We start from the raw sequence: 268,405 nt of genomic DNA, 5'->3' as shown, positions 1-268,405 counted from the left end.
ACAAAATGCCCTGAGGGAGTGGCGAAACTAGAGTGGACGAATAGATGACATGGCTTCTTTTCTGCTCTTCCACTGTTCTTTTTTTGTTGGACAAAACATTCATTACTTAAAGGAAAAAATTATTTTATACCACTGTGAAAATATTTTGTTTCGTGAGGATCCAAATACAGTATACGCAGTAGTGAGGACAAAAAGTAACAGTAGTGAAAGTTACTCACACATAAATAAAAAAGAACCCATCTATTATCTTCCAGTCCTATCCCAGCTATCAATGGACAGGTCACCAGTCTATCACGGGGCTAACACATAGAGACAGACAAGCATTCACAAGCACACCTGTGGGCAATTTAGAATCATCAGTTCACCTAAACTCATTAATTGTATGACTTTGGGAGGAAGCCTGAGTACCCAGAGAGAACCCACACAAACACAGGGGAGAACATGGAAAAGCCACACAGTAAGATAAGATAAGATAAGATAAAACTTTATTAATCCCTCGGTGGGTTCCTCTGGGAAATTCGGTTTCCAAAAGCACAGCACCGATAGAAGTTACAGTTACAGAATATTATATATACACACACACACGCACGCACACACACACATATATAAATACAGAGACATATATAAATAAAATATACGAAGGGGATAAATAGAATAAATAGGAATAAGTAAGGTCCCAGCCAGATGGTGGAGCTGAACTCTTTTGTGCTGTGAAGCAACAGTGCTAACTACTGCACTAACATGGTACCAAACTAAAGCACATGTGTATGAATAGATAAAGATTTATGTTCATTCTGGGAAAATCAAGTGATAAAAAAGCCAAAAAAACCATTATTATTCATGCCGAACAAGTTTTGTCACCTGAGTTCAGGAAGTTCCTCTCAGGTTGCCGTTACCTTATACCTCAGTGTAGAACAAACAGACAGAGCTCACTTAGATTAATATTTCTGTGTTTGTTAATTTTTAGACATTTCTTCTTGTTATTCTAATGTATTTATTTATTCTAATGTTGTTGACATGCAGCAGTGCTTGTGATTAGGTATTGTGTGACTTTGACTTTGATTTGTTGGATCTGTTGGATCCAACCAATATTACTGCTTCTTCTATGGTGGACTGGCTGAAGCCCAAGAGAACCAAGTAGCTGTCTGGAATCAGAACATGGATGAATTTTTATTTAATTTAAATTTAGGAACAGAGGAGATGACAGTTTATTCTGACTGTGAACCATTTGAGCTCACAGCCAACTTGGAATTAAGAGAGGTGTTAGTCTGTAACAAAGCTGACAAGATGTTGACACTTTGTACCAGCCCGACGACTAGTGGTCTCAGGCATTGGAACAAGTAGGCTAGATTAGGAGGAAAGACTGAAGGAAGCTTTAACTAAAATTCACTGAGCGATTAATAATAATAGTTTGATAATTATGCACACATAATTATAGAGGACAAAGGACAGAAGCAGTAATATTTTTCAACTGAAACAGAAAACAACACAATAACCCATATTAAATAAACTTAACAAAACAGCAAACATCATTACAAATCAAAAAGCTGAGCGCACGCTGACCCCAGCCCAGCAGAACTTCGACAGGTAACAATTCTCTGTTTCCACCTTTTCAGACAATGTTGTGATCACCTCAAAGTGTTTTGGGGCTGTTTTGTTGTTTTTTCTTTTTCTTTTTTTGTGTTGTCAGCTTTATGTTCCTACTAAAAACTAAAAGAAAGATTATATGTGTGTCCTTATTGCCTAGCCTAAGGTTTATATTGTTAACTGGTAATTATGTGACAGCGTGTTTCGGGTCATTTTATGGAGTAACGAGAACGTAATTACTTTCTCTGGCAATTAATTAAGTAATGCACTGCATTTTTTATACAACAACCACGACACTGATTACAATTAGGACTTAGTATGTAAATCTAAGAGTTACAGTAATTAAACCAAGACCATTTTAAAACTCTAAGTCTACAGTCAGCTCAATGACATCTCAATTGCTCAGCTTCACATACACTGTTGGTGTACACAGTTAGAAAAAACGTGTCACTTAGAGTTTCTCAGATTATTCAAAAACTCCATGCAATGTATAAGATTAACATTTATGAATGCCACTTAGACTGGATTTAAAAAAATCCACGACTTACTGGTAATTGAACCAAACAAGCTTCTTGTGCTTTTAAAGCAGCTTATTGTCCAAAACACCTGCTCAAGGCCAAAATGGCTTTTTTAAAGGAAACTGCAATTGCTATCAGTATTGGACACACCTAAGCTCCTCAGTTTCTAGTCACCTACAGTCTAAAAAGTCCACAAGTCCACTGCAGATTCAGTTACCAAACATTTCCGTCTCAGGTTAAAAAAATAAACAGTTAGGCTGAGCAGGCCAGATTAGAGAGAACAGTGTGTATTTATATACAGCTGAGGACAAGAAGTGCATACTGAAGCTCTAATGCCCTACAGATGGTTCCACTCTAATGAACTACATAAGGTACCCTGTCTCTATCCCAGCAATTTGATATGCTGAAGCTTGACCAGAGCTCTGATATGTCTGCGTAAACACAATGGGAGGATGCACTCTAAAAACCTGAGAGGGATTTACAATGTCAAATAACATATTTTACATCTCACAGACAGCATTTAAACTGAAATAAACAACAACTTTTCTTTTTCTTCTATTGTTTTGTTTAAAATTTTAGGGTCTGTATCCTGCATTATAAAGTGCTTTGAAGCGACAGTTGTGAAGTGGTACTATATAAATAAGACTGAATAGAATTAAATTGAATTTAACTGAATTTAATTGAAACTATTCTTAATAAGTAAAACTGATGAGAAAATTCCCAGCAAATACCATAAAAACATATGGTCTAACCCATATGGAAAAGATATATATAAATCTTATAAAGTTTGTATCTGTCTTATGTGAAACTTTTATGAAAAGCATACAAGAGTGAAAACAGATATAAGATCCCTAGAAAAATTATATAAATGAAACTTGTATGTTTTGAATACTTACTAAAACAATATATGAAAGTGTCCACTTCATATAAGCCTTATTTGATTCACTATATGAAGTAGGCCACATTTTATGCAAGTCTTTTATAAGTTTTGTCTATTTATTTTCCATATGGGAATAAATGAATGCCTCAAGGAAAATCCAGACTAATTGTTGACAAGATGAAAATCTGTATGGAAACACCAGCTCTTTGCATGACTGCACACACAAGGTACCATGTCAGAGATGGCTTTCAACATGCAGCTACATCTGACAGAGTTCAGTGGGTGTCCTTAGACATGATGCCCAATAACTGTGGTAATTAAGGAATTTCACAGAAGACTCTTGCAGAGGGAAGTTTGAATTTTAACTTATACTTCACATTGTAAAAGGTGTATTTTATCCCAATCATAGATTTTTGGGCTTGGGACAGGTAAGCTGTCCCAAGCCTTTATTAAAGGTTTTCCCTGGCATACTTGGAGAGTTTTTTCTATTTTATTTAGTTTTTAACGGTTTGACTTGAGATTATAAACACTATCTTGACTATTTGATATACTGAAGCTTGACCAGGCTTTTGCTAATGTCTGTGTAAACGTTCTTGGAGGAAATACTTTATGCAGCAATTCGTCAGAGATTAACTGTAAGATAATAATCAGTTTGTCATGGTCTCAAATTGCCAAGTAGAGGAAAGGAATTTTGTCTCAATTCATCCAGGATTATTATATTTGTGTGCTGTGCAGTTTCAGTGCTGCAAGCAATTAGTCCTTAGTATTTTGTTGATGCTGAACATAAAGATGGGATGTAAAAGACATTTTCAAACGTTGTCACTTCTCCAAAAACTATTCCATAAGATACAATTTGACACTGTAGGGAAAAGGATAAAAGTAGATAACATCCCCCAAAAACGTACAAAGTCAAACCTTTAAAGCAGCTTTTTGGGTTACATACAAAATAATAGTTTATCATTTATCTCATGCATCCTCCTGTGGATCCCCAAATGGAGCTTATATCCTATTGAAGCTGCAGTTTCAAACTACGGAGTACCTGGAGAAAACCTACACGGGCACAGGGAGAACATGCCAACTCCACACAGAAAGGTTAGAAGTTATGTCATCACAATTTTATCCCCCTTTTTAATGTCCAGTCGCATTCATTTCTCTCTTCACTTTTCCATTACCAAGGTAGTTAAAGGCCATCTGCAGAATCTTGATTGTGCGGTGCTCTTTTACAATGGAGGTCGGAGAAATGTCACATATCCGAAATGGCTGAACACAAATATGCTTTATTACTAGTCAAAGGTCTGCTATGGTCCGTGCATGTGGAGTATTTAAAAGTTCACATTAACATCCTCACACCAAAACTCTATTCATTCAATCAAAACTGCTGATTTCACAGAAGTTCTACTTATAACTGTAATTACTCAACAGTGTCCAATTTAGGCGATTAAGTTTAATTTTAAGCTTGTAAACATTCTAACGGGGTCTACTGCTCTTCTGTTGTTAAGCCACAAATCACACTGGAGCCTTGAGTAGCTGTTGTTTACCAAGTGCACCAACACTATGCTAATCTGTGCAGACATACAATTATCTCTAAAGACTTTGTACTGTCTCTTGGCTATTTGTTCCTTGATTTTCATTAGACTCGTGACTTTTTGGTGAGCTTAAATTATCCTGCCATTTGGAGTAATTTGATTTAAATTAGACATTGCTGAAAAAAAATGGGTCACAGGCGATAAAGGATTCATCTGTGGTTTTTATGTAGTGCTAGATTGGATCATTCTTTCTGGCTCTGCTACATTATGAAGAAAGGCAGGAAAGACAGTAAAACAGTTAGTACAGAGGGGCTTTGTACAGGTAATCAAGAACACACACATTCATCCATGTATAGACACACACACACATCTCCCAGCACCATGGCGGCAAGCAGTCCCACTCCATTAGGGGTAAAAACACCAGAATTAAATGCTGCGTGCTTGTGGTTTTTAATTTAGCGCGCTGACAGCCATCCAATAGTCCTGTGGTGACACTGGATAACTTCATGACCCTGGTGAGCGCAGCCTGGGACAGGGACCAGGACAGACACCCATTTCAGCTTCTACCCACTCTACATAGACACACATTTAACTGAAAATGATTTTGTAAGAATTGAGTCACTTTTGCAGCCATTTGATCAATAATTCCATCCATTTATTTTAGGGGCATAATTGAGTTGTTTATCATGTTGTGAAATCATTCATGTGGTAAAAACATAATAACAATGGTAAAAAATTTTAACAGTTACTCACACACCTTATGCCAAGTCTGCATTGGTTGCTGTGGTCTTAGTAATGACCTGATTTTAGAAATAAATACTCACACTACTAGACAGCAATAATACCAACCCCAAATGACTGCATGCATGTATACATTGTTGGAGACAACTTAAGCAGAAATGACTGCATAGTACTAAATAAAAACATAGCTTTAGACTCATTATTTTTGATGTTTTTTTTTTTCTTCAAATGTGCTGCAAGAGACATGCATAATACCTGGCAAAAGCTTTGACCCACTCTTGATATTTTTCTGTAAAGGAACCAGACTTTCTTGTAATCTTTGTAAAGTGGTCTTGAATGATAATTCTCCAGACTTTCTGAACGTCTTTTAAGCTCTTTCTTTTTACATTAATCACCTTTTTATTCATTTCCAGTCAATTCATTATACCTTGTGTTTGTTAAGATACTTCACATTGAACTATGAATCATTCCAGCATGTTGTGTTTATACATAACAGACAATATAGATTAGAGCCAGTTTTAAATTGTATACCTGTGACTAGCAGTTGCAAAAACCTGTTGGAAAAACACATAATTATGTCCCCATTTCTCTAGTTGATTCTATGAACAATGCCAAAGTTAACACAGTTTGACAGGCATAAAATAGTATTTTGCTGAACAGTATCTGAGAGTCATGTCCTTAAGAAATGGAAAAAAAAAATCAAGAAAAGATAGGACCAGAGAGGCTTGTTTTTTGAACGCTTATCAGAAATAGTCTCAATGGAAGAAACCATTCTTAAGGAGTTGAAACAGTGATCAGTAGCAACAGATATTATGGAGTGATGAACACAAAGAGAGGTAAGACGGTGAGTGTCCGCAGCCATCTGTAAAAATGGTGGAGGTTTTGTCATGATTTGAGGCTTTATTTCAGCCAGTTGTGTTGGAGATGAAAAGAAAACCTATGGAATTATAAATGCAGAAAAGTATGGTCAGATAATATCAACCACGCATTATTATCTGGAAAGTGACGTGCACTAGTGTCTTTCTACGCCACAATTGCAAACACACTAATGCATGAATAGACAAACAAAAAGTAAGGCACACCCAAAGCCCTGGCCTCAATATTATTGAAGCAGAGTTGGATCTTCTTGACAGAGAATACAACAGAAACCAGCCAATAAAGAAAGCTTTTTATTATTCTACATCCTAGGTAACTATTTGCGAAGGCTACCTGAAGAAATTAAAAGCTTGTCCATGTCATGAATCGCTGTGCGGCAGGCGGGAGTTGGACCCAAAATGCAGGACTCACAGACTCGAGGGAATGAACTCAAAACACAGCTTTATTTGCCGGTAGAACAAACATACAAACTAAACTAAACTGGGAAGCCACAAACTAAGAACTTACAGCAAGACACAGGGAGATCCACACACAGCATGAGGGACGACGTCACGCCGAACAGAGGGAGACGCAGACAGAAATACACAGAGGGTTAACGAGGAAAGTGGGAACACACGGGGAACACAGGTGACACTGATAATCATAACGAGACAGGGCGGGGTGAACTGAACATGACATGTACAGGCGTGAGAGTCACAAAGTAAACAGGAAGTGCACAGAGGTTCAGACAGGAGGAGAGAGAGCACGGGGAAAACACAGACATAACGGGCTGGGGAAACATGAAACAACCACAAAGGGAGACGAGGGCTCATAAATACACAGGGCACACAGGGGGGGGAGAGAGAGCACGGGGAGAACTTAGACATAATGGGCAGGGGAAACATGGAATAAAACATATGGAGAGACGAGGGCTCACAGATACACAGAGGGGCACACAGGGGGTAAAAGCCATGAAGGGAAAACACTTAGGGAACAACACAACAGGGCAACTCAGAAAACATGGCCTAAATAAGGAACAAAATACAAACATACAAGAAAACTAAGAACACTGGGCCAACATGGCCCAGGACCATGACAGTACCCCCCCCCCTCAAGGGCTGGCTCCCGACAGCCCAAACCCGAGAAACAAAACAAAAACAAAAAACAACCCACCCAGGGCGGGAGGCGGGGGACCAGGACGGAGGGACCACAACGGGAAACAAAAACAAACAACAGAAGACACAGGAACACATGACCACAGTCCAAATAAAGTTCAGGGGGCCGACCCAGAGCCCACAGGCACAAGAGTTCACGGGTCACACGGTCGGGGGGCTGACCAGGTGGGTGGCACAGGTGACAGAGCTGGTCCGGAGGCCGGCCGTGCGCAAGGCAACGGCGGCGACGAAGGAGACGACGGAGCAGTTCAGGGGGCCGGCCGCGCGCAAGGCAACGGCGGCGACGAAGGAGACGACGGAGCAGTTCAGGGGGCCGACCGCGCGGAAGGCAGCGGCGGCGGCGAAGGAGACGACGGAGCAGTTCAGGGGGCCGACCGCGCGGAAGGCAGCGGCGGCCCTCCAGTCTCAGGCGTGCTGGCCATGGCCTGGTGGGCACAGGACCAGTCGAGGCAGGACCAGACGAGGCAGGACCAGACGGTGGCGATGCGGGGGCCGGACCAGGCGAAGCACGGGCTGAGGCTGGACCAGACGAGGACGAAGACTCGGAGGCTGGACCAGACGAGGACGAAGACTCGGAGGCCGGACCAGGCGAGGACAAAGACTCGGAGGCCGGACCAGGCGAGGACAAAGACTCGGAGGCCGGACCAGGCGGAGCTGCAGAGGCCGGGGCCGGACCAGGCGGAGCTGCAGAGGCCGGGGCCGGACCAGGCGGAGCTGCAGAGGCCGAGGCCGGACCAGGGGGAGCACAGGCTGAAGCCGAAGCTGGACCAGGGGGAGCACAGGCTGAAGCCGAAGCTGGACCAGGGGGAGCACAGGCTGAAGCCGAAGCTGGGCCAGGCGGAGCAGAAGCAGAAGCCAAAGCTGGACCAGAAGCAGAGGCTGAGACCGGACCAGGCGTAGCAGAAGCAGAGGCTGAGACCGGACCAGGCGTAGCAGAAGCACAGGCAGAGGCTGGCCCAGGCGTAGCAGAAGCACAGGCAGGCCCAGGCGTAGCAGAAGCACAGGCAGAGGCTGGACCAGGCGTAGCAGAAGCACAGGCAGAGGCTGGCCCAGGCGTAGCAGAAGCACAGGCAGGCCCAGGCGTAGCAGAAGCACAGGCAGAGGCTGGACCAGGCGTAGCAGAAGCACAGGCGGATGCAGCCGGACCAGGCGATGACGAAGACTCGGATGCAGCCGGACCAGGCGACGACGAGGCGGTCGCAGGTGGCGGCTGGACAGGCTCCTCGGGCCCTCCAGCTGATGCGGCGTGAGGCTGAACGGGCCCCTCGGACCCTCCAGCGGAGACCGGAGGCTGAACGGGCCCCTCGGACCCTCCAGCTGACGAGGCGTGAGGCTGGACGGGCCCCTCGGACCCTCCAGCGGAGACAGGAGGCTGAACGGGCCCCTCGGACCCTCCAGCGGAGACAGGAGGCTGAACGGGCCCCTCGGACCCTCCCGCTGACGAGGCGTGAGGCTGGACGGGCTCCTCGGACCCTCCAGCGGAGACGGGAGGCTGAACGGGCCCCTCGGACCCTCCAGCGGAGACGGGCGGCTGAACGGGCCCCTCGGACCCTCCAGCGGAGACGAGGAGGTGCTGGCTGGGCCCACTGGAACCCCCAGCAGACGAGGTAGATGGCGGCACGGGAGCCGCGGAGTGCTGGATGAGCTCATCCGAGCTTCCAGCAGGAGCCGATGTAGAGCCAGAGAGAATTGGGACCCCGGGCTCAACGTTAAGCTGGCTAGAAAACTGCACTGCTACGGGGAACTGGGCCAAAGGTTCAGGTGCGAGCTGAGCTGCCGGACACACGGGGACCTGAGCTGCCGGACACACGGGGACCTGAGCTGCCGGACACACGGGGACCTGAGCTGCCGGACACACGGGGACCTGAGCTGCTGGACACACAGGGACCTGAGCTGCTAACGGTGGAGAAGTAAATGACTGCACAGGGGACTGAACTGATGTCTGTAGTAACGGTGGTGGTGAGAGTGGAGTAGGTGGTGGAGTTAATGACTTCACAGGGGAATGAACTAGAGGTAGTGACGGTTGTGGTGCTGGTGGTTGAGTGGGTGACTGTGCTAAAGGAGGCTGCACTGGGGACACTGGAGACTGCACTGGGGACACTGGAGACTGCACTGGGGACACTGGAGACTGCACTGGGGAAAGCAGAGCTGCAGGAGACTGCGCTAGAGACTGCAGTGATGGTTGTAGTGGAGGTGTAACGGGTGGAAGAGCGGCTGAATTGGCTGCGGGTCGGGTGGCTAATGGCTCGGCTACAGAGTGCCTTAATGGCAGGGCTATGGGTTGAATGACTGACTGAGTAGCAGCCTGAATGGCTGGGTGTAGTGACGGTTGTGGTGGAAGAGAAACAGGTGGTAGTGTGGATGATGGAGCTAAGGGCGACTGAGTGGCAGACCGAACTGATGACTGAAGCGATGGTAGAGGTGAAAATGGAGCTTGTGGTGGAGTTAATGACTGTGCTAGCGGGGACACAGGAGACGCAGCTTGTAGCTGGGCAGCTAAGAGAGCTTCAGGAGGCTGGACAGCTAAGAAAGCTTCAGGAGGCTGGGCAGCTAAGAGAGCTTCAGGAGGCTGGGCAGCTAAGAGAGCTTCAGGAGGCTGGGCAGCTAAGAGAGCTTCAGGAGGCTGGGCAGCTAATAAACTGTTCACATTACCATCCGTAGCACAAAACACAACCCCTGAACGAATAGTCCCACGGTTCGACACAGAAAAAGAGTCCTTATTCACCACAGCCGGCGATGTAAAAGTCCGAACGTCCGGCTGTGGGGTGGCGCGCCCGCGGCGTGATCGACGCTTCTTCCCCGCAGATGGCTCCAAAGGGCCGGGCAAAACCACATCCGGCCGGTGAAACTGACGCGGCTGCTCCAGGGTGGCTGTTGTCTGTTGCTGCTGGGCCAAGTCTGATATTTCCCGAGTTCGCGCCGCCTCCCGGGCTTCATTCAAATTGGCCAATAAGTCCAAACATCCTCTGACCTGGCGGAGATGAGAATTTCCTTTGAGGATTGCTTCGATAGCATTTATCCCCACAATCTTTGCCCTTTTATTGGAAGTGTGGGTTATCCACTCGACTAGGCGTTGGACACGTATCAGATCGCTCTCCCCGGGTAAGTCTGCTGGGTCCATGTTGTGGTGACGTCGTACTGTCATGAATCGCTGTGCGGCAGGCGGGAGTTGGACCCAAAATGCAGGACTCACAGACTCGAGGGAATGAACTCAAAACACAGCTTTATTTGCCGGTAGAACAAACATACAAACTAAACTAAACTGGGAAGCCACAAACTAAGAACTTACAGCGAGACACAGGGAGATCCACACACAGCATGAGGGACGACGTCACGCCGAACAGAGGGAGACGCAGACAGAAATACACAGAGGGTTAACGAGGAAAGTGGGAACACACGGGGAACACAGGTGACACTGATAATCATAACGAGACAGGGCGGGGTGAACTGAACATGACATGTACAGGCGTGAGAGTCACAAAGTAAACAGGAAGTGCACAGAGGTTCAGACAGGAGGAGAGAGAGCACGGGGAAAACACAGACATAACGGGCTGGGGAAACATGAAACAACCACAAAGGGAGACGAGGGCTCATAAATACACAGGGCACACAGGGGGGGGGGAGAGAGAGCACGGGGAGAACTTAGACATAATGGGCAGGGGAAACATGGAATAAAACATATGGAGAGACGAGGGCTCACAGATACACAGAGGGGCACACAGGGGGTAAAAGCCATGAAGGGAAAACACTTAGGGAACAACACAACAGGGCAACTCAGTAAACATGGCCTAAATAAGGAACAAAATACAAACATACAAGAAAACTAAGAACACTGGGCCAACATGGCCCAGGACCATGACAGTCCAAAAGAGTTCTGACTGTGTTAAAGAACAAAGGTGGCCATGTTAACTTATGTTTCAATAAATCACTGTACTTATTTAAAATTTTCTTAAAAAATAAAGAGAAATGAGGGCTGGCTCAAGATTTTCCACAGTACTGTATATAAAAACAGTTACCTTAGTTCCACTATTGAGACATGATGAAAACAGCTCTTTTTCTGTCTTTGTGGAATTTAAAGCTTGTGGTGTGGTTTCTTTACTTATCATTGGCTAAACAGTATCCTAAGTTCACAATACTAACATGCTCTCAAGGGGTCTTACAGGGTTTATGAACTTGTCAGAGCTCACAAAGATGGGTTGGGTCAAAAGCTTGAATTGAAATTTTATTGTATTCCAAAATGAATCTATACTCCTCTCTCACATCTATTTGTAATAATACAATAGGAGTACTGTACTAACACATACGACTCACCATAGTTGTGACATCCTGTATCATAGTTTTTGCATCTTCTGATATTAATTTAATAATGCAAACAGACAGAATTAAATAAATCTAAACATATAAGATTACATGTGGGTTGACAGAATTTTCACGCGGTGTCATCCATCTGTTTTTACTTTATGAGACTAATATGTGCAAATAAATTAAGTGTAGGAAATGCTGCCTCAGAGGTGGCCTTTCTGGGATGTGAGCTATTTTAAAATTGCTTGCTTTGTAGGTGCAGGAGATGTGGCTGTTCCATTGCCGCATGGTGGTGACAGTGGATGGTGATGAAAACCACATGCAACACCATGACTTTATGTGGTTCTATTTCTGTGTGTGTGTATGTGTGTGTGTGTGTGTGTGCAAGCTGGTAAGCTCAACGGATTGCAGTCTAGGCCCAGTGGGCATAACATTAATGATCTCTGACAGAGAACTACGCTAATTTGATGTCATGACACAACTCTGCTTAATAGCCGTTGATATTCTTTTATGTGTGAGTGTTTTCTGAATGAGCACTTACAAGAAACAGGTCACATGAAGTCATGAGTTGGACAGTTGGGAAGGAAATATTTGCTGCTCTGTTGGTATATTCTGAATGGTTACCAGGCAGGCTGTTCTACTGTGTACAGCACTTTGGAAAGTTGTAAATCTTTGTCATTTGGGAACCACAAGCTGTACATACTGCAGCCTTTTATATGTCTGTGGCATCTGGAACTCACAGTCAGTCACACATACTCCATGAATGATTTGCTGATGAGTCTTTTTTTATTGGTTCAATCTCAGTGGTACGTTGTTTATATCCTATCACATTCTTATTCCTTTGGGAGGCATTTGCCTGTACAATATAGTTCCCAGTCTACACTCTTCATTCACCTGCTTCCCAATCTCTTACTCTTGCTAAATACTTTGTACTCCCAGGTTCCCCAAGGAACCTGGGAGTACATGCCCAAGGTAGCAGGCGGGCATGCCCAGTATCAGCCCTCTTCTCCTTTGAGACTGGCTGACATCACCACTCTTCTCCTCCCAGGTGCTTTTGTGACACATAACAGTTTTACACATTAGTATGCTTGTTTTTCAATATCGCCTGTAACTATTGAAGAAAGATACACAAATACAAGTGCAATTTACCTTTAAAAAACCCCAGAGAATTAGAAATACTAATGGTAAGCAATAGTAATGTAGAAAGGGCTGATATTACTGCTCGTCTAAACTCATCTTCTGTTACTCCAATCCCCAACACAAAGCTAGACTCATTGCACACTCATCCACATGCGCTCTCATTCACACACCCTGAAGGCAAAGGTTTTCACACACACTCTTTCAAATACCATGGACTCGGAGGAAACATCGATCTGGATTAATAATTGTAAGTGTACACCCTTTTGTTTGTTTCAACGGCATTCTTCCAGCATTATTAGAGGAGATGTGATATGTCAGTGTTTGGTAAGAGATGGGACACTTGTTGGTAGTTATGCAGGGAAGGTCTATTGTCTTGTCGTTGCTAATGTCACGCTGTCGGGGAAAGGAGTTCGGTGATCACATCTTTTGTCATGGCAATAAAAAAAGTCTCATTTACAGTTTGTTGGTGTTGTTGGGGTGATGGAAACTGAGCCTGAAAATTTAGCCTGGGGGGCAGAAGACGTGCTGTATGATATCATAACAAAACCTGGTGCGTTTCTGAGTGTGTACATAACATCATCATGGTAACCAGGAGAGCAACACTGTGTGTGCATGATTTATGATGCCCGGCCAGTTAATGGAATTGTGAAGAGTTCAGTGTTCAGTAATAAACCGGAGGCTTTTATGAAGTCTATGCATTCTGATAATTAACATATTGTTCTTGAGTCTGTTGTTTATAAAGGGAAACTATCACAGTACTGAGGGCCAAGACTTTGTGTTCCCCTAGCTGCTCATTGCTTATGTTTGCAGATAAATTAAAAAAAGATCAATGGAAGCTCAGTTCTTGTCTATTTTGCATTATATATGAACACTTTACCTGTATACAACCAAAGCTTGCTCAAATTTGATTGGTCAAAAGGATTCAAAGTATTCTTCAAGTACTGTAAATTGCAAATGGACACCAGAGCCGATTCTCCATAATCACATGCAGCTGTTTGTGGAGATTATTTACTTAGTAACCTTCCAAAAGTACAGTGTCTTACGTATTTGCTATTTTAGTAATCTTTCTACTGCACACTATAAACTTTGTTGAGCATGTACATTAAACTCTCCCTTCCACAGACACATACCCAAATCTGTAAGTCCGTTCCCATGACCCATCCCCCATTGGGTATTTTTCAGATTGTTAAAGGAATTAAAACTGCAAAAGACTATATGTTGTGTAAATTTTCCAGTTCTCTGGGCAGTATACCCCATGTTTGTGTGTGTTAACAGTGGTCTTTTAAGTCTCTAATTAAAAGCTAAGTTCAAGTGCCTTTAAGTGAGTGGCTGAAAGGCAAGGAAGCTTATTTACTGTCATGTTGCATGCTGGGGACTTGTTAAGAGTGCTGACAGTGGCTCAAGTTGGTCCAAATAGCATGCCCAAATACTCTAACACAAAAAATCCATGTGCTTCGTACACTCGCACACACAGACACGCATGTACACGCACAAGCAGAGAGCAGAGCCTCATGTGTTATAGAGAGCTAGAGATTGCTCACAGCTGCCTGTCTTCAGAAGAGCAAAGAGGAAAACTAAGACAGGGACACTTGGACCACTTATTTCAGCAGGACCACTTGTATATTTGCATGCAGTAACACAAAGTAACGATTAAAAATCAGAATCAAATAAAGAAAACACCATTATTAATGTCCCAGCGCCTGCAAAGTTCTAAATGCACTCTCTAGGATTCACAACATGCTGATTCTCCGTTCTATTTGGGCCAGCATGAACTGAAAACACTTTGTCTCCTGGCATTTGGTCTAAATTTTTCCTCTCACATGGTCAGCTGTTTCAAAGTCAGAACCATGCACACAGCACTGCTTTCTGTGGGCACAATACAACAGAGTACCTCTCATTAAGTGCAGCTGACTGTTACCACATGGAGGTGAGGGTAAAAGGGGTGAATTTAACGCATCTGCTACTTCTCAACCAGGTTTAAATGGTTCAAAAGTTATATCACTATAAAGTTCAAGTTTAAAAAAGCAACTCCATTAACACCGGACAGAAAGCATTGTCTCTTCTTTGGTTTTCTGTCACTCTTCATACAAGTAGCTAAGGCTTAGTTAGCCCTGTGTTTGCTTTTACCCACAAAATGAAATGACAGCTGACCGTGCAACCTGCACAAATGTTTGATCGTTAACAGCTGTTGGATGTTTTATATAAGTCAAAAATTAATCAATATGCATTTCACTGCGTTTAAAGGGCTTGCACATACTGGTGGATTTACCATGATAGAAACATAAAACAAGATTTGGGTAATTACCACCACCGTTAATTTAGGACAGCTGTGCCATAAACCTTCCATTGGATGGTGGTCTGATAGATTTGTTAAGCACTCTTTCATTGAAATAGTTTCACTGAGACTAAATAATATTTAATCACACAGTTTAACTCCAACTTTAAACAAGCGATGAAGGGGCTCTTGAAAAATTGGCCCACTGTGAGTTGTCTCCGGGTTTGTTTCTGAAAAGTGTAAACAAAGGAAATTGCCAAGAAATGCTTTGGGGTTTTGCTATAATCTACATATTAAGCTCAAAAGATAAAATGATTTCCTTCTACGTAAGTCACAATTAAACAGCAGTAATTGTTAAACTTCGTCACTGTGAGCACATTATAACAGGGCAATTAAATGTTACTACATAAAATTGCTTTAGATCATATGATAAATAAATAAATGACAACATAAATTTAAAGGGGATTTACTACATTGTTGATTTACAGTCCAGAATACACTTAAATGTGCACTGCTTTAAAGTACAAACATCAGTTAGATTGGGATAACTGTGCTTTCAAGTGATAAAGCCCTCTAGCAGGCATATTAATTGTGATGTAATGGTTCAACAGTCTGCATCATGTGGAAGTCAGGGAGGAAAAAAATGATCAAAAGGACTGTAGGACTGTGTAATGATAAACCATGATCTTGCTAAAAAATACTGTTCACAACTCAACAATCACTGATCACATCCCACTGATAGGAACATCAGTCATAAAAATGCTTCTGTGAGTCATTCTAAAGGAACAAAGAGACAACAGATCAAGTGATGAAATGCATACAGTACTGAGCAAAAGTTTGTTAACAAAGAATGCTTTCAAAAATTGAAGTGTTATTCATTTGTTTTCATCAATCAACAAAATGCAGTGGGTGAATAAAGGAGAAATCTAAATCAAATCAGTATTTGGTGTGACCACCCAAAACATAATCAATTCCTCTAGGTACACTTGCACACAGTTTTTGAAGGAACTTGGATGGTAGAAATAACCACAGATCTTATGGGGACGTAGGCTTCCTCGCATCCTTCTGTCTCTTCATGTAATCCCAGAAACACTCGTTGATGTTGTGATCAGGGCTCTGATGGGGCCATACCATCACTTCCAGTGCTTCTTGTTCTTCTTTACGCTGAAGATAGTTCTTAATCACTTTGGCTGTATGTTTGGGGTCATTGTCCTGCTGCAGAATACATTTGGGGCCAATAAACAATCAATTATATTTCTGAAAGCATTCTTTGTTTACAACGTTTTTCACACCCGCCTAAAACTTTTGCACAGTACTGTATCTTAACTGTTTTTGAAATGTGTTCCACCTTTTAACATACACCACTGTAACATTGTACTGACCTGTAAACATCTCCAAGGTTATCCTGAAAAAAGAAACAACAACCCCACACCAGCTCAAATTTCCTTTAACTCACTTCCCGACTAATGGCTTTACGTTAAACTGTGGGCTACACGGCAGTTCTCTTTAACAGCAGCTTTTAGTACAAACATTTAGTAGTGTGTTGCTGTATTTACTAAACTGCTTTCCTCAGAGGTCCTTTTGTATATTCCTATTTAATCTCCATCAGTTTCTTTCTCATCTTGCTCATCACTACCCTGCCTTTCATTTGTACTGTTGTTTGCTTCATGTTTTGCTCGTAACACTCTTCAAATCTTTTATTCTCTCTCCATCTTCTGTTACACCACTCACTTCTTTTCATGTCAGCCACACACCATCTCTCAAACCAAAATCCTCCTGGTGCTGACACAGATGGACAATTTGCTAGTTCATGCTTCCTGACCCATTAGGCGAACTTCTCTGCGCCACCGGACGCTTCTGTTTGCAAACTGTGACAAAGTATCAGCATTACCCCTTTCTCTAGATGCACACAGCGTGGAAGAACAAGGGATCTCGGTATGTTTATATTACCCATTATACCCCCACCACGCATTATACCCATTTACTGGTGCATGCAGACAAGCCTGCGCATGCTCTCTCACACATTCACCAAACAAACAAAGGAAAACGTGAGTGCTTGTCTTTATCTATAGTAAAACTTAGTCTGTGACAGTGAAGGACACAGCCCTGTTACATTAACTTAAGTGATGACTTAGCACTTGCTAAAGTTCCCTCAAGGCAAATAATTATAAAATGCAGTCTGTTTCAGTCTCACACAGATTTCCTATTAGCTTAATAAGTCATTAATTTTAGTGGAGTGTTATTAAGATAAAGTTAATGAAGGTAAGACTAATTAAGACATGATAAATTGACATGTCGGTTACACCCATTTACATATTATCTATCGCCTCCGACTTATCTGCTTTTACTGCAGAATGCTTCCTAAATTAAAATGACATCCAGCTCATTTATCTTGGAGATTGACATTTGCAGGAAGTTTGCAGTTGGTTTCTTTGGCTGAGCTCAGTACTTTGACAGATCAGCATCTTCGGGCTTCTCCAGAACTGCAGAAATACCAGCGTCTGACTTGCTGTTTGTAATTAGCAATGACATTAGCGACACTAGCCAAGATGATGAGGAAGGAGAAAAAGGCGAGGATGTCTCTGAAGCAGAACAAATGATGAAGTGATCAGAAGATGATTAGTCTACTAGCCTGCTAACTGCTGTGTAGAGCAACGGAGTCAATAAGAAAATACCAGTTCAAATGAGAATAAGGTGTATTATTAATATTCAGATAAAACATTTTGACTTAAAAAAATGTAAATGAGTACAATTAAACAATAGTTAAACTGTTTCGGTTAGTACAAAAGAGGCAGTACAGTGGGATTTGCCTGCAAAGATGATGTAATAATCACCAAAAAATTGCTTGTTACCATAGATAAGCAAGCATGTTCTTTAAACCAAAGAACACTGCATTTCATTTCTCTTTCAGCAGCAGACATGGTGTCAACTGAGTTCAGCTTAATGTGACTCTTTTAAGTTATAATATGTTTGACCCTATGTGACTCCTTAGCCAATGCCTTCGTCAGACGTTGTGGAAAACAGGGCCTAAGGGAGTGTCCCTTTTTTAGGAAAGGAAATTGACACGTTGTTTTAACGACTCTGATGTCCTGAGGTGAGCTTCACTTTGGTTGGAGAACCCTTCTTAAGTGTGCCATTAATTTTCACTCCTCCCTCTTATATTGCTCACCTTCTTCCACGTGGAGTGCACACTCAAGGAGAAGGTTAGGGTAATCCTGTCTGTGCAGGTGTGAGTGACAGCAGTCATTTCAAAGAGTTTCACTTACACCTCAGAGAGAAAAGGAAAATGAGAATAGAAGATATAAAGTGTAGGACTTGTTAAAAACATTTTTTTTTTCATTTGTGGATAATGTCCTGTTTAGCCCAGCTGTACTTTCTCATCTACCCCTGTGTCCGAACTCAAAACAGTATATTATGCAACAACATGGCTCACAGAGGGTGAGCCAAGGATAATTCACTGATGTGTGTTTGGTTAATTGCACAAGTTAACAATTAAGCTAATGTTGTGTTCTCAATTATGCTTTGTTCACTGTGTCCTTTTCCCACTCGATTTGATTATGTCAAACAAACAAGGCAAAATATTAGCAGCGGTAGGATGACTGGCACTGGATTAGCTTGTGATGCATTAAAGGAAAGCATTTCACTATTCCTAGACTGCCAACTTTTATGCAGAGTGTTCATGCACATAAAGATGACTGTATTGTTTCCGGTGAAGGGAATGTTAAAACAGTGAACGCTGTACAGACCACCCAAAGAAAACAAAAAGCTCATTAACCACCATTTAAACCACATTACAATGCTCACAGTATCATATTTATTTACTTTACCACAATAATGAACACAACTTGCATCAATACAACTTTTGCCAGTTGGACAAAAATTGCCCTTTTGTGCCATTAGGCTGGACGCTTCAACCTTGTGTGATCATGGGCAGTGAGGCAGATACACTGGATGTAGGGGCCATAGGGGCACAGGCAGAATTAGGGTGACTGTGCATGTTGGGATGGCTTGCTGGGTTTCTTTGTTTGTGTTTGTATGGAATCAGCAGTATTACCAGAATGTGTTCGCTCACTGTAACAGTGGTTGCCTTCATCTTTGTTCACCCATGGGCCACTTAAAACTATACATCTATGGGAACCATGATGAGGCAACCAAGCAGAACCACATGAGGCTTGGAAGAGGATGAGATAAAGGGATTAGAGAAAGGAAGGGTGGCTAAATGAGATTTTAGACTTGGAGAGTAGTTGCTGTGTTGTGTTTGATGCCTTGGCAAAGACTGGGGCCCGGCTAATGTGGCGTGATACACTGGGTACTGAAAGCAGGGCCAAGGGTTCCTTCCTGGGCATGAGTATCTGGGTTGGAGCATAATTGGACAGCTGGACCCTTTCCTTGCATATTTTTGCAAAAGAGGATGTTGTAAGCTTATCTTACTTTCTCCTCTCTCCTCTTCTCTAATGTACTCTTCTCCCAGTATTGATTTTACTTCAGCACAGAGAGATTGCTTGTGATCAGTGTTGTAATCGAAGATTGAAAAATTGATTTTTTTTCCCTGTTCCCTCCAAGAAACTGTTTCTCACTTGACTGTGACAAGCTCAGTAGTTACTGATACTTTAACGGGGCGTCATACAATAATACCCCCTTCCCTTCCTGCATTTTGTAGAGGTTCTCTTTAGGTAATGAAGAGCAGAAGCTTTTGCTAGACAGTGAGTGCACTATATTAACTTACAGGAATGCTGTCTTTCTACTTAGAAGTGAAACTAAACACACTACCCATTCATAATGACTTGTTTTTGTCTGCAGGGGATTCGTTTAAAAAAAAAAGCCCCCTTTTAACCAGAAATTTGATCTGTTAAAAACACAGTTTGTGTAGTTTGTGTCTACATCAGTTAAATAATAACACAACTGAAAGGCTCTGATTATGGGGAGGCATTCGTAAAGTAGAATCCTTTTTCTAATTGCTCGCCCCATCATAAAACTTATTTACAAGCAGGATGTTGAGAAACCAGTTAAAATTACATTGTTGCAGCTGGAAGAAGTTGAAGGGTGTATGTCCTACAGAATATCAATGGATGAAGGTAAATTTAGGACAAAGAGTGCATGTAGAGTGTGAGTGCAGGTCTTGCACAGAAACATGCAGGATTTGTTTTAGGCAAAGAATCATTTTCCCTTTAATCATAAAGCATAAATAATGGTAAAGGACTTGTTCCATGACACATTTAGAGTCATCACCTGGGCTGACTTGGCAGGGTGACAGTCATTCAGCCATAAGTTAAAATGAGGCGTAATTTCCTCTTGACTAATGAGCTTCTTTGAGCTTCTGACCTGAGTTATAAAATGCCAGAAGGTGTCTGAGGCAATGGCAGTGTGGGCTAGAGGAAAAGCCTTTTCTACATCACTGGCAAAACAGCAACTCATAATAATCTTAGAGAAATTCTTCTCATTGTAGGCAATGTTCAGATTAATAGTGAGTCCTTGACTGAGCCAGGCTTGTAATGGGATGCTTTTTTTTTTGCACAAATCAGGTGAAATCAGTGCTAACTGATGATTTGACAGATTATTCTTTCTTCGGACAAATATAAAGCTGATTTTAGCTTCTAACACCAAGTAAACAAAATGATCAGCGTTGTATTTATTTCATTTCTTTATTTCTTTCTTTATTTATCTTTTGGTGTCTGTTTTGTTCTCTCTTCTTTCTTAGTTCTTGTGTCACCCTCAGTGATTTAAGGTTGATTGTATTCAAGGGCTGAACGGTTCTACGTCCAACAAGAAACACTGAGTTCATGTCAGAGTCAAGGTTCTGACTGAAAATATAAATCTGCGTGGATGGACGGAGGTTCACGGATCCATTTTGTTTGACCTCGGCATAATACCAGGCGCTCCATTAAAGAAGATGCTCCAAATGGATCTATCAAGGGCCTTTCTCCCTGAGATAGTGTTGACTAGGTCAGCTAATTCAGAAATGATGCTGCTGATGTGCACATTGAGGGGTCAACTGCAAAGGCATTTTGATCAAAATGTATAATGCACTACATAATCCATCAACATGTAGACAAACCAAGGTTAATGCAACTATGTAATGTTTGCTTGGTAATGAGTACTTGGATGCTCTATCCATACAAATGACATGTGGACAACCAATCACTCATCAACAATCAGTACATTTTTTAATAAAAAAGATTACAGAAGAGGTATCTCAAATGAGTTGTTATTTATCCATCAGACAATAAGCATCAGTCTATTCTTTGAGCATAATTTATTTGACAGATTTGCAGTGATCATATTAGTGGAGAATGTTTGCTGCTTACTTTAAAATATTTCAAATGTTTTGACTTCAGTGCTGAGAGATTCTGTCTTCAGACTGCTGGAGCTACAAACATGGATGTTAGACTTAACCCAGAGTGACACGTGTTGTTGACCCCCTTCCCTTTTCACCAAAGATTTAGCAGGGGCATACTCCTGTTCAGTATTGGTTTTTAATGAAATCTGACCTTTAGCGCTAAGTCTCAGCCTCACCACACGATGATAATGGTAGCTGAGTGGTGACTGAATTTGGCTGTCATGTTGAAGCTAGAGTACATTTTCTGAGTAAAAGTAGCTCAATTCTTGTTTTTTTCCCTCATGGAGAATAAAACCCACTGGAGAATATTGAATGTTGATTATTTTTTCTAGACTTTGTGTGAGTTGGCAGAGTTGTGTAAATGTGCTAAGAATAATGTATCAGCAGGTTGGAGGAGAAACAGTAGCTCTTATGTGTTTCACTAACCATTTCGCCACTGGTACTACCCACAATGAGTGGAAAAATGTTTGGGTTTGTCACATGTTAGCTTGGAAGAGGTTATTGTTATGTCTGCTTCCAGAAGGTATACCATTACATGCGGGGCTATTACTTGGGGCCTTATGGCTATTTTTCTTTTTCTCTTTCCTCATTTTCCCTTTCTATACCATAAACTAGATAAGGTTCAGTATGTTAAATACCAGGAGTGTGCCAGAGGCAAAACTTCAAGTGCATATGGGAGTTCAGTTTGCAACGGTGTCAAGGACATGAGCCATGTGATGTTGAAATGACTATCCTTCTGAGTAAAGTCAATAAACCGCACTAGTGATGAGAATCAGCTCGTCTGTCTCCACCATACAAATGCACAGAAACATTCACTGACATTGTAACTCATTCTCCTGCTCTTTCTCTCAACCTACTTCCTTTCTTTATTTGCTGAAGGAAAATGAATGTGACACATCAGGTTTTTAAATGTGGGTGTTTTATGCTCAAGAGTTGTTGTTTTTTGGGGTACAGTAAATCTGCAAAAACACAACCTTTCAAACCTTATATATAATTAATGTGATGAATGATAGGAAATAATTCTGGAAAGTATTTCAAACAACACAAGATACTGTAATGTTTCTAGAAAGTGTAGACTTTATATTTGGAGGTTGTGAAAAAAGAAAGCGTAAATCCAAAACAGACTCGTACTTATACATGGGTTGTTTGTCAGTGCACTATAGCGAAAGGACACCTTGCAAGTATCTTTTCAAGACTTCATCTTACAGTATTTGCAGTATTTGACCACCTAAAATGAGAAACGCTACCATACTGGTGGTTCTCAGCCCACCAGTATTACCTGCACAGGGCTGCTTCTCTAAAAATGTCTCACACACAAAACGTTTTGTAAGTGTTTTCATGCTCGTCCTGCATCTAATAAAATGAACACCCAGTGGATTGCTATTTATGTTGATGGTTACTGCTCACACAACATCATGAATTCATTGTATAAGTATAATGCACGGCTAATGTGGCCACATTACCATTAGCGCTGTATACAAACAGGCCAGAGCTGTGTTAAAATTGTAGCCTAATGGTTAAGAACAATCAGAAATTGTGACAATCCTAAAAGATCAATTTGAAACAAGAATGGGATGTGGGTTAGTGTTTTCATTTCACCCTTTGTGCCGTTGTGCAACCTAAATTCAGCTTGCTTTTTTGGATATTTTTTTCTAATGTATTAGTTTTTTTGTTTTTTCTGTGGCACACATCTAGGGGACACAAAGAGCTCATCTTACACCAAGAACAGTTCTCTATTTTGCAATAGAGAGACTGGATCCAAACTGAAATTTAATGGCTTCTTGGTTTGACCTGTTCTCCCTCGTCATTCATGACATTCCACTCAGTAGTTTTTTGGTGATAAAGAGTGTTCAAGTCACACATATGTTGTTTTAAAGTGGATTTTTCGTTAGAGGAAAGGCAGTATTTGTGTACCAGAATCAGTTCTGATCATTATCAGTGATATTTTCAGTAGAAGAACAGTTTACAGTTCCCAAGTTTATTTAAGTATATTTGAAAAAGTATTACTGGATCATAGAGCATGATAATGTTTTTCCTAAGCAATAACACTAACATTATTCTCCAGTTAATGCATTAATAGATAACTAAAACAGAAGTGGTGCATAACTTAAGCTGCACTGTTATGTCTGTTTTTTTATCTCTCAGCTGTAAAAGCTTCGCTGGGAGAAATACAGTTTAGAGATGAAGCTGATTCACAATGATAACAGATCACGGAAAAGGAAGACCAAGAGTGCTAAATATTGGCAAGAAAATGAAACTTGTTTGACATGAGGTGCTGCACAGCCTTGCCAAGGACCTTGGAATTGCTATAGCGTTAAACATCTCACATATGAGAAAAATTTGAATATTTTCTATTAATTGACTTAAGCTGATGCCTCAAAATGTATTAACGCTAAAACATTAAAGAAAAGCAAGCAAAAAAACAAAAAAACACAATCAAATGAACAAACCAAAACAAAAACTAAAAGTCTGCAGTGTGCTAACCCTTGTACTCTAACCTCCTGAAAGCAGGGTAATCAAAAAGTAACACATTACATTAAAATGCTTCTAGGCTATTTGTGAAGAAGTCATGAAAATCCTGCTCACAAATATCACACACCATGCTGCTATTCATTTATCACTGTCTGCTCTCTGTGTGACTACATTATGCATGTTAAATGTAATAGTGCACTCAAAAGATCATGATAAGAAGATTTTAGGCACAAATATATGTTAATGACTTCTGCTGCATATTTTAACCCTCCTCATGTTTACTTATCCGAAAGTGTCAGAAACCAAAAAATCTGAATAAACATTGTTTATATCTCACTATTAACTCCATTACTAACTATTTCAATTAATATTTGGTGTAATGGTGCTCTTTACCTCTCACAGATCATGGTTCAATGAGGATAATTCACTTGCATGCATGCATTTTAAAACTTTTTTAATGTGCGTTTGAAAGACCTACATATAAAACACAATTGTTTTACATGGCATTGATTATTTACATTTTTTTTTTAAATAATTTTAATTTTTTTCTTTTTATGTAGTGATATAGATAACATGTGACATCTCTTCTGTTCTGGGTCAAACTGACCCGCTGACTTAAAATCAAGACTAAGCCTCCTGTTATGATGCGGGTCAAATTGACCCATTTTAAATTTTAAAAATCTAAAAAAAATAATTCAAAGTATTTTTTCAGCATGAAGCTTCTTCTACTTGGCTTAATAAGGGTAATCAACATATAAAATAAAAGCAGTTCCTTTCACCTATGTGCAACCCCCTCTGCATGTTTATATTACACAGATACTGTTTGGGTCAATTTGACCCAGCAGTAAAAGTGGAGGTTAAAGAAGCTCAACTAAATAACAGTAAGTTTCATCAGCTTTTGACGAACAACTCAATCAAGACACATCAACGAAAAAACTCCTCAAATAAAAACAATTTGAATCCAGGAAGCACTGCTTCTGAGCGTAAATACAACCACTGTCTTTTTGATTGCAACGTAATTAATTGTGGAAATGTATATTTCAAAGTTCTCTTTCACAGAACGTTGTCTTTCTTTCAGAAGTTTTGTATGAATAGAATTTAATAATGTGCCTTTATCTTTTAAGTGTGCAATCTGAAAGCTGCAACCAGTTTTCTGGATCTGCCCCTGCCCCCAGTCCATGTGTGTATTATTGGTGGGTATGTGCATGTGATTTAGAAAGAGACTGTGGGTTTTTTTGTTTGTTTTTTTTGTCCCTGTGGACATGCAGGTAGGCCTAAAGGCTGAAATATTGATGGATGATGATAAATTCATGTTTTTGTTAACTAAAAAACAAGTTTTCATTGTAGTGTTTCCGTCATCTGGCAAATTGTCTTTTTCTGCATGCTGAATGTTTCAGATGAATTAGAGATTAAATTCTTGTTATTTTTTGTCAAGTTCTTAAATGCATAAACCTTTTTTTAATATCGCTGCACTCACAAATGCTGTTTATCCCCTACGAGTGAACAAATTCAGTTTTGTCATAGTAGAGCCTCTGCCACCACAAAAAGGGTGTGGTCATCACAGGGATGAAGACAAAACCGTTTCAGTCACTTATTCATACAGTAGCACCAGCTCAGAGTTTTTGTTGCTTTATTTTTTCATCCATATTTTATTAAGAAAGAGTCAGTCACCAACAGCATGTGGTTTATTCCATCATAAATAGTGTATTGCGTACGCTGTCTATTTATGCCATGCTCTCATGAGTCTGCTTACATGGAAGAGTCAAAGAAGAAAATGTTTAAAACTTTTTGTGGTGACAAATATACTGAAGTACAATTGTACTCTGTCCAAACTTGTGTTTTAAATAATACTACTAGTGTTCAGCCGTGGTTCGATCTGTATGTGTTTTTCTTGTCTCCAAGATGCCCCTCGGGTAATTTTGGTGAGGACCTGAACTGATTCCAGTAGCTTCCAGAGCACTGGGATCAGCTTTTTCTTTCATACCAAGACCTGCAGCTCCACACAGCTGGCTTCCATCATTGCATGTTTGTGTATGTGTGTATTATGTCTGCAATAACCGCAGTTTCAATACATCATGCATGAAAAAGGCAGCAACCCAATATCTATGTCAGTGGGGTAAACGGCATCACTGCATTGTCTCATTTCATTTGGAACACGAGAAGACAGTTATTAAATACATTTTAATTTTCCTATGTTAAAATTTAAAGATGTGAAAAACAAATGGTAAATGAATCCTTTTCTAAATCAATACTTTAACTGGCAATAATACTTTTAAAAAGATTTCTTCCTTTATTCTGGATCTCATGTATGCCTTGCAGGCTGCCCATTTATATTGCTTACTTGTATCTGGTGTGAAGGGAGTCTCGAATAAAGCTGGATGCATTGATCTAGGGGTGCAGGCTGTTGTTGTTAAAGGGTTGTTAAAGGATAGGTGGGAGGCAGATGTGGTTGCCTTTTACTTGTGGTTTATTTTGCTGAGCCAAATCCTCTCTTTTGGGATCATGCACTCTCAGGTTCGAAGAGTGGGTGGAGGTCTGAAACGATGAATAGACAGGAATGAAGGAAGTGATTGAAAGGGATTTTTGTGGGCTTGCTTTCATGTCTTCCACCCTACTGCACCTATACACCCATCAAAAACTCTCCCCATCCCTTCTTTCCTGAGTCCATTCATGCTTAATGTATATTCTTGTCCACTTGGGGAGACTGGGGGAGCTCATGCCTAGAGAGAGGCCGAAGAGGAAAGCATTTTGTAAGTGGAAATTTGTGACGATTAGGGGTGTACTGCGTAGGCGGGGGTGTGTGGTGAGAAGGGAAGTCCATTATTTGAAGAGGGTGAAGTGAATTCTGATGGGGGGGGGCAGCTTTCAAAAAGGGTATTGACAGATCTCTTCAACTGCTGTCCCCACTTCACAGCCCTCATCAGCCCCAATTCTAAACATACCAATGCCCCTCCACAAGTTAAAGAAGTCCCCCCTCCCCTGCTGTGCCCACACGTATGAGTTGATGAACTGATGGTCAGGGTACTCTGAAGCTTCTGTCTTACTGAATACAAGTGCTGCTTCAGAACAGGCTCATTCTCCTTGAAGCACACAACTCCTTTGGGGTGTATAAACCTATCAAGGACGAGTCTCTCTTTTTATTGGACCCGTGATATTCAGTGCACTTTTCAATCATAGCTAGATTTTAACAAGTCTATAAAGCTCAATAACATGTCAACACAGATAAAGAAATGAAAAGGGTAAGGGCTAATGTTTGGGAACATGCGTGGAAAGTATGAGAATTGAGAAAGATGAGGAAGATGAAGCTTTAACATGGAATTCTCAAGTCTTCGTGACCATTTTTGGGAAGAATTCATCTGAATTTTAAAAATATTCAGTAACTTTGAGCTTTAAAAAAAGCACTGCTGATGACGCACACTGTATGAGAAAGTTACTGTTACTGTTACTCCTTTAAGAATTAACCATCAAATGCACTAAAATCTTCATCTTATCAACATGCGAGAAGTATGGCCCCCTAAAGTTGGAGTAAAATTCCTAAGAGGGCCATTCCTTGCTATTTCACCCCCAACCATCGCTCTTCCTGGTCTTAGTTATGGCAGATTGGGTTGCATGATCCTTGGAATATTAAACTACTACATCAACACTGCCAATCCCAGTAGAAAAAAGGAGAGAGAGAGAGAGAGAATCTGCCTCTTCCAGCTTCTAATCCAGTCTGTTTGCAAAGCACAGGCTTTGGCGTGACACTTGTTCCCCATAGATTCTAGTGTTCTCACTGGAGAACAGCTTACATTAGCATAACCGTGAGGCCCATCCCTTCACTACAGGATTAGTTCAGCTCTCCTCCCACTGTCTGATGGCTCTTTATCCAGATGGATACAGCCTGTTAAAGGTCTTAACCACACTATTGCCACCAAAGTCATTATCATTCACCACGAGAAGGAATCAGCTCACTGAGGGCCTGCTGTTTAGACTGAGAGTGACATCTCATTTGGGATGGTTTGAAAGAAAAGACAGGGAACTCCCCTTCAGTCTCTGATGGAGTGACCAATAAATGAAGTAACTATTTTAGATGGCTAATTTGGCCCTTAAAATTTTCTTTTGAAAAGTGTGTTTATGTACATTAGGCATTGTTTCTGGGGGACGTAAACAGCTTTTCACCAAGACCGCGACGCTATGTTTGCTCATAGTGTCAAAGTTTATTCCCACCTCGGTAAAATCCCTGGATTCCATCCTAGGACCAATAGGTTTTTCAAAGGTTTGTATTTTTTCCATATTTTATTCTATAAGAAAGTCAAAAGTTTAGCTTGATGTTCATTTGGATTCTTGGTTTCTCTTCTTTATTTGTAAAACCTGAGTTGTGACATCACTAATCAGACTGACGTGATACGAGGTATCTGTATCTGTTTGTTCATAGATATTGTTTTTATCTAAACACGGAAACACTGCAATCACATCTTCATCACTAATCAGATCATCATCATCAGACTGAATCATCTGATTCAAATGAAGCTGATGATGTTACATATTACAAATGATCCAGTTAAATGATGTAGGTGGTTTTCTTCTGTGATGTAAATCACAAAGTAAAGAGGATATAAGTATGTAAAAGTGTATTATACAACTGGCTGCCTGCGAAACTGATTATAAAATGAACGAATGCTTTTTAACATGTTGTAGATTCTCAGAGAAAGATAGCAAGAACAACGCAAGAGGGTTTGGTTGATTTATACAAAAGAAACAAACAAAAAAAAACCAACAACTTATTCATACATCCATGAGTGATAACTGTAAAAATATAAGTACAGACCTTTTGCAAAAGACAATATAAGTAAAATAAAAAGAGTTAGGGATTATCTAAAATGTAAGTTTGGGCATAAATAATGCCATGTTTGACCAAAAGGGTAATAGATCTACAAACAGTTTTGCGCTCACCTGTATTGAACCAGGGCTTATTTTTGTAAGGTGTTGAAGATGCCATATTATTCTAATCTAAAAGTCTTATCTGTATAAAAATACAGCAGTTAAAAATGAACAAAGCATAAAAAATCATTTTAAAAAATTCTCACAAAGCAGTTTGCTCAAAACACTGCACTGTAATAATCAGCTGTGTTTTGCTATTTTCTCACTCTTCATAACCTCTTGGCTTGCCCTAACCTTTTCTCTACTATCCAACTCACAGTTTTCATTTCTCTCATGCTTTCTTCACTTTCTCCCGCCTACACCACACTCTCCTTATTTCTCAATCTCTCTCCTCTCTCTCTCTCACTCCCTCTCTCGCTGTCTCTCGCTCACTCTGCGCTGTCTGCCTCAGCTGTTCTCAGTTGCACTGTGTGCCTTGTGCTGTGGGGACAGGGCAGAGCTGCGCTGAGTGGGGCTGAACTAGTTTAGAGGAGTCTTAGGTAGAGTGGCAGACAGGATCACAGTGGACAGGAAAAGAGAAAGCCACTAAAGATTATGATTATCCGGCAGACAGGCTTAACAGTTGAAACAAAGTGGAACTGTTTTTCTTTTTTTTAGCTAAAGGTAGCTGTAGAGGTAGATAATGCAGATGGCTGTTTTCACTGGGTTACATACTGGTCAGGTACCAGGGCAGAAAAGTATGGCAGTCATACCTGCTTGCTCTTCCTAGCATTTAGTGTGGGCCTACTTTGGTTAACTTTAGCATTGACTTATCGGTGTGGGAAGCTCACTTGCAGTAACACTGACCCATAACCCCCAACTCTGCTTTGCAGGTCTGAGCTGGACTCTAATTTTGTCTTTTGACCCCTGGAATAGGAAAGGGTTTTGGATCTGGCAGTGAACGAGACCTGCTGTGAATCAGCCTGGACTGACCCGTCAGCATTTTTTCACAATTATTGGAAAACAATTTTTTTCTTCTTCTTACCAGAACTTAAAGCAGATCTGAGACTTTCGGCACTGGAGTTTGGTATTTAAAGGACTCTCTGGCCCCTATAGCCCCAGGATCATGGGCTTTTTCTGGGGCAGCATTATGCTGCTGTGTGGGGTGGCTTTGCTCAATACGGGGGGCAGCGGAGCCCAGAAGACCAAGAACAACGTCCCCCGGCTAAAACTCTCCTATAAAGGTGCGTTTGTGAGTTTTTATTGTCTTCAAATGTTATTATTTTAAGTGATTTGCCCTTAAATTTTTTGTCTGAGGTAGATCTTATGTCTTAGACTCTTACCTCCTTCTTACGCAGGTTCCAATCCTTTCAGCACGTATAGTGTGCTGGTCAAGCGACTGAAAAAAGGCAGTGTCTATAGAAAGTTTCAGTAACTGTGAGTCCCTAGATGTCTGTATGAGGCTTTAGTTATGATTACTTCTGAAAATGCTATATATATAAATTAAACAACAAGTACATAAATTCTTTACAAGGTTGTAAACTTTATGACTTATCAGGTTTAGGCTCTGGCTTTAAGAGGGTTGTGCATATTTGTTTTATATGGTTTCAGTCTTTTTACAGACCTGCATTCATACTATTTGGAGTTTTTTATATCCAATTATGTTTAATTTACCTGTAGCCGGGAAACTCTGGTGTTGTCATGGAAAGCTTTTGCACCATTAAAAATATTTCTGTCTTGACTCAGTAATCAGCTGAGACTAACAAATAGGAATGAGTATAAAACATATTATATGATATAAATCCAGCGAAGAAAACAGTTTAATAAAATTAGGTAAGGTAACTTTGCCAGCTTGTTAGTAAAAGTCCACAAGTCTAATGCACATGCATAAATGAACTGGTTATTAGAGAATGCATTCTTTCTTTCTGCCTCTCTGTCCTTGTTTTGATCAACTGCTGTTGTCAGTTTTGAAATAAAAGTAGTGCCAGATATGGGCTCCCCTGCAACTGAGCTTCATCTATCCTTCTCTTGCTTCCTTTTTTCCTAAATGTCATTTTTCCACTCAATTCTCTCCTGCATGGCAATTATACTAAGGATGAATGGTGCAGGTCTGTTTCAGCAGATGGCTCTCCCAAAGAGAAATGTTTCTCGCTCAGCACTGGGGGATCCATAATTATACACACAAGTATGCACATACATAAACACACACACATGCACACACATGCAACGATGCTCGCACACTTGCGCACATAAATGCATGACCATCTGTAGATAGCAAATGATACCTGTGAGGGTATCAGTCATTTAAAACCGCATGCTGTCAGACTGGTGTAACACGCCCATGTGGCGATATCTCTATTTCAAGTTAGATCCTCAGGTAGCAGTCTGGCAAGCTTGTTTTTTGCAGTCACCTCTATAATTATTATTTCTATTAGTACTAATTTGGATTTTGCACCTCTCCCATATGAGGAGTCAGTGCTTCATTTTTTGTATTTAGTGCTTAGCATGCACTTAATAATAGGAGAGTGAGCAGGTATCATTTTCATGCTTGAACTGTGGTTGAAACATTGCTCCTGTAATACTGCAGAAAAAATTTTAACATTATCCACTGTAGGTCCCATTAGGCAAGTGACATGGGATTATTGAATTATGAATAATGTATGCCATAATATAAATTATGTATTACCCCTGTGTAGGTGAAGTACATTTACTCGTGGAGGAAATCAGATTGTTCACTGTGGTGATTAAAGAGCAGTACCTGCCTAAACAGTCTGAGAAGTTGTCCAGTCCTGAGGAAGCAGTGTCAGATCAGTGAGATACTGCTCTGTGAGGTGAAGAAAACCTGACCCCTACAGGTCTCCGGGAACAAGGGGTGAATCTGTTTATGGTCAAATTAGATGCATCTGATTATGCAGGTCTCACATTGGCACGTGTTTTGGGATTTCTTGCAGACTTCATTCATTTGAATGTAGAATGAAAGTTTTATCTTGGAATGGTGTAGCTATACAGCAGCTTGGCCCACCACAGTATGAACCCCCCAGTGGACAAAGTTAATTACTCTGAGACACACCTACCAATTCCTACCACCCACCCCCACCCCAAGACACACACACACACACACACAGACACACACATATACACATTGCTGAAACTTCCAACAGATCTTTAAAAGCAAGGGTTCAGGGGCACAAGGGCAATGGAGCAGGGGAAAGATAACAGTGGTACCCCATGGCTACCTAAACATGAGCTGAGGTCCAACTGTATCAACAACTAAGTGACTAGTTGATGATGAAGAAGTAGGAGTAGAAGGCCATGGACCTACAGTGCTGGCAACACCATAAAGCACCATGAATGTTTTACATATGTTATACTTTGGCATGAATTGATGTTAGATCGATTCACACCCTCTGGGTAAATGGGCCCTTTAGGGATTAAACATATGGCTCTCAAGTTTATGGGTCACAAGCAGCAGAGCACATGTTGTTTACTGTCCAGGGAAAGAAAAAAAGAAGGTACTTGAGTTTTATAGAATGTGGGTGTTCTGCCAAAAGTACTCTTTTTTTTTTTTTCCCCCGACCTGTCCACCCCTTTCTTTAGCTGAGCCAACGGCTTGAACAAAAGCACATACACATATCTGCAGCCACACGTACAGGCAAATGCATTCAGAGGAGCACAACAAAGTCCTGCTTTGGATAGCAAGACAGAAAAGGAGCAAAGAACTGAAAAATGATGCTACACTAGAAACCATTTAGTTTCACTAACCACAAAATATCTCTTCAGCATTCATACTTCATCTGTTTTTTTCAAATGGTGTTTTTCTTGTTTTCACTGTGGTGTGACTTTTAATCAGAGTTGGAGAATGGAGAAGTTCTCCTAAAGGCCTTTAATCCATAAGCATGTTAAGAATCTTCGGAGTGGAGTTGGGTTTCTTGGGGTGTGTACAATATAAACTCTGACTGGCCTTGAATGGCCATGGAAGGTATCCCATACATTCAGTTGAATGTTCTCAGTATTCTGTTCTAACTGGATTTGGATGATTTATTCTGCAGTGTTCATTTAGCTTAATCTATATCTGAAAGATTAACTTGGAAGATGTCTGCTTGCAAAATTTCCTGTGTCTACTGACTTACATGTGTCTGTAGTGAGATATAGAGCTACAAAGTAACTACCATCTTAAAAGGGTGTGGAATTATCAGTATGAACATGGAGGGTCTGAAGTTGCTCATATTTTAGTAATTTGGGGTCCTTTTATTTCTAAATTGTAAATACAGAAAACATGCAGAAAACTCAAATTGGGTGACCAAGACAAGCCATTCGTTCAGTTTACTGGGCATGTGTTGAAAGTCTCAGAAACCAAAATGGACTAAGAGAAAGAGGAAGAGCTTGGGTTTTAGTATTCCAGTGATATGAAGGGAGTCACAGAATCAGTTTAGTGGCTGCTAATTCTGTTTAATCAATATTTCTGGATGCAGTTCCAAAACTAAATCATTTATCAGCTAGACCAGAGGTAAGCAACTCCAGGCCTCGAGTGCCGGTGTCCTGCAGGTTTTAGATTTCACCCTGTGTCAACACACCTGAATCAAATGATTAGTTCATTCCCAGGCCTCTGGAGAACTTCAAGACATGTTGGGCAGGTAATTTAGGCTACGTTCACACTGCAGGTCTTAATGCTCAATTCCGATTTTTTGATCAAATCCGTTTTTTTTGTCTGCTTGTTCACACTACAAATAAAATGCGACAGCAAACGCGCTCTAGTGTGAACCCTCAAAGCGGCCCGCATGCGCAAAAGAAGACGTCACACACAACGCACTCTGTTTAGACCCAGAGCAAACAATATTGTTTGACTGATGGCCCTTAATATAAAGACTTGTTTCGGACTTTACGTTTCCCAATTTTGCTTTAAGTTATAAAGTTATTTTGTTATTTACATGGCCTAATAATTATCATTATTGCTGTTTTAGAGAGGAGCGGTGCTTCAAAGGATAGTTGCAGATTTCTGTCAGAATCTTCAGATTATACAGTACAAATAAAATGTTTACGTTTCTCCAACGTTGTCTTCCCAACAATTTCACTGGATGGCCAGGAAGTGTTCGCGATGTCTTCTCCGGCGCTGATAATTGGCGTCTGTGTTGTGACAGTGACGTAAAAGATAGATTTAATGCGACCTGACCATTCACACAGCAGTCGCTTTCTAAAACATCAGATATGTATCGGATTCAATACCACATACGAAAGTGACCCAGATCGGATTTGAAAATATCGGATTAAACTAAAATTATGTTCTTTTTTCTACAATATGCTACATTCTACAGAATTGCATTTGTTTTCATGTTTACTTGAATGTTTAAATTTAATTTTGCAAAGTTCTAACTACAAAAACAACATATTACTACATTTGATTTTGTTCAGCTCTGAAGAAATCAGTCTTGTCAAGTTTGATAAATAACTTCATTGGCAAAAAAAGAAAAAGTTCAAAACCATTTTTCTTTCAGCCAACAACAATAAAGCAAGACTAAGTGTCTGCCTTCATTTCTGTTTGACACTGAGCAAATTTCTTGACTGAAGCTGTGTTTTTTTACCCTTGGGCATAGGTGACTCAGTAACTGTATACACCTGGAGAGTGTATATGATATGTTGGGATTTGACAGTGTACAACAATACAACAAGTCGTGCGAGTAAGGAACATCAGTGAAGCTACTGAACCGGGGCCAAACATCAGTGCGTTATGCTGCCATGTGTGCGTTATTATTAAGAAGTGTATTTTTCTTAGGAAGCACTTAGATAACACTCTACGTGCCCTCCAGTTGAGAAAGATGGACAGAATGTAGGGTAAAAGAGTTTATTTTTATCAGTCTCACATGGGACTGTTGATTTTTCGCATCTATTCCATCTCTCGCTCTCCCTTTGTGTCTGTTACTTGCTTGCTTTCCAGTTCCCTAACTCATTCTTTTGCACTCCCCGTCCCTGACCCAGAAGAGAATAGTTAGTACATTTGTCTTTTACCAAGCAATGTTAAGGAAGAAAAAGAGAGAGCAGGAGGAAGTAGAAAACTGCTGGAGAAACAAGAATTTATTTTTATTTTTTTTAACTAATCTATCTGTCAGTTGTAACATAAAATCTCTAATAGGCCACACATTCTAAATAATTTCCCCCAGGGATCAATAAAGTATTCTGATTCTGATTCTCCTTTTTGCATGTCTGTCTCTTTCTCTCTGCTGTTCTATTGTTCTGCATCCAAACATTTTTTGTATAGCACAGTATCAAACTCTAAACAGGAAAGAATAAAAAAAAAACAAAAAAAAAAACAAGTGCCGTTTAATGTATACATAAATTTGACCTGAGGGGACACCAGTTCAGACATGTATAGGCTACTACCTCCGGTGTGGCTCGTAAACACATTTTTCTTTCCAATAACACACAGCACAGTATGCTCTATAAACATACATACACACACAGATCTACACACAATACCCACAGAGTATCTGTCTCTGGATGATTAGCTTTTAATAACTTAGCTGTAGTCTCTGTTGAATGGTCTGTTGCCATGGACACGACTCCCATAGACAATTTACACAAACCAAAGATGTGTGCGTGTGGGTGTCTGTATGTATCTGGTGGGTGGATATTGTGATGCCATTCCCCTTGCTGTCAAACAGTGATGTGGTTTAGGGAAAAGTGAAGAGTAGTTTTCCTACTGCTACTGCTAATTATTAATGACAAATAACACAGACATCCTTTTGTGCTTTTTTACATTGAGAACGAGAATAAGTCTTCATCTTCTGGTTTGACTTTGTCTTTGTCATCCCCCACACGAATGTGTCTACGGTACAGGTAAAAAAGGGTCAGAGGTAGCAGGCAGATGTTATTGTGCAGTGCAGAGTTTACAGTTGATCAGCTAATGGTTGCTCACCATGGTTACAGAGCGGGCTCGACTGTACTTTTTTATGACTTTAATCTTCTTTCCAACTGTGTTTATGAAATAAATGTCTAATATTTCAAAATAATATGTTCAATAAAATTCAACTAGATCAATCTTGCAACAGAAAACAAATGATTTACAAAGATATGTTTCACAAACTGCAACAAAAAGCATTTATTTAACAAATAATTATGACTGTAAGTTGAACACAGTGGTTTGTATTAAAGCTTTGTGTCATTTGGGTTTAGATTCAGTCGGTTATGCACCAGAAAATATCTGTTCTCTATAATTTAATGGAAACTCATGGGACTGTTAGATCAAGGTTAGATTTTTTTTAATAAGACTGTGGAGTGGGGAGTGGAGTGAAAGATTAGTTTATTATTATTTATGATTTTTCCAAATTTCTCACAGTTTGCATTAAGGAACAGGAAACAAACGAAATTACAGAGACAGCGATAATGACAGGGTGTCAGTCTATTTGTATTACCATCCAATGAGTACTGTTATTTGCATGTGTGTGCATGTGCGCGTCCATGTGTGTGTGTGTGAATTAGGCACATGTTTATAAAAATGCCATGATACATAAACCAAAATCACATAAGGACAAGTAAGTCTTCATGTAACAGGCTACTGGATTGTCTGTTTGTAGCATTTCTTTTTCACAGGTGTCTTTCAGCACCTTTTAATACTATTTTAAATTCTTCAAACCATTCGTCCATTCATTTTCTTCTACTTATCCAGCACGTGTTGGTGGATAGCCTATCCCAACTGGGGTACGGCCTGGACAGGTTTGTCGGTCAGTTTGTCAAACCAATCTATTTTTCCTGTGATGTAGATATTGTTGCCCCCCTATCAAGAGTATACCCATAAATCCACCCCTCCAAACCCCCTTAATGTCAGCCATCTGGCTTCTTCTGTGATACAAAATATTGATTGAATTTGCATTTAGGCAAATATCTCAGACATATACACATATGGTAATGTTTCCATTAAATTTAAACTTCATACTGTACGAACCCATGCAGCCTTGGACTAGGTGAATGGTAAATAATGTATAGATTCCATAGCACAATATTCATGACCATGTAGGTTTTAACCTAAAAAATCTTAATAAAATTAGAATTTATGATTGAGAAAAACACCCTAAAAGCATTTAGTGTAATGCCCTCTATTCTTTGATGTTTTTCTTCTCGTACCAGTTTCCCTCTAGCTTGTGTCTTCTCACTCTCTTGGGTTCTGACACACTTAAGAGAAGGGGCATTCTCCCTGCTAAAGCATTCATGAGAGTTTTTTGTTGTTTGCCTCACCGAGGATGAGAAAACAAGAGAGAGTGAGAGAGGAAGGCACCATTTCTCCTCTGCTCCTATAACTCTCTGTCCTTTTGTGTAGGTGGTCAATGGGAGGGGGGCCATGGTGTGGTTGGACTTTGTTGGTGAGAACAAAATGTGAGAAGGAGAAAGAATTAATATGTGCATGTGTTTGTGTGTGTATCTACACAGATTACACAAAAGGTGTTACAATACTACAGTCATAGTGCCACCTTTAGAGGTCGTTACAGTAATTAGATCCTCAGTGTTTGTGTCAAGTCTGGCTTTCTGCTGGGAAACCAAATGTCGCTGCTAGACTTGGCAGACCATTGCGTTAAGGTCCAAAACGTGAGCTGTAGCCTGTAATAAAGTCTGCTAATAGTTTATGTGGTTTAGAGTAGTCTTGCAGTTTGGTTTATGAAATATTAGCAGAGTAATATGACATTATAAATGCTCCACAGTTTTCCACTCTGAGTGTACAAAGTTCTGCTTGGCTGCTTTGGTGAAGGTCACTTCTCAGCGCAGACTGTCTGATTATTGGCTCCCAGATTTGGCTTTACCTGCCGAGTTCAATTTGGCTTGGCAAAGGCTCTAAACTATCTGTCAGCTAGGCCAAGCTGTATAGTCTCTAGTTATGAGAGCAATTTGTGAAGGAAAAGGGGAAGCAATAACATTTATGTAAAAAATCAAAACATATAAAGAAGTGAAAAAAAGGGGTTGATAAAAATGGAAACAGCATTCTTAGGTGATACAAGCACAAACAACTCAATATCATTTGATTAAATTGGCTCAGTGTAGCTGTGGGGAATAGAGGTATAGCAGCAAGATTTTAAGATATGGAAAGACATGCAAGTGGTCAAGCAAAAAGATACTGAAAATGTAATAGAATTTCAGAAAAATATATTGATCTGGAGAATTAGATTTGACTTTCATGCAACACAAATCCACAAACCCTTTATTTCGATGAATATTTTATGCTGATTCCTGCTTTTCTTTCCATTTTTTCTTTGCAGACATGTTGGAGTCTAACAACCTTGTGACATTTGAAGGCCTACCCAACAGCTCGGCTTACCACACCTTCCTGTTGGATGAGGAGAAAGGAAGACTAGTAGTTGGAGCCAAGGACCACATCTTCTCTTTTAATCTTCTCAATATCAGCAAAGAGTTTGCACAGGTAGCTGAAGCCTATAATTTATAGACTGCATGACTGGTTTCATGCATTCTGCGACAGACTCCATGTGTGTTTGCTGTTTCTGACCGACTTATTATCTCGCTCGTATCCGTGCATCTCCATCCAGAGTGCCAGGCAGGGGCGCAGGTGTCTTGGGAATCTCTTTTCTGTTCCTACCGAAAAGTGCCTCATGAATATTTCAGAGCAGGGCTGTTGCACACGATCACACACTGTGCCAGGCATGTAAGCTGCTCTCTGCACACCTGGATGAATAATAGAATAAACCGAAACAAAGTGGATAACAAATCGCAATGTGACCCCTTCAACTCTCATATATACACATCCATGCACACAAGCTGTTCCTCTTTCGACTGACTCTGTAAAATTGATTTTGTGTGGGGGTAATTCTTTTCTAACATGTGCAGGAACTGTGTTTATGTTGCAGATCCCTTGGCCAGCTTCTTCCACCAGAAGAGATGAATGCAAGTGGGCAGGAAAAGATCTCTCGGTAAGAGCTAAAACCATCCACCTTTTAAGTGGGTGTCAGCAGTTTGCCCCTCTACTCCCACTAATTTTTTCAAATGTCTTTGTTCTCTCATACGATGAAAAATGTGCAGTTCTGCAGGTCTCAAAGCAAATCACCCTTGGAGTTACACTGGGGTTATATGAGCTTTTTTTATATGGCATTTTAATCATAGATTATATGAGATTTTTTTCTTTTTTTCAGTTTGTTTATAGCAGTTTGTTGACAATATGTTATATGGACAACTCAAAGACTCGCTATAGATCTGATAATAATCTCAGAGCCATATTTGAGACCATAATAATTTCTCTCCTCCTTAAAAGATCTGTTTTAGCCTATAAAAACGTACTTTTAGGTATAACATTTCTTTGTTATTAATAACTACCGGTACTTCCATATATTCAGGGATCACAGACAGTAGTGTTCCAGTGTTATTGGGCTTTGTTTTTCCTCTGTTTCTGCTTTAATATTTGACAGACTAACCTCAAGGGAGGCCTTTGAAGCTGAAAGACTACTAATTTGCCAAATTTAAATAAGACAAACTAGTGTCACCCAATCCCATTACATTACTAATATAATTTCTGTGGGACTGTTTTTTTTTAAACTAGCACATACAAAACCACAGAAACAATACATTAAATCACATTATTCATATATTGAAACCTACAGTAGCATAGTTGTGGATAAAACACAACATTTCATAATTTTAGATTATAGAGTTCTCTGGATGAAAATACTTTCTAAAATTTTGCTCCCAACTAAAGCTGGTCTTAAACAAATCCAAGTTGTTCTGGCATTTACATTCAGGGCCTTTTTTTTTTTTTTTTTTTTTTTTAACTCTGTACATCTTTCAGAGCTTTGGCAAGTCAAAAATCACATTTCTCTATGTCTGGCCAAGTGCAGTTTTAGAATAGCTTTTGTGATGTGGTGAAACTTTGTGCCCCTGCTCTCTGTAAGCTATGTTATGAATTTTATCTCTAAATGGGCCCTGAAGCAAAAGGCTGGAATGTAAAATCATGGAAATGCTGGATGTGTATCAGCTGTACCTGTGATCATCAGCCCTTCTGTGTGGCTGATTTGAAGTGTACTAAAGTCTTTTGTGTTATTTTATTCTATAAACATTATGTCATGGATATATAGGGTATCCTGAGGGGTGGTCTCTGTGTTATATAGTTGGAGGAGAGTAAGAATTAATGGGAGATGAAGAGTCTGTTCACTAATCTTATTTAATGCAATCAAAACAAACAAGATGAAACGGAGAGTCAATGAGAAGCAGGAAGGTCTGATATGTGTGACAGACAAGTACAAGTTAAAAAGCACAAGTGTTACGAGTTTATCACAGCAAATGTCAGGTCAGTCAGGGTCATAGCAAAACAGTGCTGCTTCCTGCTCGTGACCTAGTATAACCAGATAACTTAGTCATGCATAATTTGTGGCAGTATTCTATTTTTTTACATTTTCTGTTGTGAAAATGTGGTGACACATTCAGCTTTATTTGAGGTCAGGCTCGCTCAGGCATGTGCTGCAAGAACACGAGGAAATGTGGCATATGGCTGCAGAGCAATGCAATATTTCATATACAGTTGTGCAACACAACAACACACACACACTGTTTTCTTCGACTTTTGAGTTCAGTATGTAATAAAAAAAAACAGAATCAGATGACAGTGTTTAGTGGGCTCTTAATTTTATTTCCAGATTTATTACTCGGCACACTGGTAGGGTTTATGGGTCACTCTCTCGGGAAATACAGCAGATTACTTTAAGCTTTGCTCTGTTTTTGTCTCCAGTCTTTTTTTATGCAGGCACTGGATTTTTCTGAATGACACTCTGTTCTGAATGACACTTTAAAAAAATAATAATTTTACTGTTTTCTGTCTTTGCTACATCAGAGAGAATGCTCAAATTTTGTGAAGGTGCTGCAGCCATTCAACCAGACCCATGTCTATGTGTGTGGGACAGGAGCCTTCCACCCTGTGTGCTCCTACCTGGACGTGGGCAAGAAATCAGAGGTACAGGCACACTCTACACCTCCATTGAAGTTTCCAATTTCAATTTCTATCAAACACATAATCCCTTAGAATATAAAAGCTGAGTTTCCTGACATATCAAGTATAAGTATTTAAAGCTCTCAGTGGCCATGAGGGTTAGAGAATTGTCTTTCTAACAGATGATTATATAAGTGCATAAAAAGTGGTTTTCATTCAGCAAAATGAGGTGGAAACGCAGGGTTTCATAGTCTGACGAATTTCCAGTGCATCAGTCTAATGCGCGCTCTTTTCTCCTCCAAATGTCACTGAGTCTGACTGATGTGAATTTCCAATTCATTAAACAGCTATTTACAGATAATTAGATGCAGGAAATCCATCTATCTCGTGTGTAGAAATCATGAACAAAATATGAAATTCCTCTGTAGGGCGTCCTTTGGTGTCACAGAGTTAGAGAGAAATGAAATTTATTGTTTTAATACTTGTTCTGTAAAAATTTCAAAATGCTTCAATATTTTAAACTGAACCTATTTTACATAATGACTAACATTGATATTATATATTATATCTACAGTCTCTAACATTATCACACAAGTATTTGTCAAAAACAACTTTTGCATCGTGTCGCAATATTTCCAAAATAGTTTGGACTAAAAAACAAAAAAAACAAACAAAACATAAATACTATCCTGTGGTCTCTCTAGCTTTGCCGTTCTGGAAGTTGTGAAATGCTGACAGCAAAATGACTTTCCCAGAAATCTTTCACTTAAATGGAAACTACTTTTTCCAAAAGCTGATACTTGATGATATACTGAAGGTTCTGTGCTTGTCTGTTCAACTATGTACAGGACAGTGTTTTCAGACTTGAGCCCCACGTGGAAAATGGGCGTGGGAAGAGTCCCTATGATCCCAAGCTGCTCACTGCATCCATGCTAATTGGTGAGTTTAAGAGCGGATACCCTGCGCTGTCTGTCTGTGTGTGTTAGAGTGAGGTCATATAAAAACAAGTAAGTTAAGATACACCCACTGGTTTGCTCTGTCATTGCAGCAGATATATAGGGTGCAAAGTAAAAGCAAATAACAGAACACAGGCATTCTTCTCATTCATTATAAGTGGACCAGCTTTGTATTTAAGCACTGGGAACCCCTCATTGGCACGATTGTAAACTTCTTTTCACCATGACTATACATCATTTAAGTAGTGGGTGTGGGGTCAGTGACACTTTATTGAGTTTTTTCTTTGCATAGAATCTCATTTTTTTGGCAAGTGAACTATGTGAGCATGCCTTTTCTCTCTTACTCCAATCATTGCCAGTCACATTGCGTTACATCTGAGTGTTTAACCTAGCAGATGGCCATTTTCCAGCCCATCACCCCTAATCCCTGCTCCCTTTTCTCTTTCCTTTCTCACCAGCTTTATTATGTACTCGTCCTATCTCACACCTCTGTCCTGTCCCTCCTCCTCTGACCTATTCATTCATCCTTCTCTCTCCTCCCTTCTTAGCCCTGCCTACGGTGTTAATGTCAATTTCACACTCCTGATGTTCATCACATCTGTCACTGTCTGTTTTCTCTCAGGACTCCAAGTTTATCTATACTGCCAAGCCCCTGTACAATCCCTCAGTTTTATGCCTTCATCATTGGGGAAAAATCCCTAAAGATTGTTTACTCATCTGACATTACTAAGCTAACTCAGTTTATTCCTCTTAATCTCAGATGGAGAACTGTATGCAGGAACATCAGCTGATTTCATGGGGCGGGACTTTGCCATCTTTCGCACTCTTGGAAAGCATCACCCAATCAGAACAGAGCAGCATGACTCCCGATGGTTAAATGGTGAGAGAGATGCGGAAAATCCCTTCTGATTATACAGTACTTTTCTTGTTTTTAATTTTGCAAGCTGACTCTTTGATCCCAGTTGTGTTTTTGTTTGAGCTCAGCTTCCAATAGATATGATCAGAGTTCGTCACTGATCTCCTCGTGGACATGGATCTCAATGTATCATCACCTGATTTACATTTATCACAGTTTGGTACTACAAAAAAAGGGGTTTGACCTTAAAACAACTTTAAATTAAACTACCCTGAGTGCTAATATATAAGAAAAATATAGAAAAATATACAAGAAATACCTATAATAACCGGAACTATCATCTCTGTTGATGGAATGGCATACCTCAAGTTTTCAAATGTAGGTTTTACTTACTGTTTTTCACCAGTTAATATTATTCCAATTCATCATATTCTGCTTCAGCTAAGGTGCTGCAGCTTGTCTGCTCATGGCTCAAAATATTGCAGTCCAGACAAAGAACGAGAAGCACATAATTCATTTAGCTGGCCCGTCTCCAGTGGAGTTGTGAAATTTAATATTAAGTGTTGTTATTGCCTTTCAGGCTCTATAGAGGGAAGTCCCTGAGTACATGTCTGCTATTTCACAGCATCTTTAAACTCTCACACAGTATCTAGCACTTGGTTTAAAACTAGATACAGAGCAGTTTTTTCCAGATTAAGAAACACAAAAACTAACATTGACTTTGTGTGTGTCTTTGTCGCTTGCAGATCCTAGGTTTTTAGGCATTCATCTTATTTCAGAGAGTGACAACCCAGAAGATGACAAAATCTACCTGTTCTTCAGAGAAAATGCTATAGACGGAGAGCATACTGGAAAGGCCACACATGCTCGCGTCGGACAGCTCTGCAAAGTACGCACGCACACAGAGGACATGCAGGATGGCCTTTACAAAGGAAAATCCCAATATACACAATAGCAGAGAGACAAAGGCACACACACGTTCACACCAGCATTATGTGAAATAGCTCCTGTATCTGGAAAAAACACTTGACGGGTGTCTGAGTGGCTTTCATAATGGTAGCTTTCAGGAGCTGTTATCTGTGATTATTTTTAGCCTGGAGAAGAGTGGGCTTTGTTTTGCGTGGTACAACTGCCCCGGAAGACAGAAACCTGAGAGAAATGTCAAATGTCGCCAGAACCTGAGAGGCAAACACACCATCAATGGCAGCACTGTTATCCTAATGCCAAGCTTTGGCACTTATTGGGCCTTTAGCTCCAGGGGATGGTTATGTTAAAGAACTGGCCTCGTATCAAATTTCACAGCCTAAATCCATTTCTTATTCATTTAGCAGGAATTCAGTAAGCTTACTGCAGATCAGTGAGCGATGTCAGCCTCAAACCCCTGTTTAGCTGCACATCATGCCTCCTTCATGACTGCCTGATTATCTAGAATGTCAAGAATCTGCTATCTTCAACACAAGACAAGCCATCCATTATGTAAAATGGGGTATTAACTCCAGCATATGCATGTCTTGGATACACTATAATTTACTGCCATAAATCAACACAAAGTGAAATCCATTTTTATGAGCCAGAGCTTTGTGCGTCTGTGTTTTTGTGCTATGTTCATGAAGACAAACACTACCCTGTAAGGCACAGAGATGCATATTATTAAGAAGTGCACTGGAACAAACAGTTCAATATGTGCTGTCCTCTTTTTGTACAGCATCTAGAATTGCATTATTCACAAAAATATATATAAAAATATACATATAAATATAGAAATACATTTTAAAAACCCAAACATGGATGCTTATTAGACTTGTTTAATATGTTATAGAATTTTTTTGGTAGTTTATTTTGTACAGAGAGTTTACTGTGCATTCACTGAATAAAAAATAGGAAATAGAGAGACTAAATATGATAATAATAATAATAATAACATGAATGCTAGTATTGTGTCTTTAGTATGCTTTAAACAGTGTTAAAAAAGTGAAAATGACAGTATCACTAAGCATAGACAATAAAAATTTTTTGCCATGTCCAACAGAATGACCTGGGAGGTCACAGGAGTCTGGTAAATAAATGGACAACCTTCTTGAAAGCTCGACTTATTTGCTCTGTGCCCGGGAATAATGGAATAGACACACACTTTGATGAATTACGTAAGTGATCGCTCCCAAACCTCCACATATTATTTCCTTAATTTGAAATATTTGCACAATGTCTTTTTACGTCTTGCCTTTTCTTTTGGCTTTCAGAGGATGTTTTTCTCATGAGCACAAAAGATCCCAAGAGCCCAGTTGTGTATGCAGTATTCACTACTTCCAGGTACTGTGGCTCATTTGAAGTAGTTAAATGGTTTTTAGTAGTTCATGTCCATTTAATACACGATTTGTAACTTCAAAATTACATGTGTTTTTCTGTCTCATTCTTTCTTCTATTAGCAACATCTTCAAAGGTTCAGCTGTGTGTATGTACAGCATGACAGACATCAGAAGAGTGTTCCTGGGTCCGTACGCCCACAGAGATGGGCCCAGCTATCAGTGGGTGCCCTTCCAGGGACGTGTTCCCTATCCACGACCTGGCACAGTGAGTACAATATCCTCTTTACAAGAGGATGTACTGAAGCTTGTGAGTTCTTGCTTCTTTACAACCAACAATGTAACAGACACTGTTACCTTTATTTGCCCCCACAGTGCCCGAGCAAGACATTTGGTGGATTTGACACAACAAAGGACCTCCCCGATGAAGTTGTGCAGTTTGCCAGAAGCCATCCAGCCATGTTCAACCCTGTCTACCCCATTAATAATCGACCAATCATAGTCAAAACAGATGTGGACTACCAGTTCACCCAGATAGTGGTGGACAAAGTCGAGGCAGAAGATGGCCTTTACGATGTTATGTTCATAGGCACAGGTAAAACAAATAAAAAGTATAAAGTTTATGTAATTTATAACTAAACATTATCATACTGTAGTAAGGAATCGCTTGGAAATACAAAGCAGTATTGACCTAAAATGTGTACTTTCATTATATCCTAGATGCGGGAACAATTCTGAAAGTGGTGTCCATCCCCAGAGGCTCCTGGCATGACTTAGAGGAAGTCCTATTAGAAGAAATGACCGTTTTCAGAGTAGGCTATTTTCCCATCACCCATATTATTTCGTTTTGGAGAATATCAAATCAGAAAGATCTGTTGTTTGTTTTTAATTATTTTTGTTTTATTATATTTTACAGGAGCCTGCAGCCATTACAGCTATGGAACTATCTACAAAACAGGTAGAGACTGCTTATGATTAAACTTTACACAGCTGTCATATTGTAGACATTCATGACAAACAAGTGACTCTTGTTTATATAAGTGTGTCTGAAAAACCGTCCTGAGAAAGCGTTCTCTTATTGGTGACACATCTTGCTTCAGGGTAAAAAGACAGAACAAAGACATGCTTGTCTGCGCAATTTAAACAACAGCATGTTGCCACAGAAAAATCTTGATTGTTGGGTTTGTCGCAACAGTTGGGTTGTCAACTGAAATTGCAGGATGAGACAAAATGAGCAGGATAATTGATAATTGTAGTAAAATGTATCTATCTTTCTTTTCTTGCTTTACTGAGAAACAACATCTGAGACAAAAGTAGTTAATGAAACCACACTGCCCACCCAGACTTAGTAGCAAAACTAAAGCTCCTAAGACATAAAATAACAAATATTTGAAATTTTTCTGTTTACAGCAACAACTCTACCTGGGTTCAGACATCGGGGTCTCGCAGATGCCTCTGCATCGTTGTGAGGTTTATGGGAAGGCTTGTGCTGAATGCTGCTTGGCAAGAGACCCTTATTGTGCATGGGATGGCACAGAATGCTCCAGATACTTTCCCATGGCTAAGAGGTAGTGAATTTCACAGTCATACTTAACATGTTGCCAGTGTGTTGAAGCTGCTTGAGATCTTTTACGTTGCAGCTAATCAGATCTGTAAGACACAGAGCAAGTTTAGGTTTGCCTACAATGTCCTGGACTGGTACTTATATAGCACTTTTGTACTCTAACTGGGAACTCAAAGTGCTTTTTACTAGCCTCATCCACCCAATCACACACACTCTTTTCCATACTTAAGAGCTTTGTTTAACATTTACATACACAGTCACATGTAGGCATCAGGGGCACTCGGGGTTCAGTATCTGGTCCAAGGATGCTTCAATAGGCAGACTGGAGTGGCCAAGGAATCCATTCACGACCTTCCGATTGGTAAATGGCCTGCTTGACTTTCACCCCAATGGAAATGATGCTCCAACAGCACAATTCACATACAACATTTTATATATTGTCATGCATGTACATAAATACAGCATATTTTATTAGAGCAACTTGCTTTTTTAAAACACAAGTGTTGTCCTGTTAGGGTTTTAATCATGATTGTTTAATAAATTGTGTTGGTTAAATCTATGGTCTATACTTCTTTGAGGTAAAACTTGATTATGTGAATAGACTGAGGACATAGCCGCAATTCAGCACTAGAGCTAGGGTGCACTTTTAGTGCAGGCTTTGCGTATTTGCCAAAATCCCCTGAAGGTACAGGATCCTGTTTCTAGCACAAAACTAGAAATATAAACTGCCTCATGTGTTGACTGCAAATGAGAGCCAGTGTCAGTGATGTCTGGAGGCTGCCTGGGTGAACCAGGGGTGAGGTAGGTTCGGTGGTGGTTTGGTTATGCTGTAGTAGACGTGGACTGATTGATGTGCGCTTGTGTGGTTGTGCTTTTTGTGCAGCCGCCCACTCATAGCTTCATGGGGCTTATTGATTTAAATGCTAGCTCCATCCTGTGTTATATTCGACTCTAATATTTTTTAAGCACCAATATAAAAACTTTGAGTTGGAACATGAGGAAACAAAGGTGAATTATTTTTCCGTTTGCTTTGGTGTCTCCATAGTTGCTTAAATTGTTGTTGGTTGAAATATTCTCATGGTAATGCTTGACAGTAAACATGAAACTCTATCTCTTTTCCATGTGAAACCGACAGAGATGACAGGCTAGAAAGATTTATTAATTTGAATTCCTGTGTCACACACCCTATAATTAAAGCTTTCCTGCTAAGCTTTAAGCTGAATGATGCTTATTTGTTTGTGTTGGCCACCAGTACAGCTGCAAATCTCTGCAAATCTCATTCAGATGCACACACACACACATACAAAGTGACTGAACACCTATTTTCTTTAGCACACCCATGCAATCATTGCTTCTTTTGACCTGGGAAAATGTTTATATATATATGTGTGTGTATAAAAAAATTTTGTCTGTGTGTTTTTGCAGGAGAACAAGGAGGCAAGATATCAGGAATGGAGACCCACTCACACAGTGCTCAGATCTGCAACACCATGGTATTTTTTTCGATATATGTACATGTTTTATATCATTCAATTAAGATTTTATGTTGTAATGTAGACAATAACATTTCAATATCCAAAAGAATGTGCTAAAACAAATTATAATCAGATTTAAATGACACTGGCCTTTCCTGACCTGCTCAAAAAGGGTGGAGAAGATAGTAGAGTTGAATGTGTGTGGTGTCGTATCTACGTCTTTTATGTGTTTTCTGGTGGTTTAAAGATTAAGGTCAGTTGACGTGAAGCTTGTAATTAACACATTAAAGAATCCTCCAAGTCTGCTTTCTGTTGCCAAACCCTTCAGTCTAATGCACTGTAATTGTACTTAGTCCAAAAGCAGGACTGGTCTACTATACTTACTCACTATCTTAATTATACATCTCTTTCTTTAATTGAAATAGACAAAAGAAGAAAATGTTAGCAAAAGCTTCCAAGTTGACAAGGTTTAACCAGACACTACAAAAAAAACCTTAATAAAAATTGTGGCGTATATATTTAATTGTATGTACAACCCAGATATTGACTAGTAAATGTCATTGTTGTTGTTGCTGCCTCTTTATATGCTGTTTGTGACTGAGCATGATGAGAAAGGAGAACATTTTGTGAATGTCAGTAACTGAATAACCTTCAGTTAATATTTCTAACTTATTGTCTGTAAATAAATCACATAGCCAAAACCTGCAATACCTAAACAAAATTCATTTCTTTCCCAGATGAGTTAAGTGGGCAGTCAACCCTCCAGGATAAAACTGTGTACGGTGTGGAGAACAGCAGCACTTTCCTGGAGTGTAGTCCAAAGTCCCAGAGAGCTACGACATACTGGCAGTATCAATCCACAACGGATGACCACAAACAAGAGGTGGGCTTCATCACAGCACACATAATGTGTTTCATTTCAGAAAAATAGATTCAGACTGCATCTGGATCAGTTTGACTCGGATACAGTCTGTCTTGATAGAAAGTAAATAAAGAAAAGAAAGAGACACTGCGTTAGGTAACACATAATACAGGTGACAAAAAAAACCCCAATAAAACAACCAGACTAAGTATCTAAGTACTCAGTAAAGTACTGAACTACCATATGCTGTCAAATCAGTGCTGGTATTCCTTGGCTACTGGAACGTTAAAGGGATGGAACATCCTTCTCTTAAAATGTATTTGGTGTTTTGATGTTAACTCTACTTACCATATAGTCACTGTATAGTAAAGGACTCATTCCTTTTCATCACAGATGATTTCTCAAATCTATACTCCATGTGCATTTTCCCCAAAACCTATTATACTGTAAAAAACAAACCAAAAAAACCCCAAAAACTGATGCAGGTATTGACCGTTTTGCAAATACTTTGCACCTACAGAAATGCTTTATGGTTATCAAAAAATCTACTGCAATTTCTGACTGAGGCTCCAGCCCTCCATGTCGTAGTAACTAATTATTTTCCAAAATCACTTACATTGTATCTACATCTATTTGATATCTTGATACAAATTCAGAATCAACTGGGCCTGCTCAGCATTTTAATACATACTGCCAAACTAGACCATTGTTGAATGTTAATTGCATAATTGCAATCATGCAGTGCACCGGTGTAGAAGTACCTGTATCTGTTATATTTCTTATTATCTCAGGTTGTCCTTGAATCACATACCTGTCGCCTACCTTTTTTTTTTTTTTATTAATCAAATACTATAGTTGATTTTTTGGACAGTATAATATGATAATAGATTTCAGATTCTGAATGCATTTTTTCTGTCTTTTTTCTCTTTGTCCTTCACTCTGCCTCTCTTATCACTGATTCTTTCACTCTTTAGATTCAATCAGAGGAGCGCTTTATCCACACCGAGCAGGGCCTCCTGATTCGCGCACTTAACAAGAAGGATTCAGGCATTTATCTGTGCCAGGCAGTGGAACATGGCTTCATGCAGACAGTTCTAAAAGTTAACTTAGAGGTCATTGACACGGAGCGTCTGGAAGATCTTCTGCATCGTGATGAAGAAGCAGCTAGTGCCCCTGCCCATGAATTTTCCTCTTCTAGAGAAACTCCCAATCAAAGGCTGTGGTACAGGGACTTCCTCTCTTTGGTCAATCACCCAACTCTAAATAGTGTGGACGAGTTCTGCGAGCAAGTTTGGAAACGGGAGAGGAAGCACAAGAGGCAAAAATCTCACTTGGTACAGAAAGTGCAACTACATCAGCAACAGCAGCAGAAGACTGCGACGAGTCCTCGCAACCACATGCATGCTCAAGGGCTGGCAGCCAAGTGGAAACACCTGCAAGAGAGGCAAAAGGGTCGCAACCGCAGGACCCATGAACTGGAGAGGGCTCCCCGCAGTGTGTGACTTACAAACCTTGACTGTTAGCACAGACTTTTAACCACACTCAGTTCTCATTCAGTAAACTCATCCTGTTTTTATCCTCTGTTCTGAGACACAGATTTCTTCCACAAAGAATGGAAACCTCAAAAAGTAGATACTACCCTGAAGTGTCAGCTGGAGTGTTCTGTGCGTGGGAAGCCATGTTTACAGTTCACCAGTATGGAGGACTGCAGGAATCAGGATGTTGTATCACGCAAGACCATTGGAGCATGTTATCGTAGTTGGCTCATGCGGTCTGAATACTGCAGAGTGACATATCCACCCTAAAGACTCTTGTGGAGGTGGATCTGACAGTGGCAGTTACATGGTATGCTTTTAACTGTCAGTGCGGAGAAACACCCGATAATTTCTGCTGCAGAAATACGAAACAAAAGTAGCTGAGATTATACGAATAAAGTCTTGAAAATTAAAAGACTCATCATCAACAACAACAACAACATGAAGCTCATCAAAAGGACACGATGCCTGATCACTGCAAGAAATCCAGAGGAGCATTTATCATTCATTAAAAAAATAAACTAATTAAATAACTAAAATGTGTAAATACTGTATTCTGTAACATCTGCTCATCTGAAAGGGAATGCTTGTAGTTATCAAGTTGCTTCATGTTGCTTTCCCGTGTAGAAATTTATTTTTAAAAAAATATCTGTCAAAAGCTGTTGTAAACAAGGAGGTTTTGTACATGTCTGTGTCCTACCCCTAGATAATCTTCCAAAACAAAGACTTGTTCTGTTGTTGTTGTTTTTTTGTAGTTATCAGATTCCTTCTAGCCTCAACATTTAAAGTTAAGTGTCAGTTCACAGTATATGGATGGCTGCCAACTCTATCGTTTCAGTATGCCAAATCTCATTCTGAGTTCTTCCATATTTATTTAATTATACCTTGTGTACACTTTGTCTCCTTTACTTGTGTATTTATTGATAAACAGTTCTGTACATTGTGTGTTTCCTTTTTTTCATGTGCAGGAGGCTTCCTGGAGGTTAATATTTGGTTTGATTAAGTTGATTTGCAGGACCAATCTAATCAAATAACTGTATTGTCTGCAGTAGAACTAGAAGTACAGTATCACAAGTTTTGTTCAGTGTCAAATGCATTACATATCAAATGTACTGAGCAATAAGCCAGTATCTATACTTTTATTTTTCCCTTTTATTGACTCATATCCATATTCTTCACAGAGCAGTGACAGTCTTTTTTCTGAATATGATGTTAAACGATATCCACGCAAACACAAACCTGGAATGTAGCTGTGAACACCATGTAAATATAAATACTATGGTATATGTTTGAGAAATATGACAGTATGTGCTAGTGCATGTCAGTGCTATTGTAGTGTTGCTGTTTTACTATGGCATTGATAACCAGTCTGATGTTGTAGAGTTCAATTGTTTGCTTATCTAGTGGACGGTAGTTATTATTCGAAAGCTGTACATACTATTTCTGTTAGGACTCTAAATTGTATACTTGATATAAAACAAGAACTAAACATAATCTCTATGGATTGAAATGGCCACAGACCAGTGAACAACAGTAACCAGTTCAACTCTGCAGCACATTAGTATGCCAGATAACATTGTGTGTTTGTGAGCTTCATCTGCTTTTGGAAGCCAAGACAGAGGAAGATGAGAAACAGCTGGGGCCAGCCTCAAGAAATGTGAGGCTCACAAATCAAGTTAAACACCAGTTGTGAATGTGCATATATGATAAGATCATGATTATAAAGAGAAAATGTGGGGGACCTGTAGTGCACATGGAGTGGCTCTGAGGAAATGAAGTGCTGCTCTTGCTGCTTTTTGGCATGATGATGGTGATGCTGATGTATTCTACTGATCTAATAAATGTCTTTTCATAAAATGCTAGCTTCATTAAATCTGTTTTAATATACTATGCCCTGCTGCTTGCATGGTATAGCGAGCTCGTGTAGTGTAGATGATCGGATTAGATCTTGAAATACCTTTTTGGTACATCTGCATAGTAATGAGGAAAACTTTTATTCCCTCATGTAACGTATCCTTAATATTGGGATTCATTTAATGGTGTGCTTGTCTTTTCTCTGTGCAGACAAGAACTGCTGTATGGTACATACAAAACTGACTAATTAATGATTTATAGCTGAAGTAATTAACATAAGAGATATTAAAAATCAATGTTGCTTAAAAAGACAGCCCAAGTGCCTCTTATGGTGTGTATTGAAAAAGTGAAGCTGTGTACTCTTGTGTGCCTCAGGCAGTAGAGTTACTGTAAGTTGATATTAAAACCTTGATGGGTGATGTGCTGTGAATAAAACATTAGACCCCTACAGTCTCTAACTGAAGCCTAGCTGTTGTATTTGCATGCCGACATGAGCTGCAAACATTTCAACTTGGACTCTCGACATATGCAATTCAGACAAAAATTATAAAAAGAAAAAAATGAGGAGGAGAAAAAACAAGTTGCCAAAACTCACCCATGGAGGGTGTGACAGCGTAGCCTGCCACAAAATATTAAGTGTGTTGTACTACCGCCCTCTGGTGGTTATTTTATCACAGCACATATTGTTTTATAAATGGAAAAAAATATCTCTTCTATATGATTGTAAAGCATTTACTGTAGTCATAAAGGTGTTTCTTATACATTTTTGGTCCTGAAGCTGCGTTTGGAAACACAGCAGACTTGTTTTATCACTTTTGAGCATCTGGTGACACCTTTGGCCTGAGGTCAAAGGTCGGTTGGTGTATGTCCCACCTGGGTTATGACCTTGACCTCTGCAGTCAATTCAGCTGAGGCCACGGAAGTTTCAAGCAGACACTTCAAAGGGAGTATTACTATGGCCTGTCTGCTGTATTTCATCTGGAAAATAAATACAGCATATGTATATATATGCTTTTGGACTGTGGAAAGAATATTAGTGCGTGTGTGTGTGTGTGTGTGTGCTATAAATGCTCTTACATTCTCTTTCAGTATTTCAATCACATTTGAACTTGTATTGTTCCATTTGGTCATGTTATCACAGATTCAGCAAAGGGATCAAGAAGCGCTTTCAAAAAAGGCCAAAGAGCCTTGATATAATTGCTTCTGCTATTGTAGTTATACAGCACGTGACTGCCCTCCAGTGGCTGATGAGAGACATCTTTCCACCATTCCAGTCCAGTGGAAAACAGAAACTCCCTCTGACTCGCAGCCAAGGCCATGGTTGAGTGAAAACACCACTGACACTCACACAAAGGACTACTAAACTCAGTGGAAAAACTGACATAGAAGTGACAAAGTCAGAGAGCAAGAATAAAGAAAACAGAGAAGTTAAAAACTTTCTTGCTGCTGTTTTTACTGCACTGACGATGCTTTTGAACTTCAAAAGAATATTCCAGAGAAGAAATGCATATGTATTATAGAAATGAGATAGCAAGCTAGCTATAATCATGTATAATAGCTATAATCATCTGAAACGGATTTTTCCCATAAAAAACAGATTAGCAATCACCTGGCATACAGCTGAATGCACAGGTAAGAGCACATGTTGCAGAAAACATTATACTCTTTGTAAGACAGACATCAGAAAAGACAGACTGTATTCTCTTCTATCTGGACTCGTGGGAAAACTAAAATGCACCAGAGAGCGCTTATTTTGCACTTATTACAATCTGCTAGACTGATGCTTCACTACACCCAGCAGCTGGAGACATGTAAAAACTTGTATGGATCACAGGTGCTTTCCAGCTGGTCTGTTCTGGATCACTTCAAAATACAACACCTTGGTCTATCTGGAAAATTAACATTTCCAAAAGCAGAAGATTCAGTTAACTTAAGCATAAATGCATGCTTGTCAGTATTTGCAAATCATAAGCCTAACCACACAGAGGCTCCTTGCAATTTATTTTCAAAAACCGAACTGAATATAAGGCAAAGATATTCTGCATAGTTGGAATCTGTGGAGAGAGCCGCATTACCAAAGCATCAGTGCAGCCAAAACCACTCAACCACAGCATGTCTCACATTTACTCAACCAAATGATGGCCCCTGACAGTATCCTGCCTATTAGACAGGCTGCATCAGTTTGACATACCTCAGTTTTGTCACTTCAGTACAAGGTGCTCTCTGAGTGAGGTGATAATCTATTGCTTTCCCTCTGTTACTTATTTGTGGAGTCAAAGACTTTGTAACCCTACTGCTGGGAATAGCACACTTGGAAGTGAAAATGTGAGTGGGATGGTATTTTCCATAAATCTTCCGTTTGCAGGTTGGGTTGAGGGTGGGAAGTTACTAGATCATCGATGGATAGTGCTCTGTAACACGATCGGGTTTTTCTGTCACCATATAGAGTCTGCTTCTCTCGATGAGGATATGGGAGGGTGTTAGATTTTGTAAGCATGTAGGGACATATCCGTTGCCTGGGGTAAAATAGAGGACATAGTTTCTAGCTGTGACAGCTGTGGCAGCTTAGCAACAGTGGTGCCTGGTAGTGCTCTATAAAGTTGGCAGGAATCTTGGGGGCCTTTCTGCTATGAGTGACAGCTTGGCACAAAAAAATTAAACTGGAGATATGACAAGACCTTTAGCTCATTTCCTATGTGGAAAAGACCTGTTCTAATGTTGTAATTATGGTTATTGCACAGGATGCTCATTTTGGAGTCTGCTTACATCTATGGAACTCTTGAGAAACAGGCATCATGATCTTTCCATATATTGACCTTATATCACGGTGTTTATATACTGTTTATTTTAGCACATACATACCAAGTTACTATTTATACATAATAAGTGTTTAGGTTCATATACAGATATAACCTCAAAGCAAAATATACTTTAATTCATTTATATTCATCTATAAATAAAAGAAGCACGCATCATGCGGGTGTACAAACACAACAATCTATGCTAGCTAAGCTGCCATGACATAAAACAGATATTTTGAGATGTTTTATTGGTTTAGTAAATTTGAATGACATTGTAAGCAGTGGATTACCTTCATGATTTGGACGGCTCAAAAGCATAAAACTCAAATCAGACAACGGCTTACAAATAAAGTAAATAAAAGGAGAGTAATGTCTTTTTCCATCCTTTAGCATCCACACTTGACTCATAAAGTAATCATCTAAACCTGCAATCACACAAGAATAACTGTCACTAGGGACGGTACATTATACTGAGCCTGTTTGTAAGCACGTTGCATGACATACAAACTCCAGCAAATCAGTGTATCTGTACTCTGTGTAATTCTGTGTAATGTAGTTCCAGACAGTGCTTTTATTGTTTTGAAATGGCATTACTGGCAAAAATGTTTGTGGGTATTATAGAGTTTGTACTGTTGCCAGTGTAAAAATGTGGTGTATTTTTAACAACAACAAAAAAGGGGTAAGAAAAAGAAGAAGAAAAATCTGCAGAGGCTTGAAAGGAAATGCTGTTAAGAAACACTAGAAACTGAAAAAAGTTAATGAAAATAAAAGCATGAAAGCTGAAGATGAGATAGGATTAGACAGTGGGGGAATGAGGCCCATAGCTTGACCTTAGCTGACCCTGAGATGGTTTGAGGGTGCGCCAAGGAGCAAGAGGTTAATTTATCCAGAGAAAAATGTATAGGTACCCTGCTATGTGTTTGACTGTTGCCTGGCTGCTCCCTTGCACACTTCTAATCTGTAACTGATTGAAGTGTGCATAAGCTAGCTTTAGCTCAGACGCCTGCAAAACATTATCCACAAGTGGGACGGTGGGTTCAGCGCTGTGTCATTCTGGCAAGAAACTTAAAAGGAGAATAAAAATATCTGTCTCTTCATAGGAAAGCAACTGAACCTGAAGAGAATATATCAGAAACATAACAGATCTTTGTTCTGAAGTGCACTCAAAAATATTCCAGCGCTTATTCCTCTCCCTGCATAACCCATCACTTAGTCAACACAAATAGCAACCTCAGGCATAATGTTATGCCTACTGTTCCGTGGAATATTTTCTCTTTTATGTTTAGTGGCTTTAATTGTCTTGCTTACATTTTTATTTTAGCCTGGAAAGGAGTTCACACAAGACTGTCAGTGATCAAATGTTGCTCCTTTATTAACTCATTCACTGCAATTGACGTCTATAGCCGTCAATTGCAGTGAATGAGTCAATGGGTTTAACTCATTCACTGCCAATGGCTGGCAGTGAATGAGTTAATGGCCAAACACTTTATTTTGGACTTTGTATGCAAAATTCACTCATGGTTGCATCAAGGTTTTAGTCATACATTTACCAGTAAAACTTAGGGATAAATTTTCCTTCACAGTTAAAAAACGAATTTTTGATCTTGTGCTGTGAAAAAAAATTAATCTTTGTGTTTTAACAAAAGTCTATATTTTATCTTGTTACAGCTGTCAAGTCATGCACAGGACAGAGTAAGACAATAGGCATGCCCTAGATGTGACTCACATTAAGCTCACATTCCTGAAGTCCATTAAACTGTTGGGCTGTTTTTTTGTATTATTTGAATTTATTGATTGTGTCAGAATCTGATGGGAAAACAAATTGTGGCATTTGACGGACGCTTCAAACGCAGGTGTGAACTTTGTGATGTTTTCTTGTCTAAATTTAACTGTTAGCTAAAGTTTTCATGTGGTGAACATGTGAAAATAACACTTCTGTTTTGTTCTGTTGCCACACTATCCAATTAGTGGTCAAGGGAAGAGATTTTTTCCGCCACCTTATAGTTCATACTGGTTGTGTGAGATGATGCTGATGAGTGTACACTGGTGGCTCAAAATATGTGACCCATAACAAGTGTGTTTTGTTCCAGGAAAAGTGTTTGTCAGTTAACATAAAGTGCAGAAATGAGTGACTTTGAAAAGTCCGGTGTTTATCTCCTGTCCTCCTCTAAGGGCAAAAGCGGATCTTGTGGAATTGTAAGTCCAGTAATTATGGACAGATGAAGTGACAAACAAAGCTGGTGGAGAAACAGCCACGCTGACACAAAACTTACTGGCAGTACTGACACGGTGGCGTCAGCCTGAAACTTATTAATGGATTTATAGCATGAGGGAGTTTATTTTTTATTTGTGAGTATTTCTGTAAAACTTTATTAGTCTGTTAAAACTGTGTGTTTTCTTCTTTGGTTACAGACAGTGTTGGTCAAGTTACTTGAAAAAAGTAATCAGTAACTAATTACTGATTACTCCCCCAAAAAAGTAATCCCGTTACTTTACTGATTACTTATTTTCAAAAGTAATTAATTACTTAGTTACTTAGTTACTTAGTTACTTTTTAAAAACACGATTTACAACCTGAAGAGGTGATAAAGTGATAGATCTTTCAGCCCAATTCTACTTTTTCTACATAATCCATCATACAAAATGTAATCAAATGGAAAAGTCTCTTTTTTTAACTTGTTTTATCAGTTTTAATCTTTTAACTTTATGCATCAAGCAAAACATTTAATTATATGCAACATTCTCTGACTTGAATAAATTAGTTTAACATTTAAACCTATTTTCTACACATTCCAGCACATAAAATAAAATATTTTTTGTGTTTTCACTCACTCTTTCAAACAGATGCAAGTAAAACACAGCAGAAAATAAATAAAGTCAAAGACTCAGCGGTCCTTTTGCTCTATTTTCACCTGTAAAGCAGGAGCAGGGTAGGCGGAGGGTTACCCTGGTGCAGGTGTGCTGCGGTCAGTTGAAGAATCCGCGCGAGTGTCTCTGTGAGTTTCCCATCACGTCGTAGCTACTCGGTGCTTGCTCGGAAGTTTAGGGGTTTTTTTCGCTGTAAAAAGAAGTTTTCTTCCCACGCACGATGGACGCTAATGTTTTTGTCACTTTTTATGGAATCAAACTCAAAGTAAGGTCAGTACTTCCACACTTTAAACGCTGCACGCTCATACTCTCTCCCGCACTCGATATATTATCCATTGTTGATCTGCACACAGCTGCTGTCACCAACGTCGCACTTGCTTACGTCACTGTCATGAGACATTCTCGCAAAAAAAATCACGGTTTTAGTAACGCAGTAACGCAGCGTTCCTACGGGAAAGTAACGGTAATCTAATTACTGATTTTGCAATAGTAATCCCTTACTTTACTCGTTACTTGAAAAAAGTAATCAGATTACAGTAACGCGTTACAAGTAACGCGTTACTGCCCATCTCTGGTTACAGACAGGCGCAAGCTGAAGTTAAAATACTAGCCTTTTAGGAAGACTGAAGATTGAAAAGATATGTCTAATACTGTCATGGTCCTGGGCCATGTGGGCCCAGTATTCTTAGTTTTCATGTATTTTTGTATTTTGTTCTTTATTTAGGCCATGCTTCCTTGGTTGATCTGTTACGTTGTTCCTTATGTGTTTTCCCTTCGTGACTCTTACCCCCTGTGTGCCCCTCTGTGTATTTATGAGCCCTCGTCTCTCTTTGTGTTTTATTCTATGTTTTCCCCAGCCCGTTATGTCTGCGTTCTCCCCGTGCTCTCTCTCCTCCTGTTTGAACCTCTGTGTACTTCCTGCTTTACTTTGCCCATCTCCCATCAGTGTTACGTTCACTCCTGCCGTGTCTTGTTATGATTATCAGTGTCACCTGTGTTCCCCGTGTGCATCCACTTCCCCTGATCATCCCTCATGTGTATTTAGTCTCTGTGTTTCATACAGTCTGTGTCGCGTCGTCTGTGTTCCCACCCTCCGTGTTTCCATGCCTGGTCTGTTGTCTTCCAAGCCATAGCCTCACCATAGTTTGTTCCCAGTTTAGGTTTTTGTTTAGCCACGCCATCCCTGCTGTATTTGCACACCTTGTTTTCAGCCATATTAAAGGCTCGCCTTTTGTTAAAACTCACTCCCGTCTGCTCACTTGTGTACGCACCTGGGTCCATTACACGCATTCTCCACTCGGTCCGTCACAGCGGACCGTGACAAATACCATAGCAAAATCCCTGAAAATGTGTTTATATTATGCTTGTACTTTTGAACACTTAAAGCAAATAAGATAAGATGTGTTCAGTGAGATTTTGTCACACTGGATAGAGCCACTGTAGCATTTTCCACATTTTTAAGTCTTTGTGGTAAGCTTAGAAAACCAGCTGTCTGTGGTAACTTTGGAATGTCTCCATGAATCTCCTCATCTAGCTGGATAAGACACTGAAAATTCCAAAGTATTGCTTTAATGTTAACCCCATTTTTATTTTTCCAAGGTTTTGACGCTGCCTGCCATGTTTCTGTACGTAGGTGTGCGCGTAAAATGTCAACACAATATGTCAGCCTACACTGCATATCTCTGGAATTTGTCTCATAGTGGTCCAAACGACTGCAAACTGTTATTAATCAGTTAGGGAGCAATGTAAACTCAGTGACATCGACAGATGGATTAACAGGAGCTTTTGACACAAATTACCGACAGTGTCTTTTGGAGCAGTCAGTGTGATATAGAGCAGGTTAACAGGTTAACTGATAGTTCTTCCACAATGAACAACACATCTGGAAAAAGCACTAGTGTTCCAACTCACACTTTGGGTCATTTCTGACAGTGACTAATATACACAACTTGTCACTGTGTTTGTTCATTGGGTGCAACTGAAGCACAGTGACCCTGATAGCGCTGAAGGTTCACCTCCCATCTAGTCCCCTTTGATAAGTAAAGCCCCAATTTAGACAACGGTGAGGCGTTGATTTGAAGAGTGCCTGATATTTATAGGTGGCAAAAATGTAGGAAACAGCTAAAACAGTTATTTACTAGAGGAAAGAGGCAAGCCCGAAGATACACACATAGTATGACTCAGACTCTTAAATGCGTGATGTGGATGTGGCATTTGGTCTCAATTAATTTGTTTTCAGTGTTTTTGTCTTTGTATATCAAACAACAGTGGTTGTGCAATTAAAGGAGGGGTTTAAACATAAGAGTTGTGTTTTACTGGTCGCTGACAAAAACTCCAGGAGGACGGTTTTCAGGAACTCTTACTGCTTTTCAGCCATTTCAAAGCACACAGTCAGAAAGTGCTTCTTCTTCGTAGCAACACATGGTGGTCCTGCCCTGGAGCAAGCCTGGGATTACTGATTCAATTAAGGTGTCCCTATTCATATTTCATAAACACTAGGGTTCATGGATAGATGTCCACAGTCATACACACCAAGGAGCAACGATTTTATGCTGAGGGGTTTTCTTTGAGCAAAAGATCTTGTGCATTTTGATGCAGTGCACGGCACTGCCCTGCTGCTTTTCCGCGCATCCCCCTCTGTTTTCGTTTTGCTGCTGACGGAAATGTGTCTGCCATTTCTGTATGCGCTTAAATCACCCACCAGTGAGGTAGAAAAAACAGCAGTAAGTACATGTTGAAGGCAGATGTTTAGTCTGTGCCTCTCACCATTATTATTATATGTATCTGTCAGCCAAAAGCAATCATGGTTAAACATATTTAAAACCAATGGTCAAGGCAGAGAGTATTAAAGAAATTTTTTTCTCAAACGGCCTGATTTAGCCTTATTTTAAACGTGGAGTCATTTTACTGTACAAGGCATTAAACTTTGACTTCACAAACCCATGTAAACAACGCATATGCGTTCACAAAAATTCACCCTCACCCCCTCACCTGTAGGTTATGTTGATGGTTACCATGATGATGGATGAGAATCCAAAAGAGACCAGATGGCAACTTCCACACATCACTCCAGAGGCGTAACCCATTCCTCCTCTTCACAGTCTGTGACCGCAGACCACTGCCTTGGTCTGTATTTCCCATTACTATACCTATAACAAAGAAATATGTCCTGAAAGCTGAATCACAGGAAGAAGAAAATGGTGACCACATAGCATTTTTGATAACTGTTTTGTAACCACCTGAGCTTTGACACATTGTGGTCTTTAGCATTAGTTTTTGCAAAGGGCGAATTCATTTACTACACTTTGGTCCCATAGACATCCATGCAAGATGTACACCCACATAGGGCCTCAGCTGAGGTTTGACAGCACACGGTTGGAGAGAGGTTGAGCACAAATGGGCTGTGACAGAGTATATACAGACTTATTTCCACTTATCTCAAGACTTAGGTTAAAAGTGGTTCCAAGTATAAATTCATATGCATGAAGGTGTGCACAGTAGGTCTTATACTGTAATACTCACACTCAGCAGACACAGCTAAGCCAACCATAACACCCCGGCTTCCCGGTCAGAAAGCGCCCCTGCTTGTCTCTCTTTCTTGGTTCATTTCTCCATGTTACTCCCTTCTCTGCGTGATATCACTCACACTGAAACTTCAGTTCTCTGACGAAATGCAAAAAGTGCATTTATGTGTCTTGCAAAGATTACTCACTCCAGTTATATCATATAGTGTAATGACTGCTGGAGGAAACAAGTACTGATACATGCCTGCAGATTCTAAGTATGTCTTATTGGCCATATGATAACCACCTGTGTAAACGCTTGGAGTGCATCATGGCTCGAAAACACTGGATCCTCAGAGTGTTGCTTCTGTTGCTACGGAAGACCAGAAACATGACCTCTTTGCTCTGCAGGTGGTCAGTAGTAGACATACACATAGGCACAGTTTCATGCATAAATGTATGTATCAATCTATGCATATTTACCCGGTGCTTGATTTTAATATTTTTTATTTCCTTTTGTTTTTCTTAAATTATGACAAAGTGCAGTTCAGTGCGCATTGCTGTACAATACTTAAAAAGACAAAAATGGAGAGTTTGCATGTGTAATTTAGGAGAGCAGTGGGAATGCATGTCAATCTCTGCAGGTCAAACAAGAGGTGCGAGAGGCTCCTGTTGAACAGGGTGCATATTGACACAGCATTATCATGAATGAAAATATTTTCTGTGTTCAGCGGGCATGAAAGGAAAGCCACCAGACATTTTGACATGGCCTGTTCAAACAAACATTAGACACCAGTATTCAATCAAAAACACATTCACCCTCGCAGGCTTCTAAAACAGCAACTAGGAAGGAAGAAGGCATTTAATGATGTGAAAACAGGCAAAAAAAAATGTGACCATGAATGTTGCCATCCTTGCAATCTGATGCATTCACAGACTGCAGACATTGCAGACCAAATATCTCTGCAGTGCACTACATACTGAATAAAAATTTCAGGCATTGGTGGAATCCCAGGGACACTTGTAAGAGGACAGAATTTCAATGGAGCTGGTAAGAAAGTAGCTGCTGTTGTTAATATGTGTAGGGGTGCTGCTTTGATGGGCCCTGGGTAAAAAGCTAACAGTGAAACTGGATTCGTACAAATAGCAACATTGAGGGCTGAAATGAAACACACAAATCAAGAAAACGTAAGGGAAGCAGGGACACACTGAATGAGGATAGTACAAAAAATAAAAAAGGAGTGCAGACAGAGGTTATTTGAGCTTTTATTGTTTCTGGATTGAGGCATATTCCTGACTGATTACTGCTGTTAGACAGGGTAGAGGAATTAGATACCCATTCAGTCAATGATGGGATAATGTAAGCAAAAGAATGCATTGCCAGACTATCTACATTAGACTCTTTAAAAGGCTATTAATCTTAGGCACTGGCTTAAGAGATCGGAAATGAAAATGTTCTGCAGAAGCTTTCATCTGGAGCGGAGCTAAAATATGTTCTTGCATTAATGCCTGGGTTCAAACTGATGAAACTCTGTGTCACAGTCAATCTGACGGTGCCAGCTCTGGGAACTTTGACGATGAACAGTTGTCTCATGCTCAACAACAGATGAGAGTCTATAATTGCACCAGGCAATGAAATAACAGAGATAGTATATGTTACAAGACCTCCATATACATACAAAGTCCTTCTGTTCTGCAGGGAACAGGTGCAACATGGGAGTGTAGTCATGATATCCTAGGGTGGTGAAGGGGCGTGGGGTTGCTGGTGCAGCTGCCACGTACAGCCTAATGCAATCATTTCTGTGACTGCATGTCTTTTAATTGCTATTTGTTGATGAGGACATTTTTATAGAATCTGTAATGTTAACACTACTGTATGTGCTGTTTTCAAGCTTTCTTTCTAATTACTAAGTCACATTTGTTTGTTTTGCACTCCCCTTTTTGCTGCTGTTAATTGACTCGGGGATCTCAAATATGAATGAGTACTGTCACTGGGAAATGTACTCATTAAATCCCTGCTTCACAAATTGAAAAGCAATGCAAAGCAGACACAGATTTGAGAATAACAAAACAAATTTATTTTCTTTTTTTCTGTAGTGACTGATGGGTTACTTGGGGTGCTAAGCATGGATCAGCATGACTTAATGTTGATGTCAACACACTGCCATGAGAAAGAACAGAGAAAAACAGATGTATTTCAGAGAGGTTCACAGAAGACAGATATAGATCTGCTCCAGTGGATTGACGTCTATGTTATTTTCTTGAAGGGTATCTGCAGATTCAGTAATGACTCAAATCTCTTCTTGTACTTATTTTTGCGTGTTTCAGTAAGTTTTTGCATGTGTTTGCAAAACATGTTCAGTCAATCTTTTCCACAATGCTGACAAGACCTGGATACCTCAACTTAAACACCGTAACAGATACACAAGGGCTGCGGGAACCTGGGATAGAAATTAACTTTAGACAGACTACAGAAACAAAAGTCCTGGTAGGATAAATCAGAGAAGACGGTGCAGCATACACTAATAACAAGGTTTTAAAGAACTGATGAGTTTGATGGATGGGGAGGAAGATAAAAAGAAAGAGAACCTAAGCAAGAAAGGAAAAATCTTCATGAAAGGAACCTTGTACATGGAAACCCATGGTAACAGTGGTAATGACTATCCACATGGAAACAAGCACAAAGAGGGAAATAATTGAAAATGAAAAGAAGTGCCAGTTAACCTTGGCTGTGGTCCATATTAATGCAGAAGGGGCAGGAGCCAAATGAAGGTAGTGAAGGAGTAGAGCAAGGGTAGAGAAGAAGTGGGGGTAGTCTGTAGAGTGACATTAGAGGAGGGGAAGTCTGCCTGGGAGACACACTGCACTTAATCCAGCTGCCTGGGAGGGAAAGACAGATCCCGAGGCAGTTTAGAGGAAGGAGCAGGCAATTTTCAGCCCTTCTATCTGATACAAACTCAGTCCATTTCTAACCACACACACACAGGCTTTTACTCAAACACACCACACTGTGGCAGGTGGCCTCTGCCCAGATCAGTAGCTGTGGTAGAAACCATCTCAAGTGACTGACAGAGGTTTCAACTGAGGTTTGGAGCCTCCCTGACTGAGCGTGAGCAGAGTTAGGAGCTGGAGCTTTACTTTCTTTCCTAGTGCAGAGAGACCGCACGTCAGGCACGAGGCTCTCCACTCCTCCCCTCTTCTACTCATCCTTTGCTTGGGCTCTCGTCCAGAGAATGACTGGCTCCAGTGGACCCAAGAGGAGGAACACAGACTGAAGACAGAGCACACCAGCTCCAGCTCCAGATCTGCCTGTCTGCCCTCCTACTGGGATAGACTTATACACTGAGGTTTTACAAATTAGCATCTACACCTTTGTGGGATTCATAGATCTGATTTTTCTACCTTCTTTTCATTCATCACATCAGAAAGAGTGGATCTAAGCTGTTCATACAGACAGACAAAAAAAAAACAGACGGACTGACATATGGACAGAGGACAGTGAGCACTGCGGCGTGAATGTGGCAAGTGGACTTCTCTTCTCCCTGGTTACTAAAACCAAACAAGGATAATACCCAAAGCACTACCCTGTCCACAGAGGTAGTGGGTGGATGCAGCTTTCAGTCGACTGCTATAGGGGAAAGCAGGGGCTATATAGAAGCTGCAGAGATACACTGAGCCAATTCACATTGTTTTGATCATTAGAAAATGGACTGCTACCTCCAAGCAAGCTCTTGTTGGATTGTTATATTAAAGATTGTATCTTACTGAACAGTATTTGCAGAACGCTGCTGAGCAAACACCTGTGGGCAATTTCTTTTTTCCAAAGACCTCGGAGGCTACGTTGAGACTCTGGACTTGCATGGCTTCTAAATAGGCAAATGTAGAATGTTTATGTCAATGATGATGGTAGAGTGCATACGGACTGTGTATCTCTCACTGATGCTGCTGTATATTGCTCTGCTGGGCATGACACACACAGCACACAGCATCAACCCAAGGATACGTCTCTCCAACAAAGGTAAGAAATATCTAATGTGTGTTTCTTTTCATTTATTTTGTCAATAAATATTTATATAGCATGCTTTAAAATGCTTCCTGTGCTTCATTAATATAGAGACAATTTGATTTTTTTGACACTGTCAAAAATTAATCAGCGCACTTTGATTTTTCTGCACAGACTAATAACTGGAAATTGGAAATGAGACAGGTATAATGCAAAATCATTGTCCATACTTAATAGACTTCTGCTCTCTGCCAGTAGTGACTGTAGCATAGTTGATGACTGCACTAAAAATTTAATAGCTAATGTTAGTTTTTATACAGTTTTAAAGCATTATAGTTTCCTGCAGAAAATATGCATAAAGTTATACATAAGCAATGAAATGATGCATCAAATGCTCAGTGAAAAAATAGTGAAGTTAAAAAAAGTGCTATTCTTTGGACGTGAGTTCAGGATGCTGTTAGTTATCATTACCGTGTAATGAGATGTTTATTGAAGATTTATGTTTTAACCTGGCACTGCGCAGCGTTGGCTCAGGGAAGACTTTGGGAAGTGCACCCTTTTTTTCACCCACTGTTGATATGTAAGGAGCCTCCTTGTAGTTTGTTTTGGTGCCCCAGCCATGGTGGTTGAGAATCTAAAATGTGGCTTTCTCTCATGCTATACTGGTGGTGTGATGGAAACGTTGTTTATTTCTTTTCTTGGTGCACGGGAATGTGCGTGCGTGCACGTGCCAGTTAAAGTGTGTGTGGGAGTTTGCAATGCCCTGGTATGTAGACTGATTTTTGTGTATCTCTTAGACAATAATGAGGGTTTTATCTTTGCAGATAAAACTCTTGAGTAAACACTGGCCTTTTCTCACAGTTTCTTTGATCTCTACAGCAACAGAAGGTGATGATTTCACATAAGCCTGTTAGTCATGGTTGAAAATAGGTGTGGAATTTGGATGGTCAATAACTCAAAAATACGTGTTTGGACTCAGTTATGAAAGCTGACAAGTCTGGTTCATCAGTAAGAGGGTGTGCTGTTTTATGATATGTACTGCACGCGTTATTTTTCTCATCTTTGCTCATGTGTCAGCAATAGCACAATAACTTACAATGAAAAGTAAGGCAAAGTTCGCACCAAAACAAATGTTAGAAAATCACCACTGATATGCTTAGTCACAAAAAGTAGGTATTAATTATGATTGTTACTTTCGGTTCATTAATTGCCCAAGGGGCGAGCTGAGACACTCACTGACATACCACCTAGCACTCTTTCTTCCTCTCTCTCTCTCTCGCTACATGCTCTGGCTAGCACAGGGGAGCTTGAAATGGCTGCAGTTGGATCCTATCATTATGGAATGAAAAACATCTAAGTCCTAATTTATGCCTCATGGGCTGTTCTGTCAGTGATTTTTTGCACACACCCTAAACTCACACATATGCATAAACAAAGAGAGACACATGTACTGGAGAAAGAAATTCTGTAAATTCTTCACACACTGACAATTTGAATGCAGTTCAGGAAGATGGAAAGAGATGGATGTGGTTTTACTAACCTATTCCTAGAAGTATGACCATATTATCATAACATTTGGTATCAAAGCAGGTTAGAAAAACTAAATTCTTCTATTTAAGAGAAGGTTTAATAATGGGAAAGAAAATATTATAATATCAATAATGAAATACTTGTATTCTGCTTTTGGTTAGATGGGCCGATCCATGATGTGGGATCAATAGAAAGCTCAATAAATGAACAGGTCAAATTTCCAGAGTTTGTGAGATTGAATTCCTCTGGGCCCATTACCATGTGTTTTAAAGATGGCATTACTGCCATACAGTATGGACCTCTCTGCGCTTTTATGTGAGCCATACTTTGCACGTTTTATGGCAGAATTATTCACTATTTCTTTTTTTGATCTTTTCCCAATGTTCTTTTCGAGACTTCTGTTCCAGTGAAGACCTCTTTAAATGCATTTAATTCACTTTAATCCCACTCATTCTTTCATGTGCTTACACATCCAGTTAACTCCGAGCTGTTACCTAAATCATATGGTGTATCGAGTTACAAACACAGACTCTGTGCTGTTTGACCGTAATCTTCTGCTGCAAAGATTTAAAAGACTTTAAAAATAACATAAAGATGTTAATGCATCTCAGTTGCTTGGGCTTTTGCCCAATAAAACCCCCTAAGTCTTGGACTATAGCACAGAAAGCCCCCATTAGCGAGATATGCTGACCATAAAACAAAAATAAAAAGATACTGTTTGTTTTGAAATTTTCGGCCACAGAGCCATGCAGTTTGGATTTGCATCATTCAAGGTGCTTGGCAGCAGGTTGTTTTTTCAGCTCTCCAGGACTGTGAAGTGAAATGAGCTCTTCCTTTAGGACAGCCATCAATTTTGCTGCTAATGAAGCTGTTGCACAGCTAGCATGTTGACAGGCTGCAGATAGGTGGTCAGACTTAGATGTATTCTGCTGCTTCCTCAGCACTTTCACCATACTTGGCCTAAGCTGCTGAGAGTTTGATGCAGCAGATTTCATAGTTTGCATAGTTCTAATGACCCAGCTGGAAAAAATAAGTCACACCCAGAAACGTGTGCATTTAATTTATGAACAAATTGGAACAATAAATTGCTTGTTTAGCAAAGCTAAAACATCACTTTCTCCTGCCACATAATAGATACCTACACAGAACAGTAAAAAAAAAAGGAAGAAAAATAATGACCATTTTAAAATAATTAAATTGACCAGGAATTTCCTCAGTCGTCTGCCAAGGACACGTTTTCACTAAAGCTGTAAGCATTTAGTAACAAAAATATTTTAATGCAGCGAGTCAATAAAGGGGAAAAAGGTGTTCTGGCAAGGTTAAAATCATACTGCATACCGCTTATATAAATAAACAGATGCACTTTCTTTATTTTGTCCAATTGGAAACTTCAAGAGAAAGAAAGTTTAAAAAAAACAACAAAAAACAACAACTTGTGAGCTGAATTTCATCATTTACTATTTCTTTCACACGAGTGAGCAAAACATGCTTTTTATTAAAGAAACGTTACAGTGTAGGTATAGATAAGTAAATACACTGGTCGAGAAATACAAAGCTTGTGCTTAGCATTGCCTTTCTTCAGTAGAAACTGTAAAACTGTGTGATTTGAGCAGAGGCAGCAGAGGTGCAAGCATCTGTGAGCACAGGTAGCAATTACTCATGTCCTTTGAAACTATAATTTTAGAGGTGCCACTCCAGACAAGAAAAAGCTTTTTCTGTGTACTTTACAATCTTGAAATGATGAATATGTGGGTGACTTTCATCTGGGGCTAAGATGGAAAACACCAGTGTGACTCTAGATGTGTTTGCCTCAAAAGAAATGGGGATTTTTGCTTCTTGTTTTTTCTACTTACATATAATGTGTTAAGTGAGGAGTCCCATTATGTTTCTTGCCTCTGTGTGTGAAGAGGCCTATAATTAGCATTTACCACACTGCATCGCGGTCACAGCACAAGTCATACTGTAGACCTTTAATCAAACAGCTAGAAAATGAAGGGAATGGTGGCGTAAATCACACCTTTTAGGCTAGCACAGGAAAAGGGATCATCTTTCAGCCTTCTCCAGTCGCCTCTACAATCACCCTTCTCATATTCTCATTTTGTGTGTGTACATCTCACCATCATTTTTTTTCACCCATTGTGTTATGTATGTGTTCTCTGGTTCATTAATGAGATGTCCAGAGGGGAAGGCAGCTGGTGAAACTCTAATATCCTTTCTGACCTTTTTGCAGTGAAGGGAGCATGAAGACTAGGTGAGTTAAGTTTGTAACAGAGAAGCATAGATAGGACAAAAATGGTGCCTCTGTAGAGTCTAAGCTGCAATGATATTACAAGGGAGGAGGATGAAGGATAGCAAAAGTGATGGATTCATTGTGGATATTGTTTGTTGTAGGCTGGTGCATCAAAGAGAGTAAATAACAGGAAAGGTCTCTCTTATTTCACTCTGCCAGCTTTTGGGGGGAAAATAAGAAGAGAGGAGAACTGTAATAAATGGTTTCACACAATATTGATCCAAAGCGTTTTTAATGTCCCCAGCTAATTATATGCAGCTAATTATGTTCAAAAGAGTGAGTGTCCACAGCCATCTGTAAAGCACATTGGATGCTCTGTCATGGTTTGGGGATGCATTTCAGCCAGTGGTGTTGGAGAGCTTAGCAAATTTTTCAACACAACCTTGAAAAAAGTCTTGAAAAACTCCATATACACCACATATCTAGTATGATTCAATAAATCGCTAGTGTGGCTAAAGACTTGTGGACAGTACTGCATTCACCGTGCTGGAATTGACATTGAAATCAGTTTGTACATTCTGGTCCTTTAACATACAGCGCCGATATACATCAAGTTATCCAGTAAGTCTTTCATTTTTATCTCAGAGGCCACATAGCCTACTTCATATATGACTGAAGGAGTAACAGATGGGGACAGGCTTTAATTACATGTCAGTCAAAGACGGCACAGTGATATATTCACAAACCTTGCAAAGAGATGAAGTACGTATGAGGTGTATGTATCTGCTTGCCTTTTGATGTGGTTTTTATCTTTTATCTTATCTTAATTTATAACTTTATTCAGGAAACATACTTGCACTCTTGTCATTACAGAGAAGCACACTCTGTCTCACCCTCCACAGACACACCATGTGGGTTTCATTTTGCTCTGTGACATCATTCCCCCTCACACAAGGGAATATAGAAACACAAGGCTGTATACCGATAATGGCATAACACCACAGTTCTTCTGCTCCTGACCCCACCCCCAGGAGTTCTGCAGTCTCACTCAGGCTTTCAGGAGAACAGACCCCCTTCTCATTTTTTTTTACCCTTTAACAGTTCACTTCAATAATTCTCTTTGTTTCTGTTCCTGCACAAGTCCCATTACTCAGTGTAATACGCGTAAGCTTATTTTGCTGGAAATACGAGCCTGTCTACCTCAAGTTTAGGTTAAATGTGTGCTTAGTCCTTGGCAATATACAAAATTATGATAGATACTTTAATTTGTGTTTTTAAGTTTCCAGGGGAATGTTCTTTTTTTCTCCATGATCTCCTGTGTGCAGTTACCTTGGTTTATGTGGCCATAGATGAAATGCTGCTAAAGTACTGCTGCACACTTGGAGACACACGCATACACATACTGTATCCCCTCATACAGCAAAACAGTATTTCCATACATGGATAAAGAAGAGATGACAAAGTTTATTTTGATTTCATCACATCAAATCTCCTTAAACATCTATCAGCACTCCTCAGACAACCGATGAAAGTGTGCGCCTTGTGGGAGTTCATTTTCTTTGTGTCTGTCATTTGAAGTGGGATCACAGTAGGGCCATGTGTCTCTTTGGCAAAGTTGCTGGTAGAGAAACACCCTCTTCCTCCTTCCAACTACTTAGCTGTTGGCTAAGGAGCTGTCACTGGCTGCAGATGGTGAGAGAGCGAGAGAGAGACAGAGAGAAGTGTGGAGAATTGTGGAAATCCCCCCATTCCTTTATTCAGCCAGTGGGGTGGCATGCACTTATAATAACAGAGGAGAAATCTTTAAACAACTCCTCTGAAACATCCTTCAGTTCATCTGTATAATCAGAAGATCCACTGATTGTATTTTTGTAACTTCAACTGTAATTATAAAATTTTTTATATGTGATTATAGGTTTTTAGAACTTGCATTTTTGCATTTCCTTTTCTTTTTCTTTCTTCAAATGAACATTGCTTACTGTAAAAACATTCCAGTTCAAAAGAGGTGAACACCATATATCTACAATGTAACAAACAAATCTACACAATTAAATGTAAGTTTATTTGCAGTTTTTCTTGTGTGTGTGTGAGAGAGAGAGACTCCTACAGGTCTATCTTAGTGCCTTGTTATGTGCATGTGTCCATATAAATCAGCTGCAACTCATCTTTATTGACATAGACAAGTGAAAAGCAGATCGAAAAATGGGTTTGACTTACACACTGTTTATTCCATCATTTTAAATTGCCCTGTAAGTCAGTCATCTAAGTGAGTAGCTGCAAATTTGACATCACAAGAAAAAAGAAAGAGCTGATTGAAAGCCAGTGTTAGAGGATTGTGCTCAATGCAAGTCCAGCTTAGCACAGAGGGATTAAGGAGATAAAAAATCTGCATGTGAGTGACACAAAAACTGAAAGAATTCCGTGTATGTGTGGTGGGGGCTGTCTGTATGTGTATGTGTGTGGATTAGATAATTACAGGAAGCATGTCTGAGCCTTGGCAGAACACCACTGCCACTCTCCGTCTCTGCCACCTAACCACCAAAGATTTAATTCTACTCAAACAAACTGTCACTTGTCTCCAACGCAGAAATCTTAATAGCAACAAAACATACACAATCACCCATTCCTCTGTGGATACCTAATCCTATTTTAAACAAATAAAACTTTCCACGGAGTGGAGTACTGTTGCCAAGAGTGATCTGCAAAATAGGATAAACACTCTCTCCTCCTATCTTGGAGATCGAGTATCACTAAAAATATACAGCGCCTAGAAAAACAAATCCTACAATTACCCCCTGCAGCCCTGGCACGTAGAGGCACCTCAGTATTGTTTTAAATAGTCCAAAGGCTGTTACAGTAATATGATTAAGTAGGTTATTATTTTTTTTCTCTTCTTTCAAAAGGAGTTTGATGTACAGTGTGAAGATGAACTACCATTTTCATGAAAAGTAGGACGAATAAATGTTTTGGGTTTTTTTCACAAATTCTAGCTTGTCTGGTTGGCTTGACCTAAGGTCTCAAAAAGCACCATTAACACACACCAGATCCTCTTTCTTCCTTTACGAGGGCACCTAGCCCAACCGATCATGTGTTAATGAAAGGTTTTTCAGGCCAGTGGAACCCAGAGGAAGTGCATGCCTCTGGAAGTCTGGGACTTAGTTTAAATCCCTCTCCCCCAGTCTTTCATGAAGATTACAGAGAGCAGGTATGGTGGGGCAGCCTGCCAAGCTCAATCTCAGGTGTGCATGTGCATGGGTGGTATTTGTGATGCAAACCGTGTTTGCTGGTGCGTTTATGTTTATATAAAATGACATGCATGTGATGGTCCACTGCCTCCTTTTTAGAATAAGATTTCAAATCACCTAAAGTAAAACTGACAGGGAGTGGCAGCTCATCTAAACTAATGGCTGATAAGGAGCCAGTTCGCTTTCCTGTCTGACAAAACTGCTTCCTCTCAGTACAAGAAACCATAGCCTAGTGCAACTCAAATGACCCTTCTATTATACAAAAGATTACTTCCTGAATCGTTTCAGCTTTTTTGCATTTTCGAGATGTAGCTAAAAAGAGTCATCTTCTAAGAAATCACTTATTTGTCATTTCTTTCAGATTTAGGGATGATAACCACTGTTGAAGTGAGATATAGGTATCACTGAGAAGGGAGACATAAGATGGAAAGATAACCTTTGCTGTCTGTGATTCTCATGAGGTTGGTATGAATCAAAAACACATGTTGCAATATGACCTTGGCCACTTGAGCAGTTGGACTTTAGGCACAGGTTTCTACAGTTGTTAGAAATCTCTTGAGGAAGGGTGTCTGGCTGAAATTGACTTTCACTACAGTCAAAAAGCTACATACATGTAAAGTATATCTAAATGTGTGCTGTGTTTATTATTGTAATCAATTTATTTGTATTGTCTATATAGAGCTTTGGCAGCTGAACAGGACTTGGGTGTTCCAGAAACATGGAGTGTCACTTCAACCCCAGACCATGCTGCTGGATGAGGGCCACGAGAGGCTTTATGTTGGTGCCAAGAATGCTCTGTTCTCTCTTAGCCTGGACCAGGTTAACACACACCATGCAGAGGTGAGCCTGGTTTCTTTCCTTCCTGTCAGCAACTGCGATATTTAGACCCATAAGTCTATAGACTAGCCAAAATGAATGTAAACGCTTCTTTATCCGGCATGGGTTCAAAATGATGAGCTAAATATGGAAATGAATAAATAAAGAGGACGTTTTTTAAAACTTACTGGAGAGATACATAACAACAGGCACTGTAAGGTTAAGGGGTGAACACAAAAACAGATAAATTATTTAAAAGTTATAGAGACAAGAGGAGAGTGGGAGAAACAGACAAACCAGCAGGACTGACAAGGCCAAATGCTAATTGGGAACATTTGGAAACAATTCGAGAATGACAGAGGCGGCGATAAGAATGAGACAGGATGCAATTAACACATCTCCCCTTTCTCATTTCTGAATTTCTACATCCTCACCTCACATTGTCTGATGAGATGCGAGCAGAGGAGACAAAGAAGAGAGGAAGTGAAACAACAGGCATTTAACATAACGAGACAGCCTTGCTTCAGGGCCTCATTTTAAAGCAATGTCAATTAAATATGACGTTTGGCACAACTGCAATGCTTAGGCATCAATAAATTGTTTTGTTATAACTTAACTTCTGCTAGTTTTAATTATAATCACAGAATGGCACAATATGACAATATAAAGCTCAGTAAGAAGAGATCAATTGGAAGAACTGAACATGATTTACGGAGACAGACAAATGAATGTATTTTGCGATTAGACTCAGATGACCCATGATGGCAGAATGGAATCCCAGCTGTGATAGGATTTAGAACAGGACCCCTGAAGTCTAGTGGTGGTGAAGATGAAGACTCAGACTTGAATAGTGTTCTGGCTGAAGTGTCTGAGGTGGAGGTGGGAAGGAGGTGGGCTGCGCAAAAGACAGTCTGAAAGGGAGAACGATGGAGAGCACAGATTTAAACTATGGCTGGCTCAAAGCGGGCAGGTGAGAAGATGAATGGTAAATGGCCTGCATTTGTATAGCGCTTTACTCAGTCCCTAAGGACCCCAAAGCACTTCACACTACATTCAGTCATTCACCCATTGGCAATGGGACACTACATTGTAGCCACAGCAGCCCTGGGGCGCACTGACAGAGGCAAGGCTGCCAGACACTGGCGCCACCGGGCCCTCTGACCGCCACCAGTAGGCAAACATGGGGTTAGTATCTTGCCCAAGAACTTTTGGCATGCAGCCAGGAGGCAGCCTGGGATCGAACCACCAACCTTCTGATTAGTGGCTGACCTGCTCTGCCACCTGAGCTACAGCCACCCTATGGACTAGAGTAACGATGTCAGTTGTAAGACTGGCAGTGTGGGAAAACGGTAGACAGGTAAAAAGAAAAGCAGCCGAACACCCAGCAAAGCAGACACATGAGTGATTACAGCTTCCTTATTCCTTCCTTATTGAACTTACACATAAGCTTCATAAAGTTTAAACATGCAGTGGATCATCACAAATGCTTAATCAACAAATGAATATAAATAGCACTTGAATAGTTGTTTCAAAACTTCTCCTCCCACCTTGGTTTGTATATTCAAGCCATGTGTTATGCCTCTTTTTTACAATGAGGGTGAAAACATTTCTACAGAGAGTACACCTTTTCATCTTTGATTTTTTTCCCTTCTAGCAAGATTGCTCTCTGCTCTGGACTCCAGATGCATTTTAGGAATTAAGACATCTTTCAGCGTGGTGTGCTGAAATTGATTTCAGTCTCAGACAGGTGGACGGTCAACAAAGGAGATGAAAAAAGCGTATTAAGTAACAACAAAGACTCGGTTCCAGTCTTGCTGGCGGAGCTATGAGCAGGGATGGTGAACAGGTGTATCCCTTTCACCCGCAATGTATGACAGAGTCTTGACGTTAAATATATAAATCATGGTAAAAGCAGGAGAGAAGTCACTGGTTATGATATATGATCAAGTGCATGATCAAAGTTTCGACTCTTCATGAATTCTAGGCGTAATAATGAAAAAGAAAGATATTTTTTGACATTCTTACCACATTTCTCTTACAGTCTCCTAAAATTAAAAGCAAATATATATATATATATATATATATATATATATATATATATATATATATATATGTTGTCATGGAAACAGTTATGCTCATGAAGACATCATAAAATATAGTGGGGGGTTATTACAAAACAATGGACATATGTTGCAGATGTACCACATGCAGGGTTTAATTGCAAAGTGGTTTAAAATTATAGTTTTGAAGCATGAAATGCTTGCTTTTCCAACTCCTCTTTCACGATTGATCTTCCTTGCTTTCTTCTTTTCTTATATGTCATGTGGGAGGGACTAAGATGAGGGTAGAGAGAGAAGAAACAAATTTAAGATGTGCAAACCGAGAAATGAGAAAACGGGAGAGAAACTGAAGACACAGGGAAAAAGAACACACTCAGATACATCAATCATTGACAGAAGACAGGAAAAGACACATCAGTGGCCATAACAATTCTTTTGTGTGATATTTAAAGAGTGTAAAGAGTAAATGTGGAGGGACAATTGTGCTGTGTTTCAGATCCAGTGGGCCAGTACAGACTATCAGGTGGAGGAATGTCTCATGAAAGGGAGGGAAAAGGTAAGGCTTCTGCAATAAAATATGACTGAATATACAGATGGTTATGTTCTTTGCTATAACTTGTTGTTATTATTATTGTTAACAGTAAGCACTAATGACCAGCTGAATATTTATTGGCCTGATATGTATATGATTATGAACCTGAACATGCTTTATCAATATTATTAATGATCCAGAAACACCCTGGCATGTTTCCATTGCCCATTTTTCACTGTTTGGTCCCAGTGTAAAAGAACAACTCCCTACCGACTTTACCTTCATCCTTGTAATTCCTCCAACAGCAAGAGTGTGCAAACTACATAAAGGTCTTACAACAGTACAACCAGACCCATCTGTTGGCCTGTGGAACAGGAGCCTTCAACCCTATCTGTGCTGCGGTCAGAGTTGGGCATACATGGCAGGTGAGCCCAGAAGAAAGAACCATACAATGCCATACCATACCACTAGGGCTGACTAAAGTGCTGTACAATCACACCAAACATAAAAGACAAACTCAGGTCAAACGGTAAAAGATACAGAAAAAAAAACACACAAAAAAACAATCATTTTAGGAACCAAAAGTTTAAAAAACTTAATTTCAGACACTTCAAGGTCAAACAGAATTGTGAATTATGATCTTTAGTTCTGTTACATCATTCTAATTATTCACTTTCAATATTTATACTAAAAAAAGATGTTGGATTGGTTAATGGTGGATTTCACAACGAGGTACTGGCATCAAAATGAGCAACTAATCCCAGGTTCTTTACTCTTAATCCTACCCCTTATGATGGATATGAACATGAAGTGTTTTGATAAAGTTTCAGCCCTGGGTCTGCTCTGCTGTAAAAACACTGCACATGCTGCTGTAGATGTAAAGCTTTGGTTTTGGAGAGCATAAGGCTTTGTGCATGTGAGCGTCCATGTGGACACTCTCTGCTTATAAATTTAGTGAGCAGAAGGAATAAGGTTTCCGCCCTGCATTCCAGCACTTGTCCAGTAGGTCAACCAAGCCAGGGATAGCTTCCAGGCAGGAACCACACTCAGTCATCACTCAGGTCATTGGAATGCTCATAGCTGAGCACACAACTCAGATATGGCTGATTTATGTAAGCACAGAAAACTTACATGCCAAATTGCCTCCCGAAATCATACATGTAGTACTTGAGATTGTATTCAGTCTTTAGTTACCTTTAATTTTGATCTTATTAATGTATACACTAGGAAAACCAAGATTAATAGATACTATTGAAATCGATTATGCCAACCAATGGCCAATCAACGTAATATCAGGTGGCTTAAATGTTTCAATAAAAGCACAAATCACATACCAAAATACAGACTGGAAGTAATATTGATTAGATGTATTTTTGCTCTTTTCCATTTAGTTTTGATAGGCCACTTCTTATGATGAATGAGTTTAACCCCAGAACTGGCTTCTGTTACAGTCATGCGTAGGGGGGTAGTCACCTCACAGCAGGGTTCTGTGGCTGCACATAAATCACTGCAGTATATGACATCTCCCCTGGACTGCCATTGACTGTTAAAATCACTGGTGGCCCACAGCATGTGAGCTGTGGTTCTATAGGGAGTTCAGATCTGTATTTGTAAGCATGTGTGGGTCTGTTTGTGTGTGCATACTTCAGCTGTTAGCATCTGAACGGTAAAAGTGGTGATCTCATTATGAAATAAGAGTAGAGAATAGCTGGTTATACCCATCCAGACAAAAGTCCTCCATTTGGTCATCCATCACTTGTTGTCTCATCTATCTTCCTCCCTCATTCTAATCCATCATTTTCTGATCTTTCCTTTCTGCAGTTCTTTTCGATTTATTCCTCTACACATCAGCTTCAGGGATTTGCTTAGGTGCTGTCAAAGCCTTTGCGCAGGAGTAACTCTTTAGTGTGTGTTTGTGGCCCTGTTTTGTGAATCCCTGTGAAAATAACTACACATATATCAAAGTGTTTGCATGTTTTCCTCAGGACAGGCTGTTTGCTCTTGAAGAAGAGAGCATTACAAGTGGCAGAGGACGAAGTCCATATGACCCCAACAGTTCCTGCACATCAGCGTTATCCAGTAAGAACTGCTCAACTTACCACTCAACACCTCCCCATCTGAGGTTAAAAGATAAAGGCTCAGTTGTGAAATGACCATGTTTTCATTTTAGTTCCATGGTAAAGCATGTAAATCTCCTCTGGCCAGTAAACACTGCCACCTTGTGGTCTTTTTATTTAATTTATTTTAATAAATAATTATACTTTGTATAGTTTTAATCACATTAAAAGAAACTGCTGTTATTTTTTTAATAGCACTGTTGTTACTTTGTGTCTGTCCATGTGTACATTAGGAGGAGAGCTTTATATTGGCCTCTACACTGACTACTGGGAGAACGATGGTGCTTTGTGTCGACTTAACAACCAGACCTACACACGCACAGAAAGAAACGACAGATCCCAGCTAAATGGTTGGTGTACATTACAGGATTGTAATAACATGTCCTTATTAATGCGAAGGGCAAATATGTCCATATGGCGTGGCAGTGCAAACTGTGACCTCCTACTCGTGTCGAATGTGACGTTAACTATCTGGCACACATGTTTCTTCTCAAACATAGCTTCAAGGCTTATAATCATGTTAAAAAAGATGCTCATGATTTACACTACATAATTAAAGTCAATATACACTGATTAGCCACAACATCAAAACCAGCTGCCTGGGTGTCCTGTGGTTTTGGCTCATGAGCATTTGCAGCAAATGCACTGGGTCCACTAGTTTGTGTGGTAGGGCCTCTTGATCTGACTTACGCCGGCATGTGCCACAGGTACTCAATCTCAGTTGGACCTCCAGAGTTTAGGGGCATGCACTCTTTGTTGTATTGTTAGACACTTTTGCTGGGGAGGTGCACTGAAGTCATTTTTATGGTGTGGGAGGGGTTTTATTGTTGTGGCTGATCAGTGTAACTGTGCTAATTAGTACTAGCTTTGAGATTTTTTCATATTTATTATATGTTTTCTTAATAAATCATATATTCACATTTATTTTCCTAAAAAAATGTTCATATAACACTTTTTTTTTATGTTTCATTGTATGCAACTAATTCTTCTTCCTACAGAACCCAAATTTGTTGGGTCTGCAGTTATACCTGACAATGATGACAGAGGTGATGATAAAGTTTACTTCTTCTTCACTGAGCGAGAGATGGATGCCGAAGGTGTGACCAAGGCCGTTTATTCCCGTATTGGACGGGTCTGTGCGGTGAGAACACTACAGAAACAAAATCCAACCAAAATGTTTATACTGACCGTGACATTAAAACCTATACATGCCTTTATCTCTCAGAATGACCAAGGAGGACAGAGGATGCTGGTGAACAGATGGACCTCCTTCCTGAAAACTCGTCTGATCTGCTCTGTGGCTGGACCCAATGGCATCGATACGCATTTTGATGAGCTCGGTAAAGAAACAACAAAGCCTTACAAGCCACGTTATCTAATGATTGCTTTTTTCTTCTTCTTCTTTTTATATTGCACCCATCCACATTTACAAGTTTCAGATGTTCATCACATCTTGTGTCAATGTCTCATTCATTACTGCTGCCTTTGCCACACAAACCATCCCATTTAGAGGGAAAAATGTGATTAATGAGACATCATGAGAATAAATGAACAACTCCCACTGCTTTACTGGAGATGTCAAAGATGCATTAAAGGCACATCTAACCATCTGCATGAAAAAAAAACCTTTCTCTAAAACTTTGAACTAAATTTTAATGCCAGCATGCTAACATACTCAGAATGGCAATGATAAGAGACAAAAAAATGTCAGCTTCATGTGTGCTCAACAATATACACACTAAATCGAAATGATACATTTTGTGTTTCAGAGGACGTGTTTGTGCTCAACAACAAGGATGAGAAAAACCCAGAAGTCTTTTGCCTCTTTAGCACAACAAGGTGAGAAATGAGATGTCAGCATTTCATTAAAGAATTTCGCTCTCTATCAAATTTACTGATGAACCCTTTCTTTGTAGTACGGTGTTTAAAGGTTATGCAGTCTGTGTCTATCACATGGATGACATCAGAGCAGCCTTCAATGGGCCTTTCGCCTTCAGAGAGAGACCTGAGCATCACTGGACACCTTATGAGGACAGAGTCCCCTATCCTCGACCTGGATCTGTGAGACCCAAATTTGAAATAAATCACGTTTATGTGATTTAATTAACAGTTTCACCAGCATTGTTTATCGAGGGCACTCTCCTATTCTCACATCCAGTCTGTGTTCAGAGCGGATGTCCTTTAAAATACAGAGTGCTGAAAGAATGCAGAGCAGTGTCAGTGAATGTCAGCACTGTTGTGGCTACCTTAGCAGGTCATGCCAGGGCAGTTTGAGCATGACTAATGCGTGTCAGCTTTTTTCTTTTCAACTTATGCAGTGAGGAAGCAATAAATAGTCTTTGCTTATCTTTGTCCCATCCTCTTCTCTATTTGCTTACATCACAGTGTGCCAGTAAAGTGAACGGTGGTGGCTTCTCCAGCTCTAAGGAGTTCCCTGATGAGGTCCTGCGTTTTTTGCGTTCTCACCCAGTGATGTATAATCCAGTCCTTCCGCAACATCATAGACCAGTCCTATTACAGACAGAACCAGGCAGAAGAAAGTTGACCCAGATTGCAGTTGACAGAGTCCAAGCCCAAGATGGACACTACCACGTTCTTTACATTGGCACAGGTATAGGCACTGTACTGGACTGCATAAATCCATGCAAAACGTGCAAGTAATGAGTATTTCATCAAAAAAGACACCAAGGAAATTTAATAGGTGTTCTGTAAAAACAAATACAAAGTCATTGCATAAATAGTTTTAAAACAACATTTTCTTACCATTTCACACATAACTTGTTTGTTTGCTTTTGTTTGCAGAAGTATAATGTTTATCTCCTCTTCTGTTAGATGACTCAGTGGTGTTGAAATTTATCACCATCTACAACAAAGACACAGATACTATGGAGGAGGTGCTGCTGGAAGAGCTAGAAGTTTTCAGGGTACCATATTTTTTTGCTCCAGAATGTGAAAGCAAAGTAGACTTTGTTCCCAAGTGAATTCTGCATTATAATACGTCCACACCATAATTCAGTTGCTGCAGCGACACCACGAGAGGATAATGATTTGCTGATTTTCTTGCTTTCGATCATCAGAAGAGTACAAGTGTGATTGTTCAACCTGACAGCTGAGAGATCTTCATTATAACATGAATACATTAGCTCTTCTCTACTAAGATCAGTTACATCTGAAAATTACTCAACAAGAAGTGGTTGCTGCTGTTTTCATTAAGAGCTGATTTGGTATGGACAGAAGAATGACAAGAGGCTTTCAGCTATGGTTTTTAATAGCATACAATGAACCAACCACTTATTCAGCTTTATTCTTAAATAACAGTAAAGTTTTTCCCTTTTTTGCAGGTAAAAACACCAGTGACAGAGATCCTAATATCACCTAAAAGGGTAAGACAATAATCTGAATAGTTATTTGTGTTACTAATGCAGTTCTGCAGTTCTCCTGTTTAGCCACAAGATGATAACATTGTGACAGTATGCATAACACTGTATTGACATGATCTGCATGATTGCCTGTGCGTTGTTAAGTAGATCTGAGGAAAAGACATAATGTATATACAAAGTCTCATTTTAATTAGCCTGCAAATCAATTCTAATGGACCACATTTTTTTGGTTCACAGCAACAGCTGTATGTTGGGTCAGAAGAGGGTTTGGCTCAGGTCAGACTGCATCAGTGTGACCTCTATGGTTCAGAATGTGCTGACTGTTGTCTGGCCAGAGATCCCTACTGTGCCTGGGATGGTATCACCTGCTCCAGATACTACCCTGCTGGAGTCTACCCCAGCAGGAGGTAACAGCATATATACACAGCCTTCAGTACAGGAGTCATTTTCTTTTTATCGCAAATGTCTGCAAGAGCTATCATCTGTTTGCACCTTTAATAGTAGACACCCCCTCGGGTTCCATTTCAGGATCTTGCACTGAAAGTCACAATGCTGTGAAGCTGGTTTCCCAAGTCATTATCACAGACACTGAGAGACATGCCAGCCAGATGTTATGTAATGCCAATCAGTATGCACTTGATCACCCTCTTCCTCTTTCCATCTTTCCTGCTCTCTTTTCCCCACGCTCACGTTCTCTCTGTCTTTCTTTTCACCCATTGCTTGCACTTTCATCACATGTTCAAAATTACTCTCTTTTTGCTTCTCTCTCACTTTTTAGCCGACGATTCAGGCGGCAGGATGTGCGCCATGGCAACGCTGTCCAGCTGTGCAATGGGCTGCAAATTGATGGTTAGTGTATAAAAGAACTGTGGGATGTGCATGTTTGTGTGGGTGTGCATGGCCACTTGCCTGTATTTACTAGAATATTAAAAATGTTGTCAGACAAATATGGTTACATGTTGCAAAAACCGTTTTTAAAAAAAACTATGTGATTGGTGCACTTGTGCTATAGCAAAAGAACAATGAACAATTCAATGTACATTTACCAACTAATGAAAGGTCAAAGCAGCTCAATGTCATTTTTCTTGCCTCACTATGTTTTATGATGTGTGCGTATTGGTGTGTAGATGAAAAATGGCACAGAGCTAAAGACAGGCTGGTGTACGGGGTGGAGAGCAATAGCACTTTATTGGAATGTGTCCCGCGATCACTTCAAGCCAAGGTCCTTTGGTTCTTCCAGAAAGGAGGGGAGAACCATCAGGTAAGTCTGATGCATGTTTAAAATACAACGAACATACTTGTATTAAGTATGTTATTGTGATAAACAAGTTGTCACATTTACTTAGATGACAAGGTCCATAGATTGTTACAGATTTAAATGCGTATATCTTACATTCCATCTAATTCAGTAGTGTAGAGAAAGTCAGAAAGGTTATATTCCTAAAAATCTTTTTTAAAAAGTCACTGAGTTAGGCATATTATTAAAATACTAACATTCTGTCAACCTAATTCATAAAATGACATCAGTGGCATAAAAAGTTGTTTTATCTCTTGCTTCATGTAGGTTCAAGGTGATGAACGAGTTGTTGTGACCTCACATGGGCTGCTGTTCTTACGTGTAAGAGGTTCAGATGCTGGTGTGTACGTATGTCAGACGGTGGAACACGGATATGTGCACACATTGCTACGTATCACTCTACATGTGCTCAGAGGAGAGAAGGTGGAATCAGCAATCCACATGGTCAATGATGGAGATGGGGCAAAAGCAGCGGCTTTGTGTCACTCTTCCATGGGTCCCCCACCACGCCCCAGCATCAGCCCCAAATCTCTGGCACCATCCCTGGCATCAGGCTCCCACTCCAGGCTGTGGTACAAGGAATTCCTCCAGCTGATTGGCTATGGGGATGCTCAAAAAGTGGAAGAGTACTGTGAGAGAGTGTGGTGCTCTGATAAGAAACGTAAAAAGACTAAAAAAAAGTATGTTCCTCTGGCTGGTGAGAAGAGAGTGAAAGGAAAGGGAGGGGAGAACTCCCACAGAGCTCCCAGGCACACCTTGGACACCTGAGGAGAGCAGAGACTCACTGCACATACATACATGCACTCATACACAGTCTAAAGGTCAGACTCGCTCAGTGTTTGCACCATGTAAAAGGTTTTCACTTTGCTTTCGACAAGAGCAGTACAAAAAAAAAGAGAGAAAAAGAACAGTAGCAAGCTGCCTCGCTGTTGTAGCTACATTCATTACTGAGTAGTTTGACTGTGTTGTTTCCTCTTGTTTAAAAAACACTGCCTTTTTTTTTTTTTGTCGTATAAACTTATTTTTGGCGCCAATCAACATTACAAACTTAAGTGTCAGTATGGAGAAAGTGACCTGGAAGCATATGGACAACAGCAACATTGCTTCAAATCTGAAGAGACATGTGTTAATATCCGCTCCCTTGGATTGATCCAGCCTACCCCATCCCAGCTGTCAATTGAAGTGCACACAGAGGCTGCTTTACTTCTAATACAACGGTAAAATCCAGCAAACTCTTACGGCACCTACAGTGCCATGAGAGGGAACAACTGCCTTTTTACCTTATTTGTTACTACGGTAACTTATTTTCGTTTTGTTTTTTTTCTCTGAGTACTTTAGCTTTTTAGGTGTCATTAACTGGAGAATATGTTGTTTTTGAACAATGAAAAATAATTTGAGCATTATAATATTGCTATTTTGATTAGACTGCAGTCATGGCTTTGGGGTGTGTAGTTACAATGACCACAATACAAGGCGTGTTGTGATGCCACTGTTATTGATATTTGAGGCATGTTTCTGTTACAGTTGCACCCTTGATGAAAATAATTATTATCTAAGCACTTCTAAAAGTTTATACATTGGATGAAATGTGATCTTAGTAGTGGATCTCATTGTTGCTCTGTGTCTGCATTTATTATGTGTCTACTATTGTGATCAAATGTACCAACAGTATTGTGTGTATTGTATACTGTATTTATCTAAAATTCAGGGTGGTCCTTATGTGCATATCTGATAATTATAACTGTGTATTCCAAAAATGATTTATCCTTCTCCGCTTCCTGACCTGTTCGCCTTCTGTTTTCTCTCGTACTGTTTCTCTTTCCTCCTTTTGACACTCTTTAAAGCCACGTTATGATTTTGTTTCTCATGAGTGATGCTGTAGATGGGCTTTACCACAAACAGTAATGTACATCACCAAATTTCTCTGTGAAGAAAAACACCAAATAAATGATAGGGTCACTAGCCAAGCATATCATTAGCAAAACTGATGAGTCGGTATGTATATTCAATTTATCCTGGAATGACAAGAAAAGAAATGATCTTACAGTGAAGTATACACTGTAGTCGTGTGGTAATTACTCCAGAGGACCATATTTCTTCTTTATTATTTATTTCTTTTCTTTTTTACATTGTTTTGATCTTTATGGTATGTGATTAAAAAAAAAATCCACTTTTCTATGTCAGGCCTTAATGTCACTTATCATTCACCTTGAGTATTCTTGATAAAATGTTGTGTCTGCTATACCCCCTATAAATTCTTGTCATTAAAAAAAGATGGACCATCCTTCCCTGGTGTCACCTCTGTGGTTAAGCAATCAATAATGGCAACGCATACTCCGAGTGTGTGTAACAGCATACACATACAAACAGATGGAGAAAGTGGTTATGCAGTAGTAGTGATTAAAAAGACAAAATATATATATATATATATATATATATATATATATATATATATAATTTTTATAATAATCTACTATAATATAATATATGTTTATATTTATTTTACCTCTATTATTTCTCAGCAAATAGAACTTCTTTGTTTTAATATCAACATTAAAACAACTGAAATGATCACAGCAAGATTTTCCTATATTTTATTAAAAAGAAAGCACACCAAATGTACCGACAGTATTATGTGTATTGTATGCTGTATGTATATTGTATACTATTGTATGGTAGCACACCATCTGTCAGTTCTAAGGTTTTACATATCAGGGCATCATAAAAATCACCTGGTCCATAGCAGCATAGTAGGTCTTAAAATTTGGTAAGCAACACATGGCATATTACACTGAGCAATTATTTAATAAAAATTAAGCCAACATGCAGAAGAAGTGTGTGAAAAATTAGTACACCCTTACTGCTTCCGTAAAAATTGAGAGTAAGTAGCAGCCTGGTGCTTATGATCAAATGCACTTGATTGTCCTTAAGTGTGGGCACCTCTAGGAAAGCAGTTCTGACAGTTTGTTGGTCTGGAGCTTTTAGATTTACAAACATAATCAAAAGAAGGAAAGGGAATGGAAAGCAATGACCTTAAAGGAGCAACTATTGCCTCTGATCAATCTGGGAAGGGCTATGAGACCATTTCCAAGTTATCTGAAGTCCATCATTCTACAGTGAGAAAGACTGTTCACTAGCGGAAAACATTCAAGACGGGTGTCAATCTTCCCAGAGTGGACATCCCAGCAAATTCATCAGAAAGCAAGACTGAGGATGCTCAGAGAAACTGCAAAAAAGAACTACATGTCAGACTCTGTAAGCAGCAATCAAAATATCAAACGTTAAAGTTCAGAAAAGTGCCATTTGCACTGGACAACTATGGCTTGTTTTGAAGTTTTGCCAAGAGAAGGTTGCTTCCCGATTAAAAGAAGGTGGTAGCATAGTTCAGGTTTGCCGAGCTGCACCTGAAGAAAGTACAAAACTTCTGGAACTTGATGTCCTTAAGACCAAAGTGGAGATGGCTGGCCATGAACCACAGCCCCACTTTTTTTTCTTTTCTTTTTTTTGCATTTATATTATAGTCAGTGTTGGGAAGGTTACTTTTAAAATATATTGCACTATGGATTACAGAATACATGACCCAAAATGTATTTTGTAACGTATTCCGTTACATATTCCAAAGTAACTGTATTCTGAATACCACCTTTTTAAACGGTAACTGTAACAGAATACAGTTACTCATATTTTGTATTTTAAATACGTAACGGCGGTACATGTATTCCGTTACCCCCCAACACTGATTATAGTGCAGTATGTATTTACCTGTATAAAATGTCACCGTCACCGAAAAATACATCTAGGGCAACCAATAACATCTGTTCAGGGTTCTTTTTATTCTCCAGAGTGAAATACATACTGGGACATCAGACTCATTCACATTCCGCCTGGGTCTACCTGAGTCAGTGGGGTGCTGAAGGCATTTCAGAATGGAATTCATGCTGCTGATTTATTCCACATGGCTACCATAGCAACAGACTCAGTTCAGCTCACCTCCTCATCAAAGAATCCTTTTCTCTCTTTCGGTCAAGTTTTTAACACTGTTTCTTGGGCCCCTGTAACCAGTAGTCCCTGTGGTCACTCATAAATCATACTCTACTACATGAAACTTGTTCTCTTAGTTAAGCTCCAAAGTGCCTTCCTTTCTTATGGAATTAAACCCTTAATTCACCTCCTAAATTTGTCTTCTGATCCAACACATGGATTCCATCTGAGTAGATGAAAACAGATGGAAAAGAAAATAATAAATCTGGAACAACTCATATTAATTATGCATTTTAGGATTGAGAGGCAAATTAATTGTGCTCAAAACTCTGTAAACCAACAAAGACCCCAACAGTCAAAGGGCTCTGTAATAAAAACAGTACCCTTCCTTGGCTTTGTTGAGGATAATGCTCAGTCTTTTCCTCTGTTTGCAATTTTCCCGTTTTTGTCCCCTGTTGTCTTTGTTGTTGCCACACAGCACTGCTTCCATCAGAATCCACTGTATTTGATTACAAGTGAAAATGCCACAGAAAAAAGGGGGAGGTTATCAGGCAGTGGAAAATGAACAAATGGTAAATGATCTGCTACAAGTACTAACACTCTTTAATGTTGTGTCCCTGTGCATTTTTGCAACAACTGATTGTGCTGTGCCCAGCAAATATGAACAGATAGCTCTCATAGTTTTCTCTCTTGTATAATATTTTTTAGTATATTTTGGTTTTGTTTTGTATTTTATAGCATCTGTCAACGTATGGGAATGAATTATTAGCTATGGAAGTGAAAGCTTGTACATCTGGAAAGGCAACATCAGTGCTGAAAGGTATATGCATGTATATTATAACGACACAGTTTTGTGTTAGGAGAGTCCAGGGGCTGAACCGGCCTGCCTGCGGACCTTTCCAACTAAAAAGATTTGTTTCACAAATGAAAAATACTATAAACCTGGACTGTTGACAGTTAGAATTGTATATCAGACGAGAGTGGAACATTTCTGCGAATCCAAAAGTCCAGATATTTGCTCCATTCACAGATGTTTACAGACCGTTCTTCAAAGAAAACAGGGATGCTACACAGTGGTAAACAAGACTCTGTCCCAGCTTTTTTGTGACAGGTTGTTCCTATAAAACTTTAAATTACATTATTTTTCTTCTTATAATAATAATTTTAAAATGTGATGTTTTCTATTTTCTGTTGTGAATGAAATATGGGTTTATAAAATTTTCAAATCATTCTGTCTTATTTGAATTTTTCATATTGTGACAACTTTTCAGGAAATGAGGTTGTATGATGGATGATAATACAAAAAATGTCATACACAAAAACACTGTACACACAGCAACAGGACAACATGTGCTATGCTGCCCAGTGTTATCTCAATGACAAAGCTGTCATAGAAGTATATTTCCCCAGCAGCCACTACATTAGATAACCAAAGTGAGAGAGCTTGTACTGACCCCTGAGTGGGCTTTGTTTTTGTATATTGCTTGCAATAGCACATGTGTCACCTATACAAGACATGAAAACTCAAATTACACATTCAAGAGGATTCACTCTGATTCATGTGTCAGTGTGCTTTTCTCTGATCCCAGGAATGACTTTGTGAATAATAAAGATCCCTACCAGCCATCAATGTGATGGCTGGTAGGCATCTACCAGCCATCAGTATGGGAGCTGCGATGTTTCCCACAGCGCCCATACTTCAGAAGACACGAGAGGCTTAGAAAGGACAGCTGAGCGAGTGAGAAAGATGGGAAGTGTAGATCATCTGGCTTTTCCGACTGATAGGCAAGGGAAAGCAGAGAAAGCAGAATGAGTCAGAGAGAGATAGGGAAATTGTGAAGAGAATAAAGCAAAGAAAAGAGGGCACAGAGTAACGTATACCCACTGAGGTGTGTGATGGGGAGCTCTGTGCTCCCGTCACCTTTGGGGTTTGCCTCTCCAGGGATAACAAACTTTGAATTCTATTACTGCCTCATCTGGAAACCTGAACTCGAAATCTTCCAAGAGAGGTACCGGATGCAAGTGAAAAACTTGGTTGCCCTAAAATATCGTGCATGACAGACAGGTAAAAATTTGTAATGCTGCTCAGCACAACTCATTATTTTTTGGCATTTATTTGTATATTTTACCAACAGAATGCCTACATACTAATATGAAATGAAATTTCTTTTTGAAGAGAGAAGAAAAAAAGTTTAAAACAACAACACAGTCAGGAGATAGGAAAACAAAGCAATAAACAAAAAATCAATAAAAAAAATGCATCTGTGCAGCTTTATTTAACATCTCTATTCAGTAAAGTGCACTGTTTAGCGAAAGTAATGCATGAATACTGCGTCATGAATCTCAGTGTAATCACTACATTTATGTCCCTGTGGGGGCTGCTCTCTCCTCTAATCCATCTCTTTATCCCAGCGTCTTGCTCATTACATAACTCTGACCTTTGTACCATGTCAGCTCCAACAGCTGGCCAAGGCTGTTAAACACCAAACAACATGCACTGAGAAGCAGCAAATATTGGTCGTATTGGCTTTTATATGCAGGAGTAATACAATGAAAAGTCTTGATTTACATATAAATGTAGAGATTATTATTTGGTTACAGAGAAGTGAAACAGTCTCAGACATACTATGGAGCTGCAAGAATTCATCTATATTTATTGTTGATCCCAGCTACAGAAATGCATGTACTCAAGGATTTGCATCCTGTTAAGTAAGCATATACAGTAGGCATTCAGCCTGCTTGTCCGTTGAAGCCTCTCAACCATTCATCTAATCAATATGCACAGAAAGAGAGAGAGAGAGGGAGGGAGCAAAGGAAAATAATGATGACGTTTGGACATTATTATTTGCATTATGTGATTTTCTTCTAGCCTGTTTGTGAAATATACTTAGGAAAACAAACATAAAATGAAAAAAATAGTTACGGTATAAGAGACCAAATGTAACTAAACCTAAGTGTGGTGTTTTAGTAAAGACAAATATAAAGCATCCTCTGCTGCAGACAGGTGATAAAAGATGAAGAAACCAATGAGGACAAAGATATTTTACCCAATGCTAAATGATCCCAGGGCCCCTGAGTGAAAACAGAAAGTGCTTAAGGCTGTAAGGTACCAGCATCTGTTAGTTTCATCCACAGAAAATACACGGATTTGTATGAGTGATCAAATTAGTAGTCTTAAGCAGATTGTTCAGCACTTCATGACACTTTCAGAGATATTCTTCAAAGCGTCGTGTTGTACACTAATACTTTGGAAGTGATCACAGCTTTTCTTTTGCCACACTCCAGTTCTTTCATGAACCACACATTTAAATGCAGTTTAACTTTCCAAATTTGCCTCAACAGTTCAACAGTCTGAGCTTTGAAACTAACATTGTCTAGTTGAAACATATAAAACCAATAGCGTTACTATATTTCTTCATTAATACGCATTAGTTTATTAAAGTATAGGAAGGCAGAACCCAGTATTATTCTTTCAGCTAAGAGTTACCCAGTTATATTTTTTAGTATAAATTAAACATCCTGAATGTTAGCATTAAAATACATGAACTGCTTTTAAAGCATAGTTTAATGATCTGTTTTTCATGAAAATGCCACACATTGTTGATTTGATCTATGGTTGTGAATAAATTTTAAACATGTGATTTATGTGTACACTTCCAGGGGAGCTGCAGACACTGAAAACTGATTCTCAAAATGGACTGTTCAAACATTTTACGAGGCACTTTTTTTTCAGTTGACAGCTGAATGTTCGTCAAGCACTGAATAACATAGCAATATGTGTGCATTATAGCAGCAGGCAGCTGGGAGCCTGTGGTTGCTGGTGAATATTTGATGAGAGAATAGATCCTCTCCCTGGGCAGGTTGAGTACAGTGTGCACACTCAGTCACACAGACGCGCACTCACAGACACACACATACAGATATACCCTGGTGCACACACATACACCAGGTGGTACAGTTTCTCTGCTGTTCAGCAACTAAGCGAGTGCCAGTGAAGGTGATATAAGAGTATACTGCAAAACTCCCTGATGAAAAATACACCAGAAAGTGATGCCTCTCACTCTTCATGGTGTCCATCTTAGAAATCATCAGGACACACACTACGCACACATGCAAGGTCATCGTCTCTTTTTCACTAGAGGCTTTCAAGCCGCAAGAGTTGAATACTAAGAGAGCCACACAAATAGAAAACAAGCAACTAATGCAAGAAGTGCACATCTCCATTGGTTCATATTAGTCAGAAATAATATTTATTTTAAAACACATTTTGCAGCATGCAGTATATAAATACCATATACACTGAAAACATTTGAGAATAAAGTGCAATTTGAAAATACTAATACTAATAATAAAAAATGCTCTTTTTGCAAACATTTGGTAGCAATGCTATTGAATTTGATTTGGATTTCTTTGCAAAAGAAATATACATTTTAGTTAAAGTGCCTGCATGCAAGCTGAAGAAAGGCTACCCCTGACACTGTACACTGTTAGTGCAGGACTCTCCTTGTAGTCTAAAACCCCATCTTCTTTTACACCTCTTCAATTATATACAGCTGGCTGTCTGGACCTTATCACAGAACCTGTACAAACATTCTGATGCCATTCAGGCACCGACACCATTATAGATTGGCCGTTTCAGGGCTTGTATGATTACATGCTACATAGACTGAGGTGCACAAAGGTTTATGCTGTCACATGGTTGAAATGCGGATTTCAGAGATTTGCCAAGTATGATATTGTAAGATCTGGAAACACAAAGCAAATGCACACACTCTCCATGCCTTTTATAATTAAAGCTTAATAATGTCAGCAAGATATGCCTGAGAAAGACAGCAAAATGTTTTACTTAAGGCTTTTGCCAATTCCATTAGCAATTCCATTAGCATTAAAGCTGATGTGAGTCTTTTCAGCCAAATTGGGTTTTCTAGACGCACAATTCATACTGCCTGGTCCTACATCTGCTAAACCTGTCATTGACTTTTTTCCTCTCGGCTGTAAGATATTCATTAAGGTAGTGCTTATTTCCTGTCAGACTAGAAAATAAAGACTCATTTTTATTCTCGTCCATCCTTTTCACCTATGCCAGTCTGACTCTATCAGCAGTGATTTTGTGCTCACTGATTTGGAGGATTTGGGGGCGTGAACTGGGTAATCCTCAAATTTCTCCCGTGACATGGCAGCAGAGGGAGGGGCTGGTGTGAAAAGCAAGATAAGAGTAGTAGGGGCAGTGATAAGCCCATACAGATGTCTTGTCGGTGCTGTCTCTTTAAGAGTATTTTTAGTACGGGAGATAGCAGTGGTCACTCATCAGGAAAAAGGACTGGGTGGCTTTAGAGGCTTGCTCAGTGTTCTAGCACAATGCTGAGTGAGGAAGGCACAAAGCACAAACCATTCTCCCAAGTGACACACATCAGACTGCCAGTGCTTGGTAACTCTTTATTTTTTAACTTTTTATTTTTATTTTTATTCCTATTTATTCTATTTATCCCCTTCGTATATTTTATTTATATTGTCTCTGTATTTATATATATGTGTGTGTGTATAACTCTGTAACTTCTGTCGGTGCTGTGCTTTTTTGGAAATCGAATTTCCCAGAGGAACCCACCCGAGGGATTAATAAAGTTCTATCTAATCTAATCTCTACCTGTGTCTCATGTACATTCGAACACAATCAAGTTAACGGTCAGTCAGTTGCATTGTTTGGAACATATTTTATGTGTGACACAGTTTGTACTTGAGTCGAACTGTAAACAACGCATTCAACAGGAAAAACAACTCATGACAGAGTGTGCAATTTTTGTGTATTTTTCCTGTCCACTGTTGAGCCAGTCCCTTCAGGGATGTAAGGATCTATATTCTGGCAATTAATAACATGTTGCAACGAATAACAGCCTGCATTAGATCGAATTACACACAGAACTAGATTCCTGAAATACAGAACCTGTAAACACCTTCATCTGCTGTTAATATTATATTAGTGATTTTTGCTCTTTCCACATGTGTTTCGGTTCTGTTCAGAGAGTATTATTGCAAGTCCATATTTTCCCCTCCCAGGGGCAGATATGTAAATTTAATGATGCTGGCAAAGTGTGTGTGATCAGGTTACTGTATAGATTACATTGTGAACCTGCCAGATACTCAGGCACAGAGACCTAGAGACCTACAGAGGACAGCAATACACCTCGATGCAGGTTACCACTCCACCTTGCTCCGGCTCTGCTCCCAAGAAAACCATGCCGGGAAAAAACTGCTTTGAATTCCTCAAGGGTCAACGTCAGAGGTGTGTGTTTTTGTAAACTTATTCCAACATTATCAAAAAAAGTGAATGTTTGACTGTTGTTCTTGTTGCGGAAGTAGTAGTCTCATATGTGAGAATTGCAGCTAGGGAAGTTAGAAACTGCTAGGCAGCATAATGCTCCACAGTGTCTGCTTAATTAAAATGAGAGAGAGATAAGTACTGCCTCTCAAATCTGTTTGAGTTTGTTTGTGTACACAGCCTGATAGAGAAACAGTGAGAGAGAAATAGGGACGGGTGTGTGGGTGTTGGTATCAACTGTGGAGAGAAGAATACAAGTGTAGAATACAAGAGCGTTACTACATGAGCGAGAACTACAGATGTGTTTGGTCAACTCTTCTTAGTCACGCCATCATGTTTATTTTCTTATTTAAAATTCCTATAAAAGACACATTTATGGTTTTTATTACTGGGCTAGTTACAGATAAGCAAAGTAGCAAGAAGCTCTTCTGTCCCCGTGCAAGCAGGTCTGAAGTTCAAACTGCCATATAAAACATATTTTATTCACAATACAAAATAGAAAACATATCAAATGTTTAAACTACAAAATCTTCATATTTCACAAAAAACTATCACCTCATTTTGAATGTGATGGCATTAACGTGGGAAAACTAAAATCTGGAAAAGTAAGTGGTACCAAAAAAACAAAAAACAAAAAAACACCTGGAGGAACATTTAGCAAAAAAACAAAACAAAACATCCCAAATAGGTTAATTGGCTACAGGTCAGTAACGTAGCTGGATATAAAAACCGCATAAGAGGTTTGTAAAAATGGACAAAAAGCTACATTGTGGAACAATTTCAGGATAATGTTCCTCAACATAAAATTGTCTTCTCATCATTTACAGTACTTCATATCATCAAATGACAAATTGGAGAAATCGGTATTGAATGCCTGTGATCTTTGGCAGCGCTGCATTAAAACCAGGCATGATTCTGTCATAGAAACGGGCTTGGGCCTAAGAACACTTCTGTGTTTGTGAACACAGTTCACCATGGCATCCACAAACAAAGGTTAAAGCTCTATCATGCAAAGAAGAACCAATATGTGAACAAGATTCAGAAACACGGCTGTGTTTTCGGGTCAAAAGTTCATTTAAGATTGAAAACAGTGGAAAATGTTTCTTTGGTCAGACTAATTTTCATTTTGGAAAACATGGATGTTGCATCCTTTGGACTAAAGAGGAGAGGGACCATCTGACTTGTTATCAGTGCTCATTCAAAAGCCTGCGTCTCTGATGATGTGGGAGCGACTTAATGCCTATTAAATCGGCAGCTTGCACAGCTGGAAAGGCAGCAGCAAAGCTGAAAGGTATATACAGGTTTTAAATCAACATGTGCTCCCATCCAGGCAGAATCTTTTTTCAGTGAAAGCCTTTCAACAAGAAAATGGTAAACTGCTTACTGCCAACTATTGTAACAGTGTGGTTTGTGCTAGAAGAGTCTCGGTGCTGAACCAATCTGCCTACAGTCTAGACCGTTCACCTATTTGATTTTAAAAAAAAAAAAGACCCAGGACTGTTGAGGACTGGGATTCTATATCAGACAAGAATGGGACAGTCCTGGAATTGGTCTCCTCAGTTCCCAGATGTTTCCCAGGATTGTTGTTAAGATAGATGTTACAGTGGTAAACATGCATTTTCAACTTTTTTTAAGCTGTGTTGTCATCACCATATCATCATTAAAGTCACCTTATTTTTTCTTAAAATGTTACATTTTCTCAGCTTAAACATTAGATATGCTTTCCACATTCTGCTGCGAATAAAACATAGGTTTATGAGATTTGCAAATCATTGCATTGTGTTTTTTATTTAAATTTTATGTCCCAACTTGTTAGTAATTGGGGTTGTACTTTCTATACATGTGAAGCCACTGAAAAGAAGTGAGCTTTCAAAGCTTCCCATCAGCAACTTGGTTTTTGTTTCGTTCCTGGATACACGTGACAGACTCTAATTCACTTTGAGGTCAGCTGGTAAACATGTGAGTGATGCAGTTAAAAATCTGCGATGTCTTAGTTGTGTGAGAGCAAAGTCTGGTCTGCCCTTATCAAAGAGTATGTGGGGGAAAAAAGGATGGTGACAGTGGAGATTTTGGTTATTGTATTTAAACTGACAAGTAGGGAGGAAACAAAAGAAAAGAACATGCTCGTCCCACATCTGGTGATTTCCTGCTGTCTTACATAATATTGACTGACAAACAAATCTGTTGTGAGGAAGAGTGTAAACTGTTTAATGATAAACACTAAATTATAGACAGCCTGTTTACTGTAATGTGCTTTAAATATCAAAGCTAATCATATTATTTATCTCGTAATCATTGTCAGAAGAAAATATGAAACCTAAAGCTCACGATACAACAATGACCTAAGACATTACCTAATGGCACATAAAGGTATTAGTGTGCATTAACATAATTTTAGTTCTACTCTTTTTCTGTTCTAAAACTTTACAAAAACAAAAAGAGGAAACAGAAGGAAGCGGCAGATTGTGAGGATGAGGTAGAGATAAGCAGTTTTGAGATTACTTAATGGATTTTCAGCCCAGGTAGGAGGACACGGAAAAGTTACAGCCTATATCCCCAGATGGAGATTGTGCTACATGTTTCCTGTGTGCGTATCTGTTTGTGTATGTGTACATGTCTGCAGTGAAGCCAGATTTGGCGCTTTCCAAAGAGAGATCATAGCGATTCTGCTGCTCACACATCACACATGACGTAACTCTTCCACACGCCCACACAACACTTGCTCTCTATCCTTCCCACAGAGCTTCCTCAGGCTTACCAGACACTGAGTAGGAAATTATTGACTGTACGACTGAGTAAACATGCATGCCATGGTGGATCTATATTAGTGCTCAAAAATGATGAACTGTGGTGGTGAGTAATCGCTGAGGGTGAATTTCCTCTTTTATGGTAGCAGGATGCTACAGAAGTGATAAATAATAGAGCAAAAGTTTTGCTAAACTTTGTGATATATTCCATATCATCAGTTCACCAGGAAGAAAACTACATATTTGAATATTTTAGTAGTATACACATTTTTGCATTTACATGGTTATCTGTTTCGAATATAATTATAAATTCTGCAGAGCTGCCAAAAGCTGTGATCATGATATGCAACCTCCTTGAACTGGAAAAGTTTTCCAAAGCAGGACCAGATATGATTGTCCAAATTGTCTCTTCTCCTCACATCTGCTCTTTCAGTTGTGACAGAGATAAGAAAGTTAGTACAAGGGGAAAAAACGAGATTATGCAGTCAAAATCTTGACAGGTGTCCAGGTCTGAACCATGGAAGAACTGATATACAGTGGCAGTTGGTGTGAATTTCTTTTGTATGAGCTAAATAAAACAACACGAGCTGCTTGTGCACAGAGTTACTCATGCATTTTGCTTCACTAAGCATGTTTATTTGTTAATGAAACTAAATGAACTGATACTCTATAATGGAGGCTGTGTGGATTATATCTAGCCCATTATTACTGTGGAAGAGATCCGGAACCAAGGCTGGTTGGAACATTTACCTTAACTAAATTGACAGAGAGCACTATAAGAAGAAAACTTAGAGGCAGGTCAGATGAACTAATTTCTTCTAAGACAGAGTCTAAAGCTGAACTTTACAATATATAAGCCGGGGAAAGCGCTCTCATTCTGTCTTTCAGACAACAGAGGGTCATAGCTTGCTCACTTTCTTAATGGTGCTCGGGCATGCTCACACTGCAAATCCAAAAGAGGACCTAGCACATACATAAAGCAGATGAGGCATTATTTGCCTTTCTTGTGCTCAGTGTTGATTTAAATCCACTGTGCTTTCAGGAACAAGAGAAATAAGTGAACGTGACAGGGGAGCGTCATTTGTCTAGAAAATGCAATTAATCGGGTATAACATTTAAAGTGATGTGAAATTATCCAGTGCTGCTCTTTTTTTTATTATTATTATTATCCAGCTATACTGCAACTCACGATCACAGCAATGACATATCAAATCTGTCAGCGGCCACTGAGAAGACGTTCAGCATAAGGGTAAATTTTCAGGTCTGATCACACGTGACTCCAGGGGAAATAAATCGCTTGTCCCCTTTAATTTCAATTTCCGTGCGTGATATATATTGTGATCACCTGTCAGATGTGGCGCATGCGCGCAAAAGTGGGAGGCGGAGTGGATGCTGATCGCTCTCTATCCGCTGCCCTGTGCTCTCTATCCCCCGGCGACCAGACAGACACGGATAGGGGATATCTCAGGAAGGTTGGGCAGGATGGGGAGACAGATCAGCTGTTGATGAAGGTACTGTTTCTCTTCGGTTTCTCTTGAATTCTGCGCTTCAGTGTTTGACATTGTGACCGTGGAGGGTGAAGGATGCTTGGTTGCATGCAGGATGGGAGGAGGTGAGCGGGGGGCGCAGAGTGGATAACAGATGGTATTTCGGGAAATCACAGGGATGACAGAGCTGTTACTGGGTTTCGTCACAGTTTTACGCTGGTTTACAATAATCTAGAACAGTATACTACACATTAAGTATAAAAAATATTCGTTAAGATACCTGGTCAAGGACACAAGAAAAAGGTGAGAATGTGTTTTCCATTTTTTCGCTCACCCGTGGGCTTGGGCTGTTATCACCTCGTACCCTCTGCGGACTAAGATGTTGTTTAGAATGGTTGGTGGTTATGCATGATGCCTTTTCATATCGGTAAAGCGCCGTGGATACGTCAGATCCACCGCGTATGAGTGAACCTGAGCTGCAAGTGAGCATTGCGTAGTAAACGCCGAACGCAGCTGTAATTGCCTATTTAGAAAGATAATTGGTCATCACAGACTTGTATTGTCCTTGATGTTGCTTTTGTCCAAGAAACTATCAGTATTTACTTCCCATGCATTATTTGCTGGGCCGCTACCCGGATGTGCCTGCAGTTTCTCCAGTGAAAGCGCTAGATTTCCTGTGTTTACTCGTCTGGCTGCTGTAAAACACGTCTTGCGTGACATTTTTCACTCCGTGACAATCGGTGCCATTCGGATAATGAAAATCGAATTCTGTCACCGTGAAAAAAAATGGTGTTCTGGACCCGCGAGTCCACCTTCAATAGTCATTTGAATAGGATTTGTAGTAGCCCGGTCAATTGAGAGCAACATCCCCCTCCTGTATTGCACATTAGGCTGTATCGTAGGCTTTAACTGGCTGACAAGGATCTCTCTGATTTGTATAGGCTGCAAGCAGCAGAGCGGTTCTGGTCCCGTCCATGGTACTGAAAGCAACAGTCGGTGTGGAGTAAATCAAAGAGAATGAATCTTTAATGGCTTTAATGACAAATAATAATAGTTCTAACCAGAATGGAAATAAATATAATTTATCAAACACCGGTGTGTCTAATAAACAGATTCTTACAGAATATTTATATGAAAATTTCTCTATTGAAAACCATGCAGTTAATAGGTTCAGATAAGGATACACTTGTCTAAATCGAGTTAAGTACATATTGTGTAATGCATTGATGGTCTTCAAAGTTGAGTTATTAGATTAAGCCAACTTTATGTTAATGTTGAGTGGATGGGTGAAACTACGTTATCCCTTCTTCTACATACTTGTGGTCCGCAAATGTTACTCTCTTTCATTATCCCTCCCTTGTTTCTGTCACCTCACACATCCTCTCTTTGTCTGTCATGTATGTAGGAAGTCTGACGTAGATGCTGAGCCAGAGGAGAGCCCAGGGAGCAGCAGCAGTAGCAGCAGCAGCAGGAGTGGGGCTGTAGATGCCCTCTCCACCGGTCCAGCCCCCCCTCAGGCATCTGTGGGAGAGCCGGGTCAAAGTGGAGACAGTTCCTGCTCTGACTCTGACAGTCCTGTAGATTCCAGCTCCTGCAAGGAGGAAGAGGGGGAGGACGAGGAAGACCCAACAATGTTCTCCTCTAAATTCCTTAGTGGGGCAAACCCCCTCAATGCCGTGTCCTCTGCTGTAAATAAGTTTGGTTTGTTTGGAGATGATGGTGAGGGGGATAAAAAATCACCTCCCCAGCAGGGGCAAAAGCAATCTGGAGAACAGAAGCCAACAGCAGGCTCTGGAAAAGACCATCAACAGCAACCGCATCCCCATAAACCAGGCCAATCTCCCCCTATGCAAAAGACCCAACAACCTCCCAAGCAAGGTTCACCACAGCTACATGGAAATGGACAAACTGGCCCCTCAAACAAACCTGCTGGGCAACAAACAACTTCAAAGACAGGGGCTCAACCTGAAGTCCAGCCTAAAGGAGAACCCCCCAAAAACCAACCTATACAGCAAAGTTCTCCTAAACCTGGAGCTCAACAACAGACAAGGATGCAGCAACAAAACCCCACTAAGACTGGTGCACAAGGGTCAACAAAGGTTGGGTCTGAGGTTGGAAAACAACAGCAGGCATCACCAAAAATTGGGCAGCAACAGCATGACTTGTCTAAGGCAGGACCAGAGCAGAAAGGCATCAGGGCCACATCCCAACAGCAGTCCTCTGATAAGCAAGGGAGTAAGGGACCTGGTCCAACTGGCATGACACAAGCAGGGTCGTCATCACCTGGAACAGCCAAAGCAAGATCAGGGTCAACAGCAGTAGCAAAGCTTTGCCCAGTGTGTAAAACAACACAACTTACAAAAGAACCAGCTAACCATAAAACCTGTACACAGTGTAAAATGGATGTGTGCAGCTTGTGTGGCTTCAGCCCTCCAGACTCTAATGTAAGTAGTGGTTTAATTTAGTCTTAATGTGATCTATTTTATGCTTTCTCGTAATTTTGCTTCAATGCAAATGTTCTTTTATTTGATACTACAAATTTCAAGCAGTTTTCTTTGGTTGGATACTTTTGCTATACACTACACTTACAGAATTAATACATATGTAATTAAAAATATTAATGCAGTGTAGTTTTAATTGATATCATGAGACAATGAGGGCAAATGGCCAGGAGTTGAATGGTTATTCATTTGCATCTATCAATGCATCTTAAAAGTTCAGAATATCATAAAAAATGCATTTTGTCATTTAATTAAAAAAGGTAATATTTAATGCACATTTAAATATTTCAAGCCTTTTTGTTTTCATTTTGACAATCACAGCTCATAGCTCACAAAAATACAAAAATCAGTGTCTCACATTATTCAAATATTTCAGTTTGAGATTAAAACTTCTACTCAAACAGTATAAATACCGTGTATGCCTCAGTCTAATTCAGTGCACGCAACCTCAGTCACGGGGAAGACTGCTGACTTGACTGCTGTTCAGGTGGTGATCTTCGACACCCTCTACAAGGAGAGTAAGCCACAGAAGATCATTGCTGAAACGGCTGCCTGTTTGCAGAGTGCTGTATCATAGAATATTCATGGAAATTTGACTGGAAGGAAAAAGTGTGGTAGGAAGAGGTGCACAAGCAACATGTATAAGTGCAGCCTTGAGAGGACTGTTAAGACCAATCGATTGAAGAACTCTGAAGAGCTTTGCATAGAATGAAGTAACATGTTAGTACAATACTGTGAACAAATCTTGAGCCACCCCTCATTTCTTTATATTTTGCTATGAAAATGTGAGATATGTTCAGCTGTTTACTGAAGCTGTTGCAAAACTACATGGAAATGCAATGTAGAATGCAAAAATCGTGTTTGTATAATTCTGACAAGCATGGAAGTCGGTCTTTGGTATGACCACCTTTATTCACCAACACAGCTTGAAATCTATTAGGCAGGTTTTCTTGTAATTTCTTTAAGTAGTCTTCAGCAATAGTTTTCCAGTCTTTCTGAAGGACGTTCAGCCTCTTCTTTGGATGTTGGTTGCCTTTTATTCCATTTTATCCCAAGATGATCACACACTGTTTCAGTAATGTTAAATGCTAGATTCTCAAGTGACCAATCTATGACTAACAGTCTTCCACTGTGTTTTTCTATCCAGGTATGCTTTAGGCAGTATATTTGAGATCATTTTCATGCTGAAAATGAAGCTGTTGCCAATCAGCCATTTTCGAGTTGGTATTGCTTGGTGGAAAATCTGATGGTAGATTTCTATGTGCCAGAGGCTGAAATGCAGCCCCAAAACACGACAGAGTGTCCAGCGTGTTCTACAGATACCTGTAGACACAGTACTCACTGTTGTACTTCTCTTCTGACATCCTTTGTATGTACTGATGATGATTTGAACTAAAATTTGGTTTTGCCACTGATTTTCTGGAGTAGTTTGGCATACTTCCTTGTTTTCCTTCCTTAAGATTAACTCATTTACAGCTACCCTTCTACTGAGACCATTTCAAGATCCACTGAATAGTACATGGATCAACTTAAGGACCAGTGTCAGGTGTTTTCTTGATTTTTTTCCTATTTCTCAAGAACATGACTGTCAGATACTACTCATATCTTATTGATGGTCTAAGGAGCTTGGAAAGAAAAGCGTCTCGAATTCTTTAAGTTGCTTGAAAACGTTTCACCTCTCATCTGAGAAGCTTCTTCAGTTCTAAGGTCAAATGATGGAGAGTCCCAGATTTAAGCCCTATGGGAGTCCCCCAAGAGGGACAATGGACCCCCTAATGATCCTCTACCTAATCACCAAGGTGTGAAAATGGGTGTAGGCCACAATCAGCCAACCATCTGTCTTCTCTGTCCAAAATGTGAACATTGGTGTCCTCGATGGAGTGACCTTTGTACTTTAGATGCAGAGTCTTGTCCCGTCGAGGTGGCTCTTCTATGTTGTGCCATGCGTTTATGAAGTGGCTGTTTGCTCTCTCCAATGTAGAGGTCTGAGCATTCCCTGCTCCACTGTACAGCAGTGTTCCTCGCTACACTGTACAGCAACAGTGCTGTACAGTGTAGCAAGGAACAGTCTACATTAAACAACGATGACCTGGATGACTGAGAACCTTCACAGACATCCTATTGATGGTTTTCTTTAGTCCTGACACATTTTCTTTTTTCTCCACTTGTCAAATTTCTGCAAAATTTTAAGTAAACTCTGTACAACATGTTAAGAAATGGAGAGTTTTCAGCTAGTAGCTCTTTGGGAATCTATTTCTATAACAATTTATAACTATAGGAATTTATAACTATAGCTAGTTATAAATAAAGTATCTAAAACTTGTATTAACTATTTTATGCCTTTGAAACTGTGTTATTTTTGGACTTTTCATTGATTTAATTTCAGAAGAAATTATATAATTTTGCGATGTGCTGCTGGTAACAAACGTGCCTAAATATATAATTTAAAATTGGTTCTTGGCTAACTTGTCTGTTATGTGTATGTATATGACACTAGTTCATTCATTGAGTTAGGTGCCTTTTTATGCTTGATTGAGTCATAGGCCAGTGTTAAGTGGCTTAACAAACAAGCAAAAGCATTCCATTCATAATTGCTAGGTACAAGGACTGTATTGAAAATGGGAAAATTTAGTCAATATCTAATATCCAAAGAAAATCCTTGAAAGACCTTCACAAAGCTTGAGGAACTCTTGCTCTACTACTTTAAAATTACAAGAAGGAAATAAAATAAAGAGAAATGAGGGCTCGCTCTAGAGTTTTGCACAGCACTTAACTTCAAGAACCACTACACACAAACAGCTTCAGGAAAGGGTCTACAACTATCTAATTTCTATTATCAATCATACCAAACAATCAATACTCAGAGACAATGTCAGAATCGTCTTATCTTGGCTAAGGAGAAAGATATTTCCATTTTCAGCAGGATTTAGCTCATGCACACAGTGCCAAAACTACTAACAAATAATTCGCTGACTATCTTGTCACTGTCCTTGATTGGTCAGCCACCTCACCTGACCTGAACCTCATTAAAAATCTGTAGGGTATTGTCAAGAGGAAGATGAGAAACACCTGACCTGAGAATGTATACAAGATGAAGGTTGCTGTTAAAGCAACTTGATCTTCAAGAACACCTTAGCAAGCTGGTCTGCTGTATGTCACAACACAGCATATTAACAATAATAATAATAATAATAATAATAATAATAATACATTTTATTTGAGGGCGCCTTTCAAAAACCCAAGATCACCTTACAAAAGAACAAAATTAATAAAAGAAGCAATAGTCATAAAATAAGTTAAAATTGCAAAGCAGAACTTGACAACAGATAAAATCAGCACTAAAGCGAATAAGCCAGTTTGAACAGATGTGTTTTGAGCTGTGAATTAAATGTGGGAAGAGAGTTTATATTTCTTATGGCTGGAGGAAGAGAGTTCCAGAGTCGAGGAGCAGAGCGACTGAAGGCTCTGTTCCCCATAGTGGTAAGACGTGCGGACGGAACAGTAAGATGAATAGCAGATGAGGATCGGAGGGCGGGAAACAGTGGTGATATGGAGCAGGTCACACAAATAGGAAGGAGCAGATTTATGGATACATTTGAACGTGAGAAGTAAGATTTTAAAGTTTATCCTGACTTCTATGGGCAACCAGTGAAGCTGCTGAAGAACTGGCCTAATATGAGCTCTTGAAGGAGTACGCGTTATGACCCGAGCTGTGGAATTTTGAAGAAGTTGGAGTTTATGAAGGGACCTTTTAGGGAGACCAAATAAGAGGGAATTGCAGTAATCAATGCGGGACGTAATAAGACTATGGACAAGGATGGCAGCAGCATGGGGAGTAAGGAAGGGGCGTAAGTGGAAATATGCAGACCAGGTTATGTAATTAATGTGGGACTGGAATGAAAGAGTATTATCAAGTATGACACCCAAACTCTTAACCTGAGGGGAGGAAAGGGTGGGAGAACTTTCAATGTCAATGGAAAAACTGTGGCATTTGGATAAGATAGAGGCTGTACCAACAAGTAAAACGTCTGTTTTATTACTGTTTAGTTTAAGAAAATTGGAGGAGAACCAGGATCTAATCTCGATAAGACAGTTTGAGAGGGAGGTAGGTGGGAGGGATGAATTGGGTTTAGAAGAAATATAGAGCTGGGTGTCATCGGCATAACAGTGAAAATTTATATGATATTTTCGGAATATATGACCAAGAGGGAGCATGTAAATAATGAATAAAAGAGGCCCCAATACTGAACCCTGGGGCACACCAGCAGAAACAGGATGGAGACTTGAAGAATGGAATTTAAATTGGATAAACTGAGTGCTGTCTGAGAGATAGGAGGTGAACCAGGCAAGGGCCGTATGACTAATGCCAATGGATGCTAGCCGGTTCAGGAGGATATTGTGAGAAATGGTATCAAGCGCCGCACTAAGATCAAGAAGGATGAGGGTGGATAGGAGACCAGAATCAGCTGCCATCAGAAGGTCATTGATAATCCTCAACAAAGCAGTTTCTGTGCTATGACTGGGGCGGAAACCAGATTGAAATTGTTCATAGAGATTATGTTTATTGAGGTGTAAGTGAACTGGGAGGTGACAATTTTTTCAAGAATTTTTGAAATAAAGGGTAGATTTGATATAGGGCAAAGATTATCAAAGTTATGGGGGTCTGCACCAGGCTTTTTGAGAGTTGGAATAAAAGAAGCCTTTTTCAGAGATGAAGGAACGATTCCAGTGTTAAGGGAGGAATGTATAATACTGGTTATGAGAGGAGCTAATGAGGGAAGACAGGCTTTAACTAACACAGTGGGAAGAGGGTCAAGGTGACAGGTGGATGATTTAGATTTTATAATAAGATTAGATACATCAGTTATGGAGGGAAGAGGAAAGCTTGAAAAAAGTGAGGGGAAACAGGAAGTCTACTTCAGAGTTGGAAGCTCCTGCAGAGTTAAGTTGATGGTGGATATCTGAGATTTTACGGGTGAACAAAGACATAAGAGAATTACAAAAGTCAGCAGAATACATATGGGAGGGTAATATGTCTGGAGGTTTTGTAATTTTACTGAACATTGAAAAGAGAGACCTTGAGCTACCTTCATTAGAACTGATTAAACCAGAGTAGTATGTGGATTTGGCTGAAGCAGTGCAGTCCTTATAGAACAAAACATAAACATTATACATTTCTTTATGTAGTCCATTTTGATCCAATAGTATGTTTTCAAGGAGCTCCAATCAAGTATTGAGTGTATAAATGAACATATTTTTCCAGAGGTTTGATATTTTGTGTTGTAAATCCTTTTTTGATTGATATTCTTATAATCTGAGATAGAGATTTCTGATTTTCCTGAGATATAAGCTATAATCAAAATTGCTATCTTTTATCTAACAATTAAAGCAACAAAGACTTGAAATATTTCACTTAATGTGTTTTAGCACATTAGCAAATACTTTGAACAAAGTATATTGTTCAAAGTACTTTGCAATGTCTTTTCACATTCACACACAAGGGGTTTTACAATTTTGGGTTCAATGTCTTACCAAAGGACACGGAACCCTTACCGTGCTAGTAGTGGGCAAGCTACTTGGTGACACCAAAGTTCTTACAAGATGAAATATTGTACTATCGCAAGTATTGTACATTTTATGTCATGTATTTGAAAACTGCTGTTAGATTGTGTTTAATTAGTATTGAATTAACACGGGTTTAGCACTGGTAGAGCTAAATCAATCTGGTACCATTATTGAATCACTAATTTTTACATTTTTTTTATTTTCAAAAGTTTCAAAACTCAGTTGTGATGTCCCTTGAATAATTTGGGGAAATGTACTTTTTTTCTTCTTTCACCTTATTACATTATGTGCATCTATCTGCACATATCTTTTAATAAATTTATTTGTCTTTGTTTTTTTGTACAGGCACACGAGTGGCTTTGTCTTACTTGCCAAATACAGAGAGCTCAAGGATCTTCTGAACTGCCAGGACCTCCCATGAAAAACCCCACACCTAACAAAATGTCTGGTCCCCAAAAACAGACACCATCAGCTGCTGAGCCTGTCAAAAAGGAAATATCAGCACCAGGTTCACCGCAGAAAATCCAGTCTAAATCAACAAAAGTGCCAGAAAAGGCAGAAGCTGCTAAAGGACCGGAGGCTCAAAAAAAAGGCAGTCCAGCACCTGTTCAGAAAATGACACCTGAGGCCCAGAGAGCATCAGGATCTCCTAAGCCACACCAAACTAATCAGACTGAACGCAAGCAAAGCAGTGCCACCTCAGCACCCCAGCAGCAGTCAGGAGGTTTATTTGGCTTTGGAGGTACTAAAACTGAAACTGCAAAGACAGAAGATTCAGTGACTGGAAAGATGTTTGGCTTTGGTTCGTCTATTTTTAGTTCTGCATCTAATTTGATAGCTTCTGCTGTTCAAGATGAGGCTAAAACAACTCCACCGGTTTCTCCTAAAATGCAATCTTCCAAGGAGACCAAACCGCCTTCTATCCAAAAGTCAGAACAAGACAAGAAACAAGAACAACCTCAACAAGCAAAGGTTCATCCAGCTGGACAGGCAAAAGCAGAAAAATCCCTGCCAGTCACTCCAAAGACAGCAACAACTTCCCACACTGCTCCGACTACAAGCCAATCCACTTGTCCTCTCTGTAAAATAGTGCTTAACATGGGCTCGAAGGATCCTCCCAACTACAACACATGCACTGAATGCAAAACCGTTGTCTGCAATCAATGTGGTTTTAACCCCATGCCAAACGTTAATGAGGTAAGAGGTGCAGTTTACTGAAGTAACTTAGGAAAATTAAAATAAAATGTATATCTTTTTAATTTTGGAGTTTTAAAGGGTCAGTACATTTGTTTGCTGTAATATTTTACAGATTTCTCAGAAGTGTCTTTTACTTGGACTTCTGAGGCATGCTTAAGAATTAAGCTTGTTGAAGCTGTTAAGATCCTTTTTTATGTTATTTCATAGATTGGAGAGCTATTATCAAAGAACCATTACATGTTAGATGATATACAAAATTTTGTTACATTTGAGCGTTTTTCACAAAGTTTTATGAACACAGAAGTTACCCGAGAAAGCTATTTTGTTTTTGTTTGTTTTTGTTTTCATGTGCAGTCCTGTTGAACGTCTGATACTTTGACTAAGAGTCACACTGAGAATGCTATTTGTCAGATCCTTTAATCATGCTGAGCAGGGGAAGGCTCACACTCCTGCAAACAGCTGTCTTTTCCATTAGACCTAGATCTCTTTTCAAGTAAAAGGGAGTGGCATTTTATTTCTTTCAATAATGTTACCACTCTTATATGGTTATATAACAGAAACAAGAAATAAAAATGCTCAGTAATGCTTGAACAGTGTTGTTGCTTTTTCACATTCATACTGTGCAAGTTCCTGTTCTTGGATTTTGGACAAAGACATTTACTTTTAAAGGTGTTTTCAAAATACATCACTGCTCAAAGTAAAGCCTTTGAGGGTAAATGACAAAGTACCTACTGTGTTGTGATACTGCCTTAAACTAAAATAATACTATCATTATTGCTCTCAGTTTTTTAATTTGTAAGTTAAACAAATAGTTATTGGCGATTAATCCTTCTTTAAGCTTTTGTTTTGCTGCACTATTTTTAGTTGGAAAACCAAATTTATTTGGATACAGTTAAAATACATTACATTGTCTCATGTAGATATTTGGTGCTACAAATAGCACCATAAAGTACTATCCCAATCTTAAGCTGATTTTTGGACCACCACAGTTCTTGCTTACTGTAGTTATAACATTTTTTGTGCATTTGTATTTCTATGGTTCTTTTCTCTTTTTGTGGTTTTTTTTCCATAAGACTGTTTTTGTGTTTTTAGGATTAATACATTTATAATGTATTTTATGCTGTTCTTTTAAGGGGAAGGAGTGGCTATGTCTAAACTGCCAGGTGAAACGGGCTGCTGGAGGAATTGAACCTCAAATTGATACATCTTTGGGAAAATCTTTCAAAAAGACTACTCCCACACAGCCTACACCACAGAAGACTAATGCACCAGGCTCTCCCCAGAGAAAAGTACCAACATCAGCACCACAGCCAGCAAAGACTAAAGAACCAGACAGTCAAAAGGCAGTCAGCCCAGCTCCTGGTCAGACAGCATCTCAGGAGAACAAGAAGACACAACCGCAGCAGACGAATCAAACTGTAGGAAAGCAGGAAAGCACCACTAAAGCTGCACAGCAAGAGTCCGGAGGCCTCTTTGGTTTTGGTGGTGCTAAAACTCAGCCTGATGCTACAAAGCCTGCAGATTCAGTGACAGGGAAAATGTTTGGTTTTGGTTCCTCCATTTTCAACTCTGCATCTACTTTGATTACCACAGCTGTTCAAGATGAACCTAAAAGTACACCACCTGTTTCTCCCAAGATGTCTGCTGCAAAGGATTCTAAACCCCCCACTTCGAAATCTCCTCTTCCAGTCAAGAAGCTGGAAGAGGCCAAAAAAACAGAGGAACTACAGAAAGCCAAGGGCTCACCACCAGTACAGCCAAAAGCAGACAAGCCATCATCAGAGCAACCAAAGAAAGCATCAGCTCCACCAGTTGTTTCCAAGGCAGGCCAGTCTACCTGCTCTCTCTGTAAACTGGAACTTAATGTTGGCTCTAAAGATCCTCCCAACTATAATACTTGTACTGAGTGCAAAAACACTGTCTGCAACCAGTGTGGATTTAATCCTATGCCAAATGTTAAGGAGGTAAGTTAAGAAGAATTGTGTCGAATATAACAATTTATTTGAACAATAACTGTGACATTATATCTTTTTTATTGTTGTCACTTTAAAATGTCTTAACATTAAAATGTATTCCGCAGCACGACTGATTGAATTTTTAAATATTGTTGCTCCATTGTAGGTGAAGGAGTGGCTATGTCTCAACTGTCAGATGCAGAGAGCACTGGGAGTATCAGAACCTCCAGGAACTCCCATGATGAAAATACAGGCTTCACCGAGTAAAGTCACTGCACAAGACAGTGCCCTAAAGAAGGAAACTCCCCCAGTGGATAAACTTCAAAAGAAAGAGAATGTGACATCTGCTGAATCTAAATTAAAGGAGCCCTCTCCATCAAGCTCACCTCAGCGGAAAGTGCAAAAGCCAGGAGAACAGCTGGCAAAGACTGAAGATGTGAAAGGATCTGAAAGTCATAGGCAGGCCAGTCCAGCTTCTGGTCAGAAAAATGCACAGCAAAGCTTGAAGACAGGTCCTCAGAAGCCAACAGATCAGATAAATCAACCAGGATCTAAAAGGGGTAGTACAGCATCGACACAAGGGGAATCTGGATCGTTCTTTGGCTTTGGCAGTTCTACAACTCAACCTGATTCTGCAAAGACCCCTGAATCACTAGGTGGAAAAATGTTTGGCTTTGGTAGCTCCATCTTCAGTTCTGCATCGACTTTAATAAACTCAGCTGTCCAAGATGAATCCAAAAAGACAGCACCAGTGTCTCCTAAGATGTCTTCTGCACGTGACTCCAAGTCTCCCACTGTCAAGAAACTGGTACAGGAGAAAACATCAGAGCAAACACAAAAAGACAAAGGTTCACCATCAGTACAGACAAAAGCAGGCAAACCTCCTGAAGAGGCATCCAAGACAGCACCTGCATTGCCTGTCGTTTCTAAGACAGGCCAGTCAGCTTGTCCTATCTGTAAACTGGAACTCAATATGGGTTCTAAAGACCCTCCCAACTACAACACCTGTACTGAGTGCAAAAACACTGTCTGCAACCAATGTGGATTTGATCCTATGCCAAATGTTAAGGAGGTAAGAAAATACTTGAACAATCACCTATACATATTACATATATAAATGTTTGTCAATGAACTTATTACAGTCTTTTAATAGTAAAATATTCTATTGCATTAAAACTACCCTGACTATATTTTAATTAATTTTTCCTTGCTTTAATATAGGGGAAGGTGTGGTTATGTCTCAACTGTCAGATGAAAAAACCAGCAGAGCAACCAGAAAAGCCACCGCAGAGCCAAAAGACAGGACCTCAAAAACCACCTGAACAGAGAAATCCAACTGAAATCAAAAAGAGTAGTATTACATCCACTACACAAGAGGAGTCTGGAGCTGTCTTTGGATTTGGCCGTTCCACACCTCCCTCAGATTCTACAAAGCTTGGTGAATCACGGGGTGGAAAAATGTTTGGCTTTGGTACCTCCATCTTCAGTTCGGCTTCGACTTTAATAAACTCAGCTGTCCAAGATGAATCCAAAAAGACACCACCAGTTTCTCCTAAGCTTCCTGTCTCAAAGGCGAGTGAATCACCATTTGTTCAGAAGCAGGAGCAGGAGAAGAAGGCTGTGCAAGTTCAAGAAGCCAAGACCTCTCCCCTGATACAAGCCAAAGTAGAGAAAGAGCCAGCTTCACCAGCTCTTCCAAAGGCAGGCCAATCTACCTGTCCACTCTGTAAGATGAAACTCAACTTTGGCTCAAAGGAACCGCCAAACTACAGCAAATGCACTGAATGCAAGAACACTGTGTGTAACCAGTGTGGATTCAATCCAATGCCAAATGTGTCAGAGGTAGGAGAAGCAATAATTACTCGTTTTACTTTAATAAAACTTCAATAAAATGCACGGCATAAATTACATATATAGACCTGTAATTGAATTGTTATTACAACATTAATTTAGATGTTAATATTATTTTAAATGTTTCATATTTTAATAAAATATACTTTGTTTTTGCAGGTTGGTTATGCAGAATGGTTATGTCTGAACTGTCAGATGCAGAGAGCTCTTAGTGCAGCTGAACCCACAGGGCCTCCTGTGAAACACCTCCATGGAGATAAAAAAATTTCTCCATCTGCTGTACATCATAAAGCAATAGTTACTGATCAAGTGGAAACTAAAAAGGAAATAAAATCAGATGCAGCTCCTAAGATGGAGACTCCAGGGGCTTGCATACTTCAAAAGAAGGACACAGCCACACTAGGCTCTCCTCAGAAGACACGGTCCACAGCAGTAGCACCTTCATCTAAGGAGGCTAAAGGACCCGAAAGTGAAGGACATCCTAGCCCAACTCCTGGTGAGAAAAAGCCTCTTGATATTTCAGTTGCATCAGGCCCTGAGAAACCAACTGACCAGGGAAGTCAACCGGGATTAAAACAGAGTAAGGTCACCACAGTCACACAAGAGGAGTCTGGAAACCCACTAGGTTTGGGTGGTAAAATCGTAACTGATACTTCAAAAACAACAGAATCCATCAGTGGAAAGATGTTTGGCTTTGGATCTTCCATTTTCAGCTCAGCATCCACTTTGATATCATCTGCAGTTCAAGACGAATCACGGACCACACCACCAAGCTCTCGAAAAATGTCTGCGCCAGCACAAGTCTCGCCGAAGATGTCTGCTGCAACCAAGAGTTCTCCAAAAAGTACACCAACAGTTTCTCCCAAGATGTCACCGGCAAGGGAGCCTAAAACTCTTCCTCAGAAGCCAGAACAAAAGAAGAAACCAGAAGAATCCCACCAAAGCAAAGATGATAAAGCTCTACCACAAGTAGCAAAAGTGTCTCATATGGCTCCTAATGCAGGCCAGACAACCTGTCCACTGTGTAAGGCTGAGCTTAACATAGGCTCCAAGGACCCACCTAACTATAACACCTGCACTGAGTGCAAGAACATTGTCTGCAACCAATGTGGATTTAATCCCATGCCAGTAGGAGAGGTAAGTACATGAATACAAGATTTAAAAAATATTGTCTGTTTTCCACATTGCCTGTAGTGTCAAAACAATCAAATACCACCATGCTGGCAGCAGTTATAGTCTCAGGCATGTTTTTGTGGTCATCTGTGTCCATGTCTGTGCATCTCAGACTTGAAAACATCTCAAACACACCATGTGATTTTTTAAAATTTTTTTTAGCCAAACACTGTAGTGTACTCAGAATTTAGTTATCAAAAGTCAATGCCACTGTGAGCTGAAAATATGCCTTTTGTCATAATTAATAAATCAGATGATAATTCTTATAAAATTTAATATAAATGGCTAATAGGATTAAAAGATATAGTGATGATGTCTTATAAAGAGAAGTTAAAACATTTTTCAAGCCATTATCCAATGCTCTATCTCAAGAGCAGAGGTAATATAATAATCCTATTTCACTTTGGGCCAGATACTGTGTAGGTGACTTTAATCTTTGGTACCGGCCTTTTGAATTCAATCATTAAAAGTTGCTTTTTAAAGTAATTTATTTGTAGATGTATCATCTGTGGTATTAAACTATATTTAAGTAGAGATTTGATGAATTTGTTTTGATGCATAATGTATACATTTGATGATATAATCTGTAGTTATAAAGCATCACTTAACCAAGTGTCTATTATATTTTAGGTAAAAGAGTGGCTGTGTCTTAATTGTCAGATGAAAAGAGCAGTAGGAGCTTCTGAGCTTACTGGACCTCCATCACTAAAGTCACAAATCTCACCCAATAAAGTTTCTTTACCTGCTACAGTCCAGTCCAAGGAATCTTCCAAACTGACTACTCCTCAAACAAAGGACAGTCCAGACACAGCTGTACAAAAGCAAACCTCAGAAGCAGTCTCCCCACAAAGAAAACAATCAACAGCATCTGTGAAACAGGCTAGCCCAGCACCTGAACGTAAAACATCGGAAGAAAAAGCGAAAACAGCTCCTGAAAAAGTCCCAGATCAAGCAACCCAACCTGGTCGTAAGCAAACTAATGCCAAAGCAGCAACACAGCAAGAGTCAGGAGGCTTCTTTGGCTTTGCTGGTCCTAAGCCTCAACCTGAAGCTGCAAAGTCTGCAGAGTCAGTGAGTGGAAAAATGTTAGGCTTTAGTTCTTCAATCTTCAGTTCTGCATCTACTTTGATAACCTCAGCAGTTCGGGACCAGCCAAAAACTACTCCACCAGTTTCACCTAAGATGTCTCCTGCAAGGGAAACCAAATCTTCCACTGTAAAGAAACCAGAACAGGAGACGAAATCTGATCAACCAGAGCAGATAAAGGGTCCACCATCAATCCAGTCAAAAGCAGAAGAGATGAAGCCCCCTGCTTCCCAGAAGCTGGAGCAGCAGAAGTTAACTGAGCCATCCCTGCAGACCAAAACACCAGCATCAAGACAGGTGCCATTAGAATCTCCAAAGGCAGCAGCTTCCCAAGCAGCTGTCAAACCAGATCAGTCTACCTGCCCACTCTGTAAGGTCAAACTTAACACTGGTTCCAAGGATCTGCCCAACTACAATACCTGCACTGAATGCAAAAACACTGTGTGCAACCAGTGTGGATTTAACCCTATGCCAGACGGAACTGGGGTAAGACTAAGAAGAAAACAAAACATGTTATTATTGACACTTTGTATTTAACTAATATCAGCAGACTTATACTTTTGAAATGTCTCTTGTTGACCTAGATTTCAGGATTTCAAGGAATATTCATCCAGGATTTAGGAATATTAAATAATGAAAAAATACTACGTATTACTAGATGTATTACAGCATTGGAAAAGTAAACTAAAATAAAAATAACTAGTTTAATAAACAATCAGTATTTGTAAATAGATCAACTAACAGTATGTGTGTGTGTATATAACTTTTAATTTTATTTAATTTTTCTTTCAGGCAAAGGAGTGGTTATGTCTTACCTGCCAGATGCAGCGGGCTCTAGGAGTAACAGAGCCTCCATCAGTAATTTCAGTGAATGCTCAGACACCTGCAAAACCCCAAAAGAAAGATGTCACCAGCCCAGCTGAACCTGAAAAGAAGGTGTATTCAGCACAGCAGTCACCTCAGAGGAAACTATCCGTAACGGCACAGCCTGCTACATCTGAGACTAAAGTCAAGCCAGAGGTTCACAAACAGGCCACCCCGGTTTCTTCTCAGAAAATACAACAGAAGCCCCAGAAAACATCAGCTCCTAACAAATCACCAGACCAAATCAGGCAGCCTGAACGTAAGCTGAGTACTGCCACTCCACCACCACGAAAAGAATCGGGAGGCTTCCTTGGATTTGGCAGTGGTAAATCTCAACCTGATGCTGAAAAGCAGGCAGAGTCTGTGACGGGGAAAATGTTTGGCTTTGGTTCTTCTATTTTCAGTTCTGCATCCACTTTGATTACCTCAGCTGTTCAGGACCAGCCTAAGACTCCACCAGTTTCTCCCAAGTTATCCCCTGCAAAAGAGATCAAATCCCCTGCTACCCAGGAGAAAACCAAGGCTGAACAACCCCAGCTGATCCAGACACCACCATTAGTCTCAGCCAAAGTTGACAAGGCTCCATCAGAACCTCCAAAAACAGGTGAAGCCTCCCAAACCACTGTCAAACAAGGCCTGTCCACCTGTCCACTTTGTAAGGCTGGGCTCAACATAGGGTCTAAGGATCTGCCTAACTACAATGTCTGTACTGAATGCAAGAAAACTGTCTGTAACCAGTGTGGATTTAACCCAACACCAAATGAAACGGAGGTAAATAAACCAAAAATGTAGTTATTAAAATGTATGTTATGTATAATATATACGTTATGTTTTCTTAACTGTGGCGATTTATGCTTTTATTTTAAAAAATTAGTTGTTAAAGACACACTTACTCAAAATAATATGCTTTTCCTTGTAGATGAAGGAGTGGTTGTGTCTGACTTGCCAGATGCAACGAGCCCTCACAGCAGCTGAATCAGTACAGCCTCCACTGATGAAACCTCAGGCATCACCCAGCAAAGCATCCGCACCTGCCGCTGAGCAAAAAGATGTCTCTGAGACTAAAACGAAAGATATTATTCCCACACAGAAAACAGACGTATTAGAGAAAAAGCAGAAAGAAAGTCCAAAACCAGAGGTACCAGCAGAGAAAATGGATATCGTACATCGAACTCCAGATATCGTTCCACCTGCAAAAGACACCACAGCTACTGTTTCAGCTGAAGCAAAAGAGGAGAAAGTTAGTTCACTGCCTGCCAAGGATGTTCAAGCCATCACTGCACCTCCAAGCGAAGAAAGACAACTGCCTTCCCAAGGTGCACCTGTTATCACTAATGCTGAAACTTCAGCTATGAAGAAAAGTGATCTCACACCAAGTTTTCCTCTGCCTAAAGAAGATTCAGAAAAGGAAAACAATAAAGTTGAAACACTTCAGAAAACAGCTGAACAGCTGATTATATCCTCTGATCAAATACAGGAAAAACAACCCCTAAGCAAAGAATCACACCAAGTTGTTGCTCAGAAACCACAACTGGAAAAGAAGCAACCTCAGCCAGTCAAGGCTCCTCTATCAGAGCAGACAACAGTGGATAAAACACCAATAGAGTCTGAAAAACCAGAAGCTGCTCCCAAAGGGGCTCACTCTACTTGTCCACTCTGTAAAGCAGAACTCAACATGGACTCCAAAAATGTTCCAAACTACAACACCTGCACTGACTGCAAGACCACTGTGTGCAACAAGTGTGGATTTAGTCCTATGCCAAATGTAACAGAGGTAATTAAATGTTTTATCAGTGTAGAATGCCTATTTAGACATAGTTCTAGTATTGGTTTGAATTTGCTTGTGTGAGAGAGAGATTGACAGAGCTCATGTGTGTTTTTCATACAGGTAAAGGAATGGCTATGTCTCAACTGTCAGATGCAGAGAGCACTTGGAGCCTCTGAACCTCCAGGCCTACCAATGATAAAACCACAACCTTCACCAAGCAAAGAGGTCCCTGCCAGCACACAGAAGACAGACATCTTGACAGCTTCTAAGAAAGATGTTTCTAAGCCAGATGTACCCAAAGGTGACCTTGTTAGCATTCCTGCAGCCAAAGAAACTGTCTCCCCTGTCAATATTGACCTAACTAAGGAGGTTGCTCCAAAAGTTGCTTCATTGCCTGACAAAATGATTTCATCCACTATCATAAAGACGGATGTTTCGCAAAAGCCTTCTGCAGAGACTCCCAAGGGACAGCCAGACACACCCCAGCAACAAACTCCAAAAATTCAGCCTGCCGCTCCCCCTGATTCAAAGACAGAAAAGGCACCCCCTCAACAGGCTCCAAAAGCTGCATCTTCTTTAGCTAAGTCTGCTCTTCCATCAGACCAAGAAGCAAGAAAGGCACCCCTTCAACAGCCTCCAAAAGCTGCGACCCCTCCAGCTAAATCTGCTCCATCACCTGTTCAGCCTGCAAAACAGGAATCAGGAGGCTTTTTTGGTTTTGGCAGTCCTAAAACACAGCCTGCTGCTGCAAAATCCGCTGAGTCAGTGACAGGAAAGATGTTTGGCTTTGGATCATCGTTCTTAAGCTCTGCATCCAATTTAATAACATCAGCTGTTCAAGATGAGCCTAAAACTACACCACCAACGCCACGTAAAATGTCCACCACAGCCAGTGTCACTCCTAAAACTACACCACCAGCACCACGTAAAATGTCCACCACAGCCAGTGTCACTCCTAAAACTACACCACCAGCCTCTCCTAAAACATTACCTGCAAAGGACACCAAACCACCGCCTGTCCAGAAAACAGAGGAGAAGAAACCAGAGAAACCACAGCAGGATAAGACTCCTTCAACAGTTCAAGCCAAAGTGGACAAAGTTCCATCAGAGCCCCCTAAGGTGCCAGTAGACACCCAAGGTGCTTCAAAAGCAGATCAGTCTGTCTGCCCACTCTGTAAGGTGAAACTTACAGTGGGCCCCACAGATCCTCCTAACTACAACACTTGCACAGAATGCCAGACAACTGTCTGCAATCAGTGTGGCTTTAATCCAGTACCAGATGATTTAAAGGTATGCAACTTTCTGTTTATTGTTGCCCTTTTTGTAGTTTTCATATTTTTGTCACTCAATTATTGTGGGTCCTACTAAATCAAGTATTACTTGATTTACAAAACAATCCAGCCATAACAGCTTTATGAATATTTAACTGATGTTAATCTGAATTTAATCTAAATCTAAAGACTTAATCTAAATTATTTGTAATAAATTGCCTGAATTGGCTTAATTTTTGCCATTTATCTCCAGTAAAATGCACAAATTATAGGAAGAATTTGAATACCAAATTTGAGAAATAATTTGTTAAAATATAGATGTTTTATTTTTCAAGAGACATCGAAAACATGTTGCATACCCCAATTTGAGACTGTAACTTTTGAAACTTACATTTGGAGAAGAATTATCAGATTGAGTTGATAAAAGCTACGCTACTCTGAGTCAAAAATATAAAAAATAAAAGTAACAAAGCTGGGCATTATAGAAAAGCTTTTAAAACAATACAGGAGCTCTCACAGTTCCTATTGTTTGAAAAAAAAGTTCGCCTCTGATTTTTTTTTATAATTATGCCTTATTAAAATTGCTTAAAAAGAAAATAAAAACTACATTACACTGGTAAAACAGTTTGAGAAATTAAACACATTTTATTTTTCAATGATCATGATTTGTTTGTATGAATGAATCCCCTTTGAATATATGCACGTTACATTAGTAACCTTGATATCATTGGATATTCTTTGTGCTTTAAAATCATTGCACCTTCATCTGATTTCAGAACACTGTTATTGTTTTTTTATTTATTGGACAGTGATTTATGCTTTCCATTACACTTGTTCCAGGTAAAGGAATGGCTTTGTTTAAACTGCCAGATGCAGAGAGCCCTTGGAGTATCTGAAGCCATTGAACCTACTGTGGTGAAACCCCAGCCCATGCCAAGCAAGGTTTCTACACCTCCTCGCTCTGAACAGAAGGACACACCGACATTAGTCCAGAAGGAGAAAGCTGCAGAGTATGCAGATGTCCAAAAAGAGGCTACTCAAATAGTTCAACCCAGAAAAGAAATTCTCAAAGGTGAGGCTCCAGTGCCAACTGCAGTCCAAAGGATGGACAAAGCACAGCAAGATTCTAAGGAAAAGGCACAAGGACATGCTCAGGATGTGGCCAGCCAGCCAAAGCTTGTGGAAAAACCCCCACAAGGACAGATTTCACAACCTACAAAGCCAGAAGTAAAGTCAGGTTTCGCAAAACAAGAAGCTGGCAAACTACCACAACAGCCATCAAAGCCATTGACCCAATCTCCCAAGCCTGCCCCACCACCAGCTCAACCAGCGAAACAGGAGTCTGGTGGTTTCTTTGGCTTTGGTGCCCCTAAACCTACTGTTCCAAAGCCTGCTGAGTCAGTGACTGGGAAGATGTTTGGTTTTGGTTCATCAATTTTAAGTTCTGCATCTACATTGATAACCTCGGCAGTTCAGGATGAACCTAAAGTTACACCACCTACTCCACGGAAGATGTCCACTACAACAAGTGTCAGCCCTAAACCTACACCTCCGGTTTCTCCTAAGATGCCCCCAGTAAAGGATAGTAAACCACCGGCAACACAGACACCTGATCCACTTCAACAGGCCAAGGCTACACCATTAGCACAGGACAAAGTGCTTCAGGTTGCTCCTAAAGAAAGTCTGTCTACCTGTCTGCTCTGTAAGGTCAAACTCAATGTGGGAACGAAGGAGCCACCCAATTACAACACCTGTACTGAATGCAAGAACATTGTCTGCAATCTTTGTGGATTTAACCCCATGCCTCATACAGCAGTGGTAAGTACAAAAATACTCTTGAATACACATATTAATGTTTCAGTTACAATTTACAGAAAAAAGGGAGTTTTTTTCATCAGCTGATATGCCTTGTGTTCAACTGGCAGGAGTGATCCTTATCATGATCATGTCTTTTTGCATTAATGTGACAAAAGCACCTTATTTTAATATTCAGTGTTTCCATTGGGGAGCCAAACATGAGTAAGAGCACCACAGAGTGATAGTGAAGTGGCCATGTTGCTCCATTTGCACACTTTTCAACATAATTTATTTCAGTGGCTTCTTATTTTATATAAAACAAATTGTTCCAGTACAAAAGTTTTGGTCAGGCACATTGTTGGCTTTCATGTAAAAGTTGCATAAAATCTAATATAAGAACACTCACGTTTTGGCAATGCACCTGAGACATGTTAATGAGCATGTTAATGACTTTACAAGTGTTTGGTAGTCCTAATGCTGCTATTTATCAGTACAGTAAGTTTGTATCCTTACTACACTTTCTGTTTATGTGGTGTTTCTTGTGCTATTAAATATTGGTTTGGAGTGTTCAGGCTGCACCAACATATTTTAGCACATTTTTACTCTGAGGAATATTCCTTTCTGTTGCAAAGGGTGGAAAAACATAGACTGACTGTCATAAAGCTTTTTATTCCTTCTGAAAATAGAGCACACCCGAGGCAGCATTTTGCTCTGTTGTTTGATTTTCTTGACAAAGAAAATAAAATACAAGTGGAGTAGAATATTAGATGAAGGTGCCACAGCAGCTAGAATCTGATGAGAACTTCAATTTATATGTATTTTCAGACTTTGATTTTGAAGAGCTGTCTGTGTCCATTCAGTTTATTATGTCTTAGTGTTTGGAATAATTACAATGTAAAACAAATCATACCAAAACTACACTCTCTCTAACTGCTGTGGTTCTCTCTCCACGGAAGATGCCAGGGTTATTACATAACTGCTCATGAGGAGAGTGCTTCAGCTGGCCAGGAGCACTGAAAATGTATTAAAGTGATTGACGGTTGCGCAACCGCATTAGCGAGATGGGATCTACTGCCATAGGAGACCCGGGTCAAGGGAATCTCCATCCCCCATAAGAGATTTGAGATGGCAAAGCCCTGTGATATGCCAATAAGTAGAGTTGAAACAGATTAAGTCCAGCAAAACAGTGCAGTACATTAGAAGAGCAGACATTTCTTATCAGGCCATCTGCTCTCACACGCAGCAGTGGCTCCATGTAATTCAACAATTTCCTCTTCGTTTTGGTGACATGAATATACACGTGTACCTGCTTTGTGACTTACCCACGCACATACAACGTGTAGCTGAATGAAATGTGCAGTGCTGTCTACTCTTTCTTTGTGAAATCCTAGACTTTACTATAATTAAGTGAACAAATACCACAACGCTTTTTTAAATCTCCTGAGATGTGGATTTAAGAGTTGATGCTGTAATTTGTTCTGGCACACTCAGACCTGAATCTTTTATTAAAATATCAAAAAGTAATGTTTGAAAGAAGAGGAGGTAAAGTGAGTGCCATCAGCAAGTCTATTCATTTTTTTCCGTTTGCCTGTTCTGCTTCAGCTGATGCCATCAAAAGCCTGGGAGTGACTGTTGTCTGACAAGTAGGGCACACGTGTGTTGTGCTTTGCTAGCTAAAGCTTAGAGTGTGACAGCTGTGACAGTATGAATGATGATTCCTCTATTTTCTGTGTTACCACTGGTTTAAAATAGAATATTTGTTCAGCTTTACCAGTACAAAAGCCCCACATTATTACTGTCCATTTAAATTGGTTTACTATGAGACCCAGTAGTTGCCTCAAGGTAAGACAGTACTGTCAAGGTACAGAGGAGTACCTTGACATTGCTATGTTAAGTTGCTACATTTCAGCTAATAGGAAGAAAAAAATTAATCGTTCTAGAAAGAGCTGTGTGATATATAGCTAATTTTGCATGATTTCACAATTTTATGGTGTTAAAAAGTAATCAGTCAGCAGGCTAATTAATGTTTTTTAAATTATTATTTTTTGCGGGGTAGTTCAATATTATGGTAAATGGTCTGATTCTCATATAGCACTTTTCTACTCTCCCAAAGTACTCAACGCACTATATACAACATGCCTCATTCACCCATTCACACAAGCACTTCTAAACTAAACTCAAGTGCAAACTAATCTACACACACACTACATTCACACTCCGATGAACGCATCAGAGGGCAACTTGGTTCTTGCCCAAGAATATTTGACATGCAGACTGGGGAAGCCAAGGATCAAACCACCAACCTTCCAATCAGTAGCTAATCTGCTCTACCTGAGCTACAGTCACCGCTATGTGAGCATAATATCATGTATGAAAATCTCACATGCATAAGCTTAATGATGCGGTCCAGCATTAAAGAGGTGACAACAACAAGTCTGTAAACGCTGAAGCTGTTGAATGTTCTTTAAGAATTTCCCAGTTTAAATTCATGAAAGTTGAAGCAATGGAAATTAGTCACAAGATCCAACATTTATCAAAGAAGGCCACCTTTGGAGTGCATGTGCCACCCTTGGCAACCATCAAAAAATGGTCTTAACTTAAATTTGAACTTAAATGGAAATTTAAACTTCTGGAGGCGTGATGGCTGTTTCTGGTTTATGTCAGGTGTCGAGAGTAATCGCTGGTGGGCGTATTGAATTAGTCACTGAATGTCACATTGCAAAGTAAATGCATCTCAGTTGCACCTTCACATTTCTTTTGCATTTCATTGACAATCAGAAGACCAACTATTAGAAAAAAAACATCCACCAACTCTCGGTGAGCAGCCATGATATGTTAGAGCAGGTAAACTGATGATGTTGTTTACTATTGTGTTAGCTGGTATGTTATTCACTAACACACAGTGAAACAGAGAGCAGATGTAAGCATTTTTTTTTTTGCTCTGACTTGCAAATTATAGGGAAGGACTTTCACTAAATTTGTAAAAGTAGCTATGAAAACACCGAACAGGAAAGGCTTGGTTTACAAAACATAGAGGGAGTTTAACTCCTTGGTGCTATGTTACAAAGCAAATACTCAAAATTGTACTTACATAACCTGTTATTACTTCATTTTACAGAGTTAGTTAATAATTAAAAATTGTATTAATGCTTAAAGTATCTAAATATAAATATAGAAATGAATAATAAGTAACATGAATGAAATGCTTGTAAATTCCACATCATCTCAAGATGCGTTCTCTCTCCTGTACTGACAGTGATTAGGGGTTATATGTTAATACATGATCATTTCTAAGAGCTTCTTTAGTTCAAATGCTTTAATTCTTTTCTATAAACAAGAATCGTAGAAAATATATTTGGAATTTGGAAACACTGATGTTTCTGTATCAGTAATTCTGTGCCTGCATTTATTCATTGCTTTAAAAAATATTATTCTATTCATCTATTTGTGTTTGTAGCTTATAGCTTTAATTTGTAACATTTCCTTCTAATGCTGGAACACCCTCTTACCACTGGTCCCACAACAGTCTTTATCCCCACTGCACTCTGCCATCAAATGAAACTTTGCTGATGCACCAGTTGTCACAATGGAAAAAGCATGGGCATATTTCATTGTCTTTAGAGTGAGTCACTGTGGTTATTACAGATTAGTAGGTCAACATTCTGTATTATCAGAGTGCGTGATTTATGAGAAACCCTGCTCTGTGGGGGCTGCTGGAAGCCAAGTATATTAGCAAGCTACAGCCTTTGCTAAAGGTGCTTGCCAGAAAATCAATAAGAGCCTTACTAGATCCGACACATCAGCAGGAAAGCACAGAAGAAAGGCTGAGAAATAGTGAGTCCTTGAATCTAGCTATGTTAAGATACATTTCAGCACCACCACGATAAGTTATGATAGGTGTCTAAGAAGTGACAAATAATATTCATTATTAAAACAATATAAAAAAATTGTTTCATTCGTCTAAAAATGCAAGACTAAAACATTTTTGGTCTTTGGAGCACTTTGATTAATGTGTCTTTGCTGAACCAGTCACTTTTCATCCCAAACACTACGACGACCTAAGAGTACTGAGGATCCATTGAGAGTTATCAGAAGAGATCTGGCAAATGTTTTTATTTAACATACATAAATAACAGTAAAAGTATTTTAACATCTCACATTTTGAATGACATATATAATTTATTTGTCTTTTTGTTTAAGTGATTTGAACAGGGAAATGATTTCATAAGCTCAGCAGATCTAGCTTAATGCAGCATACCTGTGTGTCAAGAGCCTATTTTCCTTACTGCTGTCATTGTCAAGGTCTGATAATCCAGCTCAGAGGCTAATCGTGTGGAGCAGTCTCTCCCACAGCTCTCTGCTATAAGCTCCTGCTCTTTGCTCATAAAATAGATTTAATTAAACAAAAGAACGATGGCAACTTTCCAAGCCCTGTGGCTCTGATGCATGACTCTGAAGCAGTGACTGGCGCTAGTGGGGGATGTGAAGGGTCTTTTTTGTTGACGGAAGTTCTTTTTTTTCTGCCTTGCTGTCAGATTTTGCATTAGGAGGTTAAATGACTTATCAGGTTCTAGACTGGTGCAGTGAGGGGTGTACTTGTTTATCACAGCTGCCTTGTCCACCATTTAATACGCAATGCAAAAGTGAGTTGCTTTGTTTACGTTCTTCCTGCAATTTGTCAGTACATGCCTTCATCACTTCGGTTGAAAAAGATCAATTAATACGATTCAGACCAGTGTAATACTATTACCTGAAGATGGCGTGAACCATATTAGATTGTCGGCAAGTAGCTTTGTCACAACCTCTGTGTTGTGAATATGTTTTAATTTCAGTTTGCAGTTATCTTTACTAAAGACAATCCATAGAGGGTAACTAATAAATTGATGCTGACTAATAGAATATCAGAAATATTACAACTGTAAACATCTCCTGTAATCAATGATTGTAAAATGTATCTGATTTTATATCCATCTTCGAACTAAAGTTAAGATTGCTTATGACTACTTGCGATTTCATCTCCTTGAAAATGACAAATGGCACAGGTGTTTATACACAGGAAAAATTGTATTCATTTTAGTATACATTAGTTATAAAGATAATCAGCTGCCTCCCATCAGACCATATTGTAATGGGTCTACAAGATGATCAAACAAACAGGAAGAGCAGAAGTTTATGATTATTAATTTATCCTCTGAATGGCCTTGGTAGTGACATGAAATTGCTGATTAGCATACACAGGCAAGAAGAGCATCTTACACCTTACCTGTGATTACATCTTGTAAGCAAGACAGAGAAGAATATGGAGCATGGAAGGACATGTTGGGATTATATTAGAATACTTGAACTAACCCTAACCTTTAGACTTAAAAGGTTTTTCAGCACATATTCTGTATTCTTGATGAATTGTTCTCAGCAAATATGGGTTTTAGATGAACCTCCTGGTAATTAGTGTTTGATCAACTTCAAAGGTAAACATCACTGATGCTGAACTCGCATCAGATCACACGAAACTGAGACTCAAATCATTTTGTGTTTAACACAATTATCAGCATCATACACTCTGCTGATGAGGTATTATTTGTTACTGTTGGTAACAAATAGGATTATCATCCTCCTGACTGAATCACGACTCACTGAACAAAAACATCTCACTGTCAGGCAAACTGAATGCATCAGTATCAGATTTTCCTCTAAGTCTAGCATTTTTTCCCCATTTTTTATGGCGTTATTTATCAAAGATTATGTTAATGTGTTCTCACTGGCTGTAATTTTGTTTTCAATTAATATTTCTCAGTTAGAAACAAAACACGCTCATGCAGTTTATCATATTCATCTTGCAGTGTTACTGCTGCCTACACTTTCTGAATATAAACACTTCCTTGCATGCTCTATTTGCAGTAGATGTACGCTATCAGTCTTCAGTGGTAGTTCTGGAAAGTTACAAGCAATAATTATACAATTTAGTGGGACAAAATATACAAACAAGAGGGGTATTTTAAAAGCTCAGTTTCACAAGTAAAATGAAAGAGAAAAAAACAAAGTAACTGTGTTACTAGTTTATGAATTACATGGGCATTGTTATGCATATATGACCACTGTATTAGCATAATTATGATATTCTAAATGTATATACACTAAACAGTATAAGTAGTATGGGTCTAATACATTAAACCATGGATGAAGTAATTAAAACTTTGTGGTGTTTCACAGGATATGTGTGTGTTATAAACTCCCCCTCTGTCCTATATGAGAGCAGCTCTCCCTGACTCTGCAGAGGCAGGCGCATTGCTGTGATTTGGTCTGCTAGGTTGCTAGTACAGACACAGTGCTTAATGTATTGGCAGCTTATGGCTTTTGTCCTCTTTAGCTGTCCATTAATGGAGCTTAGATGTGATAGGGAATGTCTTCAGAGGAGTACATTTTGAAGTAATAGCATTCCTTATAAAATGAGATTAGCTTTTTTGCAAGGTAAGCATTCTATTGCTGTTTCATGTGTAATGTACGGTCTACTGTAACAGTACTGAGCATGTTTATATTATTTTATTAAGAAGTTTAAAAATCTAAGTCTGTTTTTCAGCATTGATAGCTGATTACTGAATTTAGATCACTTAGAGTGCTATGGTATTACTCAGCATCCAAAACTGTATTGTATTGACTATAATATTTGTCTATGTGAAAACCATCAGGAATTATCATGTCTTAGTCTAAAACACATAATTTGGAACTTTTATTACTTGCAAACGTACTTAACAGGAAAAAGTCTAGACATCACACGACTGAGTTCTTCAAGTATTTTTGCTTTTTGTTGTTTTGTGCTTGTTGTTTTTCTTCAGTGTTTTTCTTTGTTTTTGCTTTTCCTTTCAGTAAAGACATAAAGCAGCCTCATTCAAGTAATTTGGCACTATTTTCAGCAAATTGTCTTTCTGAAAGCAGTTTAAAAAGAAATAAAGTCTGAGGCGAGGCTTTTGTAAAATGAGATTGATACTGATTCAACTTACATAAGCCCTTCTTTTTCTTTAATAGTTCCACTTTGTATGAAAAATAACCTTTCTGTCTAATTCAGCCTGGCCAGGTTACTTTTGACCGTGGACTCTTTTTTTTTAATGTGTATGGATGAAATGACATATAAAACACAAGATTCTGTATCATCATAACAGAAAGCAGAAAAAATGCATGCACAAGAAAACTGAGTTCTGCACACAGTGGGGTAATTTACTGTGATCTTAATGCAGGATTTTAATGAGCACCTGACATGTAACAAAGTTTAGTGTTGTCAGTGCTCAGATTTAGTCTGTTGTTATTTGAGCCGATATAATTCCCTTTCTTAAACAGTGAAGGTAATGGGCTAATAATTAGTTAGGCACAGTTATATATATTACAGAATAGATATCCTTTTTTTGTGTAATGTCTCAATGGGCTAGCCAAACAATTACTCAACAATTTCTTTGTTCTGCTAGCTTGGTTTTAGAGCGCTGTTTTTCTGTGGCATTGGTACACACATGGAGACATCCCACCTAAATACCAAGTACTAATTTAGTCATAAATTCCAGACAGTTTCATTTTAATTATTACTAATAATTTAAGGTATAATACTTTATTTAAGTAGGCTCTAAGTCAAGATTTTAAATCATTATGCAGGGCCATCCATATGCATATCATCAGGTACTAGTCCAGAAGCTAATGAAAAAGCAGTGGTGTGAAGCATGACAAAGAAGCTAATTCATTCATGACTTTACAACTCTGGCATAACGCTTCAGTTATCTTTTTGAACAAATAAATTCTTTGGATAAGGACCATAATTAGCCTGATTACAATAGCTCTCATTTGGTATTGTGACTTTTTATCTTAATGTGTTTCCTAATTATGTTGTTTTTGTTTGATTACAGAAGGAATGGCTGTGTTTAAACTGCCAAACTCAGAGGGCTTTGTCAGGACAGCTGGGAGACTCAGGAAAAATGCCTCAACCTTCACCTCCACCTGCCAAGTCAGAGACCCAGGCCACACCAGTAACCACAAAGGCAGAGCCCAAAACCACCTCAACGAAGTCAGAGACCAGGCCTGGACCCACAAAATCACAACCCACCCCCGTGCCTGTTGAGACAGCACCAACAGTTTCAACCATAAAAGCAAATGTAGACTCAACATCTCTCAAAATGGAAACAATGCTTACAGCAGCGTCTACACATATTGAGCTTGAGACGACACCTTTACCCACCAAAGAAGAGGTTTTAAAGCAACCTTTGACAGAGGTAACACCAACGATTGACGTTCTAGATACAGATGTTACCAAGAAAGAAGAGGTACCAAAAACAGATTTCAGCACGACAAAATTACGCAAAACTGAAGAGTCTAAAACGGATCTTCATAAAGTTGAATTTGAAGCAGGAGTAGCTGAACCTTCTTCAGTTCCAGTTCCTGACGCTTCAGTTGTCTCTGCGTCCCCTGTCACTCCAGAGGTTGCAGTAGCTCAAGTTATTCCAGAGGCTCAGACAAAACAAGACCTGTCTGTTGCAGAGAGGATTATTAAGGTGGTAGACACTGATGATCGCACCATCCTGACAGACTCATCAAAATCTTTGCAGCAAATTATGGTGCAACCAGAGTCAAAAGAACAGCAGCAGGTGGTTATGGAAGGAGATGCAGTCACAGTAACTGACAGCAAAGAATTTGCTGATGACTCTGCTGACAAAATTACCAACATCCTCTCAACCATTGAGTCGCAACCAGTCTCTCCAAAAAGAAAAGTAAGAGTTTATCCTGTTTGTTGAAAAGAAATCTAGATTATCTAAAAGAGATAAAAAATTAAACAACAAGAGCTTTTCTCTCTGTTCTTTAGTCTTGGCTATACTTTACCTGTATAAGATTAGATGTATTTTTATATTCAAAGCACATCAGATTCCAAACTCTTGTTTTGCTAATCTTGAAAACTTTGACTTTTATCTTTCAAATTATAAGAACGTTAAAGTTGTTCACATCAGTGATGGCATTTTCATGAGTATATGGAGTAATATGGAAATTTGTACATTACAGCTCCATTTGGTTACACTGATTAACTCAAAAGGGGACAGAATCTTGTTAAGCTTGTTGGTGTGTCTTCTGCAGTAAGTTAGCTCATGACAGATCTTGGGTTCCACAGCATTAAGAGTCAACTTCATTTATTAAAGAAATGTAATCACAGGCACACTGATATGTCTTCCTTTTCATAATTTTAGGATGAAGATGAAGACAAAGAGCTCAGTAAGAAACGAAAAGACTCTCTTTCCACTGCGGAGGTGCCTACAGATGTCCCTGTAACAGCTACTAAGCCCAAATCCAAACCAGAGGGTCATGATGAAGAGCAACCTCAGATTTTACCCATATTACATGAATTGAATGATGAAATAGTGAGTGGTGCAAGCAAAGATGGTGCGGATTCTTCTATACCAGCAAAGGAGCAGATAAATGCTAAAAGAAGGCGTCTGAGTTTCCAAGCAATGGATGAAAGCAGTGAAAGTGAACTCACACCCTCACCATCACCTAAAGTCCAGAGAAGGAAACTAAAGGTGAGCAATATTTCATCCAGCAGTGAGGACATCAAAACTGAGAGTGCTGACTCCTCTGTGGAAGACGAAGAGTTCATCCGCAAGCAGATAATGGGTATGGGTGATGAAGAAGAAATGTCTGTATCAGAAGATGAGAAAGAAAAGAATTTGGAGAATGTACAAGCTATAAAGGATACTGACCTTGATAATACATTGGTGACAGTCAAACCACTTTCTAGAAAAGGTAGCACAGATAATGAAGACAGCCCAGCCAGGAACAAAGCAGTCCCAAAAACTGACAGCATGACTGCTCAAAGCGTGCCTGAAACATTACCCAGAACTACTTTCAAGAAAGCAATTCCAGTCATGAGACAAAGACAAAGCACAGATGAAGAAATAGAAAGCATCACAGAATCTGTGTCAAAGGGTTCATCTAGTGTTCAAGCATCCAGTTTTACTCCAGAATCTTCACCTACATCAGCCTCCTCCCTGGAAGAGGATAGTGATAGCAGCCCTAGTCGCAGGAAACCCAGTGGGGACAAACAGTATCGCAAAGGTAAGCACAGGCAACCAACTCAGCCTCTTCCTACCATCGAAGACTCCTCTGAGGAAGAGAAGATGGGACCCCATGGACAACTACTGTCCCCACACAAAGATTCTTCCTCCACAGAGGATCTGAAAGAAGTCACAGTTATAAAGGAAACTCATAGAACATCTGGCTCGGAGTATTCTGCCAGTATAGAATCAGAATCAGAAGCCACTCAAGCTGTACAGAGAGGACGTAAACCTTCACCAACAGTCATACCATACACCCTTTCTGATCCATTTATAGAAAAGGACAGTGTGACAAAATCATTAAAGAGTGCAGAAGAAGCATACGAGGAAATTATTCAGAAGACTAAAGCTATTCCAGGAGACAGTCCACCTGATATTGAGCCACTCTATGGGGGGATGGCAATAGAGGACTATCTTTATGAATCCTTAGTTGAGGAACCTGAAATTAAAATGAGTGAATCTCGGGAAGAACCCAAAAATGATACTGGCTCTGATTCTCTCAAAAAACTCAGGTCTCCTGAGGAGGTTTATGAGGAGATGATGCAAAAGAAGAGAGAGTTAATGATGATAGAGCATGAATTTCAGCAGGCACAAAATGCCATGGAATCTTCTGCCTCAAGCGCTTCACAGGTCACTTGCCCTCCCTCATTTGCTGAAACTTGTGTAGTGACTATAGAAGAGACATACCCAACTGAAAAACTTGAAATGCCTCTTACAGAAACTGAAACTTTAAGTGACATGTCAGCAAAGAAAAAGAAGCGACCAGCCCCTCCACGCCCTTCTGAGCCCCCAAAGCGTCCTGACATAACTGTTGTCCCTAGTACTCCTAGTGGGGCTATAAGTTTTGTTAGGCCTATGATTCAACAAGATCCTGCATTAAGGAAAGCATTGTTCCCTATACCAGACCTCAAGATTACTCAGTGTTCATCTGGGGAAGAAGAGGATGACAGTCTTGCAGATGACTATGGCATTGGTATTTCCTCTGACATTACCCCCAGTGATGACTCTGAGACCAAAGAAGAACCATGCATAAGCCCATCTTTGTCTGAAACTGTTGAGATGGATCCTATATGTGTAGTCTGTGAAATTCCAGAGCCAAAACCTATTCCAACTCCAATATCAGCTCCAGAACTAACTACAACACCTTCTCCTGTATCACCAGTGTCACCTCCAACCTCACCAGCTAGTGCAGATTCCAGTTTGGCCTCTAATGCTACATCTTCATCTCCATTCCAGGCTCAAACACCTCTTTCATCAGATTCAACTCCACTGTCTACACCAACACCTTCTGCTTCATTTAAAACACAATCACCTCCAGAGATCTCCTCACCACTGCCTGCCACAGATGCAGGAGTACAATCTAATGAAAACTCAGTCTCTTCTTCTCCAGTTACAGTTATAGTTACAATACCAGATGTTGTGTCTGATCCATCCAAAGTGCAAACAGCTACAGCCATTCAAGTTCAGACTTCTACAGTAGAAGCCATAACTGCATCACCTGTTGTGGTACAAATGCCAGACTTGGTTTCATCTCCATCTCAGGTTCCTGACAACATTCCAGCTATTTCACAGGTCTCAGCACCAAGTCCAGCACCTTCTGTTGTCTCCATTCATTCTACAACCCTAGTAGCAGCCCGACCTGTTGCAGTCTCGGCTCCAACATCTGCCAGTCTTTCCACTTCTGTCACTCTAGTTTCATGTCCTGAACCAGTCATAGTGCAGATGCCTGACCTGGTTTCAACCACAGCTCCCATACCAACACATCCCCCATTACCAGTCTCAGCACTTGTTACTACCCCAGCTCAAGCTGAAACTAAAGTGATACACTCAGTCCCCGTACAATCAGCCATCCCATCAGTCAGTCCAGTGGTAGTCCCACCTCTGGCTCAAACCGCCCAGATGCCTTCAGCAGCAACAGCTTCAACTACTATAGTCAAAAAGAAGGTCCCGCCTCCTCCTCCCCCTCGATCTACTTCGGTATCATTACCTGAAACTAATAAAGATGTTCCTTTTGTAAAACCTGTTGAGCATGCCACTCGGACTACATCACCTATGGGAACCACAGCTGTTGGACAGCCAATGCAATCTGTTGTTGTGGATATCCAACCAAGAATGGAAGCCATGAAATCAGATGGTGGAGTTGTACCTCAGTTAGTAACACCAAATAGACAGGGGCATGTAGTTATCATTGTCCCCAGTGTAGAGAACAAAGCTTTGATTGAACAAGCCAGAAACCAAGGTATACCTAGCAAAGGGCCAATATCTTTCATTGCTTCTGCTCCATATGGTAGCCAAGTAGCCCCACATTCTGCTTCAGATGTGTGCAGTACAGATATATCTTCACTTCCTACTAAGGTGGCAACAGTGCAGGAAGTTGTAGCTCCACCCATTTCACCTAAAGTTATAGACACAGTAGAAGTACCCATTACAGTTTCTAGTCCAACACCTCCATCCACTTTACCCAAACCAACTGTTCCAAAGCAATCAGTTCCCACTCCAGTGACAACTGCTAAAGCAAATTTCACACCAGTTCTTTCTGCAGCTTCTATTCCTAGTCAGACTACCAAGCCTCCTCCACCCATACCACCTAAACCTGTATCAATTCCAGCTGGACTGGTTTTCAGTCATAAACCAGGAGAGAGTGTCAAGCCACCTCCTGTAGCTCCCAAAGCGGCAACCCTCCCCAGGACAAAAGAACCTCCAAAGGCTCTATCACTTAGTCTGACAAGACCTGTGGAGTCTAAGTTGGGTGCAACATCTCCTAAATCACCTGTATCTCCTAGACATGCGAAATGTTTACAAACCTATGTAGTGATAACGCTTCCATCAGAACCTGGTTCACCAACAGAGTCCATAACTGTCCAAGCACCTGTAAGAAGAGGGTCCATCCCTTCCACAAAAGTGTCAGGAATACGGACAACACCATCAGAGCAGAAAGCACCCATTGAAGTATTCTCAGCACAGGCTACAGTAAGGAGAGCCTCGGTCCCTACTGTAAGGCATCCACCTCCAATATCTGTAGCTTCAGCTGTCCCTGAACAAATGACAACTTCTGAGGTAGTAGTTTCTGAAGTCCAAGCTAAAACAGACACTATGCCATCTGTAATGCTGTCATCGCTTCCTGTAGTTGATATCGTAACATTGCCATTAGCCCAGGAAACTTCTGTCCAAGCACATACTGTGCCTTTTCCAATTAAGAAACCATTTGTGCACCAGGAGCAATCAATGACTCCACCACTGTCACAACCTAAAACACTGTCTGAGGTCATCACAGTGTCCCCAGAGCCAAAAATTCTCATTCATCCAGTCCAAGCCACAATTACAGAGATCATAACAGTTCCATCAGAAAGTTTAAGTGAAGCACTGGTTCCTCAGGCTCCCAAACCAACCATACCTGTCCAGCCAGAGCCTCTGATTGAAGTTTTTTCTACTTCATTGCAGCCTGGAGTATCTTTTGACAAACCTGTAGCCCAAGATAGACCATCTGCAACTGTTTTTGATGCACAAGCTGCAGCCCAAATTGAAATGCCACATACAGACGAGGATGTACCTACTGATGTCGTTGTTGCAGAAGCAATTTCATTAAGATCACTGATACCAGGTGTTCAGCAAATCCCTGTTGAGCATCCACTTACAGTATCTGAAGCAATGACTCATTCGAAAGATCAAGAATTGGCCACAGGTCTTAACTATAGCTGGACCATTTCTGAACCCTCACCTGTTCTACAAACTATTCAACCTTCAGAAGTTCTGCCTGCAGTGACAGAACATCTGCCTACTCAGCAACCACTTCTTGTAGCTGAAGGGGTTTTCCTCCCTACCAAGTCTGATGTACTCACAGAAGTTATTACAACTGATGCAGCTGTTAGAATACCAGAGATAGCAATGGTACATCCATTACCGCATCATCAACCTGTGGTAAGTGAAATTACCCCTGTTGAGTTAATGCCATTAACTATAGACGATAAGAAGATATCTCCTACAGCTGCTGAGGAAACACCATCACCTCTTATCATGGAAGTTGAACACATAGTTACACATCCAAATATACCTCCTCATATATATATTCCAAAGGTCTGTGAAGGAATAACATCCTCAGTTATGACACATTCAGTGCCACCACTGGCATTGCAACCTCAATTTGAGCCTCCTTCACAAATTATAACTAAGGATGCTGATCTCATAGCTTCTTCAATATCATCATCCATGATACAACCTCAGGCTGGGCCTGGAATGCCAGTTATGACAACTGAGGAAACCACCCATAAGAGGAGGACATCCATATCTTCCATAGTACAGCCAACATATGCCACAACTGAAAGATTTACTTGTCCTACAGAGTATGAAATGCCCAGACAAGTGGTTACAGCTGAAGCCTTTGCTGCCACCAGAAGAGAATCCATAACCATGCAGCAACCATACCAATTAGCACAGGTAGTAAACCTGCCAGCTGAAAAAGATGTTTCTAATGATGGTTATGCTGTTCAGCTCCCCTACAGAAGAGAATCTATTCCAGAACGCCAACCACATGCATTGACTTATTCATCAGAATATGATCACCCTGTGGAGCTAATAACCACTGAGGAATACACCGCGAGGACCTCACGGCCCACAGTGCAAGACATTCCACAGAATGTTTCTCCAGTCACCATCACTAAAATTCAGCAAGAGTCTATTGAAAGCCAGGAGATAAGAGGAGCAGAAAAGGTGGTCTCTAGTATGAGCCATATGTATTCAGCTTCAATTTCCACCTCAGGCCAGCCACCTGAAAGCCTTCCTAGCCTAGTTACTCAAGTAGTTACCACTGAGGTCCAGAGGACCACTGTTTCTGTTGTCCATGAAAGACTTCCACAGGTCCCTCCACCTAGTGTAGCAATAACTATACAACCAGACATTGCTAAAGTCCAACCTGTACCCAAACAGAATGGTAAAATATATCCTGGTGATGTTATTGATTTACGTACAATGAAGGTTGGTATAAAGATGACTGCGCAAGGCATGGACCTGACTCCGCCTGAATCAAGTCGACAGTCTTTTTCAAGTGACTCTAGTGGCCGTCAAATTACAGCAGTACAGCCGGAGATAGTAAATCTTAGTCCAGCAATTACCCCAGCAACCACACTGTCTGTTGTCACTGACAGCATCACAATTGTCACATGCACAGCTACTATTGCTTCATATAGCAACACTCCAGCAGAGAAACCGCTTGATTTGCAAGGCCCCGTTACATCATTGCCACTATCCCTCACAACATACAAACCATTTGAGCCCTTAGCACAGATCGTATACAGACCTGTTAGCACCCAACCCATGCTGAGTGCTGTAGCATCCACAGCTCAAGATATACCAATTAATCTTTCCTTTGAAGCTCTTGTGTCCTCTGGAGCAAAACAGCCATTGACGTCAGTCCCCACACTTCTCAGCAATGGAGGGCCTGTCCTTTCTCTAGAGGCCACAGAGGCCATGGATCTGACAAACTACAAACCAATGAGAGCTGTGGTAGCATTGTCTGGTACAAGTCCAGGAGTGGTGACCACTGTTGTAGAGGATGAAGGGACCCCAATGGACCTTACAGCAGGAAGGCATAGTGTTTGCTGTGATGTAATTTACAAGCTACCATTCACGGGATCATGCAGAACACAGCCTCCAGTTACAAGCCAACCTGATAACCGTTTTGGCTACAGAGATGACCACTATCAATATGATAATGCTGGACTGTATAGTATCAAAGGAACTAATGGCATAAAAGCATCAGTGTCTGAAACCAACTTGACAGAGGCAGGACTGTTTTCCATGGTTCCTAAAAGTGACTATGACTACCTCAGTGGCTCTTCAGATGGCGCTATAGACCTCACTGCAGCTAAACTTTCTGCTGGTGAGTATGAGAGTACTTCTGCATGATTTGTCTTTTTTACTTCCGTGTTTTCTTTTTTTGAGAGGGGGGAGTGGGCTTCCATTGGCTTGAATCAAGCTTTTAAAATGCCTCTGCATGACATATAGTATGTTTTTACAGTTCAGTTCTTTCTGAAGATAAACATACTTATTTTTCCTGGAAGTTTATTATTTCATGTTTGCTTGCATACTGTTTCCAAAAAAGTTAGGACACTAGCTTTACTTTGTTGTCTGGGTCAACTTTGTTAGTGAGAGACAGAGGGACGCGCTGAAAGGTTGCTCCAATGGAGAAAAACACAAACACAGTTTACAGTTAATAGCTTACTTACAACTGGGCTACACTGCCCATGAGGCTACATTCTTTAGGGCTATGCCTGTAACACTCTGCCTATTGCCTTCACATTATATAACTTTTTAAAATATTTCGCCGCATCATTATACGGGCTGCAAGTAGGGGTGACATGGGCTGCGAGATTGAGACAGAGGAATTAGAGCCTCTTAATACGTGTTTCGTTTGGGTTTCCACCAGGGTGGAATTACCACAAATAGAGAGGGGACAACATAACGTATGAAACAGGAAAAGATCGCCGTGTAATCCCTTTAATTCAACAAAGTAACTGTATTCTGAATACCACCTTTTTAAACGGTAACTGTAACAGAATACAGTTACTCATATTTTGTATTTTAAATACGTAACGCCGGTACATGTATTCCGTTACTCACCAGCACTGCATATATGCCAATTTTAAATTTAATGCCAGCAACATGCTTTATAAAAGCTGGAAGGACATAGTTTGAGGAATATCTCATAACAAATTAGGAAAATTATTATTCAATCAGGGTAAAAAAGATAACTCTACCAACTGTGGTATATAATATCATTAGAAGATTCTGATAATTTGAGAAAAATTGACAATAAATGCCCTTTATCTTTAAGACAGAAATAGACAAAGAACATACAAAGATGTGTTCTGTAATTTCACAAATTAAAAAAATATTTTGATTCATAGATTCAGTTCCATTTTATTATACTTATATAGCGCCAAATCACAATAGTTACCTCCAAGTGCTTTATATTGTAAGGTAAAGACAATAATACAGAGAAAACAGAGAAAACCCAAACAATTATATGAATATCTATAAGCAAGCGCGTCAGTGGGAAGGAAAAACTGTCTTTTAACAGGAAGAAATCTGCAGCAGAACCAGGTTGAGGGAGAGGCAGCCATCTATCCTGATCACTGGGGGGTCAAGCGAGAAAGAGATTAATAATAACTAATGTGTATAGACACATGGTGAGTAAAAAGATGAGTAAAGAAAGACACTCAATGCATCATGGGAAGCCCCTAGCAGCCTAGACATTGCACCGTAACTAAGGGAAGATTCAGCCCTAACTATATGCTTTATCAAAAAGAAAAGTAAGCCTAATCTTAAAAGTAGAGAGCGTTTCTGTCTCCTGAAGATGTTGTGTACTCTAGGCTAAAGCAGCCATTGACCACCTGGCTTGTTTTCAGCAGACACATGACAATCTGAATAGTTATAGGTTCCACTGATGCACATAGCATGGAAAACTTAATTTCTTCGAGGCACCATTAATGCTGAACAATGATTCTGTCAGTGAGAAGCTTGGTTATATCAGCAAGATAATGGAAAATTCTGTACATATTACAAAGAGTCCAAGCCTGCTGCCTGAAGGCAAGACCCGTCACCCTTTAGCACATAATAAAATTAACATAAAATTCCCTGAAGTGATTACCAACTAAAATTCGATTTCAAGCAAAGAAGCATTTTGGAAACATTTTGTTTGAAAAAAAAATCACCAGTATTTTATATATTTTCTACACTTCTCTAATAAAATCTTTTATATGATTAAATCTTCTGTTTTTTATTTATAGGTTGCATGATCTCCTTAACTTTTTTGGAAATTATTTAATTTGCTTTGCTGTTTAATATGCATGATTTCCTTAAATATTAACCTGTTTTTCTTTTCTTTTCCGTTTTTTCATACAGATGCATGTGTTTGCCTACGTGTGCTCCCTCAGTATTTTGGTTTTGCATCTTGCTAGCCAAAATGACTTCAGATATGCATGTGCAGTTTTTTTTAATCCAAATTGCATGACTCATTTGGGTTTTTTTTTAATAAAAGTTTTTTAGAAGAATAAAATATATATTTTATTACAACAGGTAAAGCACTAGACTACACTAGCAAAACGACTGGAGTCTACCCTTTGATGACTACTGCTCAATACTCCCAGATCCCTGCAGCTGGGTTTGGTGTAAATAGTGCTCTAAGGACATCAGATGGAATAGTTTACTCCTCTGTTGCTGCCCCAGTTCCATCCACATATGCAATTACGACTCAGCCAGGTTCTGTCTTTAGCACAACCTTAACACCCACATCAATAGTCCACAGCCAGCCATTACCACACCCATATGGCTTTATCCCCACTACGGACCCTGGACAGATAATTCCTTTTGACTCTGGGCTATCTAAAGATTTTCTACCTACAGCTTTGGCTGACATCATAACTGGTTATCCAGAGATGTACTCTGATGCCACCCTGGAAGCTATTGCTGCTTCTCTGGATGCCCTAGCTTCTTCTCCAATATTCCCTGGCTTAGATAACACCAAAATGGCCCAGTATCAGATGGAGAGGGAATTTCTAGAGCTAGAGAAGCTTAAGCAACTATGTCTTGCAGAAGAGCTGGAATGGGAAAGGCAAGAAATCCAGCGATATCGAGAACAGGAACAGCTTATGGTCCAAAGGGAGCTTGAGGAACTTCAGGCTCTGAAACAGCAGCTTCTCCTTCAGCAAGAAGAGGAGCATCATGCCCACATGGTGGCTCAACAGGAGACCTATGCACAGCAGAAAGAGCAGTTGCAGCAAATTCAGCAGCTCCAACTGCAACTCCAGCGGCAGCTAGACGAGCACTATGGTAGTACTGGTCCCACTGGAAATCTTCTAGATGCTAAATATGCAGGTGTAGGAGACAGTGGCCAGTACTGGCCAGTCAGAGATGAGTCTACGACTCCATCTGCTGGGACACACATAGAGGAAAGTCAAGATTTAGTAAAGCTTCAAGCTGATCAGGACATAGGGAAAAAAATAATTGATAGTGGGGTGCAGACAGATGATGAAGACTCAGCAGAGAAACAACACGTTGGAAGGAGAAAGAAAAATAAAAGAAACATTGATAGCTCAGCTCAGACTGACGATGAAGACCAAGATGAATGGGATGCTCCAACAAAAGCTCGGCGACGCTCTCGAAAGCATAGCAGTGATGGAAAACATGGCTCCAAGGTCTCTAGCATTGCTATCCAGACAGTGGCAGAGATATCTGTCCAGACTGATCACTCTGGAACTATCAAGCGACCTAATGTCCAGATGGACACAAAAGTAGAAATCATTAAACATATATCAGCTCCAGAGAACTCTCAGAGAGGTGGAAGTCTGAGCTGTCAGACAGACTCAGACAGAAGACATGCTCCCACTGAGGTGGGCTACAGCACACACCTCTCAGCAGACATCCCCGCTAAGTCCAAAACCTTCTATACTACAGTTTCCCCACTGTCCCCAGAAAAGTCACTTGGAGGACAGAGAATGTTGACTGCAGACCCAACCAGATTTTCTTCTGGTCCTCGGATATTGAAGGCTGGTCAAAAATCTCTATCTGACCCTAAGTCCCTTAGTCCTTCCACAGAAGACAGGATGGGTGGATACTATGCAGACAGCTATTCTGTAAGTCATATCACATATGAATGGAAAAATATGAGCCGTCATATAGTAGTCTGAATTGACAAACTGATTGTTTGATTGTTTTTATTCTAGAGCCGAGGCTCTCCCTCTAGTACAGGTAAGAAGGTAAAGAGAACACTGCCAGATCCCCCTCCTGAAGATGACTCCCTCTCAGGACGGTCAGGCTACAGCACCAACTCTGCTCGACGCCGTCTAGCTCGTAGTACAACTATGGCCCGGGCAAAGATCCTGCAGGACATTGACAAGGAGCTTGATCTAGTGGAGAGAGAATCTTCTAAACTTCGAAAGAAACAGGCTGAGTTAGATGAAGAAGAAAAAGAGATTGATGCCAAGCTACGGTGAGACACATTAAATTTTTTTTAAATCATCGCAGTTTAGGATATAAAGTTACCTATACTTGTATTACTGTATTAAATTAATAAATAACTAATACCTCAGAAAATGATTCAAGCTAACTCCACTGCATCAGTCATTGCATCTCATGCCATCAAGCTTCCTAATTCGTCTGCATGATTCCCTTCTTACCTTGATAGCTTATGGGCAAAAAGGCTGCCTTGACATCTCTCAATGAGACTTCTCAACACTCACACATAGTAACAGGTATTAATGTGTGAGAAAACAGAATATTGTTTGCCACCTCCCCTGGTTTTTATTAGAACTTTTGAGTACTAAAATTGTAAAAAAATATATATATATATATTTATTTCATTTATTTATTCAAGGTACTTGGAGATGGGTATCAACCGTCGTAAGGAGGCCTTGCTGAAAGAAAGAGAGAAGAGAGAAAGAGCCTATCTTCAGGGTGTGGCAGAGGAGCGAGACTACATGTCTGACAGTGAGGTCAGCAACATCAGAGAGACCAGAGGTGATGGTCTTGAGAGACCACGGACAGCTCCCCAGTCGGAATTTGAGCAATTCATCCCCCCACAGACAGAAGCTGATTCCCAGTACAACACACTAACTAGTCCCTACTCTCACTATGGCCAGTATGTTCCCCAGACCCAAACCACTAGCCACTACACCCAACAGAACATGTATCAGCAACAATCACTTTACCACCAACAGGTGTCTCCTTACCCAACCATGTCCCTCTCCCATGCCCAGACTCAGCCAGGCAGCTACCAACATGCTCTGCTCTTGCAGCAGGGGAAGCAGCGACAAACAAACCTGTCTGATTTAGAGCCCAAAATCACCACTAACTATGAGGTGATACGCAACCAGCCACTGCTCATTGTGCCAACTTCCACAGAAAGTGGATATGGAGTGGCTCACCTAGGGGGCAAGTATGGAAGCTTGGACTTGAGGTTAGGACTTGAGGAGAGGAGCATGGCCTCTAGTCCCATGTCTAGCATTTCTGCTGATTCTTTCTATGCTGATATTGACCACCATAATGCCAGGAATTATGTGCTGATAGAAGACATAGGGGAGCTCACCAAGGCGTCAACAGGGCTGAGCAATACTGGCTTGGGTTCTGGATTCAACTTGCCTGATAAGGAGATGTCCAAGGCAGACAGACTCAGGCGCACAGCAGAGGTAAATCCCAAACTGTTAACTTAGTTTCTAGTTTTTGCTACCTTTTTCTCCTCAGACAAATGCTAATAGCTCAGAATGTTAGTGTTTCTTAGTGTTGGCTCTTTCATTTAAAAAAGCGATTCAACAATTTGAAGTGCTGATTCTCCAGTTTTATTTTATTAGGCTTGCATGAATGTAGAAAACAGTGTGACTGATATAGCCCTTTTAATTGTTCAAAACACTTCAGTGTTTTGAACAATTACACAATAACACTTAACATGTGGCGTATAATTTTATCTATTTTTTCCGTTTAGGTGGCAGAATTTTTAGGCTCATCTCGGCTTCAGAGTTATGGCAAAGGAGAAGATGATACTATGGAAGAACCTTATGAGCTGAAGCTACTGAAGCAGCAGATCAAGCAAGAATTCCGACGAGGAACTGAGGGACTCGAACACTTGACTGGTCTGGGCTTACCACAATATCTCCCCAGTGACAGCAATTTTCGCCATTTCCCTAAAGGAGAGAAATATAGCATTGGCAGGCTCACCCTTGAAAAACAGGCTGCAAAACAACTCCCAGCGGCTATGCTTTACCAGAAACAGATGAAGAACAAAAAGGCCCTTATAGACCCTAAGGCCATCACAAAATTTTCCCCAATTCAGGAGAGTAGGGACCTTGAGCCTGAATATGGTAGCTACATGGGATCTGGAGCGTCCTCTGTGTCCAGTCTGGCTGCTAGAGCTAGGCTACTTCAGGATGAGATTACATTTGGGCTAAGAAAAAACTTGTCTGAGCAACAAAAATATTTAGGCTCCTCCTTAGGGGCCAACCTGTCTGGTTCTCTTAATCTTGGTCAGTCTCTTGGACTTGGCTCTACTATCAGGGCAACTGCCCATGATGATGGCACCTACCCAAGTGGTACCCGTTCTCGCCCCTCCTCCCGACCCTCTTCAGTCTATGGTTTGGATCTATCTATTAAACGGGATCTGTCCAGTTCTTCATTAAGACTTAAATCAGAGGGAGAGGTTCTAGATGCAGCGTTTGCCCCTGGGGTAGCCAGAGCAAAACCCACTAGTTTACCTATAAGCCAAAGCCGTGGACGCATCCCCATTGTTGCTCAGAACTCAGAGGAGGAAAGTCCTCTGAGTCCAGTGGGGCAACCAATGGGTATGGCTAGAGCTTCAGCTGGTCCTCTCCCTCCCATTTCTGCTGACTCCAGGGACCAATTTGGGTCAAGCCATTCCCTCCCAGAGGTACAGCAACATATGAGAGAGGAATCTCGGACTCGTGGCTATGATCGAGACATCGCATTCATCATGGATGACTTGCAAGGTGCCATGTCTGACAGTGAAGGTAAATGGAGCCTAAGACTGCTTCAACAATTTGACCATATCGACGTGCTTATCATGCATGCTAATACTGAGTGGTCATATTGACTTTCTGGATTAACTGTTTCTTTCTCAGTTATCAGTGCTCCAGATAATTATTGTTGTCTGTTACAATATTTCCCTCTGTCACGATAAATGTAAAGTCATAATTTTGCATGATTTTTCCTTTCTTTTAATTATCGTGGTCAGCGATACATAACACTCTTTGTTTATGTATGCCACGTCTATCCATGCTTTTCTGTGTCATTTCATCAGCTTGATGTTTGTTTGTTTTTTTCAGTTTAATTTATTCAATGTCCTTCCTTATTCTTAGACCCCAACAGTTCTAAAAATGTTAAATTAGATCCTCTCTAGAATCTATGTTATCTGTTTATGAACTACAAAGAGATATGCTAAGCAAACATACTGCTCACAATGCAGCTGCCTTATTTTTTGTATAAATTTCATTAAAAATCTGAGCAATATTGAACAGCCTACACTGGAGCCCTTTTTCAGTGGCACAGAAAACTTATAGAAAAAGAAATACATACATTTTTAAGGTTCTTCCTTTAGTTTTGCTCGAAAACAACAGCAGTAAGTTTAAAAGAGTACTGCTGAATCATGGTGATATACATGTTCTGCAGATTCTACAGGTATTTTTGTTTCATTCTAACTAAATTGCTAAGCCAGTGCCAGGCCAATTTAGACATTTCCAAATGGATGGTTTATATAGATCAAAAAAGATGTAATGCAGTAGCTTTCTATAAAGCCGATGTTGTTGTGTATACTTAAAGAAAATTGTGTCAACTGTGTTAAGCGTTGATTCTGTAATCTTTCAGTTTCTAATCTGGTCTTATTTTCATCCTTGCATGTACATCTGTTTTCCATTTTCATCTTAATAAAATTAATGTTTTCTGCTTGTTAGTTGTTGCTGTGGATGTCTCCTTGTGGTGTGAGATGTCTGTGTTCCCCGGTGATTCACAGCAGATATTGACATGCACTGTTTCCATTTCCATAAGAATGGGACTGGTAGTGTTCCATTAGTTTAGGTAAATCCAGTGCCTTTATAATTATTTATCTTTTATTTGGTAAGTATCTTGTATATGAAGTAGCATTAAAAAGCACAGGGTCTGATGTAATTGTCAGATAGTGCCAACGAACAAGAATATCTTCCGCAACTTTAGCTTTGTTTCAAGGCCAATTTTGAGGAATCAATGTAAATACATTCTTGTTGAGACAGAAGCATTTGTCTTGACCTTACATAAAAGTGTTCATCTGCCTCAATTGCAGCACAAAGTGAGTCCATGTTGGCTTTGAACAGAGATGATGCCAGAATCTTTCATGAAAGTATCAGACACGGTAGAGTATCTTACAGCATAGTTAAAGTTACTGCCTCTCATGATAATGTGGCTCAATCTTGATATGGCTTTCCCTCCTAAAGAAACATCTTATATGTTTTGTTTGGGGGGTTTTTTCATAGTGCTTCTGCTTAAATTTGTGATCTGTCTGTCAGGCTAGTAAATGCAGTAAAGCATGCATCTCCTACTATTGCTTTTAATGCATGTGCTGAATTTTAGCCTACTTGCAGTACAAATCTTAGTCTTAGCACTCTACTTCCTGTAGCTTGATAGAAGAATGAACATATGTTGAACAAATTTCTTAAAAACATATATAACTTTGTACCACAGCTGGAGGCCCAAACTGGAATATAGAAGGTGAGACGGCATCGCAATTCTCATGTAGTTACTTAGAGACTGTATGCCTCCATGCCGCATATCATGAATGGTTCACTTCTCTGGCTGAGTTTGTAAACATACCAGATTCATTCTGGAATGACCCACCTCACAATCGTATACAATACATATCATTTAGTGACTCTTGTAGTTGACATGTCAGTTCCATGCTGGTATGAACCCCATCTTAATGACACTCGATATCTTTTATGTGTCATACACTGCAGAGACTTAATTTATGTGTCATTCAGGAATGTTTGCACTGTGGTTTTGTAAACATATCAGACCCATTTCCAGTATTCATGTCCATGCACTAAAATAAATGTGTGTTGTGCATAAGTGTTACCAAAAACATGCAGATTCACAGCACAAAGTATTTTAAGATCTTCTATAGAATTCTGAAAACCAATGCTGCCATCATATACCAATTTGTTCAAGATCTAATGCTTTCAAGATATTTACAAGATATGTAGCAGTCTATTTTCTGTTTGTGGGCTTGGCTCGCCAATACATAGAAAATTCTATCTTTGTTTGGATTCTTTTACATTTAACACCAAAACAGTATTTCAAAGTTGAGATATTACTATAGCTTTCAATATTTTGATTATTTTTGCTCTTAAAGGTATGATTTAGAATTGTGATGGTAAAATAGAGCATGAGACTGTCAGTATCTTCCAGTCGTTACTTATAAATGAAGATGGTTTGGGGGAGATTTCCAGTACACAGTGCTGTAAAATAATACATAGAAAATAAAACGTTCCAAACATTTAAAGCATATCAATTTTTATCAAACTTGAAATTATTCATACACCATTTAGTATTTTTAGTAGCCATCTGATCTCACACTTGTGGATAGGATGGAGCAGAGTTTCTGTTTCTTTGCTTTCACCTATCCAGTCAGGACAGATCAGAGATCTTCCTGCCTTTTAGAAAATCTGGGTGGATGTGTGACAATTATTCTTAAATACAAAAAAAGAGATTGCTTGATTCTATGCTGAAAGCTTCTAGTCCCTATTTTCATGCATAGATTTTAATGCGATCCTTTCCTTGTCTAGCCTACCACCTGAGAAGAGAGGACACAGATTGGTTTGATAAGCCAAGAGAAGGGCATCCTCAGAGCGGGAGTGTTTCAGACAGGAGACAGGTGCGATTCAAGCTAATAATATTCAGCTTGGTCCTTTTTTTTCCACTCCATGTTTATTTTTGGTTTTAATATGTAAACCCGGAATGTTTTCTGCTTACAAACATGCTTCTTTTAATCCTGTGAATTTTCAGATGAAACTCGTGCCTTATGCCTTCCCTCACACTCGCATCAAGCTTAAGAGAGACATGAAGGACTCCAGTGTGTCAGGTATAAAACTATTACAAAATGCAGACATACAGTTATCGTACAACCATAAAAAAATCACAAAGATTGTCTATTTCTGTTTTTGTAATTAGGATTTGTATCCCTATTTTTACCGTTTAGGTAATGGACTTGGCATCCGTGTGGTAGGTGGTAAGGAGATTCCAGGGAGTCGTGGAGAGATCGGAGCGTACATTGCCAAGGTCATCCCTGGTGGGGTGGCAGAACAAACGGGGAAAGTTGTGGAGGGTAAGAGCAGAATGAAAAAGATTCTCAAGGCTCAGGAGAGTCATGATCACAGTGCTTTTTAAGTGTTGATGATTTTAGGGCCGTTTACGCCTTCAGTAAAAATTCATGCCTAAATCACTCCAGATGGAGTTGTGACAGGCGGCTGTAGCCTACTGTGTGTTGGTTTGTCATGTGTCTTTCCTCAACACATCACGCGCAAACACACCCTCCACATCAGTGGGCTGTGTTAGTCATTAGACTATATTTAGCGTCCCTGTAAACATACAGATACAGATAGACAGGCAAGCACAGATAAACACACGCACACACACACAGTGAATTACCATGCAACAATCCCTGCTCAATTTGTTCTTGTAGTTTCTGGAATTTCAAATAATTGATGCTCTAATCTTTGTTTAGAAAGAGAAGCGCCTGAGTACTGATTGCAGTTCCACCAGTAGTTTTAATGAGATAATTGGTTCTAGCTTCTTATTCCATTTAATTCTGATATAGCTTACTCCCTTTTTGTCTTGCTGAACAAGAAAAAAAATTTTTTTTAAAAAGGCAAGACAGTAGGTTGGCTGGTTTACTTTCAAGCGTGTGCTGTATGCTATGCATATGTTTATGTTCTGTTGAAAGAAACTGGCAGCAGAACATGCCTTTAGGTGCAGTGTGAAATAAAGTGGGGGAGGATACAGATTATACACAGAGAACAGAGGGAATAATCTAAGAAGAAATACTGGCTCATGCATGAGGATACGCACTTATTAATGTGAGCCTTTATTGTCACAGCAGCTGGTGAGTTGCTTCGTAAGCAGAAGTCTAATCTGAAGACCAGGTTTCAGTTGTGTAAGTGAGGCCTCATATTTCTTTGGCCCTGGGTGGAAAAATTGAGTTTGCTGTGATTTGTTTTGTGTATTACATCATAAATATGCAAATATTAGTGGTTATTTCTTGTGCTGTTGCTGTGTTTTTACTTCTAATATGCTATTTTTTCTACATTATTCTTTGTGAGAAACAAAACATCTAATATAATCATCGGCAAAACTCTTCTTTCTTGCTTTTGTGCTGGGTGTTGTTCCAACAATGGAACAAAGCCAATGCATAAACCCAACTGAGAATAAAGAAGAATGAAGACAGAGTTAATTCAGTTGAAGAGCTGTTTGCTATTACTATTGTTCTGTGAGCATGAAAACTGCATTCTCTGTTCTAACACGTTTCATGTATAGAGATGAGGGGTAGTCACTCATTTTGCATGCTGGCCTTCATCGTATTACAGGAATGCAGGTGTTGGAGTGGAATGGAGTCCCTCTAACGGGAAAGACTTATGAGGAAGTGCAGTCTATTATGGGCCAGACATGTGCAGAGGCGGAGCTTTGTGTGAGACTGTGAGTAACATCTGTCACCATTTATCCCTCTATCCCACTGAAACTCCTACATGTTTAGTCACAAAATGGTGACTCTGCAGCCATGAACACCTTCTCTCGTCTTTCCTTCCCCTTCTGTTCGTCCCACACCCCTTCATCTGCCAAATATCCACTCTGTGACTGATTACTCCTACAACGCACTGGTTGTTATTCCATTATAAATTCCCTGTATGGATCCAAACAGCGACCTAAACATGCTGTCTGACCCTGAGCACCCACAAGCCCTGGAGCACCATGTCCAGCTTAAGGCTGGTATGTACGAGAATTTGTTGCTACGTCTGCATGCGTGCATGCGCCTGCGTACATGTTTGACATAAATAAAATGTGAGTCACTATATACACTCGTCTCTGTAGGTGGACAGCGTTCCCCCGGTGTGGATCCTAAGCAGTTAGCTGCAGAATTGCAGAAGGTGTCCCAGCAGCAAGCACCTTGTATGGCTGGAGTAGGAGCTGGGGGATTGGGGGTCCTGTCTGCACTAGAGCGCTCTGCCCTCCTCCACTCTGGTACTGGATCGGCTGCCTCCAGTGGGGTGCCAAGCCCTGGCCAGCCTGCATCCCCTGCAATAAGCAAGAAGCAGCGACACAAGGTAATGGATTTCATCCATTAAAATTCTTTTTAGTGGCTTACCTCACACACATTCTTATTCAAATTAGTCTTTTGTTGACATTTCTGTGAAATGTGTTTGCTTTAAATAAATGAAGTGAAGACCGCAGGCAAGTTCAGCCAGGCAACTCGAGCTGCACTGCATCAGACAAATGAAACATTCTCCTTAAATCATATACCAAACACAACCTCTCATCTGGGCATTCTATTTAAGAGTCTGGGTTTCTCGTCTCTCCCTCTGCACAGAGCAGCTGGCTGCTTCGACCATCCTAGCATCCGCATGTAGGGTCAAGGGGGATAATTACCTATCAAACCCCAAATTCGCAGTCTGATGCTGCAATAAAGAACTCATTTTGAACACGAGATGTCTGACTAAACTAACTAATGGTGTCACACTACACCGACAGACTTTCCTTTCTAACACACCGATCAGATAGTCAGTGTCCCCCACAACGTCCATACGTTCAATGAAAAATGTTAATATCTATTCTACAAGGGCACCTCTTTCACCAGTACTCTATTAATATATACTTCAACTTAATCCCAGGTTAATGGCTAAAGTCTGTTATTGTGGGCCAGACAAATTTGTTTGCCAAATCATTAAACTATCAATCTAGAACCACTCCACCTCCTGACCTCTCTGTTTTTGTTCTATTTTTTTTTAGCAAACAGAGATGATGAAGATGCCTCATCCCATCACAGGAGAAATTCAGGTTAAAACACACACACATGCAAACAAACATTAAGAAAATATCACTATTTACCCCCAACAACATAAAGATGGACCCCTGTAGTTTCTCTCATAGAGCCTCCTCTACACTCTGTTTCAAACAGCTCCAGATCAACTATGACAGAAATCTAGGAAATCTTATTGTCCACGTCCTGCAAGCTAGAAACCTGGCCCCAAGGGATAATGATGGCTACTCTGACCCTTTTGTGAAGGTCTACCTTTTACCTGGGAGAGGGTGAGCTTTTAGCATTTTAGTGCTAACTAATATGTGTTCTGTGTCTGCTTTTCTGCCTTTGTGTCTGTTTTGTTTTCTCTCTCCCTGTTTTTTTTTTCCTGACTTTGTACTGACTTTGCTGTATCCCACTGACTAACGTCTTAAGTTTGTGTGAGAAAATGGTATAGGACATGATGATATGAGGCAGTCATTTCTGCAGTAATTTGATTCGATTTGCTTTAGTCTATAAATAAATAAAGTGAGTTGTGTTAGACTTTACATAAAGCTGTAAGAGGCGGCCTTTTTCCAAATTGCTGCATTATAATGTATCAAATTAGCTGGCAACAGAGAGTCCACATGGTCAACCTCATGTTCTTACTCTTTCTACTTTTGGCTAAAGTGAGTGCTTTGGTTTTGTCCCTAGGTGAGACTCCTTCTTATCGGTGTCGACTCCACTGTCTTCCTAAGAGCTTGTGAATAGCAAGAGAGAGGATCGATGCAGCCATTATCTCCCTTGTAACAATATCTGCTCTTAGATAATGCCTCCATCAGGCCTGTTTATTAGATTATGCGCTCTCTCCCTCAACCTACACGCTGTATAGGTTAAAAATGTAAGCTCGTTGAGAGCACCTTTGTACTGCTGCTTTATTGCAAGAATATATTTGAAATGCATCTGTCTGACATTAGCAAAAGAGTTCACAGCCGCAGTGTCTCAACAAAAGGTCAGAGTAGTGAATTTCTCATTCACCTGTGAGCCAGTAATCACTGTGAGGCTTTTTGGTCTTGAGTCATATCTACTGTGTAGGCACAAAAACAGTGATTTACCCTCAAGAGAATATTGATTGCCTCAGCTCTCTATCCTTTACTGCCTTTTCTTTGAGCTCTTTGAGCTTCTCTGACTGTTATTTTGTATTTTTGCTTTTCTTGTTTGTGATATATGCCCTCCTCTTCCTCTTCTGGACTCCCTCAGCCAAGTCATGGTTGTCCAGAATGCAAGGTAGTGTGGTGCTGATCTTTGTTTTTAGTTGGTGTTATGTTTTTATTTGTGTAATTTACCCATCCAAAGTGGTTTTCCATCCTTTTATTGTGGCCTTTGTTGTTCGTCCAATTATCTGCTCTATTTCACAATGTTTAAGAGCACTTCTGCCATTACATTTTCTCTCCATGCCTCTGACTTTGAACTCTCCTCAGCTTCTATCTCTGTACTCATTTGAAAAAAAAATTTAAAAGCATCTTACTCAGAGCAGACAATTAACAAAAATATTTCAGTTTGTTTGCAATCTTTCTGGTGCCTCCAAATAAGGATATTGACCATTTTCCAAGCAGCATCTATTCAGCCCATTTACTGAGCATTGCAGTTTTGTGAATGTTGCCATGGGATCAAGCAGTGGAGAGATTTTTAATAATGTATTATTAACAACCAATCATTCTGAATGTCATGAATTATCAGTGCTGATAACAAGAGAAGGACCAAGTATGCCCAGAAGACCATGAACCCAGAATGGAATCAGACTGTCATCTACAAGAACATTCATCTGGAGCAGGTACTGTGCAGACCCTCTCTTCCTGTCCCACACTAAAACGCACATGCACACAAACATCTTCCCACAGTCACTCTTGTGTAGTTACTGTATTTGTTGTGATCCACTTTGGGCAATGTGGAAGCCTCAGCGTCTTATACGACACTTAGAATTCCGTCCTCATGCTCTCTCCCTCGGGCTGTTTTCAGTATCCTCCATGCAGCCTCTTATCAGCACTAGCAAACCTCAAGTTAACAACCGACATTCTTGCTCTTACAGTGTCAATACAGACACTTTAACTGCATGCCTTTTTAGCAAAAAGAGTAATAGAAGAGTGTTAGGTATTCATGCCCATGTGTGCACATCTGTGACTGCTAGAGGTATATATGGTTGCTTGTGTTTATTCTTAGCCATCTGTGTTTGCTTGTGTTGTTTGTGACAGACACCACCATCGTCTTACCACAGCCTTAAAAAAAAATCTGCAGCGCATACTTATATAAGTATATCTGTATATGTTATGTCCTCCAACATGCTTCCGAGTGTTTCTATACACGTCCACGTATTTGCACACATGCATTTAACAACTCGTGATTTCCTTGCTGATTAAATTACCCCCTCATTAGCATTCATGGCTGCACTCATTTAGGCACGACTCATTCAGTGTACACGAGCTCGTTTCTTTTGTCCTTCATCCACCCACATTCGCACAGACAAACAAGCTCACACCTCACACATTTTGTTCCCTCGCACGATCGCCTCAACGCCATAATCTGTGACCCTCTCTTTACTTATTTTTTCTTTCTTTGAAGCTGAAGAAAAAAACGCTGGAGGTGACAGTGTGGGACTATGACAGGTCCTCCTCCAATGACTTCCTTGGAGAAGTAAGTGACTTGTGAAGCCGAGTCTGCCATCTGACAATGTGAAATTTAGCTCACTTTTTCTTTTTCTTTTTTACCAATTTACCTCATTAAAGTGGTTTTTGCTATTTTATTTTATTTTATGTTGGTTTATTTTTATTGTTTTACTGGTGGACCTGCGTTTCTTAACTTAACTCTCTGGTCAGACAAACACCAAATTTAAACTTGGCTTCTATAACTATATATATTAAATTCCTATTTATTTTGTACTGTCTCACTCTTTCTCTCTTTTATTTTCTCTTATTGTCACTCAGGTACTGATTGACTTGTCAAATACCACCCAGCTGGACAACACTCCTCGCTGGCTGCCTTTGAAAGAGCAGAGTGAAAGCATTGAACACAGCAGAGCCCACCATGCTGCCCAAGGTCCGTCAGGGTCTGGGTCAAGTCAGGGACATGGCCAGGGCCAGGGCCACATTTCAGGTTCTGGACAGGGGTATGGAATGGGTCAGAGTCTAGCACCAGGGCAGGGAGATGGGAGTCATGATTCACCTAAAAACTCTGTAATCAAGAGCAGAAGCCATGGAATCTTTCCTGATCCAGCTAAAGGTAAAGAATCACCTCATTCTTACAGTTAATGATTGCTAAATATCAATTAATTCCATATAAGTAGTTTTAAGCAATAAATAATATTAATATTCTTGGCAGGTATTCATAACCATACCTTGAACACTGTAAATACATACATATCAGTACTGCATGGAACAATCAGATGACTGTGAAATATTATTTGCACCTGAGAGGGGTTGGTTTATTTACAGTGTCTTGCAAAAGTATCCGGCCCCCTTGAACCGAATACTCTTGCAAGCCACTGTATTTTGCAGTTTTCTCTTTGGCACTTGTAACCATTCATTTAATATTCCTTTAGACATGCAAATGATGCCTTTGGAAAAGTCACACAGTAGCCCAGGCAGTTCCAAGTCTTCCTCCGACGGCCAACTACGTTCCCATGGCCCTTCCCGAAGCCAAAGCAAGAGCAGTGTCACTCAGGCCCACCTTGAGGATGCTGGAATAGCAATTGCTGCTGCTGAAGCTGCCGTGCAACAATCCTGCCTGCAACCAAGTAAATCCTTCCCCTACCCCTGATAAACCACCTTCGAAATGCACCTTTTCCCCTTGCATGCAAGCTTTGTAGAGATTGTTTGATAAAGCCTTGAATTGCTCTGCATTCATCTCCTTAACAGTTTACCTTGCCTTCTGCTCATCTCATCTTGCTTTTCTGCCAGCACAAAGTCACAGTGATCTATCTCATTAATATAACTGTTAAGCAAAAAGCAAGGCAGATAAAGAATCAAATAAGTACACAAATAAAAATAAACTTGCTGTGAAATCCTATTTAATACACTATGTAATTCTAAAATCTTATTTTTAGAGATGGGGCTCATTCAGTTTACTAAATTGTTATGTGTTGTTTCTGATATTTTTCACCAGTTTAATATTTTGGCTTTCTCTTTGGGCATCTTAAATAGTTAATTAAATGGGATAATAGTTTAAGAAACTACAAACATAATTAATGGATTATTTTAACTTGTAGTATTAGTATTATTAGCTAAATTAGAAATCCAGACCCCTCTGTTTCTACATGGAGTGTGCATGTGCCAATCCCAAGCATATGGTTTCTACAGAACCCCGGTGTGGAGATCTCCAACCCCAGTACAGAAACCAAGCTAGGATGGCAATCCCTTACATGTTGTATGTTCTACTGTGTTAACATGACTTAAACAACATCCATTACCTGTGTATAATCCTCAATGTGATATCCTCAAAATGAACTCTAATGGTCTACTTCTTTACAAAGGAAAGTAAACTCATTGTTGGAGGTTTTTATACGCATGCAACTGTAGATTCCCTAGCTATTATTTCCTGGCCACAGAATATTTTGTGGAGCTGCAATATTGCTGTGTATGTGCATGTGTGTGTCACAAGAATTAACCCCTAGAAAAGCACACACAGAGGCAGACACAGGTATGGCACACAGTCTTCTCGCCCTGCACAGTCCTTCCCTATTCCTCCCACCTAAAACAAAGGGGGCACAAATGACCCAGTCAAACCTGGAAACACAGAAACACCAAGAGGTTTCAAAAGTCAACAGGAGGTTCACGCTGCACTCACCAGCCAGTGAGTGTAAAGCGGTCAGCTAACCATGAGGGAAGCAGAAATGTCAAGGGAAGGTGAGGCAACATAGGAAAAATGTACTCTATAAATATATAAATAAATCATATTAATCAACAACTAAAAAAACTACTACTAATAATAATTATTATAATTAAATAATTAAAACTAAGCCTTCCAAATAAATGAATGTGTAAATATTGATATTTCTGTTGTAATTATTTTCTGTATGTAGCACTATGAATGTCTGGAAATGCACATATTCATTTTATATATTATTTCATTATTTATATATTTATTTTGTGTCGCTTTTATTATCGAATGATTTTGTTTTCATTAGGAACAGAATGAGTAATTATTGCATTTCAGTAACAGACTGTGCTTCAAACACATTGTGGTCACACATCATCTTTCAAAAATACACCGAAAGTCACCGAATGTGTTTCAACAGTAATCTTCACATATTTTCCCAAGTTCTTTCTTACTGCAAAAGCATAACAGAAACCAGCCAGAGCCAAGAAAGAATATTTAATTGTATGAACAAACTGCCATGCCATGTCCTACAGTGAATTAATCGTATTTTTTTTTTCATTAAATTTAGTGACCTTCATTTAGTTCTAATGTAGGGATTTGCTTCGTATTACAGAGATTTTACACAGCACTGTTACGTAAATGCAAGGAGATGCTGACATTTACAGTGATGCCCTGTTATGTGATGCTTAGTCAAAGTTGTCAAAGTTATGTGTGATGGAGAGTGCCTCTGTCAATGAGTGATAGCTGGGTGTGTGTTTTGTTACATACAGCACATGTCTTGGGCACCCATGCATGTGTGGTAAAAGCTGGGTCGTTTAACATTCTCTGTTTGTTTGTTTTTTATGCAAGTCATTTATTTTGAAGGAAAAAACTGAGTGATTGATTTCCTCAGTATCACACTCAGTATTGCCACCCACAGGACCAGGACACCGGCTGAGTGATGTTTCAGGGTCAGTGGTACTATCTGCCCCGAGCCTGGTTGGAGACGCTTATGGAGGTCTGGATAGTGAAGATGGAGCAGGCACAGGAGTGGACAGTGCCATTTTTCAAGTGCCACGGATGTAAGACTGTTTGTAGCTCCATGCAAGCATATTATGCATTAACGGTTGTTAATGTATATGTCATGTTATACTCTTTTAAATGTATAAAACAGTGTTCATAAATTCATTTGTTCTGTTTTTTTTGTTTTTTCTCACAGCGGTAAGACTATTCCTAATGGCACAGACAAAAACCAACTTGAGACTGCAGAAAATGAAGGCAAGCTCTAGAAATGTCACGTTTTCAAATGTTTGCTTTCTTGGTCAGAGGGCTCCCCCTGTTGAGTGTTTTGTGCAATGGTGGTTTTGTTGTATTTTTTTTTCAATTTCTTTGTAACCAAGCCACCTAATTAACTGCCTCTAAATGGTGTTGCTAATGTCATTATTAAGTTGCGAGGTCAAATTGTCAGCTAAGTGCTTATTGTCAATGAACAATATTAACCCGAATAATAACTTACTGCACGGCTTGAGAGAAGTGGTTGCCATGCTGTCCCACAACTGCTGTTATATCTACATTTCATGTAGCTCAGGTGTCACGATGCCTCCCTTCCCTCTCTAGTTTCAATTTGTTACAAAGAGCAGAGGGTCATTTTAGGGTATAGCCTGGCAGCTGTTACAATGATGAAGGTCGGGAGGTCATTTCCATGGTGCCTGACAACTAATTTACCAAGTTTAAATCAGCTTGTCTTGTAAAATTCTTAATTATTTCAGGACATGTAGAACTGGTGAGATACACGTGAAACTTTGGCGATATATTCCCTGATGTGATTTTGATTTTGCTCTTTCTGTTTCGTGTTAGCTGGTAAAACACAAGTAATGGGGGAGATCAAGGTTGCTCTCAAGAAGGAGGTGAAAACAGAAGGGGACCAACTGGTCTTGGAGATCCTTCAGTGCAGAAACATCACTTACAAGTTCAAAAGCCCAGACCACCTGCCAGGTGTGGAACCAATCAGTACTGATGTACATGCATTTTGATTTTTTAATCTCAATAGTCCTCTTTTTATGAATTCATATTATTATTTATCCAACTTGCATCCAGATCTGTATGTGAAGTTGTATGTGGTGAATGTGGCCACCCAGAAGAGGATCATTAAGAAGAAGACGAGAATTTGTCGACATGATAGAGAGCCTTCTTTCAATGAGACCTTCAGATTCCCCCTAAACCCAACTGGACACTCCATACAGGTAGTGTACAACAGGCACCTAAATAACTTTCAGACCCCTGCTAATTGTCAAATACGATGAGTCAATAAAACTTAATAAATCATGATTGTGTTAGAGTCTGGACAATAAAGGCTATTTATGACTGATACCAATATTTGGTGATTTAAAAATCCAATATACTTGGCAATATTCTGTTGGGTTTTTTTTCTTTCAGACACACAAAACATAAATAGATTTCCCTAATATTTGTTATGCGTATTGACAAGGAGTCACAAATATCCCATAATATGAGAGTGTTGTTTAAAAATAATCTTATTTTATTATTACAACCAGTTGTGGATGACTAGTTTACACTCTTCCCAACTTTTTTTGTTGCGATGAGTGAGAGACTAGGCTGGTTAAGCACGAGGACACAGTGAGTATTTAGAAAAAAGTGGGTTTACCCCCCAAAATTGTAAAAAAAAATAAAAAATACAAAAATACAAAATGAACTAATAATACAGGGCCTTTAAAAGAAGTCAAATGAATAGAAAAAAACTTAATCCAAAAACAGCAACTTGACATATCTCCAGATTAACTACTCAGCAAACAAAACTGAGCTAACTGCAAGAACCAAAGGGGACTTAAATACTGGCTGATCAGGCCAAGTTGATACATAAGGGGAACACAAATCCTAACAAATTATCTAACACCAAACAAACAAAGCAACACTTAGTTTAATAATTACTTCAAATCAAAAATACCCAGCAGAAGGCTAAACAAGTCACTTATGCACATCTATGGGTGGCAAGAGCTGCACTTGGTATGGCCCAATCAGCACTTCAATATATAACACAGCCCAAGAGGTGTGTGGCTGCAGGTGCGGCCATAAGGCCGTGTTTGTAGTGTTCCAAACATAGGGAAGTTGCAGAGTTTCCTCTGGTACTCACAACGTGGTTAAAAGCTGTTTCTTCTGCTGTAAATAGCTCATATGGGCTCTAAAATTTCCAGGTCTATAAAATGCATTAAATTTTAGACTTATAGATATACTTGTAACAATCTGCTTGCAACTATTAATAATCATACTGAATAACATGCCCTTTTTGAGCTGGCAAAGCACATATAGATAACTTACTGACAAATTCTCTTTGTCTTTCTCATGCATTCCCAGCTTTTCTTGGTGTCTAATGGAGGGAAGTTCATGAAGAAAACCTTGATAGGTGAAGCCTACATCTGGCTTGACAAGGTGGACATGAGGAAGAGAGTGGTCAGCTGGCACAAGCTGTTCGTCAGTTCCACTCAGACCAACCCCTGAACACCACACCAAAAAGATCCAGATGCAGCAGATCAGCCAGCACTAAATGCAAAGTGCATAGTTCAGAGATGTGACAAAAAAAATGAATAAGAGAATGAGAATAAGAGCAAAGAAAAAAGATTCCTTTAATTCGTTGCTTCGGTTTATAAATCATAAAATAAAGGTTTATTATGTGCTACTAACATTGCAATTATATCAGTCCAACACTGCCAGCACATTTCCACCTCTTCCCATTTCAAGTCTCTGCTGGTTTTGGATTTAACATGCAAACATAAAAAGCTGGCACTGATAGACACTCAGCAGCAATATGGCTTTGAGGGCAGTGACGTCTTTCTTACCACAGTTCTATTTCCATAATCCACATGAGACGCCGAGATGTGATTCTGCACTACTGAACAAACATATCTAACAAAGGGAAAGATGAAAAACAGAATCATGGAATTCATTTTATTTCCTTCATATGAGAGACGTGGTTGTGCTACGATCGTGATGTGTGTGGATTTAAGTGGTCTTGGAATATTAACTGATGAAGAAATGCATACATTTTTTGTACAATATTCTTTCAGTTTCATTGAAAAAGGAAAAAAAAACACAATAAAGAGCTTATGTAGGCCTGAGTCAGACAGTTGACCTTTGCTGTGGGATGAGGATTAAATGTACAGCACTTCTGATTGTAGATATCCCACATGCAAATATAAGAGCATATCAGAGAATCACATTGTACAGTGTGACGTTTATATAGTATACACAGATATCAGATGCAGAATATATCTAAATATAATATACAGTATAAGAGTTGTTCTCTTGTCACTAGATTATATATACAAATATATATAATATGGGACAGATACACAGACTTGTTAGATTGAGGCTGTGAGTGGCGCACTGACAATCCAGTAATCTATGGTGTAGGCAGTCACAATAACTATTATGTGAATGTGGACCTATGTGAGCTCAAGGATGTTAATAATCATGTTCAGTAGCTCCCTTGGTTCTCTGATCACACTAATGCACCACTATATCGAACAGGGCTGTGACAGAATAAAAATAAAATCCAAGGTCAATGACAACCTCTAGTGGCTGATTACTATTTTACTAGCATGATATTGTTAGGAAAGATTAGAATTAAAATTTAAATTAACAATGAACAGCATCTGCTGTGTTGAATGTTACAACTGTGGAAGGTGAGTTTCACACATCCGTCTCAAGTGTACAACATTTTGCTTTAAGATTGTTATAGTGGCTCAGATTTTGCTAATATTTCCTTCTGTGTAGTCCATTGTCAGACATGTAATTCATACAATATGTGTCAAAATCCTCTGTAGATCTGCAACTGTCATTACTTCAGTATGACAGCCCTGCTGTCTCTGTGTTAGTAAGTCCCTCTGGTCTGAGTTTTCCCTGAAAATTATTTCAAAAGGAAGAAAAAAAAATGCTTTACCATTCAAACGTCAAGGTTCTTTTGTGTGTCTGGCTGTACTGTAAAACACTTAACTATTTTGTGTCAGTGACTCCCATTACAACACATTGAACCAGCCTCTTTCACTGCCTGCAACCAAAACACTCAGGCCCACTGGCGTACAGTGATGTATAGGATCAAATGAAAGCATGGGGCCTAGTCTCAGTACTAAGGTGTGAGTAGGTGACCCATGTATTTATCTGTATTCGTCTTACAATGTTTTGTCACCTTTACCTGTACAGAATGAAAAATTGACCCTCAGAACTACTGTTAGTGTGTTTAGGCACATCACAAAGCCAATGCAACTATTTATAATATATCACTGGAGACTACAAACATAGAGCAAGATGTCACTTATCGCCTATAATAATTACAAAGTAAAACAAACAAGCAAACAAAAAACAGAGTATAGTGAGGAAGAAAACAAGGTTAATTTTTCAATGCTGACAATTATTTTGTTGTGCCAACCGTGATTTATGTTTAAATTCTTAACAGTTATATTTCTTTTTTACATTCCAGATCCATTGTTTCATTTGAAGTAATTCTATGCAACATATACGTTTGAATGCATTTGTGTTTTTGGAATTAAAATGTTTTAACTGTGAACATATGTTCTCAAAATAACTGTAAGAAAATAACTTTAATTTGTACATCGATGAAAGAAAATATGAAATACTCTGATTTTTTTACTGATTTTAATATATATTGACGTTAACGGCTGTTAACATCTACATGGATCTTGTGCACTTTATTATTGCGTTGTCTCATTTGTTCCATCATGACATGCGGGATTACGTGTTTTGTGTTTATGCACTGAAATGAACTGAGTCATGGTGTATGTGATGGCAGGAAATATTGTGGTGTGCATTTTGTATCTATGTGGAAAAAGAAAAAACATGCAGACACACTGGGGTTCCTAAACGTAATGCACAATGTGGGGGGGGGATAAATATCACTCTAAACTGCATCATGCTCTCAGTGTACTTAAAAAAGTTTGTGTACACAGTACAGTAAATTAGACATATTATCTCAATGCTCAGCCTTGACTGTTCAACCCCTGTGTTTCATTAGACTTCACCCAAGCTAAATACTGTTTGTTTAGATCAGCTGTTGCCTGTAATCGTGAATCCATTCATTTGTTGTTGTTCTGAGGGGTGTGAATGTGACTCAAGTTGTTTGACATGTGTACATAAAGTGTTTATTTTCTACAAAGATTGAATGTTTATATTGTCCAAAGTCTGAGCATGTGAGTGTTGAAAAAAAAATATCACAAAAGACATATAATTGTACAGCAGTTCATGTCTATAGCTGTAAAAGGGGAGTTGACTGTGTAATCAAAACCTGTGCTGTCAACCAATGACTATGTGTGCAACTACGTCCCGTAAACTGCTGAAACAACACAAAGGGGGAAAAAAAAATCTACTCAACTTCAATAGTTGTCTAAAACTTTATGTTTTGGATGTTGCATGTTTTGTTGATGGTTTGTCGGTATATTTTGCCTAAAGATTACGTTTAAAAAGAGAGAGAATATGTATAGATTTATCTGTATGCTGAGTGTAAAGAAATATGCTTGTAAAATTGTCTTGTTTTTCACTCAGTGTAAAAACAAAACATATACTGTTATGGTTTTGTGGTTGTACACAGGATGTGTTGAGATATGCAAATCGTGCTGTAAAAAAAATCAGCGTTTCCCCTGAGTCTAAAAGAATAAATATTAAGAAGAGTTATATTGCACATTTGGAGTTGAGCTTTGTTTTGTTAACAGCTTTCTTTATTATTACTTAAAAAATAACTTTTTAAAGTGATAATAGACCTTGCTCTGTTAATTATTTTAAGGAACAAACTCGTTTTCTGTGTTTGGAGCAGCTTAATCATTATTTGTTAATTAGACGTGCCTACGGACACGTGAATTCAACTTCTGACCGTCTGCTCCATGTGGACACTGCAAACTTGGTCTTGAAAGAAAAACCTACATTAAGTATGCACAAACTGACATCCTAGTGCCAAAAACAATTTAAAAAAGGCACCGTGATTCTTTAAAAATTGTTTAGTAGAAGTGAGTTTGGAGTGGAACACATAATCGCTGTACCAATTTGCCGTGCTTGTGATTATGATGTAGACCTATTTTCAACATCCCATTGTGGTTTATTCTCATCAAACAGATACGAGTTTTGTGTCTATTTTTTCGTTTGTTAAATTTATTTATTTAAATTCTCTCTTTTCTTAGGAGTTGAAAATATTATCACCATCTACACAGCTTTAACATTAGCTAAATATTTGGTGATTGCATATTTTACATAACTTATTACTATGACAGCAGAAGCTGGAACTGGGATGATGAATGGCTTTGGTAGAGCCTCCTATCCTTTATTTGGCTGTAATTTCAAGGCATGGTCACTGTGAGGCAGAATTGACTCACGTTAACATCTGGGGATGAGCCACTTGGTATCATAGACTGCAGCTCTAAAATTGGAATACTTTATGAATCCCTTAGGAAATGATGTGGTTGCAGCTGCTCCAAGACAGTACAGTAACTGATTAAATTAAATAAAACAGTATAATAAAGTTACAAAAAAAGATAAATATATGATGGACATTTTACTCTAAACTGTATACTGTAAAACTTTATCATTTGTTATTTCTCATTTTCACTCTACATGTGCAAAAGGGTGTGACTATTGCACTGTGTATTATGCATTAGACGGAGGAGTTGTAGCCACATCAGGCAGCACTGATTTCCTGTGTGGTTCAGTTATGGATTTGGGTATTCTCCATCTCTCACTGAACGTGCTTCTGTGATCGGCCAGCACGTCATGGAGTGGGTGGGAGGTACTGTCCAGCATTGACCTTATGACCTTATGACTCATTGAGAGATGCTACTGACCAGCCAATTGGTGGCACGCAGTCTGACGATGTCACATTTTAGTACCTGCTCGGATTGCTTTGAAACTCAGGCAAGCAGGTACTAAAAAAGTACCTGGTACCAGGTACTATGACCTAATGGAAAACCCTGAAAACCATGCTGAGTCAATTGAGTAGGTACTAATGGAAAAGGGGCTATAGTGCTTGCCAGCTGGTCCAGATGTGCATAGACAGAACTGAGCTGGTAGATGATGGCATCCTCAGCTCTGAGGCAAGGCTGGTATGAGACCTGAAAGGTATCCTGACGTGGCCTGACAATAGGTTGGGGACGGGAAAGGATGAGTCTTTCCAGGGTTTTCATGACATGGAAGGTCAGTGCCACAGGCCTGTAACCTTGGGGGCCATTGGGACATGGTGTCTTTGGTACAGGAATGAGACATGACATCGTCCACACCACTGGGACCCTCCAAAGACTTAGATTCATCCTGAACAGTTTATGAAAGACTCCACAAACCTGGGGGCACAGGCCATGAGGACATAGGGCCACACCCTGTCTGGACCAGCAAACTTGCCTGAGCGGAGTCTTCTCATTTGTCTCTGAACCTGGTCATGAGTGAAAGTGACAAAGGGGGGAAGGGGTGTCAGGACTTCCACAGGAGTTTGAAGAGAATGTGGGTTGCAGGCTGACTACAGGTAAGTCACTAGGGGGAGAGCATTCACTGCAGTGTCAAATCTGCTGAAAAACACATTCAACTCATTGGCTCTGTCCTCACTGCTCCCAGCTCCTCTGCTGTTGAATGGACTGAATCCAGTGATTGTCTTCATGCCACTCCACACCTCTCTCATGCTGTTCTGCTGGAGTTTCCACTCCAGCTTTCTTTTTTTTTTTTTTCTTCTTTTTTTTTTTTTCCACTCCAGCTTTCTACTGTAATTGTTCTTAGCCTCTCTGATCTTGCCCTTCAATAACACCTGAACCATTCTAAGAATGAGTCTCAGTCATGGTACAAAAGAAATATGTTCTTGGGTCATGACCATCAAGAATTTCAAAGTTGAAAGAAGACTATGAGTAAATAGGTCTTAGGAAACAAACTCCAATTTAGTTTTACTCTGCAAATAGAAATATAGAATTACTCATTTACAAAATGAAGTAAATACAATTCAGAAAGCTAGAAAAATAACCTTATATAATGTTTTTCTTATACAAGGTTATTTTTTTTATAATAATACTGAAACAGTACAGAGGAGTATATATTTTTGAGTTATTTTATTTCATTATTTTAATCATTATTTTAATTATTAGTTTAACTTATTATGAATTGTATTATTATAAATATGTCATTTAGCCGAATGAACCTGCTTTTGCTTTTTTTTTTTTTTATAATTTTTTTAGTGAGGTCAAAATAATTGTTTTTAAATATTTTAAATGTGTCTATTCACCCATCCACTGGCTTTCCTCATGTTTGAACAGATATTAAAACTAAGATTGCATTTATTTCACTTTATCTTTCTTCGTTATTTCTCACTAAATTACATTACATACGTAAATATTTCCATTTTGAATAGTTCATTTATCAAGATCCAGTGTATCATTTAGCTGTTCACTTAATTAAATGACGGAATGTAATTGATGAAATGCATCATAATGTTCTCCCAGGTGGTCAGATACTACATCTATGTTCAAATTTAAATGTGCATGGGTATGAACACATATATTAAACACAGCCGTTATGATATCGGCACGCTACTGCATAGATGCAGAAAAAAGAAAAGAAAGACAGGAGAGAGAAAAACAAAGACTGTATTGAAGCTGGTTTGTTCTTTAATGTTTCCAGTAATTTTTGTAGATTACCTATAGGTGGCAGTATCCTCTGTCAAATAAACCCAATACAGCTGCTCTTTAACCAATTATGGTTCAACACATTATTCACTTATACTCATTATATAAATCTCCAGGTTGCTCTTGGATGTCAGTATTAACTTTGAGGTTAATATTCAAAATAAATATTCTGTACTCTGTGCAGATATTTTCAGTAAATTCCTCATATGGAGTAAGAAAAAGCCCATACAAAAATACATTTTAAGGCAAATTATTTATTGTATGTATTCCTGTTACGGAATATATGTTAATCAATCTAATCATCTAACTACATTATATGGAATACAGTACATTAGTACACGGATAGAGAAAAACTGACTTCTACGGCCTGTCTGACTGATGCCAGAAGATTTTATTCTGGTCTTTTTCCAATGATCATTTCTTAGACTATATGAGAAGGTATGTAGCAGTGACTCCTTTTCAGGGTGCACTACAAGATCCTTGAAGTACTGAATGGGATTGTCTGCAGAAGAGGCCACCATCTCTCCATCTCCTTCTCCCTCTCTGTGCTCTTTTCTCCTGTCCAGTTCTCACTATTCGTTCCTATCCCATCATCAGGCACATCTGCTTCTTTTCCTCTCTTAGGAGAAATGAGGGTGGAAAAAGGTGTAGGGGGAGAATTTGGGAAAGGTGATGTCACAAGGTGTGAAGGATGAGAACAGTGGAAAAACTGAAGGGTCAGCGCAACAGTGTAGTACAGTAAGAGCAATGGATAGGTGGGGAGGGAGAAACAAAGAGAGAAAGGGGGAAATGGGAGGAGGGGAGGGTGAGAGGACAAGAGAGATGGTGTGTGGTTGCCAAGCAACAATTGATAACCAAATCCCCAAGCACCGTGCTTGTGCCGCCCTGCCCTCCCTCCAGGCTTGAATTACACACACACACATGTACAAACAGACACATGCACAAGCACACACAGGCACTTTGATAGACTAGGTTTTATGGTTTTGCTTTAATTATTCAATTATTCACAGGGTGATGATACTAATAACTTAAAATATCAACAAAAACATTACTACTGCAGTTGTGCCAGACTTTGAATTTATATTGCAACTTTTAAAATTCGATGCGATGTGCAGCACATCTTTAGAAATGCAATTTTATAAAACATGATGGATAGTACTGAGATTTATTGGGTTCTAATACTGTACTTTGCTGGTAATTTCACTCGTGCACTATATGTGTGAAATCAATGCAGCTGCCAGCCTAGTATTCTCATTCATTCTCATGTGGGACAGTTAGTCTGCTTGCTGTCTAGCATAACTGGTAAAGATTGTGCAGTCAAAGGCAGTAAATTCTCCCCTATCTCCACATTGTAGGCAATGATGAGAGGTTTTGAAGTATTTTAAAGAGAAAGCCCTGAACCTGTATATATTTGACTGCATATGTTGTGTGGGTGGTATGCCAGTTAGTCCCTTCCATTGTTTTGTTTTTCTGACTGATGTTATAAAAAGAACAGAAAAATTACATATTTGCTACTTAAGCTGCCCACCTGAGAGCAAGCACACATGGTGCCTGTTTGAAGAAAAACAAAAGTTATCAAAATTTATTTCAAAAGACCACAAAAGTTATTCATTTCAGTTCAACTCAATTCAATTCACTTTATCTATATAGTGCTTTATTGTGTAAACCAGAGACCCTAATACAATAATTCAGAAAAACAGTCAAACTGAGCAAGCACTTGGCAACAGTGGTAAGGAAAAACTCCCTTTTAACAGGAAGAAACCTGTTAAAGGGGAGAAAGAGACAGGACAAAAACACACTGTGAAAGAGAGCCAGAGATTAACGATAACTAATGATTAAAAGCACCAATTAAAGTTATGCTTTTTAGTAATCATTTGTGACACCATAATTATACCTTTTCCTTTTATTGCCTACACAACTACTGTTTGTCATAATTGCATCCGGTTAATTAAGGGACAGACAAAAAGAGCGGGAACAGCGAGAACGAGAGAGTGAGTGAGTGAGTGAGAGAGAGAGATAGCGATAGCGAGAGAGAGTCTGGCATCGCATTCAGATCCAGTACCTGTTAGAGCGCTGGATGGCCGAGTGATCAGATTAGAGGTGTCAGTGTTCGTTAATCTGTGAGGGAGCGACAGGCGGCTACACGCGCTGCTTTCGCCCGTCGTTTCATTCAGCGGCGGTAGAGGGGAGTGGAGCAGATTCTATATTGACGTCCATCGGGGAATTTCCCCTCTTTTTTTTTTTACAATGGATTCCTGCGGGGTACGAGCCTGGGTGTTTCTGTTCCTGCTGTGGCAGGACGGTTGTTGGGCATCGCAGTTTCCGACACAGCTCATGTAAGTAGGCTACAGCTCTTGTAATCCTGTTTCGATCAATTGATGTTCTGGTTTGCAGAGACCTTGTTTCAGGGAGCTTTTTTGCTTTCTCTTTTTTATTCTCTCTCTCTCTCTCTCTCTCTAATGAAACACTCACGAGTGTATAGGCTTCATGGTGTGCGTGGGTGTGAGAGGGTGGGCAGGTCATTTCATTCATGCGGTGGTCATTTTGATAAAGACAGCTTTTTTCAGACCTCTGCCTGCTCGCGTTGTTACGCTGATTAATGTTGGTTACCCTAATCAGCAGTTTGTCACCGGTGGCTTGGCGAGCCGTGACAGCTCTTCTATGAAGTTGTAGCCTAGAGGAGAGTGGCTTTGCTCGGTCCTGCTGCTTTAGCCAATAATAAATGATAAAAGTTGGCGTTTTTCTGGGGACCCTCATTGGCCAAGAACCAGGTGATTCTACCCTTTGAGGTTTGTTCCTCATATTGTAAACTGGAGTAAAACGCCCCTATTTTCTTTTAGAATATTTTTTGGATTATCAACATAATATGTAAAAAAAATATGCTTAAGTATCGTTTACAGGATATTTAAACTGTAATTGATAATTTATTATAAATTTATGTAAAATCTTGTAAAAGGTGCTTCTTTTCTCACAAGAGGGGAAGGCCTCTGAGAGACATTAATTTTCCTTCATATCTTAAAAATACAAACTTTCGCTTACTGCAAAATAATATTTTTGTTTGATATTAAACTAGATAGCCCCCAGGGTAACCTATTACATCAACTCAAAACTATTTTTTTCTTTTCGTTTAAAAAAAAAAGTTATATATTTGTTTCGTTATATTAAATATATTTGCGCTATTCAAACATGACCAGGCCACCATCTTCTAAGGAAAGATGAAACGTGAATGAGTCAATATATTTGTCAGAAAGGAAATTTCCGGTGGTGGGGGTGTAGAGAGGAGGGGGGATGGGGGATCTTAAACTGGTTTACCCAAGTAATAAAATAGCCAAATATGGAGAAAAAAGTATATCTCAATAATTCCAAGTCTTTTTTTCAAAAGATGTTTAAATTCAGTATTGCATTGCTGCCAGAGCATATAATACTGAACTAATAATAATCATACGCTTATCCACAACCACAAGACAAGATTCTGACTCATAGATGGAAAGGAAACATTTCTTCTTTATCAAAATGTAAACAGTATCAGAAAAGATGAAACAGTTGCTGCAATGTTCACTGGCCTAAACTGCTCTGGTCTGTTTAGATTATAGTAATGCTGCACTGTTTACTTTGGAAGACTGATCAGTGCACCCACAACAAGTGCTCAGAAAATCCAGAAGCCATTTTATTTGAAACAGACTTACTGAAATGTTCTACACTTTTTTTGTGTAGCTTTAAAAAAAAGCATTTTTTTTCAAGATGCTTTCTGCATTTGATTTGCTTGTGGATAATCTCCTCGCTCTTATTTGTAAACTTCATTTACTGCTAACCCATACTCTTTCTGTCTTGTGTTCTTTAGACCTGCTGGCAAATTGGCCAGGTTTCAATTGTAGCGATCCTCAGTTTCATTCAGCTTCTTCTCTGTGACAAGCTTGTTCTTCATCTGCAGAGAAGAGCTCATCCTGTCAATAGAAAAGAAAATGAGACTCCAGCTCCACCTTCTTGAACAGCAGCAGTCCTCCTTTGGCTCAGGTGCACTGAGAGCTAGAGGGCCACTCTAACCACAATCAACAGCAGGTGAAGAACTGCTGTTGGAGATGGTGGAGCTGGAGACTGAGTGGAGATGGCATATGATTTATTTATTTGTTTGTTTGTTTCTCTCCCTCCCCACCACAAATAGATTCTCCATCTGTATTAAACTATATTAAATAATTCAGTTTCACCACCTTTGTATCTTAATGTCCCTTCCTCTTTTTTTGTATACTTGAAAAACATTTTGCTTAGAAGTGGAGGATGCTGTGGGGATTCATTTTTGAATGAAGAGCACAAACCAGATAGTCCTTGTTCTTCATACTTCTTTCTTGCCAAATGGACTAACAAACAGTAAGCATGAAAGTGATCAGTAAAAACATGACTGTCCTTGCATGCTTTTCTGCACGGCACAATACCAACAAAGATATTTGTGAGAAATAACTGATGAATGAAAATAGTTCCAGAAAGAAGAGAAACTAAAGAAGTTTCTTTTTTTCCTTTTAAAAAAAAATTTTGTTATATTGTGCAAGCTAATGAGATATAATAGAATTATTAAACATAGGCATCATGAGCAAAAGAGATATTAAAATGAACTGTATTTTACACTCTGTTTTATTAAGTGCATCCTCCTGGATTACATTGATCAAATGGATGGAGAGAAAACATTTTCATTATGGATAAGCTGTTCTGGCAAACTGTAAACACCTGCTCTTCTGTCTCTTGACAATCCTAAATAGCTCTGTTGTTAAAGTAGCAACTCTGGAGACAAAACATCTTACATTACCTTAGTTCTCTTCAGCAACTATTTAAAGTTAACAGAAAATAAAACTGGGGCAAAAGCTTACTTTAAAGACATCGCATGGGAGTTTTTGAATCTATTACTGTGAACCCATGTCGGCTGTGGTAGGAATATATCACAGTTCTACTGTTTGTCCCACGGTTGTAGAAAAAAAACAACAACCCCCCCTCCCAAAAAAAACAGATTAAGGGTCATGAGGTGGTCAAGTAATTTTGATGTTCAAACCCTTAACTTCACATTAAAGCAACGTTTATTATCTAGGTCATGTTGAACAGGAACTGAATTGGCCACCTGGGTGTCAGAGGCTTCAGAGTGAGGGCAGGCACTGCAGGTTGTTTTGGTGCAGCTGGTGTTTCCATGCCTCATTCTGCTTTTCTGTCTGGACTGGACCTGCTTCAGTCTTTGCCTCTATAATGATGCGTAATTAGACTGTGGTTTAATACAGCCGCCTACCGAGATACACATCATGGGCCAGCTCATTACTCTCTCTAGTTCCAAAGTGATTGTACCACAACATCTGTCTCTCTCTTTCCTGCCTTGTTTCTCTTCCTCTCTTTCTGTTTTTTGCTCTCATTTGCTCTTCTTGTGTCTGTAAAACAATGTAGGGCAGTGCCTGACCCAGTTGCCATTGGTATATGCATTTGTGTCTGCGTATGTGTGTTTAATTATCCAGCATTGTACCACAGGCTACAGTAATCAAAGCCCAGAAACCAGAGTAGAAAAATGTTGCTACCTCAGCTTAACAACATCGACTTTATTAATGTTTATTACAGGCACCTCTGGATCACCTTTTTGATTTAGCCATTGATAACAGCCCACCTTCACCTTATGATGAGTGCTAGAGTGCTAGCGCTGTGAAAGATGATAAAATGACACAGATCAGAGTACTTTGCCTTTTTAGTCTAGAAATAGAATAGATCAAATTAAACAAGATGGATGGTGAATATGAGAAAGAAATATATATATATATATTTATTAGTAAGGTGCAAGGACACCATGTTCAACCACTACAGCTTCACTGTGACTCTGCACTGATTCTACAAGTGTCTGAAAGTCTACTGGATGGATGCAACACCATTATTTCAAAAGACATACCCTCATTTAATGATGGTGATGGAGAATGCTGTTGAAAACATCAATTCAAAACTTCCCATTTGGGAGACTGGATTGAAGCAGCAAAGGTAATAAAATATGATTTACACCAATTTCATAGCATTCAGTGACACCTTGTGCCCCAAGGCTGGTGCATTGTCATCTAAGACAAGATTACTTCAGTCAGGATAGATGTACTTTATCATAGGGAAAGGGTGATCAATCTGAACAACTTTGTATTGATTTGCAGTAAATCCTAATTAAAAAGAATATTTGATTTCAAATATGCATATAAACTGACAGATATGGCTTTGGGGCGTAGCATTGTTCTATACTATTTTCCTCTGCTGCAGGAGTCTAGTGAGGTCTGTACTAGTAAGACCAATTCCCTTGCATGTTGCAGTGCTTGGTTTCTGTGTATACATAAAACAAATGAGCTTTTCATATAGATTTCCAAACAAAGTGAGTAACAAAAAATTTCCACGCACCCATACTGTACTTGAAGAAGAGCACATGCACACATACCCTGGTTATCTCACAACCAGAAATTTACGCTGATAAGATTCCACAGAAGCTAAACTCAGGAAGTCAGGTGAAAGTGCCTCTGCCTTTCTGAATGCCAAATTCCAGGAAGCACACATACACTCTAAATCACAGTTGACTTGTCTGTGCTTCAGGCTTCAAGAGCTAAGGTCCACATAAACACACACAGTGTGTAAACAGTACAGTTTTGTTACACCCAGTGAACAACAGGATATTAAAAAGGGTCACAAAATACTTAAAGTCATGCAAACCCTGGCCTATACTGCTAAAATTACAAGGCAGAGAAAATTATCATTCTCTTGGTAAGGTTGTCAAGTTGACAATGATTATTATGAAACAATTAACAACTTATGACAGCAATAGATCAACACAAAATATGGGTAACAGGCCCATCAGCATAACACTTATAATCTGTATTATCCAATAGGCCATAGGTTCAGTGGAAATAAGCAGCCTACATGTGACAGGTAATAATATTTGCAGAGTTCAACTTTCCTCAAATCACTATGGAGTTTAAGAAGCTGTACTTTTTTCAAGTTGGAGATTGAGAAGCAAAGATTAAAATCTCCTGACTTACACTAGTAAAGCTTTCCCTAAACTACTGTATTTCACATTCACTATTCCCTGTGTTATTCCCTATCTTGCAAAGTGTCTCATCTTTCTCCACAAGTGTGCTTGCTTTGAATGTTCCTCATTCACTGTGGATTTTGTATCCCTGATGCATTTTTTCCTTGCTTTTTGATCTTCTGAACCTTTCTGTCTTGCCAACCCCCTCAGCTGTACTAAATGTCACGGTCGATGTTTTTCACGTAGTAAATTGAATGACTTTCAACACACCGCTGCAATGACAGTTTTTGAAAGTATTTTCTGAGTATGAATATCTGATTTTCAATGTTTGTTCCTGCGTGTGTGTGTGTGTGTGTGTGTCTGTGTCTGTGTGTGTGTGCATGTTGCTTCAAGGCAGCCGAATTGTGAAATGGATGTTAATGAGAACCTCTATGCTATATAAACTTGTCATCATTCTCATACAGTATACATGGCAAAAAAAAGTTTCTACATCATTGATCTGCAGGGTCCATGACCCCTATATGGGAAGTCTGTTTCAGCTCTCTGATTAAAAAGTCCTAAACTCTGATTCTATAAGTCTCTTACCCAGTAAGTAATGCAGAGTTCAGCTGGAGCCGATATATGTGAGGGGACTCACCCCTCTGACTGCCTTGTAATCATCCAAATGTCCTCCACTGTCGTCATCTGATAAGAAAAATGCCCGAGTAGCCTTGCAGGATCGGCCTTATCACCACCACTCATTACTAAACGGCAGCTCCCCTCTCAGGCTACGTCCACACGTACACGGGTATTTTTGAAAACGGAGATTTTCCGTTTTCGTTTTAAAAAATAATCCCGTCCACACGTAAAGGCAGAAATGAAGAAAAACGCTGCTAGGAACATGCCAAAGCAACAGGTGGCGATATAATCCTAACCTGTAGAAATGTTGACCAATCAGAAGTCTAGAAGCCTCGGTGGGAAAAAGTAAACAAAGCTGGGGCATTGAAGCAGAACCGAGTCATATGTGTGGAGGGACAGTAACTGTGTATATGTAAGCATTTAAACAATGCAGAGAGTACAATTAACAGTAACAGTATTGTAGAAATTCATTTCACCGAAACAATAACGTGGCGCACAGTGTGACGTCAAAAAAGGCGCACACCTTTGACGCTGCGTTTTCTCCATTTTTCTCGTCCACACGTAAATGCAAAAACGGAGTTTTCAAAAATATCCACCTTGGCCGGAGTTTTTAAAAATCTGCGTTTTCAGTAACCAAAAACGCCGTTTACGTGTGGACGAAAGGTGCAAACGCATAGAAAAATCTGCGTTTTCAAAAATACCCGGCTACGTGTGGACGTAGCCTCAGTTGGGCACTTGTTAATAACTGGGTTGATTTTAAAAGCCAAGACAATAGGCCCCAAGGGAGTGTTGTATTCAAATGACTAGAGTAACCTGTAAGAGTTATTTGGACTAGTAAAGAACGATACTCAGATTTTTACCAATACTGTTTCACAAAAGGTTAAAAAGTGAATGTCTACAATTTAGACAAATTGCAGGAAATGTTATTAAAGCAATTTAGCAGGAGCAAAGCAAAATCAAATAGTAATAATCACAAAACAACAATCAAATCACCTGAACTATAATTATCTTATTAACTGACTCTGAGCTAATGCTGATTTTATTCTTATCTTCCGTGAGGAGAGGTTGGAGAAAGGGTGAGCACAACCAGGCCTAAAGATGCACTTATCCCCGTGTTCTGAGTTGATGATAATCACCCAACAGGAAATGAGTATCCCTTGGGAATTTAGTGGAAGTATGTTGTACACATGCGCACACACACACACACACACACTGAGCAGAGAGGAAAGCCAAAAATATACAACCATTTTGCTGGTCCACAGGTCGGGTTGGGTCAGTCCCTCTAGCGTCTCTGCTGTAATTTTCAACTGTGAACATCTCAGGTCCAATCTTCTGAGCTGCTCATCTCACAGAAGACAAAGGGGAAGAACCCTATATCTCTTCTTCACTTAACTTTTCACGTTCACCCTTTCTCCCCTCTCTTACTGGATGTCACATCTTCTGAGACGACCTCTAACTGGGGACATCCAGTCACATTATTGGAGATTATGTATCGGAATTTCAGGAGCAGGACCACGCCTCCAAGCACACTCCTTCCGGTTGTCATCTATATAGGTTCCCCCAGTTCTGCAAGCTGTTCATTCTCGTTTACGTGCCCCACCCTCCCTCCCTCGTTGTTCTCAATTCTTTAACTTCTTCACTCCTATTTACTACGTGGGGATCTGCCAGGCCCGGGCGCTGCCGCCAGTCCCCTTCGAGGCCTTCCCCACACCGCAGCTCAATTCATGTCCAAGCTTTCACCTTTACCTACTAAAACGCTGTCAAACTTAAAATGAGGACGTGGGCCCAGCATTAACATCTAATCACCTGATGTCCACCCACATCTTATCTATCTCTATTTATCTATCTGACTTACGTGATTTAACGCAAAGTTTAAAGTTTAAATTTTAAAATCACTTCATTACATTTCATGTCATTGTTAACACAGAAACCCCATCACATTTAAACATTCAGTCACATATGGATATAATTCACTTCATGTTTCATTCAGTTTATGTAATTCTACTTCAGTTAGATTTGTTTTTAGCAGATTCTCAAATGAACATTTGTTGTAACATAATCCCTTTTTAATTCAAATACAGAGGAATACTTTCTTTTACTTTCTTTTAAAAACTGTGTTTGTCAATCATTTTTTAATACAACTTCTTTTTATTAAATCATACTTTTTATCAAAAAAAGTCAGACATTCATAGACTGGTGGCTCCTGTGTGTCACTTTCACCCCTACCCTGCACGACACACACATACACACACACCCACACATACCAAGGTCAGACTCTGTAGAGGTTCTCAGTGAGGTCTGTTATTAGAATCAATGCACAGGTTACATTTTCTTATTTAATATCTGGGTTACACTTACACCTACTCATTTTCAATATACCTGATGATATTCTGAACAGTATTAAGGATAATTTACTATCAGCAAATTCATTCATTCATTACAACTTCACATCACCTGACAACATGTGATTATCCTAACAAGCCACTGTCTCATATCATGCATAATGTCTTAGGTTCTACTCTTCCCAGTGATCATCCATGGCCACTTTGTTCAAGTGGTACATAGTGAGTAATGGAGGAGGATGAGACTAAGGTATAAACCAGTGTGTGGCACAGTGACTGATGTACCACGACGACACAGAAAATAAATAAATAAAAATAAAAGGCAAGCATCAGGTGAGCAATTTTCACTCAAGCGAATGGGTACCATCATTGAGTCTGTTGTTTGGTTGCTATTATTCGTACATCAATGGCAGCAGCAGGCTGGAAATGATTAAAGCTCTTTGAGGTATAGAAAAGCATGTTGGTCTTAGCTACCGCCCACCTCCTGCCTGTCCACTCACATCACTGTCACTAGTCACAACAATAGCTGGCACTTATCTGATTGGTTGACTTCATGTTTGAACTCTCTGAAAGCAATTGTATTAGTTGACATGCAGTGACACAAGCTTTATTAGATGACATTGTGTTTGTTTCTGGTGATCTGGGTTTGATTGGTTGACATTTTGCCCGACCCACAAGAGTGATTCTCTTTGACCTTGTTTGTTTTTGCATCAAGTGACTTGGTTGGTCTTTTCAGATGATTGATATACGGTAGATTGAAAGACAGTTTAACTGAAATGCATGCAACGTCTCTTCTAAACTGGTTATATCTGAGCTACAGGATTGGTTGTGTGCATTTCTTTGCCCCATAGGATTAAAGAATGGGTTGATCAGATGCAGAAAGAGCTTGTTACCCTGGCAGACACAGCCGCAGCTGGGAAGAGCCTCACTCAGGTATAAACACCGGAATATACACAGACATGCATAAAATCTGAGCATAATCCTATTCCTTTCTTAAAATTTAAGTCAACCCCTTGTATATTTTCCCCTAAATGTTTAAACTCTTAATTTCCTGTGAAAATTATATTTAGTTTTAACAATAATTTAAACAAATGAATGTGTGTACAAAAAGTCTTTTTTGTATTAAAACAGCAATTACATTTGTCTTTCTCCATGTAGATTTTTCTGAGTAACCAGCACCTCTACACTGTGGAGCAAAACGATGCGGAGGAGCTAGTGGCCAGAGCAGCCAGGAACATAGAGCAGCTGCTACACAAGAGGTCTGCTGCCTTGGAGGTAAAATTCACTCCTCTCAAAGGAACCAACTGTCAGTTTGCAATTTGTTTGTAGCTTTTGATGCTGCACAGGACAAACTCTTCAAGTGCCATGACAGCGACCAGTTTTCCATCTGTTCTTCTCTAAGACTCCACCATGGATATTAAATAATCAGAGTGTGATTGTAAAAACCTAAAGATAAACTGGAGCACATTAGGTTTTGGTGACACAGGGATGTTTGTGGTATTTAGTCATTGTAAAAGTAATACAATACAAATAACAGCAGATGAACCGATTTGTCATTCAAGTGAAAATCACATCAGGAATTCACTTTGGGTACATTTAATTCATTGCAGACCAGGGATGAAAACTGCCAACACGGATAAAAGCAATTTGAAAAAGATGATAAAAAATTAAGTTGTTTTTATGTTTTGTTTGTTTTTTTTGTTTGTTTTTTTTGTTTTTGGCCTGTCCCGTTCGGCTCTTTTGCCATCAGAATTGTTGTCTAAAGGCAAAGAAAGATGCCCAACGGATTTACTTTACCAAACTGACCATCCCAGCCTTGCCGTAATGGTCCATTTGATTCACCTTTTATTGTTTATTTTATTTTCACTTACTGAATACGGGACAGACTTGACTGGGGGAAAGAAGGGGAGAAAGAAAGAGGGAAAGAGAAACAGCTGAGAAGAGGGACGGGGGAGAAGGGCAAAAGACAAAAAGTTGTTTTTATGTTTGATTTGTCTTGAACAAGCACGACACCCTGTGCTATGTGTAGATTTTGTGACAGTCCCAAAACTAAAAGCAATGAGATACAAAAGCCTTCTGTTTTCTGAGCTGCATCTGTCACAGACAAACTTGCAAAGTCATGATCATGTGTTATTAAAGGCAACAAAAAAGTTAAAGAAAATTCAGTCTCTATATAGCATACAAATTTAATAAAGGTAGCTGAATTATGTTTATTGATGCATATACTGTATGCATCTGACTGGAGATTTAAATCTTCACATACATTGATCTACATCCACATACAGTAAAACGAAGTTTAGTTGAATATCCAACAATCACACCTACCAGCACAGCAGTTGTAAATGGGGAGAAACTATATTTTTATGCCAAACTGAATGATTGCTTTTCCTTAAGTAGGACACAACATATAACTGTAACAGCATTATTGTGTAAAGCATGAATAGTTAAGTTGAGTAATTCACAAGTTATTGCCCAAAACGTAACACATAATTCTGCATTAACACCACCATCTGCGCATTATCTATTTGTTTGCATATTTTTCTGGCTTAGTTTTCCAAATGTGGTTGTTTTTTATTTGGTTGAAGTCCAAAGCCTTTAAATAGAGTATCATTCAAAACATTTTTAGAGTGGTTTAGTAACAGGATCTTCTAGTTGTTTTAAAGTACACAACTACCCAACAGTTGTTCAGAACAACCTTTAGGAGGTCTGTATTAGGGGTGCAACGATACACAAAATTCACGGTTCAGTTCGGTTCGATACTTTGGTGTCACGGTTCGATATTTTTTCGATACAAAAAAATGTTCATGCATTTTTAATTTGTCATTTATTAAAATTATAAATATATATTTTAACTCAAAAGTACAGTTTTTAAATTTAACCCTAACCCTTGTGCGTGTTTTTTATTTTGACAGCGAATGCGCACCTGCGGACCACTTATGTGCAGCCCTGGTTATTTAGCTCATCATATCGCAGCCACAGAAATTATTTTGTCCATGAAACCATAAAGCTGCACTTTCTTTTTGCCTTATTGTCTGATTTGTCATAACTTCTCCGTTTTGTGGTAAGCTTTTCTTTGGCTGTCACTTCTTCACCCTGACCTGTCTTATTTGGCTCAGCAGAACTGAAATGCTTTTACACATGCACTCACATAAGCTCAGCGATTCTCTGCGCGATCAACCTCTCACATGTTTAAGCTTGCTGCGGGAGATTTCACTTGTCATGTTTGCATAGTAAGCTAACGATTAATAAGACGATGTCAGAGGAATTGGTGCACAAATTATCATCACTCACAGATCAGTGCTGTCGCTCTCTATACACAGTTCGCACGATTGCAAAGTGAAAGCAAAAAAACAAGCGCAAATTCAAACGCGACTTCAATATGTCACATATTGACAGTGGCTCACCGATGCCAATGACATAATTACCCAGCTACATTTCTGAAAGAATGCAAAAGCATTGACATATATTTTTCCTACAATAGCCCGACGGGCAGGGAAGAGATCGCTGATGAAAAAATCGCTAGCTCCGGGACGTCGGGCTAGCGATATTGCAAGCCCTGTATCTGATTGAGGAATCACTCATCTTTGGAAAAGAGAGTTTATTACAGAGAAATGGCTCTTTCCAAAATAAAAGCTATACTATCCGCTTCTTCTGGGCTATATTCTCAGCAGCATAAGGAGAATCATGTGCTAACAGCTGTCTAAATGACTCGGCTAAAGTTAGTAGCATGCTTGCTTTTTTTTGTCTGCTTCCACTTGTCTTTGCACTAGGATGATGTCGGCGTAAATGTGCAGTCATATTCGTTGTGTTCCCACTAGTGCTTTCAGGTTAATCTCGTTGAAATGACCTTAACGCCACAACACGGCAAATCTCCGTTAACGAGCTACCGCCGATCGCTCCGTGCATGGGGCTAGACGGCCAACACGTTAACGAGCTAACTGCGCTAACACACTAGTTCACACCAATGTAATTGAGCATTGCATGGCACATCCAACATACTGTTTTACTTTAGTCCATGACTCACTTACCTTCAGGGTCATGCGTCACATGAAAACCAAAATAATTCCAAACGCCAGATCTGAATGAGGTTCAATTTGCCTGTTGCAAGGAGAGCTTAACTTCTGTCTCGCTAGCTTGCCCTGCGCTCTTCCTTCTGACTATGCTGTCTGTGTTGAGCGCTCAGTGGATCTGCGCTCGACAGTGCAGCCTAGGCGGAGTAGTCGAACACAGATTCACTGAGCGCTCAACACAGACAGCATCGTCAGAAGGAAAATTGATAAAATAAATTACAAATGTTGTATTGTTCGATACATATGCGTACCGAACCGAAAGCACTGTATCGAACGGTTCAATATCGATACGAATATTGTTGCACCCCTAGTCTGTATGTTATCACAGTCTAAACCTGAGGAGTGCGTATTACTTTTGATGGACATTTTATAGCCAACTAATGTTTCTGTTATAAAGGTATGTGTGTGTGACGATTTATAAATCTAATTTGGCTCCATAGTAGAGGATAGATGCTGTATGCTAAAGGAACAGTGGGTGAAGCATATACTTAAAAGAGTAGAAAGCACGGACTGAGATCTTTCTTCTTTTGGACTGAATGTGATAATGAGAGCCTCAACCCTCGGGATGTTCTCCCCCCCAATTTCTTTCTTTCTTTTTTAGGGCAGAGATTCTCATCTCCACTAGGAGTCTGAATAGCAAATTGCCTTTTTAAGGCCTTGCAGTTGTTGTCTAATTAGTAATGGAAAGGGAGTGTTTATGAATGTCCATAAACATGTGTCCTGCCAAGTGTCTGTCTTTTGTTTGTTAAGTAAAGCCACTCATGTTCTTATCAATTTTCCGAGTGCTGGTGCCACAATTTGCATCAGCAGCAAAGTGAATATTGGCTCTACTGCATGGAAAAGCAGTAGAAGAGAGAAATGGCTGCAATACTGGGCAATGTTACGGTGTATTTTCTATGTGAAAAGTTCATAAGGGTAGGTGGTGGGTGGGACGTCAACTTTATGTTGACAGTTGATCCAACCTCCACACATCGATCACGTCTCACTCTTTATTATGCCTCATCTTCTTTTATGAGTAACCTCAAGGCACACTGATATTGGATTCTCTGTCATGAGATGTATAGATGAGAAGATAAATGATAAATGCATGCTGGGAAAGAGGCAGGTCCACATGAAAATAATGGCTATGTGGATTGATGGACAGATAGACAGTGAGCAAAGGATCATAGTGAGAGCAGCTGAGGAAATAAAGAAGGCTTTTAGCGAATAGTGCGATTGGTTTCCCTTTTGGGTATAGTCTTTCTAATACTTGCAGACCGCATACAGTAGGAGTGAGAATAAACACCAGCAAACTCAAACCAGAAGATAGTATACAGGAAGCAAACTGTCCCACTAGATTTCAGTTGTGCTTTGAGATTTTTGCTGACCAATCTTCTAAGTCAAAGGAGGGCTTTTTGCTCTAAACTTTATTAGGCAAAATGCAGGAAGCGAATCTTCATTGCAACTGGGACTTCCTTTTTTGCTCAGTGCTTTTGATATGAGGTTGGAAGTGACTCGCAATGTCAATATAATTGGAGATTGCCCAAGGCACTCAAGCCATTTTCACTTACTTGACAAGTGCTTTCAAACTTGCATCCTCCCGTTGGCTTTCGTCTTTCTCTTTCTTGTGTCTTGTCTGTCTCTCTTTATCTGATATCTAACTCCGTGTGATGGATGACCTTCCAAAGGCTGCAGCTTACCTAGCCACAGGTGTGTGAAATAAGTGTCCATTTATGTGTGCCTATTCATGCTTTCATAAATAAGTGTGAGGCAGAATGTAGCATGCATTATTAATATGTACTTGGCTGCACACTGCTAGGAGAGATCACTTTATCAAAGGTTTTACAATGGATACTGTGGCTCGAAGCCCAGTGGGGAACACTCACACATTTAAACATGGAAACATTCACCGTTTGGACTGTCCACCTGCCCACTCACTGATCCACCCACTATACATCATTTGCTACATAAAAAACTCAATAGGGGATATTGGCAGACAGTTGTTTGATAGAGCTTAGGCACTGAAATGTAGCCACCTACACACGCATGAGCCAAAGGGCCAAAGTACCAAAAACTCCTCTATAAATTTATAATAAATTCTAATGAATGCATATTTGTATCTTTAAATTCAGACCACTTACTGTTGATTTCCATCTTATTTTTATTCTTGTTACTTTTATTATTATTATTATAATACAGAGAGCATAGTCCATATGCTTAAACAGATTTCCATTATAATGGATTTATCTCAACCAAGAAAATTCTTGCCTCTTACGCTGAATAAATGGCTATCACACCTTCATAAAAAACAGTATGAAGCTGTGAAAGGGTCATTAGAGTAAATAATTCTGCTTAGGGTGATATCATAATGAAAATCTTGATGTCAAATACGCTTGACCACTCGGCAAAACTGTGTGAGACTCTCCTGGCTTGAGTCAACACATCTTGGAGAGATGAGTTGATTCACAACACATCTCTCCTTCCTACATATTCAGCTTGTTATCTGTTTCCCTGAATGCCTAAGTACACTGTAATTAAAGGCTCAATTATTGATACAGCTAAACTTGTGCTACAAAAGATAAACTAAATAAACACTGAAGAAAGACACTGATGCATGCTCACACATCAAACTCCCTCTTTAGTATACCTACTGCCCACACAAGTGCCCTGTGATTGTGTGGGGTCCCACAGTTTTTTTTGGACGTCCATTTGAGGTTTGCTTCATTGATAACATCACTTGAACTGAATGTAACATAAAGCAGATGTTGAGTTTTGGTGTTGCAGGCTGAGTTATCACTCTAAATAATATACTAGCATATTTTTAGACACTTGCTCTTTGAATGGGTTGTTCCCTACATCCAGAAACCACATATCAGCCGCAGTTATTTGTTTTTACTTGAACAGTCTGCATGGGGTAAATGTGTATGTCTACAGTACTGTATGTGTGTGTCTGCACAATTCCTCTTTTCTCCTGAGGTGAAGGGCTCTATCCAGTGACTAATGAGCCACTCCACAGCATTACTTAGAGTAATCCCTCAGCCTGCAGCACACAAAAAAGGAAAGAAAGTCTACAGGACACAGGTGGTGGTGTGTGAGACTCTGCGCTGTAAAATGGGGTGTGTTGGTACATGGATATTTGCAGATTAATGTGTCTTTGCTAAATAATCTTAATTTTACAATGTTGGCAACATGATCATGGAACTCTCTTACAGAATAGCATTTAGCAGTAAGTTGATAAAATACTTAATTTTTTAAATATTTATTTTATTATTTCGATTTAATGCAGTCTACAGACGGATACAAGAAAATCAAAAAGCCACAGTTTGTGGCACATACACTACTTGCTGGCCTTTTAAGGCTAAATGAAATAGAAATAACAAGAAGGAACAGAAGGAGCACTGTCAAGCCCTACAATGTGAGCTCTAGTAGGCTACTCATGTGCATGTTTCTGACCAAACTGTCAAAACCAGACTCATTGAAGGTGGTATGAGGAGCCAGCATCCTTTAATGGGACCTGTGCTCATGCAGCTCGATTGGCATGCTAGATAATATTAAAGCTTGTAGGTCCACCACTGGTCGCAGTTGCTTTTGCAGATGATAGTGCAGGCATTGCAACGTTTGCCACCACATCTCCAGACTCTTTCATGCCTGTGACATGTGCTCAGTGTGAACCTCCGCTCATGAAGAGAAAGATAAGAAACAAACCAGAGGAAGAATCAGTCATGTCTGTGACCACCACCTGCAAAACCATTCCACTTTTGGGGCTGTCTTGTTGTTGTCTTTGCAGTGCAACTGTTGTCACTCTGCATCAGATTAATTCACAATGGTTTTATGCTTTCCAACTGGAAAGATTTTAAAAAGATCTCTGAATTTTAACTGAGTTTGTGTTACACTGAAATGATCAAGTGTTCACTTGTTTTTTTACCAGTGTTAGCTAGCTGCTAACTAGCAGCTTATGTGTAAAACTCATCTTAATAAAAAAGAAAAAGAAAATCCTGATTTTGAGGCCCAGTCGATGTGATCTAATACATTGATTAAAACTTTGCTGTTAGAATTTCCTAACACGATTAGCCCACTGTCTTTAATTATATACCTTGTTGGATATGCTAGCTGGTACAAAGTTTTTGTCTTGGTTATTTGACTGTCAGACTGACCAAAATACAAGCAAATCAATGACTCATTGACTACTTTGACATTCTGTAACTTTATCTATAGTAGACATAGAATAAACAGTAAAGTGGTAAAATATTATATTTTTCAGGTAGTCTCCACTACCAAAAACGTGGTATTAGGTAAATCTGGATTGTGCAAGAGTTGGCAGTTCGTCTTGTAATCGGAAGGTTGCCGGTTTGAGCTCCAGCTCTGACAGTCTGGGTCGTTCTGTCCTTGGGCAAGACACTTCACCAGTTGCCTGCTGGTGGTGGTCAGAGGGCCCAGTGGCTCCAGTGTCCGGTCGCCTCGCCTCTGTCAGTGCGCCCCAGGTCAGCTGTGGCTACAGTGTAGCTTGCCATCACCAGTGTGTGAATGTGTGTGTGAATGGGTGAATGACTGAATGTAGTGTAAAGCACTTTGGGGTCCTTAGGGACTAAGTAAAGCGCTATACAAGCCATTTACCATTTTTCAGTGATTACTTCACTTAAAAGAGGGAAACAAATGCAAAGTATGGTTCAAGACAAACAACACAATATCATAACATTGGAGTGCTATTTTTATATATTTATACATATTTATATATTTTACGTATTAAGCATATACGGAGGAAAGAAATGTCCCAGCTGTCTTTCAGACATTTCCCTATAATGTAAGCATGATATGGTAATGAAAACATTTAGATTACAATCATATCAATAATGAAAAAAAAAATCATAGTCATATCTATAAAAGTGTCATTCTCAAGATTTCCAGGGTAATGCTGCAAAGTTCAGTTATCCAGTTCCCTCTGTTTAGAGATGTGTGTTAAGTGTTTAATGTGGTATTTGTAGATCTCTTTAATGGAGTCTTTGTACCCCAGGTGTTGGACCATATTTTTATTAATCTGCTGCCTGCTGTCACAATGTTAGAATAATGAGCAGAAGACGCATTTATGTGTATGTGTGTGTGTGTGTGTGTGTGTGTGTGTATGTGTGTGTGTCTGTGTACCAGTGTACAGCAATGAGTAGTAGCTATGACACGATCAGAGATATTCTAGTCTCCAGAACAGATGTTACTCTACATCCCATCACAACTGTGCGCTGATCATACTGTATTAAGCAGGTAAACGGTGTTTTTTTGTGTGTGTGTGTGTGTGTGTGTGTGTATGTGTGTGTCTTTTTCTGTGAGCATACATTTATATTTATTGTTTGTGTGATAATGAAAAGAGAAGGGGGGGAGGACTGCAAATAGGAAATTCTAACTAGACTTCTAGTAGGCCAGGGACAATAGCCTAATACGCTAATCAAGATGAAATCCAAACTGTGTTAGTGGATTACAAAATGTATTAAAGCCTTTTGTGGTCTAAAGATACTGTTCCTTCAAAATTAACACTGATCAATGCCAATTAAATGTGGCATGTAGCATTTTTCAGAATCAGCATTTCCATACTTTGTAATTATTGCAATAATTGAGATGAAACAAGGTAATTAGGATCAGCTCTTACACTAGCATGAGTGTCTCTCTGCCGTTCTGCTCTCAGCTGCGATTACTACCAAACAGTATATCTATGCTTCCTTCGCACATGTTAATTCTTTTACAGATTGTTATATATTGTCTGTAATCTAATTATAATTAACCAATAGACAGTGAAATAATAATATTTCGTAATAATAAAATGAATCAGTCTAACCAAGGATAGTAAATCCTTATCATTGTTTTTCCTCGGGAAACAAGCAGAGATAAACTGAGCAGTCAGAAAATTGCAAAGAGTAGAAAAGAAATGAAATAAATGTTTTTTTTAATACTAAGATTTGTTTAATGTAGATTTGAAACATGAAAAAATTAAATACTGCAGTTATCACCACATATGATAGTGGTGTATAAAGGACAATGATGTATATTTTCCTACATATTATGGTGTTCTGTATGCTTATGCCATAGTTTTGGACATAAGGTTTTCTCTGATTTGAATAGAAAACGTTCATAAAACCAGAAGATATAAAAGCTCAAGTTTTAATTAAATGAACATTAATAATCTAATCTTAATAATCTTTTTGTAACAGTATGGTAAGCATTGTACTCATGATTGACAAAATTGATAAGTAAATAATAGGTATATATATATATATATGTATAGATCTTAACGGTAAGTAGGGATGGGTATCGTTTAGGTTTTATCCGATACCAGTACCAAACCGGTACTTCTGAAACGGTGCCGGTGCTTAAACGGTGCTCAAACCGGTGCTAAAAGAATGGAGAACACAAAATTGGTCCAAAAACCTCTCATGTTCAGCTGTTTTTCTTATAAAAAGATAACAACGTTAGCCTTTTCTGCAGCTATAGGGGATTTATGGTATCAGTCTTGGCTGGAAGCAGTGCTTAAACAATGGAAAAAACACAAACTTTGTCCAAAAATGTTTAACTGTTTTCCACTTTTTCTTTGGTCATTTTAGCCTTTTTTGCCAGGGTGAAGGGAGCATCTGCCATCAAACAAGAAGACAGCCGCATGTAACTACGATGGTGTTTGCTAGTTCACCTTACATGCATTAATGTAATAACGCGGTTAGCGTACTCAACGTAAATTACACACGAACAACATTAAGCTACTCATGCAGAGAAGCTGCTGCTGCTGCCATCATCATCCCTCATCATTTCTGCTACACTGGCAGGGCAAGGGGCCAGGACTCTCCTCTTCGGGTTTTTGGGGGATGTTGCTAACTCCGGGTCCAATAACAGGCAACCCACCTGCAGTAGATGTGCATGGTGTGAGGTCTCGCAACAAGCTATCAAATACGGCGCATTTCTCGGCTTTTAACAAAATGCTATATGTCGCCAGGTGTTTTATCAGATTCGAGGTGTTACCTCCTTTGCACAGTATCACCTTAAAGCACTTGTTGCAGGCTGCTGAGTTTGCATCTTTTGCTGTGAAGTACAGCCAGAGTTTTGACCACTTCGCCTTGGGCATTTTTAATCTGTAGCTCTGCTCTAAAAGAACCTACATACCTGGGCCCGCCTACTATCCTTGGAAACGTAAAATGATTGGCTAGAATCTAAAGTGTATGACATATCAGGAAGAAAAAGCACCGAAATAAAGCACCGAAATGTGCGCTGCTTTTTGGTCTGGTTACTACCGTTTATGTCAGAACCGGTGCCATAATGGCACTGGATACCAGTACCCATCCCTAATAGTAAGCATACAGTAAGCACACCTAAATCTACAGTCTCTCCGTGTCAGAAATTCTATATTATAAGATAAAGCACATGCAATAACAGAGAGAAAACCCCAACAATTAGACACCCAATAGGAGTTTTTGATTGGTGACAGTGGGAAAGAAAAACTCCCTTTTAGACTTCAGGTAGAAGCCATCTGCCATGATTGGTTAGGGGTGAGGGGAGAGAGACAGGACAAAGTACACACTGTGGAAGAGAGCCATTCTTGTTGTGAAGTGGTAAGCATGCAAGGTTTCTTTAGATCAGAGTGTTTGTAAATCATAATAACAATTTGAGGTTGTACGAGAGGCTTTCAGGGGGACCGTCCAAACAGTTGTGACTGCATATCTTTGAACACAGCTGATATACTACAAGAACATGGCATTCTCCAAGTGTACTGGAAAGAAGTATATTAATACCAATTATCCATCCATGGTGTCCACATAGGGGATATAGCTACACTTAGCAATAGATCTCTGAGATACATGCATGACAACAAAAAAGCCAAAATACTAAATGGAATGGGGAGCAGGTGTACATTTACTGTTCCTATCAGCAAGGCTCTCCCATGGGTTCTCGCAGCTGCAGATACCTCAGGTCTGTCACTCTGTCTCATGCTTTCTTCCTCCTTTTACTATCTCACCTTCTTCTCTGTGGATACTTCCATCCCTCCCACCTTTTCTGTCAACTCTCTGTTCCAGTACACCCAGTGCTGTCTCCTCTTTGTTCAAATCCTGGCCTTTTGTCACAGTTCTCTGTCAAACTGATATTTAAAATCAACCTTTTAGCTATCTCCTCTGACATCTCTCACTGCTTTATCACTCACTCTATTCTTCTGCCATCTGTCTCTTCTTTCTCCATGCAGCTTTCATTTTAAACTACTACTGTCCTGTCTGTCTGTCCTTTGCCCTGCTCTCCATGTCTTGCCATGATATGAATTCATTTATTTTCTTACTCTTTTTGTTCTCCTTTATGTATATTCCTGCATATATGTAAAGTATTTATTTATTAGACACGGATGAAGGTGTTTTTGTTTGTCCTTTTCCAAACACGGAAACCATCCCGTTGCTCAGTAAATCATCCATAAGCCACCCAGCTATATGTTTTCCTCATTCCAGTGTTCATTCTGATGAGCTTTGTTTTAATGAGTTTACTTTGAAGGCAGTGATCATGCTGAGTCAGAGTATTGTTTTTTTTCCTCTCTCTAGACTGTCCTTTCTGCTCGTTAATTATGTCCTTCCCTCTTCCCTTTTCAGAGTCATCTCTTTCTTTTCTATTATTTCTTTTTTCACACCTCCCCCATTTTTACTTTTTTTACCATCCATTTGAGACGGAGCTCATTATGGCAAGTAAAAAACACGATGTCTGGACACATCAGAACTGAGAAAGAGTAAGATAAGAGCGAATGTGGGTGTTAATGATCATTTAGACTGTTACTACTCTTGTAAGTATTGCTTTGTTGTCTGTGGGAGTTGGGCAGTGTGCACTGAACAGCCTATTGATTTCAGTGTCTGGAGCCTTTAGACACACATAAACACACACACACACACACACACACACACACACACACACACACACACACACACACACACACACACACACACATATACACAGGGTGTCTGGGATGCTCTGTGAGGTTTAGCAGAGCCTGTCTCATCTTCTCTGTCTATCCTTTAAGCTGTGCTCTGCTTTCTCACTAAATGCATGGTGGGCTGCTGGGCGGCCCTGGCAGAATGACAACTAAGAGTGGTGAGAGCAGGGCAGAAATATCTCTCTGTGGGACTAGTAGGACTACCTAGCACTCAGGTCAGCTCTCAACGGCAGTAGAACAATGATCCTATACATCAGTGAGTATGAGTAGTTAAAAGCTGTATCTGCCCTATTTGGCTCTTAGAATATTAATCTGCACAGCAGTTGTTAGAGTCATCATGAGGTCATTTTTATGTTCATCTGAGAAAAAAGATAGAGCTCACTACTAACTAGCTTCAGTTGCGCTGCCTGTAGGTTTTATTGAACATTTTTGTCATAGACTGCATTATTCTTGAGAACTCTCTCTTGTTCCCCCTGTTCTCCCTGAAATCTCTAAACCGCCTCGTCCCCCAGAGAACACGACCCAACTTCAATGCCACGTTGAATGAAATGTAACTCGGTTTTTAGGTATATTTAGATGTCTTTTAAACATTTAACCAGTAAAAATTTTTATCAGTACGAGTCTGAAAACAACTTCTCTTCCCAAGAATCATATACCCAATTCTCACTCTCCTGGTACCCATGCTACGCTCTGCTGCCAATTGCAGAGGAGTGATAGTTCTTCTCAGGTCTCCAGTGGTCATGAACTGAAAGAGTGAGCTCATCATGGTGTCCAACTTTCACAATTAGTGAAAGTGAGACTAAAAAACCATTAGGTCGGGCGTTTTGCAGAGTGTAATCCATTATAGTGCAAATTCTCACTCACTGAGTAGCCTCTTCAAATCTAGATCCCTCAGTGCAAAGCACATTTGATTATGTTGTTGCTTTCTTTGGCTAGACTGATAACCTTTGTATGTGTTTGACATAAAAAAGAGAGAAAGAGAGAGAGGGATGCAAGCAAAATAGAAGGGTAATTAGGTATCTTTCCTCGCACACTCATTCTCACCCTCCCCCATATCTCCCAGGGGGTAGTGGAGACTCGTCAAAGCCCTGTCATGAATTTTTAACATGCCTGTTGGTCTCTTAGGAAGCGTGTGTAGATGTGTGGTATCTGCATGTGCATGTTCATATACAGTCAGGCAAAAAAAGGGATTTTCACATGTGTTTTTTTCACACAAAGTCTTATATAATTCATGAATGTCACACTAATGGCTTAAGTATGATGTACGATGTATCAGGAGTTGAACAGCTGTTGGTTATATGCATGTATCATTTCTGATACAATGTTTTGCTGAAGGAGAAACCCAAGGGAACATATGGATAATGCCTATCCATATGTTTTTAGACTACCTTGATTATGTGTTCCTGTATCTTTTTGCACTGATATTATGCAAGCTTATCATTTTATGAGCAATAGCCTGGTTTTCTGTTTATCTGATGAAGCTCAGTTAGTGCACTTGGGTTGATGTGATGCTACACTGTTGACATTTGACAACTCACAAATCTCGCCAGTAGATCAAAAATGCTCTATTTTTTGCATAGCGTATCTGCTGAAGGCATTTATGTCAAACTTAGCCGAGTCAAGTTTCTTTGATAAGTGATGGTCTCATTTTGGGATCTCCCTGTTGCTAAGCAACATTATCAGGGGCACCAATGTCACACTTATCTATGACCTCAAGATGATTTTACAAGTGCATCGGCACAGTTTAGAATCAACTTCCACTGACCGACACATACAGTGGTGTCAAAAAGTGTTTGGCCCCTTCTTGATTTACTAGTGTTTTGCATATTTGTCACACATAATGTTTCAGATCATCAAACTTATTTTGATAAGATAAGTTACAATGATGATTTCATTGATTAAGAGAGAAAAGTTATCCTCGTTCTGTTTGAAAAAGTAATTGCCCTTCTTATTAAAATAATGAATTAATTGCAAAAAACTGCATTTTTTGGAAACCTGAGCTCAGTTTCACCAAACACACTCAGCCCTGACTATTGGCAGACCTGTTGAATCAAAAAATCACTTAAATAGAACCTGTTTTATAAAGTGAAGCAGGCTAAAAGATCTCAAAAAGCAACACATTATGACAGGATCTAAAAAAAAACCCACCTGAAAACAGTAAACAGTTAAGTATGGTAGTTGTAGTGTGATGGTCTAGGGCTGTTCTGCTGCCTCAGGAAATTTAAGACTTGCTGTGGTAAATGGAACCATGAATTCTGCTGTTTACCAAAACATCCTGAAGGAGAATGTCCGGCCACCTGTTTGTGACCTCAAGCTGAAGCACACTTGGGTTCTACAGCCGGACAATGATCCAAAACAGGAAGTCCACCTCTGAATGTCTTAAGAAAAACAAAATAAAAACTTTGGCGTGTCCTGGTCAAAGTCTTCACCTGAATCCGATTGAGATGCTGTGGCATGACCTTAAAAAGCAGACTCCTGCCCGAAAACCCTCCAATGTGGCTGAATTACAACATTTCAGCAAAAAACAGTGGGCCACAATTCCTCTACAAGTCTAATATTTAAATTTGTTTGGTTCATTTGAAACATTTAAGTGTGACAAACATATAGAAAAACAGGCAATCAGAAAGAGGGCAAAAACTTTTTCACACCACTGTAGAGTCAAAAAGATTCAAAGAACAAGAAATATGAAGCTGGAAATGAGCATAAGTGGCCAACTTTAACATTTTAAAATAGAGTAGAACATGCCGATCTGCAGAGTTAGGCTTCCCTAACCAAACACATGGTTTTAAAAATAGCAATGGTTTCATTACGATGTGGGAATGCTTAAAATAAATAACAAGACACCTCATGTTTGTCTGCATTGTGCAACTGCCAGTTGGACATGTTTTCATTTTACTCCAAAAACTGTAACTTTTAACAGAGCTTTTGATTTAGATATGCAGTTGGAATCACTGACAACATCTAAACGCTTTAGTGATTGGTGGTAGCAGGGAGCAGTGTCTGACTCTGTTTGACTATGATGCTTGCTACCACTAACTGGTAAATACGATTCAGCACTTGATGCATTGTTAGCACATGCAATTTTTATGTACAATGTACATCGGTCACAATGCTTGTAATCATTTCACATTTTTTTCACTGTTTTGGGTTGGTCAGTGTGTACGTGTGTATATAGCTGCAGCAGGGTGTATATTTAGCGGTTGACATCCAGTGCATGGGAGCTAGAGAGAGGTCTGGAACAGAGCCCAGGACTGGAGGCCAAAGGAATGGAACTGTTGATCAAAATGGAACGATTGCCGACAGCAGACACAGGGTCACATAAACATACTCCGTAAAAATACCAATTCAAAATAATATAAGCATCTCATCCAAAGATGTGTCCATCTAGCATGCCTGTTATATATGCTTGCACGAGCCAACAGATGGTTGTCAGACAAAGATGCAGCTATAAAAACAGTTTTTCGTAATCATATAAAAAGATTTGATTCTAACATGATTTAACTTTGGTGTTGTGAAGGAAGATTCTTTGTCCTGCTCTTTGCTTTCATTCCTTATCGCACTTTTGTTCTAACCTCTTACCTTTTCCATTTCTATGGCACTAGTTATGAAACTTGGAACAAGATGTTTTAAAAATTGATGCAGGCCTCGTGGTTAAATTAGTCCACAAATCAAAGTAAAAATGTAGAAATAAGGTATCTATCACTCTGTCCCCTTTTTGAGCCATTTTTTCCCCTTTTGTTAGCACATTTCTCAGTTCTGCCTTCCTTTCCATTAAAAAAAAAGAATTCAGAAGATGAAATTACACTTTGCTAAATTATAATGTAAGCATCACCTGAATTGTATAGCACAACTGGAAGGTAATATCTCAAGATTTTTCAGTATCAAGACATATATATTACATTTCAACCTTGTGATCTTGGATAGATGTTTATTTCGCTGGATGCACATCAGAACTTGTTTGTTCCCAGATGGAAGACGCATTGTTATTATAGTTTGTACTTGCAAGAAGTAACAAAACAGCACGTATATGTGCAATTGCAGGAGAGATGACTAGATTAAAGGTGAGATTAATTACATTTTCAATTAAATTCAATTGCATGTATATAGTGCCAAATAACAACAGCAGTCACCTCAAGGTGCTTTACACTGTCAGGTAAACACCATATAATAATACAAGTGTGGTTAATTACATTTATATTCCTTTATATAATTCCTTTTTGATTGATAGCTTTTTCAGTGGGTAATTTATTTGTTCTTCACTTTATTCACTGATCCATCATTTCTTCCTGCACTGAACCCAACTTATTTTATTCAGTTAGCTCTATGTTTCACACTCTCTGACTCGCTCACACATTCAGCCACACACCCACCCACACACTACTTTCTTACAGTACAACCTTTTCATTTTGACATTCTGATACTCTGTGGCGTGGCCTTTAGCGGACAGTGAGTGCTGCAAGACCTTGATAGCCCTGTGGTTTGAGCTCTGCAAGTGAGATCATAATCATTTCTCTCTTGTCTCTAGGGTGGTCTCCACCGCGTTTTCTAATGTGCTCTCTTTTGCTCAGGTTTTCTCAAATGAGAGAGATGTTTTGAAGGAAGGATACCCAGTATATGTTCCAGGCTAGGGCTGGGCTGTATCATACCGTTCACGGTAATACCAGTGTAATGTTATGCAACGATAGGAAAATGAAATATCGCGATAGAATATGGGTAAAACGCGCATGCGCAGTGCCTTTGTTTACATACGCACATGGCGGCGACGCAGAATGAGAAGAGCAGAAGTGGATCGTTAAATGAAACAGATGAACAGAATTGGTTTGTAAAAATGCTGCAACTTCAGTGGTGTGGAACTGGTTTAGCTTTCATCCGTCAGATACACAACAAAGCACTATTTTTGGTAGAGCATGCCAGTGGGCTGTCATTATTACCGTGTTTTTTTGGAAAATATGGCACACTTAAAATCAATCCTTTGATTTTTCTGAAAATCGACAGTGCCCCTTATAATCCCGTGTGCCTTATGTATGAATTCTGGTTGTGTTTACTGACCTCGAAACGATTTTATGTGGTACACGGCACTTGAAAATTTGTCAAATGTTTCAGTACAACTTTGCTGAGCTACAAACCCGCACCGCTTGGTGGATTATCGGAGCATTACGGCTATCGTAGGCAGGCGCCTCGCGGAGTGATACGTACTGTGCTTCAACATAATATTACCGTATTGTGTGTGTATAACCTCTTTTTAAGTTTTGTGAATATTATACATGGTTATGCTGAGGATATGTTGGCCAATTTCCACTGGAAATGCCTTTTGGTTAAACTGTCAGCAAGGAATTTGCATTTGCACTGTTATTTTTTTTATATAATTTTAATGCACTTAAAAAAGCTGCTTGTTTAAGTGAAAATACATTGATGTTTTTTGGGGTTTTTTTGCACTAATAAAGTTCAGGAGTTGTAAAGTATTTTGTCTAGTGTCAATTATATCGTCAGTTATATCGTTATCGCAAATTTTCAAATGTGTATCGTGATAAATATTTTTGGTCATATCGCCCTGCTCTGCTCCAGCCTAAATCTTTTGTCATATTTCACTTCCCAGAAACTGGCCACAGCTGCTGAAGAGTTTCAAATGAAGCATCAGTGGAAAGACGATTTCGAGGTAACAGAGAGAGAGAAAATACAGAAAAAAAATGTTTATATGTGTTTTTTATGTGCTATCTATTAGGGATGGATGAAAAAATGATACAGCATTGTCACGGTCCGCTGTGACGGACCGAGTGGAGAATGCGTGTAATGGACCCAGGTGCGAACACAAGCGAAGATACAGGAGTGGATTAAACAAAAGCGAGCCTTTTATTATGGCTGATGAAAGGAACAAACCAGAGTGAGGGCAGCATAAGAGTAGTAGCTAAACAGAAACCTAAACTGGACATAAACTATGGAAAGGCTATGGCTGGAGATATGGAACACAGGGGGTGGGAACACAGACGACGCGACGCAGACTACATGAAACACAGAGACTAAATACACATGAGGAATGATCAGGGGAAGTGGCCACACATGGGAACGCAGCTGACACACATGAACTTAACGACAGGACAGGAGGAGTGAAACTGAATACACTGACAGTGAATGCAGGCCTTCAAAGTAAAACAGGAAACATGAGACATGAACCGGGGAGACGTAGTACAGGGGGAGGTGACATAACTGACAGCATGAACTTGACAGTACAAGACACACAGACATAAACACACGAAGGGCAAGGGAGACGTAATGCAAGGGTGGTATATACAGATGGCTGGACTAACTTAATGAACCTAAACAATCAATAAACATCAACATAGACTAAACACAAAACACTGGGTCGCACGACCCAGGACCATGACAAGCATAGTACTGCTGTATTTAGGATGGGGATAATATATCGATACAGGGACACTAAATATTTATATTTGATTAAATTAATTAAAATACTCTGGGAATACTAGCTGTCTGGGAAACAAGACGACTTGTCTCATGCACCATTATCCTGAGATAACATTAGCTGAGCAAACCTACATTAACAGGTTGTGAAAAACTGTCTGGACACTGGAAACATTTAGCTCAACAAACCTACCTCCTAATTCAGAAAAGGCTAATGACTCAGCCATACAAGTAAAAATAGGGCAGCAACCAAACAAAAATTAATGGCTGCCTGGTAATTGTATGGTAATTGTTCACATTCCTTTGCCGATTTCAACTAAGGGTAACTTAATTGTTGCCCAGAGCTTGCGGGTGTGGCACAGTAATGACCATTTTTGATTGAAGTTTTTCAAATAATTCACATCTAATTTATAAATGCAGACAGATTGCCATCATATTGGCATCAGTTTGAATGAGTCTTTGTCAGTGAGCACAACTCGAGGGGACTTGACTCAACTGGCTGCCAGCTGGTTGTATTTATAGAACAGCAAGATTGCTGAGCGCAAGTGTAGTGGTTAAATGTGAATTTCTGTCTATGCAGACAACAACAGATTTTGTGATTTTCTACGATTTATCACAGTTAACTGGTGCATTACCAGAAACTGAGTGCATGTGACGTTCATGCAGCCAACATCAACCTATTCGATCTCAGACAGATAACTAACTTCATCTTATGGCAACATTTTACCGCAGGCTTTAGTGATAGTGTTGGCATGCTTTATAATCTCATTTTGCCAAAAAAAAAAATTAAATAAATAAATTAAATTAAATTAAAAAAATATCTGAAGTGAAATCCAATTTATCTTATTGGATAAATCTGATAGTGACAAAGTTTGAGGACAAAATTTGATGTTGATTAATCACTACTGCAATACTCTACATATTGCACAATGTTAAAAATCATACTAATATTATTGTTTTGTGAGTGAATAATTGTGAAAATATCATATTGTGTTCCTACGTCTAGCAGACGCACAGATACACAAATGGTGATGCATGTAGTCTAAGTTTGCTAGACTTAGAATAATTTGATTGTGTGAATAGTTTTTACATGTTTTCAGCATCCATCATTAGCAGTGAGTACAGTTCCTTTTGTTAACTGGTTTATTGCTCATTATACACTGTGTTATGATACATGCCCCTCATTTTCAATGACAGATGCTTTGCCTTCTAACAACCCGGGTGGCAAACAATTATATAAGAGAAAAAAGCAATGCTCAGGAAAAATACTTGTCACAGAGGCAGTTATTACATTGCTATCTCAGAGGCAAAAAATGCTTACCTGGAGCATTGCAAATGGCTGCAGGGACAGAGGGACATGGTGAAATATGACCATACCTTATTTATTTAAGCAAAAACACAGACTAGTATCTTTTTAAACTAAATAATAGAATTAACAAATGGCAAAATAAAGAACTGCTTAGAAATTGATCAAATATTTAATAGTTGCATAAATGTTAGGGTTCTTTGTGCAACACCCTGAAGCATCCAAAAAGCATTTTTTGTGCTTCTTTGTCACTTGTTTACAGGATGATGAAATTGCCTACTACAACGCAAAGGACAATGTGAGTGTGCTTTTTTGCCCTCCTCTGTTAATTTATTCTCTTTCTCTTTGAGCCCCTGCAAACACATAGGTCATACATGCATCATGAATGTGCTTTTGCTACACAGCATCCCCACCCCCACCCCGCCTTCATTGCCTCATATTCCCTCATCTCCCTCATTTTACTCCTGCAAAAATCACCACATTTTCACCCCCGCTTTCTCTTATCGTCTTAGCTCTGTACTGCAGCCCCCAGTTTGCTGCTTCTTGGAGCTTTTCTTCCCATGTAGCTACCTCTCTGTCATCCCTCCTTCCAGCCTCTCTCAGGTGAAGAGGTCTCTGCCATGTTTCTCCTCTAATTGACAGATGAGATGTATGAGCTGGCTAGGCTCTTGCTTTATTAGGAAGCAACTGTTCGCACCATTTCTCCCTCCCCCTCTGCCTCTCTCACCACCTCACTACCTCGGCCCCTCTCTACCCTGCTTTCGTTCATCGGTATCTCATCTTTTCCTCCCTGTCTCTACTGCTCTCATTGATGTAAATTGGCAAATGCACGGCAGGAGTTATAAATCTCCACAAGGGGCATAAACAATCTGAGTGTCTCCGGCTCCTCCTCCCAAATGAAGATGATAAAATGAAAAAAAGCGAGACATCATCACGTAAACAGTCAGGTTTTTTTTTAAAGCATGCAGGGTGTGAAAAGTGCAGCAATGTTGTTATTATGGTAGCGATGAGCTGTTGAGAATGTGCGTTCAGGCTGTTGTAAAGTCTTTCATTTTTATGGAGACCAACAAACCATGTCATATATGTGCAATGTGCCTCATTAATTTACATAAAGATGTCTGCTATGATTTCTTAAACCTATAGTGAGAACAGCCATAGATAGTGCTTTGAATCTTTTTTCCCCTTTCAGCTGGATGCAAATGAGACAGAGGGAAGAAAGAACAGGATTCGACCAGACTTTCAAGAGGACCCCTCGTTTAAACGTTTGACTGACTACAACCACACGGCTGTCCACATTCCCACTGACATCTATGATGGCTGTGAGTGCATCGTCACACACACGCACACATACCAAAGTGGTTACTATGGATACGGCTGACACACCAACCCATTATGAAATGTTTTTTACAGATTGTGCCTCAAGCAAAGTTGCCCTTAGCTAAAAGATGGGTTTAACAAAAAGAGCCTCATACGAGTAATAAGCTCTCCTGTAGTAATCGGTTACTTAACAAAGCTGCCTGCCCTTGGAATGTAAAAGAACAGGAGGCACGACAACTGAAAGGATTTATGTGTTTATGTTTTCTTTTTTTGTTTAGAAATATTTTTGCTATTGGTAGTTATGCAGCTTTCAGTTTAATACTCTGTTTAACCAGAACTAGAATGATAAGTATGCATTTATTAAAATTATAAATCATAAATGTATTATTCATATGAATATTGCAGCTATTGAATGTCTTTAGGAACAGATTGATATAAATAGATAGATATAGGAGATATAATACACTTATATCTATAGACTATATTATAGATATTGACTATAATAGATATATGCATGCAATTTTTGCTTGAGTGGACACTTATATTTATTCTTGGCACAGGTATTGTATACTGTTACCCATAAAAGAATCCAATGTGCAACTGAACTGCACTATAAACTGGATTGTGTGTAAATCCTGAAACAATAATATCATCTGTTGAAATATATCAATCAGTACATTTGCATTGTCAGCATTTTTTAAGAACAGAATGGTTCATTTCACTGCACCTGCTACTTGTGAAAGGTTGGTGAATGTTCACTGAACATGTAGTCAGTTTCTCAGAATGCGAAAAAACAAAAATAGGATCATGTATACTCAAGATTATAGAGAATATTAATGATAATCTCTTAAAAACTTAAACATGTTGAATAAAAATTTGGTTGTCATGATCTGGATACAGGAAAATTAAAACCTAAGCAGCTTTATGTTATAGTCATGGCTGTTTTCATCTATTCATACCATCCCATACTCAGGCTTTACTTGATGGGGCTGTTTCAGTCACATTGGATGTTAAAAGTCTTTAGCCTGCCAGCTCATACTACAAAGCGAGTGCAATATTTACTTGAAACAGTTTTAAAATATAGCAGGTAATCATTTGACGGATTCATAGTGAATGATCGTCACATATCCTGTAAGTATGTCTTGTAGTGAGAACATGTCTGAGGAGGCTGTTGGGTATTGTTGGACAGCAATAGTCGAAGCAGGAAGAAAGCATTATCTAGTAACATGGATTGGAAGATATCCTGTTAAAGAGTATTTTTGCTCATTTTGTTATAAAAGTACATTTCTGATCATTTCAACATCATGTGCTGACATTTACCTTGAGTGATACAGCATAATTTAAATCTCGAGAGTCTCCCTGACATTAGCACAGCTCAAGTTGAATGTCAGTGACTTAAGGGTGCCTGGCTGAATAGCTTAAGTGTGGTTTGAATTATGTAATATTTTTAAGTGGCTTTTCCTTTATTCTATTTTTTAGATTTCAACTTGTGGGGTGATGTCCTTAATATAGTGTGACTTACGAGGAGAGGAATAAAGCTTTAGGTGATTTGCTCAAGTATGTGTCACCACAGTAGGCCTTGGTTCTCGAAGAACTTCAGAAAGATTCCAGTTTAATTACAATCTGGTTTTTTAAACCATCTTGCAGCAGCATTACTGAATGATGTGTGTTTGTATCTGTGTTTCTGTGAAGAAAGACATCTGTGTGTTTGTGGTAAGATGTTCAGTAATTGGTGTAGTGGAATCAGTGCAGTGGAAAGTAATGCGTCAGCAGTGACTTGGAGAGACAGCAGGATGGAATGACTTCCTCAGCATGGACCTCAGCCTGCTGGGGAACCGTCTGGCCCCAAGGTTACCTGCTTCACCTTGTTGCTGACCCCAGACACATGGGCAGAAAAGGGAAATGTAGATTGGAATGGAAAGCTGTCAGGTTTTGTTATCTGTGGGTGGAAAGTCTAGTTTATTAGCATTTCTTTTGAACTTGCTGTGAATTTGTCAATTTTTCCCTGAGATCCCTATCTGGCCTTTAATCTGGGCTGGGTGCCACAGCTACTCACGCTGCCTTTCTCTCACAAGGATGCTGTTTATTGGTAGCCTGTAATGAGTATGCATGGATACGCTGAGCTTCTGGGACCTACCCAGCGACATGAAAGAAACTTTAGGTGTGTGTGTGTGTTTATGAGGAAGGACTCAAACCTGGCGGTACACTGTGGGCAACAATCTCAGGTATGGAAATAAAGAACCAGACCATGCAATTTTGTTTTGAGATTGAGACTTGTTTTTCAGATTTAAGTTTAAATTTCAAACTCTAGGAATATCTAGCTAAAGAAAATTATTTAAAATTAACTAATGTATTCAAAGAAGCACTGCGAATATGGAGAAAAACGTATGTCTGAGAGCATACGCAGGCTCATATATTGTGTCAGATATGGACACATGTGAAGGAGTATGTATTTGGTATTCCAGGTCAGAAGATTCATAGTTATTGAGGTTTCAACTCTCCAATTTAATCTCCACCCTATAAATGTTCCCGGAATAGCCTTTGCTCAGCTGAAGAAAATTAGATTTTCTGGGTAAAGTGGGTGACAAGTTTATGAAATCAGACTCATGTGTGTGAGGCCAGTATTGGAAAGGATACAGGCATGACAGAAAGATCACAAAAGCATAAAATGTCCATTGAAGGACATAGTACCAAAAAAAAGTATATCAGACGAAATAGAAAATAATTTAATTCAGTGGATATACAAGTGGAAGCTGAATATAAAAATGTAAAATTTAGTAGTATTTGTGCCACATTTCATGTCATCAAACTAATTTCATTATTAGACATAGATAAATGGAAATAGAAAAAAAATGATTCAAACACAATTACTCTAAACCTAAAAACTGATTGTGCCACCCTTTACGGCAAGAACTACAATCAAGTGTTTGTGACAGCTGGCGAATGGCAACGAGTAGGGATGAGTATCGAAAACCGGTTCTTGTTGAGAACCGGTTCCCACTGTTTCAATTCCTTGGAATTGTTTGCCATTTTTGCAAACGATTCCCTTATCGATTCCAGTCGCCCCGAATGATGTCACCACGTTGCGGAGTGTGTCATTTACCTGGCAGGAAACATGGCGGCTCAAACGCTCAAAGGTTTGGTTATACTTTACGAGAACGGATGACAACAGGGCAACTTGCAATACTTGAAAAGTAGATATTTCATTTAAGGGAGGAAACACTACGAATATGCAAAAGCATTTGCTCACAAAACACGGGATGACCTCAAATGAATGTCGTGTTTTTAATTCCACTCCGGACTCGTGAATCTCAACCCAGCAGCAGCGGTAACGTTTGCACGTCCTCTCCCGTTAATGCGGCAGGTAAATAATCAACTAACAGTGCATATTATGTTAGCGCGATCTGCCTTATTACAAAACCTGCCATTACTGTGCATTTAGGCGACCATGATGAGAGAGACAGAGTCTGGCTGCCTCAGATGCTGGCAGTTCTCACTGCAGTCTACCGGTAGCGTCTCCTTTCAGGCCAGGATAGACGAATGTCACCGAGCAGTGATTAAGTTTGTGGTAAAAGGCTTGCACCCATTTGCCACAGCAGATGCCCCGATTTTTGGTAAGTGAATGTGTTTAATTGTAGGCAGGGACATTACTGGATATTCTTGTGTAATTGCTACTGAATAATTTATGTTATACTTTGTTATTGCTACAGAAGAATATTTATTTTATTATTTTACATTTACAATTTTTTTTCCTGGGGACCCTGTGACACCCCATTGAAGAGCCATAGGCTGTGGATCTCTTAAGATCTCACTGTTGGGTTTGTAAGGCCATGTTACTCCTAAATTTCTATCTTGTTCAAAGAGAAGATATAAAACAAAGTTCTAAGCTAATCAACCTCAGTGTTCTCCTTTTTTAAAAAGAATCGATAAGAGAATCAATAAAGAATCGAATCGTTAAACAGAATCAAAAATGAAATTGGAATCGTGAAAATCTTATCAATACCCATCCCTAGCAACGAGTCTATCAAATTGCTTTGGACCAATTTCATCCAGCTTTTTTGCAGACTTGTTTTCATTCAGCCACACTGGAGGGTTTTTGGCAAGTTATCCATCAAAGAAGTCCCATACTGTTACATCATCATAAACATGTTTGACATTGTTTAATGTCAGATGTAATGCAATTTGCAATTGCATTGCAAAGACGAAATCAGCAAGGTGACAAAATCTTTTTTTCAGAGCACTATAGAATACAGACTGTATATGAAGGATAGACCCAGTTTCCAGCCAATGTTTAACTGTCTTCCATCTGCATTCTGCAAGGCTGGTTACAATAAGAAGTTCAGCTGCAGAAATCCATAAGAAAGTGACCCTTTGTCTAATGTGATCTCTGATCTCACTAATTATTTTCCTGATGAGTTCATGGCCTTACTGGTTTCAAGTGAAGCTGAATGTAACATAATGTTCTTTTGGTAAATTATGGTCCCTAGCCAAGGGCAGCACAGTGATGTGGTGGCTAGCACCTCACGCCTAAACAGTCCTTTCCATGTTCTACCCGTGTCTATGCAGGCTCTGTCCAGGGACAGTGCTGAATGGTGTGTGTAAATGGTTGGTTCTCTGGCCAGCCTCTTGCCGTATGGCAATTGTGATGTCACCACCTGTGACCCTGAATCAAATGAGCAGAATACATTGAATGGATGGTCTCAATGTGATCGCTACAGTCTTAGGAGGGAGTGTCCCTTGGTTTCACTCTCAGATCCATGCTTGATATTTAAGTTCATTTATAAAGCACCAATATGGAAAAAAGCACTTAAAACTTTACAACAGATGCTTCACTAAGCAATGAGTGACGTGTCAGTGGCCATGTCCATCTTTTGTATTCAGTCGATTTGCTTTTATTTTAATCATATATATTAAACATGCATTTGTTTAATTTTTAAAAACACCCCAATGCCTCCTGGCTATAGGCCAGTCATATAGAAGAATTTCTTGTGAGCTCAGCACAAATGTAGCCTAAAGTAAACTTTAAATAATCCCTCAGAATCAGCGCATCACTTTCTGTTTCCAGGTGTTTCTTGTGTTAATGGTACATTTCTTTTTTTATTATATATAAGAGATCACTGCATTTGATATGATTGAAATAATAAATCCTGTTGGGTTAATTAACTTGTCCAAGACTGTGGAACGAGTTTTTTTTTTTATTATTCAACAATTTCACACACGTCTGTTTCTGCAAAAATGATTCCTAATTTACAAATTCACACATACTGTAATGTCATCTTGTGTCACAGGGAGCTCAGCAGACATCTTTCACCTTTCACACTCAGGGCAATACTGCTTGTGATTGGAATTCAAGTGCCAGATTTGTGTAGATGCAAAAATCCCTCCAGTTTGCTGCCTATCACTTCTGTCATCCAAAGGCAATTTTCACCATAGCTTTTGTATGGCATAAACAAATGTAGCAGGTGAGCAAATTTTGTGCCGCTTAGAAAAACAAAGACGGTTTTTATCTCCAATGATTAGATATTTAGCCAGCAATATTTCCATATCAGAGGTTATTTTGTGACATACATTATAGTCTTTCAAATATCCAACTATTCTTTTAATTAGTAATGATGGGAAATTTAATGTCTTGTAGTTATCTCTCTCTTATGTTAAACTAACTATAAATAACTGTTTAACTGAGCATGTTGTACTGTAGCTGTATAGAACATTTTTGCTTATTAGCTTTCACTGTTATACAGTGTGTAACTGTTGCTTCTATAAGGAAAAGACTGATAATTAAAGCAGTCAAAAAATAGGGAAAATATGCACCAATCCATATTGCATATTTTTGTGAATTATACTGCACCCACGATGTCCCAATGAGATTATGTCATCACTAGGTGTGAATTCAGTGTGGCATACATGTGTATCCAGGGAATTCATTAGTGTCATTGGCAATATGGGCAACCCGAGGATAGTCTTTCCCTTATGAAGCAGCAGTGAAGTTTAGCTTATTAAAGATTATGACTAACTCAGGGATATTCACAACCAGTGGAGACATTAAAAAGCAACAAATTACTAGTTAGAGGCTTGTGGTTGCCTTGTGCCATAATTTCGTCTTACAGTCTAGTACACGTGAGTATCATCTCGCTGTATTTAACTGTCAAGCTGTTTGGATAAAACAAGATGGCTTGTGCTATCTATCCAATGGCCTAACTTAATCAGTCTTCAATAAAAAGTATACATATAGTTTGCAGTTTTATCATTATCTAACAAGTGCAGTAGTATTTTTTTGACTCTTGCCTTAAAATTCTAAAATTCAATGATTAATGAGAGAAATATATTACTGTGTGTGCACACGCTTCATGCTCTCTCCCTTTCTATAATGAAAAACATGCACTCCTGGCAACCGAGGCTTCATTAACTCTTCACTCTAGAGACATAGATGCAAATGAACACTGTTTGCTTTGCACATCAATGAGACACGTCACGCTCAATACAGGATAGCAATATGGCTTACACACATGCACACTATACTTCTAGCCACATGTCAAGATGTACAGAGTCCCATAAAAAAATATATGCAATGCCACAAAGTACAAAAAAAGTGGAAGATGGTAAAAAAAAAAGAAGAGCGGCAGAGAGGACAGATAGAGTTGGGGGCAGCATGTGTTGTGTCTCCATCCATCATCAGTCTTAATGTGGCTCTGAGCTGTCTGGGTGCTGTGTCATTACATCCATAATGCCTGTTGCCTCTCACAGCACACACTATCTGTCAAAAGCATGCACACACACACACACACAAAACTTCTGCACATGCAGTCATGCAGATTATTTGGTGGTTTTAGGTAAAATACTTTAATTGTGTCTGTGCAAAGCCATTACTTGTCTGAGTACTATTCCTTGATATTGATGCCTAATGCAAGCGCTTTCTGTTTGTGCTGGAAAAATATTTGGTCGTGCTCTGCTGGGCAACTGGGGTGACAGTGAGGCCTGTGTGTGAATCTTAATGAATGTGTTAAACTGTGTTGTCCATATCTCTTTGCTAAGCCTTCTAAAGATGATTGCAGAAAACCCACAAGGACATGAAAATGTTTATTTTACAGCTGCACACAAAATCAAAATGTAATTAGAGTATATAATGTATTGAATTCTGCTTATGTTGGTGGGTTCATGACGTATTTCTTTTTCATATGCATGCTTTCTTTTGATAAATGAGCTTTTCATGTGTATTTGTTCATCCAGCCACCATTGTGCTGAATGAATTAACCTGGACAGAGGAACTGAAGGAAGTGTTTAGAAAGAATAGAGAGGATGACCCAACCCTACTCTGGCAGGTGTTTGGCAGTGCCACTGGCCTGGCTCGCTATTATCCAGGTAAGGAAACAAAGGGGGGGGGGGACAACAACCCAAACATTGCCTTTGAATAGGTTTTTATGTGTCTGTTCATATAATTCTGAAGTTGTATGTGCTTAAATACACACTGCTTAGTAATTGAGGAGATGAGATAGCCTTTATTTGTCAGTTGCAGTTGCCCACAACCGAGATGATAGACCTTGCCGACCGTACATACAATACACAAACATCACGTTGGGGTGACAGGTCAGGCTAGGTAGCAAGGGAAAAAAAACATTGAAATGTGTAACAAAAAAGGATAATCCAGGAATGCACAGATATTAACACACCATAACACAATAAAACACAGACAAGCAACATGGGAGAATATTCCACTGTGTACAGCTGGATCTGGGACCGCTGCAATCTTCGATTGTGCCTCCAGCTGATCCACTGCCCGCATAATTAAGCTCACATTGACTTTATGTGCGTCTGCACTTGTCTATTGCTGTTCCCTCTTGTATGCGTGTTATCTTTGCCAAGCTATTTCTATTCATGAGATTCCCTGTCATCATCGACTCTATAGCTTTATGACAAAAGTTTATGTCTCATATTCATAAATTTGCATTGGCTTTGATTTATCCTTTCTTTTACTTCTTAGCATGCATGAAAGGCAGTCACTCACTCTCAGTATACTTCCTTGTTTTTATGGTGCCCTTCACTAATAGCTGTGCGTCTCCGATAAATAATTTGTGCGTGTTTTCCCTCATAAATATTTTTAGTGATTTAAAACATGTTATAATGTAGACGGTATAATAAATTGATCGATCCAATAAGCCTGTCATTATGTCACAGAATGTAGTATGTACACAACGGCTCCTGAGCAGAATATGACACTAAATACAATATGATTTTATCATATAACAATAATGGATTGGATTTATATATAGCGCTTTTCAAGGCACCCAAAGCACTTTACAATTCCACTATTCATTCACTCTCACATTCACACACTGGTGGAGGCAGCTACAGTTGTAGCCACAGCTGCCCTGGGGCAGACTGACAGAAGAGAGGCTGCCATATCGCGCAAAAAAAAATAAATTTCATAGTTCAGCAATACTGATCAATCTAATAAACTTAAACCTACACCATCCTCCCTATTCTGGTATTTTAAAGAGTACTTAGCGTAAATATTAAGCAACCTAACTAATAGGGTTCCAACTCCCAGCAACAACAAAAATAAATAAATAAAAAATAGGGAACCACCCCTAACGCTCCACCTCATGATGCTTAATCGACGTAATCAACCTTAATTTGATGCAGTGTGAAAAAAAAAAGCACAGAAATCAATTATTTTTCAAGAAATATTAAATAGATTCAACATCTTTCTTCAACAAAATTGCAGACTGCACAGATGGTACCTTCCCAAAGGTACTATAGTACTTTTTCCTTCCCAAAGGAAAAAGTACTATAGCTTACTAGGGTATATATATTAGACTTAATAGTCACTATATACAGTAATTCACTTCTATTCATTTTACATCAAATTAAAACTTTGGGTGTAAGATTCGGATAATTATTTATTAAAAGCTAGACATTTTAAATGAGAATAAGAAAGAAAAGTATGTCTTTGTGCCCCCTTTTCCCTGTTAATGCCCTATCGGCATTAACTGGCTAAACTTTGCTAGATCCGCCCCTGCACAGTTACCTGTGGAAGCCCGTTTCCGCCACTAAAAAAAAAAAAAGCTAGTATCCATAACTCGAAAGTTCGAGTTATTTTCTCGAAATTTCGAGTTATTTTCTCGAAATTTCGAGTTATTTTCTCGAAATTTCGAGTTATTATCTCGAAATTTCGAGAAATATAACTCGAAATTTCGAGTTACTTTTCTCAAAATTTCGAGTTAGCTCTGCCAATCAAAAATATACGTGAATGAGGTCGCTTTCTTGTTACCCGGAAGCATATGGCGCAGGACCGCGCACTCAAAAACGGATCCCAACAAATTAAAGTATGTTTGCTGATAGTAACACCATGTGATTCAGCTAATAACACAGGGATTTCATCATTTGTGAAGCCAGGCTGAAAACACTCAGCAATCTGTGCATTCACGACTGGATGTAATACCGGTAGCTTAGCTGTAGCATTTGTAGCTGAGGGCTTCAGCTTCCGGGTAACATGGAAATGACGTCATTCACGTAGATTACTGATTGGCAGCGCTAACTCGAAATTTCGAGTTGCTTTTCTCAAAATTTTGAGTTAATATGTCGAAATTTCGAGATAATAACTCGAAATTTCGAGAAAATAACTCGAAATTTCGAGATAATAACTCGAAATTTTGAGTTATGGATCCTTTTTTTTTTTTTAGTGGCGGAAACGGGCTTCCATAGTTACCAGCCGTCAGCTACGTAGAAAAAGATCCTCGAGTAGAAAGTAATAATAAATAAATTCTAACAACAGCTGATCAAGCTTAAACGTGCTGCTGTTGTTCAGCCGCTGGTTTCCTCTTTCTGGTGCAAAGTGGGCCAAAAACAAACCAGAGAGACGGACTCGCGACAGAAAAGCCGATCAGCTGATCGTTAAGCAGTTTCATGATTGAAGTAGCAGCCAGAAGAAGCAGTCGCTCCATATATCGTTTGGTAAGCTTAACGCAGGAATGCTTTACAAACATTCAGAGATGGACTTACACACTTGCTTTACTTCTCTCGGGGATAACTTGAAATGCCGGGTTGCTAGCGAAGCTCCACATGCTATCCAGACCACCGACAGGTCCCGCATGCCACAGCCGCTCTATCACGTGATGCATACTGCTCCGACGTGCTAACGTTCTGAGGCGAGTTACGGCGTGTTGCAAGTTTTGTGAGGTGCTTTCGTGATATTTAATGGATCGGATTACATTTTTTATTTTTCTCCGATATCCGATCCAGTAATTTAGGTCAGTATCGGACCGATACGTAATATCGGATCGGTCCATCTCTAGTAGGCGATAGGGTAAAGTGTCTTGCCCAAGGACAAAACGACCAGGACAGAGAGCCCGGGGATCGAACCGGCGACCTTCCGGTTACAGATGCGCTTCCCAACCCCCTGAGCCATGGTCGCCCCATATTAGTTAAATATATTAGAAATTTAGCCAAAATAGTATGTAGTGTGCTGTTTTTTGTTTGTTTTTCTGCTTTAATTGTGATGAAAACTCAGTACATCTCAAATCTCGTCTTTTAGCTTCTCCCTGGATGGACGCTCGTAAGACCCCTAGTAAAATAGATCTCTACGATGTGCGCAGGAGGCCATGGTAAGAAAACTGGCTCAAGGATAACAGTGTTAGTCAGAATACAAAACTTAAACTTTTATGTCATTATGTGTCTTTGTATATCTATTTCATTGTTTACATGTAGAGCTAATTAGACGTAAGCAGGGTTTTTTAATTCAGTCAAATAATTCAATTAAATAATGCCTATTGCATTTCAGTGGAATATTGTTATGATTATTATTACTGTGAAAATTTGGTGAATACATTTTTTTTAGTCTTTAATTGATTGTTCCGTGCAGGTTGTATAAATTTGAGTGCATTCACACAGCACACAAATTGTATTCACTACAGGAATAAAGATTTTTTTTGTGATAAAATTTTGTATTGCTCTAAAAATAATAATTTGTAAAAACAGCTAATTGTTGATTGCTTTGAATAGCTACTGATTTGACCTTTTTTCATCTTTAAATCATTACCATTGAGTTATTAACATAATGTCATCCATATCGCTCAGTCTTATATTAATATGACAATGAAAATATGACTCAAGTGTGTAAAGTGTTATTGTATTTTCTCAGCATAAATGATTATGCAAATGGTTGGCCCTCAGAGTATATGTGTCTCAGTCCAGAAATGTGTTTGCATTCATTTATGACCATCTAGGTACATTCAAGGAGCCGCCTCACCGAAAGATATGCTAATTCTCGTGGATGCGTGAGTTGTTTGATAATCTTACTGATCCATAACCTTCCTGCATCCATCATGATTTCCCCTGATTGAAATGCATGCCTTTCTAGCTTTGCCACATAGTGTAATGTATTTCCCAAGGCAGAAGCAGTTCTAATTACATCGAGTAAAATCTCACAGGACAAGAACTGAGCAGACAGATTGCTGTGAGAAGCTGTCAGGTATTTCTTTCTTGTTTTTTTTTTTAGGAGTGGGAGTGTGTCTGGCTTGACGCTAAAACTGATCAGGACCTCTGTCAGCGAGATGCTGGAGACTCTTTCTGACGATGACTATGTCAACGTAGTCAGTGTGAGTATTATTAGACTGCCCACTTGCTGAATGTTGGGTGGTCTGTTTATTGAAGGTGAGGGGGGGGGGGGGGGGGGTGTCAGAATTTACACCCAATTCGTATCCATTCACATACATCTTTACACATACACAACAAATGCCCATACACAGACACACACATATACACACAAATAAAAGAGAGGCAGAGAGATGGATGACCAGTAACGAAATATGGATTTCTCTCTGGTCTGGCCACCATGAAACAGGCCTTTAATGAAATACCCACTGCTCTATTTGGTGTACAGGATTAAAACTCTGCAGTACATGGCCCCTCCCCACCTCTAGGCCCTCAAATGTGGCTGTGGCTGTGTATGTCCATTCCCAACGCTCCTAAAGGAATTAAAGCTGCACCTCTGAGTGGAGTGAACCCCAGGAAACATTTATCACCCTCTTGTTCTCTCCATCATTTGTTCTTTTCATCACTGAGCCATGCAATTCCTGTCAGCATTTCACCATATACCTCCATTCATCTCTTTGTGTCAATGAATGCCCTTCCTTTACACTGTATGCCTCCACTTTTCTATACACAGCCAAGAAACATTCCTCTTCTCACTATTCCTTCTGTTTTTTACCTTCATTTTTACTTTTCTCACCCACCCATCACTTCCATTACATTCTTCCTCTACAGCTTTTCATTCTCTGGCCATCTATTCTAAGCTTTCCACACTTGTGATTACACTTGAATAGAGCCAATCAGGAGATTGTGTGATGCGTAGATGGGTGCCTGTGGAGGTGTTTATTAAGACAGGTCTTTATAGAGATTGGAGCTGTCTTCGTTCTCCTTGCAAATGACAGCCATTCCGACTTTCTTTCCTCTCTCGAGGGACCTTTTGTCTTGGACGTAATGTATTCGGTTTCATGGTGGACTTTTGATTCTGCAAAGATGTGCAATTATTGGCTACTGTTGGTGTGTGTGTGTGTGTGTGTGTGTGTGTGTGTGTGTAAAATGAGATGGTGAGAGATTTGTAGAGACACTGAAATCCAATTCAGTTTTGACTCAGTTTTATGACTTTTGAACTTGAACCCTTTAAAAGTACAGTGCACGAGTTATGATGAATCTATAGTCCAAAGAACTTGCCTGGTTGTATCAAGGTACTAAAAACTTCATTTAGGTTTGTTGCAGTTTAGACAAGTATTAAGACTATGTGGCTCAAACAAGCCAGCAGTATACCTATTTTATATAGTCAAGAACCATAAACTAAAGTTTGGTTGATAATTTTAACAATAATTCTTAGGACTTATTTGCAACCTGTAATATCATACGGCTACCTGTTTTCATTGTTCCAGTCTGTCTTTTTTTACATTTCTATTTTTTAGCAGTTTTGTATTTTTAGCTGTCAACAATATTATTTGCTAAGCATAATGTCAGTATAAGAAACAGGGAGGGTATCAAAAACAACAAGACAGCTAAAGTCAAAATGAAATGGATTTATAATATTCCTGCTGCAATATATCAGTTACATAATGGTAAGTCAGTGTCAATTTCCTCCTGTTTCAGCAAAAATCATTATTCCTTCTGTCAGTCACCATATCTATTTCTTTCTGTCATTGATTCACTCATTTATGCACACACACGGACACACACACACACATGCATACACATATCCACTGCCCGATGTCTGGTCCTCAGGGTGTTGTTACCTGTCACTAAATCATTAGTCTCTGATATTACCCACAAATCCCTCCTCATTAACAGTAGCCCAGGGACTAAGTTGGCATTTGGTCACGGAAGATGCTCGCGCTCGTTCTTCACAGCAGGTCAGGTCAGACGATTGCTGATGGCTGCCTCTCTTCCTTTCCTTTTTTGCTCTCTCTCTCGCTCTCTTTCTGTTTTTTTACCCTTGTCTTCTCTCTTTCCCACACCTCTCACACCACAAGCCTCCACCACATTTATCCAACCTGCTCAGCCATGTTTTGCTGGCATCAATCTTTTAGCCAGCGTCAGTCCAGTGAGCAAGCCTGAGTAGTAAACCAGAATAGAAGACAGTCCGCTGGGATTAGAGCTTGAAGATTAGTCTTCTCTCTTGTGTCGTCACTAATCCATTCCCAAGGCCTGGACCATCACACACACATATAAGAGCTGTTGTAATAGGATCACGGCAGAATAGTGGAATTTGCGGTAGACTGCGTTCACATTCATGTGCAGGGCCAAAAAGGCAGTCTTACAATGAAAGAATATGGCTTTTTCTTAGTCATTCCACAGGTCTCTGTATAGCAGTGTTTATTTTTTTTTAATAAAGTAATTAAATCAGATAAAACTATAATTCTCTGTCACGTACCCTTTATGAGATCATTATTCTCTAAAAGGCAAACACCTCACATTCGTGCTTAGCCCCCCACCACCCGCCACCAACACCACCACACACACACACACACACACACACACACACACACACACACACACACACACACACACACGTTCTCTTCCTCTCACTTTCTGCTCCTCACCATCCCACATGCTAGACCCACCTTCTTCACTTCTGCTTTAGATAGATTATGTGATAACAGATTCCCATCTGCTCTACACAGTCAGTCATGTGAACTTCCATTGTGTGTTTTGGTGTTTTGTGTTGTGCATGTGCCATAGCCAATATTGTATTGCTTTCCGGTCCAGCAGAGATGTGTATGTCTGTTATTGTCATTCTAAAAGGAACTTCAAGGCTGCCTGGTTCCCTGGAAACGCACACAGACACACATGCACACATACTGATCAAGGCAGACATATAGTCAGGGCTCTTTTTGCCCCCCTGCTTGTCTTTGTACATCAGTGTTTCAGCCTCCCTATCGGCCATCTCGCAGGGATGCATTGATTAGTTGAGATCGATGAGGTGCAGTATTGTTTCAGAAGAGTTCTGCTACACAATAGATGTGCTGGGAATGGGACAGCTGGCTGCTCTGCTGTCCCATGCCCTTCCTGCACTATCATTAGAAGTTCTTTTTGTGTTTTTAATTTATTCTGTCTTTTTACTTATTGCCATTGGGAGTTCTTTAAAAATGCCTTTCCTCCTCACTAGGCACTCCTGAAGCAAACTCAAACATACCTCATTTTTTGGGGGGTGGAGTATTTGTGCATGTGTGCACTGTGAGGTGGAAATAAGCAAGTCTCACCTTTAAAAAAAGACGGTGAGGTTGCCTAAGCTCGTTTCTATATAACAGAATCTTGTTTCCATGGGTACCAAATCGTTGAGCTCTGAGGATGTGAAGCAATTAGTGGAGCTTGATGAATGTGTCTGTTTACCACTGCCTGATAACAGCCAAGGCCAGGTGGTAGTGTTTGTGTGTCTGTGTGCGTGTGCTGCATTTGTATGATGTGTTGAATTTGCACACATGTTATAATTGTATGAATAAATTTCAGGTCCTAACTCCTGTCCTGTCTGTTACCCAGTTTAACACACTGGTGAAAAACACGGCGTGCTTCGACCGTCTGGTTCAAGCCAACGTGAGGAACAAAAAGCTGCTGAAGGATGCCGTGCAGAACATCAGCGCTAAAGGAATTACAGACTACACAAAGGGCTTTGAGTTTGCTTTTAAGCAGCTCTCTGCGGTAAGAAAAACGTGTTATTTTGTCTGACTTTGGGCTGAGAGAGTGCACAAGTTGTAAAGCAAGTTTTGAATGAGTGTTGCCTCCATTTTTGTTGACAGCCTCAGATTGTTGTGTTTTACTGCCATCTGCTGGTTAAATGTGTTGCCTCAACTCAACTGCCTGGTCAGTGAAAGAAATAATGCAATGTTACATTTGATTGACGAGAACCTCAGTAATGATGGAACATTTCCAAATAATACCTCCTACTGCTATTTCCTGAACACATTTCCTTCATCTGATAGAAAAATCCATGAGGTCAGAGAAAGGTGTGAAGGAGAATTTATAGCGACTCAGGAAAAGAGAAGCAAATGCACCTGCAATTTTGCCGACTCCTTAATAATGTCCAGAAGATGAACTACAAAATGTGCGTCTTGGTGATCCAGTGTAACTCGTTTTCACCCCCTTGTTTAGAATTTCTACTAATAAAGTAAAATTCGCTCCAACCTTAAATGCACCTCAATCAATTTTATAGCTCATAATCTCGATTTGAGTCTGTATAAATCTACATTCTTCATGCATTTTTGGCAAGAAGCAGATTTTATTGCAGCAGTGGAATGTTCATAGTCCACCTGTAGGTTTAACAGCCTGCTGTTGAAAATTCAAAACCTATCAGCAGGTTGTTGCGTGAAATAGCTTTTAAAACGCTTTTAATTAACATTTTCATGATCTGTGCCACTTTGTCAGGTTTGTTGACGCTATAAATTTTGGGATGTTATTGTCTCACTTCCTGTCATAAAGGATGGTTCAGTTTATCCGGTGCCAAAGGAGCTAATAAAGGAAGCACTGAAGCACATTTCAGTGTAATTAGACATTTCAAACCTCTTATTATAGCTAACACACAGAAACGTCCAGGACAGTTCCCTCAATTATGAACTTTCCTAATTGAAATTGACTATTCAATCCCATCCCTTACTTTTTACTGAATAATATTAATGCAGGAGGTTAGAAGTAGTGCATATTTGATAGGATTCAGAGTAAGATGCTTAGAATTTCTGCCAATGAATCTAAGCAGCTGTTCATAACCTTTTCTGCTGGACAAAGCAAAAATATATGTCACTATATGAAATGCAGGTGGATCTTCATAACAAAAGGTTTTATCTATTGGGTGAAAAACGTAGGATTTGTCTACTCATTTATATATATATATATATATATATATATATATATATATATATATATATATATATACATATATATATATATATATATATATATATATATATATATATATATATATATACATATATACATATACATATATATACATATATATATATATATATATATATATATATATATATATATATATATATGTGTGTCATCTTCATAGATAGAGGCTGCATTGTGGTGGAATGGTTCACACTGTTGCCTCGCAAAAGAAGAAGATCCTGGGCTTAAATCTGCTGTCTGAGACTCCTACAGTACCCAGGCTTCCTAACAGTATAAAAAAATGCAGGCTTTCTCTGGGATAGAAGAAAACTGCCTTTAACAATTTTTTTTAAGTTGTGTGGAGTATTGATTATCCAAAATGGGTGTTTTTGATGAAAATGCTAGATAAAATCTTATCTAAGCAACAATGCAAAGCAAAGGCTTTAGTGAATGCCTGAATATTTTTATCCAAAAGAGTAATTGATCCATGTGCCCACAGCATATGTGGCTAAAAACATGACAAATAATTAATCTCCATGCTTATTTTCTTTGATAGACTAATGTGAGCAGAGCAAACTGCAACAAGATTATCATGCTGTTCACTGATGGAGGAGAGGAAAGAGCCCAGGCCATATTGGAGAAATATAATGCTGACAAAAAGGTATACAAAAGACACACATACACACACGTTTCTATCATTATAGAGGACAGTTAACTTGCATAAATTCCTTACTTTCTCAAACTAATTCTGCCATACTTTGAAATTTAAGGATTAACATGTTGGGGACTCGCTTTATGTTCAGCAGTGGAAGTGGGAGCAAATCGATTTACATCACACATTATGAATAATACAAAAACACACCAACAAACTTGTGTGGTGCTACCTCTTGGAACTCCCTTTGGGTTGTGTTTTCTGTGTGCACATTCTCTTTATGGAAAATTTCTTCACAAGGCAGATGAGGGTGTGAAACTAAGGCTTCACACAGTTTCCAAAATAGCTGTGATGCTGTGCAAAGTATGAACAAAAGCAGAACTGAATGCCTCTGCAAAGGAACCAGGCTAAAGTATGAAATTTCCATTTCCTGCTTTATGCTTCCTAAAAAATGTAAACTCCTAGATTAACATGCGAAAGCCAGATCATTGCATTTCTGATAATAAAACTTGAAACTCAATGTTTTTTGAGCCCAAACTCATTTAAGATGGAAAACTTTCCTGTGGTCTGACAAATTATTTATCTTATTCTCTCCTGGTCCCCACATTTTCCAAAATTCTTTGAGTTTCATCATTTCACATGTTGTTTTTGTACTATTTTCAAATAAATACAGGTTCTAAATGGTCTGTAACTCATTTCATTTATTCATACAAGGATTTACACAAAGTTGCATCACATTTCAACATGTCAAAACAGGAAAAAGATTACATATGATGCTCAAAGTCACATGATCAAAGACAGATTTCACCTTTATTTTGTGTTCAGCTTCAAATGTGTTAAATTGATTAATAATTACAAGTATTTACATTAACTTTTTGTAAAACAATTTTTCTTTGTTGGTTTTTCAACATTGTAAGAGGTAACATGGAGAGATTTTTTTTAACCTTATGCTTCAGGTTAGGATCTTCACCTTCTCAGTAGGACAACACAACTATGACAAAGGACCCATTCAGTGGATGGCCTGCTCGAACAAAGGTACAACACTGATCCCAGCATGCATCTGTGCTTAATCTGTTCTTAGTATTATGTTCTACTGAAGAATTATTTCTATGATTAACTTGGAATATTTAAGGACACCATAAAACATGCTAGAAATGCTCAAAGGGCATGAGCACAGGACATCCTTGGCCAGATGACGGAAATCTTAACAGGAATGGCTGTCTTAAATGAGCCTTGTGAGACTAATCAGAAAACAATCTCATCAGTGATGCACAAGCAAGAAATCTGGATGGCAGTTATTTCATCTATTTATTTGTGTCTTGTAACTCAGCTGACACAATCAAATGTTATGATGCAGTAAATTAAACTGCAGATTTACACCCTGCATCATTTACTCCTACATGGTGTTTTATTCATACCTACACACTATCTATTGTTTCCTAATCATCTATCCAGGTTATTTCTATGAGATTCCATCCATCGGAGCCATCAGAATAAACACACAGGTGATTTTTTTATTGTGTTTAACATTAATTAATGTTAAACAATGAACAAATATGTTTTATTTGAAAGAATCTTCAGTATTAAATGATGTTATGTGTCCAATTTAGGAATATCTAGATGTCCTGGGAAGACCTATGGTTCTAGCAGACAAGCAGGCCAAACAAGTCCAGTGGACTAACGTATACCTTGATGCTCTGGTATGTATTTTGCAATTTATGTTACAAATTCTTTTTGTTTTTTTTAATGAAAAAATCACCCATTTTGCTCCCAGTCTCATTTGCTCAAGAATATTGCTAAATAGGGCTTTTGCTTTATTCTCGATCAGGAGCTTGGTCTCGTCATCACTGGAACGCTACCTGTCTTCAACAGAACCAAGACCATAGATAAAAGAAACGAGGAGGTATAGTAAATGAATGCATGAACACATCACGTGAGGGCTCGTATCTGTCCTTATCTTTTCTCTCATACTTCCCATTAGCACCAGAATCAGTTGATTCTTGGCGTAATGGCAATTGACGTGTCTCTTGATGACATCAAGAAGCTCACACCACGCTTCACAGTGAGTGTACCACCCATACCCGTGTGTGATCACATGCATGGAGACAAATGCGTTTGTTGTAAAGGAGCAACTTTACACGACTTGCTCAGTTGTAAAGCACTTGCTCGGATGTTTCCCTCTGGAGCAATTAGTGAGTGATGTGATTCATTAGATGGCTTGTTCTTTTCAAGTCTGTTTAAAAAAGGTCACGCACTGATAAGACTGCTTTTGCTATCAGTTACTGGTCCTTTTTCCATTGTGTACTCATGTTTTTGGACCAGTGGAGCTGCTCTTTTGTACAGTGCCTTGACATGTCAAAAATCTAACATAATCATGGGATTTTATGGACTCACATATTATATTCCCTTTCCTCTGTACCTCTTTTGCATCAGATTGGTCCAAATGGTTACTACTTTGCCATAGATCCCAATGGATATGTGCTGCTGCACCCCAATCTCCAGCCAAAGGTATGGCGTCTGATCTTGTACATAACTTTGTGTGGCTGAGTAGGTCCATATCTGAAAGCATTAAATTATATCTATTTATCATGGTTTCACAGTAACTGTTTGCACTCAGTAAATATTATTCTGGTTAGCATATGGTGCGGTCTTCTTTCAAACTTTCCCATGTTCACCACGTCACCTCATCAGTCTTCATAAAGAGAATCTATCCCTCTGTTAGAGTATGTCATCAGTCCTCAGATATTGGCTAGAAGGTCACTCTCCCCTTATGGGATTAAATAGATATATAGACTTGGCAAAGAATATTTTTTAAGAGTAGCAATTACTGCATTCAGTCTCAATAAAAAATAATTTAATGTTTTAGTTTTAAAAAATTAGATAATACATATTTAAAGCTGAAATATGGAGGAAACACTTCCATATAAAGCAACCAGAATGCCACCGAGCATACTAACTTTCAAGCTGCTTTTTTTGACCTGTCAAAAGCTCCGATTCATCTTACAATTCCTCAAAGAAAAGCACTAGTGCTTCTTGCCACAGGCATGTATTAAGATGTGGCCCATTATGAGTTAGCAATAACCTCACAGATGGTCTCTGCCTACTTTTCAGCAAATCTCTGTGCATTTCACTACTTTCAGCCAGAGGCAAATACACACTCAGAGCCTCCATTAGGGCTTTATTCTGCCCAGAACTTTAGAAAAGCAACTCTTAAATCCTTTAAGACACACTTGCGCTATCAATCCACTGTCCACACTCAGCTCCATTAAGGCAAGGCAAGGCAAGTTTATTTGTATAGCACAATTCAACAACAAGGTGATTCAAAGTGCTTTACAGAGACATTAGAAACAAAAAACAAATAAAAAGCACGATTTAAAATGGATTAAAACAAGCAAACTAACTAATTAACAAACAAATAAAACAGTATATAAAATCAAAACAGATAAAATCAGAACAGTAGATAAAATCAGTAGTTAAATGTAAGTTTTGAAATTTAAGCTTAAAAGTGTGGATTTGGTGCTTTATTCAAATGCAGCTGAGAACAGGTGAGTCTTCAACCTGGATTTAAATAAACTGAGTGTTTCAGCTGATCTGAGGCTTTCTGGGAGTTTGTTCCAGATATAAGGAGCATAAAAGCTGAATGCAGCTTCTCCGTGTCCGGTTCTGACTCTGGGAACTGATAAAAGACCGGATCCAGATGACCTGAGGGATCTGGAAGGTTCATACTGGGTCAGGAGGTCACTGATGTATTTTGGTCCTAAATCATTCAGAGCTTTATAGACCAGCATCAGAACTTTAAAGTCTATCCTCTGACGGACAGGCAGCCAGTGTAAAGACCTCAGAGCTGGACTGATGTGGTCCACTTTTTTGGTCTTAGTGAGGACTCGAGCAGCAGAGTTCTGAATGAGCTGTAGTTGTCTGACTGATTTTTTAGGTAGACCTGTAAAGATGCTGTTACAGTAGTCAAGCCTACTAAAGATGAATGCATGGACTAGTTTTTCCAGGTCCTGTTGAGACATCAGATCTTTTATCCTTGAAATATTCTTGAGGTGATAGTAACCTGATTTTGTTATTATTAAGACAAACATGCCACTTATTTTAAATAGTAAACATCAGAAAAATAAGGCAGCCCTGGGCTCAAAAAGGTTATACCACCTCAGCACTGAGTATTTTTATGAATCTTGATGTATTTCTGTCATTGTGTTTATTGCAAAGCTATATAGTGTTTGTTTGATCTGTTTTGCAAACTTGTGTATGTTTCTTTTTTCTTTTTAGTCTCAACAAACAAAAATAATTCCTCCATCTCAAAAAACTTCAGAGAAATCAAAGTGTATCTCTGTATCTTTTTTCATAAATTTCCTAGAAAAGAATCCGTAACAGGAAGCTCAGACTCAATAATAAGTATGCTGTCACTTTTCATGAGGTGAGATAAAGTAGATGCACTGTAGTTTGCAGAAGTAGTCATGTAGTGTTTTCTGTAGATGAAGAGATTTCAGTGATGAAGAAGCAATAACCACAGGTAAATATCACCTTTTGCAGAGGGTATTACTGCTCCTTTTAGTAGTTTGCAATTCTGTCTGAATCACCTATGCGGAAGCCATTCTACTTTATTCTGTTGCTTGTGATTATTGCTCTGCTGCTATATATATTGTTTGTTTTTGCCATTATGCACCATCCATCAGTGTGGGTTTATTCTGTCCCAAGGCTGGTTCTGACAAAAGTGAAAAATAGTTAGTCGTTTAAAACATATACTATTTTTAGTTAAACTGAAAGATGGCAGCATTACATTAATAAAAATATACAGTGAAGTTAATCCAAAAAATTAGACATATGATTTTTTTAACCTTTGTAGAGAGTGTATTTGCTGCATTTGCTATTCTCCAACATTTCCATGGCTGCTTGTACTTTCCTTGTATACGTGAGGTGAACAACTACACAGAAGCAGACACTGTTTTATCATTTTACTTGTTTTCTGCTTTTTTGTATCAGTAATGTGACAATATGAGTTTAGATTTCTTCAAATCTGTATAAAAAGGCATGGAAGCCTAAAGCAGTCTTACTGTAATAACACACATACTGTGCTCAACCATACATAAGCATCAAAGTTATTCTCTGAATGACCTCATGTTCACGTGGCATTCAAGCAAGCTATTTTCCCATCAGCCCACCACACACTTTTTAAATACAGTATGTAAGGCTTATTGTCTGAATGGGAGATTGTATGAATACTGATGGGGCCCTCTCTTTCTTTTTCTCTCTCTGTCTTTCACACTGCCTCAGCTCTCTCTGTATTTGATTATGTTTGTGCATATTTCATATTCATCACGCAGACCTACCCTGCTGCTAGAGTGTTTTCATTCTGATCTCACACCCCATCTCTGCTCACTACATTGTTGACATACAGCGCTCCCCTACTTTGTTAACCTTTCTTTTCTAACTCCTTACGTCTCATTTGATTTTTTTCTTTGCCGTTCACACCATCCACCGTTCCCATTTCCCTTCTCTTCATTTTCTTTCCTGTCTAACTCGTGTTTGATGTTTCATTCTGTATCACCCAGTGTTGTACCTCTTGATCTTTTATTCTTTCTTTTCTCGTTTTCATGCTGAGATGCTTCGTCGTCGTCATCTTCCTTTCTTGCTTCAATTTATTTCACTTACATGTAAGAACCTTGACTGATGCCCTTTAGTGTAAATGATTATTCTAGTTAGTTGCTTTTCTTGTCCATGTGCATTTCCCACAGTAAATCATACTTCATTTTAAAACTTAAAAAAAATCACAGTTATTCTTCTGTATCCAACATAGCCGACTTTACAGTCAAATTCTATGTGTTTTGAGCTGCAGTATGGCTTGCACAATGTATACCACCGTGCAAGAATCTATATAGAAAACATCACTTCAACACTGCTATGCTCTCACCACCCAACCCTTTATTTTGAGTGAAGAACTATGAAGGACACGCTGGTATCAGATTCCATGTACTGCTGTTTTATAGAGAAGCACAAGATTACTGCTACTATTTTATACCACCATAAAGCCACTCAGACGTATAGGGTTTTTAAGAGAGGACATTCATAGAGTTCAGTGTCACTTTGTATCAAATCTGATTTAGCTGTGTCTGATGTCAGATATGCTGTCAAACTGCTACCATATGTTAGCCTTTATTTTTTATTCCCAAGATTTAACTAGATTCATGTGTTGAGGAAAATTAATGAACTGACCCAAAAAGAACATCTCAAATAACTGATGTCTCGTTCGTATTAGTAACACCTAAATGCATATCTGCTGCCTACCTACCCAGTACTGTAGTACACCATCTGTTATACCATCTTCTTTTTCCACTTAAGGGTTTACTCCTTAACAGTTTTTTCATAAATCGTAGATCTTTAACCATGCTCTAAAAATGTTCCCAAAACTACTAAAAAGCACACTTTTGTTAATAATGTTATTAAAGTAAAAAATCCGAGGGTTTTTGTGTCATTGTTTAAGTATCTAAACACAAACACAATAATGCATATTTGCACATGTTTACATTTTTTGTTAGGGTTTTTTGTGCCGTTTATATGAACAAAACCTTTTAAAATTATGGAATAATGTGTTGTATAGCCTTTCTGACCACATCAACCCAGTCCCTTTAGACACATAAGTAGTTGTGGGAGCCAAATTCAAAAGACCAGAAGTGCTCACAACTATAAAATTAGCTTTTAAGAAAAGGAAACAAAGGGAAGTGACACAATATGAACCTATTCAGCTAAACTGCACATAAGAAAATTAACAGAAAATAATGAAGTGAAGCAGACTGTCTATGAAACTGTGCAGAATTGTTTTAGTTTGATACGTGTCACTCTTTGGGAAATTGCAGAAAGCTGTGTATAAGACAAGACAGATTTCCCTTTTTTTTTAAGTCAGCATTAATAAAATATAATTCTTTTTGGTGACTTTACTATTCTTAGTGATACACTTTGAAAAGGTTGATGTAAATGTAGATGAAACTGTCTTACTTGTCCATCCAAGTTACAAAATGCAGAGGAATCTGTGGTAGACTGATGATGAATAACAACTGCAAAATGGTCCCCTGGAACATTTTTCTATATTAGCTCAGTAGACTTTAGATTAATTGATATGTCTGAGTGAATTTTATATTACAAAACTCATAATATATTATTTCGAGCTCAGCTAATCAAAAGTCTATAGTTAAATCAAAATTCTCTTTTGTTTTGATTACACTGATCCTGTCAGTGTGATCGATTAAGCTGTCCTTAGTTAATCTAAAACTGTGCCTCTCTCTGAGTGAAATATTATTCTTTCCACAGAATCCTAAATTTCAGGAGCCTGTTACTCTGGACTTTCTGGATGCTGAGTTGGAGAACGACATCAAAATAGAGGTGTAGTATATAGAAGCATGTCAATCCCCACCAAACAAACACTTACACAAGTCAAAGTTTGCTACACAAACATACAGATAAGTATGCTGTCATGTCATGTCCTGTCACAGGTTACTATTCCTAGTATCTGCAAGTGATTTTCCAGGTTGTCTGACTAACTTGTTTATATGAAGCCATGAGACAAACTGTTAAAATGATCTATTATTATCAGTCAATCAGATTTAAAAAAAAAAAAAAAAGTCTAACTGTGGTGTTTGTTTGTCTCGATGTGTAGATCAGGAGGATGATGATTGATGGTGAAACAGGAGAGCGCACCATTAACACTCTGGTCAAAACTCAGGATGAGGTAAGGCAATATGCTGAAGGGGATTAACATATTACAGTGCAGTAACTGGTGGAAGTTTTTAAAATCGGCAAACCCAGCCACAAGCTACATTATATCTTCAATGCAAAATTATATTAACTTTATGAATGAGGCACTGAGAAATGCTACAGGTACTGTAACTGAAAATGATTGAGCCATATTGACATATTAAGTCAGCCATCGGAATAAATATGTATTTCAAGCTTTCTTAAATGTTTACATTTATTACATTTAAAGAGTTACAACTTATGTAGAAACATTTTTATCTCCTGCTACAAGAAAACAGTTTTTGTTCTTGCTTGCTATAACGAAGGTCCTTTTACGTGAGGATATTTTGGACTATTTTTGCACCACAAGTGAGGCGCTAATGATGTGACAGAGCTCCTGGTTTGGGATGAAAATAGTTTCTTTGTAACAAATTTATTTATTTTTCCACAACTAAAAGGGAGCTTGATACATAACTTTACCATTTACAGAACAATTCTGAATTCTCTTTTTTGTATGCACCATCTGTTGCAGAGGTATATAGATAGTGGAATCAGGACCTACACGTGGGCACCAGTCAATGGAACAGACTACAGGTGACACATATTACAAAAAATGTTGTATTATATATATATTTTTAAGGATGCTCGAGCAGTTTAATGTAAGCTCAAACCCAGTTAGCACTGAGACATCAAATATTGGAAGATGCTGCTGTACCTAAGCCAACAGGGGTCACTCTCTTGTTTCTAACACCAGCCTCTGTTGAATGAGAAATACATTGAAGAGATCACACGTGTAGTCCACCATAAATGTATTCCGGAAAAACAACTCGTTGGAAAGCATCCTTTATTTTATTTTTTATATATTTAATGTATAATTTCGTACTTACTGTACAATTTTATTCAGATGTCTGTGGTCATATTTTCTGCAGCCTGGCTCTTGTGTTGCCTAAATACAGTGAACACTTCATTCAAGCTAAACTGGGGGATGATATTAAACAAGCCATGTGTAAGTATGACATATACAGCGACGATAGCCAGCATGCAAACAAATCATTACCCCCATGCATACTGTCTTTGGGTTTTTCTCTTGAGTGTCCCCACTTGCTTTGTACTGCTTGTTCATAGCTGGAACCATAGCGACTCCTTTGTATTTACTCCTCAAAACTGCCAAATCCCTACAGAGTTTCTCTTTTCTAGTGCAACCCACTGGTCAGTCACCCTTCGCTCCCACACAAACTCTTCCACATGCTTTCCCTCTCACATACCCAGCCCAAGCACTGGTTCTTTTGATCTTATCTCTTTTTTTTACTCTTCCATCCTTCTTTACTCCCTTCATTTGGGCTTCTCTCATCTCCTCATTATCATCTCCATTACCAAACTGGTTGTTTTTCTTTTCCTTTTTTTTTTTTTGGACATTACACTTTTAAAAATATTTCTTTGGCCAATTATGTCTTCCTTTCTGTCGTTAAGTCCAACTTTTCTTTCCTAAATTGTTAACAGGGTGATGACCTACCTTAAGCAGACGTACCTTACCCTGGATTGTTTTCCCTGACTCTCAACCTATTTCTCTGTCTCTCTATCTTATCTATAAACCTGTCCTCACCTCACACTCTTCATTCTTCTTGACACCCCTCTCCCACCACCCCCATGTTCGTTTTTTTCTTTAGCCGATTTATTTATTTTTTCACTCTGCGCTCCAAAAGCTCTCTGTATAATGCAAACTGGCTGCTTCTTTTAACACCTCAGAACATAGCGAATGTAATAGTTGCTTATAAATCATGAAACCACAGCTCAGGCACACGCTAACATGCACACATTCTGTGTGCCACTCTTTGTACAATTGCTTGCATTTTGATTCTGATGCAGCTTTTTCTGTCTCTTCTCCTGCTTCTGAACCGGGATTTTACAGCTTCTTCTTGGGGCAAGTACTCACTGTTCTGTGTCCTCTGTTTCCTTCTTGCTGTGTGATGCTCTTCCATTGCATAAACCTTTTTGTCCTTTATTGTTTGCATTATTGCATTGAGATGTTTATTATCTTATCAAAGCACAGAGGGCCATTTTAGTCAAAGGTTAAAAGTGGCTGAAAAAAGCACTGGATTTGGCATATCTGGCTTTAGTTAATTTTTTGCTAACTTTGATGTAAACACCACAAAGCATAAGCAATGGTGTAGCTATTCCAACAGATGAGATCTTGACTGACTCTTTCAGCCTTTGTATCGCTCCCTCGGTTACCGTAACGACTTTGTCACTGTGCCATAAATGCTGTCAGAACGTTTACAGGCCTGTTAAAGAAAGTAGCATGCTGTGCCTCAGTGCCACAGTCTGCACTGATAGGAAGATTGGACTCTAAAGTTCTCCATACAGCCATATTGAGTTTCCATTTGGGGCCAGACCACCAGAACACCACCTTAATCCAGTTTATCGAGAATTTCTAATATCCTACAGAACAAGTGAGTGCAGAAACCACCTTGGTTTCTGCACTCACTTGTTCTCTAGGATATTAGAAATTGTCCTTATAGCAATGGGTAAGGTGGATGAATATATGTGGGACTTTTTCTTTATCTATATAGTGGAACTTTATATTTGTTGATGTGACCCAATACTGTGGTAGAGGAAGTGATGAGAGAAAAGTAAAGACATAAAGACACCCTTCCTAGTCTATAGAGACACAGCAACAATGAATCTGCTTGTTATGTTTTATATGTGAAGGACATTGTTTCATCCTGCACCAGATATCTATGACCCCAAAGAAACTCGGCGCTCAGTAATTGTTTTTGCAGACTGCACCGCACAAGTCAATATATTTTAAAGGCAATGTCCAAAAAACTCTTCATTTTAAGAGACTACAGAATGATGGCTATTGATGCCTGCCGTGTCATTTATACGATAAGAATTACCAGACTGTTTTTTTTTAATAAAATCCAGACTTGCAGCAAGTAACACCCTGGAAGAAAATTTTTCTCATATTGTTTTATATTTACATCTTGTTTCCTTGCATTCCCACAGTCTACCCCACCTTTCATTGTTTTATGTTCTGTTCTTTTCTACAAAGTGCAATCAATCTCTGTTATTTATATATTCAAGGTTTGTCTATTAGTCCTAATATCCTTTCAGTGCAGCATAGTATTTCATTACCTACTGTAGGGAATATACACATCTCAACATATTTTCCCAGGTATGACATCATTCGTCAGATGACAAACTCACTTTTATCACCCTTTGTCTTTCCTGCTTTCCCCTCTCTCCTACTCTTTTTCTCTGGGGTCACAACAGGGCAAGAAGGCAAGTATTTCTCAGTCAGTTATTCTCTCATAGCTTCCCATTCTAACTCCATTCACACTCTCTACTTTAATCCATCACCTCATATCTGTCTAATTCTCTTGTGACTATGTATGGCTATGGATTTTGGAGCTTGTCATGGAATTTGGACTCCTGTGTGTGTGTATCAACCAAAATAAATTCTGTTTGTCTGCTTATCATGTCATCTCACAGTGAATACTTTCACATATAGCCATCACACAGCTGGCTCCTATTCTACTTATCTGTAAAAATATATTTTTGGATAATATAATATTTGATACTATGAGCCTAAACAAGGTTGTTTTTTTGTTTTTCAAAAGCAATGGAGACCTTGCAGCAGGAGAGATTTGAAGAATTTGGTTATACCTACATTGCTCCAAGGTGAGTGGTCCTCACATTTACTATACATCCTCTATATACTATACAGGAGATTCCAACTGACCAATGCTGTTTCTTCAGGGAGTACTGCAAAGAGCTGAAGTTGTCACTCAACAACACCCAATTTCTCCTCGACTTCAACCAGTACATTGATAGAAACACTCCAGATGCATGTGAGTCATGCATCTTTTTCAGTGTTATTTCACTGTGCACATTTGTACTTGTTTCCTGCACTGTTGGTACTCATATTGCATATACACCCAGAACAGCAGACGGTATGTTGCATTTCTATATGTGTGTATGTATTTGTACATTGCATATTTTACAGTTTATCATGGTCTAAAAGATTTTCCACTTGCAAATCTTGATCTCAAGGTCAGAGCATGACTGTGATCATTACTATATCCTAAGCAGGATGATAACAGAATTATCGACTGAGTTTCCTACAAGTCTGATGCTGTCATGCTGCACAATGACTCATAGTGTTTGTCATCACCTAATGGATCTCACCCAGAGTATGGCTTACCACCATCATCCAGCTAATGGATCAGTGTACCATGATCCATTTTAACCCAAGGTCAAGTCATGTACTTTGCAGTACGTTGAGTCATTGTGAAATGTTATGGACATGATTTAAAACAACACTCGGGAGATGTTGTGTTGAAACTCTATAGAGAAACGTGCTTGAATGATTTCATTTTGAAAAGCACGTTTTTGAGATTTAAACTTAGCATCTTGGCATCATCTCCCTCCTAAATATACAACAGTCAATCCTTCACAAAGTACACCTGCTTTCTGAATTGCAATAGCCACACAAGCCTCCCTGCTGGATGGTTTTCGGACAGCTGTCATTTTCCCTTGATTTATTTAGAGAAGAACATTGGCTGAATACACCTGCAATTTTTTTCAGACTCTGACTTTCACCTGCATGACAACTTGTTTTATTCTAACTTTTAGCAAATTAGAAGATCTGATTGGTTTCAGCTCACTGGTGCACATTCCAAAAGCATAAGTTATTAATGTTACCTGCCCAGATTTGTAAACAAGAGACTGCTTTTTGCATTACTATAATTCACCTGTCACGCACTGTTGTTGTGCTATGTTTCACTGCCTGGAATATGTAAAAAATACCTTGTCTTTAATCTATAGGTAATGTGTCCCTTGTGAGTCGACTGATCCTGGATGCAGGTTTGACAGCTGAACTGGTTAAACTTTGGAGCGAGCAGACCGTGTGAGTGCCAAAACTTTTAGGTCTTGTGTATTGAAAGCAATGCAAATAAACAAATGTGAAAATCTGCACTTCAATAAAATAGTGATAGGGAATTTAAATAAATTTTCAATATTATGTGGTGATACTCAGGCAAAAGATGATGATTAGAATACAAAATTTCAAATTTGGATTCATTACTCCATAAGACCTGTTGCAACAAATGTTCAATCCAGTTCTTGTATTATTTTCTCCCTTCTTCCCATCTTGATTTGCTTCATTCCATTGAGACCTTATCTGACGAGGCTTCGGCAAACACTAGATGTAGCAGGTGTTTGCTGGAATTGTTTCCTGTTTCCTAATTACAAGTCTTTTTTTGTCCTCAAAACATTTTTTTTAATGAAACACTGCATATAGTGCTGGGATAAGCCATATTTTCAGCTAATAACACTTTGAAAATATTTTTGGTGCAAAACTACTATTTCATCTATGTCAAGCCATTTTTCATATTCAGCTAAAAAGGTTAAGGCAAATTGTGTATTGTTTTAAATAGGCTGCTAATGATGTGCCTGAAGATACAATTTAAAATAGGTTATTTGCTAAGTTGTCTGTATAGAGATGAAACAGGTTAATCCCTTGAGTTCGGTCTGTTTTTTATGCTTGAATGAGACATATGTCAATGTAAAGGGATTTAAAAAACAAACCAAAAACACCCCTGCCGTTCATTTTAAAATGCTCAGCTACAAGGACTAGAGCAGCGGTCTCCAACTCCAAGCCTCAAGGGCTGGTGTCCTGCAGGTTTTAGATATCACCCTGGGTCAACACACCTGAATCAAATGATTAGTTCATTACCAGGCCTCGAGAACTTCAAGACATGTCGAGGAGGTAATTTAGCCATTTAAATCAGCTGTGTTGGATCCTGCAGACATTAGCTGTAGCACACCGGCCCTTGAGGTCTGGAGTCGGACACCCTGGACTAGAGGGTTAGGGTTCAGAGTTGAAAATGAGCGAAAAAGCAGCTAATGTCTAAAGAAAAACTTTGAAAGACTTTTAGAAAACCTGGGAAAGTACTGCCTAACACCATCCATTCATCCATCCACCCATCCAAATTAAGTATGAGTCACAAAACCCACCCTGGAGCCAGGCCCACGGAGACATTGCTGGCAAAAGTCTGGTGATGAATGAGCTACATCATTCCACCACCCACAGGAGGCGCTGTAGAAGTCTGGTGCAGTATGAATCAGATGGTGATTGAAGCCAGAGGCCTTGGCAGTCCGATCCCCTGAAACTGCTTTGGTTACATAGAATGCCATGGCTCTGGTGCAAAAGGAAGCTTAAGATAGTGCTAGTGATGAGGCCTAGTGATACTGGCTAAATTTAATTGGACTTTGGCCAAACATCTGATTGAATCCAGCCAGGGGTATACTTGTACACCCTGAGTTGGGGTGCTGGAAGGTGCCCCATCTGGAGACTCCATTGTCTTGCGAAATGACAGTGTGACCTGAAGGAATGTGATTGTGATGTCTTAAAAGAATTACAAAGTCTTGTGGCTCGTTGGAAGGAAAATTTAAAGAAATGAGGGGTGACTCAAGACATTTGCACAGTACTATATACATTACAGAGTACTGTGCAGTGGAAAACTTTGTTCTATTTGTACACCACTGCTCTGAACTACCCTAGCTGATGATTACTTCATGCACAGTTTATTGGCTGAGCCAACGTTTCACTTCTTTCTTGTCCGCCATGGATGATTTGATCACAACTTATGAGTGAAATATGATGAAAGCAAAGTATAAAATGCATATCACACCCAACCACATTGTGCTTTGCCAAGACGCTGTTTTGAGGGGAAAATAAAATAATTACGTCAGTGTGTTTGCTTTTATGGTATGCCCCCTTGTCTGAAATAATCCCAGCACACATTTACACACACTGAAGGGTATCTGTTTAACATTATGACATATAGAGACAATCGAATGGGTATAAAACAGTTTGTGTCTGTAGTCTGATCTCAGTTCACAAAAGCTCTTTTTCTGTAATTGTGAGTGTGATTGACTTTGATGTTTGATTTTCTGTTGCTTTCCATGTTCTCAGGGATGGGATAGCGGCCAGGTTTGTAGCTACAGATGGAGGAATCACAAGAGTCTATCCAAGAAGGTACTCTTAGTTTTTCTTTGTATTTACATTGCTATCATTAGCATTGGGAAATATCACTGAATTCTTTCCCCAAATACCTTGTGGTGAAAATGTGTAAAATGAAAATTGATACAGACTGTAATACTCTTAGGTTGAATGGTTTTGGCTGCTTTACTCACTTGCTTCACTGGGCTATTTTACAGAACATGGAGGATTAAACTCTTTCAGCTGAACTCCCAGGGCTTGCCAGACCAGTATAGGACAGGGGTTAAGACTACAAAAACCACAGCCAAATACAGCAGTTTTTCCTCAATTTCTCCTCAATTGCCTGAACAACATTTAGGGGCTCCACTTTTCAAATATACAGCAACATTGCAACTAAAACTGAATGCACATAGTCTTTGTTCTCACAATCAAAAACACAATATACAGTTCGTTATTGCTTTTATTATAAGGACGTCACACCCTACAAAGGGTGTGAGCCTATTTTTATGAGTTACAACTGGCTATAGATTAAAATATGAGTTGTTTAGAAAGATCAAACACATTTACTTGGTGTTTTATGGCTGTAACAGACCCCATATAATATTACACACCTTTATTAATGTTTTCAGTGCTGGGGAAGAGTGGACTGAGAATCCTGAGACATATGAGTCAAGTTTCTACAAGCGGACCCTGGACAATGAAATTTATATTTTCACAGCTCCATCTTTCAACGGCAAGTTTTCTGAAAGGTTTGGATTTGCATGCACATTTCTGTGTGTGAGGATCTTCAGTGTGGTCTGGCACTGAGCCTTTTCTGTTCTCTGCCTTTGGACGCCATCCCAACCCTACTGGCAGAGATCAGGCTCTCAGCCCTCTGATATCACTCTCTTTATCCTTCTTCTTTTCCCGCTGTGTCTTAAAGTGCTCATCCCCACCTTCCCTCCCTTCTGTCCTGTATACTTCCTGTCATCTCCGCTGATCACTCTAACAGACATCAGTGCAGTGATGAAGCCATGCTTAAAGCTCCAGTACACGTGACTAGATTAACACGTGCTGGCTTTACAGGGTCAGCTCTTGTAAATTTCGGCAGATAAAAATGTATGGAATTTTGCACTGGGAGTGGAAATTGCTCTCTGCCGCATACTTCTAAACATGATTTCAATTAAATTGCAATGATAAAAGATCATCTAACCTTCTTTCATCTTTTTCCAAATTGCAGCAGAGAGTGGGGAGTCTGTGTCTGAGTCAGGTATTCTGGTGAGCAAAGCAGTGGATCTTGTCATTAATGAAGTCACGCTCAAACCAGCAGGTCAGTCTTGCTAATACCACGCTGATTGCTTCTTGTGATGAAACACAAATAAAAAGACCTCTGCCTGTTTTGTGGTTTGTTCTGTAGTGGTGGGAGTGAAACTCAATGTCTCATTCTGGATGAACAGTTTCATGAATGCCACACTGAAACTGAATGTAAGCTGTTCATTTTATTGTTTGAAATATCTAAGAAATGTATATTTTACTGAACTTTTTTTTTTGCCTCACTCAATTTATTTCCTTTTAGTGCAAAGATGAGATTTGCGGCTGTCTAAGGAATGACAAGGTATAACCATATAAAAAAAACTACCAGTTTATTTAAATACTTTTTTTGAACGCTTTTTCAGTTGTTTAACACTTTTTATCCTCCAGCATGTGGACTGTGTGATACTGGATGATGGAGGATTTCTTCTCATGTCCAACAAGGATGAGTACATTACCCTGGTGAGTTATCATCAGCAATCTTTACATTATTGCAAACATGTAAGCTTCACTAATTTGGAACATTCCTTTTTCTCTCTACAAATTGTGATCATAAAAATGTGTGGCCACATGTTCAGAAGGGGCGACTTTTCCAGCAGTCATGTTTCTTGTCTTTTCTATTCATTTTTTACTTGTCTACAAACTCAGTTCCTCTTACCTTTGACAGAGAAATTCATCAATCATATATACGGGTCAAATAAAGGACTTATGACTCATTTACAAGAATGGCCTGTTTGCTTTTAGCTCTACTTTTCTACTACAGCAGTGCACCCATGTGTCTGGTAAAGTAGAGCACTAGACTCTGGACGAAGATCAAAGGGAAGGCTCCGATGGGTCTTAGTCAATCATGGAAGCTTTACTGAACTGTTTCCCCTGTGTATGTGAGAAGTCCGCTCAACTGTGTTAACTCCACTCTTTTAGGCTGCCTTCAGCCCCAGCCTGTCAGTTGTAGGATATACTGTGAGCTCAAAAACATCTCATGTCAGTCAAGATAGGACATCGGCTGTCTTTGATCCATTCTACCATCACAAAATCTGACACATACAGTTTACTCTCTTTGAGTATTCTTTTCCACATTGTGAAACAATTGATGTCTTCAGAGACAATGCCAAGCCTTTTGTGCTATTGAAAAAAAGTAAATGTATGCAGTGACAGTAGTTCTATGATCCAGAAAAAGGATCCCTTTATTAGGCTTAACAGTACACCTCTTCACTTAGAATCTTTTCCAATCTATAATAGAAGAAGTGGAATTCTTAAGACTAAAAATCTTGTTCTGGGCCATGGATTCAGATATATAGCATTGCCTAAGATGTGTTTCAATGACAAAGAAAAATTAACCGCTCAGTAACCTAATACACACGGTTAAGTCAACATGAAAAAGTCCTGTGACAATGACCTCAGTCGAGCATCAACATGTGTAATTGGCGACTGGAGGATTCCACCACTTTCTATCTAGCGAGATCATATGCCCTCTGTGAAAAATTTGAATGGGAAAGCAATACAGTGCATGTACTTCACAAAGTACAATCTGATTGGTCCCAAACTCATCCTTCAGCATAACAGCCACAAACATGCTTTTGTAAAGAACTCTTTTTAGCCACAAGTAAAACAAAGAGTCTCATAACAGATGGCAAAGCCCCACAGAGTGCTGATCTCAACATCACTGAGGCAGTGTGGGCTTACATGAAGAGGCAGAAGGCTGTGAGACAACCCAAATCCACAACAGAACTGCAGAGAAGCAAAGTTTATGTGGAAAGGTCTACATTTTTGTGAACGACTCACCTGCCAAGCAAAGTTATGATTTTGTACTAAGTCTACAAGAAAAGTTAAAGCTAGCTGTGGAAAAAACGTTTAATTTGGAAAAAAGAAACTAATTGAAACAATATTGCGTATTTGCATAATTAAAAAATATACAGGAAATGACGTAAGTTTATCAGTTTTGTCAAATTTGCCATCACAACAGTCATGAGGACGCTTTGTTGCACATGTGTTTATTTAGACTACGATGTTTGTATAACTGTGGCTCATCTACCTCTGCAAAGTGCTGTGTTTGTATTCTAATACCTTTTCTGAACTTGCATCTTTCCCATGGAAACTTTCTACATATTAAAGCATCAAATACTAAAAATAATACAATTTAAAATTAAAAAATTGCAATTTATAAAAAAATAGGTTACACAATAACTAACCTAAAAATAACTAACAAATCATTTAATGGGTTGTAAATTAATAGTTATTAAAACAGCAATAAATACTGCTAAATAAATATTGTCCATTGTCAGTTATTGTTAAACTAACTCACACCTGATGATGATCACTGAGCACGTGTAATATTTTAATTTAAATTTATTTTTGTTGTTGTTTCTAATTATAGAAAATTGTAATTTTATGGAATATAGATGAGGTGATAAAATTAAATTTTAATTACATCAGCACACATAATTTTTAAAGCCTTATGTAGTGTTTAATGGTATCTCTATTTGTTGACAATTCCCACGTACAGTATAATGGTCATTTTGTTATAAAGTTTTTATCACTGACCTATGAGCCTGTTCTTATTTTCAGGGTATTTAAATATTTTGGTTTTATAAAAGTTGCTGGTATCGTAATAGTAAGAGCATTCTCTTATTATTACGATATTCTCAATCCCACCTATTATATATGGAAACTTTTTTTACTTTATCATTACAGCTAACATTTTTCATCCAAAACTGCATTTGTTTTCTAAACTGTTTAAGTACTTTTGGTACCTAAAGCTAACTAGTGAACAAAACAGAACACAAATAATAGTACATGTTGCAGTTATTTGACTGACTCCAGTGCCAATCTGCCCGACTTTTATGGAAACTTAAAAAGGTATACTGTAACGTAGAAAACATTTTCAGTTTTACAATAGCTATCAAGATAATATTTCTAGATACCCAATACCATTTACAAACGTTTACTTAGGCAGTATCATTCAACAGCATAGCATGCATTTTTATTGCTATGCAGATGATATCCAGCTTTATTTATCCATAAGGCCAGATAACACACACCAATCGGCAAAACTGTAGGAAAGTCTTAAAGATGTAAAGACGTAGATGACCTTTACATTTCTGCTTCGAAATTTAAATAAAACTGAGGTTATTTACTAAAACATAGCATCTATCAAGTACTTACTCTGGATGACACTACCTTGGCCTCCAGTAACACTATGAGGAAAGTTGGAGTTGTTTTTGACCAGGATATGACCTGGTCGTTTGGAATCCTTCGCACATACAAGGTCTTGAATAATTAGGCTTCATCTTACGTTAAAGACCTCATAGTACCCTACTCCAATAAGGCAGTTTGCTCTCCAACTGCTGGGTGACTTGTGGTTCCCAAGATGTGAGGTAGAATGGGGGAAAAGTAGAATGGGAGGAAGAGCTGCCAGATTTCAGGCCAAGAAACAGCTCTCAGTTTGGATTCAGGAGACAGACACCCTCTCTGCTTTTAAGATCAGGCTGAATGCTTTCCCTTTTTGATAAAGTATGGCTGCCTCTCCCCGAGCCTGGTTCTGTCAGAAGTTTCTTCCTGCTAAAAGGAAGATTTTCCTTGTCAGTGTTTCCAAGTGCTTGTTTAAAGTGGGTTGTTTGATTGTTGGAATTTTCTCTGTATTATTGTAGGGTATTTAACTTGTAAATAAAATTAACTGAAAAAAAAGCTATTAACCTCAGACAAGAGGTTCATATATATATATATATATATACGGTATGTACCACCGGCAGATAGAGGAGGTGGCTGATATCCAGAAATCCTACCAGTGGCTGGACAAAGCTGGACTGAAAGACAGCACAGAGGCACTAATCATGGCAGCACAAGAACAAGCTCTGAGCACAAGATCCATAGAGGCTAGGGTCTATCACACCAGGCAAGACCCCAGGTGCAGGCTGTGTAAAGATGCCCCAGAGACAATCCAGCACATAACAGCAGGGTGCAAGATGCTAGCAGGCAAGGCATACATGGAACGCCATAACCAAGTGGCCGGCATAGTGTACAGGAACATCTGTGCCGAGTATAACCTGGAAGTCCCGAGGTCAAAATGGGAGATGCCCCCAAGGGTGGTGGAGAATGACCGAGCTAAGATCCTGTGGGACTTCCAGATACAGACGGACAAAATGGTGGTGGCTAACCAACCGGACATAGTGGTGGTAGACAAACAGAAGAAGACGGCCGTAGTGATCGATGTAGCGGTTCCGAATGACAGCAATATCAGGAAGAAGGAACACGAGAAGCTGGAGAAATACCAAGGGCTCAGAGAAGAGCTCGAGAGGATGTGGAGGGTGAAGGTAACGGTGGTCCCCGTGGTAATCGGAGCACTAGGTGCGGTGACTCCCAAGCTAGGCGAGTGGCTCCAGCAGATCCCGGGAATAACATCGGAGATCTCTGTCCAGAAGAGCGCAGTCCTGGGAACAGCTAAGATACTGCGCAGGACCCTCAAGCTCCCAGGCCTCTGGTAGAGGACCCGAGCTTGAAGGATAAACCGCCCGCAGGGGCGTGCTGGGTGTTTTGTTCATATATATATATATATATATATATATATATATATATATATATATATATATATATATATTAGGGGTGCAACGATACTCGTATCGATATTGAACCGTTCGATACAGTGCTTTCGGTTCGGTACCCATATGTATCGAACAATACAAAATAAATTTTTAATTTATTTTATCAACTTTCCTTCTGACGATGCTGTCTGTGTTGAGCGCTCAGTGGATCTGCGCTCGGCAGTGCAGCCTAGGCGGAGCAGTCGAACGCAGATTCACTGAGCACAGGGCAAGCTAGCGAGACAGAAGTTAAGCTCTCCTTGCAACATGGCAAATTAAACCTCCCCCACCCTCATTCAGATCTGGCGTTTGGAACTATTTTGGTTTTCATGTGACATATGACCCTGAAGGTAAGCGCGTCATGGACTAAAGTAAAACAGTATGTTGGATGTGCCACGCAATGCTCAATTACATGGGTGGGAGCTAGTGTGTTAGCGCAGTTAGCTCGTTAATGTGTTGGCCGTCCAGCCCCATGCACGGGCGATCCACGGTAGCTCGTTAATGGAGATTTGCCGTGTTGTGGCGTTAACGTCATTTCAACGAGATTTACGCTGACAGCACTAGTGGGAACATAACAAATATGACTGCACATTTACACCGACATCATCCTAGTGCAAAGACAAGCGGAAGCAGACAAAAACAACAAACACGCATGCTACAAACTTTTCCCGAGTCATTTAGACAGCCGTTAGCACATGATTCTTCTTATGGGGACCTGTTATGTTTAATATGCTGCTGAGAATATAGCCCAGAAGAAGCATATAGTATAGCTTTTATTTTGGAAAGAGACATTTCTCTTTAATAAACTCTCTTTTTCCAAAGATAAGTGATTCCTCAATCAGTTACAGGGCTCGCAAAATCGCCTGCCTGATGTCCTGGGGCTAGCGATTTTTCCAGTCGGGCTACCAAAATCTATCTCTGCCCTGCCCGTCGGGCTATTGTAGGAAGGAAAAATATATGTCAATGCTTTTGCATTCTTTCGGAAATGTAGCTGGGTAATTATGTCATTGGCATCGGTGAGCCACTGCCAATATGTGACATATTGAAATCGAGTTTGAATTTGTGCTTGTTTTTTGCTTTCACTTTGCAATCGCCTGAACTGTGTATAGAGAGCGACAGCACTGATTGGTTAGTGATGATAATTTGCGCACCAATTCCTCTGACATCTTATCAATGTTAGCTTACTATGCAAACATGACAAGTGAAATCTCCCGCAGCAAGCTTAAACATGTGAGAGGTTGATCGCGCAGAGAATCGCTGAGCGTTATGTGAGTGCGTGTGTAAAAGCAGCAGGATACATACTGTAGCGGGTCAGGGCTGTTCGGGGTTCTGTTTGTACAGTTATGTTTTGTTTATGTTGCCATAGTGACGGGTGACGCCCTCTCGCTGCGACGGTGTGTTCTTCCGGGGTCAGAGGGCGCCCTGTGTGTTGTTGTTGTTGCTGTGCTGTTGCTGCGCTGTTGCCGCACTGAGCAGTTAGCTAGCGGCAGTGTTCTTCTGCAGATGTCAATAAACGGCTGTGCTCCCTGGCTAGCTCACGGGAAGCAAGACCAAACGACACCTCCGTCTCCTCCTTGTCTGAGCTCGCCACATTGGTGTCAGAAGTGGGATGATGGTGGCACCCCATGTCACCCATGTCACCCGAGTGACTTTTCCCCCGCCGGTCGTGACCGGTGTTGTGCCACGGCACATTACAATGTCACGAAACTAATATTAAATTCATCGAGTCTGCTGTTTTCCAGCTTTTACTCTTTATCGCGTCGACTGCAGATCAGTGACAACTAGCGTACAGAACGGAGCTGGGCAAGTTGCTCCTCCTACTTTGCGCGCTCCCTTGAATGGGGAAACAATTTTTGAGGGGGGTAACTACTTTGGCACAACACCGGCCGGTGCGCCAAAAGAAGGCACCTAGACATTTGCAGGACTTTGTGTGGGGTAATGGGGTCATCGGGGACGACTGACCCCTTAGGTGGGGGCTATGTAGCGGGTCAGGGCTGTTCGGGGTTCTGTTTGTACAGTTATGTTTTGTTTATGTTGTCATAGTGACGGGTGACGCCCTCTCGCTTCGACGGTGTGTCCTTCCGGGGTCAGAGGGCGCCCTGTGTGTTGTTGTTGTTGCTGTGCTGTTGCCGCGCTGAGCAGTTAGCTAGCGGCAGTGTTCTTCTGCAGATGTCAATAAACGGCTGTGCTCCCTGGCTAGCTCACGGGAAGCAAGACCAAACGATACCTCCGTCTCCTCCTTGTCTGAGCTCGCCACATTGGTGTCAGAAGTGGAATGATGGTGGCACCCCATGTTCTGACCCGAGTGACTTTTCCCCCGCCGGTCGTGACTGGCCGGTGCGCCAAAAGAAGGCACCTGGACATTTGCAGGACTTTGTGTGGGGTAATGGGGTCGTCGAGGACGACTGACCCCTTAGGTGGGGGCTATGTAGCGGGTCAGGGCTGTTCGGGGTTCTGTTTGTACAGTTAGGTTTTGTTTATGTTGCCATAGTGACGGGTGACGCCCTCTCGCTGCGACGGTGTGTCCTTCCGGGGTCAGAGGGCGCCCCGTGTGTTGTTGTTGTTGCTGCTGCTGCTGTGCTGTTGCCGCGCTGAGCAGTTAGCTAGCGGCAGTGTTCTTCTGCAGATGTCAATAAACGGCTGTGCTCCCTGGCTAGCTAACGGGAAGCAAGACCAAACGATACCTCCGTCTCCTCCTTGTCTGAGCTCACCACAATATTTTAGTTCTGCTGAGCCAAATAAGACAGGTCAGGGTGAAGAAGTGACAGCCAAAGAAAAGCTTACCGCAAAACGGAGAAGTTATGACAAATCAGGCTATAAGGCAAAAAGAAAGTGCAGCTTTATGGTTTCATGGACAAAAGAATTTCTGTGGCTGCAATATGACAAGCGAAATAACCAGGGCTGCACATAAGTGGTCCGAAGGTGCGCATTCGCTGTCAAAATAAAAAACGGGCACAAGATAAGAAGTTGCAACGAGTGTTTGCATACATAAGATTTTCAGGAGGAGGACAGAAATTTGTTTAAAACTCTTAAAGATGTCGAAGAAGCTCCTTTAAGCAATTACTGTGATGTTCCTTCACCTCCAAAGAAATGTCAGAAGGAGTCCGAACCACAAAAGAAGCACGTATTCTCGGAAAAGTAGTTGCAGGAGGTGAGCTGGCTTCAAACAAATGATGAACGCACAGAGATGTGGTGCGGAATGTGCCGTGAAATAAATGACAAATTAAAAAGGCATGAACGTGGTTTTTTTTTTTTTTTTTTAATCGAAAAAATATCGAACCGTGACACCAAAGTATCGAACCGAACCGTGAATTTTGTGTATTGTTGCACCCCTAATATATATATATATATATATATATATATATATATATATATATATATATATATATATATATATATATATATATGATCAATGATGGAATATATTCTACAACCCTAACTCTAATTATTACTTATTTAAGCTGGTAGAGTTATGTTGGACTAACATTTTGATGCAAAACCTCTCAAAAGTCTTCAGCTGACTTAATAACTGGTAATATCTGCTATGTGAGGGTCATACTGTAGCATATGATTTACATCATTATTTTACTCAGTTGTATATAGCATTCGTATTCTATTTTTATCTTATTGTATATTTTTATTCTATTTTATTCTACTGTATATAGTATATTATTTTATTCTATTCTGTACAGCTGTGTACTGTATTTATTCTTATTGTATTCTAATTTTTGCGTCATAACTTTTGCACTGTCCACTTCCTGCTGTGACAAAACAAATTTCCCACGTGTGGGACTAATAAAGCTTATCTTATCTTATCTTATCTTATCTTAAACCATTCGCTGACCCTTGTGCCCTATGAATAAGGCATTGTCATTCTGTAAGAATGCAGTGATATTAGAATAGAAATGTTTTCCTCACTGGATAAAGATAGATCACTTAGAACAGCAATGTAATGATTTTTTAATGACCCATACGTCTAAGGGGATAAAAAGGGTACCTCAACCCTGCAAGCAAAACACTTACCTAATAGCGCCACTGCCTTTTCTGTTAATTTACTTATACTCCAACCAATGCTACTTTAAGGTAAGTAGGACCCAACTCCGTGCTTTGTTTACAAAAAACAAAACAACAACAAAACAAGACTTACTTTTACACTGCTCTTACTCTCTGTTATGTTTTGTGTGTGTGTATATGTGAACCTGTCTAGATAGGTCAGTTTTTTGGTGAGGTGGATCCAGTGCTGATGACCAACCTGGTCAACACCTCCCTGTACTCCTTGAACAAGACTTATGACTATCAGTCTGTCTGTGATCCAGAGAAAGACAGCAAGGCAGCAGCTGGACCCCGCTCCGTCTATGTGGTTAGAAACCTCACTGAAACCATTACTGTATATGTTATTTGGTTTCTATTTGTGCAATAGTAATATATTAACGTAAAAAAACAGAATTTATTAGTTAATTTGATTTATGAAGCCTTACTCGTTTTTTCGGAGGCTTTTTTGTGCTTGTTTTTTCACTAGCATTTCTTTTCCTGTCTTTCTACAGCCTACCATTGCAGACTTTCTCAGTATTGGCTGGTGGGCATCCACTGCTGCCTGGTGAGTGTAGAAGTTGTGTGCTTGTGCTTCTATGTTTCATTGATTTGCGTGTGCATGTTAGAGTGGGAGCACACTTGTATTTCAGGGTGGGAGTTTGTACGGGAGTGGACTTGCATGCTGTTGAAGGATAAAGTTGGCTGGGTCAGTGTAAGACAAGGGCAGTTACACAACATGATACCGCATCATTTTCTGCTTAGCTGTCCAACTGCAATATAACCAGCTTTTAAAATAGAATGCCTGATACTTCCCATGACATTTACATCACCATTTACTCTAACTTTAGACAGATGTGTTGCTTTTAGTAAACAGCTATCGGTTGAACGTAGTTTTAAAAAACAAGCTGTTCAGGCGATTTGTTGCCTCCTACATGTGACTCATTTTGTTTTTGTTTTTACTTTTTATTGTTTTTTCCTAGGTCAGTACTTCAGCAGCTCTTCTTGGGTCTCATGTTCCCCAGCCTTCTACAGGCAGGCAAGTAACATAAGCTGTGCATAACCATCAGTCTTAGTTTGATGAGACAGAGGTCTGTCACTCCAGTTTTAATCCATGTATTTCTTACTAATCCTCTTTTCTATTAAACCGTCCCTCTTATTTCTAGCAGAGTCGACAGATGACGACATATCAGATGCCATGTTTAAAGAAAGCTGTATCACAGAGCAGACTCAATATTTCTTTGACAACGACGAAAAATCCTACTCAGGTGTCCTGGATTGTGGAAACTGTTCCAGGTATGTGTATGTTAGTTCACAAGACTCCCCATATGCTTCCATCTTAGTGGCTCTTTCCACTGATGACTTTAAATGGCTGTTGTTGAAGATTTTCAGGTTCTTACTGGGCGTCCATCTGTTTAATGGCCTGTGGGGATTGATCCAGAAAAGAATTGGTTTCCTGGTTTCGTTCTGTTTTGCAGCCTGATTTCAGACAGCTGCTTTCTGATGAGTTCTGATCACACACAGATTACCTTGATCTGTCAGAGCCCGGAATTGCAGAGGAAAGCAAAAAAAGCCTTTTTTTATCTGTTTTTCTTCCTTTACACTCTGGCAGTATGTCAAACTCACTAATACACACATTTACAGGCCGCTGCACATTTGCTTTGCTGTAACCTACGTTTGTATCACTTTGGGCTGTCTGAGGGGTTAAATATGGCTGTAATTACTGGGTGTTATGAGTCCCACGTGTCTGATGCTTTACTCCCCAAAGTTAACAACTGTAGACACAGATACTTTAATGACTACCATAAAAAGTCAATCCCGTGAGGACGGAGGTGGTATGAAGTGCACTGTTTGTGCACAACTGAACACATACCTGCATGTACATGTGTGCTGCATTGGTACCACGTTATACGTGCTTTATTTTCCTTTTTCTAGGATGTACCGTGCTGAGAAGCTGCCAAACACCAACCTTGTGTTTTTAATCACTGATGCCAAAGCAACATGTTTGTCATGTGACCCCAGACCACTGCGACAGGCTGAACAGCCCTGTATCCTTTCACTCGGCTTAAAAACTGTACTTTCTTTTGTCTCTTCAATCCTCCATAAACCACATATATAGCAGCACTTTAACCTGTCAGTACGAGGACACACACCTAATAAGTGTGCAGTGGGTCCCCACTCAGTGTTCATGTGTGAACCGTAAACCAGATGCACAGCATATGAAAGGTGGTCTCACATTACTTCTAGATTAAATTTCTATGTTTATCTTCATCTGGGCTACAGGTTGCCATCAGGTTAAATTAAGATTAAGAGAAGGGGTGTGTATGTGTTCTGGATACATGTTTGACAGATGTGTCTTTAATGTAGGTTTCTGTTGATTGGACAGTAAAGGTGTCATCACCAGAGGTCACCAGGGGGCCACTACAGAGTTGTCCATTTGGTAATAGTAGCACTAAATGTTGCTGCCAGAGCACATTAAAATATTAAACATTTTATAAACAATACTTCTAATCAATGATCAAGGCTACCTTTCGTCAGATCAATAATCAAAATTTCTCTTACAGTCTCCAGTGTTTTCATATAAAAAGCTATTTTCAAAACACATATTACTAAATGATGTTTATTAATCTCTATTAGATGTGAAAAATTAAAATTCGTAAAAATTAGTCATTCGTAATTAGGTCTTTGCAGATTGTTGCCATCCATACTTCAGCAGTTCTTTCTCTTAAAAATGTGTTTTTTCTCTCCACTGTTGCTCCAGTGCTTAGTCATAAGGGATCATTGTTGTCTGTCTAACTATAATGATGCACTGTTTGCAATATAAAGTACCTCAACATGACTGGTGGTGTCATTTGGTGCTATAAAAATGAAGTGTTTCTGAGTACATAAAGATGCATTATTGAGTTTTTATTGTTAAAATGTGCACAACAGCAATTTGAATTTTCCTGAGTGTCCTTTCAGCTGAAGGTCCAGATCCATGTGACATGGTTGATAAAGCCAGATATCGCAAAGGGCCGGACGTGTGCTTTGACAACAATGAATATGTAAGACACAGTCACATATGTGCAGAGAATATTTTCTGGAAACAGCTCTATTAGCCAGACTAAACGGTTGGCTTCTGTCAGTTTCTGTCTGGTTTTCATCAGCAATGTGCTTTCTGCATAGATTTAAAGCAATGTCAATTACCTGCCCTTTGAGCTTCCTTCATCTTTTATTTATCTATCCAGTTTCCATGTTATTTATCAGTTTTTAATATTCATTGACAATTCACTCATTTGTTTATATTCCTTTCTGTCTTCTTGTCTCTCATCATTTTTTATTCTTCTTTTATGTTTCTGCTTCCCAATGGCTGCTGCTCTTGTCTGACAGGATGAACCTTTGTGCCCAGTCAGCAAAGGTTCTGCAATGAGCCCTACACCTTTACTGTTGTTTCTGGTTCTGGCTTCAGGGTCAGTGCCGTCTCACTGCTTCAGAAGGCTCATTCCTAACATATTAACTTCTATGATATTCAATGTTTCTTGGCGATTGCAAAGTTCTTTTTAGGGGCAGTGTAAATCAGGTAGTATGATGGACATTCAATCCTTAAAGCTGATTTATTTTTCCATTATGTTGTAATATGTAATATGTTGGTTATTACAATTTAAAAAGTTTTATAAACAGTAAAGATTTTAATTTCCATGAGGTATTATACTCACTAAAATAATTTAATAAGGAAATAGCTGATGAGAAAAAAGTAAGAAGTATAACACAGCTTAATAAATAGGTGAGATCTTTTCTTTGTTGAATAATTCCCTTACTCACAGAATGTTGCATCTATCTTATATTGTACATAATTTTGCACAATTTTGTTTAAAAAAATAATGTTTAAGGTATTGTACAAAGTTACTAGTGGACCTTTATGTATCATATCAGCTAAATCCATAAAACAAAAGAGAAAAGCAGATAAATTATATGTGAACTTGTTGAGTCACCACCCAACTGTGAACAATTTATAAGACATCTAAATATTTGGAAAAAAAATATCTGGCATATCTTTGTGAACTCTGCCTTTCATTGTGCTATAAAGGAGTAGAACATACACACAACAGGCCACCAATTCATGTGCCTTTTGGTGTTTATATTATGAAGAGGCCATGCTGGGAAGCAGAAAGGGAGGGGAGGAATAACGTAGGAAGTAGATGAACAGAGTAAATGTAGGCCGTGTCCTTTTCCTCTCCCATCTGTCCCATTACTTTTGGCTAAGCTCCTCATAGGAAGACGGTTTGTGTCCAAGCCAGTCCATTTTGTCACTGGAGTAAACAAAGGAAGCTTCACATGGCTTTCCTGCCCTTTGAAAATAGAAGACCCCCACCTCTTTCTCCTAGGCCTTTGGCATGCACGGATATCCTGAATACTCCCATTAAATTAAAAAAACAGCTACACACTGAAGCTACCAGGTGCAAGCCATTGCACAAAGATTGAGGTCTGAAAACACCTCTAAATATTTGAACAGAGCTGTTAAATTAATATTTCAGTTTCCTTGCTTTTTTGCTGACAGTTAAATAAAACATAAGTGTATATGTTGATACCGCTCTCGCTGATTATTATAACACTGGACCGCATAGCTATTTAGCCACAGAAAGCTAACCTTTCGCTGCACTTATCCAGGAAACACTCAAGGAGATAACACCATAAACTGTTGTTTTTACACTTCAGGTTCTGTATGGGTAAAACTAATGATATCTAAATAAATAATCTGTATGCGCTTAGTGTGCTGGGTAGATGTTTTTTGTCAACTTGGGATTAAGCCACACAGTTTTGAGTATTTCTGCTATGCTAACTATCTCCGGTTCCATCTAGTTATAACAGATATAATGTGGCAGGTATGTACGTTGTTGTTGTATCAAGGGGAAAGGGGGAAAACATGCTTCTCTAAAAACCTGTCAGTGTGAAAAGTAGACTTGATACAACACCGACAGTAGACTATAGAATGACTGAATTTGATATAGTATAATCATAAAATGCTTATTACTGTTAGTAGCAGCAATAGTGGTGGTAGCAGTTGAGATAGAGCTTTTGAATGTCAGAGAAGACTGCTTCTAATTTACTTACACTTGATCTGTCCAACAGGAAGACGATTCTGATTGTGGAGGAGGGACTTGTCTAAGACCGAGCCTTTGGCCAGTGTTCGGGTTTCAGCTGCTGCTGTTGTGGCTCAGCACATCTTTGCAACACTCATGACCCCTACACGCGATTACATACACTCATACACTGATCATCGAGTCATTTCGCTGGAGGCCAGAAGACACTCGAGTTGCACCATACAGGATGTATGCAGAATATTTGCAACAAGACATTTTTATTTTCTCAAGACCAATATCAGCATTTCCATTTGCCAATGCCAAAGGGTGCTCATTCATTACCTCCTCATTATTTTCCAAGAAGAGAGACACATTTACTGTGCTCAGCTGCACTCATTTTCATGATATACTCCTTAATATTCTCCTATGGTGCAAGAGTAAGAGCTAACCAAACCCTTTAATTCTGCCTCATTTTCTCTTGTGTGTCTGATTTATTTTGAGGAGGTTGAAAGACGTTTTCCCACTATGCCAACTAAATCTCATTCGAAGCCTGTATGTTCACTGACAGCATTGATTTGTGTGGTTGTCGGTATTGTTTGTTGCTTATTATATTCATTGTGTATGAATAAGTATGCTGTAAGGATCGTTTATTTTGGCAACCAGAGCAAGTATTAAGAGTATCCCTTTTGATTTGTTTTTAAATGTACTTTACCAACCTATCTACATTTCATTTTTGTACTCAAAATCAGTAAGCATTTTGTGTCTAGCTAGGTGTTGTATTGTAGCAGCATGTGCTCAGTACAGAGCGAAAGACAACACCGACTTTTTGACACCAAAGCTCCACACAGTACCAATGACCGCAAACCTACTAAAGAGAATCTGCACAATAGCTTAATTCGAGATATTCCTCAGATGTGGGTGTACATCAGTAAACAAGCTACATTATTAGCTAGATATTATAGATATTTCACCAAGAGATAAGTGAGGTCAGGTTGCATCCAATGTGATAATCTATTAGGATATTGCAATTTTCAAATATATTTGTACTTCAAGTGACAGCTTTGGTTGTCTTCAGTTTGATGCATCAAATTCCCAGTGCCTATGTAGTAAATCAAACTGTCTGGTATTTGAATGAAGCAACACATCAGATTTGTATTCTTACCACGTATGCTTCTATGCTAACGCTTGCTGCAGTTTAGCAGAGAGGGTATCCCTTGCAGTAATTTGTTATGAAATAGTCCAAATCTGCTGCAGTTCTTCTGCTTTTTTGGCTTACAGATAGGTGATGGAAACAACCGTTGACTTTGATGATGAGAGAGGAATATCATTCCCCTCTTTTGCCAAAACAAAGCTAAGCCAGGCTTGAGCTTGGGTTCCAACACCTCTCTTTATTAATCCTGTTTCTGTTTCCTTTCTGGATCGCCAGACTCAGGAGCCAAGATGACTTGTGAATGAGATCAGCATATCAAAATGACTGTTTCTTTGTTTTCTTGCTGTTCTCTTTATGCTTGTTTCCTCTTTGTGTTGCTCTATAAGTGCTGTGAAGCAGACGCTGAAGGCTCAGTGTCGAAATGCTGCAATGTCATGGGATGAGCTTGTTCTGTGTTTGAACTCTGTCTATGCCTACGATCAGCATCAGGGCATGCTGGAGAGAACTTTGAGAGCACTCTTTTACCAATGATAATTTTCCATTGCCTTACTTTGTCTTAGGTTTTAGTAAGTCATAAAGATCATACATAAGTTCATCTTTTCCCTGTTTCCTTTTTTTTTTTTTTTTAAGAATAAAAGTAATGTTCTCTCCACCTCGCCTTCATGGTGATATACTGGTGTGATCAGGTTATGCTGTCTAGCAAAGTTATGTGTTGACTTGTGTTTTACCCTGAGGGTCCCCTGTCTGTGTGCAGGCATGTATGTGTCCCTCCGATATCTGATTGTGCTTTAATACCGTACATGAAATACTCTTTTGTGGATCTTCACTAGCCTGAATAAATTTTGTATACATTTGTACACTAATACTATTTACTGTAAAAAAGAGAAAATGGAAGAAATGAAAAAAATGTTTATAATATGGTGTTAGTTATTGTGCATATATAATAAATTCACAAAAAACATTGTATTAGTATGACCTGAGATTCTCCTTATTGCTCACATCTGGTCAGATGCTTTGGCTCCACTGGGAGCAGACCAAACATGTCATCCTTCCTGCTGACAGAGACAGCTGCTGAAAAAGAAAGACCATCTGCATTTGTGGTTCACTGTGTCCGTGTTGGTATATGAAGGAAGGGTGTGGGTGATTTGGGATTAGTCAAGTAGCTCTTTACACTACAGTTTTCTTATTAATGCCTAATTATCAAATTACTGAAAGAAAGTACAACTTAACACCTGGCCGGCTAAAAAACATCATGCCTAGTTTGTGTCTGACCACACCCCAGATCTCTGATATGTGGGATTTGCGGTTGGGTGTTGTCATAGCCAATAGCCTGTCTACATCAGTACAAGAAGGTAATAGCCTAAATCATATTTCCATGGTCTTGGGTATTTATTTCCTAAATATGCTGGCGGATGCGTGCTAAAATGTGTAAATGTTTGCAGCTTTATTTCATTTTATCTTTCATTCCAAAGTAAAGTCTAAATCTTGTTATGAAAACACTTCCTTTACTTCAGCATGTTAAATACAGTAATTGTGCAGTTCAAATGACCACTCAAAGAAGTCTAAGTGCTACCTTAAAAGACATGATTTAAGACATTTTTTTCTTGTTCCACTTCCTTCATACCTCAACTACACATATAAAACCATACACATCCATTTTTACATGATTTCTGGGGTGAGGAAGGCAGTGGCTCCTCCGGGTGGAAATCTTAGCTGTATGTAAGATGTCAAACAGAATGGCAGAGAGTGCCCCACTGAGTACTGTCAGAGGCCTCAGTGTTTTTGATTTTTGTGATGCCTGTTGCAGCATTATTGACACAGACAGCTCTGCTATCCCCTGCCTAAAGCAGCAAGCAAATGTCAGATGCTAACACCAGTGAGTACTTGAGCATAATCTACACTTTACCTGTTGGGGTTTGTGTTGTTTATCTGACCATAATATAAGAATGTGTAAGGCCACAATTTGGAGTAGTAGCTATTAAAAATATTTGTTTTTCTTAGAGATGTGTCTGCCTGGGAGGTCTTTGTATGTGTGCTACTCAGCAATGATCTAGTAGGGAGGTTGTAACGGGACACCCTTGTAAATATGCACAAGGTCATACCCTTTAACATGCCTGGCTTAAAATCCTACAGACATAGAAGAAAAGCAGGAACTAGTTAGACATCTCTGTTTAATGCTTAACAAATCAAAAACCTTCCTTCTAACCAAAAATAAAATAAACCTGTAACAATGTATTCAAAGTCAAAAAGATCCCTCATTTTACTGGTTTAACTTACTAACTGGTACACACATGTAGATTAACAACAGCATGGTATAATATAAGGAATACACCTTGAATCCATTGCTTCTAAGGATTTACATCGGGTGGCTTCAATCCAATTTAACTTTTTTGTTTTGATTTTTCTTTCATTACTCAATATTTCTGAGGAACAGTATTAATATTAGATCCCCCAAGAAAGACCATGACTCATCTGTGGTTAAGTTAAAATCTTAGAGTGGCTTTTTAGGTTTGTTCCACTAATTGCAGGAAGTGGCACACTAGACTAATGCTGCATCAACATCGTGACCCGTGACTGGATCTGCAAGGATCAGCATGTCATCAAGTACACTCCTCCAAAGTTTATTAACTCTTTTGTGAAGTAATATAACATCTATTTGTGTAGACCTTTACCGGCAAATGGTTGTTTTTTTTGGAACGGTGTTGCAACTTAATGGCACTCTAATTTTAGCTCCAACACTCTCGACAGCCTTTGGGTCATGAGGTTCCCGGGGCAGTCAACCCACGTCTGAATAAACTTCCCTGAATCTGGTTAATATAATGTGGTTTACATTAGCTACAACATTTTTAATTGGCACTGTTTGTTTTTTTTCTAACTGTTAAAAAAAGCACACTTCCTGTAAGCCGTGACATAGAGGTCACAGTTTTTCCGTCACTACAAGGCTTCAGCCGGGCAGGGGCATCGGGGTCAATAAGGTTTTGAAGTGTAGTAAGAAATATTTTTCCAGTATCTTCTGTAAATGCTCCCTGATTGCTTGGGTATATTTATGGTGTATTTTCCTGTGAGAGACACACTCTTCCCCCCTCCAAGCTAGGATCAAACAGTATTTGTATATAAATCTTTATGTTTATAGAAGTCCAAAAGGATTTAGCACACTGGAAAAAGAAAAGAGAGAACGTGTCAAATAAGTTGTTAATCACACGAAATGATCCCAAATAGTCTTTAAACATTTTCCTGTTGCAGTTTACTTTTTTTAATCACCTGTTTTTGTGAACCCCTGCACACAGGCTGGCAGCAAAGTCAATCAAAGACAGCCTCAACAATATTTGCAACACGGTGAGAAAGATGTGTTAAACAACCTGAAGGTCGGGCAGAACACCAAACATACACTTGGCATGGACTTTCAGGAAATGCCACAGTCTTTTCCAAACCCATAAACATGACCACACACTTGTCTGTTCTTCCTACCTTGTTTTTTTTTTCTCTCAGTTTGTAATCATGTTGTAGGTACAGTACATATCTGCATGTGTGTGTCCTGAATGTAATTGGTAGCCATAGCCCGGGTAAAATCTAACCAGGTGAATGGTCTTAACATAACACATTCCACTCTAGCCCCTACTGAGTCTTGATTTGTGGATTTTCTCTGTGTTTAGAGTGGGGCCTAACATATAGTATAACTGGTAACATGAGGTGTTAAGTTTGTTGGGGCCATGTGCATTCACCGAGGTTCTTTCCATGGGATCAGATATTTTTATAAGTCTCTCAACATAAAAACTTACACTTTTGTGAATGACATAGAAACTGTACAACTTTTAAAGGTATCCTGTTAAGTTTGTGGCCACTAGTAGCACAGTGTAGTAGTGTTTTTATAGGCTCATTCCTGTTTTGCTTGTACTCTGCACATTCAAAACAGATTCTGCAACTGGTTTCCCTTTATTCTACTGATCAGCAGATATGGGTACTTAGATGTAAAGCAATGTGATGTGAGGCAGGTTGCCACATAAAGGTAAAAAATAACACACTTTAAGGGGTGGTTGCAAGCAATACAGGACTAATTAAATAACACAGTCGTTTTTTCAGTCTATTTGAGTATTTGAATAAAGAATACTTTACTTATATATATATAGATTGATTAGTGTGTAATTCGATCTTCAAACAAACTGATTCTCACAATCTTAGAATTAATTGATTTAAAAAATAGGGCGCCACTTTGTGGAAGGTGCCATGTTGCTCCACTATCTTGAATACAGTGGCCAAGCTGGACACCACTGTTACACCTGATTACATTTTATATATATGGCTAGAGATCATGTAGGTAATATGCCAAAGGTGGAGGAGAGTAGAACTCGTTGGTGTACGTGTGCATCTTCAGGCTCAAGATATGAAGTATCATGCCTACACTAAACTGCCAAAAGTATTCACTCAGCCGTTCAAATTATTGAATTCAGTTATTCCAATCACTTCAGTGGCCCCAGGTTTATAAAATCAAGCACCTAGGCACGCAGACTGCTTCTACAAATATTTGTGAAAAAATGAGTCACTCTCAGGAGCTCAGTGAATTCCAGCATCGTGCCATGATAGTTATGAAATTTCCTCCCTACTAATTATTCCTGTTTGGAAGGACTGGGAACGACAGCAATTCTGCCACAAAGTGGTATGCCAAGTAAAATCGCAGAGCGGGATGAGCTGATGCTGAGGTGCATAGTGTACTGCAGATTTCATGTGGCCTTCAGTTTAGCTCAAGAACAGTATGTAGAGATCTTCTTGGAATGAACTTCCTTGGCCAAGCAGCTGCATCCAAGCCTTACATCACTAAGCACAATACAAAGCTTCAAATGCAGTGGCGTATTGCACGCCACCGCTGAGCTCTAGAGCAGCCGAGAGATGTTCTCTAGAGTGATGATGAATCACATTTCTCCATCTGGAAATCTGATGGATGAGTCTGGGTTTGGAGGTTGCCAGGAGAGTGGTAGTTGTCTGACTCCACTGGGCTAATGTAAATAACAGTATTGGTTATCAAAATCATTTCTTATATTTCTGTAATATCGAAATTAATTCATTTAAACTCAATGTTATTTATATACCAAATCACAATAACCATTGCCTCAAGGTTCTTAATATTGTAAGGTAAAGACCCCATAATAATACAAAAAACCCAGAGAAAATCCCAACAATAATATGACACCTATGAGCAAGCATCATGGTGACAGTGGGGAGGAAAAACTCCCTTTTAACAGGAAGAAACCTCCAGCAGAACCAGGCTCAGGCCACATGCTGTGTTGAGGTGAAGGGAGGCAGACAAAGACAAACAAAGACACGCTGTGGAAGAGAGCCAGCGATTAATAATAACTAATCCACCAGTACACATAATCTGTTTAATTGAAATGATATTTTTAATGTCAAAATATAATTACTGCTGTTATCTGTGAATTTTCAATTTCACCGTTTAATAAAAAAGCAGAAACACAGTATCTTTTGATTTAGATGACAAGATAGATTTGCATCACTGCTTTAAACTTAAAGCATGCAGCTACAGACAGTGTTCAGCCAAAAGAAGAATGGGATTTCCTGGAATAGACTGACTGGTCCCAAAGAGCTTTGAGCTCAGCATCACAAAGACAGTTTGGCATTACACAAAAAGATAGATTACCCTGAGACAGACTACAGCCTGCAGCAGTTCCGTGATAAGTTCTCATAGACACTTGTACTACCTGACATGTATCTTTAAAACGTATGTAATGCAATGCTGCTTCAACACAGCTTGATTTAATTCATATATTTTTGCCTATATTGCTACTGCAATCATGGCAAAGGTGTCCTCCATTCAACTCGTGCCTAAAATGTGTGCACAACACTCAGAAAACTAAAAAACATATGAAAAAAAATATTAGACACTAGACAGACAGGAAGGGAAAATGTCACTTGGTTCACTTGGTTGTAATTGTTGCCCCATTGACAATTTAGCAGGCCCTCTGCTAGAAACGGGGGAGCAGTAGAACTTTGGCAGGTGGTACAAAGAGACCTCACAGAGCTGGCGTGAACATTTGACTTTTTGAATTATGTTTACATCTCAAGTTACTTGTGTGTACAGCATGTGTGTTTGTGTGCAAATCACTCAGGTAGGTACTAAGAGACTTACAGATCGCTTGCAATTTCCCCTACTCTATGCCATGTTGACAGTCACAACATAGTGACTACGTGTACAGGTCGGACACAGACACATGTGGGATGAAGTGTACCTGCTGACCTGGAGACGCTTTTCTGTCTGTTCTTTAATTTAACCAATCATCTTTCCTCCTCTGTGTGTCTCCAGTTCTATACGAATCACGTGGGGGTAAATTAGCAGTGAGGAGCAGACAAGACAAGGTGACTGTTTGCAGATGTTTAAGAAAGAAGGAAGCACAGGTTTAGGCACTATTTTAGGACCTGCTTCCAAATGTCCCCTATTCTAAGTCATTAGTTTGATACTTTGACTCTCTGTTGTAGTGGTCGGAGTGGATGTTTGTGTGTTTTTTGGATAGTCTCTTGTTGTTTAACTGGAGTTAGTTTTTACTTTTTACTGTAATCACGTCATCGATCAAAGTGGATCTTGGGAATTAAATTCATTTTCTGTGGTTACTGACAAATTTCATTTTCATCTTTGTTCACTTCCGGAGTAATCTAATTAGCGAGGCTCCACTGGGAAGAAATGGATACATCTGATCAAAAGGGTTGTTTAAAAAAAATAACCATGTGTATGAAAGAACATGACAATTGTATTAAATAGCTTGACCTTTACAATAAATGCTGAGCACATAAACATGACCCATTTGTGTGTTTTTGTTCCCCCACTTTGTTTCTGTGCTGCACACATTTGAGTGATCCGCCGTCAAAGGATTGGCACAATAGACTCAGTGTGGGATGTTGATGTGTTTGTGTCACAAGCTCCTTGTGTACTATGCTAAAGGATGTGTCATTTAAACAGTTCGGGGTTTTGTGGATATACAAACTCACAAGGCCATTTTGCTTATGAATTGTTCCAAGGCTCAGTCTCAAATGTTCACATCACCACCCATAAACACAGGAGAAGTGACAGACAAAAGGCATTACAAGAATTCTGCTCTTGAACTGAGTGTGGTCTCTTGAATTGTTTAAGTAATATTTCTCAGTACAGGAATTATAGTGCAGAAATTTTTGAGTTTGAAAAATAGCTTTCTAACAAGAAACCGACTGAAGAGTCAATTTAACATCACTTTTTCCCCATAAAAGAGAGTAAAAAGTGCAATTTCCATGGTGCATCTACAGATATGAACCTCAGTGATGACTCAGCAGTTTAAGATGAGTCATATGTAAAATTTTGGTCTCTACTTTCTGTGATCAATAAGTTTCAGTATGTCCATGGCAATGACAAAAGCACTTGTTCACTGATGAATTATCTGAGAGGAAAATCAATGGCGTATTGAGTGGTTTAGAACTGTAATGGTTTTCTGATCCTCTTTAAAGCTATTTTTAGGAATATGTTGGTGACTCAGTTTGCTATTGTGCATGATAATGAACTGATGTGTTAAAACTCTAGGTTTGCATTTCTGTTAGCTGCCCACTCTGCAGCATTTCCCTTGAAATGAGAGTCAGAAATAAAAATCAAATGAAAATTTAACTTGAAGGCAGACAGCGGGGCTGGCATCACACACATTTCATCTCACACGCTGTGTTTTTATTTGTTTGTACAAGAAGTGTGTGTGCAGTTTATTTGTGCTGCCTGTAACTGTCAGTGGATCACAATTACGAGCAGTGACTATAATCGCATGCACTGACAACAGGAAATGTGTGTTTGTTTAAAGGAGGATGTCTTGACACAGTATCTGTGTTTACAGAGTCTAGCCCCAGCACTGTCATCACTAACTCCAACAGAGCTAACACAACCCCTAAATTTGACTCTTTTCTAATTAGACTGAAATACCTGAGCCACCTCCCCTCTGCACTCCCACATTTCCTCATACAGAGTCCTTTTCTGCTTTACGTCGCTCTCTGTCTTGCTCAAACTATTACCCCATTGGTACGCTATTCCCTCCTTTAATTTCTCATTCCGACTGGCTGTAATCTGGAAGAGAGGCTGGAATGATTAGAGGTCAGCTAATTTGCTGCAGATGAAAATGTCCACGTAATGGGACTTGCAGGGAAATAATAGTACACAACACAATGCACACAAAATTTCCAAACAAATCTGCAGGAAGTCTGTTAATACTCCACACACTCCGCAAATATGCACAAAGACAGCCCAGCCGTCAGTACCCTGCTCTGCATTGTACCTCCCTCATAAAGAAATTGGTTTTTATCGCATAACTCTTCATTTATACTCGTATCATATCAACTTCTTTACTCTCTATATCATCTCCATCTCTTATTGAACTTCCCCCTTCTATTGCCAGCAGGATGAAGATAACTTGCCACAGATGTCAGGAGTCTTGCATGGTGACAGCACTCTTATGAGGAAAGTGGTGGGCTACTGGGTCTCTCTAATTTCCATCTTCTAGCAGAAGCTGCTGCTCTTGGAGTCAGTGAAAACACCCACTGGATTCTTGCTAAGAGAAGTCAGTAATGAGATTGTGGTGAAGAAGTCTTTCTGTTGGAAACTCAAACTGGTAAAGGTTATCCAGTCATCTGCTGCTCGTTATGTGTGAACATGCGTGTTTTTGAATCTGTGTGAATGTGAGTTCTGGAAAGACAAAAGAGAGAGAGAAAAAAAAGTTGGAATCAATCTCCCTCAAGCATACAGTGTGTGGTTTAGTTATATTATGTGGATGTAGATGAGATATGGTACACAAAGAAAGAGAGTAAAGAAAGGGAGCTTGAGCATTACTCCAGTGAAAGTATCTGACTCATGCCTGATTGTTTATTATTGCAAATGACTGTAGTCCTCTCAGGAAGCCACAGGAGTATTACTCATTGCACCAAAGAGAAGATAGCGATGTAGTCTGTCTCCCCTTAGACATTTATTCGTCTATTGGTCTGTTTTTGTTTTGCACACATGGTATGATTTGAAAGAAAATACCGGGAATTCCCATAATGCAGCAAGCCCCTGCCTTGTGATAACTTACATGATGTCTCTTTACTGCACTTCTCATCAGGCTCCTATCCAAGGACTGCTCTGTGACTGCTGCATTGAAGGTATTTAGAGAAAAGCCAGCTAAGTGTCATGCCTGCTGTCTTGTGCTGTCGTCACTGGAAATAGACATGTCACTCAGGAGATGGATGCAATGTCTTCATGCACCCCCACCGGTAATTTCACTACTTAGAGAAAGAAGTAAAGTAGCATAAACAACCTCCCTGTCCTTTGCATCCCCATTAGGTTTATCTTTGTTGACAAGTGCCTGCTGATATCTGTTTTGTTTTGGACTCAGTGTTCCCTGGTGAGGTTGTAAAAAAGCAGAGTGAAAAGGGTCCAAAAAGATGACTGAGTAGTAAAAGGTGAGCGAGAGTGAGATAGGTAAAGAATCCGCAGAGCAAAACATTTAAAATAATGGGGTTTTTTGCAGACTTGTAGGAACGCATACTGCAGTCTGTCCAAATGTATAACTGTGGTAGCACTGCTTTTCAATTAGATTTTGAGGTCTTCGTAGTCTATGAAATTTATGGATTACAGCAGAAAATGTTTCCCAAAATTTGCCACAATAGCAGAATCATTTTTCCTTCCTTCTAGACATTAAAACTGTTTTTAATTATAAGAAAGTAACCCTCGGTGGAGGGTGTTAAGGAAGAAAAAGAAAGAAAAAGAAAGAGAGGATGTAATATTTCCTAAACCACGGGTCTGAAGACGCAGATGCACGTTGCTCATATAAAGATCAGTTATTCAACGTTGTTACGGAAGAGATGGCAATGTGTGTGCGTGTGCTTAACTAATTGAAAATTGGTGGTGGTTAAAATAAAGGAAATGAGAGAAAAGAAAGAAAGAGAGAGAGGGGTGGAGGGATAAGCAGACTCACAGATCGAAAGAGAGAGAGAGAGAACAGAGGAGGGGAGGAGAGGGAGGGAGGGGTGACGCGGGGAAGTACTTAGAGAGAAGACGCATCATCTGTGCAGTGGTGGGAGCAACATCTCCTGGTTGCAGTCCGACAGCAACGCGAGCAGCTTTTCCGACTTGTTTCCAGAAACCGTTGTTGCGTGACGAGACCATGTGGATTTACAAGCTCGTTTTCGGATTCGTTTTCGTCGTTTCTTGCTCTGGTAAGTTTGCCGAAAACTACTCACAACTGCTCCCGTTGCTGCCCAACGTGTGACACCAGAGCCAGCGTGTGAGCGCACTGGTTTGCGCTCCCTGCACAACAAACTGTCAAGCACGAGTTAGGAGTGCCTTGAATCATCTGATTTTATTACTGTCGCTGCGATGTTCGGATAATAACACATTCGTCTTGCGTTTAACTCTGTATAGGTGTGTTATTAATGCAATCTGGTGGTGCGCGATTTATGGGTTAGCGTTACTTAGAGTCAAAACACATCCCTGGCAGTATTTTTTAAGACTGGACTTCAGTGAAAAGAGATGCTTTTGCTAAGAGCAATTACAGAGCTTTTTCATTCTAACTCACTACCAGAGCTCATTGGACTATACAGTATCGCTTTGAAATTTAGCTGAATGAACACTGGGTAAGTGATAAGAAAAAAACATCTGCTTATACGCTAACCCACTGTCACCTAAAGTGACCTGTTAAAATCCAATCAATCGTGCAGTCACCCTGTAGCTGAGTGCAACTTTCGCGGTTCATTGCTTCTTGGCACTCAGCCGGTCAACTCAAGCTGACGAGCGGACAAACACTAGGCCTCTGGTACTCTGTGCTCCCCAGCTTGCTTACCACATAGTAAACTATCCAGACACTGAATCTGAAATCAACTCTGATGTGTGACGTCTTCCCTTCAAGTGATTCAACGATTTTTGTTTGTATGTTCTCTATGTGTTTGTGTGTGTGTCAGCCTCGATTTCATTTGGGGCCAGTGACAAATGACTGTGCATCCCATTGGACGCTGTAAACCTAATGGGATGCACAGTTAAAGCAGACTTCTTCACACATAAAGTATTGTGCAAAAGGCTTGAGTCACTGCTCATTTCTTTATATTTTAGCAGGAAAATGGGGAAATAGGTGCAGTGATTTATTGAAACGTTTGCAAACATAAATGGAAATATGGTTTTTGAAAGCAAGAACAGCGTTTGCAGGATTCTTAGAAACTTGAAGTCAGTATTTGGTATGAGCACCTTTATTCTTCAACGCAACCTGAACTCTTTTAGCCAAGCTGTCTTGCAATTCTGCAAGTAGTCTTCAGGAATAGTTCTCCAGGCTTCGTGTAGGTCATTCAAAGCTCTTCTATGGATGCTGCTTCAAAAATGTTGAGGTCCGGTCTCTGGGGAGGCCAATCCATGACTGATAGTGTTCCATGGTGTTTTTCTACAAGGTATACTTTTACTGCATTGGGAGTGTAGTTTTGATCATTGTCATGCTAAAAAAATGAAACTACTGTTAGTCAGATGCTTTCCATGGTGACCAAAATCTGTTGGTACTTTTATGCGTTCATTCAGCTCCAAACATTGACAGAGCATCCACTCTGTTTCACAGATGGCTGTAGACACTCACTAATGTACGTCTCTGCTGACCTCCATATTTATTTGGATCTGATTTCTCTTGTCACTCATATTCAGTCCAGTTCTTGCACATTACCTATGCATTTTCTCCTTGTTTCCCTTCCTTAAATATGGCTTTTAAAAGCCAGCCTCCCACTGAGGCTATTTCAGATGAGGCTTTGGTGAGCAGTAGAGAGAGCCGCTAAAGGGCCAAAATGCATCTCTCAGGTCCTGTGTCAGGTCTTTTTTTTTTTTTTTTTTTGCAGTTTTACAGTTGTTTTTGTTTTTTCATTCTCTAAGGCCATGGCTTTTTTAAAGACTTCTTCTTTTGTCTTCCATCTGTCCAGTTTCCTCAGTTTTTTTTAAAGTGCACATCAAGCCAGATATGCAAAAGCTTTTTGGGAATCATCTTGTTGGTGCAAAAATACTATTACAGAGTGCACAAGATGCATTTTTAAATTGTTTTGCTAAGTTGCCTGTTACATGTAGACACAATACTGTTTTATTGCTTGGTGTAAGTGCTTTTTTTTTCTAATGGTTGAATGATTCATAGTTTTTTTGTTTGTTAAGTGACTAAACACACAAAAAGAAAATATTTCTGTGAAAATGATCACAAACAAGGACTGGAGTGAAAATAACTGAAAAAGAAAAAAACTGAAAGATATGCAGAAAGTCTGAAGAATTAAGACCACTTAAAATTAAATGAAAGTCTGGCTCTTTGCAAAATAAAAAGAAATGAGGTGTTTGAGACGTTTTCTAGACAGTCTCATCAGCAGACAACAAAGAATACTTTGTTTGTGTGAATTCATTTTATTATTATTATTACTAGAAGTAGTATTTAGTATCCCTTGTGTTAATATATACAATTTAGAATGGGCAGACTAAGACTACTTTTGTCATGGATGTAGAGCCAGACAAGTCTGTAGACTGTCATAAAGCTATCTGTCCGTGTTCAACCACAACAGCATCAGGCCCTTCCTAATGATGCTCTCTCTACCTATAGTTGAGTCTCATTAATAATGTAAAATGTCAAATTAATGCTACTCAGTAATTGTGACCACATTTTGTAATTGTGTATCAGAAGGCAGAAGAAATGCTCTCCAGGACTACCAGAAAACTGACAGCATTCAACTGATGGTCCATTCTGATTCCTCCCACCTGACCAAAAGCAGGAAGCTGAGCTTATCGAAATGTGCTAAAGCCTGCAGCCGCAACAAAAGGCTCCCCTTTACCTGCAGGTTTGTCCATGCTAATGTCATTACCCTTTCAGTTTCAGGATATTACTTTGGTAACATGGGAATGGCTTTCAGTTCGTCTTACTTAATTAATGTTTGCATGATGCATGAATTTTGATGGTTAGTTTAGCAGGCCTCACCTTTGTGTACTCACAGAATCCCCATGTTACTGGTTTCCTTTTACTTCAAGATGTCATAAAACTGACCATTATTATTCTCACTCTCCCTCCTGTTTTCTCTTCCTCCTTTCCAATCCTCTTTATTCTCTAGAGCATTTGTGTATGATCATAAAAACAGGAAATGCCAGTGGCTGTCCTTCGACAGGAACTCACCAGGAGTTCAGAGCCAGCAGAACATGAACTACCAACTGTATGAGAAGAAAGGTGCTCTACATTTCCATGTTTTTGCTCACCCAGCTGATACATACACAACAAGTGTCTCTGACTCTCAGAAAAAACACATCCTTGAGGTAGCCTTTCTTTCAATAGACACCACTGCTTCTGTAGAGGTTTTGTTGATTTACATTTTTTAGAAAAAAATAATATCCATTTCATAACAATTTATGCTAGAGTGATTTTAGCTCCGTGATGATGGGAACCCTCTGGGGGGAAGACTAGGAAGGGCAAGGACTATTGGCATGTTTATTGGGTTGGGCCACATCATGGTTCATTTTCTGTCATTAAGCGGTGTTTATGTAAATATTGGAAATTCCCACCCGTTTTCAATCACACTGACCACAACTGTGAACTGTGAACATGCCGGCTGTGTAACATATTTTTTACTGAGTCCAGATTTTAAAGATGATTAGGAAAGCAGATTTGACTTTTGGCATTGTCGCATCTCCGTTAAGCTCAGTGTTTCAGATGAAAATCTCCTTCTGTCTGTTTTCTCTATTATCTGTTCTGGCTCTGTATGCAAAGCACTTATCACATTTACAAGACCATTCTCTGTGTCTGTCTTATTTCAGACTATGTTAGAGAATGCATTGTAGGAACAGGGCAGAGTTACAGGGGGCGGAGGTCAGTGACTGTGAGTGGGATCCTGTGCCAGGCCTGGGCTTCTCCTGTTCCTCATGAGCACAAGTAAGAATCTGATGTACTTTACACCACAATGTCAAACAAAATAGTGTTATAAGCTCTTTCTTACTGTTAGTTTTGGCCTGCTAGTAATGCAATTAGCTAGTAGCTAGAGGCTGGTCTGTATGTGTGTATATGTATATATGAGTATGATATATTAGGGGTTGATTAGGCTCCTGGGAGCAGTCATTCATCAGAACTGACCTCATTGTAACGCCTTACACAGTCACAGATCATTTCCTGCTGTGGACCTACTGTTTATCTAGATGTGTATGTAGTGTGAATTCAAGTGTGTGTATTTTACTTTTACTGGCATATGCCACATTTGGTTAAATCTAAGTTCTAGGTATGTCCCCTAAATGTCTAAATCTATTTTTGCTGATAAGATATTTTTCAAAGTAAGAAAAAAGTTAAAATAATAAGATGCCAGTAAAAGATGACAAAAGTGAAATTTGCACTGATCTCGGTTACATTGCACAGTGCAGTTGCATAATTTTTTACCCAGTAAGCAACAATATAGTTACATTAATCTAAGCCTATATGACTAAGATCCACTGTAGACTTAATAGCGACAGAGAGAGCTATGTGCTTCCTTGAAAATCAAAGATGACTGTACTGTACACTAGCCATACTTTATCGCTGAACCCTATGCTACCTCCTCTCTCTTTTGTTTTTAAACTGTTTTCCTCTTTTTTCCACATTGTTGGAATTCTGTTCATTATTCTCTTTATCACTTTCATATTTAAAGGTAATCCAAGATTGAAAGATAGCCACCAATTTCCTGATTTCCAAAACAAAGAGCACATGAATAGTGTTGAACCTTCAGTAAAAAAGAAAAATCCCACTGCCCTTTCTCCTTAGAGATTTAAAACGACTTTGAAAGGCTTTGTAGTGTCGAATCAAAGCCGGCAGTGTACGTTTGCACCTCCAGTGAACCTGCTTTATCAGGCCGTTATTAACTTTTCTGTAAATCAGGTAATTAAACCCAGGCACTTTGTATGTTTTATCAGTTCACTTACAGACATGGGAAATTGACATACACGCAAGCACAGATTAATGCACGCACATACACACAGACACAAGTTCAAATAGCATTTTTATCAGTGTAAGGTTTCCCCCTCCATAGATTGCCCACCAAAGACTTCTCATTTTTGTACCTGTCATTACCAAATCTAGTGAAGGACTATTTCATAGCTTTATCTTTTCCCCATCATGTGGAAAAACACCGCTTGTCTAACAAGCTATGCTTTCTGTGTCCATCATCACAGCTGGTGACTACAGCCATGTGCTTCCCTGATGTAAAAGATATGAGTCATTTGTCAGTATGTTTATGTTACGTCCACCAACGCCAACCTCATGGAGAACTAACTTTGCTTTTAAGTATTAACCTGTTTTCCCTAAAAAAAGACTGCTGTGTCACTGATGATTCAGTCCTTTGGCATAGTTGTCAGTAACTTTTATTTTTGTTAATTTCCACTGGTGGTGTTTACAGAGCAGCACTCTTGTAAATGAGCAAGGAGAAGTCATTCTGTCAGAGATTAAAACCAGAGACCACAAACTGTGACCTTTTGGTGTTTTTCAAAAAGAAGTTGCTCTGCATGCGAGCCGAAACACTGTATTTGGCAGCAGGTCTTGGTACATGTGTTTGTTTTGTAACTGCAGCTCTGCTTCTGACAGATTCATGTCTAAGACGTTCAGGAAGACGGACCTCCGGGAAAACTACTGTCGCAACCCAGACAACTCTGCTGTTGGCCCATGGTGCTTTACCACTGACCCTCGGCCACACTTCAGACATGAGGAGTGTGGCATACCACAGTGTTCAGAAGGTGGGTTTTACACACAGGCACACACGTTTGCAGAAATATATCAGTGCTTATATGAGCACATATTAATGTTAAAATAATACCCATTCTGCAATCTGCATTATCTCATCAATTGAGGCTTGATAGCCTGAAACGAGCTCCGGCAAACTAGGCAATCATATAGTTGGACTAAGCAAGTTCACCTAAACTGTGCTCTCTTGTGATATCTATCTATCTATCTATATGTGTGTGCGTGTGTTACTTGCTGAGGCCAGCTGCAGCTGTTCCCAGGTGTGTGGTTTGGTTTACACTGTCCTCTCTCATTCCATCAGGCTCAGGGTTTGTAAAGGGTTTGAACCTGAAGAAGCGGGTGTTGGAATGTTACGGGATATTAATCCCCCTGTCGTCTACTCAACATCAATTGTTAGCCATTATATCCATCCCTGTGGCATACATGTGGTTGTGATGAAAGAAGAGGGCCTCCTCAGCATGTTTTAGCCTTTATGTTATATCGTACAATGTTACTGTCAGGCACTGAAGGAGGGGATGATAATGACCTCTGTTATCTAATCCTCGGGGATTCATGCTGTCAGAGGGGTTGTTTCCTCAGCATGCATGGCACTGGATCACTTTAATGAGGCGCCAGGTTGTGGTTGGGTAGGACAAAATGGGAATCCTTCTTGCTCTTTAACTGACACAAGTTGTACAACAAAGATAATGACATTTTATTTTGATAAAAAGCCTGTGCTCTCCCAGTAAAAAAATGACTGGGAGGGTTTCTCCTGAAATTAAGTGGTCCTAATAGGAAACATACACACAGACACGCAAACATGGCGTGTACAAGCACAAATACATGTGCAGCCTGTGGACTCACAAACATCTGTTTCCAATCTGGATCCTTGCTGTTGTTCACACTAGACAGTGTATTCTACTCACCAGGCAGAAAATGAGGCTTTGTCTTTATCCAAGAAACTTTTTAATGTTTGCATCCATATTTTAAATATCTTTGTTTATAACGAGTCTTCATTAAAGCTGAAGTATGCAAGAATAAAGTACTTTGATTGGCCAAAACTGATCATTATGATATACAGTGGAACCCCGGCTTACAAAGTCCCCATTTAACGAAACGCCACCTCTTCCTCCACCAAGAACTTCGTTTCCAGCCAGCATCGCCTCACTCAAAAGGCGATGGAAAAAGGTGCTTCGACTTACGAAAGACCCTCTGGAACGAATTATTTTCGTAAGTCGGGGTTCCACTGTAGTAGGTGTAGAAATCCAGTTCTTGCACAGCCCAGTTGAAAATCTAGTATGGTGAAAGGCTGTTAACGACTTGTTTGTCTAGTGTAACAAACAAAAAAATGTTGCTTATCCCACTTTAAGTATTATGTTATCAAAATGTTTAGTTCAAAATGTTGCTTAACAGTTTGGGAATCTAATATTAAACGCTAAAGTGTATTCAATTTGATCTTCAGCTCTATTCCTTTGTGAGCCCATGGCTATCCTACTAAAAAAAACACACCTCTCATTTATATTCTGGATATATGATTTTTCATTGATCAACTTAGCATTTTTCTAAGATATGTGCATGTGTTTTTCTGCTGTATAGTTGAGTGTATCAACTGTATTGGCGAGGATTACAGAGGACCAATGGACCACACAGAAAGTGGAAAAGAATGCCAGCGGTGGGACTTGGATGACCCACACAAACACCTGTACCACCCCAAGAGGTGATGCTCACAATTGCACACACACAGATACACACTTACCTCTGCAGCGCACAAAATTTGTGCAAGCTCAATCACATCTACTTGCATGCATGCTTATAGCATGAGAATACATTATGTTTTAAAAGGTTCATAAAGTAATTCAATGTAGTTTCGCTGCACTTACTTTGGTGATGAAGTGATTTGGATTCAGTTAGTGAAAACCTTCCCCAAAGGAATAATACTGGAATCCAGTGTGTGTTTATGTGTTTTTTTTTGTGTGTATTTAACAATAATATGTTGGGAAAATGCTTCATTTTGACTTAATTGTCCCAAATTGCTTTAAACTCTCAGACTTGGGCCTAAGCTGTTATTCATTTATACCTGTTTTAAGGTTGCATATATTTTATTCTATATTGTTATTCGTTGCACGATCTTCAAAAAGTGTGTGTACACGTCAGCTGTGTGCATCTGTGTCAAGACAGCTAGTGGGATGGCAGGTGGTCTGGATTAGTGGGGACTCGTTAACACATCCTTAATCATCCCACTGTTTATGTAAACGAGGTCCCAGACTGCTCATAGCACTAATGTAATAAGAGGGTCCCACTGCCTGATACTTCATGCCTAGTGGCTACAGGCCTGAAGGGATGTAGGACTTTGGGATGACTTACTGTAGAACACCTGTAGTGGTGCAACTCATTATCTTCCTCACTCCCCTGAGCTCAGAAGAGTTATTAGTGTGTCGGTTACATGCAATGAATTGTCTCTCAACTATTTTGCACTGCTTGTGAATCAGCAGGAAAATAGAAACATGGATCTCTTGACTTTCAGAATATAGTGGCAGTTAACATCCTCATGAGTCCTCCAAGTGTGTGATAGTTGTTTTATATTTTATTTATTTGCAATGCTTTTGAGTCTTGTTTCTGCTTACATATTTTTTCTGCCTGTTTTGTATTAGGTACCCTGACAAAGGCCTGGATGATAACTATTGTAGAAACCCAGACGGACGCCAAAGACCCTGGTGCTTTACCACAGACCCAAATACACCCTGGGAGTACTGCAACATCACAGTTTGCGGTGAGCATATATTCATGTTTGTTTGTGTGTGGTTGAATCCATTACCATTTGTCATGCATGTTACGGAGCAGTCTATGCCCTTCTGTTAGTGGCAGTGTTGCTGCTCAGTGCGGGTCGACAAAGTATGACTGACTGCAGCAAAATTTGCTGCTTCCTGTACCTTTCATTTTACCATTCCTCCCCTCTTCCTGGCTAATGCTAAAGAATATACAAACACACACTCACCCACCCACACAAACAGATGCAGAGCCCCCCTCCCCTCCCTCTTAGGGTTGGCTCTCTGTTATGTCTTCTCTGATAGCCAGAATGTTTATTTTTTTCCCTGCACCACTGGCTTTCTGTTTATTGTTCTATGCCAGCTCTTATGTGTGGTAGTCAAACTGCACAGGTCTGAATTACTGCTCTACATTAACCTCGTGTTACACATGCAGACACAACACCAGGGTCACACACACTACAAGCAGATCATTTACACCTCATACACTTAGTGCAAACGGTGTGATTGATGTTTAAGAGATCGTGTGTGCGTCACATCTGGCTTTGGCTTTGTGTGTCTTTGCACTTGTAGTAAACCAGCAAACACTGCGTGCTTGGAGTTCACCCTGCAATCAGTGACAAGTCAGACACTGGATTCTTCAAGAACATAAAATAGAAACAGAGCTGGTGTTGTTGTTGGACTCTGCTTTATTCTCTTTAGTCTGTGACCGGCCTGCTTTCCTGCTAGAAGCATCAGCAGTCCTGGCTCCATGTTTACTAGATGGCACTCCACCATGTGGACCCAGTGATTCACTGTTCTCTCCCCCTTATTTTCTCCTCTCTAAAAATTGTCTTCTACCCAGGGCATTCAACCCTTCTCTCACTCTTTCTCTATTATGGGAGCTTTTTGGGAACAGACCAAGTTTACGACCCAGTTAGTCTTAATCAAAACAAGGCACACAGAGACAAACAGATAAAGTGTTCATTTGATAAGGCCCCTTCTTTTGTTTACTGTCAAACTAGTTCAAATCTATTTTTATGCATCTACTATGCACAGCAAATCTCTGTTTTAGAGACTTGAAGATCTGGCGCTTTGTACATTTTCGGGTACAGTCGTGTAATGCTCAGGTTAATGAACTTGTAGCACTATCTAATGAGGATCTCCGTGAAGACAAGTACAGCAGACTCAATTTCGTGCCTTGGTTATCTTTTTGAGCCTAGCTAAACTGCATTCTTTCAAAACCACAGCTATTCTGTTGATGTCAGATAGTCAGTGTACTAAGAGTATTTGGCACCATTTCAAATACACTGTCACACTGAATACATCTATAATCCTGGCTGTTTGCTACTATTGACATCACTGTGCACTAATACAAAGTGGATGTATCTTGAGATCAGGGAATGATAAAACCTGGGGATGAGGACAGTGTCATTTTTAGGCCAACTAATTTGGCTGCCATCAGAGCAAATTGTTTGTTGCAGTCTGAATTGTAGGTGTTGGCAGTTGGGAGACTGAATTCTGCACAGTGAGGGTCTAAATTTACCAGGAGGCAATTTACCCCACAACCCCCCAAAAAAGTGCCCCATTGGCAAGCTGTACTTTTCTGAACATACATACACTTTTATGGCAGAGCATGCAACATTAATCAGTGTAATTGTATCTATTATATTAATGTTTTCCACAGCAATGTTACACAAACACACTTTTTGTTTGACTTCAGTTCACAGTTACCAATTTTTTTTTGCAGAGGATGGCATTCAGACTAACATATTTTGATATATTGGTAGACTCATTTGTTTATGTTTCGTGTGAAAATGTAAATTACAACAGTGGCAGAACCTTGACCCTGTGGAAGTTCCTGAAACATCTTCCTGGAAAATCATTCATGGAGAACGATATACAAATTTCAGGCAAATAAAAAACCTCCTGGGGGTTTTTCAACTTTCTATACAGTTCAAAGTTACCATAATTTATTCAGTTTTCATCACTTTTTTTCTCTTACCGCTCTCATTTCACTGATCTGTAACTCACAGCAATTGTTTTCAAAATTTCTTCATACACCATTTAAACTAAATAAGCTTTTATCAGTTCTTCACCATCTCTGTGCACAGTGTAAATTAGGTGGCCAAACTTTTCACAATGTCTTTTTTTCTATGTTAGTGCAATCATAAATGGTAAATTTGAGCAGATTCAAACTAGCCCCATTCAGTGTTGCCAACTCCTCAGTAAGGAAAATCGCTATTGGTTGTCCTAAAAGTCGCTAGAAGTCGCTAAATGACGTTATCGCCTAATTTGCATAATTGGTCATGCTAATCTAATATTAACCTATGTCGTTGGAGAGAGAAATAACATCGTGGAAGAGACATAAAGTGAGTAAAAAACGTCCTAAATGCATTTAGCGTTTATTTAGAACTACAAATTAAATTTCTTTTAGCAATTATTGTTTTTTTTTTAATGTCACAATTCCAACCCTGCTCCTTTACCCGGGCTTGGACCGGCAAAAGTGACCCGAAATAGGCACTCTGGTGGAGTTACTTTGTGTGTGTGTGTTTATAAGTAATTATATTAAACCTTGTGATCCACAAAACAGCATAAGAGTAAAAGAGTAAAATAAGAACTGACTGCGTTACAGCACCCGCTGCTTGTTGAGAGTAAAAGTGTCTTTTTTAGCGACTTTTTTTTAGAGAAAAAGTCGCTAAGGGGTCTGAAAACTCGCTAAATATAGCGACAAAGTCGCTAAGTTGGCAACACTGGCCCCATTTATACACTGTAGTTGAGGCATTTAAAATTAATTTTCATATGCATTTCATATTGCCTTATGCGTGAATTCCTTTTTTATTTCAGCATTACATATGTTGAGGGAAACAACCACGATTTTAAGAGTTGGGTTAGCCCTCAGTTGTGGTTGGTAGTGTTTAATTCTCCTCATATACCAGAGATAATCCTCATATCGAAGAGGATTTGTTTATCTAACATATGTAAATAAAGATTGACTTTTGGGGGTTATGCTGAAACATCTTTAGTTGCAAGAGCACAAGATCTTGAGCCTAAATTACTAAGCTTTCTATATACTATACTATCCTTGCTATATTTTGGTTTGCCTTTTGGTTTGTTTAAGAACATGTGTTATTATTAATTTTTTGTCTATATTTGTTAGAAACCCCTCCTAAAAGTAATGTGGTGGAAACAACTGAGTGTTACCAGGGCAGAGGAGAGGGTTACAGGGGAGCAGTAGATATGACGCCCACTGGACTTACCTGCCAGCGCTGGGACTCTCAGTATCCCCATAACCATACATTCCTGCCTGAAGCATACCCCTGCAAGTGAGTCAGAAACTTACATGATACAACCATCCACTCACTCACCCTTGCACTTACATTTTAGCAGATTACAGCATGACTTTCTCTTGTGTTTTCCAGGGACCTGAGAGAGAACTTCTGTCGAAATCCAGATGGCCAAGAATTCCCCTGGTGCTTCACTACAGACCCAAGAGTCCGCACAATGTCCTGCATTAATATCCCTCAGTGTGGCACCCAAAACAGGCTTGTCAGCGGTGAGAGACTCAACGGATTTATTTGGCTTTGACAGGAGCAAGGGAAAAGACAATTTTCTCTCCATCGGAAGCAGATAAATGCGCATATTCTGAGAGAGATCTTGTAACCACACACATCCCAGCGGAAAGCTGTTGCCCTGTAAGAGTGTGGGAAGGACTGACCACCATGTATCACACAAATAAAATCTGACAGCAACTCAGGATGGTCAGTTCTTACTGGTCACTAAAAAAAGATCGAAAGATTAGTGCCATTTGAGATTCTTTTCGAGGTAGATTTAGAAGTTCTACATGCAGATCTATAGCTGAGTAGGCAAATTCAGATTCCCTAAGGGATTTTAACGGATATTCTTTCGAGACTGAGTGGGCTTGAATTGGAATTATAAAACCACTCTGAGGCTATCTTGTGGTTTACGCTTGAGAGTTCAATACATTCCCATATACAAAATACTGTAAATTAAATGAAGGGTAACAAACAGCTAAAAAAAATTATGAACGGCAGTATTTTTCTCATTTATCATTGTCAAGGATTACTTTTGTGTTTCCAGCCAAGCATAAAGTAGGACCACTACAACAACTACGATAGCTCAGCTAAGGGTTGTGTATTCTTTTGCTCATATTTGAACACAATTCACAGTTTTTTTTTTACTCTAGCTTTTCAGTTGAACAGCACCACATGCATAATTGTACATTTATAGAGACTGTTTTGCATGTTTTTGTTTAAAGCCCTTATTTGTTTGCACACGCAGTATGTGTCCAGACAGCCTATCTAATTCTTCTATCTCATTTTGTCCAAATCCAGACTGCTATGAAAGATTTGGAGAAAATTACCAAGGACAGCAGTCAAGGACTAGATCAAACCTGCCCTGTGCTCCCTGGAGAGACCACAGCAACAGGTCGGCCCACTGGATCTCTGCTACTTCCTAATCACTTTCCCAAACTTCACTATGATGTAGAAAACAGACTTGCACCATTAATAAAACTGTAGACAAGCACTACTGGCTAAAATAGACATTTAAATTGTCACACCGGTCCACAACATGTTAACCCACAGACCCCAACAAAGTGTAAGAGATTTTAAGGCACTCAGTGAGACAAGAAGAAGAAAGAAAACACAAATTTTGAACAGAAGACGACCTTGTGCACGACAGTCCTGCTATGCAAGTGTATCTGAGTTTTCTAGAACCATGTGTGCAAATCTGAAACATGGTGTTGTTTTAGGGAGGCACTTTGTAAGTGACCTCTACTTAAGTCTCGCTGTTGTTAGTCAGTCAAGGCAAGCCACTTGTTCTCAGAGGAGAAAACAACTCCTAGCCTCCCCTACAGCTTTTTTATGGCTTGAGAAGCGTTTTCCTGAAAATGACCCAGCTGAGCAAGAAAGACTCCCAGAGATAACTTGGCTGGGCGATGCACTCTTTACAACTCACCCTTGACCCTAAATTCGCTCCTTTACAGGAACACTTCAAAGCCACTCAACCCCACTGTATGGCTCCTTCTAATGGGTCAAAAGCTGGGGTTAGGAAGTCAGAGAGAGAGCTGGCTACACCAGAAGGATAATATAAATAAACATGAATTTTAAACCCTTGATTGCTATGATTTCACCACCTTATTAGTTAAGGAATTTGGTGTGAGAAGGGATTTAGTTTGTGGTTTTAAAATTGTAGCAAGAATGCTTCATGTGTGGGATACGTCTGCACGAGTATTAGATATGTGAATGTAGGTGGGAGCATACTGTCTAAGTGAGTAATTCCTTTGCAAATCACCTCATTATCTTGTCTGGAGGGAGAGAGCCTACACAGCTGTGTATTTAACGGTCCAAATCCTATCTGGCTAAATTCATTCAGCTTTTTACACATAGTTATAAATCAGTAGAGATCCTTTTTTTAACTGTCAAAACAAGACAAATTATCTGCTTAAACTAAAAGAAAGAACGAAAGCAAGGGAGATGTTTCTTTTGTTTTCACGTTGTCTTTGGGGCTTAATAAATGTTGATGAAAGATTTGTTAAGGGATCATTCGGGTTTCTGTGTTTGCTCAGTGGTGAGAGGGGCATGCCGACGGCTGGCCTGGAAGGAAACTACTGTCGAAATCCTGATAAAGACAAACATGGTCCCTGGTGTTACACCAACAATTCTGCCATACCCTGGGACTACTGCAATGTGAAACCATGTGAGTGTCAATCCATACAATATGAGCACTGACACACACACAGAAACATAAAAGTCACTTAGATAATGTGTAATTGAAGCTTTATCATAGTCCTAGAGAAAAGACTGAGCTAGTGTTTTTTGTTTTCACTTCTGTTTCTTTCTCTCTCACTCTAACACACACACACACACACACACACACACACACACACACACACACACACACACACACACACACACACAGAGAGAGAGAGAGAGAGAGGGAGAATAATTTGGAGTGGGTAAGTCTGTCTATACTCACAGGAGATCCATAGTCATCAGGAAGCCTGAGGGTTTTTGTATGGAGCCAGAGGCATCATGCTTGCAACTAGCTTATAAAAGTTTATGAATCTTTTTCTTCTTTTTTACACTTTTTTTTAAAACTTTTAACTACAAGACCATACCCTTGTTGTATTTCACATTTTAGGATTCCTTCTCATTTACTGTTTTGTAAATAACTGTGTTACAATTCTGATTTGTTATTTAATATATTATCCTTACCATCTGTTATCTTGCCGAGCCTCCATTAGTGGTGTGAATAATGCATCCATGTTTGATTACTTGACATGAGCAGATTATCAGAATATAAATGAATTCATGACTCCTGACCTTAAAACTATGAGAAAAGTACTTTAAAGTATATAAATAAAACATAAGCAGTTGTGCTCTTGTGGCGTCTGTTACATCTAAAAATCTAAAATTAGGAAGCAGCTTTAACCTACAGATACACTGCAACCCTTTTAAGGCGTGTTGCATTCAATTAAACATGATATGGAAAACAAACTCATTGGCTCTGGTAGCTGTTGCTCTATGCTCACTGTGAAATGTACACCCCTGTGTGAGGTTGGCTCTTACCTTGTATGAGTTAATGCGCCCTGATCACTTGCTTGTCTCCTTGCCTCTCTGCAGGTAATGCTTCACAGAACACCATCCAACTGGGTGAGAGTCTCTCTGTGCTCATCTGTCTGCCTGTGTGTGCGAGTGGCTCAGTTGCTGAACTGTATTTGATTGGCTACAGAACTTGATGGGGTGCTTTTTATGTCCAGCTATAATGATGCATGAGATAATGAGGTTGTGGTGGCATCTGTTTCCCTTTCTGTGTGTCTCTGTTGGTCTTTCTGTGTTACTTTGTACTCTTTTTCACATAGTAATTGAAGAACAAATGATGAATCCTCTGCTCTCTTGACATACAGAGTTCAGAATACAAATGGGTTCTGTTAACATTTTCAGTAATCACCTTAATTATCGGCCTCATCAGTTAATGTTCTTATGATGATGATTGAGCTGCGTCGTTAGGCAGCTCGAGTGCCTCTTGTATTGTGACTATGTAAACAATATATGTCCGTGTTAACTACAGTGACATTGTGTCTGTGACCGTGTCTTTATGGCTAAAATTTAATGTATATTTTATTTGCGCTCTCACTTTCCAGGTGAGGAGGCTTCTGTGAGCTGTTTTGTCCATAAGACAACGAGGATCGTAGGAGGAAGTCCAATGAGCATATCAGAAGGCAGCTGGATGGTCAGCATACAGAAAGGGTATGGGATTTAGCGTTCGACACATTTTCCTCTACTAAAGAACAGTGGAGGATCCTGCCCAGACTATTCTTGAATTGATTAAAAAAAATCTGAAGGGTTGCTTATTCTTTTTCTTTTTATCTTGTCGACTGGGTTTTAGAATTTATGTACAACATATGTTTGTTTTTGCTTTGATCCTTGACATTTATGATCAGTCAGCATGTACATATAGAAAAGAAACAGGGTTAAGAAAACAGATTACCACTGTAAGAAGTTCACTTATAATACTCTTATTTCTCTGAACAACATAAGGATTAGCCTATTAAGCCAGATTCATTAAATACAATGACTGTCTAGAACATAATTATTAGTTGTGTGCTTATATATTGGTGAAGTTTCAGATGTATTGACGAAGAGCTTGTGATGTGATTCTATTAATTGTATTGTCAGGTTGTCATAGTATGATTACAAGCGTTTTCCCCGAGATTTTCTCCCCAAAGTGGCGCAGTTTCAGGTCATGTATGCTGTGGGATGTCATAGATTTGACCTCAATATAATATTTGTGTTTTGTGCTGTTCTCAGATCAATGCACTGGTGTGGCGGTTCACTAATACGAGACGAGTGGGTGCTTACTGACAGAGAGTGCTTCTCCTCATGGTAATGTTGTCTCCCTTTTTGGTTTTTGGAGTAGGGCGGTAAAAAGTTAAAGGATTTGAGCAGTTTTAACCCGAAGAATGATAACTGTGCAGTATTTCCAACTGTATTAACTTTTTCTTGTGCCTGTTCAGTGTTCCGAACCTCAGCGAGTATCGAGTGTGGCTGGGGGTCTCTGATATTCGAGAGGGCGCTCCTGACTGGTCTAAGAGGCAGGAAGTCAGTATAGCCCATGTAATATGTGGCCCTGAGGGCTCCAGCTTAGCCCTCCTAAGGCTCTCTAAGTGAGTGCCTGGAAAAATAATCTCAGTGATATATTGATATATTTTTCTGTACTTGTGATGCTAATCATATTTTGTAAATATGTTTTTCAGGCCTGCCCTTCCTGCAGACAATGTCCATACGATTCAGCTACCTGTGGCTGGGTGCAGCATCCCAGAAGGAACAATATGTAAAATGTATGGATGGGGAGAGACCAAAGGTACTAATATTATATATTGGATTATAGTATACATACCTATTTTCTGGTTCTTATGCTTGCAATATGTTAACCCTGGGTTCTTCTTAACATTGTGTTGCACTGTATTATATTTACTACAACAAAACACAGGCAATGAAGTGCAATTTTTAACTCTTTCAGGCACTGGCTATGAAGATATGCTAAAGGCAGTGGAACTGCCCATTGTCAGGAATAACCGGTGTAGAGAAATGCACAGAGGAAACCTTCACATCACCACCAACAAGATCTGTGCAGGAGGGAAGAGGAATGAGGGAGTGTGTGAGGTAAACTGTTGTAAACAGTTTGTATTGTTTTCCTAAAGAAGTGTTTTGGTATTTACACACAGGGCAAATAACTGTTTTAGTGATCAGAAGGAAAGGTGCTCACGAGAATTCATACAGTGCACTCAAACCGTGTTGGTAAACAAGAACAGGCTTTTACTCCTATGGATAAAGTAATTGTTCCCAGTGTGAATCTACGTGGGCATTAGCGCCTTTGTTTAACACAGTGCTTCCAAAGCCCAGTTTGATCTAAATCTCAAACAAATGTTATGTGAATCCGTGGGCTTAGTATTCAGTCAGTTGTAAATAGAGCAGCTGGAGACTGTTGCGCTAAATTTCATCAGCTATCAAAGACTTGATTTTGTGGTTTCTGGCTTTAGAAA

At 39.5% G+C, this 268,405-nt stretch overlaps 5 protein-coding genes across 13 annotated transcripts in view; all 5 read left to right on the top strand.

Annotated features, from left to right (window-relative positions):
* The first annotated feature begins 29,113 nt into the window (after positions 1 to 29,113).
* sema3ab (sema domain, immunoglobulin domain (Ig), short basic domain, secreted, (semaphorin) 3Ab) lies at positions 29,114 to 51,963 on the top strand. The gene is made up of 17 exons (XM_086298495.1): positions 29,114 to 29,891; positions 37,887 to 38,047; positions 38,490 to 38,552; positions 40,460 to 40,579; positions 41,404 to 41,494; positions 42,272 to 42,391; positions 43,114 to 43,256; positions 44,397 to 44,511; positions 44,608 to 44,677; positions 44,794 to 44,938; positions 45,046 to 45,265; positions 45,391 to 45,482; positions 45,587 to 45,628; positions 46,081 to 46,238; positions 47,660 to 47,727; positions 48,447 to 48,592; positions 49,546 to 51,963. The coding sequence occupies exons 1-17, from the start codon at positions 29,774 to 29,776 to the stop codon at positions 50,071 to 50,073; spliced, it is 2,400 nt and encodes a 799-aa protein (XP_086154621.1). The 5' UTR covers positions 29,114 to 29,773; the 3' UTR covers positions 50,074 to 51,963.
* A 12,412-nt stretch (positions 51,964 to 64,375) lies between these two features.
* On the top strand, positions 64,376 to 84,626 carry sema3e (sema domain, immunoglobulin domain (Ig), short basic domain, secreted, (semaphorin) 3E). Its single transcript, XM_086298496.1, has 17 exons — positions 64,376 to 65,150; positions 72,820 to 72,980; positions 75,513 to 75,572; positions 75,854 to 75,973; positions 77,534 to 77,627; positions 77,899 to 78,015; positions 78,664 to 78,806; positions 78,891 to 79,005; positions 79,435 to 79,504; positions 79,582 to 79,726; positions 80,051 to 80,276; positions 80,498 to 80,589; positions 81,007 to 81,048; positions 81,283 to 81,452; positions 81,824 to 81,894; positions 82,173 to 82,306; positions 82,610 to 84,626. The coding sequence occupies exons 1-17, from the start codon at positions 65,018 to 65,020 to the stop codon at positions 83,108 to 83,110; spliced, it is 2,394 nt and encodes a 797-aa protein (XP_086154622.1). The 5' UTR covers positions 64,376 to 65,017; the 3' UTR covers positions 83,111 to 84,626.
* A 12,139-nt stretch (positions 84,627 to 96,765) lies between these two features.
* Positions 96,766 to 158,056, top strand: pclob (piccolo presynaptic cytomatrix protein b). Of its 4 annotated transcripts, XM_086298491.1 has the most exons (38): positions 96,766 to 96,897; positions 98,279 to 99,317; positions 105,285 to 106,136; positions 107,270 to 108,100; positions 108,258 to 109,163; positions 109,313 to 109,933; positions 110,102 to 111,079; positions 111,746 to 112,687; positions 112,994 to 113,836; positions 113,985 to 114,839; positions 114,954 to 116,123; positions 116,945 to 117,922; positions 125,788 to 126,645; positions 127,114 to 133,852; positions 136,051 to 137,606; positions 137,697 to 137,962; positions 138,347 to 139,157; positions 139,451 to 140,489; positions 141,794 to 141,862; positions 142,192 to 142,218; positions 143,292 to 143,380; positions 143,512 to 143,587; positions 143,705 to 143,830; positions 145,089 to 145,197; positions 145,421 to 145,488; positions 145,591 to 145,823; positions 146,506 to 146,553; positions 146,675 to 146,805; positions 147,755 to 147,781; positions 148,235 to 148,328; positions 149,114 to 149,185; positions 149,476 to 149,770; positions 150,090 to 150,284; positions 152,286 to 152,427; positions 152,565 to 152,623; positions 153,203 to 153,340; positions 153,443 to 153,588; positions 154,718 to 158,056. In XM_086298491.1, exons 2-38 carry the CDS (start codon positions 98,505 to 98,507, stop codon positions 154,859 to 154,861), a joined length of 23,346 nt encoding a protein of 7,781 aa, XP_086154617.1. In that variant the 5' UTR covers positions 96,766 to 96,897; positions 98,279 to 98,504; the 3' UTR covers positions 154,862 to 158,056. The 4 variants fall into 4 exon arrangements, with proteins under 4 accessions (XP_086154617.1, XP_086154619.1, XP_086154618.1 ...); XM_086298493.1 differs by lacking the exon at positions 141,794 to 141,862; XM_086298492.1 differs by lacking the exon at positions 147,755 to 147,781.
* A 5,033-nt stretch (positions 158,057 to 163,089) lies between these two features.
* On the top strand, positions 163,090 to 241,840 carry LOC147324586 (voltage-dependent calcium channel subunit alpha-2/delta-1). Of its 6 annotated transcripts, none has more exons than XM_086298488.1 (40): positions 163,090 to 163,355; positions 171,846 to 171,927; positions 172,153 to 172,269; positions 189,572 to 189,631; positions 191,964 to 191,999; positions 192,891 to 193,020; positions 200,246 to 200,377; positions 203,550 to 203,619; positions 204,241 to 204,291; positions 204,513 to 204,612; positions 208,037 to 208,195; positions 209,940 to 210,044; positions 210,992 to 211,070; positions 211,491 to 211,540; positions 211,646 to 211,735; positions 211,864 to 211,938; positions 212,017 to 212,097; positions 212,469 to 212,543; positions 214,399 to 214,458; positions 217,362 to 217,418; positions 217,693 to 217,764; positions 218,302 to 218,363; positions 218,699 to 218,775; positions 221,390 to 221,450; positions 221,529 to 221,620; positions 222,597 to 222,678; positions 224,749 to 224,811; positions 225,405 to 225,508; positions 225,995 to 226,084; positions 226,172 to 226,239; positions 226,331 to 226,369; positions 226,456 to 226,527; positions 234,850 to 235,002; positions 235,187 to 235,239; positions 235,655 to 235,710; positions 235,841 to 235,967; positions 236,607 to 236,719; positions 237,633 to 237,715; positions 238,041 to 238,120; positions 239,781 to 241,840. In XM_086298488.1, the coding sequence occupies exons 1-40, from the start codon at positions 163,267 to 163,269 to the stop codon at positions 239,815 to 239,817; spliced, it is 3,282 nt and encodes a 1,093-aa protein (XP_086154614.1). In that variant the 5' UTR covers positions 163,090 to 163,266; the 3' UTR covers positions 239,818 to 241,840. The 6 variants fall into 6 exon arrangements, with proteins under 6 accessions (XP_086154614.1, XP_086154613.1, XP_086154611.1 ...); XM_086298487.1 differs by having other exon boundaries at positions 235,838 to 235,967; XM_086298485.1 differs by having other exon boundaries at positions 238,041 to 241,840.
* Positions 241,841 to 250,927: 9,087 nt separating this feature from the next.
* The window catches only part of hgfb (hepatocyte growth factor b), a 19,265-nt gene continuing 1,787 nt past the window's right edge, over positions 250,928 to 268,405 (top strand). The window contains exons 1-17 of the mRNA XM_086298484.1: positions 250,928 to 251,084; positions 253,550 to 253,706; positions 253,974 to 254,086; positions 254,671 to 254,785; positions 256,457 to 256,605; positions 258,188 to 258,308; positions 259,243 to 259,361; positions 262,496 to 262,661; positions 262,758 to 262,891; positions 263,691 to 263,784; positions 264,926 to 265,056; positions 265,983 to 266,012; positions 266,504 to 266,609; positions 267,171 to 267,245; positions 267,377 to 267,526; positions 267,617 to 267,723; positions 267,883 to 268,025. Coding sequence (XP_086154610.1) covers positions 251,033 to 251,084; positions 253,550 to 253,706; positions 253,974 to 254,086; positions 254,671 to 254,785; positions 256,457 to 256,605; positions 258,188 to 258,308; positions 259,243 to 259,361; positions 262,496 to 262,661; positions 262,758 to 262,891; positions 263,691 to 263,784; positions 264,926 to 265,056; positions 265,983 to 266,012; positions 266,504 to 266,609; positions 267,171 to 267,245; positions 267,377 to 267,526; positions 267,617 to 267,723; positions 267,883 to 268,025 — 1,962 coding nt within the window. The 5' untranslated portion in view covers positions 250,928 to 251,032. The remainder of the gene's footprint in view (positions 251,085 to 253,549; positions 253,707 to 253,973; positions 254,087 to 254,670; positions 254,786 to 256,456; positions 256,606 to 258,187; positions 258,309 to 259,242; positions 259,362 to 262,495; positions 262,662 to 262,757; positions 262,892 to 263,690; positions 263,785 to 264,925; positions 265,057 to 265,982; positions 266,013 to 266,503; positions 266,610 to 267,170; positions 267,246 to 267,376; positions 267,527 to 267,616; positions 267,724 to 267,882; positions 268,026 to 268,405) is intronic.

This window comes from Aulonocara sp. 'chitande type north' Nkhata Bay, linkage group LG7, assembly GCF_057382095.1.
Source record: "Aulonocara sp. 'chitande type north' Nkhata Bay isolate Kocher_YH1m ecotype deep benthic linkage group LG7, A_spYH_male_GT1.1, whole genome shotgun sequence".
NCBI lineage: Eukaryota > Metazoa > Chordata > Actinopteri > Cichliformes > Cichlidae > Aulonocara > Aulonocara sp. 'chitande type north' Nkhata Bay.
The sequence above is the reverse complement of the archived record's forward strand: the minus strand, read 5'-3'. Positions and strand labels throughout refer to the sequence as shown.

Bases quoted from the DNA above. Each gene is read 5' to 3' on its own strand.
- sema3ab (XM_086298495.1), top strand. From the start codon at position 29,774: ATGGGCTTTTTCTGGGGCAGCATTATGCTGCTGTGTGGGGTGGCTTTG. The intron at 29,892-37,886 runs GTGCGTTTGTGA...TTTTCTTTGCAG, and splicing joins GCTAAAACTCTCCTATAAAG to ACATGTTGGAGTCTAACAAC. The intron at 47,728-48,446 runs GTATTTTTTTCG...TTTCTTTCCCAG, and splicing joins CTCAGATCTGCAACACCATG to ATGAGTTAAGTGGGCAGTCA.
- sema3e (XM_086298496.1), top strand. From the start codon at position 65,018: ATGTTTATGTCAATGATGATGGTAGAGTGCATACGGACTGTGTATCTC. The intron at 78,016-78,663 runs GTTGGTGTACAT...TTCTTCCTACAG, and splicing joins CGACAGATCCCAGCTAAATG to AACCCAAATTTGTTGGGTCT. The intron at 79,727-80,050 runs GTGAGACCCAAA...CTTACATCACAG, and splicing joins CCTATCCTCGACCTGGATCT to TGTGCCAGTAAAGTGAACGG.
- pclob (XM_086298491.1), top strand. From the start codon at position 98,505: ATGTTCTCCTCTAAATTCCTTAGTGGGGCAAACCCCCTCAATGCCGTG. The intron at 109,164-109,312 runs GTAAGAAAATAC...GCTTTAATATAG, and splicing joins CTATGCCAAATGTTAAGGAG to GGGAAGGTGTGGTTATGTCT. The intron at 140,490-141,793 runs GTAAATGGAGCC...CCTCAATTGCAG, and splicing joins TGCCATGTCTGACAGTGAAG to CACAAAGTGAGTCCATGTTG.
- LOC147324586 (XM_086298485.1), top strand. From the start codon at position 163,267: ATGGATTCCTGCGGGGTACGAGCCTGGGTGTTTCTGTTCCTGCTGTGG. The intron at 226,370-226,455 runs GTATAACCATAT...TTTATCCTCCAG, and splicing joins GCTGTCTAAGGAATGACAAG to CATGTGGACTGTGTGATACT. The intron at 235,003-235,186 runs GTTAGAAACCTC...GTCTTTCTACAG, and splicing joins GACCCCGCTCCGTCTATGTG to CCTACCATTGCAGACTTTCT.